Source organism: Thunnus albacares, chromosome 12, assembly GCF_914725855.1.
Source record: "Thunnus albacares chromosome 12, fThuAlb1.1, whole genome shotgun sequence".
In the NCBI taxonomy this organism is placed as follows: domain Eukaryota; kingdom Metazoa; phylum Chordata; class Actinopteri; order Scombriformes; family Scombridae; genus Thunnus; species Thunnus albacares.
Genome location: NC_058117.1, coordinates 16,131,196 through 16,419,553, shown reverse-complemented (window position 1 = coordinate 16,419,553; position 288,358 = coordinate 16,131,196). Strand labels below are relative to the sequence as shown.

At 41.1% G+C, this 288,358-nt stretch overlaps 9 protein-coding genes across 37 annotated transcripts; 5 read left to right on the top strand and 4 right to left on the bottom strand.

The window, feature by feature from the left end:
* Positions 1–10,624: 10,624 nt before the first annotated feature.
* LOC122993522 (zinc finger protein 521-like) lies at positions 10,625–101,025 on the top strand. 11 transcript variants are annotated; one of them, XM_044367751.1, is made up of 9 exons: positions 10,625–10,774; positions 18,618–18,671; positions 25,511–25,711; positions 49,936–53,438; positions 53,625–53,709; positions 58,800–58,847; positions 82,353–82,484; positions 88,863–88,978; positions 99,544–101,025. In XM_044367751.1, exons 4-9 carry the CDS (start codon positions 50,292–50,294, stop codon positions 99,571–99,573), a joined length of 3,558 nt encoding a protein of 1,185 aa, XP_044223686.1. In that variant the 5' UTR covers positions 10,625–10,774; positions 18,618–18,671; positions 25,511–25,711; positions 49,936–50,291; the 3' UTR covers positions 99,574–101,025. The 11 variants fall into 11 exon arrangements, with proteins under 11 accessions (XP_044223686.1, XP_044223685.1, XP_044223688.1 ...); XM_044367750.1 differs by having other exon boundaries at positions 18,615–18,671; XM_044367745.1 differs by lacking the exon at positions 10,625–10,774 and adding an exon at positions 10,781–11,475.
* A 7,089-nt stretch (positions 101,026–108,114) lies between these two features.
* Positions 108,115–114,344, bottom strand: LOC122994016 (histamine H3 receptor-like). The gene is made up of 3 exons (XM_044368540.1): positions 113,999–114,344; positions 113,442–113,608; positions 108,115–110,555 (listed from the first exon to the last, which is right to left on the bottom strand). The coding sequence occupies exons 1-3, from the start codon at positions 114,342–114,344 to the stop codon at positions 109,803–109,805; spliced, it is 1,266 nt and encodes a 421-aa protein (XP_044224475.1). The 3' UTR covers positions 108,115–109,802.
* Positions 114,345–125,020: 10,676 nt separating this feature from the next.
* Positions 125,021–147,877, top strand: LOC122993391 (oxysterol-binding protein-related protein 1-like). Of its 10 annotated transcripts, none has more exons than XM_044367524.1 (29): positions 125,021–125,197; positions 125,592–125,730; positions 125,808–125,893; positions 125,987–126,061; positions 126,261–126,372; positions 126,463–126,548; positions 126,988–127,132; positions 127,335–127,402; positions 128,198–128,242; positions 128,535–128,608; positions 128,874–128,937; positions 129,120–129,221; positions 129,321–129,440; positions 129,583–129,661; positions 130,071–130,177; positions 136,196–136,364; positions 137,464–137,535; positions 139,196–139,388; positions 141,606–141,681; positions 142,490–142,624; positions 142,907–143,004; positions 143,140–143,322; positions 143,932–144,039; positions 144,276–144,365; positions 144,606–144,729; positions 144,825–144,941; positions 145,090–145,213; positions 145,924–146,014; positions 146,523–147,877. In XM_044367524.1, the coding sequence occupies exons 1-29, from the start codon at positions 125,084–125,086 to the stop codon at positions 146,623–146,625; spliced, it is 3,099 nt and encodes a 1,032-aa protein (XP_044223459.1). In that variant the 5' UTR covers positions 125,021–125,083; the 3' UTR covers positions 146,626–147,877. The 10 variants fall into 10 exon arrangements, with proteins under 10 accessions (XP_044223459.1, XP_044223460.1, XP_044223464.1 ...); XM_044367529.1 differs by having other exon boundaries at positions 125,135–125,197; positions 125,560–125,730; XM_044367527.1 differs by having other exon boundaries at positions 125,195–125,285.
* Positions 147,878–148,679: 802 nt separating this feature from the next.
* Positions 148,680–160,558, bottom strand: LOC122993393 (tetratricopeptide repeat protein 39C-like). The gene is made up of 15 exons (XM_044367534.1): positions 160,453–160,558; positions 160,109–160,282; positions 157,079–157,127; positions 155,744–155,872; positions 155,447–155,561; positions 154,829–155,234; positions 152,599–152,767; positions 152,412–152,505; positions 152,223–152,330; positions 152,033–152,142; positions 151,818–151,941; positions 151,564–151,661; positions 151,275–151,379; positions 151,137–151,175; positions 148,680–149,500 (listed from the first exon to the last, which is right to left on the bottom strand). Exons 2-15 carry the CDS (start codon positions 160,252–160,254, stop codon positions 149,411–149,413), a joined length of 1,782 nt encoding a protein of 593 aa, XP_044223469.1. The 5' UTR covers positions 160,255–160,282; positions 160,453–160,558; the 3' UTR covers positions 148,680–149,410.
* A 1,074-nt stretch (positions 160,559–161,632) lies between these two features.
* On the bottom strand, positions 161,633–217,797 carry LOC122994104 (laminin subunit alpha-3-like). Of its 3 annotated transcripts, none has more exons than XM_044368609.1 (77): positions 216,766–217,792; positions 216,029–216,181; positions 207,714–207,831; positions 205,563–205,681; positions 205,297–205,467; positions 204,535–204,635; positions 203,513–203,628; positions 202,652–202,770; positions 202,057–202,147; positions 199,844–199,975; positions 197,049–197,099; positions 196,869–196,916; positions 195,539–195,673; positions 194,644–194,778; positions 194,111–194,245; positions 193,817–193,869; positions 193,204–193,303; positions 192,262–192,314; positions 192,027–192,132; positions 191,763–191,862; positions 190,827–190,983; positions 190,419–190,566; positions 189,744–189,886; positions 189,506–189,609; positions 189,135–189,291; positions 188,600–188,763; positions 188,370–188,478; positions 188,177–188,274; positions 186,909–187,107; positions 186,604–186,730; positions 186,188–186,336; positions 185,581–185,696; positions 185,039–185,250; positions 184,733–184,937; positions 183,652–183,796; positions 183,393–183,533; positions 182,848–183,009; positions 182,307–182,408; positions 182,120–182,203; positions 181,382–181,612; positions 178,279–178,392; positions 177,589–177,707; positions 177,409–177,489; positions 177,170–177,270; positions 176,995–177,048; positions 176,743–176,894; positions 176,083–176,193; positions 175,878–175,989; positions 175,511–175,678; positions 175,091–175,287; positions 174,716–174,832; positions 174,261–174,415; positions 173,901–174,042; positions 173,674–173,773; positions 173,471–173,587; positions 173,186–173,356; positions 172,873–173,024; positions 172,554–172,748; positions 172,308–172,456; positions 171,934–172,096; positions 171,683–171,810; positions 170,836–170,980; positions 170,627–170,722; positions 170,372–170,520; positions 170,154–170,271; positions 169,845–169,982; positions 169,599–169,729; positions 169,170–169,304; positions 168,889–169,009; positions 166,266–166,399; positions 165,897–166,077; positions 165,626–165,784; positions 165,369–165,534; positions 164,509–164,663; positions 164,046–164,139; positions 163,802–163,921; positions 161,633–163,020 (listed from the first exon to the last, which is right to left on the bottom strand). In XM_044368609.1, the coding sequence occupies exons 1-77, from the start codon at positions 217,027–217,029 to the stop codon at positions 162,878–162,880; spliced, it is 10,236 nt and encodes a 3,411-aa protein (XP_044224544.1). In that variant the 5' UTR covers positions 217,030–217,792; the 3' UTR covers positions 161,633–162,877. The 3 variants fall into 3 exon arrangements, with proteins under 3 accessions (XP_044224544.1, XP_044224545.1, XP_044224547.1); XM_044368610.1 differs by lacking the exon at positions 190,419–190,566 and adding an exon at positions 190,084–190,222; XM_044368612.1 differs by lacking the exons at positions 161,633–163,020; positions 163,802–163,921; positions 164,046–164,139; ... (3 more) ...; positions 165,897–166,077; positions 166,266–166,399 and adding an exon at positions 168,026–168,560 and having other exon boundaries at positions 216,766–217,797.
* Positions 217,798–218,121: 324 nt separating this feature from the next.
* On the top strand, positions 218,122–227,469 carry vps4b (vacuolar protein sorting 4 homolog B). 2 transcript variants are annotated; one of them, XM_044368613.1, is made up of 13 exons: positions 218,122–218,530; positions 219,683–219,794; positions 220,094–220,194; positions 221,974–222,085; positions 222,462–222,612; positions 222,830–222,888; positions 223,057–223,176; positions 223,369–223,525; positions 223,630–223,778; positions 225,264–225,345; positions 225,430–225,649; positions 225,764–225,904; positions 225,994–227,469. In XM_044368613.1, the coding sequence occupies exons 1-13, from the start codon at positions 218,510–218,512 to the stop codon at positions 226,093–226,095; spliced, it is 1,527 nt and encodes a 508-aa protein (XP_044224548.1). In that variant the 5' UTR covers positions 218,122–218,509; the 3' UTR covers positions 226,096–227,469. The 2 variants fall into 2 exon arrangements, with proteins under 2 accessions (XP_044224548.1, XP_044224549.1); XM_044368614.1 differs by lacking the exons at positions 218,122–218,530; positions 219,683–219,794; positions 220,094–220,194 and adding an exon at positions 220,627–220,863.
* A 132-nt stretch (positions 227,470–227,601) lies between these two features.
* kdsr (3-ketodihydrosphingosine reductase) lies at positions 227,602–233,992 on the top strand. The gene is made up of 10 exons (XM_044368615.1): positions 227,602–228,229; positions 229,066–229,155; positions 229,467–229,523; positions 229,618–229,683; positions 229,777–229,872; positions 230,325–230,516; positions 230,864–230,947; positions 231,066–231,149; positions 231,252–231,353; positions 231,501–233,992. Exons 1-10 carry the CDS (start codon positions 228,041–228,043, stop codon positions 231,618–231,620), a joined length of 1,080 nt encoding a protein of 359 aa, XP_044224550.1. The 5' UTR covers positions 227,602–228,040; the 3' UTR covers positions 231,621–233,992.
* Positions 233,993–235,013: 1,021 nt separating this feature from the next.
* On the top strand, positions 235,014–258,791 carry LOC122993633 (apoptosis regulator Bcl-2-like). Its single transcript, XM_044367958.1, has 2 exons — positions 235,014–236,178; positions 256,023–258,791. The coding sequence occupies exons 1-2, from the start codon at positions 235,630–235,632 to the stop codon at positions 256,158–256,160; spliced, it is 687 nt and encodes a 228-aa protein (XP_044223893.1). The 5' UTR covers positions 235,014–235,629; the 3' UTR covers positions 256,161–258,791.
* A 2,479-nt stretch (positions 258,792–261,270) lies between these two features.
* On the bottom strand, positions 261,271–287,929 carry LOC122993588 (5'-AMP-activated protein kinase subunit gamma-1-like). Of its 7 annotated transcripts, none has more exons than XR_006406410.1 (17): positions 287,548–287,929; positions 286,031–286,096; positions 284,027–284,288; positions 273,453–273,679; positions 269,227–269,278; positions 268,099–268,205; positions 267,349–267,430; positions 266,147–266,205; positions 265,987–266,032; positions 265,839–265,893; positions 265,607–265,733; positions 265,177–265,342; positions 265,045–265,082; positions 264,775–264,921; positions 264,595–264,688; positions 264,215–264,501; positions 262,722–262,808 (listed from the first exon to the last, which is right to left on the bottom strand). XR_006406410.1 is itself a non-coding variant. In XM_044367887.1 (16 exons), exons 1-16 carry the CDS (start codon positions 287,629–287,631, stop codon positions 262,777–262,779), a joined length of 1,644 nt encoding a protein of 547 aa, XP_044223822.1. In that variant the 5' UTR covers positions 287,632–287,924; the 3' UTR covers positions 261,271–262,776. The 7 variants fall into 7 exon arrangements, 2 of the variants coding, with proteins under 2 accessions (XP_044223822.1, XP_044223823.1); XR_006406413.1 differs by having other exon boundaries at positions 264,215–264,505; positions 287,548–287,928; XM_044367887.1 differs by lacking the exon at positions 264,215–264,501 and having other exon boundaries at positions 261,271–262,808; positions 287,548–287,924.
* Positions 287,930–288,358: the final 429 nt, after the last annotated feature.

The following is a 288,358-nucleotide window of genomic DNA, read 5'->3' as shown; positions in this document are numbered from 1 at the left end:
TAAGCCTGTTTAATATGCTTCCCTGATACCATATTGTGCTGACTATTAACACCACAACCCAAACTAGAGAGGTCAAGAGCTACAACCTTGTAAGAGTGCTTTGTCTTGTGTCGGTGAGTCTGTCCAAGTGTGCACACATTTGTGCCTCCAAGTCAAAACCCGCTAAATAAACAGTGTGTTTCCTGATGCCTAACGGTGTGCACAGCCCATGCACCGCTGATGTCAATCCACCCAGGACTACCAGTGGCCCCACTTCGCTCACTTACTTACTCTTTGGCTCACTCCATCCTTCCTTCATGCTCAAATTGACACTTGGTGCAGAGGCAGGCAGACAGGGGGCCTCTCCACCCTGCGCCTCCAGAGATGTGGCCCAGCTGTCAGCCGTCTAATCCAGTCCAACCTCCCCCTGAGCCAGGCAGGAACTCCAGGCTGCTCCCCCTCATCCTCACGCCTAGAGGCACAGCAAACAACTCAGCTCTTGTCAACACTACACACAGCAGGCCGGGAGGGGAGCACTTCGCTAGTCAAATCAGTCTTGACCATTCTTCATAAATCAAACACAGCCATGTGACGGCACACCCCAAAAGCATGGTGATTGTGTATGAAAGACTACAGGTTATTGATATTATGTTGACGTTGTGCTTGAATCTACTGCATCACATATGACATATCAGCTTTAGAGCTGATTTGACAAGAAATTATTGTCAGGAATGTGGGCATAAATGTGTGTTTTTGTAGCACAACAATTAAGAAGCTGCCGATGATTTAATCATTTTTGCTTCCAATCAGCTCTCTCAATCTGAACGAAGCATCCCCTGGCTATACTGTCTCCTTTTGCATCATAGGTTTTACTGTTGGCATTGTTACTATGGAAACAGCTGTACAGAGAAAATGGCATATTGGCAAATTTAGATACAGTAGTATGAATGAGACACTATCCAATATTCTGTTGTATTTTAGAGGTGTAGTATTTTGACTTGACTTTACATCCGTGTTTCTTTTTAAATGCATGTATTACAATTATTGACAATTTGATAACACAAAAAAGCAGCATTTAAAAAAATATGGATTAATTTTTCTGTGGTTCCTGAAGGCTCATGGCACAATCGTGGGCATGTGCATTTTCAGGTGTATGTCTGTACCTTTTGTGTGGCTCCCCATGGCATTCCCAATATCAGTATTCCTGTAGATGTGTTTGATGTGTTTGAAGCCACGTAGCATACCTTGGAACATGACAGTAAACATGGCAGAGGCTCTCCCTCAGTGGAGCAGTGATGCACGTCACCCCTCAGAAGTGTGTGACGGGTGTACAAACCAAACCCGCTGGGCCACATCTTCCCCCTGGGATTCTCCCTTACTATGCTGCGCTGACTGGCTGCATGTTACTCAATGCAGCGCTGTTCAGAACAGTTCCACCCTCAGCCTGCAAAACAAAAGAGCAAACTAAAATGGGAGACAAACAAAGACAGAAAATGCAAAACATGGACTTGTGACAAGTTATGGAACCCACTTAACTGGTTATCTGACCTAGCAGCAGAAGATGTCATGATATATTCTGTTCTAATGTTTTCCCAGTGTTTCATCCCTGGAAAAATCACTAGTGTATGTTTCCTGCATGCATCCCGGGGGAAATTAAGAGGCACACTATGTATCTCAGGAGGATCCCCCCAAGAATGAGAATAAAGCAGGCAGCATGAAAGAGTAGTGTTGGTGTGAGAGAGTTATTGGTCTGGCAAAGGGATTGCCAACACATCAAAATAGCATGGGTGTTGAACAAGACAGAAACTTGCACCATTTACACCTGCCAGAGAGAGAGAGAGAGAGAGAGAGAGAGAGACAGAGCACCATCCTGACATGGAAAATTTCCATACGCACCCGCACGATGTGAAGTGCAAGAGTTGAAGCTTCACGTCAGACTGAATTTCATGAAGTGACATGTTCAACATGTTCACATGACAGAGGTGCTTTGAATGTTGTTTTGGGGTTACTAAGATAAGTCATTTGTATACAGTAGCAGTTTTATAATGTCACAGAGGCAAAGCTTTGAATAGAGGATCCTATGATCTGGGACAAAAAAAAAAGAGCGTATCAAAAATTTGACAAACTAGTCAATAGTGCAAGATGTTATCAAGCTTTTCTCTGTGTATTTGACACTAAATACCAACAGTGCCAAGAGTGCTGTTACAACATAATAAGAGTTCATTATTCACAATGGTGGAAAGTTGTCTCTGGTCTCATTTGGGACATACCAACAGACAAACATTATTGATTTCATAAACATCCATTCACAACCTTTAAAAACACTAAAAGGCCTGAGAGACACTAAAAGAAGTAAAACACATTGAAATAAGTATGAAGCAAGAAATTAAGGTCTAACATAATAATCTGAATTTGAGGTCCATTTACAGGCTTTTTTTCTGAGCTTTCAACTGCATCACACATTCTTCATCTGCAGACAAGCTATGATGGATCATGAACTAAGATTATTTTGTCAAACTACTACAGTATTTCCAAAGTGAAGAGCAGATCAAGGTCATGAACTTTCACACTCATAAAATTTAAGGTAATAGATGGTGAGGATAAAGGTGGTACATGTAAATCTCCCAGAAGAAATCTGGTTAAATGGGTATGATTTTGTGGATTTTAATGGTAAGCTTGTATTTTAATATGAAGATAACAGAATTATAAGTTAGTCCCCAATCCATAGTACATACAGTACTAACTGATTACAGCCAAATCAATTGTATTTATAGAGCCAAAAACCACAAATTACAAATTTGTCTCAAAGGGCTTTAAACTAAACTAAACTAAACTAAACTAAACTAAACTAAACTAAACTAAACTAAACTAAATTTAACTAAACTAAATGTATATTTGTGTTTCCTGCTATTTTACTACCATCCACAATTTGTTCATTTTATTTCTAGCTGTGAGTAGTTCCTCAATTTTCTTTGTGCATTTGATTTTCAGGGAATAGTGTCCATCAAAGTACATTAAAAAATCAAGTTGTTATTGTTGTTGTTTTTATAGCACGTATACTGACTGAGTATGCTTGTTTTGTCACTTTTCTGGTATGAAAAAGGCACTCAGAACATGCTTAGAATTAGCTTGTATATGGAATTGTTACCCAGCTACAGTTTTGTTGTTGTTGTTGTTGTTGTTGTTTATAGTGGGAAATACTTGTTTTATTTCTCTTTTCAAGATGACCATTAATACTTCCAACATAACAAGATTGCAAAGAAAAAGTGATGGAGAAAGTGAGAAAGAAAGCAAGACAGGACAAAGTGAAGGGAGGTGGTGGAGGAGGAGGGCAGTTCATTGAGGTCAGGATGACAGTAAAGAACAGATGAGATGGGGTGGCTGAGGAGTGTTTTGTAGGTGAGATGTTGTAGGAGGGGGTGGGAAGGGGAGTACAGGGGGGGAAACTAGGCCAGTGTCCAGACTCAGAGCACCAAAGGCCCCACGTCCCTGGATGCCCCGTGTCAGCCCTCTGACAGGAGAGATGGGACTTTAACAGAGTTTTTCACCACCAGACGCTCTCCGTCTCCTCTGAAGAATACCCCTCCTCCCCGACGCACTCACCAGTCAGAGTTTGAGGAGAGAAATGCACTCGTTACAATAAGGAGGGCACATGGCATGGGACCTGAGGCTTTGAGTGCCGCCTCCTCTACACTCTCAGTAGAATTAGGATCTTTCCTGCAAGTACTGCACATTTCCAAAGTTGACGTAGAGTAAATAGAATTTTTGAGGCAAGTTCACACTGCTGAGGTGCATGACCATTCAATATGTGTCTCTGCTTGTTGGCTATATAAAAATAACAACCTCATTGAGCATGAATACATGACTCGCTGATAGCTGAATTTGAATATTCTTCCTCATCCCTGCAGTCTTTCTCCTCTCTACTACCCCACAGATAAAGCAGACTTATTGTCAGGCTTAATCAGGTGGTCTGTTACCTTGGCAATTAAAGCCTTGTTAGAGATATAAAACCTTGAGACTCAAATGGAGAGTCCCTGGCGAGTCAAACCACTGAGCAAATCCTTAAACCAAACAACCTTCCAGTGGGAACACTTCTTCTCTGAGGATAGATGTTTAATTATCTCTGCTTGTTTGGGGGGGAAAGGAAGGAAAAACTGTTTCACTCCCTCTTGTTTGTCTTAAAAGCTCATGAGTATTTATTGGAATTAATTTAAGTGGCAATCAGTGTGCTATGTTTGATTGTCACAATGTATTGACCTGAGATGTCGAGTATTGAGAACCATTTGTGAAAGAATTTAGTGAAAGGAACAGTTGAGTGCATCTTTGTGTTCACTGGACAAGCATAGTGAAAGCAAAGCATTAAATCATGTTTTTACGTGTTTTAGAGAGTTAATGAAACATTTAGCTGTATTTTAGGAATATTAAACAGACTTTTTGTGTTCCTAATTTACTTTAGTGAATTAATCTTTAAGATATTGCTGCTAAATGTGATCCATTTATCATTTATTCCCAATTGATGCAAAACACCTATTTCAATGTTTGCTCTCCTAAACTAGGCCAACTATTTTCCCAAATGAATATTCTTTTTTTGAAAATAATGCTACATATTTGAGCAATATGAAGCGATAATTTATCATTATTTAATGATCTCCCACAGACAATACATCACACATGGTGCAGTCAGCGACAACAGCTGTGCAGAATCTTGACGGGTTAATTCACCGAGACTCAACTTCCCCTCTGTTCAGTACTGCATAACCCTTTGACCCTTTCTTTGGTGTCCAGTGTGACTTTTTCTCTCTGAAAGGCCAATTCTGTTCCTTTGCTTGTCTCCTTTCATCTCACCTTTTTGTCTGTTTCTCCTTTCTGCTCTGACATACTCCCCTAAATGGGCCTGGCATGCATCCCACTGTCTAACGAAGGTATGTGTGTGTGGGCGGTGTTTAGGGAGGTGAGACCTTCTCTGAGACACACTAATCAGCTCCAAACCAAGGCCCAGGCAGGGAGGCACTGGACAGGTGAGTGGAACCACTCGCTACACCCCCTGGCTGCTCCGTAGCGTGAGGGTCAAATCAGCTCCATCCTTTATACCCCAGTCATTTCTTCATCCTGGTGTCCCCAATCACCTGGTCCCTTTCTGGGGGCCTCTGAGGGAGGAAACAGTGAGCAGATGCTCTACCAAGGGAGCCTCCTGAACGCGCCTTCTGCCAGCCCCGTGTGTGTTAACCTTTCCTTTTAATTAACACCATCCCAACTCCCAACTCCCGCCACCATGGTCCAGAGAGAGGTTCTCAGGGCTTATGCAACTGTCAGGAAAGTGGGGGAGTCTTCGGGGAACTAGAAAGGTGGTGGGCGGGTGGTAGGGATGAAGGTGAGAAGGGTGAGAAGGAGGAGGAGGTGGGATGAATAATGCGTGCATGGCCTGGGAGTGAGGGTTCGTGTAATCCTTCAGAGCCTTCTTTATCCACATGCCTTCACAGAACTACAATACAGCAGTCACTCTACACAGCTGTCTATTTTCCAGGGACGATCCCGAAGTAAATTGGACATGCTGATGAGAAGATGGCTGCTCTTAATTTGCACTACAGCTCATTACACTGCACAAGAGTCAAAAATGCTTCCATTTGTTCTCTAGTCATTGACTACGCTAATTTTTTTGGGTTACATTAAGAGCAATACAAGGTTTGTGTATGTTCTCCCATTTACAAAGGCCACATTCACACACACACAGTTTAATCCTGAATATCACCAGAAGCTGTAGCTACATATACTCTTAAGCCATGACATATGTTTAATTCTGCTGACTAAATTCAGTGTGAGATCCACTGAACCTGGTAATCAGACATCGGTACCATTCCGAGGTGAATTTGGCTGATTGTGTAAAATGTCCTGTATGATAAGGGGCTCCGTGGCACAGTTACACGCTGCAGCTTAGTTAACTGTACCAGCATATAGAGAGGTGAGTAGCTTGATCTCATCTTGCAGCGAAGATCTCCTAATGAGAGAGTGGTAATGAGCAAGAAAAAAATCACTGTCATTTCAGTAAAAAAAAAAAAAAAAAAAAGTGTTGAAAGGTTCGCTATCTTTTCCTTTCATCTTGTGTGGCTCTGCCAAGTGGAGAGTGTCCATCTTTCACCGGGAGATTTTTATGTTCGTCTTGGCTCATGGTAATACCCCCAGGGGATCCTCTTTCTTGGCATGTTCATAGTGGTCACCATTTGCTGGAGACGGGCTGTGGAGGTCAAAGCCATTTGAGAAGGACATAAAACGCCTAGAATGATTTTTGATCTCACTATGAAACCATCCCATTGTGGTTAAATGGTGTTCTTCATGCCAATAACACATCTCTGTCAAGATTATTGTCATGACAAGCAATTTAAAGTAGGTCTAAGGGAGTAAATCTACAGTTCATATTCTGGACATTATAGTAATGCAGCCAGCTGGTTGTAGTTTGGTGAGAATATGAAGGTTTTAGTTTGACTAGGGATTTTATCACGCTACCAGCTAGCTCACTGATGATGTGAATTGGCTTTAAATGGAAGACCCAGGGCACAGGTGACAATTTTGTCCCTGAAGTCATGATAACATCCTACAGCTCAGGTCATGATGTTGCAAGTGAGGCCTACGTGAGTCTAACATCTTGTGACCTCGGTTTTATGATGGAGTAAGTAAGGGGAAAACTGCCAGGACCTTCTCCTCATGAAGACCCAGTGCAAGGGCACTGTCTCCCCAGCCCCATAGATCAGCCAGCCCTGAATGTCAAACCGCACAGCAGCCGCTGCAGTGCCAGGAGTCCCCCTCTCGCTCCCTCTCTGGCCCGTGATATGCTGTCTGGTGACACCACTGCGCTAATGACCCGGTTTGGGAGTTGCTCCACGGGGCTCCTTGGCTTGGGAAGATGGAAGTTGTGGATATTCAGCTGGAAGGTCACTGTTGACGAGGACCACTCACTCCACATTCTGTCTACTTTGTTGACACCCTTCAGTTCACAAGGATGTTGAGACAAGCAGCCTGTTATTTGAAACAGGCGTGGCTTTTTATTGACGGACAAATCAGGAATATATTTTTTATATCATATTCACTATGTCTTGGTCGAGAAAGAGACAATGTTTATGTGAACTGCATGATAATTTGTGCTCCAGTGTTTAATTGCTCAACAATTTGGATAACAGCGAAGTTGGAAGGCAGCACTCACGCCTTGCTTGCCAACTGTGGAGGCTTCTGATTGTTAGCTCTCGATGTTGTTTTTGTTCTTTTTTTAATCAGTTTACTGTGAGAGTATGCCTCAGTGCTCAGAGAGGGCAATGTTTTCAGTCACTCGCTATCTTGACTTGTTTTTTTTTCTCAGCCTCAGGAGTTTGGCTTGTTGGAGCAGAGTGTAAAGTCCCCGGGGAACACTCCTCTGGTGATGGGGGCACTGCCTCGACCTCACTCATGCCTGGTGTGGGTGGCATCCAACTAGGGAGCACACACAATGGAGAGCAAGACTGAAGATGGTGATGCGTCTGGTGGACTCTCCCAGGACGCAGCCTTATTCTCAGGGTCATGCATTCCAGCAATCTCTGTAATTATAAGCAAGTAAGAAAAAAGTTGAATCTTCTGCCTTTCTCAAAATGAACGTGCCCTGCTCCTCAAGGGAAACATTCACATCTCTGAGTTCTAGTAGCTGGATGGGTTTTAATGAGGCAAGTCAAGAGTGTGTGTGAGTGTGTGTGTGTGTGTGTGTGTGTGTGTGTGTGTGTGTGTGTGTGTGTGTGGTTGGTGTACATGCATGTCTGTGTATCTGCCCTCTTCTAACGAGCGTAATTGACCGACTGTGCTTTTAAGCTGCCGTTTTTCACCATTTGCAAGAGTATTCTACTAAATAGCCTTCAGTGATTATTATTTTTACAGGAGACACTTCACTGGGATTAAAACTTTCCCTGAGTTTTAAAGTTAAGTTACTACTTGGTTTTTTTGTTTGGTTTTTTTTTTTGGACAATGTACTGTTGGAGCCAAATGGACAGAGGTGGAGCAGGCAACAGGTCAGGAAAAACTGCTGAAGGATCCCACCACCTGAGGGCCACGGATTCCACTAGGGAACATTTCACCCTGCTGAGAGGCAGAGTGAAATCTCAGATGCTGCAGCACACACACTTGCTGTGGCGTCTCGATGTCTAACTAAAAGCTATGGGTGGTGAAAAAATCACCACATAACTGCTCAGTTTTACTACAAATACTGTGGTAAGAAGCTTTGGTGATCTGAAAACAGACTGTGCCTTTGTGTGTTTGATAGCATTTAAAGGGCCTGCAGTGTGCATGTAGCATTTCTGAAAGACAACACAATTAGAGGGTCGATTAAATCATTTATGTGAGTTACTAAATATGAAGACGCACCATGCAGGCAAATAAATCAATAACTTAATTTTGCAGTATTATATAGGTACATACTGAATGAATATTTCCATGCCGTGCATTGTTTTTAAAATGCCAAATATGTCACGCTTTTTATTTATCTTTGTTTGATTCCCTTTTCCCTCCCGCTCAGAGGCGAGACTTGAAACAAAAACATTTTTGTTGATTTTCATTGTGCTTATTTGCTCCCCAAAATGTATATTTGATTCTCCTTTCCATATTTATAAGGTTATCCCTGAGGGACAAGCCATGTCAGATAGTTTTTGGAGCATCATGAGCAATATTCCTCACATGAGATTTCTACCACTTGAAGGAAAAAAAAAAAAAAGAACAACTTCTGAGCAAGAGTGTACTGTAACTTAGAGACTGAACTGTGCAAGCACCGAGTCAAGTCAAGCCTTTTCCCAGTTACTTTGTCACTAATGAAAGTGGCAAAGAGCCCTGGAGGACTGAAGAGCACTGTTTGTTTGTGTTTGAGAGTGCATTCGAGAGGTACGGGGGGGAGGCAAGGTGGTAAAACTTTGGGAGAGCCGCCTGACAGAGCGTTGAGACAGAGAGGGGGGAACTTTGGAGCATTGTTGAGATTGAAGTTTTAAGGCAGCTGAGACCTCCTGACAGATTCCAAGCACCTACAAATAGATGTTTCATATGTGTGTGTGTACCAACTTTACTGTAGTTTTGCGAGAGCTTTGAATTTACCAAAGCACATCACGTCAATCTGTGTCATACTTTGTTTTATTGATCTTTTGCACACATTTTATGGCAGCACGTGGGTGGGGAAATTATTTGAGAAGCAAAGGGTGCAGATGAAATTACAAGATACAAATTGAGCAAACTGAATGAAAGCCTTGACATGATATGTAGGTCGTAAGTCGCCACTTATGATCTTCTAACACTGATTAGGGACAAGAGATGCAAAATAATAAGGCTTCTTTAAGATACGAGGCTCATAATGACTCCTCTGTAGCTCTGAATTTTCTATTACATTTACATTACATCGTGCTAGTTGATTACTGTACCTCAGATGTCTGTAACAGTATATGGCCTCATTATGAACTCCAAAGTGAAAGGTAGGAATACTCTATAGAATAAGGGCAGCCTCATTATGTACTCACATCATTAACTTTTATAGTTATAGTTAACTTTTATAGTGAATTTTCTTTAACAAAGTTAAATTCCACCACAGTAAAGGCTATCAAAGGTTCCTGTTAATTTTCTGCTTATACACCAGCCCCGTATTTGGGAGTTGCCCTATCGACTGTTTCTCTCCTTCCCAATAGGTCTGCAGCAAAAACTTTGGTTTCCTCTTACATTGTCTCTGTGAATCAGGCAGAATAGAAATGCATTGAAAGTGGGAAAAGCAGGTAGCGTGACTGTGATTTTTAGATGGGGCCCCTGGCAGAAGCTACCTCCAGGCTGCCGGGAGGGAGAGTGCGGAGTGAGAAGCCCACTGCAGGACTCTTCTCTGGATCTCATTTTCACATAGCAGGGGTATGCATGGGGCCTGGACATCCGCATGCAGGTGAAGGTGTTTGCACTATTGCGAACATTTTGATGAGGAGGGGGGAAAGAAAGAAAGAAAGAAAGAAAGAAAGAAAGAAAGAAAGAAAGAAAGAAAGAAAGAAGAGTTTCTGTGAAGCCTTTCCTACACAATAAGGCCTTCCAATTAAATAAATTCAAAGTTTGAAGCCTAAAATTAGTGTGTTTTACTATTGAAACTATACCTGAAATAATTTGTGTTGTAGAATTTAAGAAAAGAAAGAAAAAAAAAACAAATCCTAACAGATTAACATTAAAAGGGAAGAGGCTATTATTTTTTGACAAATCTGAAATAATAAAAACATTATTTTAAATCTAAGAAAAAAGACATTTTCTGCGTTATATATGATATTCAATAGGAAAAATCTAATTCATTGTGAATTTAAAAAAAAAATCAAAAAACTCCATCCATAAATAAAACGTTTATCCAAAAAATACAATGCTGCCACAACATGTCATATATGTCAACAGCCCCACTAAATGTCTTTCTGCTTAACCATTTCTACCAGAAGGGGGACCAGTCCGTCTGCCGTAGACGGAGAGTGGCCGACGGCGAGCTGAGGCAGAGGAGACGCCAGGGTGAGCAAGCCGACTTTGGGTTTAGAGTTCGACTCCGGATCCGGGGACCAGCAGATCCAGCAATCCGCATCTTGCCATGATCCCTAGGATTTTAATCATGCCTCTCTGTCTGTGTGTGAGTGCAGGCAGGCTGACAATGATTTCCTCAGTGATTACGTACAGAGCGAGTCCCTGCGGGGTAGGGGCCCCCTCTGGAGCCATCCTGATGGCTTTGGGGGCCTTGCTTCCATTTTCCATTATTATGTGGACTACCGGAGCGACAGCGCAGTCCAAGACCTTGCAGGTTTGTGATGAGGAGGGAGCTTCCATCTTCTCTCTGCTTCTTCATCCTCTTTTAAGAGCAATTTAGACGTAGACTTAGATCAGATTCCGAACCTAATTCATGATTAGCTGACTGGAGTGAGAAAAGGAAGAGTCTATAATAGTTTTGATGCTGTTAGGTGGATATGAAGTGAAAAGTGTAATTATCATTTTTTCCTCCCTTTTTTTGGTTTTGTTGCATTTTTTTGCACTCTCACAGGAGGCGTTTTGCTGATGTCTTTCTCACGCGGATGCATTTGAGATGAGAGGCGAGAAGCAAATATTCCGCTTTTATTACTAAACGAACGATCATGCCTACACGCGTGTGTGTTTTCCCGGAGAATGGAAGCGCATGACGGGATTACTATATTCTCACACTTTTCCCGATACCCAGCTCAACTAAATAGAGTCGCCTATACCGATCGGTCTAATTGGATTTTATAACATCCACCTACTCATCACAAAATAACAGCAAACTCGTGTTTTAGACCGCACGGCGAGGGCTAAGTTGCATCTTTCTGTAATGCTAGAAGGGCAGCCGCGATTTCGGCCAGTGACATTTAGAGAGAATCTACCTTTAGACTATCCCGTCTTTACACAAATTATCAGTCAGAAACTGAGCAACTTCAGCGTTTTTCTATAGGATGTCGCGCCGCAAGCAAGCTAAACCAAGATCCCTGAAAGGTAAGTGATAAGCCTATGTTTGGTGGCTCTCAAACATTTTATTTTAAGGTGATGACAAAGTCTAGACGAGCATGAACTGAACTTATCGCTCACTGAAATGTAACGGTCTCCCCTTTATACGCATTTCGAAGTGTTCTTCCTGTTGTGTTGCGCATGAAATCGACTGCATGGACGCACTTGGCATCGGGGAAATAGTGGTCGGCTTCACTTCAGACAATATTGTAATGATAGTTAAAGTGCAAGGGCAGGGCATGGATAATTTAGAGAGCAACAGTGCAGCGCGACGCTGGCAAACATCTGGATGTGTTAAAGACGCTCCTGGTCGGAACTTAAGCCGTTTGATGGAATGGGGTGCAGAGTCACGTGACGCCCCCCCCCCCCCCCCCCCCCCCCCCCCAGTCTGAGAAACTAAGGAGGAAACATTTTATATGTTGGGGTAAGGGAGGGCATGTATGTGTATAGGCTATATACAGTATATATGTGTGTGTACTTCAATTGAATAAGGAATTAGATGTGGGCTTAGTGTTGAGTGCTAATTGGACATGTTCATTAAAAAGTTGTAAACATCTGGATTTAGCAGCCAGACTACTCATCTTGAAAAATAGGCTAACTGAACTTTTTTAAAATATTTTTTTTAAATGTAAAATCTTTGCACATTATGTCAAGATACGTGCCTAGGCAATAATAAACACATTTTTTGTTGTTTTTCCCATTTTTTGTTACTTTTTTGAAACAGTTGGACTGGTGGTAATTTGATCACGCATTTGTGTCTGACTGTAGGCCTACATGTGTGTGAGAGGGTGAAAGAGGGGGAGGGAGAGAGAAATAGAGACAGAGCAACATGCATATACACACACACACACACACACACACATTCACACACACACACACACATATTCACACACTACTTTTCTCTGTAGCATTTTGGTGGGGGAGCTGCTGGGTTTTGGAGGTTGAGCTCCAGTTCATCTGGCAGGCATTGTATTTTGCTCAGCAAATAATTGCCCACAATTTCACATTCCCAGCTTGTGGTCTGTGGACCCCTTTCTCTCTCCCCTTTCGTTCTCGGAAGTCTTCATCTCAAAGGAAGATTACATGGTCTGCGGTAGTACATTCATGCAGCCACCATTTTAAATCAATACCCAGGAGAGGGTGGAAATGTGAGTGCATGCACATCTTAAAATTGTCACATTCTATTTCCAGACCTGCACTGTTCTATTCACAGTAAACAGCTCTATACATAGATTTCCTATTTTCTCAGACCAGATTGGCATTGACTGTTTTTTTGTTAGTTGGTGTGACATTTGCTATTCTCAAAAGACACATCACTTATATATAATCGTCTCCTGCCAGCATGCCTACATGCTACAAGTGTGTGTTTGTGTGTGCATTCAGAAGAACATCTGTTAAGATTTGTGTACATCTATGCGTGCAAGTGTGAGGGACAGAGAGTGAGCAAATCAGTATGCAAATGAAGTCAGAGTGATGACATTGTTTGTTTTGTTATTGCCACTAAAATTTAAATGGGAAAAAATGTAGAGCTCAAAACATCCCGACTTTTATGTCTTCATTCCGACTGCTCGAGCGGAGCAGAAATGCAGATACGTCATAGATATTTCCCTGTTTTGGAGCAGACCCAAGGAAGGCCAGGCAGATGTTATTTATTGTTCTTTGTCTGTCTCTTTCCTCTGGGACAGAGCTACACTTATACAGATGTCCACAATAACTTTCCTTGTCATTTTTTTTTTAAATTGTTGCTTAACACTGCATTCTTCACTATTGTTTGTAGAGGACAAGAATTGTCATTTTCACTGGGAACTTTTTAAAAAAATATATTTTTGAACACAGAATTCGTATCCCTTAAGGTGTGTCACCATGCTTTTATACGTGTCTTCACGCGCTTGCATGTGTGTGAGCCTGTGTCTGCATGTACTGTATGTTTTCGCAAACAGAGTGTGGTTGCAGAGTTCAGGTTTCACTTTTATAGGTTGTCTTCTGCTGACTTGAGGCAGTGGTCAGTGCGGACGGGGCTTTTTTTGCGCAGAAAGAACACTTTGTTCTGCGGAAGGGAAAATAAATAGAGGTGCCGATGGAACATGGAGAGAAGGCAGAACGGGCATCATGTGCGGCGTTTGAGGGACTAGAATGGACATGGAATGTGGAGGTGATGAGAAAATAATGCTGTGACAGTTGGCACTCTTTTTTTTTTTCCCTTGTGTACCCCAACGTACACACCCACTTTCTCAGTATTGGCTGCTTGTGGGAGTCAGAGGTTATGTTTTTGGTCCCATCGAGGAAAAGGGCAACATTACAAGTCCCGTTTCAATTAAGTCTGAGAGACAGATCCGGCTATGTTATTGCTTGGGGGAATAAATGGCACAGGGCGAGACCATACATCATTCGCTTATATGCAAACACTTCACCCTAGCCACTGACATTTACTCAATCCTGAGCCTTCTACATTTCTCAACTGTAGGCACATTGTAATTTTGTTTTGATGTGTAGAGGCTTTGGGTCAGCACATTGCCTCAGTCAGTGGTGAGCAGCGAGGAAAGGAGGATCTCACTCCCAATCCTGCATGCAGCGTGTGATGACTGCCACGTTGCCTGTCCTACAGCACTTCCTGAATAATGTGAGGCTGGGTTGATATTTTCATTTGGAGCACAAATGACACTCTCAAGTCTCGGTACTGATGTGTTTATTGGCTGAGGAGGAAGTTTCCAGGTCTGTCATATGCATATATAAATATATTTTCTGCATCATTTACTTTAAGTATAGCGGTTGTCATGAAATCAGCGCTGTGTCATGTACACCTTAAATATTTGATGTTTTTGAGGAGCTGAAATTTGTCGCCACATGAGTGAACTCTTGAGTTTTGCTTGGCTATACATGAAAGGAAATATTATTTTACACTTAAAATAGCAACCCCACAGAACAGGTTGATTTATGAAATCTTTGAAGGGCCCATTAAAAATAAAGCTAGTATAATAGTCTGTTTTAAGTGAAAATTCTTCTGCTCAGACAAAAACAAAGTGCGCTTGAGGTACATTTTTATTTACTTTCATGTCTGGATACTTGTGAGTAAAACTCCAATTGAATTATAATATACAAGGAAAACTAAAATATATATGTATTTTTTTAAAAATCCACAGTTGTCGTAATTTGTAGTTTTTCTTTTTGGAAAAGACAAGATATTATTAAGATGCTTTGTCACTCTTTCACAGCATGTCTGTTACACCTAGAGATGCATAACCACTCCCCCTTTCACTCCTCATAAGCACTGGCCTGTCTAACTAAAAAAAAAGTGTGATGGCACTTTTAAGCATTAAGTTTTTTGTTTGTTTTTTTTAAATCAGAAAAACTAATTATTCTGCTTTATATTTTGTAAAGACACTATATTTAATTTGTTTAATATAATAAAGTCCTCTTTTTAATTTGCACAATTGAAAGTGCAGAAATATACAATATTCCATTGTATTTGTTCCCTCCTGTTAAAATGTCTATTAGCAGTTGTGTCATTCTTAGTTTATAGAAGCTGCACTATTCCAGTCTGTTCACAATTAATGATCTGTGGCATAACACCCATTAACACTTTTCTAATGTGACACAAAAATATGGTTAGTATTATCATTAAGGAAATTATGATGGAGCCGTGGAAAAATCCCATTAGCACGGCTGTCAGTGCGCTTGACATGCGGCTCAGTGTGTTGGACTGGGTGTCGCGGGAGCTGGCCGATATCTCTTCTTATTCCATGGCATGTGTCTCTCTTGTTGTCATGGATTGTCTGCCACATGGAGAAAGAGCTCAGATTCAGAGACAATGATTGATTTCCACCACTGCTGCAATTGAAATGATACGTTGCTGAGCTTATTTGCATCTGTCTAGTATGTCTGTAGGAGTAGCGTTAATATTTTTTGGAAGCTAAATTTGTAATAATTGCATAATGGGATTATTGATTCATGAAATTTTTAGTGTGACTGGTATAGTTAATTTTTTAGAAAAAGTGCTTTTATGATTTGCTTACAGTACGTGGATTACAAATATTATGCAACATGATTAACATGCTCCTCTATTGCAAATTATTTATGACACTAATCACCAGTTCAAATAATGCTCATTAAGAAAGTTATTCATGTGCAGTGTGTGTCCTCCTCCCTCCCTTCCCAGCCCTAATTGAGGAGGGTTGACCTCTTGACCCGAGCTAAATTGAGTTGTAGTCCCTGTGGCGAGCGTCTCCTTCCCGGTCAGTCAGGGCGGATTACACAGCCATTGTGTTCGGCACTGTATCGTCCAAGCTGGTTGTAACCAAGCAGATGAGTCACGCATATCCAGGAACACACTCAGGGCTTTTTTATGCCTGAGAAGTGCTGCGAGATACCCATACACACACACACAAGCATACACGTACACACACACACACACAAATACGTGGCAAATCCACATGTAAAAAGCACAAAACAGTATGTATGCGCACATGCCTGCGTGCATACACACACTCTTCACTCAGTTCTGTTACACAGCAGGAATTCATTTGATGGATTAGAAAAGGTCTAAGCTGCTGAGAGTTTGTCATGTTCTGCTTATTCATGTCTGTTAAATCATTAGTTTTATGCGGGTGTGATGTCTTATGGACCGTACATGTGGTGATCAATCTGTTTTTTAAATTTTGTTTGTATTTTTATTTTTGTGTGTTTTTGTGTGTTTTTTACTTCGTATCTTGTTTTAGCCTCTTGTTTTGCTCGCCTATCTGTAGAAAATTAATTCATTCCTAAAACGGAAATGTCCTGTCTGGGGGATTGTCACTCACAATATAATGACAGTTATTCTGTATTCATTTTTTGTGTGTGGCCAGTGTGTTAATTAGTGGCCGTTAATGCTGTACTACTTGTTGTGGGATTATGTTTTTCCTGCTCCGCGTTTTGAAAATCAAAGGAGCAGCACTGAAATGGTCCCATGTGTGTTTGGTATTGTATCAACAAAACCTAGCAGCATGATTACAGTTTGTCACCGGCTGAGTGATACACTGTACCTTGTCAAACATTAATTAACTGATAGCAGTGATGCATTAACAACACTGTGGACTGAGTTGTATTCTGTTGAAGTTATAGTCATTATGAGCTGATCATGAGCTTTAGAGCATATTAATTAAAACTGTCCAGCTATTTGTCTTTGCACTGTGTTCTGATTGTTGATCAAATGTCCGGCTTGTATGAAACATCACAGGAGTTTGCCCTTACTTGACAGCTTACCCTCTACGATCGCTCCTAGCTAGCTATTAATTATCTAGAAGACAGGTGCAAATGAGAAAAGAATTTGCACTTTGATGGAAGTTGTTTACTTTAAATGACAAAACTTTTAATAAGTTCACAGTGGTGACAAATCATCGCAAACTGCCGTAATGTTTAAGTTCTTATGGCATTGTAAAATAGAATTTTCTGCCTGAACTCCCTCATTTCACCAACAGGGACGGTAATCAAAACAAAAACTCCGGCTCCCACCACCAATCTCTGATAGAACCATGGGGGATTTATTAGGACCCCCCATCCCCAGCCCATTTAAATGATCCTAGATGCAAGGCGCTCAACAGTGCTAGAGAAACTCATTAAAGTCTCAGGGCGTCAGTCACTAAGGCCTCCTTTAACAGGACAAGGTTTCTGTGTTGGCTGATACAGTCCTCTTTGGTGGCTCTGAGGGACATACCTCCATGGTGTCTAACTATGTCTGTTCCATCATTTTTAATTGATTTCACTAATTAATTGCCAGACCCATGACTGTTTGTTTAGCATATTTTCTGTGTACATTATTTAAAATGGCTACTAAGGGAAATATTTCCAATCAAAGACATGTATTTGAAAGAATATTGGCATTTCTTTACAAATGTTTTTTTTACATACATATATATATATAAAAGCCTCTCATAAGAATTCCTTGGGAATTCAGTTTTGGCTGGACAAGGCCTGACAGCGAAACATAGTTGCTCTGTCGTTTGTCGGCTTCACAAGAAACAGCTCGACACTTTCCTCTTCATTTTTCACTGAGGTTTGACACCCTGCTTGACACTGACTTGTGCTCCCCTGAGGGAAAGGCTTCTGCCACCATAGGATCCTGCTTTAATTATGCAAAGTACAGGATATTTTGTGCGATTTTAAAAGTGCGCCAGTTTCTGCTTTGGCAGTCACTGCCACACTCCCCTACTGGGAGGTCCTGTCAGACTCCCCCTTCCTCTTTGCCCAGGAAAATGAAAGGCTAGAAAGAAAAGACATAATGGAGAATGCATTTCAACTGCAGGGGTGGAACGCAGAGGCGTAAGAAGTCCTCGGTGAGACCCTCATTTTACATGGAACAGGTGGGAGACTCTTTTGTTCTCTTCCCGCTGTTAAAATCCATTTCATTTCTTGTACTTGACACGCCACAAGGAACTCTCACCAGTTCCAAAAAGGCTCCAATGTAAAAGGTTCCTACCTTTTACTAAACAGAAGTCGTGTTTTTCAAGGCCATTGCTGTTGTCAAAAAGTCAAAAGTGGTTTAGTTGCCATGCGCCTAATGAGCAGATCTGAGTGCCGATCAAGCCATCACTATTTTGTCAGCCTCTCTGTTAAAGAGCAAAAGCACTTTGCAGCTGCTTTGGCAGTTATGGCACGTAGTTTGAATATATAACATTTTATAAACACAAGTTTTTTATTGCATGTTAAGTTTAGTCAGCTTTAAGAAAGGTCCGTATTTATATGAGAGTCTACAAATCTTCGTTTTGATACCCATCTAATTTAGCTAACCAAGCTACTAAATAACCTTCTTCCTAATGCAGTCATCAAGGTGTTTTTCACTTGGTCACTGTTGACGTTGGGGGGACGTTTCATGGGAGACGTTCATAATTCATCACGTCATTACCCAGTCCAATATGTTATTTACGTGGGTGGCTGTTTGCCTTGTTGCCAAACCTCATACATATGAAAGGCTTGCGTGGATTCCCAAACCACAGGTTGAGCTGTCGAAAGCTGTTGAAATCTCTTGGAGTTTCCATACAGAAAATCTCAGTAGTAAATAATAAAAAAGAAGGAAATCTCAATGTGTCTAACTTGTTTTTCGCTGTTAACTGTTTCTTTCCCTCATTTTCTCCCCCTCTCTCTTTTTCTGGCAGTAGAAGACAATGTGACAGAGGACCAGCACAGTCCTGGGCGGACTGCCATTCCAAGCGGTAATACTCCATTTCATATTTCATCATTTTCGGCTGGAAAGTGGATCATGTGTCTGTGTATGTGTGTGTCTGTCTGTCTGTAAAATCTTTGTTGGGTTCAGAATGATATGTGTTTACTGCTTTTGAGGTTTTCCTACTGTAAACTGCATGGTTGCATGTGTATTTATAAGAAAAGGGCCGTGCAGTATAGCTCTTTCTTTTTATTTGTGTGCATGCATACATGCAGGTGTGCTTATAGCTGTCCTTGTGTCTCTGTGTGTTCCTGCCGGTTTTTTTAGACTCTTTGTTTCCCAACCCTCTGTATGATGTAGAATAGAGCTACCCAGATGAATGTGTCCTGTCTCCACGTGTGCCATTCACAGTGGCCCTCCAGGAACAGAGCAGTAATTCAGGTCAGGCTAGCAGAAAGCCCCCTATGAATGAAGCCTGCTCCTGATGCACCACACTGTATATTTTCATTTCATTTGTCTCTGGTAAAGGTTAAGTCTCAGGCGTGGTTATTTTAAACCCGATATGGATGGTTTTGCCCAGCAGGCTAGGGACCCTGGGTACACCTAGGCTGCCACATTAGTCCAGCATTTACCCATAGCTTTCTGAGTGCTCCTGTGCAAAATACAGACACTGCATGCACCACTATAACACATCCTGGCTTTTCTCAGTTGCATATGACTGCATTATTATTTTCTCAGGGGTTTCTTTTGGTTTGTTTGTGTGTGATCTCTCCGTAAACCTACACTTAAGGTATTTAGATGTAGGTTTGAGATTGAACAGCAGAAAGCCTTACTGCACAGAAAGCGCAGTTTCTGATCTTTGGTGTTTCCCATCATCCCTCTGTGTGTATCTAATTGACCCTTTAAATTATAAAAGATCACAAATATCACTCAACATTTTTTTTTTACATTTTCATCCGTCCCTGGAAAAAGCAGAGCAATATCTATCTGCCGCTGTGCTAATGTGTATTGATAGGTATTGGTGGGTGGTTCTGTGGAAAGAAACAGCCTCCTTAGCCCCTCTAACCCCAGCTCAAGGGATGAAGGACTGGGCATAGGAGGCAGACTCGCCTCAGAGACCTCCTGTCATCCAGAGCCAAAGCAGAGCTAATGAGTGTGCCTGATTACAACGACCCCCTCAGACACACGGATCTCCCTCTCCCCATCCCTCCACCACCTCTATCTCCAGAGTGAGGGGAGACAGCCGCCACATGATCGATGTCTGCCTGTGGAGAAATCAGGAGGGCGCACAAATTAATTTCTCACTTTCCTCATTTGACTTCGTCTGACTGATTTATTTTTTAACCCCCTCGCAGGATGCAGCTTGACGAATGGTCAATAAGAAAAGAGTTGTTTGTGGCGGCAAACTTTTACAGTGCTGTGAGATTTCTCTTGCTATTCGCCGCCAACTTTTTAGAATGTTTCACTGCCGTCTGTGTGTCATGAGGTCTTTATCGTAACAGCAGTAATTCATAGTCAATGGTTAAACCACTGTCCAAACGAGCTTATTTTAACGTCACATTGAAAAGCAGCGGAAAAGCCTACCTGCTTTTCATTCATTTGCTACTTTGACGGACACGGTAGCCATTAGACTCCTGACAGGCTAAGGGCTTAATCAGATGTGGTGTCAAGATCTACCTCATAAGTAGACCCCCAGTCGTGCTCTTCTGTGACTCTGCAAGTGTTCTACAGGCCGTGCATCCTGTTTCTTATTCATGTTTGATATGTAGCAAAGGCAAAGGAGAAATGCTAACAAAAGAGGCCCTCTAAAAGATAGACAGTATTATGCATAGTATAGAGGGGCAGGAACAGTGTGATATCTGAGATTTAATGAGGCAGTGCGCTTTTTTACCCAGAGAGTGTCGAGCAGGCTTAAGATCTGCAGCTTGGCTTTACCACTGCGCTGCCTGTGTGTAATTATAACCACATGCTCCGTGCTTTTTCTTCTCTCTTATATATACATCCCTTTCTTTCTTCCTTCTTTCTTTTTTGCTCTCGGCTATGTCAGATTCAGGCTGTTTTTTGGAAGAGGGTGTCAGCTCTGTCAAAGTGGAGTGGACTGAGGCAAATAGAAGTGTTACAGAGATCTGAAGGGGTGTCTGGGTGGCAAGGTGCCGTAGTGTAGAGTAGTAGTGCGGTGTCTGAGACACTGACTCTGGCTGAGGTTCAGGCTGCCCACAGATCAATGTACTGCAGGGCTCACTACAGCAGGAAGAGGAAGGGATTCTTTCACTCCACCACTTCAGAAAATCATATTCTCTATTATTCATTTCCTTTGATGTTTTACTGCACTAATGGCATAGCAAGGCGCTCCATTCAATATTATCACTCCCTGTGAGAGGGTGAGTGAGATAGGATGAGAAAGAGAAAGAGAGCATTTGGCATGTTCAAATGTTGTTTCTCATTCAACTGCTTTGATTTCCATTCGTCTTTGTATGCTCATATTTTTTTTTTTTTTTTTTTTTTGGTGCAGAGATTTTAATGGTGGATGATGCTGTCTGTATACCTGTGATTATATGTGCCGCTTCCTTCATGTAGTGCTCTATGTGTTGTCTTCATTGTTTGTTCTTACTCCTGTAATTGTTTGGCACCTTTTCTCTCTCTCCGGTACTTTTATCTTTATCTCAGCATGCATCATAAAATTTTCATAAATATACTGCATGTTTATTTGTAACATATAACACGGTAGGAAACATTCTCTGTCTCCGCATCACTTGTGGTGCTTGCAATGTGTTCAGCATTTTTTAAGAGAAACGGCTTTTGACAAACACCTCTGCTAATCTACTTTTGAATTTCAAATGCATCAAAATATTAAACCGTTATTAGTACTAAATGTGAATCTGGAGGACTTGAAGCAGATAAATCAAATAGCATGCGCAGACCATATGAGCACTCTCTCCTCATGCAAATTCTTGACGATAGTTAACAATCTGGCAAGTGTCAAGCACACAGCCCCATCGTCGGATCATGACGTTCTTTAATGATGGGGGATCAGTGGATGTGACGGTCTAAGTGGAGAGCCCCAAATCCCATTCACACAGAGGAGGATACACTTGGAGGCACATGTGGCATTAGAATGTAGTGTGACCTATATATATGGCGGGTGTTCGGCAAAAGTTTTAGATTTTTAAATAATGAGGTGCCGGCAACCGTGTGAAGGTTATTCAATCTTAATGTCCTCCTATTTCTGACAGCCTCCCTCACTCTGATAAAGGAGCGTACTCACCTTTGATCAGGCCCGCCGACATGTGTCGACAGAAGCTGCTCGCTGGTTAAAATAAATTCTTAATTTGAACTTGGGGGTGGGTGGTTGTAGGGTGGGTTGCTGGGGAGGGGGCATCATAGGATCAGGGTCTCTGGGAAATGATAGGGAAATGAGGAGATGGGTGAGCGGGTAATGATGTTTTCAACACCGAGGTCTTTCATTGCACAAAGAAAGACTCAGGCTAAACCCTGACGGAGCTCGACATACTGTATCTACAGGCAAGTAAGAACATAGCCCTCAGTGATTTCACACTTTTCGTGCTCAGTGTCTTGGGGCTGGATTTGAATGAATTTCGGTTTAAAACACTGACATCCATCACATGTTGCTTTTCAGAAATATCTTAGTACCCAACAACAAATCTCTATGCCTCTTTTCCTTGTTCCAGGCGCTCAGTATTTTATTTAATCTTTAAGTTTAGGGTTAGACATAAAATCTCTAGTGAGGTTTAAGGCAGGGTTCATGGTGAGAGTTAACTTTTCAGATAAAAATTCTGTTGAGTTAATACTTTGCAGTTTGGCCAGACTCATCTCTTTACCTCTTCGTATTTTTTTTTCTACGAGTATTCCTATAAGTTCATGCCCTCCCTCCTCTCCCTGTGGTCAGTGTCTCCACCTGTCTCAGTGTGTGGGCCAGACAGTGGGGGGACGAGTGTAGGCTTCCCTGCGAGGGACCACGGGTCCCTGGTGGGGCTAATGGAGCAGAGAGGAGAATATCAATTAAAGGGTTATAAATATTTAAGAGCAGAAATATTCAATAATATAAGGGTGGGGGGTCCAGGGGACTCTTCAACTCACAAGATGAAAGTTGTGGCATGATAAATGTCACAAGACATCGTAAGAGACAAGAGTCTGTATGATGGATGGACCCAGACTCAGACATATATTATGTCCTAAGATGTAGGATGTCAATCACCATCCAGATTTCCACATGTTATTAGTACAGTACTAATGCACTTTTAGCACCATAAAGATTGAAAATTCATCCTTAAAAATCTTTCGGTCAGATCTTCATTATATTCCCCTCATGAATAATTTCTCAGACTGAGCTACGATCATCTTACTTCGAGCTGACCTTATCAGAATATGGATCAGCGGTCAATGTAGCCTCCCTCTTGTCCTTACCTTCTATACCAACATTGTCAAGCTGATTAACAAAATTAACAAGGGTGTTAAGGATGATGAAAAATTCTCAATATGCCACACATCTTCCCCACATATTTCACATGTAATTGTCAGCCATTCCAAGCATGCTAGTATTGATCTGCTGTCCAGCCTGTAGAGACTGGTAGAAGAGGATGTCCTGATCTGATGGATTACTGTATGAGGCCCAGAGGCACAGGAACCTCAGTATTGATGTGGCTCTTTAATCCCAGGGTTGGACGTGACCTTGCCGTGTCAAGCCCCCCACCCCTCCACCCCCTCTCCCTGTCCCTTGCGCCCCAACCCCCCCAACATGTAGCAGTACACTTCTAGCATCCAGCATCACAGTGGTGCACCGGAGGGTGGTCACTCAGCTCGACCAAGAGCACTGACCCAGCTTGGATTCACTGGAAGTTGCAGCTGAAACTTGTCACTCTCGACAAGAGAAAACAAGGGACTGAAGATCAAACCCATGTATGCATGAAGCTCTTTTGGTTTTAAGCTCATAAACTTGCCATTTTCTCTTTAGTCAGAACCGTAGATCTATAACCCTTTAAACAATATGAGAATATCAACTTAATATGAAAAGCACAATAAAATGCATCTGGATCCTGCACTGATATATGTATTTTATTTCAGATAAAACCGACAATTCTTAAACATAGCCATCAGTTGTTTTCATTGACAGAGCTGAGCTGTAATATTAGGGAAATTAATGATTCATAAAGGCCGTTGGAAAAAAATATCAAAGTCTTAACCTCTTCCACAGGCACCCTGTAAAAAAAAGACATGACGTGTTCGCATTTCAGTGCATATTGTGAATTCTGTGTCTGTGTGTGTGGATGAATCATAAGTCTATATTGTGTGGCTTTTGGCCTCAGTCAGAAGTGTTTCCCCCAGAGCAAGAAAGGCCTGCATCTGTGAGGATTGGGTTGGGATTTTCATTTTCTTGAAACACCTTCTGTTCTGCATGGTCCCACCGGGGACCACAGTGCTGATATTTTTAGAGGGCATGTTCCGAGAGCCTTAGTCGCCAAGAGGGAAGGACAATGGAGGGTGTGATGTTACATCAATACTTGGCGCAAGTGGGGGAAAGGAAAAATCCTGGGTGGCCTTGATGAGTTCTGGAACGCCTTTCCTCAAGGAATTTCACAGTTTCAGAGCACCCTACAGAAGGAGGACTTAAAATGGCCGCCCATGTGTATATGCAACCAGTACGTATACACCCACACCTGCGCACATCGGTGCTACACATTCCTTGTCCTCAGGCACTGTTAACTGTGTGCTAGGCGAAAAAAAAAGGTGAAAAAAACAGGCTTCCTCCTAATGTTCCCCTCCGGAGTTTCAGGACAAGCTGAAGAGCACTTGCATCAGTGGGGCTTAAAATGGCTGCCAGTTAAGTGCAAGGGATCTTCTGCCCCACAAAGCCTTAACCAGGGTGACATGATTGTTTGATTGTAAGTATGGCTTTTTAATCAGTCTTATTGTGAAGTGTAATGGTCACAGCAGGGGAGAAAGAGAGCTGCAGGCCATGCTGCCTATTTATAAGATTCTCTTGCAAGCCATGTTCGCTTTACTATGCGTCTTAGTGAAGATTTTTATGGTACGCTCTGAGTGAACAGTGCAAGGTTTGATTTGTTGTCGGAATATTTCAGCATCACGTGAAGAACTTCAGATTAGAGTGGTTTTTGAAAGATGATTCCTAGTCCTGGTTTAGGGTAGTGAGTCTCCCACCCCTGGCACTGCTGCAGCACAAAGCCAACCAGAGACAAAACTGCAGATGGATTGAAGAATATTGATGTGCGCGACCCGCGGCTGCCTGCGAGCAAGGCTGAATAATTTAGGGAAGTGTGTCGTGACGACAGCCTAACACACACCAATCTCAGTTTTGTGTGTCTTACTGTGCTACACTCCATACATCCACAGTGCTGGCCTAGATGTCTGGATAATATGGTGAGGTCTGTCTCCTTTGATAGACGCTGACTGATGCAATTCAGCACTCACTGGTGGAATTTCATATTTCTTTGGTCAAGCCAAAACTGCAATCCAGGATTTATTAACTACACATATTCCCATCAGTCTAGTTTCATATACTGAAGTTTTGCTTGGGTGAAGCAGGGCAAACACAACGTAAAACCATTTCTAATAACAGAGGTGTGTGTGTATGTGTGTGTTAGATTTGTGTGTGTGAGCATTGTGCCACCTTGTCTGTGTGTGCCTGTAGATCTCTCGCCCTCACCTGCCCAACAGTTCTGTTATGGCATGAGTGGTTGAGTTACAGAGGCCCAAATTGAACCTGCATTTTTATTACAGCTTTTATTATTGTTTTTATTAAATCCAGAGTCTAGAAATCCATTTTATTGTCACCCAGAGTAAGCTGAAGTACCTCACTGTGTGGGTCACCCCTCTGACTATGTGGTGCTGTCATTTCCTGTGGCTCGGCAGATCCAGAGTGCGCCCTCGAGAGGGCGGCGGAGGATGGTGAGACCGGGCGTCTGAGGAAGAGGCTGCTCTCTCCAGAGGAAGGAGAGGAGGGAGAGGAGGAGGACGAGGAGCCTGCACTGCACAGCTGCGACAGCTGCCGGCAGGTGTTCGAGTCGCTGAGCGATCTCACCGAACACAAGATTAATCAATGCCAGCTGACAGGTAAACAACGTTCAGCCCACCGAGCCTCCCCTCCACTCTGCCACTCAGCTCTTCTCCCACTCCCACTCTCACTCTATGCCTTCATCAGAGAATATGCCACACTATGTGTGTTAGTACACTGCGCCAAGGGGAGCACAACACCAGACTACCAGCTTCCTTGGTAGATATCCAACAACACACACAGGCCTCACACACATAGCACATTATTTATATTTGCTGTACATCAAAATCTACAGACATGACATACAAATAGGCTTCCATGCGTCCTTATAATAGATCACTGTAGGCTACAGTATGTGTATTTATAGTATGTGCATTGTGTCCTTGCCTGTTTCAGTGTAACATTTTATACAGCACTATTCTAACATTTCACTAGACTGCAACATGCAGCTACAAGGGCCCACAGTAAGCAGACCACCAACTGGAAACAGATCCTTGCTCCAGGAAAGTCCCTCAGCTGGTCCCAATGCTACCTAGCTGCAGTAGTAATACCTAGTGGGACTGAAAGAGAATGATGCCATTGGCAGACTGTGTCATTGACCTGTTGATGGATGAATAGGGCTATAAATACCCTGACAAGGTGGCAGACAGAACTAATGATGTGAACTGAAGGTTTCCATGTGCTTCTCCTGGACTTGCTGTCCTCCTTTACATGTCCTGATGGGCCCACATTGAGAAACACCATCTGACACACATTTCCCAATGTTTGGGCACAGACCTTGTCTCCTCGTATCTTGTACAGAAACAGAAAATGAATAGGCTAAAATGCAATGATCCTCTTTCTGGTATAGTGCAAAAGCTCCCATTTATCATTTCAAAGCAAATCAAAGGACTGCTCAAGAGAAAGCTACTGTAGTCTCTATTCTGTTTACATTCAAGCACAGTTTGATTTCATATTTTGCAACCCACCCATCGGCAAACCACAAATTATAGGGTAGATATCCTACGGGGTTTACAAAGATTTTCCATTAACTGTTAGACAGCCTCACGTACCAAGTCTTTTGTTTGTTTGTGCGTGTATGTGTGTGAATGTAAGCGTGCACATATGCATTCTGTCATGCCCCCATTGGTGTTAATTTACGCAGAAATGCATGCATGTTCATCGTAGAAGTGATTTTGTGTGTGCAGGCGTACTTGTTTACATGCATGTGTGCCTCTGGTGTGCTCATGTGTGTGTAAATTCAAAAAAAGTGACGCTCAGTCGACTAAAGCTGTGAAAATCAATGCACTGTTCTCTTTCACATTACTGTCATCCAACAAAAGCATTCATCGGTTTGAGTGAAACTAAGTGCAGAACCTCCTGTTGCCCTTTTTTTCAATCTAACACCCAATTCCATCAAGCCAACACAGATTTGGTGGACGGTCTGTTTGGGGAACCTAGGAGGTAAAAACACAAAGGGCTATTATTTAAGACATAGGGGGGACATGTTCCAACACTGCTTGAATTAAATTCTCTTTTTAATTATATTTATTTTTTGGTGTAATAATCAGGAAATAGTCAGCAATGTCATAAGAGTTGTGTATTTGATTCAAGTTTCATACATTCATGTATGTATGTTTAGCACTGTTGCAATTTGGTCATGACTGACTCAGCCATATTTTTCCTATAATTAAGCGTGGCTTTTATAAATCTCAATCTTACGGACAAATAACTCTTAATTGCTCAATGATGAAAAAAAACACAGTTTGGATAAGAGCCCCCGTGGAAACCAAACAAAAGAATCTAATTGCCATTAGGGTATTGTGATTGTGCAGAAACACTCTATTAGTATTCAAACACAGTGGGAGAAAAGAAACTTCTAGATGGCATACTAAGTACTTTGAATGTGTGTGTACGTGAAAGTGTGTGTTTGTGTATTCTCTGGAATATGGGAGGAGATTTCCTATGTGGCATTATGTAGACATCCATGACCAATTAATCTGCCTTACATCGAGTCTCTACTCACAGATGGATCCTTTATTAGATCCATTTTCTAATCAACCACCAGCACCTGCTAAACCCTCCAATTTTACAATTTCAAATGTTTTATTTTTGGTAAACAAATTGCAGAGCTTGACTGGAACCAATCCACATATAGAGATTTGCTTGCTGTTCCCTGACAGAACTCAGCTTTTTTCCCCCCAGCTGATATGCCATAGGCATATACAGTGTATTACTAGAACCAGACATGCCCATACCCACTATCTCACATGTGTATTCTGGCTCTCATCATCCTTTGCGTCTGTTATAATGTAAAACACAAGTTTCACAACAAGACTGAGACAAAACAGACAAAACAAAGTCTAAACAGATTCTCGCTGCATGTCGACCACACCCAGATGGACAGAGAGAAAGAAAAAGATGTTACATGTCACCGCGATCAATGGTGGCCATTGTCTCCCCCCTCATCTGGTGGAGGTATAACACCTTTCCATGCACTTAAGCCGTGACCACTGCAGTGCGCTAAGGGAATGCATGGGTATGGATTGCCTCGTGTCCCCGATGCGATCGGTGCTATTGATCGCGCTAATGCTGGACTGCGGAGGAAGGCAAGAGCCTGAGAAAGGGAGTGAGGGAGAAGGAGGGAGATGGGGAGAGAAAAAGAGAGAGAGTGCTGCAGGAATGCGTCCCCAGGGAGCCCGTCTTGAGCTGGGGCAGGGCTTCAGGAATGCTCCCCAGGAGATCCCAGTGAAGGCTAGGGCAGGGCTGGAAGAATGCTCCTCTAGAGAGTTGAGAGTGGAGGCTGGCTGGGGCAGGGCTAGAGGAATGTTCCCCCAGAGCACCCCTTTAACTCTGGGGCAGAAGTGGAGCGGCTCTGCGGGGGGAGAACGCTCCCCCGTCCCCCCGCCGGCTCCAGGATGGCTGCGGATCAGGTTTCCGTGTGGGGATCAGCATCCTGCCGACAGGGCTTTAGGCTGCCCTGGGGAGGAGACAGGAGGCTGGAGGCACTGCTATTCCATAGGCCTTTCCAAAAACACTTCACAAAAGCTTTGTCTCACTGTCTTGCTGTATTGTCTGTACACCCTTGTATTGTTACTGATCCTTCACAGAGAAAGAGAAATTGTGTCTGTAGTTTGACTTTTGTTCTCAGTTGGCACAAGACATGTTCATTTGCTAGATATGAGATTGCAATGGTAGGCAAGGAAACATGCCTTCAGACCTGAACGCCAAAGAAATACCGCGCTCCACAGCTCATTTCCACTTGTGTTTACTAGCTAGCCCACACTGTAAATAAAAATAACATCTCTAGCTCAGAGTTTAATTCAAAAAGATTGCATTTTCACAATGTCTTTCAGTGTCAGTTCTCCAATTCTGTGTCTCTGAAGGTATTTGAATAGCCTAGTGCACACATGGACTGTCAGCCTGGTGGCCATTCTTTCATTATGGGTCCAGCTCCCTTGAGCAACACCTTTTCTTGTGTCCTTCACTAGAGGAGGGGCATGGCTGCTCCCCCCAGAGAGATCCATGCCCTGCTATTTTAACCCTCTGTGAGATGACCTTTTTAATAAGTGTCTTTCTCTGTTTTCCATCCGGCCACTGTGCGAGCAAACAGAGCATGTCTTCTGCTTCCCTCAGATAAAGGAATCAATCAGAGAGGGTGCAACAAAGAAAGAGAGAGAGATAACTGGGCCATATATGGATTTATATTATGTAGATTTCCCCTTTCTTCTTCCCTGCAGACATTGCAAAATGCACTCAGCTTCAATAAAATACATTTCAGATTTATGAGAAAAATACAAATGAAATACTAATACTCTGTGAAAACAATAAGATCTCCCCACAATGCAGAGGGTGGTAATATGATAGAAATAGTTTAGACACATTTGTATATATGAAGTCTCTGTTTGTGACGGCGAATCAGGCACATTTTTTAAACCCACTGATATATGTTTTCCTCCTTCCATTCCTAACCATGACATGTGTATTTGAAGTGTTTGAATTCATTTACATCAAGTCTTTGGGTCAGGAGCATGGAAACATTCAGTAATACCCTCAACTATGAACAGGCTCCTGGCAGTCCATGTTTTCTACTAACTGTTTCCAACAGGCTGCTATTGGTTGTACTGGGTTTTTTCAACTTTCAACTTTGTGTATTGATCCAACAGCTGCGTTGTGGCTGCCAAGAAGAATGTGCCAAACTGCAACGACTTTATTTGCTTCAAAAGGGCTCACATAAGAGGAAAGCGACATGAGCAAGACCTGATTAGCCGAACTCTGAGCCACTGCCGTTCATCAGAAATTCTGCTGTGTTTTTGCCGGGGCGTCTTGCGACATCCTGGTACAAAGAGCAGCACACTGATTACAAGGCTTTGAAAGGAGGAGAGGCGGTCAGGGGAGAATAGCTACTTCTGGCACAACGCAGCCACTGAAAAGAGACCTCATGCTAGAGTGAGCTCTCAGAATTGGGCTTGAGTCCTTCCTGTGTGTATGTGTTTATGTGGGGGGCATGTTCCATGTGAGTGTCTATGTGAGAATGAGGAATAGGTAAAGAGAGAAAAAGAGACAGAGAAAGAAATAGAGAGAAAGGGAGTATTATAGTAGATGTTTGACTCCATCCCTGTGCATTTCCTCTCTGTGCGACAGTGCCAGTAACATTAACAGGAGTGTCATTAGGAATTCAAAGCATATGCCCTCGTGAGGACACCCTCTTTCTCTCTCCCTAGTGCTTCACACCGCACACATTATGCACTGTATAAAGTATTTATTGGTCTTTGTCAGATGAGGACTGCATTTTCTGTGGAAAAACAATCAAAATAAGAATAGAAGAGCCTGCGTTTTATGCTTGTGTTTTTGTGTTCAAGGCAGGAAAGACAATGGCCAGCACTGCAATTCTTTGCCTCCCTCACTCACATCCCCCTCTATCTGACACACTCCATCTTTCACGTATTTGTTTGCTCAATCAGTCATCCGCTTAGGCATGCAAACACACAAATACACACACGTACACGTATCAACGGGCACGCGCCTACACATGCTCCCTCACAGCACCTGCGTGCTAGCACTTTGCATTTTAGATGACATATAATTCATCGCCCAAGAGGCTAAACACATGCTGTGACTTCATCCAGTTGACCTCTTTCTTAAGTAGGTAGCCACAATAGCAGGGATGACATGTGGACAAAACAGAGATAATCTCATGTACTCACCCAGAACTACACACACTGAGTGAAAACACTATATCAACGACACTGTTGTTATTTCCCCCTCCGCTATGTAGTATCCCTTTGAAACTACTGACTTCAGTCGTGTGACAAAGACCTGGCCATGAAGCAGTTGTCTCGGTTTCTCTTGCTCTCTTCATCTCTCCCTGGCCCTGGCTCTGCCTGCTCTTTGTTCACTCTCTTCCTCAGCCTGCAAGTCTTTTTCAGCGGCACAAGCAGAAGAATGGCACATTAAATCTTAATAGGACTGCGTCTGGCCGTGTTGAATTGCAGAGCGTGTTAAGCCGGCGCTTTCCTCCCCCTTGGCACACGCTCGTGGAAGTGGAAAACAATTGAATAAAAGAAACCGCTCCCTCCCTCTGTAACACAAGTGACTTCGGCTGCTCTGCTGAAGCTATGAGACTGAACTGACTCCAGCTCACAAATGGCTTAAGCCCATACCGAGAAACTGCAACATAAATGGCATTAGGTCTTTTCAAAATTCATAGACATACACTGGAAGGTAGGCACAGGATTTACCTGACCACCCACAATGAAACTGTTGCATATTACCTTCCTAGTGACAGTTGGAAAGTATAGCCGCAAAACTCACTGGAAATTCTTCAAAATTGTCAGTTGGCTGAGACAAATAAAGTACAGAGTGGACAAATCTAGCCAGGAGAGAAAAACTAAATATATTGAAAAATTGGAAGGAAAAGGGAAGTTTAAAATGAGAATGAGAAAGGGACAGGTAGAAAAAGACAAAGAAGTGGAGAGAGACACAGTCAAGGTAGGGAAGAGCCAATCTTAGCTGCAGCAGCGATGTGAGTCCAGGCCTGCTTTGTAAGGCAGTCAGAGGTGGTAATTAGCCAGTGATGAGTTGACTGGTTGTGTGTCCAGTGCACGGCACTGCTGGGTGGGGCTGTGGGAGGTAGATAAGGCCGGCAGTGGGCTTATCTCTGAGAAGGACAGGCACCAGGCCTGCCAGGCAAATCCACCCACAGACCAGCCGCATTTTATTAACAACATCATTAATGCCAGACAGGTTATGTGCGATGGCTCGGAAGAGAAACAGGAAAAAGTAAAAAACAAATAAAGTCTCTATTCCTGCTTGGCCGGCCAGTCTAAAGTACATAGGCACCGGTTGACGTGTTTTGAAAGCAAGGAGCTTGTGGAGATGTTTACCAGGTAGGCAGCCAACGGAAGGGCACGGAGAGCGAGCTTGGATCTTACCTCTGGGTTTTGCTCACTCTCCTCTGGGTCCCCAGAATTCAAATGATTTTCTTTTTTCTCTTTCAAACGTGGGACTGCTCACTAGAATAATGATGAACTAGATACAGAGAAACATAACTAGGCACAAAGAAAAGGCAAAAATGTATTTTAAAAACTTTATGGACATTCTGGACTGAGTTTGCTTTGTGAAATGTAGATTTTTTTTCTCTCTCTCTCTTCTTTGCATCCACTCAGATGTGCAAGGTTTTGGTACTTATTCATGCCTTTGTTAATTATAAAATACAATGTTAGTGGTAAATACGAATGCTAATAATAAGAAGCTTAAGAGTTTAAGATGGTCTTTTTAGACTTTTTTGTAGTAAGTTCCTAGTTCCTTTGATCAGATAGCACCTCAACAGGTGTGTGGTGTGTTATGTAGCAAATGAGCATTTTATTTGCTCTGGTTAGATTTTATAAACAATCATGTGAAGTGCTTAACATGAACAAACACTTGGTTTATTAATTAACACTCAGTATTTGCATATCAAATGTCAAAGAGCTTTTGGGTGGCATGTTTCTCTACGATAATTTACACCAGGAGTCAACAGAATGTAACATGACTTTGAGACAAAAGACAAGTTCACAAATCAACACGTACCTCATTCACAGACACCTAAAAGAAACCTTTAGTCTACATGCTTTTGAATCATGTTAATCCTCCCTAATGAAAAGGTCATAGGATTTTGCTTATGCCTGTGTGGAAATGTACTGCACATTGATCCCCATAGGGCTTTTTCCTTAGATGGCTTTTGCCAAACTTGCCAGTAATGGGAGGAAAGGAAGGAGGGAGATGGAGGGCGGTGGAAAGAGTGACCAGTCCGACAGGTTTATGTCTCCCTGTAGACTGAGCTCTGTGGAGCAGGCCCACAGGAAGGAGTGGAGCCAGCTGTGACGGCATCCTGCTAGCCACTGTGGTTTCGGGAACTTCGGGGCTACACTATCACCGACTCAACATTTCCCCCTCTCCTATACCCCTCCCAGGGGTTGTTTTTGTTGGCCAGGGGGTAGTGTTTGGGTGGGGGCTGCTATGGGGCTCTGTGGAACAGCCACTCCTATACTTCAGGATATGGGGAGTTCAGCCACCCACAAGGACAGGGATTCTCAAATATCATGTGAAGTAACACATTTGTTCCTTAGTGCTAATTGCCATTTTCGGACTGGAAGGTGGGTTCATAAATTTAGTTTTATGGGCAGGATGGGTGTCGTTTAAGGTCTCCAAGGCCACCAGCTGGACTATGCTTTGGCAGAGGCAACAGTGTGTGTCAGTACAGAATGTTTGACAGTAAAGTCATGCTGTCAGGTAGTACAGAGATGTCCTCTTAATGTTAAGAGCAGTGGACAGTGGGGGGTCCAACACCACTGAAAATGTAAAGGTCATCTAATCTATTCCACCTCAAACCTGCCTGGCTGATCGATCTTCCTGAAGGAGTCAATCGATTTGATCAGAGAGCCTCTCCTAAGAGATGGCCTCCTAACGAGTGGCAGGGTTTCTGCAGAAGGCTGCAGTGTGCCAGCTTGGTACATGTCTCTGCGATAAACCAAGACATTAAAATCTCTGATTAAACAGTAACTCACCACCTGTGGTAGCCATTCTCTAAATAATCCACTGATTTAAGACACCAAAGAACATCTACGGTTACCATCACTTCATCATGTTATCCGACTCATTCTACTGTATATGCAATGCATGCACACTAAAATCAGATCAACAAAATCCTGCAGGACTGACTGACAGCCAAGAGAGATTGGGCTGTAGTAAACAGAGTGGTAATCTTGATATTAGGACATTATGTGCCCCCAGTCAAAGCATGATGCATCTTTCTCATCATGAACTTGGTTTGTAGAACATACCCCACAAACAAAGTCAACAGACAAAACCATCGTGTGATTGGATTTTAATCCAATTGCATTATTATTCAGGCCTCCCATTGGCCATTCATTACTCTCACATGGAGACTGTGTGGGTTGTTATCACCCAATCAGGCTCAAGACTGTATTCTGGAGAGCATGCTTTCGTTTGCATCCTTTAAACCCTCTGAGCCTTCCCTCTCTCCGGGCCCACCAACGGAATACCTAATTCCAAAGTAAACTGATTGCTCTCTCCAACAAGATTACACTGTGATGATGTTAGCCAAATGAGACCACTATTCGGATGCAACCTGGGCAGGCAAGGATGCTTACTGCAAGATGACTGATCAGCATGTTAAGAGAAATGAGGTTGGAAAAAAAAGGAGGAGAAAACGAGGGTTAGAAATCGAAAGAGTGTGAGAGGGTTGTGCGCGTGGGGGTAAGCAGAAATGTAATTTGCTTCTCACCTCAGGCGACTGGGCTCTGAGGCCAGTAAATATGCAAACAAGCTGAGCCTGGCCATCAATATGAAGACCCTAGATGATTACTAATCTCCACCGCAGAAGTAGATTGAGGTCTGTTCAGCATCGCCATGCAACATGAGAAAAAAAAAGAGGGAGGTTAGAATCCAAACTGCATCTCCATATTGGCCCCCAACGTTATGCGCAACTCAGAGTTATGGGTATATTTGACCTTCAGTTTGAGAAGTAATATACTATTTATGGTGCATACAAAGCAGCAATACAGAAGCATTAAAATTATATGTCTTAAACCAATTATTGTAAACTTTTTCAAAGGATTCATTAATGTTACAACATATTCTGAATATAATTCAGAAACTGATAACATAACCTTCTCAGAAACTTTGAACCTTGTTCTCAACTCACCCCAGTCTTTTCATCATGGAGAACTCCTTGTCTGATATGAGCTCTTAGACGTGAGACATAGTAGTTTACCAGCCCATTGTCATTCCCCATCCGTAATCCGGGATAAAAAAACCTATGGGACATGGACCAGGCTGGAGTCATTAGGTGTGTGCGTGGCTTACCCAGACAGCCAGATAAACCAGATGCCTCGGGATGGCCAGGGGTCATCTCTCTGTGAGAACACGTTGTTGATGTCCTTGTTTCTCTCTACCTCTTCTTCGCCTGCACTCCGTCTCTCGTCCCTCTTCATCATTCCTTCTCTTGCTTGCTCTCTGTCTTTCTTTCTTTTCTTTCTCTCCCTTGATTGCTCTGCACAGTCATCACAAACACAGAGGTCCGTGTTGGAGCTTAGCAGTCGAAGAACCTGTCAGCTAAAGGGAAGGAGGAAAGACAGACAGGGGAGTTGTCTGTGGCCCTAGATTGAATGCCTGAGGGTGTACTACGTGTGGAGGATAGTTAGTGCAGAAGGACGCACCGCAATCTGCAGGTGAATCCTCTCATTTTGGGAGACTTAATGCATTTGAATCATCACCTCTACGGGAGAGTGTTATGACTTTCTGTTACAGATGGAATCTAAAATGCAGCAAAAGTTGTGTCTTTTATTTTTTATTTCAAAATACAGCAGGTGGGCTGTGTAAGAGGAATATATATTCTAAGAATGTCTTCCCAGTCCTAAACATAATTGACTATTCCTTGTATTTTAGAGTGTGTTTCCAGCATTGAGCTTTACCCTCTGCAGTGAGTGCACAAGGCTTGAGGATGTTTACCTGGCATGGTGCCTGTTGTAGCTGCCCTCCTGTTGAGGAAAAGCAGGTCAGGCTATAGCTTTGTGTTTGTTTGTTTGTGCGTGTGAGCATTTTTGCAGGTGTGTATGAGTCTTTGAGTGTGTTTCTGTATGTATATATGTGTGTGTGTGTGTGTGTGTGTATGTTTGTGAGGAGGAGGGGGAGATCATTAGGGTGGAAAGGGTCAGAGAGCGCATTACATTCAGCGAGAAAAAAACAAGATATATCGCCAATGTAAGCACTTATTTTTCAGGAGCAGATAGGATGAGTATCAGGGTTGCGGGGCAGTGGGTAACTGGACTCTCAATCCAACTGAACCATCCATCTGCTCAGCCATCAATCTTCCCTCTCTATCCCTCTGTTCATTTACTCATCTAGCCATTTATCCATCCTCGCCTGTGGCCAAAGGGCCATGTCTCTTTGTGGCCCTGATAATCTGGACCAATTTCCTCTGCAATTTATTTCCCAGCCAACCACCCACCTGGTCAAGCAGCATCAGGCTTCTCAAGGTAGAGCCACTCATCCCAGCAAGCCCCTTTCCACCAATCACATCCTGTTTTTTTTCCTCCTCAAGCCTCAGATCTTTTGTCTTTTGTGTTTTGAAGTTTCAATTGAGTACTGGAGTAATACAACCATTTCTCCTTTCTTTACTGTAATCTCTGACACCATTCAGCAGCTGTTGTTTACCTCTAATGTCCCAACCCTTCTCCATCTTTGTTTTCTATTATCATCTTCCGTTTCTATCAGCATCTCTCTGCTGCCTGCCCTCTTTCTCTTTCTTTCTCTCTCCCTCCCTCCATCCTGTCATGGCTCCTCAGTATTCTGCTGCTGTCTTGTGTGGAGTGATTTTGCCCAGACACGTCTGGCTCTGGGTAAAGTGCGGTCCCCAGAGAGCACGCTCCGCAGCCCCCAGGTCGCCGGCACCATGAATACATTATGATCCCCATTTCCATCCTGTTGCCACGGCAGCACTTTTAGAGCCGCAGGGCGATTAAGACGTGTGCTGTCGATACCCTGATAGGAGCAGAAGTTGGATCTGGAAGCTGGCCTTTGATCAGATTCTATCCGCTCGCCTGCTATTGGTGGCTTCAACACAGGAAGACAAAGAGGAGGTCTTGTGGGCTTTTTATTGGTTTGACAAGCTCACCTGCTGTACATAAGCATACCATGCATCCATCCTCAAGCTCTTTTTCCCACCTCTCTGCTTTATCTCCGTCTTTCCTGCCTCAAACCATTTCCCTCCCTTATTCTCACTTCCGTTGCTCCTCCCTATCACCGCAGTTCAGCTAAGGCAGCATTATACGCAGTCTCTCTCTGCTCTCTGATATTCTGCTTTCCTCACAAAGGAAGCAACTCCCTTACCTTTTATTGTTTCCTTTTTTTCTTTGGGGGATGATGTATAAAACATGGTGCCTCAGGTAGAGGATGTTGGGTAGGAAGCCATGTCCCCCTAAATGGCCAGCCGTGTGCATGCGCCTAACACTTCACTGAGCAATCTGTCAACATGTCAGCAACACATGTTTTGTAAAAAGCCTCTGGTGGGAGCCAGGGGAAAAAAGGCACTCCTGCCAGACCAGAGAGGAAATGCTTTTTTCTCCTCTATGCAGTGGATTTTCTATTGCTGGTGCTCAGTCCCACGGGCCCCCCACCACCACCCTCCCCTCCCCCACACATACACCCGTTGTCTGCACTTCAGAAATTTGAACTGGGGACCCTCGAGGGGGTTTACTGGGAGGGTGGGGGTAGGCTGCGAGGGAGGGGCTCCCTCTTTTTCAGAGCGTATGAAATTGTGAAGGTATATTGTGGCAGGTCCCCAAGCGGTCTTTTCTAATACCTGAGTTTCTGGCGAAGCTGGAAATTACCAGCGGCTCCCCCGAGGGACGGCTTTATCCACACCAGGAAGGGGAGCAGAACTCAGTGGGGAGGTTACTTAATGCATGGCTGAAATAAAAGAATTTCTGAGAGACAGAGGCTGAAAAGCTAGCTTTTTTTTCTTTTTCAAGCCCCCCCCCCCCCACCCACTCCTGTTCCCTCTCCCTCTCTTTTTTTCCTCCCCAGTAGTATAGTTTACTACTCTCTGCCTTCTCTTGAAGGGTTCTAGTTTAATAAACTTTCAGAGGATCCTGCTGGTGCAGACAGCTAGACAAATACCCTTGTGTGTTCTCTTTTGTCGGAGATACAGCTTTTTGTTATGTTCTTGCAAATTTGATTTCTCCCTCTGTCTTTCGTTTTCTCTGCCGCCCTCTGTCTCTCTCCCTTTCTGCATTTGTCTTCATCTCCCTCGTCCTCCTCTCGCTTTCTGTCTCCCTCTTCAATACACACACACTGCACAAGCACACACACAAAGTCAAACTCTGTCTCTTGTGGTTGAGTTTATTGTTTGGTCTGTCTCTTCGTTCTCCCCCTCTGTGCTCCCTTTTGTTTTCTGTATGTTTTGTTGTATTGTGCAGAGAGGCTGAGATGCAGATAGAATGCAGTTTGCCCTGGGTGAAGAGTGCGCACAAGCAACCTTGGTATCTATTTAACAAAACACATTCATCTATTTACACATGATCAAATGTGTGAAACTATACTATTAAAGCACAGGGTGTAAGGTGTTTCTCATCAAAGAGATTTAATACATAATGTTTTGGGGCAATTCACTCACCCTTCTCTATGGCCTTATTTTCTACTTACTGTATGCAATGATGCCCTATTCCTTGGTAATCAGCACCTGTATCTAATGTCCATGGATCGTTAATCTTGCCTCGTTCATAACCTCAGAAAAAAAAAACAACATAAAAATCTTATTCCATGTACCTAATGCCCCTCTCTCTCTGTTTCGTTCTCCCTCTCTCTTCCTCCCTCTCTGCTGTTGGTAAATAATTCAACCTTTTCCCTGTAACAAGTGCTGGCCTTAATAGGGAGTAGTACCTGTAGTTGGGATAAACAAGGCAGCCAGCCTCACCAGTGAAACAGAGGGATTTGGGCTTCATGAGGGCAGAGGAATAAGTCGTTTCCTTCTGAAAGGCAGAGTAGACTGGCTGACATTAATTAAACCCTATAGGATAAAGGTTATCTGAGGCCTAGCAAAGCAGAGACCGTGCATGCGGGATGTTATGTCTGCCGAATCCTAATCAAGACTTCTTATTAAAGCGACATGTGTGGGCTCAGGCATGTATAATATGTGTGCATCGTTGTTGTGTTCATTGGTGTAAGGCAATGACAACATTTAATCTAGTAGAGGAAAGGTGCAGTATCTCTGACCTTCTACCTTCAGTTGTAGATGCAAATTGATAACCCAAGCAAATAGTTCCCAAAAACATGAAGAAGAACAATGTAGCTACCACCTCTGCGATATTTTCAGCGCTCAACACATTCCTAAAAATAAAGACAGAAGCAACTTTCAAGAGAGTTCCATGTTTAGAAAACATTGTGTTGCCCACTGTGCCCTGTAGTGGGAGGTGTGCCTCCTCACCAGAGATCCTCCCATGGTGCACCTGTGACTGAGTCACCTGACCCGAGTTTCAGAATGGCGCTCAGGTGCCATGGCTCATGTTTTACAAATTACCCAAGGGCCCGTGCACCACCTTTGTGCCCATATTTCTTCCCTGCTGTATGCATAGTGCGTGGGATTATGTTCCCCAACTCCAACTCCTACCTCAGACAATGAACAGCCGCAGAGATGACAGTCACCTCACTAACCCAAGAACTCTAAGGAAAATACAAATTAAGTAGGAGAGAAAGCACTGCTCTGACCTATTGGCTTCTTATGTTTGTGGTGGATGTACTCTGGTTTAAAAAAAAAAAAAAAAAAAAACCAGCATGGATCCTTTTACCAGGCTGGTAGGCTGTTATGTGTGTCTTCAGGACTCCAGTGGTAATCTGAGAACATCTCTTTCTCTCACTCTCTTCCTGACTTGTCAACTTATTTGCATGCCAAATTTAATTAAAGGTCACCTTACGTTGTAATATTCTCCTGATATTTAAAGTAGCCAAGTATGATAACTGGAGTAGTGACACAGGTTTTATTACCATCTCATTGTATGACGTCTCTATATTAGCAGTACAGTAACACTAGCTCTTCCACAGTAATGTCTCCTTCTTTCATATACAGATAAAGGCTGATGTCCTCTCCTCTACAACAGCCCAATGAAAAGTAATTAGCCGATATGAATGTTGCTGTCAGTGATAACTGATATTGGGGGACTATTACATTCACTCTCCTGAATTATGATCCTTGAAATGAGTTCATCACAGTGAGCTGCACATTCTGATAGACATTAGATTACCACATATTAGAAGGAAAACTCCTAATTACTGCAGTACAGTTGCATCTACAAAATTGTCACAATATCTACAAAAAACTAAAAGATTTGAACATTTCTATTTTTATTATAACAAGACTCACCTTGAATACTTGATGTATTCACTTATTATGGTTTCTGAAGAAACATTTTCAATGTAAAATCAAACTGAACATCTGAGATCTTTCCTCAAGTTTACTGGTACTGAATGCATGATAATTCATACGGAAGTGCTGGTTGGCAGTCATACTGAGTTCCTCTCCTGAGAGAGACATAAATAGCCTCCCAGGTGGTGGTGTGTAACTAAGTAAATGGTTACTAAGCCAAGGAGTGCTGGGCCTATGTAAATAGGGAGAGACATATCCACATTGAGGTGCTGGAGTGAGAGGAGGGTATTCAAAGGTAAGATGAACCTTGATAAGTTCTTTCAGGGATTCTTCTACAGTGACCCTGAAAGTTTTCCACTAAGTACATCAGCATGCGAACTTTTAGCAAAACAATCCAAAGGGTTTTTTTTCTAGCTGATAAATAGATAAACAGGAATAAATCAATGTGAAGTGATGGATGAATAAGTAAAATGCCCTGTAGTCATTTGTCTGGTTGTATTCAGGCCTCATATTCCAGCCCTGTTCTGCAAATGAAGATGAGGGTGAGGGCACAGAAGGAACTGCTTCAGTCCGTGAGGCATGTGTGCATGTTTGTGTGCATTTATGAGTGTGTGTGTGTGCGTGCGTGCGTGCGTGTGTGTGTGTGTGTGTGTGTGTGTGTGTGTGTGTGTGTGTGTGTGTGTGTGTGTGTTTTCATAATACTTAGGCTAGTAGTATTAAGATATGATGATGAGCTGCCTGGATACCAGCAGAAAACAATAGAAGGGGAAACAAAGCAAACCCCTAAATCTGTCTGCCATTTGTGCTCACATACTGTACACACATGTCATGAGTATTCTGGCACAGTTACTGGGCCAGGGAAGTGCTGGTCTGGGGCCTGGCCCATTCTCCTGAGACCACCCCCCCCCAACTGCCTCCTCCCTCTCCTCCCCCCTTCCCCCTTCCTGTGCAGTCTGTGGACACAGTCTGAGGCGACAAGGTTGCACAACAGCTCGCAAAGCCTCCACTTTACAAACATGATCATAAAAAAAAAACACAGCCTGCCATTAGAAATCTGTTTAAGAAGAGAAAAATAATTAGAAGGACTGTGATAATTGTGTCAAGGGGGAAATAGATCAGACGAATTATGGGAAGAACCAGAAAATCTTGCCGTGGCTTTGTTACTTTGCTGTTGGTTCATTTCGACATTGATCCACCCTTCCATCTGTCATCCTTTGCCTGTGCTCCTTCTTCAACTCTCCATTTCTTTCTCTCTTTCTGTCTCTCATACTTGGATTCGAGAGCGGAGGAGCCTTCTGGCTTTAACGGAGAGGGGATGAAGATGTTTATTCATCTGGAGGGTATTAGAGCCATGATTAAGGAGAGGAGGGAGTAGTAAGGCTGATGCGACGTCTGAATTGCTCGTTCATTGGCCGCCTGCGGGATTCTGGCCAACACACCAAGAAAACAAGAAATGAAGAAGAACGAAAAAACTTGTAGTGAAATTCGATTCTCTCGGGAAAGGACAGAAGTTTAAATTTTAGCCCGTCTCACTCACTCCCTCATTCTCAGTCTCTCTCCCTGTCCTCACAGCTAAGCTAATTATTAATGAATGCGGTTTCTGTTGAACCTTGGAGAGGTGTCAGTGCTGCAGTCACTGAGGGTTAAGAAATCTTGACATTTAAGACAGGGATGCATGAAAATACATCGTCTTGCTTGAGTTGATGCTTGTTTTTCTTCCCCTCCCGCTCTACTCTCCAAGATGCATGTTTTCGTCTCCCTCCTGGGCTGTCTCCAGTTGTTTTACCACTGACAAGCTGGGATGGCGTTGAGGAGATATCAAATAGAGCCACAGTGTATTAATCAGGGGAACCAAAGGTCATGGGTCAAGAAGCAGGGCCAGGTTTTTTTTTAGTTTTTTTTTTTATGAATGCTAACGCTAAAGCTAACACAGGACTCAGTTGCTAGGGTTGTTTGTCCATATGCATGTGATTTTCGTTGTACTGCTGCAGAGAAAAAAAGAATTATTGATATAAGACTTTTTTTTATAGGCACTTGGCAGACTAACTGTCCTTTTTAAAAATAGTCCAAGTGTCTGAAGTCATCCTTTAAAAGTGAAATATTTGTTTGTTGAAGTCTAGTCCAAGTTTTATGGGTCACTATGAGGTTTGAGTTTGATTAAAAAGAATTCAGCCCTATTTTCCGAATTCAGTGAGTGTTGTGCTTGGTTTTAAGTAATGGGTAGCGCCTCTTGAAACTTGCAGAGCAAACCCTATTTTAATGAAGCAACCATACAATAACTCAGCATATTTCTGTGCGCAAAACATTTTTTTCTTTTCCATGCTGATCACATAAATCACATTTCCATGACTAACTAAGAATGGGGAAAAATAAAAGAGCATCCAACTGAACTTCCGCACGGTGAGGAGATATTAGTAGAATAGCAGCATAGCACAGCACAGCGCTGCAGCATCTCTCACAGTGGCTGACTGGCTGACTGGCTAGCTGACTGTCCACTGGGTCCTGCGCCTGGTCTGCCGCAGTGTTGAGGGAACAGTACGCACACACATACACACAGAGGCTCCCCTGCCTATTGAAGCCCAGCCCAGCCCAGTCCCGCCTGGCCCAGCACTCCCTTAGAGCCAGTGCAGTGAGGCAGGCGGTGAAGGTGCATGCTGGGGGACAGATTGTCATCCTCCTTTCTCCCCCTGGGAGGCTCACTGTGGCTGCTGGTCCAGCCAAGACCTGGGGAACAGCCTCCTTCCTGTTTGTGCCTTAGTCTACCTGAAGTGGTCAACTGTCCTTCCTCTCCACACCACCAGCCGTTCAGCTCTAGGGGAGATGACACCACAACCACCACCCCACTCCCACACACAAACTGCTCCTAAACACAGCTCCAACCATCTTGCTTTGCAACACCTTTAGGTCTTTCCTCTACTAAAGCTTAATAATGGCTGCCTGATAACCTATAATTAAAGGATTACACTTTAAGATGTTTTGCCATGGTGATAGTATCCACCTGTATGCAATAAATACTCATTCATTTATGAAGTGAAAACTCTGAAATACACTTTTGGTGCCAGTGTAACTCACTTTTAATAATTCAAACACTTCAAATCAGGTAAATTTAATTGAAACAATAAGACATCAACATTAGCCCTTGAGCCCACCCACTGCACTCTTAAATAGTAACCTATTATGAACCCCAAATACACATTTCTTGAATAATGATGTAATTAAATTCTTCCTTTTCTTGTCCTCTCATTAATTTCCCTTTTCTCATTTGAAAAAAAGACTTAATTTTGAAAGCAGCAAAATGAACCACTCCTGACAATTTAATTTCTTGTTAACCCTGTCTCTGTGACTTTGCCCTGCCCTAATGTACAGTATGGCTAAACTTCTCTTGCAGAAAAATGCATAACCTACTCCAGGCAGTGCCAAACATTATGATACAAGACAACCTTCCTGCAAATTGTAAAAATGGTCATTTCTATTTTAAACAGTTATTTATCTTAAATGTTTCTCATACAGTGAGTGTGAATTATAGCATCTTTAAAAGCTTTTTCATCCATACCTGACATAGAAATGATGTGTTAAAGTGTGTTGTTGACCTCAATGTGTGTATTATCCGGCAATAAATCATCTCTGGCATGCTTTCAAAGTTCAAACACTGCAGTTATGGATTGTTATATGACACAAATTTTCACAGGAAACACATTGAGGCAGATTTTAAGAAACATTATCATTGATTATCATCATCGATTTCAGTTTCTCCATGTTTGTCGAAAGACATCAGTGTAGCAGGTCCACATCTCTGCGATAAGTAATGGAATTCCACTCTTTCATTGTGTCTCACTATCATGGAAAGAAAAAGCCTAGTAAAGGATGACTGGCCGCCCTACTTTTCCTTCTCTGGCCTTCCATTTGTCTAACTTTCCTGGGATGCCACTGGGGCACTGTGATTTCTGGGACAGTGACCAAGTGCTCCTGTCTGAGTCGGGGGACGTGGGTAATGTGGACAAAGTAGTTGACAGTTTGCCGCTTCCCCATGGTTGAGAGACAGAGCCATGAGGGCTAGAATAATGGACACCCAGACCACAGAGTCAGGACAGTGCTTGATGTCCCAGCTCTTTGTGTCAGGCCCTGTGTGAAAAAATCCCCATTGACTACAGTTTGGGGATGTGTACATTTTTCTTCCAAGTGTGTGCAGATATGTGTTGTGTACATGATGTTAGCCCAGAGTAACTCGCTACCACCATACTGATGAATCCCCGGGAAGTGATTCCTTATTTCATCTACTGTTTTTCTACCTCATCCAGTAAAAGATATCATCCTTGATCACTGCTCCTCCAGTTGTCTCACCCAACCCCTCCTTCTCATCCTGTAGCATAGTGGATTTGATTGATCTGTAGCAAGGGGGGAGAGGGACCTGACATTTCTCAGTGATGTGTAAAAAACATATTGTGTTTGCTAAGAAAAAAAGAGGAAAAGAGAGAGACAGGCAGAATATACACACACAGACCCGCACACATAGACAATGCTATATCTGAGGTTAATGGTAAATAGAAGGCCCTTTAAATGCCTCTGGTTTGGCTTATATATGTGTGTGTGTGTGTGTGTGTGTGTGTGTTAATCAGCTGCATGGTGCAAAAAGCCATGTCTAGCCACCTGGCACTTTTGTTGACAGCTACTGGGAATTATCAGTGTTTCATTTTGACTGGATTTGATGTCTTAAAACAGGGATGTAGCAGGACTACTGTGAGTAAAGCCCAGCACTGGGCCTCTTCCAATAGCTCTGTGTCCTCTGAGCTCTGTGTCCTGAATCAACTGAGTGATTCGTGCATCTGACTGGAATTAGTCCCACAAACGTGAACCCCCCTCACTCTCAGTCAGACAGACTGGAGTCTTAGCAAATGTAAAAATTTCTCTCACTACCTCTTCTATTAGATCTTAAGTGGTTGTGTCACAAACAGGGCCGTACATGATACCGTGTTGTTCAGACACATATTGCTATTTGGGCATCAGAACAGGAAAAGCGTTGAGATGACACATGCATTGTCTCATGGGGAAGGCTCACTACTTTTCCCAGTAACTGTAAAAAGATCCCCTTTCTGAATATGAAGTGGGGTCATGGTGTTACATCAGACAAGTTGTCAGCTTTTTGTTTATTCAATGAATCCCCAATCCCCAATGTGCCACAAATACACTCACACAAACACATCTCTTATGACAACCACTATGTACAGATCTCTGGTACAACACAGAGGAAGATAAGTTCTGGCTGCTGAAAGCATGGTCATCCTTTGCGTCTCTAGAATGGCTTTTGAACAAAGTCTAGCTTGCTATAGAAGTGGCAGATGAGTGATAGCAAAAACATTTTTCTGATAAGATAAGGTCCTGGACCTGGATAAGAGTTTGGCTTCCTAAATAGAAGAGATGTACTCTGTTGCTGTTAGGCAGTGATAAGCCATCTTGAACTGCTTCCAGGACCTCAGACATGAAGGTCTGAGTGCCAGCAGTGAGTTATTCCCAAACCACGGTCCCTGAAAGGTTTCAGAAGGGTGTATTATGAGATGAAAACAATAGAATCACAAATGCCTGTTTAATAAACATATAAGCTTTGGACAAAACCTGCATACAAATGTCAAATTCTCTGATAAAAAGTAAGTAATTATTTTAGTAAAACTTTATGTATTTATTTATCACACTTTTCAAAATATAGGTTACACAAAACCCTCACAAAACCAAAAAAGTCAGTTGAGGGATGGTCATCATTATTTTCACTCAGCACCCAGCTTTTACTTTTATGTTGCAGCACTGATTATAAAAGCACATTTCACAAAACTTTAAAATGCGGAGACAAAGGTATGTCTGGGTTTGAGACGATTACAATAGCTTTGCTGAAGAACTGGGGATATAGATTTTTTTTACAGTATTTTGTTAATAAGTCACTTTTGTTGACAGCTACAACAAACAACATTTTTTACGGTATGTACATCACCAGATTTCAACTCAAACATCCTAGCAATACATTTCACAAGAGAATTAATTATACATTTTCTGTCTGGCTCTTTCATTTTTTACATGTAGAAATAACAGGCTTTGTCTTATTCTTTCTTTATCAAACAAATTGTTCTATGAACCGAACTCTCACATATTGTATTGCTGTACACTTTTGGAGTCAGTGGAAGGGAATTTTACTGGATTTGTATCGCTTTTTCATACACATATTTTTTATTTATTGTTCTACTAATGAGCACACCAGCCACTAATATATTTGAAATATTATCAGTTTTATTATTATCAATCCAAAAATCATATGTTCTGACTACAAAAAATGCAATTGTAATGAATCTTCTCAAATTATGTGTATCATTTAGCCTTTAAAGAAAAATCGAGACAATGTTTGCCACCATATGTATTATATTCCAAAGGGAAACAATGGCATCAAGAAAATTAATGACTTGCTGTCTTAAATTTATATTTATATATTTTGCTAATTCCCAAATACATTAATTGCATAAATCAAAACATTCTTCAGGGATTTTAGAAGCTATGGCACTGTGTAGAGAAACGGCAAACTTACCTGTTCCCAGCATTAAGGAACTTATTTGAACAGGAGTATTTACTCTGGGAAAGGTTGCTATAAATGAGCATAGAGGAAGTGGTGCACAAAGAGTACTTCAGACTGGCTTGAGGAAACGGAGACCTGCGTGTGAAGGGGGAATTTTTAATAGTTACATTTGCATTTTGAGTAAAGAGATAAACTGATTTGTGTGGCTATTGCAGATATCCTAATTCAACTTACAGATATTGAATACTTGAACTTGACAAGCTTGGCTTTTTTGTTTAATTCTTTAAAAAGTTTTAATGTAGTGTAACTGATGGCGGAAATTATATCTTACTAGTAAATATGACTAAGGCTCATTTTATGCCATCCCCTATAGGAACACTCCAAATGAGGTTGTTTTGTTCCATATAGGAGACAGTTAAAAGAGAAAGATGGAGGGGGTAGGGACAGAACTCCCAGAGAGGGACAGGCCTTAAGATGGAGGTCTTCCTCCCAGGACGTGACAGGCTGTTGGCTGGAGGATGCTCAGGAAGGCCTTGGCAGACCAACAAAGACAGCCCTTCAGCTGCAGGGTGTAGTTTTTCAGGCCCCAGCATCCCCTTTGGCAGCAGCACAGAGAGTGCTGGCGTGCACAGGCCCCCGGCCCGAGAGACAGGGAAGTAAGGCCCGTTCTTTTATTTACTCAGGCTGCTGCTGAGGCCTGGGCATTTCTTGTCTGGGTGAAGAAGGAAAAAAACAAGTCTCTCTCTTTCCTCTTGAGGTCTCCTGAGGAAGATTGCGCTTTCATCTGCAGTTGTTCACACACTTGTTTCGGCCATTGCGCTTGTATTGGTATTCTATGTGCACATGTATGTGTACACATATATGGTATGTTTGTGGGTGTGCAATGTGCATTTCTTTTGTATATTACTGAGCTTATGTGTGTGAGAGAGAGTGAAACTGTTATAAGTCTCACTATGTGGGACAATGTACCTGAAATGTACATTTTCAACTCTTAATGCCCAAAAACAGATGTGATCTTTCTTTTTTTTTTCATTTTGACGGCCGTCAAAGTAAGACAAGTAACATAGCAACCATGTTTTTTTACAGCATCAGGTTTTTTTTTTGTCCAGCACACATACAACATATTTAAGTCAGATTGGTATGATGATACCTTTAATAGGACAAAAGGTGCAACCCAGAGAGAAATGAATTTCATTATTAAAATGCATTATTAATATTATACTATGATATTATTATTCAGCAGCTTCTGTAGTATTTCACAAACCTTATGTTAATATAACTATTTGCTCATCTAAACACGTTCAATTTGTTAGCTGAACTCTGCTGTTTGCAACCCCCACATGTCCCCTACAGATATGACTTTATGTATGTGTGTTATTGGAGTAAAGGCACTAAATAAATAATATACATCAAGTAAACAAACAAAAAAATGGAATGAGGTTGTCCTGACAGCTTAGTAATGTCTCAAGGCAAAGACATCCTCATTTAAGACAGTAGAATTTCATTTAGCCTTGTATACAGGCCCATTTATTTGTTTGTTTCATACTGTTGTCTCGAAGCCAATATGTTTGACTGTAAGGCATTGGCTGGGGTCATTCTTCTTACACTGTCTTCTTCTCCTATACCCTGGGAGGCAGTGTGAGAGAGGGCAGATCCGCCCCCTCTGTGGAGGAGGGCATAGCACTGAGTCACCCATCCTCCCTCAAACCAGAGAGAGAGAGAGAAAACATTGAGACATGTATGAGAGATAAAGCAAGTAAATCAGGCAAGGTTTGCTTCTTGAGTGAGATGTGTGTGCAGAGTGGGCGCCTTGCCAGGGGTGGGAGGTTTCCGGGAGGGCCACGGTGTGGAGGTGGGCTGTCAATGTGCCGCTTTCAGCAGTTTGGAGGGGCAAGGGAATGGCCTCCGACCCCATCTGTTTCCTGAAGATAGGCCCTGATGGGGGTAAGTGCTCAGAGAGGGCATGATATCCTGACAAAGGGCAGATCTCCCAGCAAAAACAACAGAAAGGGGGAGAGAGAGAGACTTAGATTTGTCAGCTGAAGGAGAGTACAGAGGTTGGATCCTGGAAAGAGCTTGTGCTTTTCCTTAGTCCCTCTCATAAATCTTTGCAGTTTCCTCTTGTTTTTCCCATTCCAAGTTCTGGCCTTTTGACACAGTTTTTTTTTCTGAAGGGGTTGGGATTACGTTGTTTTATTTAGGTAAGGAAGTTCACAGCACTTAGAATTCGGCAGCGGGAAGAAGTGGTCTGTAACCTTTTGAACTTGTGGAAAGTGGTGTTCTGTGTTTTCCATTGATATCACTGTGCAGTGCAGCAGTGGAAAGGAATGTCGGCAAATAAGTGATTTGTATAGGGAGACGTTAAAGTAATTGTAACACGCATGGGAGCCGTATTGTCAGTTGGCTGGTGTTCCCTGGTCATTCTCTGCACCTGCTTGTCCTTGAGTGAGATAGTTAGCCACTCAGTTGTCTTCCCCAATCTGTTCCCCCGTCCCCTCGTTGCTTCCCCTGTATCAGCACATGGCACATTCATCCATCCAGTATCAGTTGCCTCACAGCTTAGCGCAGACCACACTGACAAATATGATAATAATGCATATTCTATAACTGATATCTATTGACTGATGTTCTGAAAGGCCCATGTTTCATGAAAATCATCTATTTTGCAGTGGAACATTCCTAAAGGCTATGCATGGCTGTAGTCTAAATTACACATTTAATCTTCTCTTTCACCCTTGAGAACTGCTTTTCCCTGCTTTTTTCTCTTGTCTTAAGGTCATTTCAAGGGTTCTTGTTTTTCAAAAATATTCTAGTAATTGTTCAGGAATAATAGAAATGTTCTAATTTACCTCATGCCAGGCTTACATACTAAAGTACACTCATTGTCTTGTGTTGGCTTTAAATGTCAGAGATTGTGTTTTGAGTCACAGTGGGCTAAGTCATTATATGGCCACATACAAGGTTAATTGTAGTAAAAGTATTTCCACTTATTCTCTTCTCTAATTATACTTTAAATTGCATATTTAAATGTAACTTTTAAGATAACACCTAAGGAGAGGTATTGTTTTATGTTGAAGAAAAAAATGGTCTAAGTTGCAAAGAATTCTAAATTCTTACACCACTACCTTATAATTATTATGACAAATAACGCCATGGTGGCCCACCTTTTCTATTCAAAAGAACGAGACAAATTAGTTGCTAATGCAGTCTTAGCAAACACCCCTCTTACTCACTCTTTCTTTCTCTCTTCATCTTTTTTCCTCTGACTTGCCCTTGATATCCTATTTGCTCTCTTTCCTTCTCCCTATTTCTGTCTTCTTCTCCAGACGGTGCTGATATTGAGGATGACCCATCGTGTTCTTGGCCAGCATCATCTCCCTCCAGTAAGGATCAGACTTCTCCAGGACACTGCGAGGACTATGACTTTGGCGAGGATGAAGGGGGCCCTGGCCTACCATACCCATGCCAGTTCTGTGACAAGTCCTTCAGTCGCCTAAGCTTCCTCAAGCGTCACGAACAGAGCCACGGGGATAAACTCCCTTTCAGCTGTACCTTTTGCAGTCGTTTGTTTAAGCACAAGCGCAGCCGCGATAGACACGTGAAGCTACATACCGGTGATAAGAAGTACCACTGTGGAGAGTGTGACTCTGCCTTCTCCCGCAGTGATCACCTCAAAATCCACATGAAAACTCACGCCTCCAACAAACCCCACAAGTGCCCTGTGTGCCGCCGAGGCTTCCTTTCCTCCAGCTCTCTCCACGGCCACATGCAAGTACACGAAAGAGGCAAAGATGGCAGCAGCTCAAGCCTTTCTAGAGCTGATGAATGGAAGCTGAAAGAAACCCGCAAATGCAGCCGTTGTGAGGAGGGCTTTGATGTCCCAGAAGAGCTCCAGAGGCACATCGCTGAGTGCCACCCTGAGTGCTCGCCATCAGAGGATGGAGGCCTGGGTGCCACCCTGCAGTGTATCTACTGCCATGAGCCCTTCAGTGATGAGGGAACCCTGCTGACCCACATTGACCAGGCACACAGCCGTGACCGGAAGGGTCACACCTGTGCTATCTGCTCTGAGCACTTTTTGTCTGTTGAGGACCTCTATGCTCACATGGACATCCACCAGCTCCCAGAATCTAGTAACCATAGTAACAGCCCTTCTTTGCTGACTGTGGGTTACACCTCTGTCTCTAGCACCACTCCTGACTCAAACCTCTCTGTCGACAGCTCCACAATGGTGGAGACAGCGCCACCTGTTCCCAAGACAAGGGGAAGGAGAAAGAGGGCTGCTCAGAACACATCAGACATGGGACGTTCCTCCAAACAGCCTAAAGTTTCCTACAGTTGCATCTACTGCAACAAGCAAGTGTTCTCCAGTTTGGCTGTGCTTCAAATTCACCTGCGAACCATGCATCTGGACAAGCCAGAGCAGGCCCATACTTGCCAGTTTTGTTTGGAGGTTTTGCCCTCTTTATTAAATCTAAATGAACATCTTAAGCAGGTCCACAATGCAGAGGACCACGCTGCCCTGTTAGCCAGCTTACCTGATGCCCTCCTTCAGTGTAACTTCTGCCCTGAGGTGCTGAGTGATCTCAACGCCCTGCAGGAACACATCCGCTGTTCCCATGGCTTTCCCAGTCCTGTGGCCAAGGAGAGCAATGCCTTCTTCTGCCCCCAATGCTTCATGGGTTTCTTGACAGAGGCTACTTTGGAGGAGCATGTTCGTCAGACTCACTGTGATGGGGGAAGCCTGCGCTTTGACTCCCCTCTGGCTGTTACTCCCAAGGAGCCTATAGTCGAGGTGTACTCCTGTTCGTACTGCACCAATTCTCCCATATTCAACAGTGTTCTGAAGCTCAACAAGCACATCAAGGAGAATCACAAGAACATTCCACTGGCGCTGAACTACATCAACAATGGAAAGAAATCCTTGCGCACTCTCAGTCCCTCTTCTCCCATATCTGTGGAACAAACTGCCATGCTGAAGCAAGGCAGCTCAGCCTCACGTGCTACCAGTGAGTTCATATGTAACCAGTGTGGAGCCAAGTATACCAGCTTAGACCTTTTCCAGACTCACCTAAAAACTCATCTCGATGGCCTACAGCCTCAACTCACCTGCCCACAGTGCAACAAAGAGTTCCCAAACCAAGAGTCCCTGCTGAAGCATGTGACAATTCACTTCACTATTACCTCCACTTACTATATCTGTGAGAGTTGTGACAAGCAGTTCACTTCAGTTGATGACCTGCAGAAGCACCTACTCGACATGCATACCTTTGTGTTCTTTCGTTGCACTCTGTGCCAGGAGGTGTTTGACTCAAAGGTGTCTACCCAGCTCCACCTGGCTGTAAAACACAGCAATGAGAAGAAGGTCTACCGCTGCACCTCCTGCAACTGGGACTTCAGGCATGAGACAGACCTGCAGCTACATGTCAAACATAGCCATCTGGAAAACCAGGGCCGTGCCCATCGCTGCATTTTTTGTGGGGAGTCCTTTGGCACAGAGGTGGAGCTTCAGTGCCATATCACCACCCACAGCAAGAAGTATAACTGTCGCTTCTGCAGTAAGGCCTTCCATGCCATCGTCCTGTTGGAGAAGCATTTAAGGGAGAAACACTGTGTGTTTGAGGGAAAGACACAGAACTGTGGTGCTAATGGCTCTACTGTAAGCGGTGGTGATGGCCAGCCTAAAGAAGATGCTGAGCTACAAGGTCTCCTAACCAACAGCCATAGTACAGGGGCAGCAGGAGGATCTGTGGTCGAGTCCCACAACAGCCATGATGGAAGTGAGGAAGAGGTGGACACTGCAGAGCCCATGTATGGGTGTGACATCTGTGGGGCATCTTATACCATGGAGTCACTCCTCACTAACCACCAATTGAGAGACCACAATATACGCCCTGGTGAAAGTGCCATGATGAAAAGGAAAGCTGAAATGATCAAGGGCAACCACAAGTGCAATGTCTGCTCCCGCACCTTCTTCTCTGAGGCTGGGCTGAGGGAACATATGCAGACCCACCTTGGGCCTGTCAAACACTACATGTGTCCCATCTGTGGGGAGCGCTTCCCTTCCTTGCTCACCCTGACTGAGCACAAGGTCACCCATAGCAAGAGCCTGGACACAGGCAGCTGCCGCATTTGTAAGATGCCTCTGCAGAGTGAGGAGGACTTCCTGGAACATTGCCAGATGCACCCTGACCTGAGGAATTCCCTGACAGGTTTCCGCTGTGTGGTGTGCATGCAGACAGTCACCTCCACATTGGAGCTCAAGATCCACGGTACCTTCCACATGCAAAAGACAGGCACTATGTCCTCCAACCATCCCACGGTCCGCAGTAATGCCATCTCTCACAACCAGCAGCAACACCATGTCCAGAAACCTTTCAAGTGCGCCTCTTGCCTGAAAGATTTTCGGTCCAAACTGGACCTGGTGAAGCTGGACATCAATGGACTGCCATATGGACTTTGTGCATCCTGTGTGACAGCTGCTGGCTCCAAGAGCTCCAGCCCAACAGTGAATGGAGGGAGACAACAACAGCAGCATGGAGGGGCCACCAATCCAGCAACAGTCACATGGATCCAGGGGGAGAGTCTCAGCCCAGGAGAGGGGAAAGGCAAAGCAGTCTCTTCATCATCTTCATCCTCTTCTACATCCTCATCATCCGCTGCAAAAACACGATGCTCCAGCTGCAATGTGAAGTTTGAGTCTGAAGCAGAGTTGCAGAACCATGTCCAGACAGTGCACCGAGAACAGGCAGGGGACAGTAACAACGGGCAGCTCAAGACCCCCCAGGTGTCACCCATGCCTCGAGCCAGCCCTTCACAAACTGAAGAGGTATTTTTAATGTTGTATTAACTGAGCTTGAATAGTTCACGAAAAAAATGCTGATTTGCATATTGTTTTTATTACCATGTTAATTTTGGAAAACAAAATAGATTTCTAGTGTGTAACATTATTTTTTCATTTTTGATTTTTCAAAGTTGACTATAATAATCCCTTTCCTCTTGGTCTTATTTACAGAAGAAGACATACCAGTGCATCAAATGTCAGATGGTGTTCTACAGTGAGTGGGACATCCAAGTTCATGTGGCCAACCACATGCTGGGTAGGAGATTTTTTTTTTTTGTTTGATTCATTATGGTCTCTGTTGCAGTCCTGCAGTGGTACAAGTCATATAAAACAATGTTTGTGTACTATCAATGTAAATGTGTATTCTACATTTCCTAAAGTATTTCAATAATGTAGCATAAATTGTGGCTTTTAGGTGTGTGATTTAAATTTAAGAGGGAATGATTTTGTGTGACCATCATCAATACAATATACGAATCATTAAGGAAAAATTCACCCAATGTCACAACAAATATTGGATAATTTTATAAAAATCAGACATAGTCTTTTCATAATTTTGAAAGATGAATCACATACTGAGAATTGATGTGATATATGTAATAAAATATTTGACCCTGTCTCATTCAGGCTCACAAGTATCTGGATCACATCACCAAATAGGTGGAATTATTTTAATATTTTGACCATCAACTGCATCCCCAGTGTTGTGCATTTATAAACCCATCATCTTCATTTCCCCATGCATGTGAATGGTAAAATATAGTATGTGTGCATGCTTGTGGAGCAGAATCTCTCCACTTCAAACCACTCTGTAATGAAGGTAGTTTGAAGTAGTGGAAACATTCAGATTGTTGAAATATTTAAATCAAATACAGATTTTATTCAAATTGCTTAAAATTCCAAATATTATCCCACATTTTTTGAAGAATCTCCACATTGCTACTGCACATTTTTTGTTTGGTTGTTTTTTTATGCATCTTCACTTAAGTAGTCCATTCAGATGACTGAGATCTGAATACAACATTTGATAACATACTTTCATGCTCTCTGCATTTTATGACGTCAAATCAACTGAAGAAATGGATTTTTTTCATTTTATTACATTGTGCATCAAAAATATTCCAAATTACTCATTCCCTTTCACAAGATTCCTAAACAAAGAAAGCTGGTGTAACACTAACCTCCATGATTTCAAAATGTCTTTACTTTTGGTTGTCATTTGTATGCAGGCAGAATAATTTGTAGAGAACAGACAATTGGAAAACAGGTTTTCTTGCCTGCAGTAAGTAGGCGAATTCCGGTCTCACGTTCCTTTATTCATTCATTTATTCAGCTCGTTTGGCGGCTCTTTCATTACACTGCATTATCTGTTGTCTTCAGTGGGAGAGAGACTCATTGATCTGGAACCAAACCGCCTCTCTGTTTGGGACACGCTTCTAGGCGCAGGTGAATTTAAACACGGTGGGCAATTCTATCAGGACCGGTAGGCAATTCTATCAGGGACCCACTGTTTGTGCATAAACAATCAGAAGCTTGTGATTTGTGATTTTGATGCTGCGGTGTATTTGCAAAGGAGAGAGACGAGCTGAGAGTGTGTAGGTGTGTATTTTGTATTCATCTTTGCGATCTGCTCACCCACTATTCTACTGGGGGTGCCTAATACAGTACCATGCCAGCATTAGTCCTTTCTCTCGCAAAGGCAGGCACGGAGCACACTGGGAGGGTAGAAAACAAACCCCCCTACTGGTTATTTTATGTCTTTCAGCCGCACAAGCACACAGTTCCCCCATAATAGTGGAATTCAGACAGCTTAAGATAACAGGAGGATAGGTGATTGGGTTATTGTCTGATGTCTTACTTCTCTGATATGCCATTGCTTTGTATTCGACATGATCACGGGTTTCATCAGACTCCTCAAAAGGGTTTCTGTTAGATGCATTTGTTTTTCTGATCTGTAAAATATGGAGAAAACAAAACTCATTGTGATGACAATTTGGTAGAAAGATGAAGTTGTCAAGAAGTGATTGCATTTTGTAAAACAAACAAACAAAAAGGAAACTGAATAGAATATAAAAGAAAATATGTTTAACTGAAGATGTAGTCAGGTTAGTTGTCTAAAAACACTAATGTTGGTCTTGTGGTTTTACATAGCTTCTTAAGAATTTGTCCCTTTTTAATGTAGAATAGGGTTAAATCTGATCCAACCTGTAATCACTGCAAAGCTAATTTGGGCCAAAAACACAGGGAAAAAAAATACTCATTTGGAAAAGCTCTAAATACCTTCTCTACTGAAAAAAGGGACACTTTCTCCTTTTAATGGCCATCTGCACAGGAGAGGGGAATCAGGGGGCTGGGGTCATCTCCGCTCAGCTGTCAGCGTTATTAGCGTAGGTAATGGAGCAGACGCTGGATTCATAGGGGTGTTGTTTTCAGCCCCGCTCCATGGTGTCAGTTCACACTGATAACTCTATATATAGTGATGTGCCGTGACATAACCATAGTGCTAAGTGTATGGAACAACAAAACCTGAGCCTGTCTCACCCAGACAAGTCCATATTAGCTGCCTTTGTAATACAATAGTCTTCCTAAACCAAGTGCACCCTCCACCCTCACCTCCTTCCATCGGGCCGGAGTGCTCGTGGCTGCCTCTTCTGTTCGACTGCCAGCACATTTTGATGCATGGATATTACACTCAGATGATGACGGTCTTGGTTCAGACATAAAGCGCAGCTCTGGTGGCCAGCTACTCGACATTTACTATGATAATGGAGGTAAATGAAAGAGAAGGAGGTGGCCATGGGTGCAGAAGGGTGTGTTGCAGACCAGACCCAGCCAAGCCTGTGAACGGCCCCACGTGTCTTAAGATGGAGGCCGCAGCCTGCTAGGGCCCAGATGGATCAGTACACATTTGCTGTACAGCTGGTCGCTCTGTTTGGGGACCTGGTGTGATACTCCTATGGAGAAAAAAATGATATCGCCACCATCCAAGGAGCAATTTAATAGCAGGCCAGAAGACAGCTGGCCACTCTTTAGTTTAGAGTTTTTTTGGCATGGCACACTTACAGAATTGAGGGTGTCCGATTTTTCTCCAGAGACACACAGATTTATACAGCTTTCAGCTGCTGCAGTCACTATCAAATCCTTTATTTCTATTTTTCTTTGAGATTAAAAAACAAATCTGTCCATCAATTTAATTTGCTGTCTTGATTTGTAGTAATTGCATAGGACAGGATATTTAAAATCACAGTCCTTTCTCAAAGTCGTCATGTTTTTTTTTTGTTTTTTCTAAGAGGACCTTTGAAGGTCTTTCATTGACACAAAAGCCAGTTAGGTTTTATCAGCATGCCATCATGCCACCCCATTGCTTCACTTTGACCCCACTGTAAACTATGACATTTGGAGCCTCATGGGGGGCACGTTTGGCCCATTTATCGCACTGTTTCAAATGTCCCTGTGTGGATTTTCAGAGCCCTGACATGTTTTGAAGCACGGGCTCTGTCTTAAAGGGTTTTAAAGGTGAAAAGGTTTTTTGCTTTTTTGTTATATCTGCTTTCAATCCAATTCTCATCTCACTCCTGTCCATTCCAAGCAGCTCCTGCCAAGGTGGCAGTGTTCAGAAGGACAATTGTAAACAAACAAACCAAACCACATCCCAGAAAAAGTGTTTTTGGGGTCACCTCTACGGATTTTTTGGGTTGGTGACAGCACTGAGCTTGAAGCCAAGTCAGGGAGGAGCCTTCTCTCACAGAGAGGAGCCGGTGGCCTGGTCAGCCCAGGCAGAGGGGGGCACTGGAGGGGTGGAAAGGTTCGGGGGCGGAGAGGGAAAGGCACATTTGCTGTACAGCTGGCCGCTCTGTGTGAAGCAGGCACTGTGGGCCGTTACAGAGCTGGAGAGGAGAGCGAGTGAGACGCCTTTAGCTTTCTCTTCCTCCTCTCTGTTCTCTCTTTCTCCTTCCTCCCCTCTCTGTCCACTATCTCTCCCCTTTCCTCTGCTTCACTATGTAGTGCTCACATTTTCGTATTAACCAAGCTCCAACCTGGCAAAACATACTGTGTTGGCTGTTAGTGGGGGAACAGACACACTGTAACAGTTTTTGAAGCTGAAAGCCGTGTGTTGTTTCTTGCTAAGGGCCGCAAATTATCCTTGACACATATCCTTTTGTTTTGGGCCCCTAGAGCAACTTGTCCGGTGTATGTTGATTGCATGGTCTCCATCACTGTCTCTGCCCTGGTGGCAACACATTTCTACTCCGTTGAGTGTTTTTTCCTCCTGGTGCATTAACAGTATATGGTATTTTCATTCTTTGTTTCTTTTCCTATAACCCTCTTTGATTAGGTATGTCTGATGGTGTTCCCTCAGTTTCTGGGACTCATTCATAGAGCACATACACATGTAATCTGCTAACAAACATGGCCAAACACTCCTCATTTGACTCCTAGGGGGCTGGATCAGAGTCAGAACTCAATAGACAACACAGCACAGGAACAGGATCAATCTTATGAAATAAATAAGAGAACAGGCTTGGACCAGCCAGTGGAAACAAAGGAAACCATGCGTGCCATATACTGAGTGTGATATCTGCCTGCTTTTATTAATTGGTGATTAATAACGCCTCTCTGTTCGTTAGCGCAGTCACCTCCCGTGCAGCCAAGTGTGTTGCTGCTAATATGCAATTATGCGCACCTTACTGCTCGTTACATTATACCTCTCCCTGACTAATGCAGCGTCCATGAGGAGAATAGAAAACAGAGTGAGCTGCAAAAAAGGTGCTATCAATAAGATTCTCACATTCACTGTGATACCTACCAGTCTGGTTTGAAAAAAAAAAAAAAAAAAAAACAAAGTTTCTTACAAATTCCTCAATGTAACCAGGAGACTGCATTAAAAGTTTTACAGCATTGCAGAGACTGTTTTGCTCTTCCTGGTGTTTTTGTTGTAAAGCAGAGGTAATTGACATCACCATGGGGATGCTCTGTTGCTAGGCCAGACAAGCTCAGTCTGATGTGGTCCTTATCTATTGATTTTCCTGACATTTCCCCACACCTCACAGACTAGGCCAACATGTGAGAAAATATCTGATGCTCTCAGTTCATACAGCCTGTTTGTACAAACTCTGAGTGAACACTTGCTGCCCCTTACTGCATTGCAATTGGTAGGTTGATGTCACCATGGTGATTTGGTGAAAATTCCTTGCAGTGATTGGTTGGACTGTGTTCGTTGTTGAGTTATTCATTCTACAGCATAAATTACAATTGAATTCAATAATACTGATTTTTATGAATTCTGTAATTTTCCTTTGAATTTAAAGGCATTGTCTAATGAAGGATTCACTGGTGTACTTTCAGAATCCTCCTATGCAGGTCTAGTTGGGGACTTGGGCGACCTGAATAAAGGTAGGCTCTTCCTGTGCTTCAGGGTATGTTTTATTGATATACAGGAGGGATGTCTCCTTTAGAGTGTTAATGCCAACCCTTGTTCTGAAGTGAAGCGCATAAATACTGAATGATCAGAATTAACCTCTGCATTACTCCATCTCCCCATGGTCTCTGAGATGTCACCAAGGCCGTAGGTGCATGCACACCCCTGGTCTGATGGGGTTGCTTAGCAGTCTGACTGGAGGGGGGCTTTTGGGAGAAGTGCAAACAGACAGTCCTGCCTTAGTAAAGGTCAGAGCTGCAACCTACACCTCTCAAATCCCAGTCTGGCCCTGATGGGACCAGGGTTCCAGGCGTGCCTAGAGAAGCTTGTGGTAAGGGAGAATTACAGTCAGAGTGAAGTGGTGTGCTACTGCTGGACTGCATTGCTTTTAGAGGTTGTCAGCACCACTAGTACTGTGACAGATCTGATCTAACTTTATGTAGTGGCTCTTACTTGGTGTGTTTTTGGAATGACATACACGCTGGGACACCATTAGCTATCATATGCTACTGAATAGAAAAAAGTTTCAATGTTGTTCTCAAAATTGTTGTTAAGTATGCTTCATAGGTGAAGAGAGGTTTGTTTTAGAATACAAACAGACTCCAAACGAGTACTGCAAAAAGTTTTCACTGTCTTTATGGAGCAAAATGGTGGTTTTCCAAAGTATCATGTAACAAATGACTATCCTCATCGAACTTTTGCTGTGTGAATGGCAGACAGGGGAGGAGAGGGGAGGGGGATAGGGTTCTGAAAGGCCCCCCAGCGTCAAAGCCTTAATAATCATGTGAGCAGCGCTGGACTTCATTACCCTCCTGTTCGACAGGCCGAGTGCCAGCCTGGATTGCTGGCTGGCTGTGGCAAGGTCAACGGCGGAGGAAAAACCAGTTACTGTGTTACTCTGGAGCGGAATGGAGAGGGGCGGCCATCTGTCAGCTCAGGCCTGCCATACCCGCAGAGCAAATGGACACGGGCGGCCAGAGGAGAGGCCACAGACACCCATAGAGCTAAACCCAGTGAGCATAACACTGAGGCATGGAAACAGATCCAGCCAAAGAGATGGGCCTTGGTACCACTAAAACACATATATACACACACAGAGCAAAGAAGATAAGGCTATCTCCAAGAAATTTGGCAGCAGGTTGTGTGTGTTTATGCATGTTTGTTTTTTAGTGTCAGCGCACTATTGGGCCCCTACTGTTTTAAGTCCAGATGGCAAACCATTTGATAAAAAGTTGATAAAAGTTTTGCTTGGCTTGCCAAAATGTTTTAATCATAGTGTTCCTTTATTAAGACAAACTCCTTGTGAATCTAAAAACAGAAAATGTCTTTGCCTTTAGACCACATAGGGATCCAATGGATGCAACATGTTTTCTTCCTAGTGACAATACAAGCGACACCGCCGTTTGCAGTATTGTCAGATGTCACGCTCTTCCATATCAGACTCTAGCTTTAGTGTTTCACCTTGTTTGTCGGCTCCTGAGTCTCTCTGTGAGGACCTTTACGATGCCCTCTGGCCAAAGTGGAAGAACCCTGTGGAATGTTCCAAAGCTCTCTAATAGGTTTCAGGTGCTGTGGGCCACCGGCCAGCCCCCCACCATCACCCCATTCTGTGTGTCTTGTGTGATAGGACTCCCTGCTCAACAGTCAAAGCACCGCCATTTCTCCTCTACATGAGAGAGGGCAGAGCTACGAAATGGATACTCATCTTCGTGTACTATCAAATCTTTGCTTGTCTTTACAATAGAAAGTTTTTATTTACTTTTTCTTTGGTTCACTGTGAGCCTTGTCCATCCCCTTCAATTGAAACTTAAATTTATTTAAATTATGGTCAGATAAAAGTGTAACAGCTTCTCTTGCACATATGGGTGAAGTTCCGGCAGAAAAGCAATTTGCATCTGTACCATCCCACAACTCAGCACAGCTAAAGTTCCTCCTTGTTTTCCTCCTGCGCCAAGAGTACCAACCCCCGGCTCGAGCGTCAACATGCACCGGAAAACAGGGAGATGGTCCTGGGCGATTCCCCTCACATTAATGGAAATCACACAGGAACTCCCTGGATGAAAGCTTTATTAGTTATTAAGGTTTAATGTTGATATCAGTGCTTATATGTTTACTGGAGTGCATGGTGCTGCTGATGTGGAATTGTCAGAGAGGTGCAGATTTAGTAAGGAATTAGTGTACACCCAGGATTTAATTAAGGGGATCTATTTCCATCTTGTTAGAAAGAGATGATGTGAGTACTGCATGCATCATAGGTTATAATATTAAATGGTGTTTCCTGTAACAGCATTATATCCACTACAGTAGGTGCTTGTATATTATAGAATGGAAACAAAATACTATATTTGGCTGTAAGAATTGTAGCTTAAGATACTTCAAGTACAAAAGCTCTTGACGCACATGTTTTATGGTATTTTGTTGGGTCTTTCTTTCTTCTTTCTTTCTTTCTTTTCTTTTCTTTGAGCAAAAAACACAGTGATATAAATACACGTGACAGTCATTAGAGTTAAAACGGTCACACTTCCACTCTTTTCATATGTCTTGTTCCATTTCCAGCATGACAGTGGAGTGTGAACACTGAAGCGACATGGCCTCTTTGTCTCTCCATTTGTCCCACCACTGCCTAGAGACATAAACCTTAAGCCACTCACTCTCTGATTAATCTTTAACATTTATAATTACTAATTAAGTTAGTAAGAGACTTTTAATGTAGTCCTCCTTCAATGGGGAGCAGAGAGGACAACAGATCATTAGCTTCAATAATGAACGTGGATGAGACAGATAATGGCCTATGATAGGTGAATACTGACAGTTATATTAAATGAGGCGAGTATATGGGAAATGCAGTACGAGAGTAACACTTCATGGATTCAAAGGCACAGGGAAACAAGGTGCTGAAGTATTCCGGCAACTCCAGAGAGGCCTTTAAGCATTAGGGAATTCATCTTAGAGTTTGTACTAATTAAAACATATATGTGATACAGTGAGGTCTATACATGTACACAATGTACATCTGCAGTGTTAATTGCGCCAACCCCAGTTTCAAGAACAGCTTTTATTTATTCATTCACACTGGTTTCATTGAGTTTTTTGTGTCCCTAACGTCTTTGGTGTATCTCATTATCACATTATTACATTAGTGTCTGCATTATCCTGGTGGCTGTAAGTTGCTGCCCATTAAAAGAGTCATTTCATCTCAGTTTTTTTATCTTAACGACGATGCTACTCTGGCACATTCCGTGAGCCTTCCCACTTTGGGGAAGGTGCTTATGCCATAATGATTATTATCATTAAGAAGATATTAATGTGCTTAGTGTTTGCGACCCAGCTGCTCATCATGGTCTGAGCTCCCTGCCGGGGAGGGAAGAGAGCTTCTGCCAAAACGGACAGTGCACGTAGGCCACCGCCCACCTGTCCAGAGGTTTGAGGGTCAGTGGAGGTCACAACTACCTACCTCCCTGCCCTCTGCTGAACTGGAGGAGGGAGGGCTCGGAACAGAAAATTGGAAGAGATGAATTGTGATGTGTGTTGTAGAAGTAAGTTAAAAAGCGCTTCTGAATGAACTAAAGCGTAATGAATTCAAGTGATTTTTAAAACTCAACCCAGATGGTAAGGATCTTCTTCTTACACAATATCAACATACATATTAATTATAGTTATGTTACTCTGGTGTGAAGGGAAATGTATGTTTTCCCTGTAGAGATTCATGCTGCATAATTAGTCATTGAATTTCAATGTTGCTGTTATTTCAGGCTATTTCAGCAACAGAATCCTAGATTTTTCTTATTTTTATTTTTTGCATTAAATCAGAGTTTTGCAAATCATTTGTTTAGTTTTCTTAATCGTTTTAGTCAAAAAGATTTATACAAAATCTTACCTTTTTTTTGTATTTTAGCAGAGGTACAGTGAGCGGAAACTGTTTAATGACTCCTGCTGTGAAGCTCCATACACCCACAGATAGACAGTATTGGGCTAAAGGCAGCCTGGCTCATCGTCCTCCAGTCTCTCAGTTTCAAATTGCCGCTTCATTAGTGCTTGGAAAAGAAACCCATGGTTACATTTAATCAAACGAATCGGTATGGCAGACCCACATAATCAATCACAATCCTTATCCAATATGCTACATTCTGTAACTACCAAGCTGGCTTGGAGAAAAGTCAATTATGGCCCCTCTCTCTGCTCCTCTCCCGGTGTTGCTGTGATATTATACTGTTGCTGCAGTTGTTTTCATTATGCAAACATGGACTGTGTGCATCTCAAATGTACAGCCTTTTTCCTATTCATAGGGATATTTCCTGTTTTTCTGTTTTATACTGCTAGTTCTTATATGATACATGGACTGGGGGGTTGTTGGGGAGTGTGATGTGCCATATCAGGAATAATCAAATTAACTATTAATGATTTTTGCTCTCAAACTAACACTTGTGTTACACAGTGGGCTGCAGCCAGTGATGTTCATATTTCATATGTTTCGTGTCCATATGGATCTGTTCTCACTGTCTTTCTCTGTATAAAATTGTTTACCATTTGTTTCTATAGACGTTCTACTTTCTCACCCCATATCCCCGAATGCATTTATGTGAATGCAAACACACACATACTGCACACACACACACAGATGCACTCACAAATAAACACTGTAAACATGCTCGCGTACTGTACACGCACTCATCACTCAATCCATCAATCCTTTTTTTTTCTCTCTTTTCCTCTTCTTGTGTGTTCTTTCTCCCTACCTTTTCACTTCAGCGCTCAGCCTTCTGCACAATCAACATGCTCCACATAATACACACAGCCAAGGAAACACACACGCACACAGGCACGCACACACAAGGTAGCTAGGTTGGTGGGGGCCACGGCTGCAGCTCTTCTGCGCAGTCCCAGAGTGGCTCCCGGGGCTCGGCTGCCAGTTGTTTGCCAGCGTCTCCGGGTGGAATTCATTCAAATTAAAGCGGTGGAATGAGGCCCGAGTCCCAGAATGCCTCGTCCCTCTCCTTCATCAGCATTCCGCCGATGAGAGTAATTAAAGCAGAAATTAATTCTGCTGTAAGCAGAGGAGCCACAGAATAACTGATATTAGAGGCTGGATGATGAATGCTTGGCATCAAGGGAGGTCTCAGGGGAGGAAGGGGAAATTCACAGATCTCTTTTTCTTTCTTTCTTTCATTCTTTCTTTCTATCTTTCTTTCTGTCTGTCTTTCTTTCATTCTTTCTTTCTTTCTTTCGTTCCTTCTTTCTGTCTTTCTTTCTTTCTTTTCTGTCTTTCTTTCTTTCTCTCTTTCTTTCTTTCCTTTTCTATCGTTTTACTTTTTCATTTCTTTGGTTTGTGTCTCCGTTTCTCCCTTCTACACCATTCTCTCTCTCTCTGTCTGCTTACTACTTGCCTCTTCTCATCTTTTCATTTCTTTCATCCTCCGTAGCAACATTTGTCCTTCCGTGCCGCCTAAAGATTGCCACGGAGCGCTGAAGCCATTGGCTTTAAGCATGACTAAAGACGCTGCCACTAAGCCTCCTCTGCTCAGTAACAATATTTCACATTCTGTCAGCACTGGTGCTCTTATTTTCAGTCAACAGGCATATTAGAGTGAACTCATGCTGCAAATGCTGGTGCTTTGTTGTTTGTCAACAAAAGCCAAAATGGAGAATGCTTCCAGAGACTGAATTCTATTATTTCTATTGTATTCTAATATCAGGGGCATACTATTAAGTGTCACAGGAAAAATAGAACTAAATGTAATTGTTAATCAGAATGTGAGCAACTATAGAAATGCATAATTATTGAATCTGGCTATGTATATAGAGTAGCTTGGAACTAAACACAACGTGTTATTTTCAAGTCAAACTGCCTTTTTTTCTCAGGCATAGTTTGAGACTGAACCTTCAAGCTCTCCAGATGATGTGATATTCTACCCAGGATGATTCAATGATCCCCCACGTCCCCTGACACTTTATTTTTGGAATAGCACATCTTTAGCAAGAGCAGTCACAAGACTGAAAGACAAACAACTGAACTCATGAAACACTAAGGCTGGATGAGGCTGTCAGTGAGACTGTTTTCCTCTCTTAGAATCAAATGGAATTGAACAAAGGTTAGCTCTTTGGGGCTTTATGGTAATATGATATACGATGCTGCCATGGAATTTGCCAATGCATGTCTTAGCACTGCACTGTCTGACTCCAAGGAAGGAGTGAATCGTAATTATGCTGACCTCTGCTCCTCCCTCTCTTATTTTGCCCTCTGGGTAAAATGCCTAAGGAGGTAATAAACAATAGATAGATTTGTCTTGTTTGTATTTCAGCTGCCGCTCTCTTAATGACACACGAGATTGGTCTCTATTTTGAAAATAATGCTGTATTGCATTTTTAATTGGTTTGTGCTAAAGTATTATCTCAATCAGATGTAAATGAATGGAAGTTCAACCTGAGTTACTGACTGTTATTAAGAATTTAGAAGGCTGGCTTGGAGTTGGAGAAACAGAGTGAATTATTAGAAACCATAAAGGGACCAAATGCTGAGGAGATGCAAACTGGAGCTTTCAGAGGCAAGACAGGGTAAAATCAACCACAGACCTGTTGATGAGGCCAGGTTGAGAGGCTGAAAAGCTGGAGGGAAGATTTCACTGACATTGCCCAATAATGCTAAGTCTCGCGAGAACAGACAGACTGCTGTTTACAAGGGGATTTGTTTTTTCTCTACACATACAGTAACATGCCACGCAGATTCACCAGAAGGACTCACCATACCTGTAAAGTTTATTAATTTCACTATATGTATAAATATATATCCAAAAGGCAATATATATATATATATATATATATATATATATATATATATATATATATATGGGATTTGCTACATGAGATTCATCAGCAGGAAATGCTTAAAAAACATTAAATCTTGCCTTTTAAAACGAAGTAGGTTTGTCAATACAAGTATCCTTAGCAGTAATAGTGCCTTCATGCTAGTATTCAAAATGGGAGAAAGAATATGAGAGACATTTAATTTAGCAGTGAAACTTCAAATCTGCAGTGGGTAAACACAATATTTTTCCACTCTCAATCTTCCATGTCATTTGACTGTTTCTGTTTTCACAGCCTCCTATTTTTTATTCCCTCTTTTGGAAAGATGATATGAAGCAGAAATAGTAATCATACAGTAAAGACATTTCCTCTCAATTATTTAGCAATGGTGTCTTTTTATAGACAGAAGGTTTACCTATGGACCTTACTAAAAGCTTGGTACTTAGCAGCAGTTTTCAGAGTGTATCTCTACACTGGATCATATTGCTTTAGTGGATGATATTTCTCTCTATCACTCCGAATGGTGATGCCGTTATGAGCAGTGAGGGCATGTCTTGATGTCTGCCATCCTGGAAATGACGGTAGCATTGTTTGTTTGTCTGCTTTGTTCCATACACCAATAAAAATACACTCAAAATGAAACCTTGGTGTAACGATGACCTTAAACACAATGACACTCTTTCCCATAACATTGTCCTGTCCAATAGTCCAGAACTCCCCTAAGAGGCCTTACAGCAAGTCTAGGAGGAACCAAATGAGAGAGAAATCGATTACTTTCCTCTCTCCACTGTCTCTGCCCTGGCTGAATTACTGAAACAAGATGCTGCACTTAGAGGAGTCTTTTGAGAGGCAGAGGGAGAGAGAGAGGTGGGGGAGAGAGAAACACTTTTAGGGACATGGGTGCCATTTAGACTAGGACCATCTTCTCACAGAAAGCCACTAAAAGCAGTGAATGATCCTCTTCCTGTCCCTGACTGGGAGGCGGTTAGCCTCCTGTGGTTAAGTGAATACAGAACATCCACTCAGGTTTGAGGTCAAAGCAAGATCATTAAAAAGAATATTAATTTCTGAAGTCCAAGAATGGCATTCATACACATCATTTCATAGCTGTATCAAATCACCTAAAACTCTAGCTAAACATAGCACAGTTACAGTATGGTGTCCAAAAGCGTGAGACTGAGCCACATGGACACTATCTGATGTTGTTTTCAGACTTCCTAATGTAAAATGGGTGTTGTTTAACATCCACACCAGGTTTTATTGTCTGAACTATGAAGATGAAAATGAATCCCGTTCGTTTGGTAGACAGAATGTGGTGCTTAAGGGACCCAATCCCTGTAAGTGCCATTAAGTGGAAATTGCCGTTCACATATTCCAGTGGTTTGATTAATTACACTCTCTCATGTGCTTTCATAAAGGCCCAATGAAATATGGGGAGCAAATTGCATTGTGTTCCTGTATCCTGTTATGTAAAAGCAGTTTAATTATTGACACATGTTTTGCCACCTGGCAGGGGAAAGGATGGTTGGACATGAATAGAAATCATACAATAGATATTATGGACGGGTAGGGCTAGCACTTGAGATGCCATGTGTTTCTGTATCTGTGACTCATTTATGTCCCACATTAGGTTCTCCTGCTGAATCAGAGCAAAGAGCAGACATGATCAGCTGGATATGTCGCATTTGTAAGGGAAGCCTTTTCAGAAAGTGACTGCACTTTAAAACCTGTTTAACTTTGTGTGGCGGGACTGCTCTTTGAAAGGTCTCTTCTAATAAATATGTAGTTAAGGAGATATTTTGTGAAGGCTGCTCACTCTCTCTGGGGGATTAAAAGATCATTGCTGGTTTTGTGTGATATCTTAAGATAGCTCTTTTTTGATCAGAGTACCGGCTTAGACACTGCTTAGTTACTGACACACTGCTACTTTGAACTCAAGGAAGCAGCGTAAGAAGACAACAAGCAAATGTGCAGTTTAACATAAATTTCTTTATTTCCCTTTTCTTCCCTTTTTCTTTGTTTCTGGACAGTTTTTGCCAAGAGCAGTGCCCTCTACTGCCATGGAGACCAAATAACATCAGTGTGTCAGGGCAGTGCTTCCTTCTGTTGTAGCCAGTAGTACTTAGGCTCCACTCTATTCTGTATTCTACAGTGTATGTGGAGGTATTAGCTCATAAAACCCTCCTACTGTCATATGAACCCGCTGCCGTCCCTGAGCTCTATATGAACAGCAGGGCTCTGATACTTAGTCCCAAGCTGTTCCTGTTTGCCCAAAACGATCAGGCCTGGCCTCGTGCTCTCTACCTGATCTAGTTGACTGGGCTGTGTAAGTTAGGTAGGCAGTCCCTGTCTCCTTCCCCCTCCTCCCTCCCAATATGCACTTGGACCCGAGCTCAGGCTGCACCTTTTGTGTTCCACAGGGATAGGGGGGCCAGATGGAGGAATTTGATTAACCAGCAGTGGAGGACCAAATGTTCAATTGGATACAGAACCAGTTGGAAGGCGGGAGGGAGCGAGGGATGAGGCGGGGTAGAGGGAGAAATCTAAAATGGCTGGTCATGTGCGCCGGCCAACACTTTCCAAAGGGGAGCCCAAACAGACACTGAGGTGTAGTAATGCAGAAGCCCTTTTCCAAGTACCAGCTGGGCCTTTTAGGAGCCTCTATCCCCATAGCAGACACTCGGCAGCCTCCGAGCAGCTTGACTTTACCATATGTGGAACTTTTTTATGCTCCACCTGGTTTCCCCAGGGGACCTGTGCCGCTGGGACGCCGGAGGCAGGTGAATTGCTCTTAATGCAAGGCACTGAATCACTGGGCCAACAACATGAGGGAAGTGCCTAGGGAGAGGAAATGGATCTGCAGAAAGACTGGCGCGGACTGGCGCGACCTTGGAGCTAGTGCCCGCTGCGGAGCAGAAAACGAGGCCGCGTGACGTGTCATTGTGCCTCCACTTACCACACACCTCTACTTTAATAATATCTACACTTGTGTTTCTTATATGACATTGTGCATCATTTTACAAAGGGCTTTTTAAAAAATGGAACTTAATCCATTTGTAAGCTATGTCTCTCTCAGCAGTAATTTGGAGCCTCTGTGCCACTACCAGAGTTTCTTTATGTTGTTCCCATTTCACTTTTAGCAGTTTCCTTCTATAGTAGCTGTTTCATATAATAATCCATTGATAAAGATTTGACAGTGTAGGTTCAGTAAATGCAGTATGACCATATTCTGCTACACAGCATTTTTGTCGCAATCAAATATTTGCATTTTTTATGCATATTTCCATTGTTATTTAGAAACATCAGCTGTTGTAACTCTCATTGGAGATTGTTTTTTTTTTAATGTAGCTTGAGAGTTTGGACCATCAGGACAGGTAGGTCAGATGAGGGAAATTTTGGCCTGGACAGTGGGGGTGTGGTCACTCTCCTGCCTGCACCTGTCTCACTAAGTCTGTGGCACAAAGCCAGAGGTCAGGGGTCACCACAGGGGGCTGTCAAGGTCAAAGGTTTATCACTCTCTGAGGGAGCCTGGAGCCATCACTCAGACCCTACAGTACACACAATCTGCCCAGTTCAGTTTTTTTTCTTCCCCCACTTTTTCTAATCCTTCCAAATGGCTCAGGCAAAACTCCTGACAGCAGCAAGAGAAACAAACTGTGAGGTGTGGAGCTCTAAGCCATCAGCTGGAGATTTCACTTTGAAAAGATTCCCTTTTACTCACTGCCCTTTCCACCAATCAGAGGGCTCGCCAGAGTCCAGGCACCCAGAGCAGCTGCCCTCTGACCCTGCCAGTGGTTGTTGGTTTATTTTGTTTGGGCATTTTAGAGAGGATGGGGCTGCTTTCGACAGGTCAGGCAGCAGGACTTGGATGAGGTCTTTAGCAAAGACAGCCAGAGAGGGCGAATTTCACAGCTCGAGAAAAGACTCAAGCTACTCTGAGCTTGTGTTGCAGTTCCACTTATTGCACTCATACTGCTGGTGAGATTGTCGTATTCATTGAGACATGTGGAAAATGGTCCATTTTGGGGGGAAAAGAGGGGCCATTCATGCAAAGTCAATTCCATCAAGTAGACAGAAATTCCTCAATACCCCTGTTTATGCAGCTGTGCCCTCCGATCAAATTACACCAACCCTCTTGCAATACCCATACCTCCCTTCTGGCCTTTATGCCACCCCACCCCCCACCCCCCACCACCTCTGAATTTGCCAGGAACCTTGGATGGGTCTCCCACTCACCAGGGAGAGTGAGAGAGGTAAAGAGTCATGAGGGGGCACATAACCCAGAGTTCCACCTACCCGCAGCAGTAATTGGGGCAGAGCCACAGAGCTTCCATGGGTCAGAGGAGGGGCCTGTCATGTGAGGGGCACGGAGGGGCAGGCAAAGGAGGCACATCCCCAGAGAAGAAGTACTAACCGTCATGCTGTAGCACCAACTCTGACAGACCGCAGGGAATGGACCCGCCGCATCGAGCCTGTCAGCTGTTCCAGCAGCGCAGAGCGATCGTGGAGCCCTCCACTGGGACTGTATTACTGAGGGCTTTTCTTCTCTGCCACTGTTTTATTTTTTTGGGTGGGGAGGGCAGAGTTGTGAGTCTGTGTGCGAGAAGGGGTGTTGAGGGGTATAATTGAGAGCACAGAGGGAGCTTCGTCTCTCCATCTTATGATTTGGAGGTGAAGACAAGCGCCCTCGGGGGCCCCCTGTCAGAGCTTTTGGGCGCGCTCAGTGCAGACTTCAATAAAAACACACAAAAAGAATTCCCCCACAAGGGCGCCTGGCTGAATTGCTGACGCCAATGTAAAAGATTCCGTTTTCTGTGAATCATTTAGTACGCGACCCTGAGCACTCTACACAACGTGACAATAACAGGAAACCCCCCTCTGTCCCCCTTATCGTGAAAAAATGAGAATTGCAACAAACCCAGAGAATGCCAAGTTATTTTTTTCATACATACTATTTCACACATCGATCACCCTGTGCCACTCCTCCATTTTCCTCTTCCCCTCCCAACTCTCACTCCTCTTTTCTTTTCTCCTCTCACTGTAATCCTGTCATGACAAATGTCAAACACAGTCAGTTAGGAGAGTGTTTTTTCTTTTTGCTAACCAAGAGCTTGCCAAGTCGAATGTGCGCTGGGACAAGACTGCTGCGGAAGCATCACATTGGAGCATCGGCATCAGATATTTCTGTGAAAGTAACAGAAATGTTTGAAGGTGTTGTCACAAGCTCACAGGTTCCTGCTGTTTGTGTGCACCAGAGGGAAATGGCGCCATCTCAGCCCTTTTGTCTCTTCCCTCCCTATTGTTGTTTTTAAACTTATTTCTCTGTTTAGTTGTTATCACTTTTATTGTGGTTAAGAATCTCAGCATGGCTGTTTTTTGTGGGTTTTGACAGAGGGGGTCGGTGTTGTAGTCAGAGTTAAAATTAGAGGAGTTGCTTTTCTGTGTGACTTGGAGACATGTCATCTTCTAGAAGCGGTGGGGAGTCTGTCAGTCACAGCCATGGTGTGTTTTAATCATCTCTGTCCCACTTGGAGAAGCGCTGACGGTTAGAGTGAGGGTTCCCTCCCCTGGACAATACCAGTATGCTAGAATCTCATACACTCTGATGTCAGACGTAGCAACCAGTTAAGAAATATGAGACGTTTCTTCCTCAAGTTAATCCTGCTTATTCAATGGGGGAATCAAGCAATGTCTGGTGAATTTGAAGACATATCACAAGTGTGTTTGAAGGTTTTTGTGATCTTTCAAAAGATATGACAGCTGGAAGAAGATTGGCAACAAAATAGCAGGAGTTTGTCATAAGAGAATGGAGCTGATAGAATAATCAAAACCCACGACATCTTAGAAGCTTAATGAGCGAGGGCTCCCCCCAAGCGAGCAATAATAATAGTGTTTTGTAATTCTATAGCCCTTTTAATAATACTCCAAGGAATTTTAAATAGACATTTCTTTGTAAAACAAAGTAGGTTAGATGACAAATTATATTTTCCATAATGTAGCAGTGATGACAGGAAGTGTGTCTTTACAGTATGTTGCTGAGAGAGAATGTACATCCTAAAAGCTAGGAAACTGTGATGCAGAATCAGGTTCCAGATTCCTTTAACCAGAATTGCCCACTACACTACACCCATCCGGCTCACTCTCCTTTAACCCCAGCCCCCGTCTGAGCATTCTCCCTGCAGACCTCTCCAGAGATATGGCCTCTCATTTCTGAGAGCATCCTTTGACAGTCTTAATGGACAAGTAGTCTCTCTACAAGGCCAGGAGAGCTCTCGCTGAAAATACCACTCTGGGCATGTCTGGGATAAATACTGTTTTCTCCTCTCTCATCTCAGGCCCATCTAAGGTTGTGTTTATGGGCAGAAATTAAACGGAGCCGTCAAACAGCAGAGAGCGTGGAAGAGAATGGAGGAGAGGGAGGGGGAGGAGAGGAGAGGAGAGGAGAGGAGAGGAGAGGAGAGGAGAGGAGAGGAGAGGAGAGGAGATGAGAGCCTTTTTAAAGAAGAAAATTCATTTTTTACACATTATAATGCTGACAAATAAACTAAAAAAAAATCACAATTGTCTAATAGTAAAAAAAAAATAATACAAATATATGTAAAAGTTGTGAAATACCAATTCTAATAATAATATCCCTTCTAATTGCAGCTGGAGTTTGGAGATTTACATTTTGTGCCTTTAATGTTCACCAGAGTGACGTACGGCACTAATTTGAGCTTTAAACAGAAGTGCTTAGAAAAATATTCCTACAAGCCCCCAAGCAATTAGTCCAGCTGCCTGGCTTTGTCCACCTACCCATTGTGTTCTTTGTAAAAACCATTCTCTTATACCTCCACTTACTCCATCCTTTGAGACGCCATTGGAAAACCAGGGCTCTGAGTTGAACCCACAGTTGGTTTAAGTGTAATGAAATGTATGTCATGTCTCTGGCTCTCTCCCTCTGGCTTCCCCTCACCCCTGGCCCCCTGAAAGCACTGCCTTTGACAGGAAGGCCTCTGTGGCTTCTTCTGCAGTGATCTTTAGCCCCTTCAGGTCCCATTGACTATTTCAGGACGTCCCTGCGATTTGAGGGTGGACTCAACCGTTCACGCATGCTTCAGAGCATCGGCTGAGGAGAAAAATAGACAGATAGATGGAGTGGAAGCCTCGGACAGCTAAACCAGCCCTCTGGGAAATCCTACCCTGATGCCTTGCCGCATATAAAAAAAACAGATAGCCTCCACTCTAATGTATTTAATGTTTTACAGTATGCTTATTGAAAAACATCAAGTTGGCAATGCTTATCATACAGACTGCGGACCTAGCTATGTGCTCATTTGCTCAGCGGTTTACACTGTTTTTCTCTCATGTGGGCTCTGTCCTACATCGTACACATAATAGAAACTATGGCAACAGAAATCAGGTGTAGTTTCTGCAAAAGGACCCAAGCTGAGCCATTCCAGATGATGCACATTTGAATTTGAACATATATTGACTCAGTTCCTAGTATCTGTTTATTTATCATATTCAATCTTTATGCAGATGAGGGCGAACAGATCATGCATGGAACACTTACCTCGCATCTGTATGTGTGTATGTTTACGAAGCTGCGTATGTGATTTACCGGAAGCTTTTGTGAATGTGTGACTGTGCGTATGCGTGTTTGTTCCCACATGCACATCTGTGCTTGGATGTGTGTCTGTGCATGGATATTGGAGCTTGGAGAGAGTGTGCATGTCCACTATATTAGACAGAACATGCGAGGGGTGCCTCAGCATGTGTGTACTGCTGTCTGTTCAGAGCTCTCGGCGCCAGCAGGGTGCGCCATTCCAATTTACCCATCAGCCACAGAGGTAGGGGGTAAAAGCGCGGGGCATCACTGTCGGAGATTTCACATTCGAGGGACGAGATTACCAGTCAGGGGACCCCTGTGTGGAGGTGATGAGGGAGGGAGACTGCAGGGGCACAGTGTGGGGGAGTTGGGACTGTTGGGGGACAGGGGAGTGGTGAGATGGGGGAGGGAAGCACGACTCAACACCACCCTGGAATCCTTGTGCTCTCTGTTTTCTGGGGAGCATAGCTGCCAAACTGCACATCTGTTTGACACCAGGCGCTGTGGTATGGCAGCCAGGGGCTGTCTGTCCTGATTCACATCTCTTCGCTCTCTAGTTTGTTCTAAGGATCTGGACAACAGTGTGTAGGTCTTGCAAAAAGAGAAAAAGAAAAAACAAGGATTATACCTTTCATGTGAGCAAATTCATCCTTCTATCTCTTGTTTTCTCAGTCTACCTACTGTGATCACATGCACAGGGAAGATTTGTGTATGCTAAAGTACTAGAACATAATCATGGCATTGTAAAACCATCTTGAATAGTTACCTCAGACCCAGAGACCCAGCCTGCTGTCGGCCGTGCTCACTCAGCCTGTGTTTGAGTGTCAGCCAAGTCAGCTATGGCTGCTCCAGAGGCCCTGAAGCCTGTTGGGGAGACGGGACATTCCAAACAGCATAACTCATTCTTTACACCCTCTCTGCTGCCATTAGTTAATTATATGCAGGTGTTTTCCTTTCTCAGGTTTTTTCTGTAGATCTAATAAAAATGTAACCATAAGTACATAAAGCCAGATAGACGGAGTAAAGGAAGGGGGAAACATTGTGGAGGAAGTGGCTAAATGTGCTGTGTGAAGCAAATTATTGCCCCCATGTAGATTCATCAGTTCTCCCTGCTGGATTAAGGAAGGGCCTTTCTAATGAAGTTCGCCCCGTCAAAATGAAGGGACTAATTCTGATTTAGCTGAGGTAATGAACTTCCCCTCTCCTAGTGAGAGCAGTACCATGGGGTGAGGAGAAAGGGGTGGTTGTGCGGGGGGGGAGGGGGGGGGGGGGGTGCAAGGGAGAGTGGCTGCAAGAGAGAGAGGGAGGCAGGACGAAGACGAGACAGGAGAGAGACACGGAGCGAGGACAGTGAGATAGAAGGGAGAGAGGAAGCTAGGTAGAGAATGAGAAAAAAATTATGCAAAACGCCTGTCTCGTATTTGCTGAGATGTATTAAATTTCCAGTGCGGGTGCCTGTGTTATATAAAATTATGCTAATGTCTTGTGGCCCGCTGCGAATGGCGGCTTGCTGGTCCTGAGCATGCGTGGCTGGCCGCTACACGGAGCGCACTCAGTGGGACTCAGCTTTTCTATTAAGGAAAACCTCTAGACACCTGATGATGAATTCTCTCTCACCAAATGTTCCCCTTTTTTGTGTCGAAAATATGAGCGCTTTTCTAAATGACTTTGGAGAGCCCGGCGTGGCGCTCAGCGGCCTGCGTCGAGCAGGGGGGAAGGGGGTATAAGGGGGGGTCCCTCTGCAGCAGGCTAAGGGAGTCAATTAAGGCAAGCACTGATAATTATAAGCCGGCAGAACGCAGGGGCTGGCTAATTGTACAGTGTTCCATGCCGTGAGCCCAGCCAAGGGGCCTTTCCACAACGCTCTCTTTCCCTGCTCCTTTGTGTGGACCACAGACCCCATAGAGCCACATACCTCAGCCTGACAATGCCACAGTGAGGCTAGCGAAGAAAGCCAGGCATGTGCCCGTAATTAACTTTTTACATTCAGGCCACTCACTCTTTTGAGACCTGAAAGAGAGATTCTGGTTAGATTCACACCTCAAATTTTCTCCCCTATTTGCTTGCCAGAAAGTTTTCCTTTACCCATTTAACCGTTTCTTTGCTTGTTTATAATTTTTTCTTTCACTTTGCACAGTAACTTTCACAGAGCACAAGAGTCTTAGAAAGTCAGGGCGTCACTTGACCTTTATTTCCTTCTAACAAGAAAAAGCCCAGCAGTTTAGAATAGGCATGTATAGAGTAAATTAGAGCATTTCAGTGCAGAATGGTGTTTGTGTGGCTGCAGGGGGTCCGGCGCTCCCATGCAATCCATCTCACCAGCTTGCACTGTTTGTCCCCAATGGACCTCCATACCTGCCTGCAGCTGCAGTGCCTACACATCATTCGTTAACAAGTATTCGGCTCTTGCCTTTGTTGTGGATTTCTCCCTTCTCTTTTTTTTCTTTTCTTCTACCTCTGTGACCTACACACTGTTCATTTGACCAAGTTTTAACCATTGTGGGTTCCAGTTGTAAGAATAGCAGGTAATGCGGTCCAGGCAAAACACAAAATGGCAGACAATCCTTCAAAGCGTACAGTAACGCCAAATCCTGCTGAAACACCAGCTTCATCTGGTTTTACCAGCTTGTTTCTTTAGCATGCTGCAGAGTGGCACATTAAATTTAGAGCAGTTTCCAATCTGAAAATACAAATATGCACAAAATCTGAAATATACACAGTCTTTTGTATAAGTAGTGTATAAAGCCCTCCAAAATTTCACACATTTCTCATATCTTGTAATGTTTTGAGTAGGGTTAAATTATCACAATGTCTGTTTTTCTTACTCTTTTACTACAGTGTTTGAGTGACAATGTATACAGTTACTCATTTCAGAATAAAAAAATGCTTGCAGAAAGAGAAATTTTCACATATAAATGTTATTGAATGAAATGTAACAGGCCACAGCAATGTGAACGATTAGAAAAAAATGTGTCTCATTTCATCTTTGATATTATGCTACTGTTAGCTACGTTGTCATAACACAGCTGAGCCATAAAAGCTCATATATGCCCAATGTATTGTATTCATTGAGAAACACAAAGCGCAGCAGGTTCTTTATGAATACCAGGCTCAGTGTAGGAGGTGGCACATGCCTTCTTTTGTCTGAACCTATCATTTATATATCTGGTCTCAGGTCTGCTATTGTAAATTAGTTTAACATAATAATAATAGTGTAGAATAAAGTTTTCTTTTCTCTTATTAACGCTCCAACAATAACTACTGGCTTTAGTTTCTGTATTTTCTGAGGCTTCGGCAAAATAACTCAAGTGGAAATGTCTGTTCAGTGTGTTTATGTTAGAGAGAAGGAGAAATGTCCTTATGTTTTTGTCCCCCATGTTTGGTGAACTCCAAAAGGTGTTCTAGTCGGCTAAACCTTTTGTAACATCCATTCATGCGTTACGCATGTTTATCTCAACACAAAAACCTGTCAGTTTGGGATTTCTACCTCTGGCCCTGTAGCCAGGGGAGCTGTGAGGCGGTTAATGTAGGCGCAAAGAGGCTGATCCTAGCAGGAGCCTAGCCCTGCTCTGATTAGCACCTCCAACGAGCTGCCATGCATCAGAGCTGACATTCTCCCAGAGACATGTTCCCCCAGAATCCTTTGCTCTTGCTGTGCGAGGGCGTCACCACCACTGACATGTCATAGCCAACAATCTCACCTCACCCCTCCTTCTCCCTCTGGAGGTTGGAAAACAGCATCAGGCATTCATCGAACTTGGGACCCTGACATTAGGGCTTCGGTACCTCACTTAGCTTATCTTTCACTTTTCTCTTGCAGACACAGAATATGTCTTTTACATGCCCACTTCCCTACAGGCAAACTGCAGTAAAGCTTCTCCTTTCATGCTGTGGTAGTTTTCCAATCTCTCTGATTTTATTAGCTAGCACTCGACCACATTTCCATCACTGTTCGTGTAATACATTAACTCTTTGATAGAATGGGGTGAATTTTCAAGGTGCCATGATTAAATCTTGTACTTTCATTTCGACATTTTGCACTTGATTCACTCTGTCCTTCTCAAACTGTGGAGACAGGAAATAGATATTAGTAATGTTCCCCCCAGGCGCCAGTTCTCCAATCAGCTTTGGTCCAGCGGGAGTCCATCCCTTTGCGCTCCCACCTACCACCTTCCTACCCCCATCCACAGCATTCTCCAGGCCTTAATGGGCCTTGTAGTACTTCTGAAATTAGTTTGTGAGCAGTGCTTCTACCTCAAGAGAGCACACCACACGGAGGTGGAGTCAATTTGTATTCACCCATAATTCCCTGGGCCTTAATCACTCTGATTTTCCCCCCATTATCTGTTAATGGATAGTTCCTGCGGAGAGAAGAGAGAAGTAAACCCACCTACTGTTTACAGGCCTGAAGCTGTCTACTCTGCTACCATCCACAATCCCATAGTGGGTTGTATATACAGCAGTGAGTCCGCTGAAAACCAAATCTTCTTGGTTTATTAACATAGAACTCCAACATCAGGCGGAATATTATGAGACAGATGGTAGAACGGAAAGCAAACTCTTGCTAAAGGTGAAATTCCTCATAAACATGATCTCTCCGAGCAGGTTTATGGCAAGGTTTGATATTTTCAAAGACTTGGTATTGCATTGACCTATTTGTTTGACTGGACCAACTTTGATTACTACAGTGCTTCCATCTCTAGCTTTCCCCAAAACAGCCCATTGCTGCCTATTAAATATTCTCAATTTGTTCCCCCACTTGTTTACTCATTACTTTCAGCAAAGAAGTGACTTGATTGATGTCCCTTTTATCATTTGTTAGAGTGTGCTGCTCTGGCGACACAAGCAGCGTGGGTCCCCTCTAAGAGTGAGCTTCAGAGAACCATTCACTATGCCCCAGAGAGGAGTGTAAATCGAAGTGTCAGATTTTTCTCTTCCAAAGCCAAATGCTAAAAGTTATCCCCTCCAATTCAAATTGCTTCTCAGCAGAATCGTTTAAATAGAGTAAGGGGCAGCGGTGCTGGGGGGGAGTGGTGGTGTTGGAACGGAATAAGCTGAGGGAGAGTTTTTAATTAAGCAATGCCCTGTTTTGTACTTAACCACACACCATTATCAGAAAGTTAGACTGTCCGTGGTTACTTTAGTCTCCGTCTTTGATGGTTGTGCGCATACACTCCTAAGCAAACTAAGATGTGTCTATCAAATTCACAGACACCTTTACCACTGCCTCAAACTTACAGGATTCAATATGCCGCAACTGTATCGTTGTTACATAAAGATTTTACTAAACTATGCAAGCCAGACCTGCAAGCCCCAGCGTCCCAAACAACCTTCAACAGCACATGAACTTCAGCCTGGATAAAGTAAACAGTGAGGAGAAATAAAGACCATTCTTTTTGAGAGTAGTTTTTCCTCTCTCTCTCTCCTGTCCTCCACATGGGAGAGATATTAGGCGTTTGTGTTTTAAGGAGCTGTGAAATACATAAACCATGAGCCACAGGAACGCGAGGCCCTGTGGATATGCAGATGGGCTTACTTTGCTGGTGTCAGGGATGCTTAGAGGGAGCAGGCACAGGAGCAGTTCTCATCTAAAGGATTTTCTTAGGAGTGCAGAGGGACAGGGTGGTGGCAGCAGAGAACACTCGGGAGACTCGGAAACAGAGAGTGGGAGGGAGAGAGAGAGATGAGGATAGAGAGAGAGAGCTGACAGTCCCCTGTGGCCCTGTAACTATATCCAGAGTCTGCTCAGTGCATAGAGAGGGGTGGGGGCTCACGCAGGGCCATGCTGATTGGGCAGCCCTGGAGTAGGGCTGGGGAAGTGACAGGAAGTGACCTCAGCTCAGTGAGGCAGCTATAGGGGCGAGCGAGCTGACTTCCTCCCTTGGCTCTCACTAAGAAACAGGCTGCCAGCCTGATTCAACCCTTGTTTCACTGCTGAATACAAACCCAGCCCTACACAAGCTGTATTACAGGGGCTAACAGAGCACAATTCAGTCATGATAGACTTGCAGGCAAAGCTCCACTGCTCTTTTCTCTTTCTGTCTGTCTATTTATACATTATCGAATGTAGCACTGTTTCAGATTTGGGTTGTGTATAATGATATGAAAAAGGTGGTGGTACTATATACTGAATATAATTAAAACACACAATATTTTTATAGTCATAAAGGATGAAATATAATCGACATCAACAAAAACATTTTTCTTATTGTCAACAAATCTCATGAAAAGAACCAAAACCAACAATTAATCCTACTAACAAGTATCGCCTGTGTAGCCAATGGCTGAGGTAGCTTACTCCTCTGTGCCGTCCGTAGACTCCCATTGTTGTCCAAAAATGATACACATCAATGAGCCAGGCAGTTGTACTGAGTGACATGCTCCTTCATTGCAATGAACATGAACACTGTAGTTTATTTTGAGTCAATCCCAAATACACCGTGCTAGTGCACCAAATGTGTATTAATCCACAAATGAAAATAGTCCCCAACAAATGCACTTCTTATGCCTCTTGTAGTTATGTTAGCTAAAAACTACGATGCCCAGCTGTTTTAGAAAATTACAAAGCCTTTTTAAAAAATGAAAATATATAATTGTGACCTAATTTTTAAAGGTTTACATCCTCAGTAGGAGTGCACAAGCTTGGGCTGAATGCAACAGACAGGGTAGAGAAGTTGGAAAGTATGAAGAGACAGACTATAACATTGTTGGTCTTTTCATAGGATTTTATTTTCAAACAGAATATATCAAATGATGCCAGCCTTATTCTTTAAATGTGAAAATATACAGTATTCATATCTCCTTGCCATTTTCCCTTGATGCACCTGCTCACAGACATAAACACACACATGCACGCACACAAGGTCAGTCAGGCAGGTGCACAGTTATCTGCATAATGAAGCAGACCAGGTCTCTAAAGGGACAGCGTTGTGCACTAGGGTCAAATAAGGGCTGCGCATATGGCAGAAGAACAGATCTGTGAACCCTGCAGCATGCTTGACCTTAGTGTACACCCTAACACAGATAAGCAAAGTGAATGGTGATCAAAGAGGGCAGTGATCCTCTTGCACGGCTGTGTGGATGCGCTCGTGCCACCCTCCTCCCCCTCTTTCGCTGATGCCTGCTGCTACACATACGCACATGTAGGCTACAGAATATCTCATCTGTCAAATGCATGATTGCAGAACATGCCATCAACTATTTCCTTTTCAAACTACTATGAGCTGCTTTGATCGGCCTCTACCTTTTTCCAGACAGTCATGAGGGAACATAGTCTGTGAGCTTGTGCTGATGCCCAATTTATGGTTTGTTTTTATGCTGTACACACCACCCTATGTGATATACAATGCCATATGTTTATGTTATTGAGAAGAGATTGTAAAAGAACATGTGGTAATATGTTACAGTTAAAAGTTCAATATGTACTGTATAAACTCCCACTATTTCTTTTGGCACTGCCGGATGTGTTTCTCTTCCCTTCTCTTCCTTTTCCTGGAATATCAGGGGTCACTGTGTTGCACTTGTCACTATTGAATCAATCTTTAGGTGAGGAAAGTAAGATACCTGTTTTTCACTCTTATACTGTTCATGAAGTTGCAAGGTCTGCAGCGCATAAAAAAACAACAACAAATTATTCATTTGAGAAAAAGTTGGGTTTTTTATCATTTCAGATATAGTTTGATTTTATTATCACAGTATTTTAAGTTTAGACAGCTTCTGTCCTTTCAAGTGAGCTTTTAGTAATAATAAATCAAACAGAATAATAGAAATTGATGGTGAACAAAAAAAAGAAAAATTTAAAGGTGAGTTTCAGGTGAACTTTTTGCAGTGGAAAGGAACGTTAATCTCAACATTTTAAAAAGGAAAGTTAGTGGTGAGCATGTCCTGACAAAGCAGGACATGCCTTGTCCATAGCAAGTTACTAGTTTATTGTGCAGCAATGTTTTTCAGCAGACTTGTTTTGCCAGATTTGCCTGAAGCACCTTCGATTAACCCTCTACTTGCATCCTCCAGGGCTCAAGCTGGGCACAGCTGGTTAGGTAGATTGTGTATTCGTGCTTCTGGTACCCAGGGCCTATGTGGTGGGCACTGGGCTGTAGGGACCTGGGGATAAACCCTAGATGGGTCCCTGGTGTATCCACCCCACCCCCTTGCAGTAGCTGGCCTAATGTCTGGCTTGGCAGGAATTTGATAGATGGCAGAGTGTATAAGCCCATGGCAGAGTGTATAGGCCTTTTATTGACGCACTGGAGATGGGCAGTTCTCTGGAAGTCTGAGTCAGCAGATCGTTGTGCTGTAAATGAGTGTGCAGGTTCACAGTCTGAACGACATTTATTTAAGCTATCATTGGCCACGGCTGAGGTAGTCTAATGTGGAGATAGACGTGTGGGGAATTCTAATGCCAAGCAGATAAACTGGGAATCTGTCCTGCTCTTGAAACACTGTCGTATCACTGCATTAAAAATGTTGATATGTACAAAGAAGCAGCTTTTGACAGCTTTGACAGTGAGTGCATTTACACTGAAGAACCGATGACATGATTTGATGACATAAAACGAAGGTTTTAGTAATGGGAAGGTTTTGTAATATTATCATTTTTGTCCAAATAACCATTTTTACTTTTTGGAATTTGGACTATTTGACAATTCTGGATTGATTTTGATTCACACCTGCAAAGCACAAATGACTGTTTCCTTCATTTGGACTCCCTTCAAGTGTGTTTTAATTTGCAGACTCTAAAAATAAATAATTTTGCATCTAATTTAATCAAAAAGATGACGCTCACCATGTTCAAAGTGCAATGCCTCGTCTGAGCGATTAGGAACCCGGCTGGTCATCCAATTTATGCCTGATGGGAGCAGATCACACGTTATATTATTTCCTGTCTGAGTCATGAAAATCACAGGTGGATGTATTAGTCAAAAATTTGTTGAATTGAAATTTCACGTAAAAAAAAAAAAAAAGTACATGAAGAGAAAAGAAAAGAAACAAAGCAGAGTGAGCCATTTGCTGGCTCCTTTGCCATTCATGCTCTGCTTATTTTCCCTCTTATGTTTTCTGTGTGTTTTTTGTTGTTTCTTCTCTACAGAGGAAGGATTGAACCATGAATGCAAGCTCTGTAGTCAGTCATTCGACTCACCAGCAAAGCTTCAATGCCACCTGATTGAGCACAGCTTTGAGGGCATGGGCGGAACCTTCAAGTGTCCGGTCTGCTTTACAGGTGTGTATTGTGAGTGTGCTTGTGTGCATGCGAGCGTGTGTATCTTGGATTTGCAACCCAATGAACTGATCAAAAGATTAGAAAGGCAGAGTTGGGTTTTACGTACATGTTCACTTTAGAGGCATTTACATCCTCACTATGCAAAGCTCTGCATTTCCAAGCTGTCTTTTTTTTTTTTTTTTTTTTTTTTTTTGAGTGTGAAAAGGCAAATGGGTTCTAAATGAGTTGGGAAAGGTCAAGCAAGCAGGTCAACTAAAGCTGAGAGCAGTTTGCTGCATGTAGCTTTTTATTTAGTCAAATTGCCTCCAAATCAAGGCCAAAGAAGTGTCATGAGGTGAGAGGGGGAGAGAGACAGAGAGCAGGGGGGAAGATAGTGTGAGCTGAGGGGAGATGGGGGATGGAGGAGTGGGGAAAGAAAAGGAGATGTGCTAATTGTGGATGGCAGTGGTGCTGATAGCTGTAATGATCTCATCTGTCTCTGTGCGTGGAGGTGGAAGGACCGGACTCCTCCTGAGAGGATAGCGCCCTCCTTCAGTGTCAACAGGGTTAACTATCTCTATAATGAAATCTGCAAAGTCGTTAACTTCAGCTCTTCACTCTTTCTCCCTTCTCAGCTCTTTACTCTTCCTCGCACTTTTTGGGTCCTCAGCTCATTTCCTTCTGTTGCGTTTCTTGCACTCCACCCCTCACCCAAAGAAGAAAAAAAAGTGTCTGTCCTCCACTTGTTACATCAATTAACATCATTAGCTCACATTTTGCATTTTACTCAAATATCTTTCTTTCGCATTTTTACCTCTTCATCCACATAACTGCTCAGCTCCCTCTTCATTTTCTTCATCTCTCTTTCCCTCCACTCCCCTCCCTCTTCCCTGCTCTACTTCTCTCATTGCTGTTTTTGCCTTATCTCTCTTTTAACAGAAGCCTATTGATATATCCCCACCCCGAATCCCCCCACCCCACACCTCCACCCCTCACAGGGGTCTGAGCATTTAATATACAGAGCATGCCTCCTTCATCTGAGCCTTCATTTTCCACCGCCGGCTTTGACAGACAGGTCCCCCCTCTCCCTCCGCGTCCATATCGATCATGGCGCGTGAGAGAGAGGGATGCTGGGAGGGAGAGGGGAGGAGGGATAGACAGAGTACACCCTCAGGACAGTGGTCGCAGAGCAGACAGACAGATGGGCGAAGGCCTATGGTTATGGGGAAGGCAGGCTGAGGAGGGTAAGGATGGACTGAAAGACCTCCCTCTGTTGGGGATGCAGGGGACACGCAGACTGCAGTCAGAGCACTCGGAGGAAAAGGTGGGATTGAGAGATTGGCTGACAGCTGTCCTTGAATATATTTCTTCAAGTTGAGCATAAAGCAGAGAAACAACACTGGTTTAACAGCCCGACATGAACTGACTTACAGTATATTGTTTAATGTATTCTGAGCAAGCTTCATTTTTATTTTGTGTTCAATTTGACAGATTTGAATTTACTCAAGTGAAAGAAGAAAATACAGCAAAGTTAAAACTCTCCATAGTATGTCCTTCATTCAAAATCTACACAACCCTGCCTCATAGAAATTACGTTGATATACTACTAATCTGAAACAGCGAACGCCGCCCAGATTCTGTTTTTGATCCGTTTTAAAGATAATGAGGAAACGCTTTTAATTACAATATCGGGCAAGTCACACAATGTTGATTCTAAACATATCTGCTAAATGTTCACAGACAATGTTTTTCATTTGTGTTCCTACAATATCTGTTTGTAGCAACTAAAGCATTATTCAACTTTTTTGTGGTTTTGTTGAGGCATTTTCAGTGCTTGCTTAAATGGTTGCAATTGTGGTCTTGGTTTAATGTTGAAAAAGGCAACAGTGACACAACATATTTACTTTATTAGCATTTAACAAAAACCACAATCTTTTTCTTAACCTTAACCAAATTGCTTTTGTTGCCCAAAACATAACCACATGCGGTCCTGTCAGCAAAATATCACAAATACAAGAGCTCATTATGCAGAAAGGCTCCACATGTAATATTACTGGATTATTATGCATTAACAGCATGTAAGCAGCATTTTCATGTTGTAGGTTCAATGTGGAGCAAAATTAAACTGTTGAGTAGTAAGTTAATTAACGACCATATGATTTCTATGTAAACTAATAACTATAGCTGTCTGCTAAATGTGGTTAAGTAGAAATAGCAATATTTCACTCTGAGATGAAGAGTAGTAGAAGTATAAAGTAGCATAAAATGATAACAGTCAAGTAATGTCCAAAACCGTACTTAAGTTTTTAAGTAAATCTAATTAGTTACTTTCCGTTCCTGGACATAAAAGTCTAATTTTTACAATTCACTATGAGATATTTATTGTTTTGTTTGGTCCTTTTTAGCTAACATCAATATGGATGAGATACTGTTGAATAATTGCATACGCTATTCCAAAAAATGTATTTACATATGTAAAGGGATCCCTATTACAGCCTTAATGACTCTGAACATAGAAGCAAAACTTTGATCAAACTAGGTGGCGGCAGTGACAGAGGCTGGGTCTCTTGATTAACAAGGTTACTCTTTGTTCAAAAGATCACCCCCCACTTGATGCCCATGTTTTAGTTTGATCTACCCCATGTGACCCAAAACTCACTGGGAGGTAGAAAGTGATTGTCATTCTTTGACATACCTGATTATCCCCAATCCACACTGAAGGGAAACAGAGAGAGGACAAATCATACCGCAAAACAGACCGGAGGAAAAGTATGGGGGAAAAGTAAGTCATAGACAGTAGATGAGGGGAGACAAAATAGAGGAGAAAAGGAGACAAAACTTGGAGGAAGCTGAGAAGGTTGCAACTGGCAAGTTTGGATGTGAGATGAAAGAGGGGAAGAGGAGGAGGAAAAGAGAACTGTGTAAGGGAGGGAGGGTAAATGGAGAGAGGTCCATAAGCCCCTGGATGATGAGAGAGAGGCTGACTCTCCCAGGACAGATTTGACAGGTTTCAGAAGTGGGGGAGCCTGCAGCTAGAAGTGTCTGCCTGCACCCTTAGGAGCAGTAGTGAGGGCTGGTGTGGAAATTGTGATTGGGAATATGTGCTTAAGACAAACAAAACAGAAGAAAGTGTGCCTGATGAAAGTCGTACGTGTGTGTATGTGTGTGTGTGTGTGTGTGTGTGTGTGTGTGTGTGTCTGTGTGTGTGCGTGTGTTTATATGCTTGTCTTTTACTTATGTCACAGCATGAAGTACAAACTTGAAAAACTACAGGATGCTCTGCTTTCAAATCCGCAAGAGTCTGACAAATACAGTAGTTTAATTAGTTTTTTGTTTAGTTTCAGCCCAAAATTTGCTGGTGCGTTATGTTCGAATGTGACATTTTGCATCCAAAAGCCTACATAGGCTTAGCTTTAACCCAAAAATTAGTAGTTATCAGCTTATAGCTCTAAATCAACTTCCCCAGCTGACTTGTTTGTGTTGCCTCAGAACACTTGGATCAGCCTCTGCATTGTGAACTCTTGGATTAGGCAGAAATGAACACATGTAGGCTAGACGAATAAATAAATGAAAAGGAGAAAGGGTGGAAAAAGGATAAACTTTTTTTTCTCCTCCCTGCACAAACAGCTTAGTATTGGTGCAGTGCAGCCTGCAGAGAGCACCACCCTGCCAAAATAAAGATGAGCTGGGGCCTGTAGTAAAGGAGACGTCTGCCATGGGCGGCCCCTGAGATCTAATCAGAGGGCTTAATATCCCCCACAGCGAGGAGACCTTGGCCCCTCAGCCCCCTCAGCCCCCTCAGCCCTGACACCCCTGACGCCCAACCCGGCTCAGCGCTCTGTTCAGCGCCGCTCTGCTCTGGCTCCACAGCCAACAAACTCCACAAAGTTCTCTCTCTCCCTCTCTCCCTCTCTCTCTCTTTCTCTCTTTCTCTCTCTCTCTCTCTCTCTCTCTCTCTCTCTCTCTCCCTCTCTCTTTCTCTCCCTCTCTCCCTCCCTCCCTCTCTCCCTTATTCTCTCTCATTCTCAGCAGGGAGAGACACAATGGCCAGCCACTGATCCTGTTTGGATGTGGTTTTGGATTATTTCTTCCCCGTTTCTCTATGTCCTCATTTTAACCCTCTACAGTAGGAAGACATTCCTCTGTTCCTCTTCTAAATGGGCATTGCAATGGCATATTTCACGTGTGTCACATGTTGCCAAATACCAATACAGTGTTCCCTCATTGCCCAATTCAGCTTATCCCTTTATTATATGTTGCATGCTAATTTTAAGGAGTGATGATGAAGACAAAGCATGTGTCTGAATTGTTATTCTCACTACTAATTAAAATGTCAGGACAGTTTACATAAGAAAAATGTGAATTTTGCAGTCAGCTTTAGTGATAATAAATGTGACCAAAGCCTTGCCAAAACGGAACTATACAAATTATCTAAAAAGTTGTTGAGCTACAATTTATACCTTTATCTTAAGTGTCTTAACTGTGTCATAAACCAATTCAGTATTTACTGCTCCTACTTTATTTTCTAGTGCATTTTGGACTCTGGCACTTTAAATCAGTCGCCATCGTCGACTTACATATGAATCAATGCTGGGCTGTAAATTGATACATGCATACAGTAGCTGATTAAATGTGTCTCGTGCAGGAACTGGATCAGATGTAAACAGGGAGAAACAGCTAACTTGACATCTCAGCTGTGTTTAGCCCTATTGTACAGTATTTGAAGGCCCCCCAAGTCTCAAATCCATTTTTATTTTTGCTGTATTGACTTTTTCCTCCTCTAGCCAAAGACATAATGAAGGCTTCCTGCAGCTGCTGTGACCTGTTTCTGTACAGTATATGCAGACAAAACACAGCGAAAGAAAAAAGCTATTGTTTATCAGTGCATTTTTTTCTGTCAGAGCATGTATTCCCCACAAAGAAAATTGTCATCATTTTCAGAGCATAACCGAGGCACAAATATGCATGATGGCCGAGGCCTTAACCTTGAGCGGAAATGTTTTGTAACCGACAGTAAAACCAGCCATCTATCTGCAATTATGTTTATCTTCATATTGCTGTGGTCATTAGTTTCAGAAATGGACCATGGAGTTGTTGTTTGTTCATTAGAGGAGGTTCGTTCATTTCTGGTTAACATGCTGCCATATTCCTGAGACAGCTGTCACCCAGGCATTAGCAGTCTGAAAGCATCACTGCAGTGTGTCTGCTCTGGTCTCGATCTAAACTTTTATTTCCCAGGTCAGAAGTGTGACATTCAATGAAGCCGAGTGCGTCTCAAGTGTACGCAGCTCAATAATTAATAACCGCTCTCCCAGGTGAGCTCAAATTGGGACACGTTAATGTTGCAGAGCCCCGCCACGGGGCTGTAGCGACCCCGAAGCCGTCTCCGACAGACACCTCACCTTTTGTGGCTGTGCTTTTTCTTTTCCTCTCCTTGTGGCCCCACGGTGCATGCATTAGAAGAAAAGTTATTTTGAGCTGTAAGAAATTCAAATGAAGCCCCCACATGCTAACTTTTCCAGAGCATCCAGACCTTTGAGATTAGACAGCCGTCCTTAAAGCACAAGGGTCTGGGATAACAAACGGCATGTTTGAAGTGCTCCTTGGAGAATGCAAAGACACACACACACACTCACACACACACCCACGCACACAAGACACATGCACTCAAGACGCACACAATTGCATCCCCCCTTAGCTTTCCAGCGTGGACTATCGCTTAATTAAAGCACAAATATATAGTATATGTTTTAAGTGCCAGCGAGTTGTGTGTTTATATGATGGTGAATGTAGTCCGAGTCTGCATGAATAAGTAGTGCAACACCATGAATATTTATATTGTCAATATAATTAGCGATGTAGACTAATGGAGGCCATGTTTTGCACTTGAAGCCATGCCAATTTTTTGTGGTTGTTTATTTTCCGGCTTGTTGTCCCCACAGTAGTGCTAAATAAAGAGCATCATTATTCCCAAAACATTATGCATTCGCTAGCTCTAGTGCCATGAATATGACCACTCTAGTTTCGCTGTTAACATCTAAATTGTTCTCTGTTTTTTTTTTTTCAATTATATATCTCATAACAATGTTTTTTATATTGTTGATAGTGAATTCATTTGTTTGTAATTAAGTAATTTTCCTTGCCATTTGACATAATCTGTCTTCAGTTTTTATTCAAGCAGATGCAATTAAGATGTTGCCTTTGTTCCGTTAATGCAGGCAACAAGGCCCTACTCTAATTTACAACAGTCGACAATAAGAAGCGGAGAGTAGAGGCATCTTGCAGTGACAATTTTTTAAAATACAGCATGCACTGCACGCGGAAAGTATTTAAAGTATGCACTAACAATTACATATTTTTTCTCCTCTGTCCTTGTGTCTCCTTCCCCTATGTGAGCAGTGTTTGTCCAGGCCAATAAGCTTCAGCAGCACATCTTCTCTGCCCACGGCCAGGAGGATAAGATCTATGACTGCTCGCAGTGCCCGCAAAAGTTCTTCTTCCAGACAGAGTTACAGGTGAGCCTCAGGCTGGGGGAGCCAAATGGCCACCAGCATAAAACTGCAGCCGCTAATCACACATGACAGCTTAACAAACACTAAACACCACTCACCGCACTCCAGCTATCCCCTCCTTCCCGGCTGGGATGTGAGACTCAGAAGGAATTATTTCAGTCCGTTTCCAAAACTCATTTGTGATGTGAAGATATGATTTGATTTGCTTATTAGACCAGCAGAGCACTAAAATATCTGGAATTAGAGGATTAGTGGAATGCTCGTTTTTGAAGAGGTAATTACATACAGTGCAGAGGCAAAAACACAGTTGAGTCAATATGCCTGCATCTCCTCTCCTAATCACAGAGGAGGCCTCATGGCTAAATATGAGCTTTGTCCTCTGGGAGACTGTATCTGCCCTTCAACAAAGTTAGTAGTTGGACTTATGAACTCGCAATGTTAGAGAGATAATCCATTTTCTAGCAATCTTTTTCTTTGGTCCTTGGAGAACCTGAAAAAATGAAACAGACCTTATTATATTATTTCACAGTGGTGGTGTTTTCAAGCAGCTCTGTTTTGTTTGGGGGATTCTCTACCATACACATGGCACACTTCTAATATCCAGATCTTTTTCTATTACCTTTTGAAACTGAATCATTAAAATATGAGTAGTCTATAACCACCTTGTTCAATCCAATCACTGGAATTATTCTTAATTTGCCTTAAAGCGCAGAGAAAAACTGATAGCTCCTGACCATATCCTCCAAATACATCTATCTGAAACTTGGATTAGCAGCACTAGGTATTAGCAGGTAGCCAGAGGAAGTATACAGAGCTTGGCTGCCCATTGATCGGCAACGATTTTTATATTGAGATTCAGGTTGTAAACACAGAGGTGTGTGTCTGCCAGGAGGAAGGTGAATGTGATCATTATCTACTGGTCATTTGAGCACTGCAACCATGAATAAAACAAGTCCTGATCATGCAACTCCACAATGGAGAAGGTTATTTAACAAGCCTCATGCTTCTCCAAACTGCCAATGTGGAGTCTTTTCATTCATGCCAAGGCCTCCTATTTATCACATTTTCATCTCTCATTGGTACGAGTGTTCTCTATATTGCCAGGGTTGCAGGTACCTGTAAACAATCTCAAATAACCAGGGGATGTTTTCCTACTTTTTTTGTTTGACATTTTTTGGAATGAAGCGATCTCCGCCTCCCGGAGCTGTTGTTTCATGCATGATTATATTGTTTTACACTCTGTGTGTGAAGAGACAAGAGCAGAACATGAAAGATCTATGGCACTTTGTTGTGAAACAAGGGGTTATGAAAGGAGAGCAGGAACGAGCTTGGGGGATAAGACGATCATTATGCTCAACCTGTGCCATACTCTAAAGTCAGTCCCAAGTGAGCGCATGCTCACACTCACTTCGACATATATACATATTACATATAGATACACACACACATACTGTTTCTTATCACATTCACACAGATAAATCCACAGTTTATTTATACTGTGACCAACTCCGAGCTTTCAAAGTTACGTTTGTTTGTTTTTCATACATTTTTATCTTGCGATGCAACTCCTGAACTTAGTAATGTTGGATGTTGCATTTGCCTTTTCACTGTCTATAGCTTAAGCCTTCAACAAACAGCACAGGCTGGAGTCTTGCTTTTGGTTGTTGTTTGTTTGCGGTTGCCATTTCCCATGCATCACACTTCAAAATGTCTCACTGACACGGGGCAGTCGTTTGTCAGTCTCTCTGAAGTGGAGCTGTCTTCCAGCAGTGAGAGAAGTGGAAGCTCTCTCTCTTTGCCAGCTCTTGAGTTTGGACTTTCTCCCTATTTCTCCCTGACACTCTGGCCCACTCGCCGGCTGCCTGGGCTCCTCATCTCTCACAGTAGTCGGAAGGGTCAAAGGGCCAGTGCAAGCTGGGAGAAGGAGCGGCGAGAGGGAGAGCTGCCACGGCAGGTAAAGGGAAGCAGGAACGATATTTTATTAATTTGCTGCTGAGATCCTGAAACAGACCAAAGGCTGTGACAGGTATCCAGTGCACCACTCCACATCCTCCCCCACCGCCTCCCCCCGTGAACTCTACCCTGCGAGGGGCTAGCCAATTTTCGCCAGCCTGTCGAGATGGATGATGGGAGAGCATCCGTCTAATCAGCCCTCCTAGGACCCCCCGCCCAGCCGCCCCCCTCAGACCGGCCAGATTGACTGACTCCTGGGCCTGTGTGCCCCAGAATCCAGATTCCAGAAGAGAATAATCTCTCTTGCTCTCCCTCCATTTCTCTCTTTCCTCTTTCACAGACAAAAAATAAGCACTGAGATGCGTAGACCACCATTCCCCTCAAAAACTCTCCAGAGGACTCTCCTCCACCATCACACACACACACACACACACAGCCTCCACCCTGCGCATCCCTCTCCCTCACCCCATTAAAATATGGAGCAATGTCTAGATATTTCATGAGGTGCTGATGGGGAGCTGGCTGTGCAGCGCTCTCTCTGACCCTCAACTACTGCCCACCCCTTGAGCAACTAGGAGACATAGCTTCACTATATCCTCTCACCCAAATAAGATCCACTGGCCTCTCATTTTAAAAGCAGCTTCTCTCTCTCTCTCTCTCCTGCCTGTCCCCATATGAGAAAAAATGTCCCTGGGTTCTTCTAGCAAAGACCACATTGCAATGTGAAACTTGATAATAAACTTCCTTTTCCCTTTGCGTTGGCTTCAGATACAGTAGCTTTTCACATTGCGGAAGGAACTGAGCCACTGACAATGCTGCTAGGCTGGATTAATTAGCCAGATTCATTAACTGATGGATGCGCAGTATTAGCCACAGCTTAAATCTGACATTTCTCTGAGTGCAGTTCATTTGTGAAGAAACACACTAGTTCAGTTCCTCTAGCAGTGCCGTGTACTGGAGGACTGCAATTGGAGGCTTCTCTCCCAATGATCCCAATTCCTCCAAAGACAAGACAATGAGATTGAAGTTACACAACAGTGAAGATGACATTTTCTGCCTCAGATTCCCTTGTCCCTCTTAAGCTGGGCTGTCTTTTATTCCCTCCATCCTCCAATTTCATTATCATTCCTTGGAAGTGACACGAGATTGTAAGTCATGTGTTAAGTCGCGCCGCGATTGACGGAGGAGTGGAAGGACTGGGGTACTGCATGACTTCTCCCTCTCCTCAGACGCCCGCAGGACACGTACCTTAATTGGAGTGTCTTTTAAAAGGATTCCTTCAAAGACAATCCGAAGCTCCCTGGCCTTAATGAGTGCTGAAAGTGACAAGAGCACATCTGCATCATGTTCTACTTCCCCACACAAATGAGATTCTCCTCTCCCCGTGTGATAGCCATTATTGCCAAGCTGTGACCAATTCCACTGTTTTAATTAAGCATATTTATAGGCTTCATGGTCACCAGGTCAGTGTAAACAGCTATGCATGTCATAACGTCCGTCTAAGCAGGGAAATAGGGAGAGAAAATGAGAGATGGACAGTCGGAGAAAGCAGCAGAGGAAACAAGTTAAAGAAATGGGTTTTTGCATTAATAATCATGTTATAATGCATGAAATTTCTAAAGCAGATTCTGTGAATGATCTTAAAAACAATATTTCAGGTTCTTTTTCCTTTCTAAAAAATGGCATGTCATAACTTAGACCAGTATGACGCACAGACACCTAATTCCCTGGAAGTTTTTTTTTTTTTTTTTTTGTAATGAATTTTAAAATATGCCCCCAAAAACGCCCTTACTGCCCCACGTCCCAAAAGTGTCGCACAAAAGCAAAGCTTCATGTGTTTGTCCCTAAGCAACTCTCAAACACCACATTTTCTCTGAATATCTTGATCTGCCAAGTATGACAGCTCTTCACGCTTTTGAAAGTTGTATATATTTTTTTTTTCTCCTTTTATATGACAACTTGTTTTCTTCTTCTTCACCCCAGGTGCTCAGAATTCTGTCACCATTTCAAAAAGTTGCACTACAAAATACAAGAACAATGAATTAGAAAAACAAATGGCTGCTTGTGAGGCGCCATCATTAATATTTAAGCTTATTTATAATTATGTACAACACTGTACACACACTGCTCTGCACTGTAAATGGGGACGTTAACACCCTTAGATGACTAGTGATGTATCACAATTGTGGTGTTCTAGTTTTGTAGGTGGATCAGAATTAGACAGCATGACAGACCTAATGATCCTGGGAGGATATTCTCTCTCTCAGTGTGTGCGCGTGAATACGTGTTTGTGTGTATACATCTGTGTGCGTGCTGTATGTATTTGTCTTTGTCTCTGTCTCTCCCAGGGTCTGATATGTGCATGCAAACACATTGTCTGGAGGGAGACATGACAAAAACTCCCAGAAGCCTTTGAGCTGTGCTTTTTTTTCTTTTTCCTCTGTTGCACCACTGGGGAAAGTTAAATCCAAACAAAGAGGAGACGCTTGGTGTACTGTGCTAGAATCCATCACCGGATCTCTCCCTCAAACATGTCTTCTTTACTTTCTTAGTTGACTTCTTCAACAACTTTGATAAATACCATTTTAAGCTCGTCTCAGGAAATTCACCACAGGTTTAATTTACTGTCTGTAGCGATTTGATTTTCAAGTGTCTATTATGCTGTTGATGTTAACAAAATGCAGCGAAGGCCAAAATAAACAGCATTAGAACAATTATTCCCTCTCGAATTTCATATTCGCACATTGCAACACCAGAGTAATTTAACTCTTCAGTTTTGGAAAAGGATGCTGAATGACACCAATTGTCGGTCAATTAGAAGCTAATTTTTATGATTCGCTCTTACATTCAGTGGGAAAACATGAGAGTGCAGATCAACTCTTGCCTTCTCAGTGAAGCGTGGAAATGCGAGAGAAAAATTTAGTCCTCAAAAATCTCCGCATTTATGAAGTGGCATATCTAGCAAAGAATGAGGGGGGGGGGGGTGGGGGGGATGCGCTCTGTAGCATCCCTAGTCAAAGTCTGTCCCTGACTGAAGTGGTTAAATGTGAGAGTAATTGTGTTTTGTTTCTGGGACTGACATGTGGAACCCCATGGACCCCATCTCCCTCCCAGTGACAGGCAGAGATCCTCCCACCTCGCTCTGTCTAATTAGAGGATGTAGCCCAGGGCTCATGTCCCAGGAAGACCCATCCCCCTCCCAAGATGGCTCCCCTAAGAAAGCCCTTAATTGGGTTCTTTAGTCATAGTCTTCATTTTGGCTGGAAAGGCATCTGTGTGTTGCTATCACCTCAGAATACAGTTGGTATCGCTCTCTTGTGTTGTTGTTTTTTTTTCTTCCTCTCTTTTCTCTCCCTCTCACTGGCCTTCTCTCTATTGCTTTCCCTCTCCCCGTCTCCCACTCTCTCCTCACTTAATGAGGCCCCATAATAACACAGCAGTTGTGCAGTTGTTTTGCTACCTCAGTCAAACAGCGGGATCACTGCATAGTGTGTTTCTAGTACCATTCACTTGTCTACTTAGACAGGGTAATGAGTATCATTTGGAGCTACAAAGCACCAGCCCACAAAAAGGGTGGTCCGTCATCTCCAGTTACACCTCAAAAGTATTTGGTTTGGGTAGTTAGACATCTAATCAAAGCATTTCAAGCGTTATGGATTTATTATATTTTTTTTTTTACAAGCATTCGGTGCAAATATGACCAGACACAAGATGACACACATGGAAGACATTGAAATCCATTGTTGTTGTCAACTCCACCCGAGCCTGGTGCTGTTACAGTATGACTATGACTCCCCGGCCACCTCACTTCAAACAAGACAGTCTGTTACCAAGGAGACCAGGCCGGTTGTGGCACAACAGTGTTTGGGGTCAGCCCTCCCTATGGCCTGATAAGTGATGACTGTGGAGAATGCCAACTGCTGTTTTATTTATTTATTTGATTGTGTTCTTCATTGGCTAAACTAGCCAGCAGTAAGCTTGGCCTGAGGTCAAAGCAGGGAAGGATTACTCCCTCAGTGGACTGGTCAACAGTAGGGAATGCACAAAGGGAGGACTGAGTCAATACTGGACCGAGTTCAACACACCATTAAAGATCAAGGAAGAATGCAGCACTCTTGTCTTTCTCCGGAGCAGTCTTGAATGCTAAGAAAACACTTTACACAGTGGCAGAATTTTCACAAATAAACCAAGACGCAGTGCGGTCGTCACTGATTGAAGTCCATTGTTCATCACAGGGGCTTCAAACATTACGCTAACATAAATGAGCTTAAATTTCCAAGTGTTTTCATTGCTTAAAGTCCCCCTGCAGTTTAGTGTGTAGAAGAGGGACCACAGGTTCTTTGTTTTAGAATCATTTGGTGACGTTCTCCTATGCGTTAATTAAATTCCTGAGTGATGACTACGGGAATGCACAGGTCTCAGTGGTTTTGTGCACACTCCCTGTGCTCTAGATGCAGCTATGCAGAATATTGTAAGACATGTGGGGTAAGAGAGAAAGTTGGCGCAGACTGATAACACTTCTAATCAGAGCTTAGAGGGGGATGTTTACAGTTTTGACTGTTCCTTCAAATTTTTGATTATAGATCAACTAAACAAGACACTTAAGCTGTAGGAGTTCAAATGAATTTGCTTAAATCTTTTTAATTAAATAGTTTCTTTAATGAGTAATCTTTACTGTGAGTGAGTAACCATTTATGATAAAAAAAAAAATGTCTTTACTAGCATTAGCTAATTAATGAGTTCAATAAAAATAAACACGTTTTAATTTAAGAAAAATGTTTTACTTGCAGTTGTGTATATGTTTTGAAGTCACAAAATGATGCATCTTAACATCTTAACAATGAAATATCTTTTCTAAAGTGGCAGTTCTTCCTGCCTCAAAAGAACAACACTTTTAAACGATGTAAAGCATTAATTACCAGGTGAACAAAATTTGATCAATTACTGTAAATGAGTTTATAACTATGAGCACCAGTTAAAAGATGAATTATAGATCAACTTTATTTATTTTTTCGAATTTATTAGTTTACACTCAGATTTAGCAGTTCTAACATACAAATACCCTTATCATTAATACAATGTAATTACAGCATTTTTAACTGTATTAGTTGACACCTTTCTAAACATTAATCCATTTTTTCAATTAACATTTGACAATACAACACTTAGAACTTGAGGGATACGAAATGCGTCAGACTCTGGTCAGTTTACTGGTCAGCTCCACTCTTGTGTAAAGTGCACACTGCTTTGTGAAGCCTTGAAAAGGCCATGGCTTAAAAAGTCATTATTGCTCACTCAGCTCTCTAACAACTCGATAAAGCCTGGGTTTAATGTTACATGCTGGATAACACCAGGTAGTGGTGCAGACACAATGCACTTAACATGTGCTCTGCAGGTATTAACTTTATGCTAATCAAACATTGTTAGCGTTGCGATTAAGCTTTACATCCTCTCTCTGTGATGTTGGACAATGTGAAGATTATCTTTAATACAGCGAGATCAGATGAAAGAGAGAATGTGTCTGCGAGTCCACTGGCCTTCCTCTGCAGAGCTGATGTAAGAGATGCACCTCTGTTGCCTCACTGGAGACCGGGTGCTATCGATGGAGACCAGAGCAATGGGGAACGACATAAAGAATGATTAGTTAATAAATCAACTCCCCAGCCTCCTTGCACTTTCCCGCTCTCTGCTCTTACCCAATCGTTCCTCATTTTTTCTCACCCTTTCCCTCTCTGCAGCGGCATTAAATTCCTAAGACGTGTTGCACCTGTTTGCATGGGTACACAAGACCCCTGCCGGGTGTTCTCCCTCCTCTTCCACTACCCCTGAGGGGGTTGCAGTAGGGTGATGTAATCAGATGAAAGCGGTGGTTTAACGGTGGCACAGAGTCGGTGAGAGAATAGGAGAGGAGGAAGAGGCTCGCTCTGAGCCAGTGCAGCCAGTCTTCATAAGGGAGAAGCGGGTGTGCATTATTGATCAGAGCAAAATTTAATTTAGTGGAGAATTGACTGCTATGGTTTACCTGAACACTGCTGGTAACTTGGCCCTGCAGCAGGCCTGTGTGGCCAGCAGGTGGTTGAAAGGATCGAGGAAGAGATTAAGGGTTGGATAGAAGGGAAGGAAATGGATGATAAGGGGAATGGCAGAGTTTCAGGGGGAATAGGATGGCGTTGAAAGAGGGAGTTGAGATGAGAGCTAAAAGGCTTAATGGAGGGAATCTAATCCTAAATTGCAGTGATTCTGGTGTGACACCATTAGTGACATCCTCCTTGCTAGGGCGCTGGACATTTTGGTCATTTTCTTGCATAAGCTGCAAGTTGTGTGTTTCAGATCGAATTTGACATTTGTAGTTGGTAGGTATTTAACTTCTCCAGCGCTGGTGCGGGGGGTTACTTGAAGAACTTGACAAGGATGACGATTCGAAAGAGAATTTCCACACTCCTCCTCCCCCCTCCCTCCCTTCCACCATCCATACTCATACACAAAACAGTTTAGAGCTACTCTGCAGAGTTCAGTATCCACAGAGATAAAGGTATCAGTTTCATTTTCTTTTAACATTTTTTCCCCCTCTTTTCCTCTATTTCCCTTTAGTCTGCATGGCTGCCACAGCCACTGAAGTCGTTTAATACCGTCCTTGAGAAAGCCCTCAGTGAGAAAACTCCTGGCATGTTTAAGGAAAAGGTAGAATGCAGTGTGTGTCAGACAGAGCTGGGACATGCAGAGGGGGGAGCCATTCCCCAGAGGGGTTATTTTCCCCTCTAATAGCTGTTACGAGCCCTACATTATATCCAAGGAGCTACGTTCCTTTGGGGTCCACAGACACACACACACACACCTAGACACACTGGCACACTCACACAAAGGCATGCACACTCAGTTGAGCACAAATTTTCTCTCTCTGTTTCTCACTCTTCCGCGTACACACACACACACACACACAGTCACAGGCACACACACTCAGTCCTAGCCGCTTTGCTCTCCCCGTGTCAATATCCTGCCATTTGAAGTCACGTACTGCAGGGGCTTCTGGGAGTCGCCGAGGAGCCAGGCTGACGGGTAATGGGCCGCATTCATTAATAAGGTTGCCGTGCTCCTGTCCCTCCTCAGCAACGCCAAGGATGTCTTCACCGGGGGGTAGGGGATTGGTGGAGTGTGAGGAGGGGGAGGAGGTGAGGTGGGGAGAGAGAAAGAGCGTCCCGTGGGGAGTCTCCTCCCAGACTCACTTAAAGGAGCTTTATTTCAGCAAGAGAGGAGAGAGGGAAGCAGAGGAGCTGTCCGGGGCCGCCTCTTTAAAAAAGGGAGAGCAGGGCCCAGGCGAGCCACGCTAACCCTTACAGGGGTCACACTCCTGCTCCCCGTCAAACAGCTTATTACCCCACCTGTCGGGAAGTAATCGCCCTAGCTGAAAGGAAAGCTGTCGAGGTGTTTAAATGCTTTATATGGAGGCAGCTGAAAGGGTAAAGAGGGGAGGAATGAATGCGAGGGGGGCTAATAGTCGTCTCCTAGCACTGCCCAAGGGATTCTGCACCAACAGGACTGAAGGTGACTGCTTTGGTAAACCTTCTCACTGAGGTTGCAGTAATCATTTTAGATTGTCTTTTTCTCCCTGTTACATTTGAAAAACTAGTGAAGCAGCAACAACATCATTTTACATACCTGTGCACTTAATTATGTGCCTATGTGCAGGACAAAATGTATGTGTGCACTGAGGCGTGTGTGTATTTGTTCATGCATGCGTGCTGATGACTCTGTGACAGGTGTGTCTAGTCCATGCCAGTTTAGAGAGTCCAAGGCCGTGTTTTAAACAGAGCGCAGCAAGTGGGGCATGTAGTTTGCATTAAAGGGATTAGCAGTCACTTCAAAAGATGACCTGGATTCAGCCCACCAGGGACACCAGTTACACACCCCCTGGTCCACACTCCCTTTAAAGAACCTGGCACAGCTGCCCCACTACAACCACTCTCAATGGTCTGTGTGTGTGCTTGCATAAATTTGGGAGATACAGCAAAACAGAGTGATATTGTCAGCTTGTTATTCTGACATAATGAATAGTGTCTACCTACAGAAGTGTGGGGGATCATATCATCAACGGCCTCACCTGCACCTAAAGTATTTGTTAACTTTTTTTTTTTTCTGCACTGCACATTTGTAGCACATTCAATACATGAAGGCGCTGGATAAACAAGACTCTAAGGACAATATTCCATCAGGTGTGTCAGTGCCTTGTTATGGATTTGTTTCCATGGACACAGCCTTTGATTGGGAGGAAGGATTTCTAAGGAATGGGATGTTATCTGTCAGTGGTCTCATACTTTTGTGTTAGACCAGGACTTAACTATGCTTAATCCCACAGCCAACATACAGATATGACTCCTGTGCAAGTTAATTGGATTTGGCTAATGAAAGCCTAATAATGATGATGTTCAAATGCCAAGATAATCGAAAGACGGCACCTGTCAATCATAACATTTGAAATAAATTACAAGGTGCAAGAACATTAGTGTCCTTGTGTATGGAAGATGAATAATGTTTCATTGTCTGTTTTATAAAAAGGAAGGAAATGAAAGATCTGTCTGCTGTATGTGATCATAATGTTTCTTTCTGTGTCCTTGCAGAACCACACGTTGACTCAGCACAGCAGCTAACATGGCAAAGCGCAGCGCCGTGGCCGAGAACAAGGATCACATGACGCAGAGAATAATGTCTGACCGCCAATTACCGTCAGTGCAGTTTCCCACTGACTGTCTTGCACTGAACTTTTGATTCAGTTACACCACAAGGAACCATGCCACAGCAAGAAAAAAGAAAAGCAAAGCAAAGAAAATAAAAAGTGGGGGAGGGGGGGCATAAAAGAACCCTCTCCGTTCTTTACTAACCATTATTTCAAAAATAAAGAAAAAGCCAACTTGTTTGTACATAGAATTCTTCATGTGTTGCTTAACTACAGCTATATTGCAATCTTATACAGTATTTGCCAATGTACAGTTCAAAATGTTTGTCCAAAAAAAGAGAAGAAAAAAAAGATCAATGACATTGTCAATCAGACTAGATGGGACTCAACCAGTTGTGTAAAGGAAAAACAGGGTGCCACTGAAAGCGTAGGAAGCTGTAGGAACCGGCAAATGTTGTCAGGAGGACTCTTCGTCAGCGCCACTCCTACTGCGCAGTATGTCACTCTGTATCCTGACGTGGTCAATCATTATGGGGTAGAAATTTTGATTCACCAGCATAGGCTGAGATCTAGTCTGTATTTCTGTCGTAACATGGCTACCAGAGGACCAGCCGAGGACGGCGGTGCGACTAATCTGCACTGCCAGCGCTGGAGTTCAGATGAGAGACGGAAAAAAAAGAGAAAACAGAGAACAGAAAAACAGGACAGGATGCTGATATATGCAAACGCAGTGACACAGATTTGGAAAAGGCTAGTTCCTACGGTTGGCTCGTGAACAGAGGCGTGAAGCTCCCATGTGGCTCTCAGAGCATGGGGAAATCTCCAGCCCACTGACTCAACCTGTACATTTCTGTTGTTAATGTTTACTGCTCATTGAAGCCTGGAGATTACTGGAATTTTTTTTTTATGTTTTGTTATCGCTATGGGTTTTTTTTATTTGTTGTTTTTTGTTTTTTTGCAATGGGGGAGTAAATCCATTTGGATTTGGGGTCATGAAGACTGAACACAATTCCAGTCTGTCTCGGGGATATACCGTAGTTACAAAACTTTGTCCCTGGCTCTCCTGGAGAGTGCCCGAGTACTCCTCTTATTTCTTTGCAGTGTCCCATTGCTCTCGCTCTCTCTCTCTGCTCAAGCTGGAAGCCACTGTGGCATCATACAAAACTTAAAACCATTCTGTTATGTAAATGTTTTGCATTCATTGAACCTGAGATGCACTTTTGTATGAAACTTTAATGTTTTGACATTTTGATTGAGAATTGTTCGTACACAGTTTACAGGAAATCACCATCTCCTGCAGCAAAAGGACAGTTATCTCCGATGTTATTAAAATGTATTGTACAAATATGGAGTTCTGTATTTGGCAGACCTCGTTTTTTTGTGTTGCACATGTGATGGAAATATTAAAAACTGTATGAGGAAATGACTCCAATGTCCCTTCATTATATATCTAAAAGGCTTTGTGTATCTGTATGATAATAAGTGTGTGTGTGCATGTGTGTGTGTATGTGAACACAATTAACCCATCAGACAAGAACTATGACAGCATAAACATGATCATCATCAAAAGATTACTCTGCTTCCTTTTCATTGTATCAAATTGCATCCTATTTTTCCTCACTCCCTTGTGGCTCCCGCTAACGAACATCTGAGCATCTTAAGGGAGGTCTGTGTTATTAATGACTCCATTACCCATCACCCTGTGCGGTCCCATTCTACACACCCTTGCGCTAGGTCTATTTAGGGAGCCTCCAGCACTCCGGGGGACCAACGAAAAGATTCTTCTGCCTTTGCCGAGTGGGACACAACCCATGCTACAACATCTGTCTGTCTCAGCAAATGATTCATCAATGGTGACACACAAGCAGCATAACATTTGTTGAAGCTTTCAGTTTTGTTTTGAAAAGGCTCAGCGCTGCATCTTTTAGCATTATAACTAGGTTATGCTGTGAATAACAAATGACTGTAAACTAATGCTGCCTTTGAAATATACAGCAGATACTCTATTACATTTTATGCTGTAAATAGAAAATGCTGCATACTGTATGCATACACAATTATAAATATGAATGTGTGGCATAATATTATATACATGTTTATATAGACACATGTATAAGTCAAATGTTTGGAGACACTTTCTCCTTCAAGAAAATGGGGAGGTGTGTCCAAACATTTGACTGGTACAGTGCATATACACTGTTTTGTTTAAAAAAAAACATATATGGATGTCATCCCTCTGGATGATGATATTAAAGGTCATTTGTCACAGAAAATGATCACATACAGTATTTTATAATACATCTGTGTAATCGGGCTTTCTGAAGCTTGTCTTATTGAATTTTCCCATTTCAAGCGTAACATCAAATGCGCATGTTGTCTGTCATTTGTTAGCTTTTATTACATTACTATAATGAATATCAGATGAGGAATGACAGACTTCCACAATGGAGACAGAGCCCCTCGTCCAAATCAGAGATGGTACGGCCCAACATTAACTGTCATACTGAATGCAAGCTGGGCATCCATTAAACAACTTTGCTAGCATTTCCCTGTGCCAGGCACTTTTAATAAGCTTCAAGGGCATTTGAACGGGTCCAGAACTTTGCTTTGCCAGAGATGGACTGGCCCACATCATCCATTACATTAAATTGGGTGGCGGCCTCCAGCTCATATTTATGATTTAATTAAATTCACTTGTGAGGCGTATCAGAACCACTGCGGCCTCCCTTTTAACGCCAGCCTAAGCAGTAAAACACACACGTACAGACACACACGCACACAGCTACACACGTGAGTGCATACACAAGTGTTGTGTTTCTGACACTCGCCCAAGTGTGAGACATTGTGGGCGCTTTGGCAGGGGCGTTCTCAGGGGTTCATTTAAAGCAATATAATTACGCAGCCCCCAAGTATTCTTCCATCAGAAAGCAGCAGAATGGATGGCTTGTTCAGAGATAACTTAGCCTGGCTGATCCTCTACGGTGTCGTTGCATGAACATAACCTCAATGCAAGTGGTACTCAATGCTGCTAAGAGCCTGGCCAGTTTAGTGAAACTGGGCAGTTGGGCCAGATGTTTGGGAGTAGCTCAAATACCATTGTTCTTGTCCAGGATGTGTGTGAAATGGCATTTTGTTTTTTATATGACAGCCTAATACCCATAGTCCTCTAGAGGAAAAGTGCCAGCCTGTGTTAAGACTTTATTAAAGAATTATGAGAGCCTACTGAACCTGTGCTGTATACTACTATCCAGGAAGCTGAAATTTTTATCCGGTATGAACAACCAGCACAAATATAAGTATGCATTCATTGCGTGTCCCTTGTGCTCCAGCGTCTTTGCTATCGCTCTTCTTTGGTGCAAAATTTAGTTTGGTGAAAACTCCACATTGTTAGGCTGCGCATTCCTCCCACTGAAGGAGACCTCGGAGACCTCTTATGGCATTCAATATGTGCGCCCAAGCGTGAGATCCAGATCCATTTGGCCGGGAGATCCACTGGGAGTGTCTGGGGTAACCCAATCTCTCACACCGGCACTCCACATCCAGAGAGCCATCTTTTCACTTCAGAACTGTGTCAGCAAAATGGACGCCTCAACCTCAGTATGTAGCCCTGCCAGAGTGTTTATGGGTCGAGCACAAGGGCCTCTGCTATTGTCTTTTGTGTATCTCCTGTGTAATTTTGTGTACACCCTGTTTCTGTGTCTTTAAATGTAATTGTAGAAATAATAACAGTAAAAAGACAGTTGTGAAAGCTAGTACACATTTTCTTCCTCAGAGTTACTTTAAAGACGTTTCCTCTGCAAATGTACATATGCCAAAGCCAGTTCTCAGGTTATAATTAGAGAGCAGGGCCTGGAGCTGTGAATATCACTTTCAAGTCTTGTGAATCTGAAAATAATCCCCTCATTCTACACCTTGAACCACACAATTACAAACTACAAGATGTAAATAAATGTTGTATTAAAATATAACATTTATTCTGAATTGATTTATCCCTCCATCCATTTTCTAAACCGCTTATCCTGTTCAGGGTCACAGTGGGCTTGAGCTTTGCAACACATTGGGGCAAGAAGCACCCTGGACATGTCGCCAGTGTATCAGTGGGCTAACACACATATGGACAAACAAACACATTCACACTCTTCCCTCCTCTGTAGCCTCTCTCCTAATGATCCCCCCTGTCTGCTGAACTAGGAGAGCTGAAGGTGAGTATCCCCCTCCAGTCATCTCCCTCTGCCTCACCAAGATAGACACTTGAAATAGACAAGGCACCAGACACTGTTTTTTTTTTTCTTTCTTTCTTTCTTTTTTTTTTTTTTTTTTTTTTTTGGAGGGGTGGGGGAGGATTTTCAAAAATGTATTAAACACCAAGCAATAAAATATAGACCAGGTGGGGTCAAATTCACTGCAGCTATACCAGCTCCACAGCCAGTGTGGTGATGAGATGAGGACATGGAAAGATTCTAAAAAGAGGGGAGAAAAGAGAAAGAAAGTATCAATAATGCAGAATACACTGTATACAGCTGACAGTAAAAATGGAAAACACACTGCCTGAGAGAGAGGAGGGCACACTGAATTCTGGGCTGAGTCCCTTGTACTGTATCTCAGTGCCAGAACATGAATTCATTGGTTAAATGATTTGAGTTTATTGGGCCTGCTGAAACCAGTTCAAATGTTTCAGCGCTATATGTGTGTACGTGGCCACATATGCACAAATGTCAACACAGATTTCTGCACTATTTAGTGCATTTGGTATCTTTAGTTTTATGATGAGCAGAAATGTCTGTATATGCACACACTGATGTGAAATAATTTTTGCTCATCGACATCTGCCATGTGTTTATTTAATGAACACATGGCAGATAAACACTGGTATGTGGGCATGCTTTGCCGAAAATAAATGTGGAGAAGGAGGCCGAGGCCATACTAGAATTTGATTTTATTTTTGTTCATTTAATAGTTTTTCTTATTTATTGTGGGGCGTCATGTAAGCTGAACGCATTTCTTCATACTGTCAGTTTCACATTTATTTTGCATGTTTGTTTATTGGTGATGAACAAAAAATGCTCCATAATGGAGCCCCTCGGGAGAACAAGGGCCTCATTCTCCCAGTATTCCCCTGCGCTCTCCAATCTCTTCTTCTTTTCTTTTTTCTTAATTTTATCCCTCTTTTTTTTAATTCAGAGCTTCCCATTCATTCTCTCTCTCTCTGTGATTCTCATCCTTTACTATTATCCACTCTCACTCATGTCAGTCTGTCTGCCTCTCGCTCTTCCACCACCCCTCCTCTCTCCCTTTGCATCTCTTGTATTGTAAACAGCTCACAAAAGCATGACAAGGTCTCTGCTCATGTTCCCCCTGCCTTCCTCTCTGTTCTCCCAGCTATTTGTTATTGTCTCCCCGCTATCGTGTGTTTGTCTCTATCAAGCTTTCTTTATTCTGTTTTTCCTCTGCGTCAGAAAAGCAAAAGTTAATTAAATATGGAACGAGATGGAGCAGCATCTCTTTAAACCATCATGTCATTAAAATGGCATCCCTAGGAGATCAGCTTAAAAGGAGTCGGAGAACAATGTCTTCTCAGTCAGATATTTATGGGCCTGGTTATGTAAACATACTCCCTTTATTCTCTATGTATATTTCATGTAATTATCACTTTTTGTAGCGCTTTTCCCCTGAGATACATAGAGGCAAGAAGTTACTAGGGGAATGTCATTAGAAGAGACTATTGTTACAGCGCTGCTATGATACTGCACCGGGAAAAAGGCTACATTCCCGTCCTGGTGAAACCTTTTATCTATATTTGACTTCATCATATAAAAATCATCAGCGTATCTGCAGCCGAGACTCTCTGTCTGAGACTCACGGCCAATTCTCTGCAGTTGCCCATCTTTATTAAAACTGAGAAACATACTGACTAAAGCATTCAACAGTATTTTTTTTCTCTTCCAGCATGCATCTGATCTAGATACCAAGAAATTCAGAGATGATTTTCCAAGTTGCAAAAACCTTGATGCCTCATACTCAGCCTGCCCATATTCATCTGTAAGGATAGCAGAAGATCTGGAGTGAACTGGATTCCTTCAGCAGCAGAGGCCAGTGACTGGTGCTTGAAGGCCTGGGTGCCAGCTGACGGAAGCCGCTAATTAAGAGGGTTGGAGAGCCAGTGGGGTGCCTTATGAAACAGGGGCACCTGGGTTTCACAAGAGGGGGCCGGGTATCCATCACAATTCATCTGTGTTGCACAGGGAAGACCATAGTCCGCTCCAGCGTTATGCCACGTAGCCCTCTTTCACTCAAGCATAATGTCAAATACGGCTCACACAAAAACCCCCCTCCCCCTGTGTCAGCTTGTTTGCCATCACAGGGGGAGATGTTATTGCATGGCATGATGAAACTGTATATGTCAAGGTAGATTTCATTCAAGCTAAATGCACATAAATGCAGATTCAAAAAGAAATGGCTGTGCATAGATACAGGTAAATACACACGTGTAACATTAAGTATGTATGTAACATAAAGTATAAAGCATGCACGCACACACACACAGACACACACACACACTCACACAGGATCTGGACTCCCACATGCATAACTTAATGCCCCTCTCTTTTCCATTGTTCGTTGAGTCTTCTTTGCTGTAGGGTCAAAATGTCTCTAAGTAATCTAACTAGCTCCGACTTAAGGGACAATATAAGGTCTGCCATGAGTTCTGTCATTACTGTTTTACCCACCAGAGGCAGATACAGCTCTCGACCACCACTGAACCTGCCATATTGCTATCCAACCTGACCCCACAGATGCAGTAAACCTAAGTGAACCACAGTTTCGAAAGTCGACAGCAATAACCACTGCAGAATTGCTTTTAATCAACGTCTGAAATGAGGGTGACTTGAAGCGTCGCCCCATGCTGATTAAATGTAATTGTTTAATTGCCAAGTGCTGGGAACCCATCCTAAGAGGATTCCAATGGAATTATTTAATCTCTAGTCAGGAAGTACACTGCAGGAAAAAGCAGAGGGAAAACGGAAGAACGGAAAAGACAAAAATCAAGCAGAAATAGTCTGTTTTTCTTTTGGAGCATGTCCCTCATGAAATATTAACTGTGGTTTACATTTAGTTAGCTGAGAAAGTGAACAGCCTTCACGGGGGGAAAACGTACACTAAGTGATGCTACAACTTCAGAAGAGGTCAGAGTTTTGACCTGTATCTACAGACTAAAGTGGTTTGGTCTTGTTTGCCGGTTCATTTTTATGTTTCAGCTTTACTCCAAAATGCCACAACACATCGGTCATTGCCTTGTTGTACGGAGTCCTGGTATGTCAAAATGCCAGTCCACTTGGCTATTTATTGTCTATTTTGTAGACCAGAGGTGTTTCAATTTGAAAACAAGAGATTTCTGCATTAAGTCATTCTAACAAAGTGCTAAAGGGGAACCTCTAAGAGCTTAACTATTCAGAGATTCTCATGGGGACGTTATATAGGCCCTCTCCCCCCTCTGATCACTGACTGAGTCTCTGCTAATGGGGCTCTATAAACTTAAGGGGCACAGGTGCGCTCCATTTGGGGGCACAGCTTTTAGATGCATTGCTTGGGGTCACAGACATCCAAACCCCCCATAAACACCATGACATACACTGTAAATAGGACTGAAAAAACACATAGACACACTTATATTTGCACCAGATTAACACCTCTCGTCTGTATTTTTCATGGTGGCACCCCTCCTAGACCAATTTAAGCTGGCATGATTCCCAACACAGCCTCAGTCAGTAGCCAATCGGTTTGGCACACATGCCATGACATTTCAATCTATCAACAAAATCAATAGCAGTACTCTTCCTAATATAACTGCACACAGTGCAAGCGCTCTTCACAGTGATACGGCTCTTTCTGTCGCATTTAGATACAAGGGAGTAAACCCAGGCTTTCCATTCTGCTGATAAATGCAGTTCTGTCATCCCAAGGGAAATGTGCCTGCATCCCTCTGGTCAGAAGTGTGCGTCTGTCCCCCCACCAAGCCACGGGCAGAGAGGGAGTGAGGGGGGAGCAGAGGCCTGTTCCCTGCAGCTGTGCCCTTATTCCCAGCACCTGACCAGGGGCCCAGATGTGCACATGGGCAACAGCAACAATTTGAGCAATGTAAGTCCCCTGTGGGACCCAGGCACCTGCAAATGTAACCCCACTATCTAACATGATGGCGTAATTACAGGTCTAATAAGTCTACATCTGGAAAAAACTCATTTAATCTATCAAATCAAAGCTACCTAGACTGGGGAACAATACAAAGATGTTATTGCCCTGTCAGCATTTCATCTGCACATCAAACCAAAGCCACTCGGCACTTGGCACTGACCCAATTAGCCATCAGGTAGACAGCAACTACAGGGCACAATGTTGCCATTTACAATGTAGCACAGAGTTAAATTTAATTAATTAATTTTATATTGTGCATAAAAACCCTCAGGCAGTTACAGAGATGTGTTTATTTTTAAAAATTCAAAATTTCATCCACCTAAAGTACACACAAAAATGTATTTATCTTTTCATTATTACACAATTCCTTTCTTCTGGGCCAGAAAGACAACACTTAGGCAACAACTCTAATAATTCAGTTACACAAATGGTTACAAAATAGTATAATAACATTAAAGCATAGAACTCTAAATGTCCAGATTTTGCCGTTACAAGTGACACTTGACAGTGAAAGGACTCACTGTGGATAAATCTGAAGACCATCCACCATCCAATTTTATGGACCTGTGATTATTAGGTTACATTCTTCTATTACAACTCAAATCAGTCAGGGTACTGGTGCAAAAAACATAGCTTGCATTTAAATTAAAATTCAAATACATGAAGTAAAACATGTAAGTGAAATCATGGCCAGTCTCAAAGACTGACTTGAGTCGATGATAAATCGGAGTTTAATGCTCAAACACTGCACAGGCTGTAAGCTGGAAAGGTTAATGGTGACATCTAGTGGCTCAAAAGCATACATACACCTGCTGAAAAATGGTATTTTGGCATTGTTTGTAAACAGGTTACCTCTCATTGTCTTCCTCTCTCTACATATATCCAAACACTGAATGTAAAACCACATATAAAAACTTTAAGAACACCAGTGGTGATTGCTGTGCTCTGGAGTCTTTTACTGGCAAACTGAATGATAATTGGTAGTAATGTAGTAATAGTTCAAGAAAAAGAAAAATTAATGTTTACTTTTGTTTGCATTGTCTTTCAACATTACAGTACAGAAAGTCATTTATTTGTTAATACAGGGTGATGAATGAGCAGAAAATTGTGAAAAAGCATGTGAATAAGTGTAATTTTTTACAAAGGTAATCTATGGTATAACCATGTGCCCAAAAAAGAGAGACATTGATTGCCTGTTGTAAGACTTTCATAACACATTTGATTTTATACACATTTATACTTAATGGCACTTTGTGTTTTAGTCACTGTGCTTCTGAAATAGTAAAAGTAGTAAACTTTCTAACAGCAGAGGGTGATATTGATCTGCTTTACTTCAGCTGAAGCAAAGATGTCACAGTGAAGGCAATACTTATCTTCTATGAACATAAATGCCAAAGATGCCAAGCTGCTTCACATAAAAAACTAGACGAGATAATCAATGAATTTTTAGCCTAATATGAAATTTTGCAGTGATTTATGTTCCATAGCATCACATACTGTAGCTATGTAAATGGGTAACAAGTGTACAGTATGTGATAGTTGGTCAATGAAAACATGTTGCCCCTATTTCTACAGATACATACAGTACACAAGTTATGCCTGAGTCATTACAGCGTCTGTCTGGTGCTATTTTCTCTATTGTTTTTCTTCTCACCAGACACAGCAATGATAAACGTGTTCTCACAGTGTGTGAAAACCTTTGCCCATTAATTATCATAATACTTTTGTTGACATATTCTGATTCATAAGCAGAGGTTACAATTATTTTCATGGTGTCTAGTATACATTTAAGATGTTCACAGTGTACTGACTGACAATATATTACATTATACTGTACAGTACCAACATTATACATTCAAACACTGAAATGCACATTTGAAAACTATTAATTATGGTCTATGTGGTGAACAGTTTAGCTTCATCTGTTGAAACTGTGGAATTTAAGATTTTGAATACTTTTATCCATAGTTTTGGCACATTGTCTGTCCCTATCCATCCATGAGTATCTGCTTGTCACTGGCCAACACGAAGGACAGATGATGGGGGAGTAGTATGCCGTTTTGGGCAGAGAATCTTGCTAAAGGCCCTGCGGAAGCTACTGTGGCAAAGTGGGTACAGGAATGGGTTAATAGCAGAGTTGAGCCACAGGAGCCAGAAGGTGACCTCGTACCAGTGATGCTGGATGCACCGCCCTCTGCAGGCGGCACGGATGATCATCAGTAGGGTGTACGGTGCCCAGCAGATGGCAAATACACACACTATTATGGCCAGGGACTTAGCAATTTTCTTATCCCTGGACAGACGGCTGGGATGGGCTGCCCTGTTGGTTGAGGGATCTAGTTTACCCAAACTGGGAGAGGAGGTCTGGGAGTGTATAGAGCCTTTTACAGCCAGTTTCATCCCCAACCCCCAGTTGTGGGACAAGGGGATACCTTCCCCTTGGGTAGAGGCAGGTTCGCTCAGTTGAAGGTGAAGCTGCGCCTCCCTGCTGTGGAGTCTCCTCCTGCGTATGCTGAGGTAAATGCTTAGGTTGAAGAAAGCCACCGAGATGAAAGGAGAGAAAAACTCCAGCATGGAAGCACTCAGCAGGAAATACCAAGAGTAATAGAACTCTGCAAAGCACTCATCCTTTGGCACGCGGCTTCTGCCCATCACCAGCTCCCAAAATATGATAGCTGGGCCGTACAACACAAAAGCTAGCACCCAGACAGCAATCATCTTGATTATGGCTTGATGAGTCATGCTCTGTCTGGCACGGTAACTTACCTGCAGTAAAAATAGATCATATATACACATCAGAAAATATACTTTATACATATAAGTAACATTGCATTCTACCATTACTGTAGAAATGTAGAAATTGTAGAAAGTCAGAGGGCAAAAGAACAATTTATTATTACACCCATGAAAAGCATGATGCATTCATGTGTAAGCAGTATTTTAATGTTTTCTATGTAAAATATTAATGTGTAAAGTAAAAAGTATTTGCCTCTGAAACAAGTTGAAGTCTATATACACATGACATAAAAGGAAACTACTGTAATGAAGTAAAGGTATCTCAAAAATGAACTTAAATGCAGTACTTGAGTTAATGTATTCAGTTACATTCTCCCACATTGACCTCCTTAAACTATTCACAGTGAATATGAAGGCCAGTCTTCAATCAGCACCCATTGTTTTAAAAGATCCCCTCCAGACATGTATTAAGATGTAAAAATACTCTGCTTGAAAGAATAATGTGTGTCTGATATGGTTTTTCCACAAAGAAAGAATAATTAGTACTTTAAAATCCTTAAAATGGCATCTATTCCTCCTCCCTCATCAAAAATTCCAGAATCTATGAATTTCATTTCAGAAGTTTAACTCCAGGACACAAGATATCTCCTACTTCACTGTGAAGTCAGTTCTCAGTGTTTGTGCACTGGAGGATTCAAGTTCCCACATCATACTTGCATACACAACCATGATTGCTTGATCATGCTCATAGGCCAACCCCTTAAAATCAGATTTTCAATGAGCACAGAGAAACTTTATACTTTCTGTAGATGAATATAAAAACAGCCTTCCAGTATCAAACTCCACACATGCTGTACATCATTCTGCACAGTGAAGCTCAAACATTCAACTGTAGGGACAAGAAGAAAATATATTGAGTGGAGGGGGAATTTAAGCTCCTATGTCTACAAAAATTATCCTGTGAAACCCTCCCTGCCCTGGTGATCTAACACAGAGAACTTTACAATATACTACATATAATATGTATCTCTTGACAGATATATAATTACATGTTTGTGAAACATGCTTTTTATCAAAGGAAATTATTACATGTGACTCTTCATTGGTAGTTTTTTTTTAAACTGCATTACTTTCTTTTGCTTGCAATTTTTCAATTTTGCAAGAAGAGCACATAAAACATTACAAATTGTTTTTCAATTTTTGAGAAAACCCAATGCAAAATCAAGCATTTTTGGCCACAATAATCACAAAAAAACTGCAAAATCCTGGAAGGACTGACTAACAGTATGCAGTGCAGGCATGTATGAACAAGTGTTAAGTCAATGAAGCACCTCTCATGACCACTTGTCTCAATTAGTCTCACTTCCTATGTCCCTGTCCACATTTTTGTTCAGTGGGCTGTTCCAAACGACCATAATTTAACACCAAGTCTTGTTCAGAAGATAAGGTGTGGTGAAACTTAGATTTATACAAATTAAGTGGCATTCTTGCCCCCGCTGCGTGTAATAATGTGCGACTCAATGGAGAAGAATCAGGTGTTCTTATGAATCCAATATCATTTTCTTTATTGTTACAGTGCAGGAAATTCTACATAATTATTAGATAATTTGATCATAATTATCATCAGGAGATCTTCTAGGCTGAAGCTTAGGCTACCCTAATCAAACCTAACATAAAATCTGATCTCTTCCTAACACCATACAGTTAGCATTTTGCTTCATAGATGCATATATTTGCATCAAATATATTTATTTATTTATATTTGCATCAAATATATGCATCTAATCTGACTCCAACTTTTCTTTCAAACTTTGTCCTCTGATTGTTGATGATCCTTTGTCTTTTATTGTTCAGAGGGGGAAAAAATGCTTTTAGGAGAATGCTGTTTGGCTGCCGGTGGCCTGTTTCTCCTATGATTGATCTCTCCAGGTTGGAAGGACCATAGCACAGAGGAGGATCTCTATGATCAAAGCCAGCTAATTAAAGAAGAGTCTCTCTCTCTCTCTGGTGTTATTTGTATTCATTGCTCTGATGTTAAGTGTTTGCTTGTGAAAGGAAACAGAACACTCTCTTTGTCTGCTATGCCAAGCCTCATCCCACATTTGAGTTAACACGCATGTGTATAGGATACAGTCAGCCAGCTAATGCACAAACAGGTGCCAACAAAAGGTTCAGAGGGGCTGCAGAGGGTTGGAAATTTATGCTAACTGCTGGATTTGTGCCAAGACCGGCAGAAAATATAAAACCAACATTACTGATGCTGTGCAATCACAAAATATAACAATGGAAAAGTGTTGCATTGACATGGTTTGAAGTGGAAATTAAAATTATTCAAGTAATTCATAACCTTAAAATCTAACTCTGCTATTCAAAAATCAAATTTTATAGCTTATAAACAGTCATGTGTTGTTTTCTGTGTGTTTTCTGAAGTCCTAAAGTCAAATGTGACTTTTTATGTTCATCATGGGGAAGAACTATAATTAGGGGTGGCACTGGGCCTGAATGGGTCAGGAATGATTAACCTCTGCAGATGGGCACATTTGGGAGACTGAAGTGGCACTGCCCTTACCAATGACCTGGGAGACTCACCAGTCAGGATATTAAGCCACAGACCACAAACAGTGGACATTTTGTATGGCTATAAAGAAAGAAACTCTTCAACTTTTAACATTTTGCTTTAAATGTGTCATAAAAATGTGAAAAAATTGTATTTCTGTCTTGGTGGAAACTAGGATAAGGAAAATGATTCAGAGAAAAACTGAGAATGAATTCTAAACCTACTGACCATCATTTGACCATGACAGTGTTTCATTTTCTTCCACAAATATAGCAGGCAACTAACTGTGTGTCACAGTCCTAAATTCACTATGATGGCTACTGCCATTACAGAGGTAAGGTAACGAAGGTTCCACTCACTGCTCTGGTGACTGACAGGAAGCGGTCGTAGCTGATGAGGACAATGTTGAAGACCGATGCAGAACAAAGGAGGTAGTCTATGACCAGCCACAGCTTACACAGTCCTCTGCCCAGTCTCCACCTGCCTGTAACAATGTAGGGAATGTAGACTGGGATGCAGAATGCCCCTACAGAGACAGTTGGAAAGGGATCAGACACCAAATGATGTGCAATCACAATATCTATTATAAACCCCCAAAAAATGAGCAAGCACTCTAATTATTTATTGTTGGTCCCATCAATTTAACTCAACTCAACTTTAATGTGCAGCTACTTAAATGTTTAATGTAGACCTACTCAACTACTGTATGACTTAGAAGTACACATCTACAGTACAGGCAGGCACAGGAGCTTCAAAGATATGTTGAGTATTTCACAGCCTTACCTATCATATTTCAACATATATCATAGCACATCATAGCAAACAAAAAATAGCCTTTATGAAAGAAATAACACATGAAACTTTACTCTATATTCTGTTATTTCACGAGCCATAAAAAGACCTAAGTTGGACTTACCTACAAGAAAATCTGATATTGCCAAATTCAGGAAGTAGTAATTGCATTGCCTTCTCAAACTCTTGTCCACTTTAAAGGCAAAAATTACCAGTGCGTTACCCAAAACTATCACAACAACCAAAGTCACCATCATCACCATCAGAATTACAAATATAGGTCCTGAAAACACGAAGCTGCTCTGGACTCGAGTTGAAGCATTGTCAAAATAGTACCCACTGGAGTTGGAATCAGTTTGTTCCACCGACATGATCCTGATGGGAGGTGAAGATGCGATCGTTAAGTCCTCAACAGACCAGCGCTGAGAAGAATAAGCCAGCAACAAGTGCCATGTGAATGGACACAGCATCCAACATCCCCAGATATCCTCGGAAAACCTCGCTGCTCTGTTGAAAGTGAGCACAGTGTCCGAGGTGATCCACGAGAGAGCACACAACGCTCTTCTCTAAAGGCAGCCAGGACATTTGGTGAATTACGCTTTCAGCCCTGCGTTACAGTGATGGATTACAATAAAAGAATACTTTTTTGTTCTCACACATTGTATGAGGAGCAGGATTATGAATTTAAAAGCATTTCCAACCACCTCTACGATGATGTAAGTGATAAACACCATGGAAAAGTTTGTTTTCTCTTAACGAGACTCCACAAATTAGGGACACCATATGGAACAAGGTGATGAATTATCCAAGTAACCCACACTTTATTCAGTGGACACAGATTTTAGACAGCAAACCTGATTACCATCTGAATACTGTATATTGAGATTGGCCAAATAATTTGGCTCAGGTCAAATTATTTCAATTTCTTGCTGCGAATAAACACAGTAAGCAGATCCGCCTGTTTAATAGTCTCCAGCCACATCTTTCCCCTGCTGAAATCCACTCATAGAAACGTCATATTTGATTCACAGGCACACACTCCCTCATCAGCACAGACAATTGAATAGCCAGCGCCTGCCCTGCACTTTACCACACAAGCAGCCTACTAATTTCAGTTGCTGCCTCTAATGAGCATGCTCAGGATATTATGCGGGACAAAGCAGGCAGAAGTCAGTCAAACATAAATGCATAGTTAAACAAAGACTGAAATAACTCAAAAATGCTGTTTACTCTATGCTTGTATGTCTTATTTTAGCTATATTGTCATGTCAATGTTTTTTTCTATTGTCGGTGAAACATAGAGACAGACATAAAATTGAGATGATAGTTTTGAGCAATTTTTGCCTAAAATAAATGTCAGATTTTTGTGAGCAGTCTCTGCCTTTTCCTCCCACTCTGCCAGCAGCGAGCACCTTCAATATGACTGACATGAAAAGCTGTGCAAGCCAGCAACAGCATGATGGACAAAACAAGAGCAAGTGGGAGGTACACATACCGGGGTTCTCTCACTGAGGCTCTCATCAGCACGTCTGGTAAGATTAACAGTTTAACCAGGGGTGATAAAATATTCAGCATCATTGCCTATGGCACCCAAAAGTTCAGTATGTGGGAATTTGTCTATTTCATGTTCCTGTTAAGCTCCTTATGTGTGTATAACATCCCAGTTGCACACACTGGGAGAAGCTGTGGGCCTTATTTGCATTCTGATATCCTGTCAGTCCCCCAGCTGTGGTCCAAGAGAAATGAGAAACACTACAGAGCAGCAGAACTGACTGAAGGAGCTCAGCTTGAATTACTGTTATTTTCTCACAAATGGAATCACCACCATCTCTCAGAGTTAGTCACGTCACAGCTGCAACACAGGAGGCAGTGCAGGGAAAGGCACACGGCAAGCGTAGCAGTTCTTATGCAGCTTCATTCAAACAGACTCCTTGCCAGTGTTGTTCACAATAAGCTCAGTTAAGATGAATGTCTGCCCAAATCAGCCCTCTAGAAAGTTGACCTCACTGCTTTTGCAGCTTCTCTTTAAGTGATGTCATCATAGTCATCAATTTTCACTTCCAATGTGTTAGTTTTGGCAAAAGAGAAATGAGGTGGTTTATCGTGTGAGAAATGTGTTATAAGCATAAAATGTAAGCATAAATGTAACATAACTTAAATGTAAGTTATGTTGTAAGCATAAAATGTGTTATAAGCATAAAATGTAAAATGTGTGGTGACTTGCAGTTCATGATGGCTGATGGGAAAACAAAATAGTACAAAATAAAATAAAAACTTTAGTTTTGGCAATGGATGTTGGAGAGCAGTTTAGAGTTGACAGTTTGGATTTGCATACTGTGTATGAGGTAAGCTAAGAAAAGGATGACTGACAAATATCATTTCATCTGTGAATGGTCCCAAACCCTGTTGAATTGTAGTGCCAGTTTCCAAAAAACTGTTCCTTAAAGGCCAAATTGTAAGTTCAGTATTCAGGTAGTACAGTTTCTGGCTGTCTATAAAAGGCTCGTGATAGTGACATACCCATTAGTTACAAATGTAGGTTATTCAAATATGCAACAAAGACATGGATACATTATGGAAACTGGTGCTTCGCCGTCATGGAAACTAATGCACATAAAGATTTACACTTGTGCTGCATTATCACTCAGGCTCTCAGAGACAGTTTGCAGCTAAAAATGTTTTCTTGTCAGCCATCATTAGGTGCAAATAACACATTTTCATTGAAAAAACTCCTTAATAGACTTTGTATTACAAGAAAATATTCTATTCCTAAGAATTAAATGAGTGTTACACTAAAGATCATACAGGTTTGTCTACCGAGCATTAATATTAGATTATTACTGCAGACATTGTGCACTTATGTGTTCTTGATAACATACTGAGTAGTACAAAGAAATATTATGGACGGCATGTTCACAGGTCAATGTGTATTTATTGTAGTATAATTATGGCTTGCCTGTGTAAAACACTACATTCATATTAAGCAGAATGCAAAAATTATGTCATGGAAGCAATCAAGTTGGCAGGTGCAGTGTTGCTGAATTTGGGAACACAAGTGCAGTGACTCATCTGAATATGGAGGGCACTCAGAAACAAAGCAGTGTCACAGAGGGTACACAGAAGCTCTAGTGTTGCCGATTATACTGTGTCCTGCTGTGGCTCTCCACTACTCTAGTACTCAAGTGTTTGTGTTTGGATGCTGGGCTGAAGTACTGAAGCTGCCATACTGTAACAGTGTGCCTAACCACAGTAATCACAGCTAAAATTAAACGATGTCATTTGCAGTGAAAATCCCAATTCTCCCATTAAATGTCATTCTGAGATCATATTCATAATGTGTATGTTGTAGAAAAATTGTTTGCACATCTCTTGTCAATAATCTGTTATTTTTTATATGCTTAGGTTATAGTTTTTATAAATAGGCAGATTAATTCAACAATACTAAAGCTAAATACAAGCCTGTAAATGCCTAATCCTGACATATAATTAAAATTGTCAAGGACAAAGTGAGTCCAGGCTGCCTTGTAGATTGTCTGGATTTTTATTAATTAAAAATAGTGATGTAGTGTCAGCATTTGGGCCACCAAGTCTCTTAAATTCTCCAAATGTGTTGTTGCACACAAGATAACCAAGAATGCCATACTGGCGGTGCTGTAGGTAGGCTTACAGCAAAATGGCACAGCTGTCAAACTTCTTCTCTTCTCCTTCTTTCTTCATATTCCCCTCTTTGGCCTTCTTCTTTTCCTCTTGCCTGGCAGCTCTTATTGTGTTTTTCTAATTCACATCTTTGTGGTAATTGTGCAATTGATCTAAATAAGTAAGTGATGGTTGTCATAATCTCACATTCGGCAAACAACAGCATGAGCAGAAATGTTGCTTTAGTCCTCTCATTGTGCATTTGGCTCTGTGCTGTTCTGAGTAATGCAGAAGCTCCTGTCAAACAGCCAACAGTCTTCTGATGCCAGTGTCACAAAAACACAATAAGCAGTAGTAAGTAGTAAGTAGTGAGTAGTACACTAGTATACGATTACTACTGTATTTCAGTTAAGTCTTCAGGCTTTTGGAAGACATTCAATGAAAATGAGACTTGATTCTGCTGTTTCTTTTTGGTCCAGTGCCCTTCAAAGTCAAAATTGTATCTCACCATACAATAGCAATGCACCTGTGTTACCTGTGTCATGTTATCGGAATGGAATAGGATAAAATCAATATGCTGGGCATGGGCTAATTGCCATTTGAACATAACAGAAATATCCCCTGATAGTCTAACTCCTCACATCACATGAGAGCTGTCACAGTTTACATAATAAATGCTAATCATTAATGAAAGAGCCAAACTCATAGTTGGATGGCTTCACAGCCCTACAATCTGTTTGGCAGAGCTGTTTGTGAGATGAAGGGTGCTGGCATTTACCTTATGCTCCAGATCCACAGAAGCTCATTGAAATGCTGTGGGTGTGCCTCATCGTGACAGTATTTTGACTTGTTAAATTTTTCATCTCATTTTCAAAAGCTCCAAGCTGGTTAATCCATGCATCACTTTACCCCACCCTCATTTCAGCATTAACTGAGTAAGTCATCATTGTAAACATCACTGTGCAATAATAATTACTGTAAGAATTATGTAAGCATTGAAAGGAAAATGTGGATGCTAAATAACCAGAAGGCATCTGGTTTAGGCTAAAAGAAATGAAATGAACTGTTGTTAATAAGTTTTGATCTGTTTGTATAACTCAGAAATTAAGCCTTTGTATTATGCCCTTGTTGCAAATTGATAAAGTGGCAATAATGTAGATTTTATATCACTTTTAAATGTTTGCATCTACTATGATGAAGCTCCCACTTGCTTTTGAATCATTTTTGGTTATTGTGATGTAAATATGTATTAAGAAAGTTTTACTTCAATTTTCTTCCTAAAGGTGAACAGACTAATGACCAGAGGTAATCTATCCCAGAATAGTAGCACATCATCTTGCAGTATCAAGGCAGTCTTCAAGCAATTACTTTAGAATAATACTCCTCATATGAATATTAATGCTTTAGTGTCTTAACACTTATCAGTGTTATTGACAGTACCCCTGTGAAAATAATAGCTAAACCTGATGATCCATTGGGGTTCATGCAAATGAGAGACAATGCATTTGAGAGCATTTTAGAGATAACAAGGCATGTGTGTGGTGATGAGTTATATTTGTAGTGAAAATTGCTTTATTGAGCATTGTAAACTTTGTGATAAATGTGGCACCTGGACTCATTTCCATATAAAGAGCTATAACATTAAAAAAAAGAGAAGGCAGATAGTAACTAATTCCTTGCACCATTTATTTTTGTGAAAACTTCTCAAAACACCACCAATGGTGCGATGTACAGGTGTTTTCACTTATTTTGTCAGACTGGACTGTGAGGACAGCGTGAGCGTGGACATGCAGTGCTGGATTTGTGTCTGACTGACCTTCTATTAGTCTTGTTGCACCTGGGTGAAGACATGCCGTCATCATTCTTATTGGTTCATGAAGTTTGGTGACCTTATATAATTCTAGCATAGCTCCGCCCAACTTGAACCTTAGCAGATGCGTGATTGGTCAGAAATGGAAAACACCTGTGTGAGTGTGCAGGGCATTTAAAGGGTGGAACACAATGAAACTAACTACCAGTGTTATATCCTATGATGCTGAATGTATAATGTCAGCACAATTATATACTGTATCAGACATGCTGCATTTAGACTGTTTTCCTGCAAAGTGCTCTCTGCCTTTATTGCAGTTATCTTTTCTTGTTTCTTTACAAGAATTCAGCTTATAAGAGCTCCTAAAACCCTAAAAAGAAGCACCACAACTGGTGAATCCTAGTTAGAATGAGTTGTACATCACAAGTATTCCAGATTTTCAACTCAGAGAGAGACAGAGAGACAGACTATTGATCTGTGATTATTAGCAATTTATTGTTTGTAAGCATATCTACTGTCTGAACCATCCGCTGAGCTCATACATTATGAAATACAGTAGATTTATTGTTGGATTTTATCTGCTAAATACTTACTGTAACTACAATTTTTAAAAAAAGCATAATGTGTTCTAATAGAAGAACAGCTTTCCAGACCCGTTTCCTTTGCGAAGGAGTCAAATAAGCCTTTCCTATTCACACTACTCTGTGTGAAGGGAATACATGCTGTACTTCTTTCCCCTACCTTTCCCTCACTCGCTGTCTCTCTCCCTGCCTGTCCCTAAAATGTCCCTGCTGGGGATTCTATCTCCTGGTTCCTTTTGAAGCAGTGGCCTCTCTTTGCCTCCATTATCTTGTAATTTGTGAGGGATTACGCTCTGGAGCACACACAGTCCACCCCGTTGCTTAAGAACTGTGACAGCTTACAATAATTGCCATGCTAATTAGCAGGAACTAGCCCAGTGCGCTTCTTTCCCTCACCAGACCTGATTTGATGAATATGCTTTGATTAATGTCTGCAGCAGTGTTTCCATAACTTCCGAACCATTGTAATTAACTACGTCACAGATAATGACAGACTGATATATGTTAACAAATAAAATGCAGAGTCTATTGTCTCTGAAGGACAAAGTGAAAACCTGTTAATCCTGCCACAGAGAAGGTTTTATTAGGTATTGGACCAGTGTAAGAAGCAGTAATTGCAATAAGATCAATACAAAGATCCCTGGAGGGTGAAGCAAATTATGATCAGAACAACCTTAATGACTTGAAAAGACCACCTTTAACCCATGACACATTTCTCAGTTGAAAGGCAGTTACTCATTTCTATCAGCAGCATTAGAGCAGTATGTAGAGCATGGCAATAATTACAATCATACACCAACAACCAGATATGAAAATTAAAAGGAAGCTGTGAAGTGGCTTTTTCTTCCCCCAACATGGGGTGGCCCACATGACCTTGTCTGTGTAAACAGGTGCCAGGGCTAAGAAAGAGCATATTTTCTCTCTTATAGAGTGCAACACCATTTTGGCAGTCCCAATACAAAAACAGTCATAATATTTTTTAATATTATCTAAAAGATAATGATGCTTAGAACCATCAAGGCCAAATATTGCTGTTTTCGTCAACAGCTATTCACTGCAAAATACTTAAAAAGTACAGAAAACATTTGTCTGTCATATCTCTTTTGTTTTGTTTGTTCCTCTTTCTCAAAGCAGTTTGTCTTCGTCATAATTGTCATGATTTTCAAGACTTGTTTCTCTTAATTCCCCTTGATGAGGAATTTTGCAGTTGTTTTTTCACAGATTCACCAGCATTTTAGGCACAGTTGAGTTGTCCTCGATGGGGTGCTGTCGGTTTTCTCATGTTACTTTGAAAACTCACACATCAGAGTACTGATTTACAGACTTATTTTACAGCTGACAAATGTTTGTTGTTCAAACTCTGTTGCGTTGTTTGTGCTTTAGTTACTTCAGCATTTCGGTCCAAGTCCATTTTGTCTTCCTGCTGCAGCTCTGTTGTATATCAGCCTTCCTTGTGATTGAGGTTCCTGGTCAACACAGCCCTAAAAAGACATCTCTCTTCTCACAGGTGACTTTAGTAACTCATCTTTGAAGTCCTCTCTGACATGTTCCTTCATTACAGGACCACCTCCCATCATCCTCTCTGCCAGATTTGCACAAACCTCATGGGACCTAATTGCTTGAAGTAAGCAGGGCCTTCAAAGCCACACCCAGAGAATTGACCTTCAATACCTCAAAAAAGTCTGCAGCCAGTTTTCTACTTAGCCCACTGTCTAGGATGAGTGACCTTTAAAACAGAAATTAAGTAGAATTAAGGGTATAAGGTTAAAATGCAGCCACAATGGGCGGGTCTCACTGTGATTTTCTCCTGAGCATTGTCACTGTCTGTCTGTCAAAATACTATACATTGCTATAACCTGTGCTGACATCACGTGGTATAGGGAATGCTTCCATCTAGTGTGCAAAATAAGAATTGGCCTCCAGTGAGTAATTAGGTCAAGGATTCATTAACACCATCATGTCAAGTTATGACCTGGAAAAGAACCACTATTTGGAAATAGTGTGTGCATGAGGGAGGATTTTATTTCCAATGCATCAACAGTAGTCTATATTGAGCACAGAATTCCGATAATGATAACAAGAGACGGGAAGGAAGTAAACATAATACAGTTATGATACAGTAATGTTCTTTCACTGAACTACTTAGATCTAGCAACATGGTGACATTGCTATAATAAATAGGAAGCAACACAAGCGGTGAAATGATTAAACAGGATGAACAAATTCTCAATTTAGTTCAGATATGTAAACAAATTTATTTGGAAGTTAAAACAAAAGGACTGAACCAGAAATGCACTAATGGCACAGAAAAACACAGAAAGTGCAAACTCTCATACATTTGTGTGACAAGTTTAGGTAGTTCATTTTAAAGTTAACCTTTGTTTTCACTTCCAATATGTGTTTTGAGTGAATTTGGCAAGTGTGGGGGTTTGATGGGATTTTAAAAGAAAGACTTAATCCAAAGGAAGTCAGACCCAATTCACATGAACCCAAGGATAATTAGATCTGATCTGAAAATGTTGTTAACATGAACATTATTAGATTATTTGAGACAGAGCACAAACGCCCGCAGCAGCATTGTGTTCCACCAATTAAGAAGCAGCTGCAGTCAAAAAGAGAAAAAAAGAGCAGCACTAATGATAATGTTTTGAGAATGAATGTAAAATCATAAAAACTTTCAAAAGTAATGTGTTTATATGCTTCAATGACTAATATACAGAAATAAATGAATGTCCTACATTTTTACCTCCTGCACCAGCAATAAAACACTCCGGAGCCTGACAGAGAAGATAATAATTTTCTAACCCATGTAATATGTGTGAATTTAATTCCAAAAAAATGATTATCATTTACAGTTTTTCTCACTTGCTTTGGCACAATTTACACTGAATGAAAATCATCACTCTCAACACACTGTGATTCTTAAATCCACAGCTCATTTTCTCAAACCATTTTATGCATTTTTTGTTGCTTGTGTTTTGCCTTCGTTTCCAAAGTGGATTATCGCTTTTCTAATGGTTTGTACTGCTCTTCAGCACATTTGTCAACATGCTGATTGTGTAAATCTTTACATGCAAAATATTGCACACAACCATCATAATCTTTCAAACATAAATGTTTCATATTTCCAAATATTTCATATTCTAACACTGACATAATACCAAAAGAACTGATGAGGAGATGAACAGGTTAATCTTCAGACTCAGTTAGTGTTTATCCTCCATTATTAGTGCAACTTATCACATGTTGTCAAATGTGGTTTACAGGGCAACTCCTCAGCCATCATTTCTCAAACACATTACACCACAGAGGGTGAAACTGGGTTCTTGTAGGTGCCACACAGTTACTGGATAGCCTATGGAGCAGGTAAACATCAGACATGGACAACAGGCTTGAAATATACGTAAGGGAAGAAATGTAAACGTTCTCTGTAGTCTATGTTAGTTTGGTCAGAGGCACATGTGCACACAAAGGAATGACATCACATACAAAATGTTGTGATGAGATATACAGGAGTGTTAGGATAGCCACTGAAGTGTTGAGTCTTACTGTGAATAGAAGAAAGCCAGTCATGAGTTTACTCAGTTAGCTTTAGCGGATATTTGACTTGAGTTACTGTAAGAAATCACGTAAAGACAACAAAATATCCTCCGTCACACAGTTCCTTTGACATTTGATTGTCTTAAAGTAAGCAATGATAAAAGGAAATGTCACTTTGGTGGCACTGGCAGTTATCAACTTTTGACAAATGGCTTTTTGTGTTCTGCAAAGTATGAAAAATGTGGTGACTGCACTTTATGTTTAGAGAACAACAGTGTTTCATAAAATGGGTTTCAGCAACTGAGAAAAACTGTAGTCTGTAGGGTGGCCACTGTGGCCAGAAACAGTGTTCCCAACTTTAAGTGACTTGCACTTTTTAAAAAAAAAAAAAAAAAAAAGCATCTAGTGACACATCTAGCAACTTTTTGAACAGACCTTAACTCCACTACTTGAAGGGAGTTGCCAGTATTTCTCAGTGAATAAGAGCTCATGTGGGGCTATGTTGATTGCTGAATGCTCAGTGGGTGGGACAGAGCAGCAGTTCAGTGGAAAAATCATCAGCCAGAGTCGTAAATGAGCTGTGAATGTGTGTACCTAGTGACCAATCATTGATCCTAATTGTTTTTATTCTAAATGATTCACTATTTAAGTTTGATTTTGGGTTGTTTTTTTTTGTCAAAATAGACAACAGTGAATTTATTCCAGAGCATAATCATCTCTCTATTCATGATACTTCAGTTAAAGTTGAACAGCCCGCATAAAAGTTTCTTAATATTAGAGGTAGATTCAGATCCACACTGAGGAGCTGCTTGAAAAAAATAGCTAATGATATAGCTAGTTATAGTCAGTTTAGTTTAATTTAACTTAATTTTCTTTAGATTTTTTAAAATATTTTAAATGTAACTACGTCATGATGTCAGAGGTATGCAAATTAGCACGTTGCATCATCTAGCGAAATCCATCGACTTTTCCTGCAGGTTTTAGCTACTTCCCACTATGGATGTATAAAAAGAACTGGATACAGGAAGAGTGCCGGGCTTTAAAGCAAATTTGACATAGCGGCCAAACCATGTAATTACAAAGTCAGGGGATGCACACTGGCCCAAAAAGGCTTTTTGCCATAGACTTACATTGTGAAAGAGACATCTGTAAATCAGCGGATACATTTTTTTGTGCATCACAACCCCGGCGAAATGACTTGTCTCACCATCAGAATTTGATCCATTTGGTCCGATCACATTTCAAAAGCCTAGAAGAGCCGCATGATTGAATTGTTTTATCCCCATTCACGTTAGCTAGAGGGCTAAACCGGAAGTAGCCAACTCCGCCGGCGAAAGTCACTAGTGCACTAGCTCTATGGGCCACACAGTAATGTAATGCGGAAGAAGTTGAACTTTTTTGGCTTCATGCACCACTGAGCAACTTTCACTGGAATGAACAGGGCCCGCCTCCGACGCTGTATCCAGATATACATCCATGCTTCCCACTGAAAATATGTGGAAACACTGTTGGTGGCAACTTTTGACAATATCAGGGTTTTTGGGGTTCTGCAAAGTATGAAAAATGTGGTGCTTGCACTTAATATTTAGAGAACAAGTGTTTCAGAAAATGGGTCTCAGCAATTGAGAAAAACTGTAACTTTATGTGCAGGGTGGCAGGAAATCCCAGCTACGCCCCTGCTTACACCCGTAGCCAAGAGCTCGGTCACATGACTGCTGCCAGCGGCTGTCAGCTGATTGAAATGATCATATTTCAGGTGTGAAGTTGTGTTGTGTTGTCTCAGCTCGGCTTAAACTGAACTAAAGTCTGCGAAGGTTTAGTGAATTAGTTGAAAATCCTTACCTGTAAGTGTGAAGTTGCTATCTCATTATGTCATTCTAGTTAGTTGAGTTAACCAGCTAATTGCTGTGCAGTTAGTACTTCAGCCCCACAGGTCGCCTGTTAAAACGCGTCGTAGCTTTTCAACAAAAAAAAAAAAAAAACGTTTCCCATTGACACTCAAGCCAAAAACAAGTGAACAGGTTAAATAAACTAACAGACACGCCATGCCTATGGATTTATTGTTTAAGAATTAATTTTAGAGGGAGAAGCTAACTGTTTTTAGTGTGTCTTGAACAGATTTGACGTCAATTTTTAATATTGGGCCACAGAAAGTTCAAGCGGTGATGGAGGCAGACACACTTGAGGAGCAGCTTCTCGTCTATGCTAAAGAGGGCAGTTGTTCTCATATACAGAGGCTCCTTCAGTTGAGGATTGACCAAAGCAGCTCTTTCAACATCAACTGCAGATGTAAGTGGAAAAAAAAGAAAGATGCTACCATGCTAGCATATCTTCAGGTAGTTAGGAGAGTTCATTTTCCTCTGTAGCCAGGTCTAAAGCCAGTTCAGGATGGACACCTCTCCATCTGGCCTGTTATTTTGGACACAGGGATGTTGTGGAGGAGTTACTCAAGGTGAGAGAGCTGTACAGTGGATGATTTGCACCTTGCTTTGTATATTGTGTTCAGTGGCTCTTTTGAAGTGTGTGATTTGAAACATATTCGCAGGCAGGTGCTGATGTGAATGTGCAGAATAACATGGGTGACACACCTCTACACAAATCAGCCTACACCGGAAGAAAGGTAAAGCGATTAAAAAAAAAAAAAATAGAGTTGCTTCCCTGTCAGCTCATGTATTATAAGGAGAGTTGCTGTCTCTTAACTTGTAGTGTGCCTTCTTCCAAACTACTGTCAGCTGGAATTACTATCACAGACTTTCACCACTGTGAGTGTGACAAGTGATGGTCAGATTTTTATATTTTCTTTATTTTGGCCCCTTAAGGAGATTGTTCTGCTGCTGCTGCGGTATGACGCCTGTGCCAACATAATCAATGGAACAGCTCAAATCCCTAAAGATGTCACAGACGATGATGAAATCATTACCATGCTGGAGGGTATGAAACGGTAGAGTAAAAAATGGCTAATGGCTTCTCATGACTTAAGATCGGGTGCTCTTGTTCTCATATATTGTTTGGTTTGTGCAGCTGCAGAAAGAAGGGAGGGGAGGCGGCGGCAGGAGAGGCTTCTAGACGCAAGCAGAGAGGGGGACATCTCCACTTTGTCTAAGCTGGTTAGCATCTGGGTCTTCTTTGAAATTTAGCAGAATAAAATCCATTTCACTGCATTTTTCTTAATTTAATTATAATATTTCACACATAAATAAGCATGCACATATTTGCAATTTAGATTGCCATTGTTAACCTGCACAAACTACATGATTACAGTTGTATTTGTCCATGTACCGGTTGCAAAAATCCTACATGCTTTATATAATAGGGTTTGAATGGTCTGAGGTTCTGTTGGTAGGTAGCAAGTCTAAAGTTTGGGAATCTTAAAACATTTGGCATAACTAAATCAAGGCCACGATAAGCCTATATAATGTAAAATGTGTTCATGGATTAAGGTAGATATAGTTCAGATATGTGTGAACAAGTTTTGATGCAGCTGGATGTGTAAATGTTCTCTCTTCTGCTTTTGTTAAGTTGTTTTCTCTGGTTCAACATTCTTAGCTCAGTGGAAAGGAAGCTGTGGACATTGACTGCAGGGACTCGGTGGGGAATACGCCCTTACACTGTGCTGCCTACAGAGGGCAGAAGCAGTGCATTATAAAGCTGCTGAAATCTGGAGCCAACCCGAGTATCAAGAACAACAATGGTACTGTATATTACAAAACATGTTCTCAAAATCACCTCATTACTCTAATGTTTTATCAGTGCACTAATGTTTAGTAGGATGGCATCTAACCAGTTAAACATTCATATGTACAGGTATGGTAAAGACTACATTCTGCTAGTTTTTTTTCTTTGTGGTGTCTAAAGGTGCATAATAATTTATTGTATGGCTGATTGTGTTGCAGAACAGACAGCACTGGACCTGGTCCGTACTGATGAACTGAAACAGATTCTAGCAGCCTATCAAAACAAGGTGAGGACAGAGAACAGTATCAGATATTATATACATATTTCTATTCACCTTTCATTCCTTTTGAAGTAGGTTTTTCCTTGGAAGGAGCCAATTACGGTACGGTAGCTTATTTTTTCAACATGCACTGTTGGTCTCTGTCTGACAGTTGTGCTGTCCAGCTTGAGCTATCAACTCCACACTACACTAATATTAAATTAGGAATTTGACTCACAGTCCACAAAATGATTCCAAATTATTTTGGTGATCCTCTGGCATCTCTGCTAGCGCCACCATCAGGCCAAAATATAGCTAGGACAATTCAAACTCTGATGATCAGATTTCTGTGAAACAGGAGTTTCCTCCTGCATGTTTCCTAGAGGATTAAACATTCCAAATTTGGGCACTCCATGACCTAATAAATGATTTTTTTTGTGCTGAAAATCAATACTTGGTTTCTACAGCCCCTTAGTCACAGATTAGATTTTTTTCATTTTAGGAAAAAGTGGACTTTGCTATCCTGCACCTGGCCCAAATATAGGGTGGGATGTGCACACAATTACCTTTCAGCATTTTCTCTCTCACTTTGGAGAAAAAAGCCTTGCAAGTCAGCAGTTCTTGCTCTTGCTTGGATGCCACATGAGCCTGGCATTGCTTTAATCCAGAGCATTGCATAGTCATCATGGCAAATGAAAAAAGGCTAAGCATAAAGCTGTTAAGCAAATTAACAAATACTGTACAAATACTGTATATTAATCACCTTTCACAGTTTTTATTATAATTGAAAATAAAACCTCAATTGAGTTTTTTTTTTCCTAGGATGTGAGCAATGGAGTGCAGAAGATTGAAGGCCCTCTTTGGAAGGTACCCGGATGTTAAAGTGTATTCTTGTCCTCTCTAAACAGGCCAGGAAATGTTATTGTTCAGTCCTCTCCACAGTTGGGGGTGCAGACTTCACCTTTTTCCTGTGGATTTAAACACAGTATAATCATTAGATACATAAATGAAGTACAGATCCTTCATTCGTTATTATTCAGTACTACAAAAGTTTAAAGTACATATTGCGTTCTCCCCATCTACACATGATATATTTATACATATCATTTACTTTTGCTACATAGTTTATCTGTTGTTGACTTCTATGTGTCTCTGACAGAGTTCACGCTTTCTGGGATGGCGATCCCACTGGGTGGTACTTGAGGATGGCACTCTCTCCTGGTACCCCAGACAGTGAGATAACTTTTTCTGTTTGCAGTTCTCTAAAGCTAAAAGTATATACTATTATTTATTTATTTATTTATTCTTATTTTCCCCAGGTAATTCTTCTTTGAGATGGAGTCTGCTTTTTTTTTTTTTTTTAGTTTAGCAATCATACAGTGAAAACTGGAGCTTAAACAGCGATTACTGAATTGTCTTAATTCTGTATATTATGTGCCAGGAGTGTGATGCCTGAAGGCTTTTGTCAATGTGCTCTTCCATCTGTTTCTTTTTCCAGGGCTGATGCACAGGCTGGTGTCCGGAAACAGGGCTGTAAGTCTCTAACACAAGCCTACTGCATGGTAGGTAGTAGAGATTACAGACTCCATGTAACCAATTGACCTTTTCATGACCACTAAATATTGTTGTCAGATGTTTCAGTTGTGATCACATTCAACTTGTAACATGATGGTGTTTGACATCTAGTGCAGTGAGCATTGCTGTAAGTGAGTTTTATTTATTTATGTATTTTTTGTCATTCCAGGTCAAACCATGGGATCATTGTGTCTTCATGCTCAGGTGCTTTGATGACACTGTACTTTATTTTAAGGTCTCCTCAAAGACAGATTCAATGGCAACAAGAAAAGTGAGATGAGATTCACCTTTACCCCCAACCCACTGATTTGTCTGAATGTATCTGCACAAGTAGACACATACTAAATGTTACTGGTATTTGTCCTCTTAGAGATGGTTGGACGCTTTTGAGGCACACTCATCCTATAGCACTTACCACTGCACCCAGCAACACATTACTGATGATGGTGATGGTGGCACGGCAGTGGGGAGTTTGACACAAGTCCTTCAGGTAAGATTAAGCTCAAAACTTGTAAGGTAAAAAAGTATCATGCAACAGAAAGTAACTACTGCTTTTCAGTGCTTATATATTATTATTATTATATATTAATGCATCACTGTTCAAGTGCTTCTCTTTTCCTGTCCTCTTTCAGGCTGCCAGTGCTTGCCAGCTGAAATTGGAGAGTGAAGTGTCAATATTTTTATCTATGGTGAAGAATGAGGAGAATAATGGTGAGAGCTTTTCTACTGTCCAAACCCAATTCTAATACCAGTGCTGGAAAAATAATTTGATTAGTTGACAGAAAATTAATCTTTTAATCAATAAACCATTTAAGTCATTTATTATTGCGCCGTTGTAAGGTTCTCAGTTGTGAAGATCTGCTGCTTTTCTCTGTTTTCTGTCACTACATATTGAGAATGTTTTAGACTGTTATTTAGAAGGCTTGCAATTTGAAGAGTAAGTAATTTTGGGGTATGTCTTTACAGATTTTTGGCAATTTGTAGACCAAATTTGTTATTTGTAAAGATAATTTCTAATGCAAATAATAAAGTAGAGTTTCAGCTCTATTTTATGCTATTGTAAACAGTCTAAGTTAATATGAATCTACACTGAGAATAGGTTATTTTTCCTTGTCTCAAGTATTGGCTGCCCCTCTTCTACTGAAAGCCAAAGAGACCAGTGAGCTCTCCAGTGAAACCTGTGCTGCTCTCCATCTCTGCCTTGAACTGCTGACAAAACACGAGGAGGTAGGGTAATATTTTCATCTTTTTAATCAAGTCGATTAGGATGTACAAGGCTGAGCAAACTAAGAAACACGATGCAGTAGATTTATACTGTCACACATAATTAAATGCAGTCAGAACCATCAAAAAGTGTTCACTGAATGTTGCAGGACAATTTTCTGTGAAATCTGACTTTAAAGTTTAATCTAGTAATATCAAATCTTTTCCAATCCTGCACCTGATGTAATTATTTTGAGCTTACTGAGCATGTATGAATCTTCATCTCATTGATTCCTTCCTACATGTTCCCCCATGTGCTGTGCTCCTATTGGCTGATTGAATTATAGTGAAGGTTACAAAATCCTCAAGCCCCTCCCCCTTACATTAGCTCTTTCATACCAATCAGCTTTGAAGTTTGCCTGTGCACGCGTGTGTTTCCCTGTCCACCTGTCCTAGTGGCTGTGCTGTGCCCTTGAGGGTAACAATGTAACGGTGTGGCATGTGTGTAGGAAGGACACAGGCAAGATCCGCTTTTATGCTTAGGTCTGCATTCAGCTTGCAGATCAGTGTAGAGACACACACACACACACACACACACACACCCCCTTGGACTTGGATCCACACACTGCCGCTCTAGGGAAAGGCTGTGCATTGAGCGAGGGAACTCAAGCGCGTGTGTATTCACGGGCTCAGCTGGAGATACATGCATTCAACCTCACACACTGAGAATACACGCTCGCAGGCATACTTCCACATGGTGGAGCATCCAAACACAGGAGAAGGAAGAGACAGGGACGACACTCTCATCCAGCATCTGCACAGGTACAAATATAACAGTTAGATTCTCTGATTTTTCTCTTGTCATTTTTTTTACTGTCAGATGAACAACGGGATATGTTTGCAGTGGGCTGGTCCCAGTATGGCATAGATTCATCCTGGTGATTTAAGAGTTGGGTCTAAAGCGCTGGCATAAGCAGCTATTCATCAATATGCGGAGGTCATTTCTATGGATTTAACGATCTTAATTCAGAGTGTGAAATTGAGCATGTTCAAAGTGGTACTGAATGCTACATCGCTCTGATCAGCTTTTAATGTCATGAATTAAGTCAAAGTAGAACATGGAGAGAGACTACTTTACATAGATTAGGTTGCATTGATGACTTCTTTTACATGGTGATATTTAAAGTTAAGCTTTTGAGATAAGAAAAATTTGAATTTTCCCATTTGAACACAACAGTTGCTCTTTTGTTTTTCATCTTACTGTATCACCTAGACTTGAGAACTGAGAGATCATATATTGGTCTTTTTTTTTTTTTTTTTTGGTCATCACCTATTAATTTTAATTTGCTGAGACTGTGTCTGGTGATTGCTGATTACAGTATGGTATGTGCCTCAGCTTTCTGACTGGAAACTTCTGGAAAAACAGGAATTAAGATTAACTTCATATGGAGACACAACTAACAAATCCTGTCTATACGTGTGTGGTTTTGTATAAGTTGAAGATATCTAAATTCATTTTTTATCAGATACAATAAAACTCTTCTTTGGGAATCAGTTGGATATAATACTGCTAGGGCTGCATATCCAGTACCAATACCCTTAAAGTGATACCAATACCAATAGAGTACTTCATTGGACACTCATCATGCAAATGGAAGCATGCAGTTGTGTAAAATGTTACCACTCCTCCCCATCCAAATGATTTTTATTTAATAGAAGAACGCTTGCAGTGATTGGCTGCAAGCAAAACCATACAAATTGGCTTTTTTTTCCCCCTAGATCTGGGTACAAAAATGATCAAATGCACGTATTGTTTGACTGGAGAAGTTTCGATACTACTTGGTACTGGGTTATTTCAGTCGATACCCTAAAGGTATTGAGTACCGATACCCAGCCCTAAATACTGCACAACGATTCCCAAGTGCAGCATGTTTATACAGCGATGTGTGCATTGCGAAACCACATTATCTGATGTATGAATTGGCAACAGCTGCTGTCCTATCACAAGGAATAACTCAGCGTTGTTATCACAGGACATTTATCTCGGTCTCATCACCGAAGAAGCACCGAAAAAATCATAACCGTGTACGCTGAATTAATTTCTGATAACCAGATTGTGTAATAGTAAGGAAATGTCTGAACAAGCATGTTAAATCCACCCCTCTCATGCTAAGCCGCTGCTACTATGTGTACTAACTGGATTATATTTCCTACAAGTGCTGAGATTGGCTGTATCAGGCGGTATTAACTCTAATTCCACCATCCCATTGTCCTGCTACAGATGCCTCTGTGGCTGCCACTTCCACATGCTTTCTACAGTACATAACGTAAAGTCATCACGTGCTTTATTTTCCCTTGACATGCAGGCAGATGTGTAAGAGAAGCGCTTGATTCACAGCTCAAAGGGTTTTGCTGCAATTACAATATTCCCCCTTCAGCGGAGTAGATGTGGTCTGACCCACTTCAGCAGCTGCTGCAGGACTAGTCCGCTAAGTATATGTGCTAAGTATGCGAGTAAGAATGCTACATTTTAACAGTACATGCAGGGCACAGTATGGCTGGTTAGTGACCACATGGCATTTAAAAGTAGAGATGTTTGTGCTGCTAACTTTGCCTCTACGCAAAAACACCATCATGAAGATTGAACTGCAAATTGACAGTCCTGGGCAGAAACCTGGTGGGGGGGGGGGGTTGTGACAGTGAGTCTCAATACACACAACACAAATTTATTAGCCTCAACCTCTCTTTGTATTTCTCAGACAGCAGGATTCCACACCTGTCAAGAAAACAAATGGAGGCTTACGGCAAGCAACCACTTAGCGGTGACACACAGATAAGCAGATCTGTCAGTTTGTATCACTGTGAAGACAGGAGAATGGCAGCATAGTATTTTTTTTTCTCTCTCTCTCTGTCTCTGCAGTTATTCATAAATTTTTGTCGATGGACTGTAAGAACTCGGATTGCCCTTCAAACCCCTGGGGATTAGAGATAACACAAAGTGCCGTTTGACCTTTACTTCAACCATCACCACATGGGTTACTGACCTACTGACTGTCATCTCTCACCCAGGAGAGACTCACTAGGCACTGGCTAAATGTTTCTGTAGGTTCTGCACTGACCTCCCTCTTCTTGTGTCTTATAAGACCTCTAATAGAAACCTGATATTTAACCTTGCCTTTTGAGATTTTGACCTTTTTTTTTTAAGCCAAGAGTGCATATGGTATAGGTAGGTACCTGGTAGTATTTCTGTGTAATGGTTACTGCATCTTTTGGTGACCATTCACATCACACTTGAATAAAATGTATGTTTTTATTGCTTAACTCCCAGCCACCGTGCATTCATGTACAGGTTGGTATAGAGTTAACATTGCAGAGTGCTGTACCGAGCTATAATAGATTTGCCTCTGAGATTTACTTTTCCCTTCAGCCAGGAAAGCAAATTTTTTAGAGCAAAGTAAAAGCATTATTCTTTGGGGTGTTGGCCGAGGAGAAGCATCCCTCCCAGGCTTCAACAACAACTACAGCACACAGCCTCAGCGGAGCTTAAAATAGCGCTGTTTGTGCTCAGGCGAGAGGATGCAGTGAGAGCGAAAAGAGCTGGCTCGGATAGTTACACAACAAAGTGTTCTGTTCCTGGACGGGCTCTTTGACAAGTCTTTGGGACAGGAAGTGTTAACAGACACACAGTGAGCTTATTTACTTTACACCATATAATTATAAAGAAGCTTGAATTAACTGGTACCTTGCAAGAAGAATCTTTTTATGGAGTTTTTTTTATGCATTTATTATATGGCAAGTTGTTCTTATTAGCCAATGCCTCAGTGTGTGTTTGCTGTCGTTGTTTGGAAGCACATTAAAGGCCATATTTTGGCAAATAGGCAGATAGTCCCAGTGCAGGCATTTTAGAACAGTAGGATAAATATAGATACTGGATTTTGCTGAAATTACTTTCCATCGCTTTTAACTTAATTAATCAATTAATCCAGTCAAAAACATGACTGAATGTCAAAATGTTTTTTTTTCCTGTATCTGTATTGAGGGACAGAACAATAGAGATTTGTATGTTTCTCACATATGATTCACCCATACTGTATATTCCCATACAGAACATGGCCTAAAGGGGCTGAACAGAACAGACAGTATAGCAAGTGTGATGACAGCAAGAGTGAAAGTATTAAATTTATCCTTGACTGTAGGTGTCAGACAGCTGTTGAACCTCGTGTGAAAGAAGCCGCTTATGAGCATCTTTCACACTTGCAGAAAAAACCGTAGACATTCTACATACATATAGAGTCCATGTTGTGCTGTTTTTACAAGCATGCAGGGTTAAATGTCCATATAAAATGATCATGGATATCTTGAGTACGAGTGTGGTTGTGTCAGATGTGAGTATTTGTGGAAACGGGGTGATATGCGGCACAGTCGTGAATGCGTCAGTTCATATAAACTTAATGTAGCTCGAAACATTCTAATCAGAGGTGTTTTATGGCTCTCTGTTGCAGAGAGTTACGATCATCATGTTGTTGCAATCATCCCCACCTTTATGACTGTGTATGTGTGTGTATATGTGGAAGTTTTGCTGAGTCAAGTCTGAGTCACAAAAGAAATCAGGTGCTCATTATAGATTTCATTAATGTAGCCTATTTACATTATAAGCCCTCAACTGGAGTTGGAGGGGCTCAGACTGACTATGCGCTTATTGGAATCGATCAATACGCATTTTAAATGGCTAGATCGGCAGCTTTTGAAGTTTGCTGATCAGAAAAATCAAATCAGCAAATAAGTAAATATGTCACTCAGTGTTTTCACTGCCAGATCTCCACCACACAGCAATCTGAAGCAGTCTAACCTCCCATGGAATACCTTGAATAACTTTCACCTATAGTACATATAATATATATTATACATGGTCTTACAGTATGATTTTAAAAAGCCTTATCAAAATGAGTACTTAAAAAAACCACACAGACACTAAAATGTATTTGACATTTGTTACTTGAATGGCAATGTCACTACATGAAAATCTTGAGTAGAATCGTGACTTAAAATTTCACACAATTTTTTTTTTTTTTGGCCTTGCTGATCACATATCTTCATGTTAACCATGAAAATATTGTGTCCATGATGGCTATAGCCACATAACAGAAAGGGAAATTAGTAAACCACAGCTGCAGTCAATGAATTATAACCCACATTGACAGGTGTTTCTTTGTGCATAGCTGCACATACAGTGCTTCAGTCAGTATAAGAGATGAGGCTGGACTTTTCATCTTTAATAGAAGACGCTGCACTTGCTTTGTAGTCTCAGATTTACAGTGTGATTTACAAGCTCCTGTTTCTCTTCCTCAAGGTGACTTCCTCATGGATTTTTCAAACTGGAGGTTGCTCCATTTTTTTTAATGATCTGTGCGCTTTCTTTACTTTTGTGAATGCATCTTTCTCTGGGTTTATAATATTATTTATGCATTTAATTAGTAAGTTGAGTATAAAAATGTTCTTAAATAAATTAAATTAATTATAATTTTACTTGTTGTTAATGCTAGTATCTTATACTATAGTGTTTTTGGCAGCGACTGTGGATTTTTTTTTTTTTTTTTTTTTTTTAGTTGCCTGTCTTCTGTTCGGATACAGAAGGACGGATCACAGCGGCACTAGACAATAGGAAACACTGATCTGGTTGGTTTGGCCCACAGTGGCCTGGCTCGGGTTGCTCTGAAGGGACACTTAATCCTGGGTTACAGAGCTCTCAGAGACTGGGGTGTTTGGTTCCGACTGGAGGAAACCAGATCTGTGGGCAGGATTAGAACAATGACCCGCCGTCAGAACCACAAAGACGCACACAACCGCGGTCACCACAGAAGCAAATCAATACCTTCATATCAGTCAAACCTTCACTGTCACATATTTGCTAGCAACACAGGCTGTACTGTACACAATCAAAAACGTTGGATCAGAATAAAGTATGTGAGCGTATTTTCTTCATAATCTGTACCTTGTCTGTGGTGTGTGTCTGTTGTGTGTCTGGTGGGCCTGTGTTTCCAGGTTTGGAGCCTGAAGTTAGAGCAGGAGGTGGAGAAGAACAAAGCTCTGACAGAGGCCCTGCAGACTTTGGCAACTGAGCACCACGAACTCAAGCAGTCCCTGTGTAAGAGCAGGAGGTTGTCCACCCTCAGTACCCTCACTGAAGATGACTTCTATGACGCTTTGTCAGGTCAGCAGCCCCCAGCTGGACAACTGAGACCAGTACATCAGTATAGTACAGTGGATCTTGTTTTTCATACAGATTCTTAGCCTGGTCATTATCTTCTCTCGTCATTTTCCGCTTTTACTAATTGTCCACTTAAGGTGATAGTGACATAAATGCATTGTTCATTGGGCTGTGCTCATTCCTCCCATTGTCTTAAAGGTACTCTGTGTTTTTACATGCAGATTCCTGTTTTGTTTGTATCACGCAGACAATGCAATACCCATTCCTGCTGTCTGTTTCACACTATTCTAACAATTGGCCATTCATGGCAGGAAAGTGAAAAGAAGTAATGTGATGTGCCACCAACACAAGGGAGACAAAGAATGCAAACCTGTAAACATGGATGCAATCAACACACAATTTAAGATATTTTAAAGGGGAAATATTAGGTTCTTTGTGATTTTCTGTTTATATTTATATACTGTTATGATGGCAGATATCTATGCTTAACATGGTCAATATTCCAAAACTTGGGAGGTGGAGGTGAACATATGCAGAAATGCTTCCTGCAAGTCAAAAACCCAGGCTTTAACCTGCTCCGATAGCTTTGTTTATGACAGTTTTTTCTACCTTGCCGGCGTTGTCGTGCATGCCCATAAATGGCCACCCGTTCCTTAGCCTTTGTTGCTAAGGTTGTCGTTAAAGAGATTTCCATGTGTTGTTTGCGTCGTCCACTCTCATATTTCGGATCAGATTTCATCTCGAGCATGTGTGAATGTATTTGAGAAGTTGACATTTTGAGTAAAGAAAAAGGAGTACTCCTATAGTTTGTTGCATGTTTGTTGACGAAGCCTCCGGAGCCAGCAAGTCTCCCGAGGGGCAGCTGATAAATCAGAACAGAGCGCGCTCCTCAGGAGGGACGCCTTAAAGAGACAGGAGTTAAAACGGCCTGTTTCAGACAGAGGCTGCATAGAGAGTCAGTATAAGATAAATAAGGACTTTGAGTTTTTTTGAGCTGTAAATAATACAGATATTCCTGTAGAGCCCCAGATTAAAAATATAGACCTGTAAATGTGTATAATACAGCATGTCCCCTTTAAAAATTGGCTTTGCAAATGTTTAGATGAGGAAGGAAAATGGAAGGAAATGCTTTCAACACATTTGGCAGTCCTGATACACACAGCAGCGCACTTTGGTGAGTAATACTGAATGCACTCATAACTTTGTTTACAACAAAACTCCACAGAGCAACTTAAAGAATTGTACCACACATTTATATACTTGTGTTGGATTAAACACTAGCAGCACATCTTGTTTCAGCATCATACAGTTTTCAGTTCACACTCACAGAATAATAAGCATTGTTAAGAAATACAGCTGTACTCTGTGTGTGTGGGTGTGGGTGTGACTTAGCTTACTTTCAGGAACAAACACCAGACTTGCACAGCTTGTGCAATTGGGGACAAAAGCTGTAGCCCCAATTGGTAAAAAGCTGATTTTTGATCAGTGGTTATGGTTGGGGTTAGGGTAAGTCTGTGTAAATTCCCCAAAAGTGACCTAGGTAAATGTATTTGTGTGTGTCTTTGTTACCTCACTGGGACCTTTTCCTGTATAAACACTGACCTTGTCAGTACCAGTAGTCCTCATGGGGACCAAAACGACATTTCTGAGGTACTGGTTAAAGTTAGGGGTAAGGTGTGAATTCAGGTTAGGTTAAGGTTAGAGTAAAGCATTCATTTGTTATGGTTAAGGTTAGGGTTTGGGTTAGGCTGTCCACAGTGAATGGAAGTCAGCGCAATATCCTGACAAAGACAGCTACGCAAACTGTGTGTGTGTGCGCGCGTGCGTCGTTGTACTCAATGACACTCAGTCTATCGGCATTCTGTCTCAGAGATTTCCCTGACAACACTGCAAATGTCCTCTTCTCTTATACTCAAAGGTAATGAGAAAGTGATTAGCTGGAATTTTTTTTTTTTTTTTTTTTTTGCTTTAGGTTTTCAAGTTCAATTCATCAGTAGTTAGAAGAGAGTATTTGACAATGGTTACTGCACTGAATGTTAACAATGTAGAGTATTTGCATCAGAAACATGTCTGAGGTAAAGGAGAAAAAAAAATGGATCGCACAAACTTTGCCAAAAGCCTCACTACAGGGATTATGTACAGTAGACTTTCACCTACAACATGTTTGTGTACTGTAGAGCAATCTCTCTCAGGGATTGTTGCATTATTCATAGATAGCCCTGAGTTATCTACTGGCCAGCGACACTCCACCCATGAGACTTAAAACTCTGCTCAGTATATGAGAATTTTCACATGCTGAGCTGAGGGTGATCACATGTCTTTGTTTATATAGAACAGTGTTGTATCTGACACCACATTTAACACAGTACAGCCATGCAGCTGTTACGTCTAAAAATGATCATTTCTGATCTCATGATTCAAATACAGGTACGTGTACTAATTAACACTTACCAGCATATACGCTCCTCCTTCATAGAGTGTACAAACACCACACTTTTCCCCTCCTTTTGTGTATGTGACAGTACCTGTAATGTCACTGAAAGTGCAGGCTTGGGGAGGAGTATCATCCAGCAAGCTCAGAGCAAACAATGTTGGAGGAAATGTAGCCTCTGCGTGGCCTCTCATTGGAACACAATCCTCAGGTGGGGTTTGGCCGGCAGCAGGGGGGGGGGGGTTGGAGAGGAACTCAAGCAGAAGTGCTTATTTGCGGACAGTGTACGGACGAGGCTGCAGAGCTGGCGCTTTCTGAGCCAGCCACTCGAAACCTGTGCGTGTGTGTGCGCGTGTGAGTGTTTGGCATGACCCGGCATCTGCCCCCTGTCATCATCCCACAGAGTCGGAGTCGGAGCTCTCTGTGAGCGGCTTCCTGTCTGTGGCCAGTCACTCCTGTGAAGAGGACGAGGGGAGAGACACCCCCCTTCGCAGCAGCCTCCGCCATACCAACGCACTCAGGGGGCCTACCGGAATGTCAGGGGAGGGTAACCATAGCAACCAACCAGCCCAGCACAATGGCGTCAAGAAGCACAGGTGGGACATGTTCCAGTTATGATGTCATGCTCGTTTATTGGTTTAAATGATGGAAAAGAGACCGGTTGAAATGGAAAGATGGTCGTGCTGAGTGCTCTACAGACAACCTGTTTAGATTATCATAGCTGGTAGCAGGATTCAGTAATTTGACTTTTGACTGCAAAAGTTAATACATTGATGATCAACTGTAATATTGTACATGTGACCTCTTAGCATGCATAACTTTGGCAGGTTGCAGACCTCAATCAGCAAGAAGTCAGGCAGGTAAATGGCAGAGTAGGTGTAATGAGATACCACCTTTCCTCTCCGGTCTGTTATTGTAGTCAGGTGTTTTTGTTTGAGTCAAACCCACAGAGAATAGTCCCGTTTTGTTTTTCCTGACAGATCAAACTCTCCAAGCGAACAATCAGCTTTGCTCTTAGTGTTTTGGTGCCTTGTTCCGTGAAGATCGGACAATCTCTTTCATTTCCATAGATGCTGTATTCTGGCTTGGCCTCTCTTCCTTAATCCAACAAGTGATCCATGAATAATTTAGCATGTGCTGGCTCAGAGACAGAGTTGGAGGAAAGGGGACTGGCTTGACTAGCTGTGTGTGCATATTTGTGCGCGCGTGTGTGTGTGTGTTGTGCATTAAAGATTTAAGAGGTGTCTGTTTATTTGGAATTACTCCTGTCATTCAAACATACATCTGGCCCTGCTCGCCTGTAGACGGGCCCAAGTTTAGATGTTTAACATTTCACTCTTAACCTTCCTATGATGACATTCTAACATCAATTATGTTAAAAAAAAAAACAAATTATTTAACTTTGAATTAAGACCACAATAATACAGCAGCTTAGATAACTTATTTTCATGTATGCAATAATAATTTTGAAGTCCATGTTTCAGCAGCCTCCTCTAAACGAAGCAGTTCTGCTTAAGAAATTGATTTTACATATATTTTAGAAAAGCTGACACATGGTAAAGAGGATTTCTGACCATATTTCTAATCTAAATGGGGAAACGTTTTCTGTAAAATTGGAGTACTTCATCAGCAAGATAGATACGTAGATAGTAAATATGATTTACCTTAGAAAATAGATGACCATTTATCATGTTTCAGTCTTTAAGAAAGTCTTATGAAAGGAATCCTCTGTGCAAAAATGTATTTTGGAGCAAAGGCTGGTGGAGCACAAACTAGGCCAGAAGTATAGTCTACCATGCATCACTGCTCTGCTCATCCTACAGATGGAGCAAACCCCCGCCCTCTTCCCCTCTGTTTATTTAGCTGAAGTAATGGCTTTTATTTGTGTAGTTGCTTCAGCACTCATTTCTAAACAAGGACACCATCTGCCTCCAGCCAGAATACCTGTAAAACAGTCCACACTACAGTTGCCAGCATGACTGGAAGATAAACTCAGTTAAAAACAAGACTGAATTTAGCGAAGCAGTAAAGGCGAAGAAAGAGTAGGAAAATGGCTGCATGCGTACAAGTTACGTCATAATTCTCAATGGTGTGGAAATTCTGTTATTAAAAATGAGAACTGTTTTTGAGCCGAGCTTAATGTGTAAAAAGAACAATTTAAGGAGTGCATCTTATTAGCAGTCTTAAAAACCAACACACACACACACACACACACACACACACACACACACACACACACACACACACACACACACACACACACACACACACACACACACACACACACACACACACACACACACACACACACACACACACACACGCGCGCAGTTGCACATCCATTCATGGGTATTGCATGAGGCTTGACTAGACCAGCTGAAAGCTCATTAGCTTACAGGTGTCAGATTACATTGTTCCCAAATGGTGGGTCAAGCTATGCTGTCTACTGTGTAGCTTTTAGATGGTATAAACTCATATTATTATGTAGGCAAAATAATTATTTTAATGAATAGCTTTTCTAAAAAGTCACAAGTATTAGAATTTGTACTCAGTGCCATATTTGTAAATTAAGTATGACGGAAACCAGGTCACATGCTCTAAAGGATTCAGTGTTTGCCTGCTATAAATTGCACACTGTGCAAAAAGAATAAAAATTGAATGATTTCTCATTAATGTAGTGTAAAATGAACTGCATTTAGTTTTTATGGCACAAGATATGTGCACAAACAGAAATATTCTATTTGTTTATGTATTTGTTTTATAGTTGACAGTGTGTCTCTCTCTCTCTCTCTCTCTATACTGCTGTACCATAGAACATCTCTACCGGCTCCCATGTTCTCCAGGAATGACGTCAGCATCTGGAGTATCTTGAAAAAATGCATCGGCATGGTGAGAACAGACAGCCCTCAGACAGATTCACCCTTTTAAGAAAATAAATGCTGACTTGAGATTTTTTTTTTTTTTAAAAAGCAGTCTTGTTAAATAAGGACTGAACTTGAGTAAAAAGTTGGGTATTGGCAATGAATCAGTTTTGCACTTCATTACATTTTTGGAAGCATTAGAAGTAATAGTCATTAGTATCTGTGTCCAAAAGTCCTAAGGGATCTCAATCCTCGCAGCTGCTGCCTGGATTTAATTACATTTAATAATGTCTATTAATGTTTTATTCCCCAATTAACTGTGGTGTGGCTAATGATTCCTGCATACGCAATTCAGTGGGCAGACAGATAGATATATGTACTGTCAATACACACACTTACGGGGTATGCTGTTGAATAGTGCCTTTATGTGGTGGTTGAGTTAAGATAATATCTCGTAATTTCTCACCACATCTTTTTTTTAAAAAATTTATCGTAAACCACTGCAGTAGCTCTGTGTGTGCATATCAAGTAAAAACTGATTTCTCCTGTGGCCTTACACTAGGCTGAGATATTACAGTTAAATGTTAGAAGACAAAGAACAGTGTCAATTTGTAACACCACTAAAACATGCATGCACGCACATGAACATCTCACACACCCAAGACAATGTATCATTTGTGGCATTATAGTATTTGCATGTGTACAAACACATTATTTAACAGATTTATATATTATATATCAACTTTGTAAGGACAAGATTCATTGCAGCTATTTTTTTTATCCAATTGCATGTGTTTCCTCACAGTTCCTTTCATCTTCCTCATCTCCTCTTTCAGGAACTGTCAAAGATTGCCATGCCTGTGGTATTTAATGAGCCTCTCAGCTTCCTCCAGCGGCTAACAGAATACATGGAGCACACCTACCTCATCCACCAGGCCAATGCTACAACAGACTCTGTCGAGAGGATGAAGGTACCACAATGCCCATGTTTACTTTCTTAAATAAAAACAGAGATAGAAATCTGAGGACTAATTTGCAAAATTACATGTCAGTTGTTTCTAATTTGAGGTCTGATTCAAGATTGTAATCTCATTCAAGACATTCAGTAGAGTTCTGTAATTAAATTTTGTGCTGTCAGCTTCTTGTGGAATATAACAGTGTTGAGCTATAATGGAACTGACTAAATTTCCTATCATTATCAAATATTTAATTAGTTACTTGTAATCACGTCATCATAAGTCAATGCTTTGTAGTGTGTTGCAGCATTTGCTGTGTCAGCTGTAGCATCACAGTGGGAGAGGACTGGGAAGCCCTTCAACCCACTACTGGGGGAGACATATGAGCTCATCAGGTATGACAACGGACTCATGAGTACATTAAATGCACAAATATGGTCATCAGAAAACAAAACATTTTGCATTTAGTAAAGATGTACTTTTTTAGTCGACTTCCCTGCAGCACCAACTGTGTCTTTGTTCTCCATCAGAGATGATTTGGGCTTTAGGTGGGTGTCAGAGCAAGTAAGCCATCACCCTCCAGTCAGTGCCTTTCACGCTCAGGGCCTCAAGGAGGACTTTGTCTTCCATGGTTCCATCTATCCCAAACTCAAGTTTTGGGGTAAGAGCATAGAAGCAGAGCCCAAGGGAATCATCACACTGGAGCTGCCCAAGTGAGTGCAAGGTCTTAACCTCTTAACATCCACCAGGTCGCTGGCAACCTGCTTTAGCCAGTTGTAAGCGGCTTAGCATCACACAGTTATGAGTAAAAGCAATTGGCACAATTTGGCCACTTGGAGACGTTTTGAAGAGGTTTGGGGACACATCAGTGACACCACAAACTAAAAAGTCCTTAGCTCCCATAAGATTAGACCCAAAGGCCTGGATACAGATGTGCTTGTGATTTGCATAGTTCTAGCATAAAGCATGTCCTAGTTATTGTTATTCAAAATATGACTCATTATAGATGAGGGCCAAAAACACTTTTTTGAGCCATATTTGAATTGATGTAGTTTTGGTTGTGTTTTAGCTACATGCTAAACAAGCACATTTCCAGAAACTAGAAGATGATACCTTTTCAAATGAGCCTAATACATGCATTTTGGCCTCATAGTTCTTCTGTTATAAGCTTTTTCATTTGGGTATGCCAAATAGGTGAAAATTAAAAAAAAAAAAGGGTGGATGTTAAGAGGCTAAGACTGTTAAGTCTGTGCTAATTCCTTTTTAGATAGTGTCATGCTTTGTTACTTTTGTCTTTACCTTTTACTTCTTTGTCTCTACAGATATAATGAAGCCTACACTTGGACAAACCCTACCTGTTGTGTCCACAATATCATTGTTGGTCAGCTTTGGATTGAGCAGTACGGCACCGTGGAAGTGATCAATCACAAGTAATAGAAATACCCATCTTTTTGTGCTGCTTGGTGCATGAATATCTTTCTTTCTGCGCTCTGCAGTGAAATGTTGATCTACTTTAACATCTAGCTTATTGATCATGGGAGCAGAACTGGGACAGTCGCCATTAGAATAGAAGAGAGTGAGCAGGATAATTAATGTTTGAAAGCTTCAACTCGCAGAAGGCGAACAGTGAAAGAGAATTGGTAAACAGTCTGTCATTTTGTGGCAGGACCGGAGAGAGATGCAACATGACGTTCAAACCCTGTGGCATCTTTGGTAAGGAGCTCCATAAAGTGGAAGGATACATCCTAGATAAAAGGTATCGTCTTCCTGTAATTAATGATTTCATTTTTTATCTAATGTTCAGTATTGCCTGAAAGTAATGAGTGAATCTGTCATAAATTACCATATTGTCAGTTACCTTGTCACCTAACAAGACCGTTTATTTCAGTGTTTTAGTTAATATCATCAGAACAGTAATCCTCAGAGATGATGTATCAAAAGTCAAAGACATCTAACGCTGTTTTTATTATTACATCTGTTCTTTGTATGCTCGCAGCAAAAAGAAGCTCTGTGCAATGTATGGCAAATGGACCGAATGCCTATACACAGTAGACCCCGCTACCTTCGATGCCCACAAAAAGTCAGACAGAAAGAATTCAGAGGATAAAAAAGGCAAACGGGTATTACATTTTACTGCGTTCAAAGTCACCTGTGTTCTGTCTCCATTTGGTTCAAGTTAAACTTAAGTGTATGTGTTGTGTGCCTCTGGCCTCAGAGCAGTGTGGATGAGGAGCCAGAAGAGATGCCTCCACCTGATGCTGAGACGGTCCAGGTCATCCCAGGCAGTGAGCTCATCTGGAAGATAACGCCTCGACCAGACAACTCAGCCAAGGTAGGAGGGGACAGAAGGGGCAGAGGACGATTCATTTCAAAAATGAAAAATACTTTAAACAGACAGCGCAATGATGAGAAGCAACAAAATGATGATACTTTCAAAGTTCAAAGTTGAAATTTTGTGCTAATTTTATTCTCTGTTGCAGTTTTATGCATTCTCCTCATTCGCCATGCAGTTAAATGAGCTAGAGAAGAGCATGGAGGGAGTTATTCCACCCACAGACAGTCGCCTCAGACCTGACATTAGCGCCATGGAGAATGGAGATATAGGTATGACCATATTCAAGTAAAAGTGAAGACATATTTTCAGCTAAATTTAATTACTATAGAATGGCCCATTCTGTTGTTATATTTCTTATTGGATCATTATTAATGTGAAAGTAACATTTTACTGTTGCAACTGGTGGAGATGGAGCTTTTAACTACTTTATATACTGTTGAGCAGTTAAATCTGTAACAGTGGAAAAACCCCAGTCTTACGAAAGACAATTCAGGCTATAATTTGGTCCTAAAAACCTTATCTGTTTAAAACAAATGAAAAAAAAATCAGTTAGTGCAGAAAAGGTTATTATTTTTTTGGTTTTTAATTTAAATGAACCTGTCTGAATAACTGACTGTATCTTGAAACAAAGTATGAGGCATGTTGCTGCGCTAGAATTGTGAAAATGAAACTTGATTGTAGAAAATACTTGAAACAAACTGATTTGCCTTGAAAAAAAAGCTGGATTATCCTTACTGCACTGGTGGATTTTCTCTCATGTTGAATAAGGGATTGGGACTCAGTTATAGACTAAAAAGCCTTGACAAGAAGGAGACTTTTGCACCGAACGTATGCATCATAATTTAAAAGGTGATCATATGTTTGTTATGTAACTTGTACAGTACATGAATAAATGTTCTGAGCGACTTTCCATCACAGTGCCACACTAGCTTTATTCCATCTCTTGCAATATTCAGTTTCCTGTATCTATGTCTTACAGATCTGGCAAGTGCAGAGAAGAAAAGACTTGAGGAAAAACAGAGAATGGCCCGGAAAAATCGCACCAAATCAACAGAGGAATGGAAAAACAGGTTAGTCACTGAGAAATGTGATCTAATGTCGCTGCTCCAGTTTCAGGCCTGTTTTACTAACTGCCTCCCTATTGTCTGTGTTACCAACTATGCCGTCCACTTTATTATAATTGAGAAGGAACACTGCACTCGGACCAAGGTTTGGTTCAAAGCTTTGCTTTCTTGCTGTTGTTTGCTCTGGTGTGAATTGCTGCACTACACCACCCTCCTCAGGACAAAATGCAGAACTGCATGTTATTTTTAATTTAAAGTATATATCAGACACAGGCACTCATGAAGAAACTGGTGTTTGACATTGGATGTTTGGTTTGAACAAGGAAGACAAACAACCACATTATCAGAATCACATCAGGATCCTTTAAAACAAGAAAACCTTTTTTCCAGTTGAACAAAGCAGTGTGATGCTTTTTGTGTGTGTTTTGATTCAGCTGTGATTTTTTTTTTTTTTCTCTATTAACTCCTAGCGCTGCATTTATATTGAATCAATCTCATTGTTAAAACTCCACAGGTGGTTTCAGCAAGGACCCAACCCTTACACCAAAGCTCAGGACTGGATCTACTTGAAAGGCTACTGGGACAGGAACTACACTCAACTGCCCGACATCTACTAATAAGTAGAAACACACAGATAACATACACATGGATACATATATATATATATATATTTACAACCTTTGAGCTTTATCTGCTGGACTGGGGGTTATATCAGGTCACTGGGAAATTGAAAGACAAACAATCCATGTAAAGAAGCTGATACAGAACAGAAGATCGGCTATTGAGTTCAATTTGAAAAAACATGCTTAAAAATTGTCTTTAAGCTGTCAAAAGCCCATAAAACGCTGAATGAACCAAGAACTATATATTCTTCAATAGACCTGTGTGAACAATAAAGCACAAAAGCTATTTTTTTTCTTATTTATTGTGGTTCTTGGCCACATAAGTATGGTATAGACATGTATTGGAAAAAATAGAATGTATTTTACATATATTTCATGTTAGATGGAGTGTTTAAACAGCAACCTCAGTTTTATTGTGTGTAGTTTGTCCAGAATTCCTGCTGGTTATGAAAACTCTTCCTCATCAGCTTCATTGCAGACACACAGTGGTGATGCCGCCAGACACGGCTACAATGGAGTGCATGATGCAGTACAAGCTCACTGATCAGGAATCTTTAATCCTACTTGTGCATACATTATGTGGTGCAAAGTATTAAAATAGACCATTTGGATAAATTTGCCTTTGTTCTTGCATCCAAGTACAATGAGAGTTGTAAGATAACTAAAGTTTAACTGGATGTGTTCAAAATTTGCCCGATTGCAATCGATTGTAAACTCATGTCTAGGAGTTTCCCTGCATCCCTGTTTCTCTGCAAAGATGATGGCAAGTAAAATGTTACCATATCAGATCAATACTACAACAATAACACTTTTTGTATAATAAAATAAATGTCAAAAATATCAAACCCTCAACTACTTACTGTATAGATGTGTATAGAGATGAAAACCGTTGCACATGTCTACCTGATTGTAGACGCAGTAGCACTTTTTTCTGATAGCTACAGTATACTGAAGCAGGGACGCTGCCCTGCCCATATAGATTTGTGTGTGCGTGTGAATAAAGGTCTTGCCATAGCCAAGTATGACTAGATATTCCTAGTGCTGTACGCATAAATCTCACCGAAAGTTTCAATAATTGCATGTGCATCTCTATAACTATGCAAGCCTTACCTCTTTCACCATCAAGCACTGAATATTTCTCATGTTGTGGATAGCTATAGGTTAGTTTTTTTTTCTGTTATGTCACTCTTTGGCTATCAAAACAGAATTTCTATTGTTGCTAAATAAAAGCTTAAGTATAATTGAACATCCTTGGTTTTGTGTCATTGTCCTTTTAATCTTAAGAAAACTTGTTGCACAAGCCATATTGCTCGGTACCTTCTACCTCTCCACTTTGTCTACCATGGGCTATGACTTGCCTCATCATACCCCCAGCAACCAGTCTTTCATAAACCCTGTCTTGACCCTCCTAATTTAGGGATTCTGTGTTTGCAGACAAAATTGATCCACACTCTTAGGGGTCAGGAAAAATTCAGGTTGAAAAATCCTGGACATACATGCACTACCCTTTTTTTAATGTGTAAATTGAATCAGTCTAATATCAGGCCATGAAACTCTACCAAACTCCTCCCTCTTTTATACCAGCAGTTATTTTTCTAGAAACCAGCATGAGTGGTATGCACATAGACAGTGGTTTAATTTAATGGTATGATGAACAAAGTTTTAAAAGCAGCGCACCAGAAAAACATGCAAGTCTATAGACAGTAACTGGACAGCATAAAAACTTGAGTAGTATCAAGTTATTATGAAAAGTTAGACATGCCCATTTAACAAAACATAAGTTTTGCTATTGTCAAATATTTTTGAAAAGGTACATTTGCTTCAATTGAACTATGTCACTGCACCTGATTTGTGTTCATTTAAGGCAACCTTAAAAGTAGAATGGATACTCCCTGACGCTTGTGTGGATTTGTTAGAATGATTAACAACAGAGTTAACATCAGAACTGTTTGTTAGCCATTTGTTTTGATCATTTCTGAATAAAATATTTCTGTTGCCGAATACATTATGTTTGACCTGCTGTCCCACACAAATGATAACTCATCAAGTACAGTGGATAAAACATTAATTTTATTAACCTGAAACATACAATATAAAGGAGAACCAGATTAGCAATGTGCATCTAAGCCACTCAGAAGTGGCACATTATGTTGGCACATCTGATAAAACCTGTGTGCAAGACGTATTTACACCAATAAAAAACAATTCTCCTTAAAAAAATGGCTACACTAAAAATTACAGTGAAGTACTCATGCCTATGGATTAGCAAAGCCTTTGCAGCACAAATGTCAAAGTCAACAACCAACACTGAGATGGAGACAATATTGGCTTCTCAAAGTCATAGGCTGAGTCATTCATTTTAATTGCTTTGTTAGTTTAATACTTGATATGTGCCATTACTCTACTTGACCTAACATTTCTCCAGATGAGAGGAAAAACTGTCCCTCTGTGGAATGACACCATTCAAAATAAATGTTTAGACTTTCATCTGATTTAACTGGCATCTAGTTTTGAAATTAACCATGTAAACAATAAAAACCTGATTTATGAATTTATTGTGCAGTCCTGTAACACATCAGCTAAATGCATCTCATAACTCTTCTTCCATAAAATACCTACTGAATATATTGTACACATTTTAAAATGATGCATTGGCTCAGAAAATAGAAATAAATACATTTAAACAAGTAAAACATTGAAACTTAAGCGCCCAGAATGGCATTGTGGCTTTTCAAAGACTGTTTCTTCCAGTTCTTTCTGAGGTGAAGGTAAAACTTGGTCAAGGTTGAGCAGCAGCTTTCACTGAGGCGAGAGCTGAATGAATACGAACATGGAGCCTGTTCTCAAAGTCGTAGCCGCCGTAGTCCTCCTGCATAATCCGGTGGAAAAGACAACGAGGTCAATAAAATAACATTCTTTTTTGTTTAAAGGCCCGATATGTAACTTTTACGCATTAAAATGTATAAAAATGACTAAACCTTTGTTATATATTTTGTTGAGTTGTGTACTTATATTATCCCAAATGTTTCCAACAGTGTTCAAACCCAGAGAAAGCCGTAATTTTAATTAAGATAACGGTCCATTTCATTTGGTCACCTGTCAGGTGTCATATCCCCTTTGCACATGCATTGACATTGTGGTTGTCCACCAGAAGCTGTCATAAATTGACTTTTTATCCAGTTTTAAGCCACATTTTTACAATACACTTTTTAGATCTTGGTCATTTTTAACTATATCTTTTAACTAATTATCTTTTAAACAGATGAAGGATTTTAGTCATTAGACGTTTGGATCTTAAGTTATCAGGCTGAGCAAACATTAGCAGCAGCCCCTCCTAGATGTCCTGAGGCCGCCGAGCAGCATGGGAGAAAAGCTGATTTTTAATGTAAAACTGCTGTATTCAGTGTTGTTACTGGTTTTAATCACTGGGTCCATTTGTTTTGGAGAAGAGTAGACCTCTGTGGAAAATTCAGTTCCCAGTAAAAACCTCCTGAACATTGAACACTGAAGTAAGGCTAACTGGGAGAAGCTGACTGCAATGACGGCAATGGTGGTGGTTTAACAATGAAGACAACTCCTCCCATGATCCTACGCCACTTCAGGACGTCATCAAACTCCGTCTTTTGTTATTGTTTTGATTGAGAGACCAAAACATCAGAAAATTACATACTGTGCGTTGAGCTCTGCTCTCCAACAAGTATTGCTATTAGATAAGCCCTGACAAGGATCCACCCCAATGCACTCAGAGAGATCAATGCAGTCGTTGCCCAATCAGATTTTACCCAGCTTATTCTTCTGTCAGGGATGGATTTCACCCTCCAGTGTCTTTCACTGTGAGGCTGTGCATGTTCAATGACTAAGCACCTGTCAAACGCTTAAACATATTGCTGTATCTGCTCAAGAATGCAGAGCTGACTAACAGCTACAGCAGAGCAAGTGCTATGTTCATGTCAGCAGCCCATCCACTAGTACAGTCAAGGCTGCTGCACCAGACATTTCTCAACAACGAGATTTGGGTGGTTGAGACTACACCCAGTACACCTTTGTTTTCCAGGAGAGTGTCAATGTTGCCTTTCTTAAGGTGGAAATGTTCGCTCTCTCTCTCAGGACTGCGATACACATTCCCTCCTCAGGGAGTGATACTGCAGCTGCATTATGAACACAGCAAGTGTCAGTCATCATAGACGCCCAGGTTTAGGCAAGAGGTGTGATTTCTACCTGCTCTTTTCTAGGTCACTGCCTCATGATCTGGCGGCTGAGTTGGAAGAGAGAAGCCTCTTTTTTGGCATACAAGCAGGTATTCAGATCTATGATCTACAGAGTTTGTTGGAAGCTAATGTACAACCCGCTAAGGCCCACCGACTCCAAGAGAAACTAAGCAACAGGATTGCCTCTCCTTTTATTGAGAGGCAATCTCCTTTTATTGGATATGCCATCACCTGATCGGGCAGTGAGAGCTTTATAAAAAGGGAAAAAAACAAGAACTGAAGAAACTTTTACTGTACCTTGGCCTGAAGCATTAGCATTCGGCCCCTCGCTGCAGACTGTAAAAAGACAGAATTAAATATTTAGACCATGTGACTTCATCATCTCAGATAAGGGGAATCGTCTCTGAATCTCTCTTTGACACACACAAAACTTGCCTCTGGGCTGTTCAGTAGCACACAGCCCAATTCATAGCAGGAGTACGGCTGCACATAAGAGTTGCTCAGACGGCCCACCTCGTCCCGTGCAGCCAGATGGAAATACTGAAAAAAAAAAAGGAAAACAAAAAGACAGTCATGACAAACTAGATAAAATCAGTTATTTATAACCATTATTGCCACAGTAGTGACTATTGCCTGTAAAGTAAAATTTTTACTACAACAATCCTACAAGTATAACAGTTTCCAAGCCCCTATGCATTGTATTATTAAGTAGACATGAGAGTACCTGAATGGCATCTTTGGTATTATGAAGACATTTGCTTATGGCACCAAGAAGCAGGTTTTTCAGGCCTGTGCTTGAGGCATCCCCGATCTTCTGCAGGACTAAAAGTTGAAGAAGAATACAGTTTGGCAACAGGTAATTACACAACGACAAACAAGGCAGCAAAATTACACACAAAAAACTCATTTGAACTAGTTGTTTATTCAAGTGTGACACTATCATCCATGATCAAAGTGAAAGATTTTATAATAGAGTACCTTGTGTCATTGTCTGCAGCTTGGCAGTGGAGCAGTTTGGCAGAGCTTTCCACAAATAAAGAATCTCAATCACCGCTAGGATACACAGTTCTTTGGATAGACAGGTGCTCCTTAGCTTCTCAGCCTGATAAAATATGTGCATACACACTTCACTGATTTCCATGTAATTTAAATCAAGAATTTGCAGTAGAAAAATCAGCTGGATACATACTCACCCTCTTCAAGGAGAACAACTCTATCTGATTATTCTTGCGCTTGAATAGTTTTTGAACATCCTTGAAAACTGCGACAGCTCCCTCCAGATCACCTGTGGCTCCTTGGCACACTACACAACAAATAATGGATTAGGAGCCAATGAGACATAAGAAATGCCCTTAAAGCCCAATTCATCTGTACTGTTAGTACCTCCGGTTAAATAGGCGTAGTAGCACTGGGACCAGCGAGACTCTGTCTTCAGTCGCTCAAAGGCCTTGTAGGCTTCTCTGTAGTTCATTTCAATCATGCTGCACCAACCTGAAACGTTCAGCAATCAGAAATTATGATGCAGACTAGTGCTGAGCGAGGTGGTTTGAAATCTGAGAGGGAAAATAGTACCTATTTCATATAAACACACGTGCTGAATCTCCCTCTGGTCAGAGGCCAGATCTAAGGCATCACTGAAGGACGTCAAGGCACTACTGATCTCGCACTAGAAAGGGGAACTTTGTGGTGTGAGTCACAGGCTGAGACAATATTGAGTGTTCCTAAGTCATAGTAAGGTTTATTCTTAACATTTACTTACCTCAAGGCGTTGGACTCTGCCTTTGAAGAACGTGAAGAGAGAGGAGTTTGGATAAGAAGCCTCTCTTTGTTGAAGAATGGATTTGGCTTCCAATAGGCCTGCCTGTGTGTCTGTGCCATCCAGAGCAAAGAAGGGCTGCACCACCGTGTGGTACCACAAGAGGGCCAAGCTGTGTGGGGATGCAGAGAGGCTGTAATGAGTCTGAATAAAGTGTACAGCAGAAAATATAATTTTTCACATACAAAATCTGAATGATTTGCAATGATTTTGAACCAGCTGGTTGACAAGATAAGACTAATGATGTTTAACAAACACGGGATAATTAACTTGAAAAACAACGTACAGCAAAATCCAAAAGTCTGAGATCACTAGTCAAGATACTTCTATTTTACATTTGTTTCTAATGTAATACTACAAATGATGTAATGTAATCATTACAAATGATAATATCAGCTTAACAAGTTGAGTGAAAAGTTGTATCTTTGAAAAATGTACGTGAATTTCAGAATATCTTAGTATTTGGTATGTACCCCTTTTGCTTTAATGATAGCACAGCATGCACTCAAGGTTTGGCATGGACTCCAAAGGTTTGTGCAAAACCTGATGACCCCTGTTATCCCTGCATGATTTGACAATGCTCCAAAGAGCTTCTTGTAATGTCACAGAATGCTTGGCTTTCTCAGTCTTCAAGTGCCCCCATAAATGTTCAATGGGGTTGAGGTCAGGTGGCTGTGGACGAAAGTCCATGACAGTCAAGAGTCCTTGGTCTTCTTTGGTCCTCAAGTAGTTCTTCCAAAGCTTTGAGGTGCGGCATGTTTTTAAAGAATGGAGTGGTACTTCTCCTTGGTCAGGGTGTAGTCAGTGAAGGTGTCCATCTCCAGAGTAGGCAAAACACCCCCAGACTTGAATATTCAGTTTGATACACTGTGGTATCATTCTCTCTCCTGTTTGTCTCCTTACATGCATCCTTCTGTTACTGCCATAAATCTCAAATCTCACTTGGATTCGTCAGTAAATAGGACTTTTTTCTAGTCATCCACTGTGAAATGCTGGTATTTCTTAGCCCACTACAAGTGTTTGGCCTTGTTTCCCCTCCTGAGAAGTGGTTTAGAAACTGCAACTCATCTTCTGAGACCACTACAAGACAGCCCTCTTTTGACAGTACTTTTGTTGATTGGAGTCTTGAGCTCTTTATTTAGCAAATTCTGTATCCGTGTTGAAATTGCTTTTCTATTTCTCAGGGTAGTAAGTAAGCTTGATGTATTGATCTTCTGATGGTGTGGTCACTTTTAGTCTGTCTGATCATGTTTTGGATAGAACTGATCCAGTTTCTGCAAAGCATTTTAGAGTTCCTCAGAAACCTTTAGTCTAGCCAAGATTTGAGACTGAGAAAGCCCCTCTTTGCTTACAAAAACAATTTGATTTATGACACTTTCACTTAGTTCTGATGCCAAGTTTCCCACTATTACAATGCTACTTAGTAAGCAATGATCTGCTGGAAACTTGAGGCACAGCCATATTTATAACAGGTGAACAAATGGCTGAATTACTTGAACGGGCCTCTGATGAGTAGATCAAATCCGCCTGAGTGTCATTTGAAGGCGTGCTTCGATGGAAGGGATAAAACTCAAGGAAATCTCATTTTGTACAAATGAGTTAAGTTAGTCAATGCCACAAATTTGCTTGAATTTGATTGCTGACCTTGAAATAGTGCTGAATCTTAAATATTCTTCATTTTACATGTCATAACTTCTCGTGTTTTTAAAGGTTTCTGAGTCCTCAAACTTTCTGATTATTTCCAGGTTTACATGAAAATATTAGAGATTTTCAATGTGGTCTCAGACTTTTGGACCTCACTGTATATACAATACATGTAGTGTAATGTTATCATTACTGACATACACAAAACTTGGTAACATGGAGAACATGACCAAATTTCCAGTTTTTAGTTTTAAAGTTGTTTATATCTGGACCTTAGAGGAATTATATGCACTGATTTGATTAATTACATATGGCTGAAAAATGCTGTTGTAATGAGTTATTGGTGAATGTGCTGGTAATTTAGGAACTGAAATTTTCACTTCCACTTACAGCACGATTCATGCATCTCATTCCTCCAGAAGTTATGTTTCCATTAATTTGTCATATTATTTACAACTTCATTAGCCAGATCGTATTTCAGTTACAGCCAGATATGCAGATACACAAACATACTCACTCACATACTCACGTAGCTAAGGGGGCCTTCATGTCCTTGCTCTCGCTGGCATACGTGAGCGCTGACAGGCCTTGAAGACGGTCACCAGGGAAACCCAGCAGGTTGACAATCTTCAGTAGGTGCGGCGGCACCATCGAAATGCAGAGGTGAAAGAGGCCGTAACCAAAGCTGACCGAACCTTTTAGCCGATCCAGCACCTCGGGGCTGATACTGTCCAGTCTCTGAGATGGGCTTGGCCCGGGTGAAGAGGAGCGGTGGTGTTGCAACGGGTCGGAGGAGGATGACAGAGATGGGGAAGGCATCACCTGTTGTTCTGATGCCCTCCTTCTGCTGCCCTCCTGCAGATGTGTGATGTCGCTGTAACATTTGTTGTACATTTTCCAGGCTTTACGGAGGATCCAGCCTCCTTTGATGTATGCTGTCAGGGGATTGAAGACTAGGTCAGCAAAACGTATTATCTTTTGCGATGGCCTACTTGTATTCCAAAACACTCCGCATTTGCATCTGTTATTAAAATGATCAAAACTAAGTTGGAAAGCTAATTAATTTCATTCATTTAACACCAATAAAATGTGACTTGAATTCTTTAGTGGTTTATAGTCACTAAACAGATATTATGGAGTGTTTTACCTGACAGCTCTTGTTTGATGAAAGACAGCACTGCAAGGTAAACCTGGCAGTCTGCAATGATGATCTGCCTCTGGAGTCGGTCAACTGCAGCCACCCCTGACCTCTGAGAATCCATCTACCCGCACAAATACCTCACACTTACAGACTAGTATGGCAAACAGGCAAGTAAGCAAGCTAACAGCAAAGCTGGACTCTGTGGTACTGTATAGAAAGCTACCTTTTAGGCAAATTGTATTTATTCTATATACTGTATAGCATGTACATTCCATGAAATAAACTGTTGTTGAGATTACTCACACTCCTCTTGATCTTGTTTTTGATGGTTTCAATGACACCAGTGTTTTCACTCTCACACAGCCTCTCTGTAGCTTTGAGGTCCTCAAAGGCCATCTGCATTTTCTCTTCTTCAAATGTCATCATGGCATTCTACAGAAAAAGTAAACCAGTTAAACAATCCTGTTTAACACTAATTACACAAACTTTCCAGAATGAATGCTGACAATACAGAAGTGCTGAAAATGAGGAAAAAAAATCTAATCCTGGACTGAATTTTGGATTAACTACAGAGTCCAGAAAGCAGGAAAACAAAATCTTACTTTTCAGATTTTATACAATTTATTCTCCATTTTCTTGGGAGTTTCTCTACACATGATGATGGAGAAGAAGATTATCACCACAGTGAATTCTGGGTTAAGATTTGCCCCCTGAGCACACATCATTCTTGACTTGCTTCCTTTGCCCTTGAAAGGCCAATCTCACAAATGTCTTCTTGAGTTTTTTAGAGTAATGGAATGACACTGAAGGCAAGTATTCCCTTGAGTTGAAGTGAATAAAGGCTTCTTAAATTACTGTCAGATCACCTACAGAGAATGAAAGACGGTGACATCAACTGGCACCAAAGATAAGCAAACAGGAGAGGGCTAACTTGTTATTATGGTTATCATTGTTTTTAAATCTGATTTTCTATTTATATTTTTACATTAAAAGAAACAAAAACATGTATCTGCTGACAGCAACCTTGTATGGTCAACAGCTTTGGGTCAACTGAGTAATTGGACCATCAGCTGAAATTTTTTTGGCAACTCCTCTTTCCAAAGTAAACAAGTGAATGTCAAGCACAACTCTATTTGTATATAATTATTTTATTGTGTGAAAATTGCTCAAAATAAAAACATTATTTAATTTCTTTTGAAATAAAACACACTCTCTGAATATGTTTTTTATTGTTTCTATGGGACAGTTGCACTTACAATTTTTGAGGACATTTGGCTCTTGTTCCTGTTGAGTTTGAGTGCACTTACTGTAAGTTGCTCTGGACAAAAGTGTCTGCTAAATGAATGTAATGTTATGTAATGATTCAAACGAATCCAGGTGAAATTGGATTATAAAAATACCACTGCAACGCAAAACCTAATTCATAGTAGAACACCAAGTTAGTTTGTCACACAGTTTTTGTACCAGACAAATTAAGAAGCCTGCCTTTGCACCCATCAGGACCACAAGGGAAATTCCTTGAACTTATAACGAAACAGAAGTACTTTTCAAAGTAGCATTTACAATCATTTTTGTCAGTATTTGGACCACAAAGTAAAACAGCAGTGTGTTGCAATAGGACGTTGCATCTCAACTCACCAGAAAACTCACAAAACTGGCCCCGAAACTCATCAAAGGACTATAGTTCCTGGAACAGAAGGATATAAAGAAATGATAAGACACATGTTTTGTAATACATCTAGAGGACCTTTTATGCCTCCTTTTATGGGTGGAGAACCAAAAAATCATTTTTGTTTTTTTGGTTTCATCCATTGAGCCCTGAATTTGTTAAAATTTGTTGAATAAATTAGAAAAATCTGCAGTTGTGACATCCATTTACAAGGCCAGTGAACCAACAGATGTGGCAAACTATAAACCCTTTCGCATTCTGCCAATAGCATTAAAGATCATAAAAAAAGTTGTAACAGAGCAACTTGTAGATTTTTTGAACACAGGACATATCTCACTTCACCCAATGCAATTTGGTTTTAGCAAGCATTACTTGACTGAGACTGTTAATTGTTCTCTCATAGAGCAAATGAAGTCAAAGCTTGACAGGGGTGGTGTTGTAGGAGCAGTATTCTTGTATTTGTACAGGGCATTTGACACTGTGAATTATAATGCCCTTCTGTTTCAACTTTCATGTTTTAATTTGTCTGAAAATACTATCAAATAGATGGAGTCCTATTTGACAACCTAAAGACAGGGAATCCATTGGTACCAACCATGTCGTGCTAGCTTTCAAAGGGGTCCCTTGACCTCTCACCTCAAAATAACTGAATGAAAATAGTTTCTATGAGTACCCATGAGCCTCCCCTTTACAGACATTCCCACTTTATGCTAATCCCATGCAGTTTTGGGAAAAAAACATGCAGTTTTTTGCATGCAGTATAAACGTGTTATTTTTGACTATTCTAAAAATGATGTATTTGAATATTTTTGCATATCGGGGTCCCTAAACAGTCTTGGAATTGCATAAATTTGGTATGACTGGGAAGCTGAGACTCTTGTGGCTCTAATTGTATTCATGTGTATTGATGTTAGTTCCCATAGTAGCCATTTCATTGTAGTGAGACCATTTTTGATAATCTATTGTGTGAAATGACCTATTGTGACCTCACAGCCTCATGAAACTTTACAATCGCAAACTAGAGACCTAGGGCACTCAGAGGATGTATGGCTTTCCTTGGTATGTTGACAATAAGGGAGTTAGTGGTGACTACAGAAATCTCCAAATGTCAAAAGTTTTTGATATGAATTTTTCTATGGTGTTCCTCAAGGTCATGGTGTCTTAATGTGGTATTTTGGAGGGATTTTTGACCATTTTTTAATCAAGTCTCGAGTGGTCAAAAATGTCTTAATTTGGTGGTAAAAATGGTATCAACCCAAAAATTTCTGCAACAACTTATGAGACATGTCCCCTACTGACAGAGTTTGCTTTACTATGCTCAGATAACATCAGGCAAAGAAGAGCATCTACCAGAGACAACTGTGTAGTACAGCACAGGTCCATTGAATGTGGCCGGTCAGCTTCCTCCATTAGAGCTGCAAACTTTTGGAACACAATAACTATCAGACAATGCTCTACCTTCTCTAGTTTTAAATCACAATTGAAATCATGCCTGAAACATAATCAATATTGTGACCATTAACCACAAAGTACTAAACACAAGGTATTGTATTTCATTTTTTGTATGATGTAATGTTTTAAATGGAAAGTGCTTTTAGTTTTGTATGATGTAATGTTTATTCTCTATACCCCTGTCTGAATTATAACATTTGATGCCATAATTCTTTTACTCTGGGACAATTTGTGACTGTCCATTGTCCATTCATGGGAAAAACATGAAGTTGTGGTACAAGGTGACAGTCAGACAAAAGCCACTCAATACGATAGGAATGGGTTGAATCAGTGGGTGCAGGTATCCCTTCATAGCTTTAGGATATGATTTAATGCATCACCAAACTCCCTTAACTTATCTCATGCTCCCATAACACAACACACAATGCCAACTAAGCAGTACCAGGACAACCTTAGTAGGAAACTGGTTAATACAGACGGTCACAAGCTCATTCTCAGTTGCTGTGTATGCCTCTTTCACTTCCCTCCATCTTTTTCGCTGATGGAATAAAAACAGGATGACACCTAGTGCTAAGCGCAATTAGTGGGAGAGGTGACATTTAAGCTTTCACCAGGGGTCAGGACACATACTGTGACATCAACATTCAACTTGAAAGCAAACCCTTCCCAGAGGTAATCAGCTATAATAAAACAGTGTGATGGAGAAATGTATACAAACTCCTACAGTAAGCAGGTGGACCCTGGTCTAAGTGTGTGGGTATTAGAGGGAATTTTTCAGGTTGAACCTTTACATTCAGACACAAAATTGATCTAGAGCTGAAATATTTAGTCAATTACTCGATAAGAAGGTTGAGAGAAAACAATCTGCATCTATTTTGGTTATTAATAAATTATTTATATTATTTTTAAAGCAAAACTGCCAAAGTTTTACTGGTTCCAGCTTCTGAAATGTGAGGATTTGCGACTGTTGGCCAGAACCAAAAGAAGATATTGAAATATAACAGGGACTTTTCTTTACTGAACAGTCATAAACTCAACGATAAATTGAGAGATCAATCTACAGACATCCAACAAATACAACTTGGTAATTGCAAAACAAGTCTGAACAGGTGTAACTATCCAACATGTGGTTGTGATGTGAACAAATACCTATTCAAAGTAACTGACTGGCATGACAGGTATGCTAACCGGTTTAACATTTACCTTTTAACATATGTGTGTTTACTTACACTAAAGATGGTCACAGCAACCTATCTCCACACATAAAGAACATTATTATTATCATGATGATGATGAAAGAGTCACTGGACTATTTGAGCATCACAAGTTACATACTGGGTGTGGATATTTGCTAAAACAATCCTGCTTGTGACCTGATCATATGGTGCTGCTTATGCTTCTTATGCTGGTCTGACCACAGTAGTTTTAAAACATTAGCTACACCTGTCATCACATTTATCACCCCCCAACCCCCTCCAACGACAGACAGACAGACAGAGTAGGAACAGAAATACTGCTTGCTGTCTTTGAGGGAAACACTCACAGACCTGTATGCTTTGAAGAGCTCGTCGCTCTCCTTGAATCCGTTGTTGAGAAGCATATTGATTCCTTTCAGAGCCAGCTCTGCGTCGTTTATACGGTCCGGCTTCTCCTCCTCCGAGCTCCCCCGGGCTGGTTCCGCCGGGTCCGCCATTGAGATACCTGATACCGGAGGAGAGGAACTGAACGCGGCCGGGGTTTTATGGGGAAGAGGGAGGGGACGAGCGGTGTGTCTGGTTAGTTTACTTACAGACAGAATAGTCTCAACCAGTGGCGCAGTTTTGAGCAAACACGGTCATATTCATATTCTTACATGAGAGGACTTATAAGCGGACTAGTTCGGATAACTGACCTCCAGCTACATGAGTGTGTGTATGTCTTGTCCTGGTGGCTCTGTAGCGGTTCCGGATTCTGCCGCCTGTCCGGTAGCTTCTGTGTTTTCCTGTGTAGACAGGAAATGTGCTGCCTTCAGGTGGTTTCGGAATGATCATGTTTTCGATCAGATTACATAGAAAAGACAGTGGGGGCGACCTATCAAAGCAATAAACCACATAAACTGACTTGCAAAGTGGTAACTAGACTGTAAAAGGATAAAACAAGCGATGGTAGACTTGTGAATATTTATTATTTGCTCCTGTTTAATATTATCTGTACGCAGTACGTTTTGTTATTTGTCTCCATTTGTGCTCATTTTATGTTTCTAATTAGTTGGAAAGACACTAGATAGGTATTGGGTAATGTTGAGTGCTCTACATACACATGATCATATGATGTGATCTGAATCCAGAGGATACAATGTGATATGTACGAGTGTCATCACTGTTTGATGTGTGTTGTACGTCCATGAAGTGTCATATTTGTAACTGTATGTTTAATATGTGCATCAGACTCTTAAACAGAACTGCCAAAGGACGCAAAATTAATTTCAGTGTAACCGGGCAATATCATAACAGTTTCTGCTGTAACCATCATCAACATTTGATAGTTTGGCTTTATCTCTGCATCTATGCAATCTTTTTTTTCTTAACATCTAAATATTATGGAGGCACAGTTTTTTGTCACAGCTGCTATCAAAATAGCGTATGTGATCAGGTCTGATTTAAAAAAGCCCGTTAGCAGTGGCAATAAAATTCAGTTTGGTCGTAAAATCCGATGGGTCGCAGCACCACTTTGCAATTACGCTCGACTTCACAAAATGTCCTTGAAGGCAGCATCATAGTGGGCGTGGTGGTTTTTGCTGGAGATCCAGTCAGCCAATGAGCACAACTGAGAAATGGCTGCAATACAGGACCCAGCAAGTTTAACATGTTTCTGTTGTCAAATTTAAGGATTATATAAATAAATTCCTAGGGAGCTGAAAGGGTACGTGAACGCCACTTTATCTAGTTCTAAAACTAATTCTAATTCAAGCTTTCCATTAATAACTACTCTCAAAATGTAGGTATATGTAGATATAAATGGAGAGGTATATTTCAACACTGTAGATGTGAATCACCATTTCCCAAAATTAAATGCGAGACCTATTCCAAAAAAAAGTTGTAAATCATATTTATCTAATCTTACAATCAAAAGTATACACATGTTGCTGAGTATAATTCAACAATAAATCCCAGATAGTCTCAAAAATTCATATCTCACATGAAATCTGTGAGTTGTCATCATGATCACAAGTGAAAAGATCTTTCACAAGACCCACCTGTGGCACTGACAAGTATTTATAAAGAAGATTAATTGAAGAGATTACGAAATGGTTTACAAATCAGTGGTCACAAGGAATGCATGTAAAAAATATGTCCAATTATCATGCATATTGTTTCTACTATCACATTTTTTTTTACACAAATATACAAAGTAGGAAAGTAAACACTCTCAGGGGAATTTAAATACATTTTGTTTTCTGGAATATTAATTACAACTTTCTAGTAATGTGGGCTAAATGGTCCCAAACACAACTGACCAAAATTGTGACACTTATGATGGCATCTATATAGTTTTTTAGCTCATAGACAACACTCCTCAAAATTCAGTACTTGCTGTTTTCCGGTGTAACTGACATTGACAGCCACACAGAACATCCCAATGCATGCAATAGGAATGCAAAATTAATTCAGAACAACAGTAATACAATATGGGAAAAAACATATGATTTCATGGCCTGTGTGAAGACTATTAAACCAGTCATAATGCAGAATTATACATGCTGGCATGTGGACATGACGATAAAATAGCTTGGCAGCCCCTGAAGATGTTGTTACGGTATCAAGCACTGTAGGTGTAAACTGCAAATTATTCTAATACAAACATTTCAGTCCAACAAACAAAAAAATAAAAAGACATTAACTGATAATGTTGATCTCCATTAAAGCACCATCACAAAAGGCATGTTTTCTTAAAGTGCTGGGTTACTTATAGTGCAGCCCTGAGTAACCACAAGCATATTCAGTAGCATTTGATTATCGACAGAGAATTAATGGATCCAACATATCAGACTGTAAAACAACTTTCAGGAAATGCATTCATGAATTGGTGCTGTGATACATGATTTTATCACAAAATAAATACAGAAATGTTTAACAGAGCAGCAAACCTGTGAGCTGCTACTTATACAGTATTTCTATTTTACACACACACACACACACACACACACACACATACACACTCCGCATATTATATACATTCTTACACACAAACACATTCTCTGTCTTGGTAACAGATTGCACATGGTTGGCAGTGGACGTGGTCCCAAGGTTTGTGATGATGCAGTGAGACACATTTGTTCAGCCCGGACACTCTTTGAGGTTGACTGGACCGAACACGCCAGACAACCTGTTGAAGGAGATGGGCTCGCTGTTTATCCTCATGTCCTGGATGCATCCCACGAAGGACGAGGTGACAGGGAGTGTCTGCTGCATTGACATCTCTGTAGCAGAAAGGTAAGGGTGGTAAACTGTTAAGTGATTTCATTTTTCCAACTACTTTGATTTTTTCCTAATTTGTCAGCCATTTAAAGGGGACATATCATGCTTTTTGTGATTTTCTGTTATTTTTATGTTGTTATGATGTTGGATGTCTATGTTAAATATGGTCAAAGTTCCAAAACATGAGGTGAATGTATGTGAAAATGCTCCCTGAAAGTCAAAAGCCCAGGCTTCAGCCTGCTCTGAACACTGTCTGTTGATAACGTTTGTTGCTAAGGTTGTTGTTAAATTTGTTACGCAGGTTGCTCACGTTGTCCACTCTCATTGTTCAGATAGGATTTGGGCTCAAAGGTGTGACAGCTTCCGTAAACTAACCAATCAGAACAGAGTGGGCTCCTCGGGAAGGGGGCCTTAAAGAGACAGGAGCTAAACCGGCCTGTCTCAGACAGAGTCTGAACTGAGGGGCTGCATATGGGCCAAGATAAATAAGGAGTTTTTTTGAACTGCAAATTATGCAAAGATATACCAGTAGAGTCCAGAATACAAAATATAGACCCGGAAATGTGCATGATATGCCTCCTTTAAGCCTCTTGGCTTTTTTGACTCCACTGGCCTCCACAGATCAGTTATCAGACCTAAATATGGCTATTCATTCTTCATAATATTATATTGTATAACATTAACATTTGGCTGTGATATTTTCACATCTTATTTATGTGCAGAAAATCTCAGATAAAGGTAAACCAAGTCAATTAACACTCAGATTAATAGATTAACACTCACCAGGAATGCCACCCACATATAGGGGATCTTTGGTCAACGTGGTAGTGGAAGATGGTGGTCCAATCTTGTAATTATCCATTGTGTCCACATGCAGTTGCACAACATTTTTCCTCTTGATCACTAGAAGACACATGGACAGGAATTTAATGCCAATGACATGTTTTTATCACTGTGTACACTGGGTTAAATAGCAATTTCAGCTTAAACAGAGTTATACAGTACTTTTATGAAATGTGCAATTTACCTGAAATTTTATGAAACATCCCATCACATAATGTAGCTTTTGGCTGCACCGACACCATGAATTCCCCTTTCCCGTTGTTCACCTGTGCCACTACCTGTAAATCCAAATACAGAGCTTTAAATCACACGTGCAGGGAACGCACTTCAAGTAAAGATACCTGTTAAAGGCCCTGCACACCGACATGTGTTTTCAATTAATCTGGTTAATTAGGCCTCCTGTAAAGTGGAGCTATGCAGCTATGAGGTCACTAATCTCTATAAACTAATAACACAAGGCCTTGTGCAAGAGCTTGTGCTTTCATTACTGGCAGATGAAAGAAGTAAGGGAGCTGTCAATCAATCTGTACATGCCCACACAGTCCTGAGGAGAGGTCTAATCAGACAACATAAATTAATTTGGGGTTAGGAGTATCTGGCCAGAAAAACACAAATGAGGCAACAATAAACTGACAGTCAGGTCTCACCTCTCCTCTGAGCATGTAAATACTGAGATAGTGGCCCATCGCATGTCCATACGGAGTCCTGCTAATATCACCAACATGTAACAGGAGTCCAGTTTGAGTCCTTGGACGAATATTAAACAGCAGCTCAAAACTGGAGCCCACAACAAAAGAGTCATCTGAAATACAGAAAAGAAATATCATCATAGATATCATAATTTAGACTGTAAGTATCAGCACAATGAAGAGAAGGCCCTGAAGTGAACATATCAAGGAGATTTTTTTCTTATGGGTCTCATAGTTTCCTGGGAGGAACTGATATGTAACTAATTTCCTAACATGATTCCTTGAAAGAACTGTGTAATTTGGTCCTAATTATAGAGAAAATTGAGACAGTGTTCCTTAATTAATTACTTCCAATTAATGTCTATTGTAACCTAGAGAGTTGTTTAATGAGCGCACAGTGGGTCAGCTGAACATGCAAAATCTCACATTTGTCTTCCTGAGTAGTTGTGTATTACTAGTGTACTTACTTGGGTTCAATGTATCTCTATTTGTAATATTTCAGTTTTAGATTTTGGTAGATTCAGTAGAAGATCTTGACAGTGTCTTCTAGGAAATTCCTCTGAAAATTCACAACTGCTCATAATCTTTTTTCTATGTAACTAGTATATTATGTCTTTGTTTTTCTCTTACACACTGATATATATATATAATTAGAACCAAATTCCACAGCTCTTTGTCACAGTCACGGCCGTGCCTCCAGTTTATAACACACTTTTATTGTCACTTCTTCAAAAAAATTATTAAATAACCCGTCAAATAAACCTAAAATATATTCTATGAAGATTTGGTAATGACTTCACAGCTAGTGGGGTACTCACTGATAATGACATGTGCTCCATTCCCTGAGAAATAAGCCCCTCGTTGTGTCGGTCCCTCAAAGCAGGGGCCGGCCCCACGATTTGTAGTTGGATTTGACATTGGTGCTCCATTCATTTTAAAATTGCGGACACAGCCGGACACACCTTGCTTTGGAAGATTCTTCAACTGAAAGTAAAAATAAGAAATAAAATAAAATTATAAAACTTGTTTGTGTGCTTGTGTGAACTGGCCAGTGTGTGTTTGTTTGTTTTTTTACCTTTAACTCTTTATGAAGGGACTGTGGGGCACTGCCCAAGTACACAGGTAACATGAACTGCTGCATGGATGCGAGCTCAGCATTTGTCATAAGACCATCCTGGGCTCTGATCCCATCTACAACCAATCGGAATTTCTTCTTCTCCAAACTGAATATGACCTACAGGAAACATTTTAACCATACATACAAAGAATGATAGTAGAGTTTAACTCCATTTGTAGATTGAATGATTCTATGGTTAACAGTTTTAGCATGATATAAGCTCACTGACCGAGTGCCACTTCCCATCATTGTACTTCTCCCGGTTGAAGATCTCTTTTTGTTGGCCTACAGAAAACCTGATCCTGCCTTTGGACATGTATAAAGCAAGATGAGAGCGCCCTCCTCTGGTAGCAGCAAAGAACAGCAGACCCTCATGAGATCGAGTCTTGACATCAAGAGAGAAGTGGGGCCTGTGGAGGATAAAAAGAGGCATCATCTTCAGTACATGTGTGTATATTGGCTCTGACATAACTGAAGCATTGTTATTGAGAAGATAGACTCAGCTAAACACATAAATCTTTCACTGAAACTTGTGTGTGCATGCCTGTGTATGTATAATATTATGAAAAAGTGCTGTAAGGTAAGATAGAATTCTCACCTGGGCTGCAGCACCTGTAGTGGAAGGCTGTAGCTTAGACTGCTAACAGCACCCCCCAGGAAATAACCATTTTGAACCAGGGTTGGTAGTGAACACTCTGATACACTCTCATTTATCGTCTGTGTCACACCATCCTAAAACAGCACAAGCATAAACAGTCAGCACAAAGTTGTTCCTTAAATCATTGATAAGCCACAGCTCTTTATGAAGTATTCAAATTGGCTCCACTCTGTGAATAAAAGAAAGTAGGAGGATACAGAAATCCATGGAAAGAGTGACAACAGTCAAAGATGATATAAACATAGACTGGGACTCCACAGATGTGAAAACGAGCCAAAGAGATTCCAGGCTCTTTAGTAACTATTTTTTATCCACAGATTAGAATGTTCTACATAAAATAATTCATGTTTCCATCCCATCTTAAGCTTCCATTTATACTTTGTGGCATCATTCAGCTGTGATGCACAACAGAAATACAGTATATGTCTCTCCAACAGCCGGCATGTGATAGTTTTGATAAATATGATACCATTTTTCTTTTCATTACTCATATATGCAGTTAGTGTTGATGCTGATTGGTGGTCCAGTGTGGCTCCTGTAATCACAAGATCGTTGAAGTTTTTACCATCACATCGTGTTTCTTTTTGTAGATAAACCACCACAGCCCCTCTGTTTACTCAGGGTGTGTTTGATTTCAACATAGATAGGTATTTGTGCTGGCGATACTGTTTGATATGCATCAAGGGCAGCAGTCGTCATGCTCATATGATTTGAGTGATTTTAGTTTGGCATGCACTCAAATATGACACCTGCAGCCATCATAGACCTATAGAGATCATAAAACTGTAAATACGTTCAATTAATAGGTCAATAGGTTTGTTGATGTCAGAAACACTGATATGAAATTGATATAGGAGAGAACAGGTAGATTTTTTAGCTTGTACACAAAAAAATCATTATTGACGCAGTGTGATATACAGTATGTATCTTCACATTCTTCCTTATGAAAAAAACACATTGAGTTTCAGACATTGCTTTCTGAAACTAATAGACATGTCCAGATTGATATTATGAGAGGAAAATGGAGGATGATTTGTTTTGGAAAAAAATTGTATTATTAATTGTAAAGATTACACACTGTATAGTTTCATTATTACACTCTATTATTTCATTAGGTGCACCTGTGTTTGGGGGTTTCTGTTACCCCTTTGGTTATATTTTTCATACCAGTCTGTCATGTAGTGTTAATTGATTATTGCACCTCTATGAACTCATGTAGCAGACAAGAAATAATTATTCAGGCAATTCATTGTGGGTCAGGTGTTGTAGGAGAATTAACGGCGGTTGTGATACGGTGCTTTTAATCAGATGTTGGGATATGTAAATTATGATGAGCATGCAAGATGTGATTTGAAGAAGATATAGAAAGTGTAATCATGCTTTTGAGAGCATAGAATAAGAAATATTTGAACACTGTCAGTTCTGGTGTAGCTGTGAAATACTGGCATCTTATCTAAGGAGGAGATTCTTCCAAACTTCTCATTGGCATCATCATTTATCATAATGTCGATCAATGTTTCTCAGCCTTAATATTGGGATCCCATTCAGAGTTTTGAGAGATGTAAAAGTGATATAAGTAGGTTTTGGGTGTTAAGTCAGGTTTATTTGTGTAACCACATATTACATACAATATCTCAAAGTGCTTTACTGGTCCACATAACAAGAGTTTTCATTTGATATGTGTTTGATATGTGAACAGAATTATGGGCCAGAAAATGTTGAGAAACTTAGATGCAGATCCTTTTGTATTTATGTGCTGTGAAATGTCTACATAGGTGAACGTTACTGTGCTCTAGGAAATGATTCATTTCATGAGTCATTTCATCTGACAGTGAAGTTACCATAGCCACCATGCCATAATGTTTGTGTGTGAGTGTGTCCATTAGGTCTGACAACAGTGAGTTAGAGGGAACGTGCTTGTGAATGACTGTTAGAAAGTGAGTTACATGGAAGAAAGAGAAGAGACATGAGATGATTTCAAACTTGTTATTCACAAGTTCATGTTTTTAGTTATTTGATTCTTTTAAATAGAATAGACAAATGTGATGAGATACAATACATTTAATGATTGTTATAATTATAGATATGTTCATGCAACTTTTTATTGAAGTACACTGTAAATTAATGAGTTTGTGCAAAAGAAACAGAACATTGTGAGGCAAGCTGCCAATTTTTCATGTCAATATTAGATTCTTGTCAACATCAGCAGGTCTTAGGGCTCCTTCTTCTTCATCTCTGGAAATAAGGCAGCAAAACAATGTAAACAATGTCAAGGAAACACAAATCATTAACATTTAGCAATGGATAGTTTTACAGTACACATTTACAGTACAAAGGAGGAAATTAGAAGATGGTTATGACTTACAGGTAGTGAGAAGAATAAATCAACAATGTCACCATGTTCATAATGTACATGCTAGTTTGACAATTACTGTATACCATGAAATCAGATGGATTGCTCTAGATGTATAAACATAATGTCACTTGATTCAAGTTCACAAATATTAAACATATTAAAATTACTAGAGTAAATGTCTTTGCGGTAAATGTGACAAACTCTCACCTTCTTAGACATGCGGTCCAGCATCAGTTGGACAGGACTGTCAGCAGTACACACATCCAGCAGGACGTCTCCAGAAGCCTTGAAGAGGCTGAAGTCTTCAGCTCTGTACAGATGTTCTGGCCTGCAACACAACAAAATATTCAGATAACATGAACACCATGTATCAAAGTGAAAAGATATATAGTGAGCAAACAGTCGAAATGTGACTCCAATAATAAAAACTATCTCTTGAGTTATGTTAAAATTACACAGCTATAAAATGTAGAGTGAGGGTTGATTACCGTCTTGTGTAGAGGTTGGAAACGCAGCCTTTGAACTTGTCTCTTCCCAGGGACATGGAGCCGCCTGTGTCACCTATGGAAGTGCTGCCACTCTGCTCCTGACCCATATCTTCATCATCAATAACTAAGGTAATCCTGTTTGGGAGAATGATCATAGTACTTATTGTACATCAGCTTTAGATTGAAGTGGTTATGAGAATTTGCCAGAGTTTGCTTATTTTCTTTAACTGTATTGTATTTGTCCAGTGTATGATTTAAATTACTGGGCAACAGGTGTCACTGTCCATAGCTCTGTCCTACACTGTCCTGTACTTTTTCATATGTGAAACTATACACATGTGACATTAAAACCACACTGAACTAATGTTACATTTGTATGAATGTTCACATTAAATATGTCTGAATGTAAAATAAATTCTTCTTTCATACCTTCCATCTTTTTTGGTCACAGTCAAATAATGCCAGTGGCCATTATGGTATTGTTTGTTAGATTTCCACATCTTGTTATTGAAAGACAGAATCACATAGCCATTTTCCAATGCAAGATTCATCCCATTAGCCTGGAAAATAGAAAGAAAAAGGTTTTAAATCTGACCGTGTTCTGTTGTCCCACACAACTCACATTTCAAAAGTCACAATTATAAGTCAGGTTTGAAAATAAATATGGCTACTGACCAGCTGTTTGTTCTCCAGAATGAGACCCTGTTTCTCTGTGCTCTTGAATCCAAGGGAGACAGTGACATTAGCCAAGCTGAAGCCTGTGAGGTCAGCTGACAGGGAACTCCCCAAGCTGAACTCTGCTTTACGAGTAATCTAGACAAGAACATGGACATCAGACATTAGTTAATTAGTTAACATGTAAAATAAATACACACACACACACACACACACACACACATATATATATATATATATATATATATATATATATATATGTATAAGACAATATTTAAGTGGTTTATAATGATGAGGTTAACATCCTACCAGGGATTCCTTTGGACAACCTTTGCTGATGCCCACTTGCACATCAATAGGTTTAAAGTCTTTATTCAGCTTCATGTTCTTCATGCAGCCTTTGAATGGTTGTGTGGTGATGTTATACCTGTGAAAGGGGAAGAAAATGCAGTTATTTTTGCTATAGTGGGAAAAGGTTCAATCAGCACGGATTTAGAGGAAGTAGAGGAAAATTGATAACCACATACCTTTCCCTCAAGTCTTGTGGTGCACCACCAATATAGTATTCTTTAAATTCACTATACTCAACTTGGGCTGTCACCTCTTTACCGCCTACGCGGACTATTAATTTTCCGTTCTTCTGAAAAATGATGAGGACATCTGCCCAATCGTTTTTCTGAGAAAAGGGTAGAGGAGTAAGATGCAATTCAATTAATAATTCTGTGTTCAGTGATGTAAACTACTTGAGCAAGTGATTGCAGAAACAAAGAAAAATGTCTTACTGGGAAGATTTTCTCATTTTTTGAAACTGGTTCCTTGAGCGAGTTACTACGAAGAACAACAACACCCATCTCCATCGTCACAGTGATGTAGTTGACCTATGTTAAAGAGCAAACAGAATGATCAAATTCTTGAAAAGCACGTTTAATTCTATAAAAAAAGTGCATCAAAATATAAGATTTATGAAATAACCTCATGAACAATAATTTACCTCATTTCCAATGTACAAGAGCAGACCATTTTCTGAACGAGTGTAGACGGACATACCGATGAGGAGGACAGATGATATTTTATTTATAATCATTTTGCCATATCCAGTGCCTTCAAAGTAGTCAGAGTCCATTGGAGGTACATACCTGGATGCAGGGGAGAATCAGAAAATTGTTAAAATGTTAAATGTTAAACTTCTGAAGTCTCAACATTTTCTCACTGAACACACTTTCTTGAGCAAAAGTATCGATATAAAGTCAGTTTGTCTTTTTTGTCTTGAAGAGTTTCTGTTCGCCCCGCTTCTATAGTTCCATGTATTCATTTTTACGATCACAGTGGGGCTGGAGCATATTCCAGTAACCATTGGGCAAGAGACGGAAAAAATTCCTGGACAGGTCACCAGTAAAAACGGGGCTAATACTGACCTACTGCACGTGTTTGTCAAGGAACACCCAGCTAATTATCAGAAATCCACAAAAACAAAAACAACAAACCTCCCCCCTCCAAAAAAACAGAGAGATCATGTGAGCATTGAAAAAAAGAGCCAGTTCCAACTTTAAAACACTTGTTGATGGTGACATTGCCAGTGCTACTAAAAAGGAATGGGATAAAATAGGGTTGAGGGATGGGATGGGAATGTTTATCCATTTCATGCCAGAGTGATGAAATCAGAAACTGGAATGACACTGAACATTTTAAACACTTGATGGTAAAACAAAGAGCGGATGAGCTGCCTCTTTTTCTGCTGTATGTTGAAATAATGCCACAGGTTACAGAGAAGGCTTATAGCTAAAAAGAAAATTATCTAGAGTTTAATTAGTCTTAAGACTAATTATGCTAGGACAAACCTCTTGCATGGACTCTCCAAATTGATCTTCTCTGCCTTTTGGAAATTGTAGAGGCTGACAACTTTGTCATTAAAGGAGGAGAACTCAATGCAGCCCTTGTACTTGGGGTAGTTGAGAGGACTTGGTGGCTGAGGAGAAGCAAAACAGAGGAAGGGTATTAACAAAACCCCTAGTAATAATATTTCAGTCTTGCAAACCTTGTTTCCAGTAATTAGACATATTGAATGCTGGCAGTGTGTTTGGGAGCTCACAGTGAAGGTGTCAGGGTAGCCTCCGACGTAGAAAACAATATCACTGGGGCTGAGGTCCAGAAGGTTTTGGGTCATTGATCCTTGGTTGTTTTTCTTAATTGGTGTACCAGGTGTGTTTGATGTGTGATCTTTGGTAAGGATCAGCTCTGCATCTTGATAAATTCTAAATCATAAGATGAAAAAACCAAACAAAAAACCCCCAAGGTTTTCATTACATTGACACCTTTCACGAATTTCCTGCGTCTTTTTCACTTTTAAATACAGAGAGGGCTGTGTAGTAAGTCACAGTAGATATATGTCAGATGCCATAAATGTGCATTTATATATACAATATTGACTGCAGCAAAACATTTCAGAAAATGACAACAGTTTACCTGCGTAGGTCCACTTTATCAAACATGGCCGGCTCATTTGCAGACGTGGTGATAGAATCTGTTTTTATCTCGTATTCGACTCCGTTGAGCTTATAGACACCATACAGCACATTGCCCCTCAAAGCCATACCTATGTAGTTCTTTGAGGACTACAAGAAACAGTTTGTTAATGCCTTGTGCACAATTACAAACCAAATCTTTATATCAAATGATTCATATGGGCATTCATTTTAAGCACCCACTTACATCTTTATTGCCAAGGTACAACACAAACATGTCTCCATTGTCTATGGTCTGTCTGCGTCTGCGTCTTCCGTCTCCCCTGCCTTTAGGTCTCTGCAGAGAAAGAGATATGGCTGTGTAGGCCTTCAGATCCTCCAGATTCTGTGGCGGACGCAACTCCACATGGCCATCGCCTTTGAACTTCATTGGGACCACAATCTGGAGAGAAGACATGAATGAGGAAAAGACATTACAAAGGGGGAAGATCTAATCGATTTGGGGTTGGATGTGTATATAGAATTGATGGCTTATAGGTGAATATAGACAAGAGGGGGGGACTCACCCTGTTAGCTGCATCCCGGGCCTGTTCAATGAGCTCTTTGATCTTCTTGATGTTCTCAGTTATGTTGCTCTGGGGTGAGAACTGCGAGGTCAGGTCCTCCACCTCTGAGATCTTATCATTCAGAGATGGGATGGTTTTCAACAAGTCCTTCACTAAATGTAGAAAAAAAATACAATGTGTAAAAAGGCAGCCTCTTTCAATCCTAAATATACATAATGTATAAAAATGGTTATTCTGTACCATAAACTACAAAAACACATGAGAAATGTTGTGCCAAATGTCTATATGTATATATGTATTTTCAATATCTCACCTGACTGGTCTACATCATCCAATACATTGCTTAGGTTGGGGTCCACGGGAGAGACGCTGATCTTGTCAATTTCCTTTTTGATGGCATTCAGTTTGTCCATAGTGTTACTGGCTGAGTCATTAGCTGAAGCTGCCTTCCTCTTGGCCTCGTCGATCATATTAGCAATGTCATCTGATTGTGAGAAACAGATAATTAGGGACAATAAATGAAAGAAAATATGCTCTAATAACCTTCCAAACACACAAACAGTTGTGCTTAATCCTATAATGCCTTGTCTTGTTCTACCTCTTTTGGCATCATTTAATTGCCTCTGTGCATCAAGAAGGTCTTTCTCAAGAGCTTTCTTCTTCTTGTCAGCATTCTCCAGGCGCATCCTCACATCAGTGAGGTCGTCGGTAGCATCTGTTAAGAAAAAAAAACACAAATTAGTAACAAAGCTTTTGCATTATTTTAAAAAATAGCAACAGTTTAAGAAAGGAGTTGAATACCCTGAAGGTCTCTCTGTGCCTCTTTTGCAGTCTCCAGCAGGTCATCGCCAGTCTCTTTCAGGTCTTTTGCTCTTTGTGTGAGTTTCTGGTTTTTTACATTCTACAAGGAAGAAAAAACATATTGGTCGGTATTATTAAAGTATTCTATCCAATACATCATGAATTTCATATCATGCCAAGAAGTGTGCAGTTACTTAATGTATAGAGTGTCATAAATTGTGGCTTACATTCAAGGCGTTGTCTGCTGCATCTTTGGCCTCATTAGCAGCTGCCTCAGCGGCGTTAATTGCATCTGTGATGTTCTTGTAGGCGTCAATGGCGTCTTTGGCACTACGCACTTCAGTACGTCCACTTGCATTCTTCACGGCACTGCCACACAGGACAACAAGGGAGGAAAATAAACCCAAGACACATGGAGAATGGATGTACAAAAAATAAAAGACTTGGTATCATCAAGAAAGCTATGTAAGTGATGAGGAAAGAGAAGTCAAATTCGGAAAAACAACAGACACTATACGGCTGAATTTCACTCAATCCACTGATCCAACCTCAAGTTATAATGAGATATCTATTGTATGTAGACCTACTCCTCAAGCTCCTTAGCCAGCTTGTTGAGGTTCTTGGCATGTTCCTCTGCTGCCTCCACAATGTCCTCCTTGGCTGCTGCCTTGGCAATCTCATTCACCTTCCTGGTCAAGTCAGTCTTGGCACCATCCAGCTGTGCAGCCAGCTGTTCATACTCCTACAGAGGAGAAGGACAGGTGATTGGGTGCAAGATATTCATAACACCAGGAAATACCATTTACTTCACCTCAGAGCATAACAAGCAAAAACACTGATCATTATCTGAGTGGATGCATGCATGTTAGGACCTGATGCGTGTGGGATCAGATCGTTTATTGTTACATATTGTAGCTACAGTACATCAAAATGTTTGGACTCATACTGAGAGGCAACACATTACAAGCCATGTAACTTTATAGTTTTAACAGTAAAAAAAAAAGTAAAAAAAAAGATTCAAGCTACAGTTTGTCAAACGTACCATTTTACTGTCAGTTAGCATTTTCACCATATCCTCTGTTTTCTTCAGCTCATTCTTTGCCATGGCCATTTGGTCCTCAACGGTCTTCCGTTCTTTCTTTAAGTCATTGATACGTTTCTGTAGGGAGCATATGAATCAGTTTGATTAAAAGTACACCTGTGTAACGACTATAGCAAAAACTGTTATAGCATTTACATAATACCTTACAATTGACATGTACTATACAGATTATTCAACTATTTTTTACAACAAATAACAGAAACAAAATAATATATATGATCTTCACAGTAGTTTGTATGCAAAGTTACTAACTATTAACCCACAAGAACACATGTTCTTCGTAACTGATTAATTGTTTCATTTAGGTGTCATTACCTGCAGCTCTCCCAGTGTCTGAGAGTTAAGTCCATTCTGGGTGTTGGCTTTTTTCACCAAGATATCTGCTTCCTTCAGAGCCTCGTCCAGGTCCTTCAGTTTGGCGTTGTAATCCTTCAGAAGGCCCCGAATCTTCTCTGCTGCGGCCTCATTCTGGTCGCACTGCTTACTTACATTTGCCTTGATGTAGTCTAGCACTGGAGAACAGAATAGAATACATTAGACTAGGTTCATCCCTCATACCTTGAAAATAATGTTTCACACTTAAAACAAAGTAGTGACCTCAGAGATTAAAAAATTTAATCTAATAAAACCAGTTCAGTACTGCAATTTTGGAAAGGTTTGCTCTTCATGAAGGTCTTAGAGGAATTCACTGTTTTCACAAGTTTTTATTGGCTAAGTTTAGACTAAATATCGTACGTTTCTTGGCCTCGTCTCTTTCTTTCGCAGCAGCAGTCTTCTGGGGGGTGAAGTTTCTGTTCTCCATCTCCTTCACCATGCGCTGAGCGTCCTCTAGCATTTTAGCCAGGTTTTCATTGGGCAGCGTATCACCGCTGGTGCCTGCCTCCTTCAGCTGGTCAAGAAGAGCTGCGAACATACAGAAACATGCCAACAGTCAAGCAAATATTTAAATTTAATTGAAGGCTAAGATACTACCTATATTGCAAAACTAGATTAATATAAAATTATAAATGCAGAGAACAGAAGAGAGCAGGGGGCCAAAAGAAAGATGAAAGACAGAAAAGAGCTGTGCTGCCATTGAATTTACTGTGAGTTTTCATTTTACCTTGGATTTTCTTGAGCACGTTTCGAATATCTGAGTCCAGATCCTTAGCCCTCTTGTGGGTCTTTTCAACATCTTCCACTGCCTTGTCAGCATCAGCGGCCCTTTCATCTGCCTAAATAAAAAATTTAAAAAAACATTCTCACACTTATCATTGCATGCTGATTTCATTTAACTACTGTGCTAGGCATTCTCCCCAGCAACCTACTTTGTCTTGAAGGGAGCTGATGTCATCTGAGAGAGTGCCCATGTCATCTTCCAGTTGGCTGACTCTGGACTTTTGGGTGTTGATAGAGGAGCTGAATTTTCTCACAAGAATCTGCAAAGAGCACATAAATGTAAAGTAAGCTGCATGATGTCAAACTCAGATTCTGTAAGTGGTGTATTGAAGCTTGAGACTGATAGGGACTGTTTTCAAAACAGCACAGAGGGAAATATTTACTTGTGTCTCATGAATGCACAAAGGGTGCACACTCAAATGAAGTGGATGTAATACTGAGTTTACGAGGGAATGAGAAATGACAAGTTGGTACGACAAACACTGGCTTCCAGCGGTGTAGTCTCTAACTCATGTTGACACACTGGCTGTGGGACAAAATTCACTGAGATTGCTTATCAGCAGGAATCTGGAACGTTCGCATAAGTGCACTCATCCTTGCATCAAACTGTTTGTGTGTATGTGTGAGTGTGAAAATTATAAAAAAAAACTATGGATCTCATTGTGCTTGTTGTGGCTATTCATTTGGCATCAGGACATCATGTGAAGTCTGTCTTGGCTATTGTGTCTACACATAATCTGGAACTCTGCAGGTGTTTCTCTGTAGCCTTCAGAGTCAGCGGGCAGGGTTACAGTACACTGAAATGTTACCTTGGTGTCTGACACGGCCTTCTCCAGCTTCTTCAGCCTGTCCTGAGAGGAGGCACTGGCGGAAGCATTGTCCAGCTGAGCCTTGATCCTTCCCATCTCATCTTCCAGCTTCTCCAGATCATTTAGCAAAGTCTGAGCACAATTATCACACTCTGGAAAAGAAAGGAGGGTTTGGTTGACAAAGGAACCTACCCTATATATTGTAAACTGCATGTTACAGAGTCAAACCTCAGTTATTTTTTGTCTATTCACCTTGGCATTGCTCGTCTGTGTCTGTGTCTCCTGGCTCCAGTGTGTTCTTACAAACTACAGAAACAATAAAAAAGACATTAGGTTAATATTTATTAGATGTATAGAATTTCAAAAACAGTATGACTGAATTGATTGTATTAATGTGTAGCTTCAAAAGACAATCACAGAATCTAACCTCCAGTCCTGGGATCACAGCTGTTGCCATTGCCGTTGCATTTACAGGGCCGACAACTTCCTCCTTGTTTTAGTGGGTCACCATAGAAACCAGGAGCACACCTATGAGAAAGAGAAATAAATAAGATAGAATAAGTGACAAAATAGGAATAACTAAGACCTTTTAGAGTATCTATTTTGCACAGTATTTGAATATCATCTCCTGGCATGTTAAAATAATCTGTCCATAAAGACACTTACCTCTCACATCTGTCTCCAGCGTGTCCTGCTTTGCATATACACTGGAAGTCTCCATAGACCTGTCTGCAACCTACTGCAAAACTGCAGATTGATAGGAAGATTAAGATTTAATTCCTGAAATACAAATTTACATGTAATTATGGTACAACTATTTGGAGGTGTTCTGTTTTTCTCACGCACCTGTTTGCGGGCGCATTGACGGGGCACGGGCACACTCTGCATGTCCTCTGAGCAGCGTTTCCATAGTAACCTTCTTTGCAGCGTTCACATTTGTCCCCAGCTGTGTTATACCGGCAGTTCTGAAAATGACACATAATGTATTATTAAAAGACTTGTGACTTAAACATTGTAGATGTGCTGTATGAACTAAACCAGATATCAAGTCTTTTCCTACACTGAAGCAAGCCAATCAACCACCAAGAATTTGATGCTCACTGCAGAGAGCGTGTTCAACTGCTAGGGTGTGGATCAACACGTGCATTGCACACATGGGCCCGGTCTTGAGTGTCTTGCATAACAATAAAAACAATACAACAGAGATGGATGAGATTTTAAAATGTTTTCAGGCTCATCCTCCCATCAAGGAGAATAATGAGAGAGAGGGGGGCCCATAACGGGAAATCAGAAAACTATATCAAACAGTGCTTCAGATGTGGTGATAAAAAAAAAACACATAGCTACAGGCAAACAAGCAGGGTTGGGTTGCAACAGTGTGCCCACAGATGTACCCTGGAGCTGATAGGTCTAGACTCTGACTTAACTGTGGCTCACACACAGAGTCAACTGGACTGATGTAATCATTCTGCCTTTTAGGTGCTTGTAGGTACATATACTTATGGTCATGAGTGTTGTGTGTTGAGAGTTTCTTACCTGGCACTTCCCTGTCTTGAGCTCACACTCATCCGACAGACCATTGCAGTCACAGGGCACACAGCGGCCCAGGTAAAGTCCATTGGCAGCTCTGTAGTATCCAGGAGCACATTTCTGCAAAACACAAATATAAAGACATGTATACCATCATTTAAATTAGTGTAGCTGTACCTCATATATACCCAGAAACCACTGTATACCCTTTGAATATACAAAATAGCTAAAAGGGCAAGAGACAAAGTATATTATGTTATGTATTATTATGTTATTATAACAATTATGATATTAGAGGTGGGAAATTTAGATAAAACCTTCCATTATGCTATGCTGTGTGTTATTTTAGATGGTGAAGTTAATACATATCATGATATAGTACATTTTCTGGAAATTCAATGAAGAATCTGTTGCCAAAGAGTAGTCCTGCTCATTAATCAGCAACATTATGTTACAAGATCCAGCCAAATATAACCAGAATAATTAATATTATAAATGCTAAAACTACATCAATTTCTACCCTTTTACGGTTTATATTGTCATATTATTATCCAACTCGGAATGATATCATGTACAAATGTGTACCATAATACCAATTATCACCACACACTATCTAAGCTTAACCAATAAGCTACAAACACAGCATTAGTTTTATTTTGCCTAAACATAGCAATGTTTCCGCAGCTTTAGCCTGCCATTTACAAAGGATGATCTGTTTGGTGTCATGAAGTGTGGGAAAAAGTACTTGTAGAGCACACAGCCATGAACTTGACATGAATTGAATGTCATTAAGACATTGACACTGAAGAGCCAAAACATGTCCTTTGCTTTTAGAGAAAACAGTCTTCAAGTCACCAACAATCCACACTTGAGATGTTAAGAAGTATAACCTGCACTTGAGCTACAGTAATATCTCTTAAATGATAAGATGCATCACAGTTTTACCTGAATCTGAGAACTGGCGGCATTGTCATTGAGAGAAGGATACTGAATAGTCTGTCCTCTGTCATGTACTGACGGGTAGCGTATTTCTTGGGTTCCTTGGTCATTAACTGACGGATATTCTATCCGCTGATTTCCCCGGTCATGAAGCGAAGGGTATTGTATCCTCTGAGTCCATCTGTCATTATGCCTGGCGTAGCGGGGACGCTCCCGTCTATGGAAGGGTCTGGGCCCAGCGAAGCATAGTCCAATCAAAGTCCCCCATAACAGGGTCTGTAAAAGAACCCCTCTCTTCCGATGTCTATCCATACACGTATCTAACATTCCTAACGTTTAGTCTGTGTGAAATAATGCTCCACTCTCCCCTGCCTCAGCCTCTTAAACACACACGCTCACTCATACACACGCACACAAAGAGGACACGCCCCATGTCCTACCTGAGTCAGTGCTGCACATCAGCATGAGTGTATGCAGGCGCACAAGCACACACATGCAGGTGTTTACATGATCTCTCACTCCTTTTTTCTGTCTCCCCCGCAAACACACACACACACACACACACACACACACACACAGAATTGCTTGACACAGCCAGACAGACAAATGTGGCAAGATATCCACTATTAGCATTTGTGAAAAGAGAAAATGTGTTGACTTATAGCTCAAAGGGTGTGTTGATAAAGCCTCTACTTGAATTAGCCAGTACAACATTCAACGTATGTAAAGTGATAATAAAGTATATATATGTGAGTGTGTGTATGTGTGTGTATGTGTGTGTGTGTGAGTGTGTGTGTGTGTGTGTGTGTGCTTTAGAACAGCATTTGTATAAGCATATATGACTGAGAGGGGAATTCAGACATCTTCAGACAACATAGACCATAAACTCACGATTAAATCATGCTACTCAAATACACATCAGACACAACTAGGTGTGTCTGCTTACAGACACACAAACTGTAGGTGCACTCAGGTTTATGAGTAACAGTATGTTGCCAGCTGCCACACCCCATGTATCAAGGCGAGGCGCTTGGTCATATCCCCTCTGGGCCCATATAATCAACTTCCTTTAAACACACCCAATCACACAATGGCTCACGTACACAGAACCACATCTATGGTAACAGCACTCCGAGAAAATAAATGAGAAAAATATTTAATTAAAGTGTTCTTGTTATTACTGCTTCTCCCCACTAATAAATTCTCTCAGTTACATGAAAACTCTTTAAACTCTTTCTTTTAATTAAAGATCGGTCCATTCTCTTTTTAATTAGCTTTTGTGGGCAAAACTGCTGGAATCATGTGTGTATACAGATCAGATTTGAGAGGCACAAAAACACTAAGTAAAGTCAGTACCATTCCCAGAATAAAATAAAGTAATAGATAATAATACATAATAGAAGTAAAGCTTCTCCTTAGCAACAACATCATGAATGTTTGCTCTACGTTTCTGTGAGCCGTAGCCATGCCAGTGATTATAGCTGCATAATCACTAATATTATGTCTGCGTGATTGTGCATCACATCCCACCCTCGGGCTACACAATTTGGCTGCACAGCTCTCCGGCTGGTATTTTCCAGTACATTCCACCCAAGGCTCCTCAGCTGATGAATTTTTCCTCTAGGAAAAGGGTGTGTTACTTGGTTCAGACGTGTCAGGACACCTGAAAAGTATGAGGAGGTCCCGCTCCTCAAAGATGACAAGATTGATATTTCAATCAACACTTGCTCCACCCTGCTTCTTATATTCTCTGCTTCTGACAAAATTATCATTATCTCCCCAGCCTGTCACCATCTTTTACTAGTTCTTTTTCCATGTATTTTTCCTATATAGCTTTCAGGTGAAGGTTTTGTCAGCATGGAGGAAGTATTAATGTTTTTTGTTTTTTTTTAAAGTGTGGAAGTTGTGAAAATCAGTAAAGCAAGATTCCCCCAAGTTTTTGTCCACACCCAAGAAGGGATTCACCATCATACAAGTTGTGTTTGTGTTCACATATGAACTTATAAAGTTCAATAAAAAATCCAATTAAAAAAGGGCATACAGGTTGTAACTTAATAAACATACAATCCTCTGATATGTATCAACAAATCTTTACATCATGTTATTGAGAAAGAAAAAAAAAAGAGTCTACTGCTATTAAGGGATATTTAATGGCCTTTTAATTCCTCACCTCACAGGAGTCTCCAGTGTACTCAGGCGGGCAGAAACAATTTTCCACAGTGTTTCCAGGACCACCAGTCCCGTTGTTAGTGGCCTCCTCAAAGCCCACCTGTCCTAGACTGAGTCGCTGGCTCTGAGTAAAGTACAAGGCTCGGATCCTCAGATCCACCAGACCGGCTAAGACCATCATCAGTTCCTCTCTGGACACAGGCCTGTTGGTGCCAGCGTGGCGCCAGTTTCCCTGCAAACAACAGACAAGTTATTGGAGTACTAATCCTGAGACATATGTAAGGGGAAACTCAAATAGATATATATATTTTGGCTTTAATATAGTATAAAACTTGAGAGGTATGTAAAATTATACAGTATATTTTGTTATCAGCCCTACACCTATATCTCAACAGCTACTGGCCAGATTGTCTTTTACTTTGGTAGGAATATTTACGGTCAACTATGGATGAATCCTGATGTCTTTAGTCTATATATCTATTTGTCTCTGGTGACCCCCTGACTTTTCCTCTAGCACTACTACCACCAGAACAAACAAACATATCTTACAGTTCAAAAGACAGACTGCTAGTGGATCAACATGTTGAACTTAATAACCCTACTACTGATAAGGCTTTTAGAATAGAAAAGTACGAAGTTCATCCCACTCAACACTTCTGTATTATGGGACTAAATTAACATCACTGCCTACAGACACTTTGGACCTTAAAACAAACAGAGGAACAATTGTGTTCTTTACCTCCACAAGCAGGACTCTGCCCTGATACAGTCTGTCTGGAGATTGGACTTGTGGAGCCATGTGGATCAAGGTCATTTCCTGGCCCTAGAGGGAAATACAGAGATGAATAAATACAGTAAGTAATACCTGAAAAAGAAAAAAAGAAGTCAGAGAGAGAAGAAATTGGTGGCACTATGATTCTACGCACAGTTAGAAGGACATCAGGTCTTCTGTCCATCAGAGTCATCCCCTCACTGGGAATGCCAAAGGATTTGGACTGGTAGGTAACATAACCACCATAAGATGAAACCTAGGGAAAAGAAAGAAACACTATATTGCTTGAAGGAAAATTTGGTTTTCATGCATTCTTACAGTACCTACATGTCCATTACATTCATCCACTACGTTGAAAACTTGAGTGTACGCACAAATACAGTAAGTCGATTAGGTCAAAATAGAGCTAGGAGTTTTCATTTCCAAATAAGTCATTTAAATAATTAGGATAAATTGTATAGCAGTAATGTTGCTGCATCCTCAGATCTCAACAACTATGTCAGTGAGTAAAATATGGAACACAGACTAAGTCCCCAAAATTATTGAATTTTCTTTTAATCTTGCCTTTTTGGGCTCAATTTATGAATTAAAGGATATTACTCTGCAAATATCTGGTTCCATATTTAAACATTAATAAAGATTTACTGACACAAGCCTTTTTTCTGCCATTATGTTCAGTCCCTTCATCCACTCACCCTGTCTCCTAGGTAGGACGGTGGCGCCACCCAGTGTAGATCTCGAACTGTAGGAGGAAGCTCCTGGACATCTGCCACCACTGTGTTACTGGCTGAGTTCAACACAGAGGGCACCTCCCCCTGGTCGGGGCTTTCCAAACGCCAGCCACGCATTTCAACAAACTAACAACAGGGATTATATAGCAGTTAAAGGGAAAAACCTAAAACTCTCTATATATATCTTTATACAGTCATTTATGTTCAAAACAGAAGAATACCTCCACAAGCTGAAGATCAGAGCAACAAGACTTGATGTTAGTTAGATGATACCAGAATAAATAACTGATGGACACCACAGAATGTGCTCAGACACCGGCAAAATCACTATGGTATGTATACTATGATCTGCTATACTATCATAGGTCCTTTTCCTGAACATCTGTATGTATGTTCAGCTTTCATTAAACAAATAATGTTGTGTACCACATAACTGCTATCACCCAGAAAGCTTTGCAGGCATAACATTTCCAAAGGCATTCATGAACATGCAGTGAAAGCAAACACACCTTCCCCCTGCGCTTGCTGGAGCTCTGACACTGGTCAGTGGCTCCGAAACAGAAGCAACTGGTACAGCCATGAGGATTGGAGGGGTCAAAATAGAAGGAACCATCCCGACAGATATCACACCTCACACCAGCAACATTACTCTACAAACATGGCAGCAATGATGGAGAGAAAGTCAGAACAAGGCAAGAGGAATAAACAAAAATGAACAAGAGAGTTGCTGTTTTTTTTTAAATCAGCTATTTGGCATATTTAGCTCACCTTGCAGAGACACCTCCCAGTGTCTGGGTGACACACGTTACGTGTGACACCACCTTTTTTACAGTCACATGGTACACATTCAGGGAAGCGATAATAACCTGCAGCACAACGATCACACTGCCGTCCACTAATCCTAGGCTTGCAGCTACATAAAAACACACAGACACATTATCTTTAGTAAATTTCTGGATGTGATTTACAATATAATTTTATCAGGTTCATAAGTTTATAAAGTCAGTTCATTTACACTTTTACAGAACTGTATTGGAACAGCTCTTTGTGTACAGGCAAAGACAGTAATCACATTGTACGCATTACTCCATATTTCTTTATGCTTTAATGCTTTATATTAACTGAGTGGTGAAGCTTAAAGTGAAAAGATGCATGAAAGAAAAGACAATCTGTCAACATGACTGGTCTGTGAACTAATCCCTCATTAATTACTTTAAGTGGTTTGGTGATATGTTTCACTTTCACTGTTAGTGTAGAAGCTGCAGGCCTCTTTCGTTACTCAAAAATGAGGGAGTGAAAGAAAACTTTTATCTGTAAGGGACAAACCATTATTTCGCGCAGTACTATAGATTTCAAAGAAATGATACAATCATATAAGTAAGAATTATTTTTAAAAAATATATCATTAAGAAATTATAAGTTTATGCAACTTTTTTCATAAAGGGACATCTCATCAGTCAGTAAATAAGCATAAATAGAAAGAGTTTCAGTTTATAGTGATATAAATAAAGATTTTTTTAGACTGCTCTTCCCAGGGGTGACTTTTTAAAACACTTATTTTACTGGCGGGTCTTTTACGACTTTTGTCACTACATTTAAGTTTTTAAGAGAATGTCCTCTCTTGTTAAATCTGTATATTTCACTTATTTACTTTCTTACTTTTTCAATTTCTTGTGAAGAATGTTTTTGTTTTAACTTATGTAAAATTTCTGTAATATGACAATACATCTATGTACAGCCCTGGTTGTTAGTATACTACACAAGAAACAAAAAAACTACAAGCTGTAAAACACAGTTTAATTAACTAATCTCACTAATACAGGCTTGTTGATAGTAAGTTTCCACTCACTTGCACTGTCCACTGACACGATCGCATTCAGACCCTGCATTTGCTCTGATGCCACTTGGAGAGCATTCACAGGCCTCGCAGCCCAGCAGAGGGTGATAGCTGAAAGTCTCACTCTGACACACATCACAGGCTGGTTTGACTGTCTGAGGAGGGCAGATACACCGTCCTGTCGTTTCATCACACAATCGACTGCCACACTCGCATGCTGAAGAGGGAAAGGGGATTTCATTAGGCGAATTTCATACAACATAAAAATACGCCAAAAATTTTAACTCCTCACACTCTATTTGGCATATGTTCACTCACGTCTGCAGTAGGGGAAGCCATAGTATCCTGTGGCACACCTCGTGCACTGCCGACCGATGACATGCTGCCTGCAGGGACACTGTCCTCCAACTGGATCGCAAGTGGTCCCTGTGGAGCCGGATTTGTCACAGTTGCAAGGCAGAGCTCCATCATTATAAGCTGCTACAAGTGAGCGGGCAGAGTCTCTGCAGAACTGAGAAGATGTTCTGGGGCTGAGGGGACAGGAAAATGAAAGCAGACCTATCAAACACAGCTGTGATTTTATACTCAATCATCACAGCTAGAGGGCACTATTTACAAAAACATCTGCTTTAGCAAATCTTATTACTGTAAAAATAGTATACTGGTGCTGCTGAGAAAACAGATTTTTGCCCTGAAAAAAAAAAAGAAAAAAAGACTAAGAAAGAATCAATATATCACAGATTATAAGAAGGAAGGGCTCATCAAACAAAAAAAATAAGTGACCTATCAAATTTTTAAAGTCCCATTTCAAATGGATTTGAGTCCAGCTTGTTTTACCGCCATGGTGGATGGATACCTACTCAATATGGAACCCTTCTCCTCTGCATTGCTGTATGAAATCTTCAGATTTATCCAGCAGCTTCTCTTTCAGGAGATCAGGGGTGTAACTTCTATCAGGAACCAACATGATATAATCCTGTCCAAAGATACAAATCATAACAAATAATGAAAAGCTCACAAAATTTCAATAAAATCTTCCACTTTGATATGCATTATTCTTGTAATAGATGCAGAAAATTAGTAAACTGAGGACTGTAGTGTTTCATTCACATTTTTCTGTTTCATCTTGTCTGAAGACAAAAAAGTAAAGCGAGTGAACACCAGAAAAGCAGAGCTCAAACTTTTCCAGCCTTGCAGAAGTTGGAAGCTTAGCTTTTATAAAACTGTGTGTAGCTGCCAGGTAGAATACAGTCCTTTCATTGTTGTTGTTGGGGGATATGACATAACACTGAGAAGAGAGGACCTCAGCATGCCAAGTACTCAATCTCAACAACTAAAGTACAAAATACAGACTCCTCAAACCTGCAGACTTTACACAAAAGTAAATGTTTTTTTCCATATTTCTCTCTTCATTTAGTGGGTAAATATAATCTAGGCAGTGTTTGACTTATCACATAAACCACTGACCAAAATAAGGGTCTTCCTAGGTGGCACAATAACAGAGATGCTCGGCTGCCGCCAGGGCTGCCGGTCAAAGTCGAGGGCCACACGCCCGTCAGCAATGACTACCTCTCTACATCCTGAGACTGAAGGGCAGAAAGATGCATTTATTGAACCTGCAAGAGAAGAACAGAGTAAAAGATTAGGAGAAAATTGAAAAGAGATGTCAGCAAACTCCACAATAATTTGTCTCTCCATTGAAGCCATATGAGCACATGTGTCCAAGACCTTTGATCATCTTGTCATGAGTTCTGGGAATCTGCTCTTAAGGAGGAACCCCTCCCCCCTCTCTGAGGAGGTTTTCCCAGTCACTGCCAGAATAAATACGCTTAGGAGCCAATAAACTCTTTAATGCTATCTGATGGGACCTCAGACACACTCACCCTTCCAGTCACGCCCTGCATCCACTCGGACCTCCACAGGGAAGGTGATATGTTCAGGCTGGTGATAACGCACCACAACCACATACCTGCCCGGGAGGGGCACCTCAGGGTTGAAATTGATCTCCGTCTGAAAGGGAATAATGAGGAAACTTTAGTGTCATGCAGTCATGATGAAAAGGAAAATTAATGTCAGGGCAAAGGTTGCTTGTCGAATGTCTTGAGCTCCCAGCAGCACAGTCAACTCCAGAAAAGCTCAAATTATTCAACAAGGTTGTAAGGACGTGGTATGGTTTTCACTCTGATACCTGAGGGAATTTAAGCAGCACCCCATCCCTCTGAGGGTCACGGACAGTGAACACCCCTGACTGTCGTCTCCGTCTCCCATCTTCATACTCTACTTGCCGGGGAGCAACAGCTGGTGTAGAAGATAGCTGCCCATCACGGGCTGCATACAAAATCCAGGCTGAAGTGGGCTTGTTGAACTGCCTCGGAATACAGTGCCGACTGGAAACATTAAACAGCAACAAGATGTTGTTACTTAAAGCCTTTTAATAACAATGATCTCCACCAATCCTCTTTTGAATCTTGACATCTTCTCACTCATCAATATTCAGAAATTCTGACATCAAACACTTACATATTCGCACACTTTTAATGAATGTTCCACTTTTTCAAACTAACACTCTTTGGCATTTCCTCCTGCATCTCTTCCTTATTTCCATTTGATTCTACATCTTAATTCCTCCTCATTTCTCTCCAATATTTGATCAAAACTTACTTCAAATGTGCTTTTCCCCCCCAGATTTATAAATGGTCTTAGTACACAACAAAACCTGTTCTACTCTTAGTATCTTTACTTTTCCACATATGTAAGATCTCTAATGTTGTGTCAAATATTTTCAAGGAAGCAATAGTTTTGTCAAATAGGAAAAGTGTCAAAAAGTATCTGAATAATCAAGTGAATCAAAATAAAAAGGAAAACCCAAGCAAAATGCAAAGGAAAACCTTTTACTTGCTCAAGGGCACAAACACGCAAAGGCATACACAGAGTGTCGACTGCATATTAAACCATCACTGTGGTCTGTGCCTTGCAACCATATTTATTTGTGAGTCAACTAAACTTAATTAAAAGTTTTACCATTGCTTTCAAGATAATTCTAACTCTTTCTTTCTTAACATATTTTGGCCTTCTGGAAACCTCTTTTCTAAACTGTCTGGGGGTGAATTGCACAGTAAATGACAGGACTGCACTCTGACAGCTGTAAACACATGTGTGAGTGTACCATCTAACCTGCTCATTAGGTGTTGAGTGAGAGTACATTTAGGCATTTAGGGTGAGTGAAAGTGGGTTTGACCCTAAGTTCAACCTCAGGTGAGTGACCTTGCCTGGCTGGAGGAATGCATGCAAACACACCTGGAAAACAGATGTGTTTCTCCATACTCCAAAACAAAAGCACAAAACAAAGGTCTAGTCTTGTAACATTAAACCTAAATTGCAGCTTACTTTGATGGGTGATAAAAAAAATCTCTGTGTGACTGTGACATGCGACTGGATATACTCAGTGTGAATTACCTGTTTTCAGAGAAGCGGCCATGAGTGGAGACACATAGCACCTTGGGCTCCACATACTCAATGGAGAACTCTTCTGCAGGCACTGCATACAATTTGTACTACAGACAAAAACAAATGTATTTTTTTTAAAAAAAGTCTTCAGTTCTCTCATTTATAAGCTATGATAATACTTCTGTGGAAACATTTCCCTCACCAGCAGGAACGAGGTTGTGGAAGTTTGCAGTACAAGTTCTGTCTTGTGAGTAAGCTGCAACATTGCCACCTGATTATTGATGTCCACCGCCACACTCCGGCACAAAAAGCTACAACAAAAAACGGCTTCAAAAAATACATATTCTGCAACATTCTAAGACTGTGATGTTGGCATTAACAATAAAATACAAGCATTGTTTTATAAGATGGTGCAACAAATACAGGACTCACCTGTAGGCACAACTGTAAATGTTGGCCCTGGCTGGGATCTGGCTGCCTGGTTGGCCTCTGATGATTATGTTGACATTCTGGACACTGTCCACCTCACTGGCATATTCCAGGACAAGAGCATATAGACCAGGACGAGGCACACGTAGACTGAGCTGGAGCTGAGACTACAGGACACATAAAAGAACATACAATGTGACTCTACATGGAACATATGCAACAATTACAATTAAACTCCAACAAAAAGACAAGAAATATGGGCAGTAAAAAGCCATCATTGTATAAAAGCATTTTCAAAGACTCTAAATAAAAGAATCTAAAACATTTAGATATTAATTGGGCAGGTAGTTCCATAGTCCCAGTGCCAAAAGCCCAATAACCTGGTTCCATTCTGGACTTTGGAACACGTGACTTGCCCAAGGACCTCAGTCTGTTATATAGTTTGGTGTTTTATGTGTTAAAAGTGATTGCTACAATACTGAAACCAAACTCTGGTAAATTATTAACTGTATTGTAATATAACTCCAGGCCTTCCCACCTGTCTCCCATTGAGAGCAGCCATCTCAGGGTGATCTGGCGTAGGACGTCGCACACGAGCCTGTCTCTTCCTGCGCCCGTTCCGGTTGGAGAGTATTCCCTGCGAGCCTAGCACAAAGCTAAACCCATCCATGGCCACATGCTTATACAACAGACAGCTGAGAGACACAGACAGGCAGAGGCAGAAACTATGATTACCACCAACAACATTGATAAGAGATAAGCATACAATCATCATGTTTCATTTGATGTTGAATTTAGGTCAAGCGGAGTGTATTTTTAAAGCATTCCTCAGCATATTGTTTAATGTTGAGGTATATTTTGCACAGAGCTAGACCTCAAAAATACTGAGCGGAAAATTTTAAGAATTACTTTGTGTCCCTGTTTGCGGTGGGTAAGTATGTGCAGGGCTGGGTGATCTTTTCCTGCAGCAGTGGTGCCTCGTAGTAATCCTGAGGTAACAGCACTAAATAGTCCTGAGAGTGAGAGTGACAATGTGTATTTCAGTATTCAGTCCATCGCACACTTACTATTTTTTTCAGTTAGGACACAAACAGAGGAATTATCATGAAATGCTCTTCTACATCATTGTCCTCTTTATGGAACTCACCAGCAGAACACCCTCAGCCTTTATGTGAATGATCCATTTCCCTGGGGTCAATGTAAAGGGCTCAGCAAAGCCCTCTCCTGGGACAGTGAGGAAGGATGGAGAAGGACTCCTAGGGAATACTACTTCCTTACTCTGCTCTGACCCTGCAGAAGCAGAAATGGTTATAATGTCACACATGCACAGTTGAGAGCACAGAAAACTGATAACACATCATGCACCAGCTTAGAAATAAATGCAACGATGGAAATCATTTAGTTCTTTGATTTCTTTCATGATGGGTTAGATTTGATGGTTTAATGATAAAATATAATAGTTGAGTCACTGTCAGAGGCAGCGTTACCTGCAGTGCCTCTGGCATTGGTAGCCTTGATGCTACCAGTCACACTGGTGCTGCTTGGGTTAGTGAACCGCAGAACCACATGGAATAAGTGCTGCCTCCCATCTTTTGGGTCAACATGCACTGTTACTCTGACTTCACTCTGCAGGGATGAGAGTGACAAACTGCTGACTGCAATGGCACAGGCGTAATGAGAGCAATGGAGAGGTTACTTGAAGAGAAATGTTAAAAATCATGTCTGGTGGTCCAAGCAGGTCGGCAAACAGAGCAGGGTTAATCAACAAACAGCGAGCAAGGTAAAGAGAAGGAAATGCAGCCAAATGAAGCCCTTCACTTACAGTCACAGCAAGACTGAAAGCCAGCTTCGTCCACCACCAAGATCTTTGCTCTCACTCGTGCTCTCCCCCTATGTTTGGGGGTGGTGTAGCGCATTACAATATGGAAAGGGCCAGGAAAGCCGAGGGTAAGCGTGAGGATCACCTCTGGCTGAGGAGAGATAGTGTTAGTTCTAGGACAGCTGGTGTCCACATTCCCACATCAGCGCTGACATAAAAGGGAGATGTGTGCTTCAAGTAGGACTTTTGTGCATTGGCAAAAGCAAAAGATTTTTTGTGTTTTAAGAATAGACTGAAAAAGGAAGCTATGAAGTTATTAAAGTGGCAGATAGATAGCCCCAAAAATATATTGTTTCCAGTCATGATTGATCAGTATAATCACATGAATGTGCATTTTAAGCTTGGACTAACCTGTGCAGAGGACATTACAGCATAACCTCTCCAGCTGAAATCTGGGAACTCTTGGAGGTTATAACCGAAGCGCACTGGTCTGGAATTTGGTGTGGTGCCATCCTCCACCTCAAACTTCAGTTGATGGAGAGTGGGGAAATAGTAGCTTGGTGCTGGCCTAAGGAGGTACATATAGTTTCAAATGAAAACAAAGTGAAGCAGTAATGATAACTGTCTTTATTTGAAAATGTATTAAAGGGAATGTATCATGCATATTTCCAGGTCTTTCCTGGTATTCTGGGGCTCTACTGGAATATCTGCATGATTTACAGTTCAAGAAATTTTTCATTTATTTTATACTGGCTCTTTATGCAGCCTCTCAGTTCAGCTTGTCTGTAACCGGCCATTTTAGTTCCTGTCTCTTTAAGCCCCCCCTCCGGATGAGCCCACTCTGCTCTGATTGCTTAGCTTCCAGAAGCTGCCCCTCTGTAGACTTCTGGCAGTTCGGGAGGCTATGTGAACTAACAGTAGAAGGAGGATTTCACTTATTTTTCTTATTCTTTACTTTAAATGTCAACTTCTCAAATACATCCGTACATGTTCAAGCCAGAATCCGATCCAAAATATGTGAGTGGACGCGAATAACCCATGGAACAACTTTAGTCTCAACCTTAGCGACAAAGACTACGGAACGGTCGGCTGTTTGTGGGCATGCACAAGCAATCTGACATCATCATGAGGAGGAAGTAGAGGTAACGTTGCACACAAAGAGTTCAGAGCAGGCTGAGGCCTGGGCTTTTGACTTGCAGGGAGCATTTTTACATACGTTAATCTCAAGTTTGGAGCTTTGACCAAGTTCAACACAGACATCCAACATCGTAACAGTATAAAGATAATAGAAAATCACAAAAAGCATAATACATCCTCTTTAAAACATTAAAGTCAGAAACGTCTTACTCTGTGCATTTCCGGCCGACTACATTTTTCTGACACCGACACTGTCCCGACTCCTCATCACAGGCCATGTCAATGGCACCACCTACATCACACTGACAACCTAATGATAGAAAAATAAGTCATTATTTTTGATTATGAATAATCTAGACTCATGTTCATCTGCTGCAGGTTCTTAAAGATAACAGCCTGCTCATGTTGTGAAATAAGGACACAATAAAATGTAATGTTTGAATGGCTTAGGTTTAATCTGCACTGATGACTCACCTTGACAACCAAAATAATTCTTTTTCTGGGGCAGGAAGAAACCATCCTTACAGGTGTCACACATATGCCCACATGAATTAGGCTTACAGTAACACTGTCCACTTCTCTAGACAAACATAAAAACAAAAGCAAATTTTACAAAGTTTTGACTGGCGGAGTCAAAACTGAATTGATAGTAATGAAATTAGTCTCATAAATGTATATCAGTCACCACATGCAATAATGAAATACTCACCTGTTCACACTCCCCAACACCACTCAGGGTCCCTTTCACATCACACTGACACTCTGGTATGAGAGAAAGACAGAGAGAGAGTGAAAAGGTTATGAGATATGAAAGGGGGGATCTGCGGTGAATAGACTCTGATTACAGGATTTTGTCACTTTCATGGGTGAAACACAACAGCACAAAACCCTTCAATCTTCATAGGTCTGCACATCAAAGGTCCAGAGGAGCTTTACTACCATTACTTGCTTTCAACCGAGTAAAAAAAAACTTCCCCTCAATGTCCGGCCACAGTCAACCAGAGGCATTCTTAGGATATTAAAAGCTCTTTTTTCCCTTCTTGTTTCTTCAGGCAGTGTGGTAGTGATAACATTCTTGCTAAAGAGCAGAACTGTAACATTAGACAGGTATCTGGACAAAGCCTGAAGCTGTTCCCTGACTGGTTTGATAATAGAAACCACCTTATTATTCCCATATTAAGTATATTTCAGTGGATTAGTACACGGTTAGCTTCTTGTGGGGGTTGAAAAGGGACAGAGTAGAGGTCCACAGGTATTTAAAATTTTTAATGTGCCACTGAATTCTTATTATTGCTCTGTCATAGTTTAAAATCTCACAGATTCAATTGCAGCTCCACACTGAGAGCAGTTAGGAATTTGCCTGTAGTAATGTGTTATTCCCCAGCTTCCCTCTGTGGGACAGGAAGGCAGATCCGGCCTTGTTGACAGGGGTATGTTGACATATCCCCTGGGTAAGAAGGGCCAAGACCCATATCAGTACCTTGTCAGATTGCTACTGGAGATTTAATACTGTGGAGAAAAATGGGGTCAGTGATCAGAACTAATACTCCTTGAGAAAAAAAATGAGACTGGGGGGATTTTTAGCTGTTTTTTTCTCTTTTACTTGTATCATTTATAAAATTAAGTGAATAATAGACTTCCAGTCATTTACCTATGCAGCCATGAGGGTTGTCTGTTCCCAGATTCCAGTATAGAGGTTTACATTTGTCACACAAAGTTCCTTCTATGTTTGGTAGGCAGCGGCAGGAGCCCTGAAACAACAGATAAGAAGCCAGTGACATAACTGGTACATAAGATTGTTGAGTCTGGAAGCTACTGATGAAAGCCAAGCTATATTTGTTTCTGTCTGCATATTGTACTACATTGCCAGTTTTCTGAATGACTGGACATTTGCTGTTTTCCTTTCTTCTAAACATAGAATATGTTCCAAAATAAAAGGTGAAAGGGACCTTCCTTAAACCCTGAAACAGCCATGCATTACTTAATGTTGTTGTTTTTCTTCCTCTTCAAAATGGAAGGAAGTCTCTTTTCCTTTATTTTAATTGCATGTATATCTCAGGGAAAAAAAACACTTCCTTGTGAAAATCTGCTGGATGACGTTTTAGCAGTGATAGGACCGTTATTCCATGTAAATCTACACCCAAAGAGTGCTGGTGGTGCAGGATTTAGACTGTGACCACTTCTGTTATCAAGGCTAGTAAAAAAACATGATCAAGGTTGAGCTGTGACAGACAAAGAATTAAAGTTTATTAAAGATTGGATACCGTTTGAGGATCAGCGATCTCAGTTCCGGCTGGATTACACTGACTGATGGGGGCTGGAAGCACAGAACGAATACACAATGAAGAAAAAAACATAAGTAAGTCTTAGTTGTATGGTTTGTTTTCTGCAATGCACTATTAAAGGTGAATAAAGTGAGAATTTCTAATACATTAAACAACTTTAAAACCTTGCCAAACCCTACATACATTATATTGTTAATATAAATGATGTGTTTGTTTCTGTCTCAGTCCCAAAATGTTTCTATTTATGAGTATGGTGATGTCTGATGTGGTTACCTGAGCAATGGGGGAACCTGAGTCCAGAGGCACAGTGGTCACACTGCTGACCCACCACGCCAGGGAGGCACAGGCACTGACCTGACAGTGGGTTGCATATGTTGCCATATGAGCCTTCCTGTGAACACTGGCAGGCTGGAGACAAGAAATAAGTAGAAGTAAGATCTTCAAATGTTTCAGAGGGGTTCAAAATGACATGTGCTGTTTCAAGAATCAGATTTCCTCAAGTGATGTCCAGTTGTCTATTCTTGGGAATGTGATTCCTTAGAAGGAAGAAGACTCTCTGTGAAATGTTGTGTCACCCAGAATACATCAAATAAATCAATTTGTCTGACGGCATAGGGTTGTGCAGGATACTGTGGGAGAATGAGGATGTTTGCTCCACAGAGTCATGAGAATAGGCCACAGTAAGCCCCGTGAAACCAGCAGCAACATTTTTTCCACAAGCACTCAGATCAGCAGAGGTCATAAACATCTAATTTGTGTATCTATTGTAGTTGCATTAGTGGACATAAAAAGCCAAATCCACTTACCAGCACAGTCTGGGTATCCATAGAAGCCTGGTGCACATGTGTCACACTCCTGCCCCCCATAGTTGTGGAGGCAAACACACTGGCCACTTGGACTGCAGCCACTGTTAGCCACACCGGCTCCACCACAGCGACATGCTGGAGGAAGAGAAACAAGTTTGTGAGTTGCTATTTTTTCCATTTTACCTAATCCATTACTCCTTATTTCTCATCAGTATCCAAAGTAATAAATCATAATTCATTTTATCTGCTGCGGGCTGCTTTTAAAAAGCAAAAATCTACTTAAAAAATAAATAAAAACATTAATATGTATAGGATGTGTGAGCAAGATTTTTTTATTTTTATTTTAGATAATTTTTCAAGATAATTCTTGATAAAGTTACATGAAGTGATGAAAAGAAACGAGATGCAGTGAATTCTGTTGGCTGTGGTCATTTTTAAACCTTGGACTTCCAGGGTCAAAAGTTTTAAGCTTAGACTTTGAAATGTCCAAAAAATCCCTGTCTGAAGGACAAATCACACTTGCTCCAGAAACTAGTGCAAACAGGTTCATGCAGGCAAAAGCGCACTTTGTGCAGCAATAAAGCACAGGCTCTACAGCATGTACAAGCTTGCTGACCAAACCGTTCAAATTCTTTGCACACCAACCCCTACTGTGTGACTGTCTGCAATTAGTCCGAAATATCACTACAGGCTACGCCGCCACCTCAAAACATTTGCCCCCTTTTCATTTCTGGTTTGCCGCCTTTGTTTACATCTACATTGTAACATCTTGTGGCCAGTTCGTTTAAAAGAAAGGTCATGTTTTGTAATCATTCTGATGAGTTAACACTGATGAGGCTGTGTTTTTGCAGTCTGTGGGGGGTCACCGCTCACTGGCATGGCGATTTTCTCTCACCCTGGCAGTTTGGGAAGGAGTGGTATCCTGGTCGACAGCGCTCGCATCCCTCCCCTTCCACACCCTGACGGCACAGGCAGCGTCCTGAAGCATCACACACGCCACGCACGGTCCCTCTGTAGTCACATATACACTCTGCGCACAAACACATAGCAAATGCTTATCTTAACAATACAATTAAACTAATTTAATCCTAACTAATAGAAATTCAAATAAGTGACCCTGTTGAACCCTGAATCCTGTTGATAAATGATCCTGAGCTTTCTTTGGTCCAGCTTAACAACAAGGAATGACAAATACTTGTGTCAGTTGAACTCTGCTCATATTGTGGCACACAGTGGTAAGGCTACACTGGTGCCCATGTCTTGCCAAGCCTCGCCTGGTATTGGTATGTGAATAGACTTGGCACTAACACAGGACAGCCACTGGAGAGATTGCCACAGTTTCTTTGCCCCTAAGCTGCTTCCAAACATTAAAATCAGCTTTTGAAAGGCTGCAGATGAAATTCCTTCTCGGTCAAGTCATGGGATGAGAGACGACAAGTTTAAGGAAAAGTCATTGTTTGTCTACATCCTCTGAGAAATTCTAAAACAGAAAATGCCAAGGGTTGAAGGTCTTTGTTTTAATTGAAATGCCATATTACTAACAATGGGTTTCCCAGCTTTAAGAAAACCAGAAAAGGGAATTTAGAACAGGGGACATAACTAATAATAGACTGGTAAGCTCTCACTGAACAGTCCCAAATGACTATTGCTATCATGAGAGGACAGAGATCACTTGATCTTAAATCCCCAGTGACGGAAATGATAATTTAAGTCTATCAAACTGTTATGCTCAGCAATTGTTGAGAGATCTGCTGTCACTGAGCAGCAGATTTACTCATTCTGACGATATATAATACCAGTATTTTAATAATCCAGTTAAACCCAAGCATAATACTGTATATACTGACAGTTCTGTTTTCATACGGCCTACAAACATGGTCTGACCTTAAGTCATGCCTATATATATTTCGTGCCTTTTCTTGACTGACCTATGCCACATGTTGGTAACATTCAATTCTACAGAAAACCCAGTCAGACTATGTGGTGCCTTACACAGTCCTCTAAAGCCCTCTTTAACAACCTGGGCTGCCTGAGAGTAAAATGTGACTCAGGTGACAAAAAAAGTCAATGACAGGACTGTAAAAAAGCTTTTTAAGTGATACAGTATCAACAGTGTTTTTTGTATATAAAATGCAGATGCAGATAAGCAATAAAAGTAATTAACATTGCATAGTAGTGTAAACACCTCTATATTAGCACAACATATCAGGTCTAATCACACTCACGCTGACAGCTGGGAGAGCCGAAATAACCCGGAGGGCAGGCAGTGGGCCCTATACAGAGCGAAAGAAAAAAGACGAGAGAGGGTTGACATTTACAACATTTTAAATATTGTTTAAAAATGCCTGTTAGGCTAAACTGTGGTATGAAACACTGCAAAATCTTGTGTAATATAATGAACTTACCCACAATAGGCCCTGCAGGAGATTTGGTGGTTGTCTGGTATACAGGATACCCTGCAAAGGAAAGGCACGAAATTAAGACCTCCACTGATGTGAAACTCTACTGAAGGGTAACACACCCTCCCTCAAATCAATGCACCCAGGGTTTTTGCTGCCACAGCCTTTCTTGGTCTGGTATGACCAGTAGCTTAAGATGGCTAATGTTAACTAATGTTAGCATACTGTAGGTAGATATTGTTGTGTAACTGACATTACTGATTCTGTTGGCTTCCGACTCATCTGTTCTTGTGCTACTGTTACACTATGTTCTAGCATTTACCATTATCTTGTAATTGTTACCTGTGGCCACAGAGGCCGTGAAAAAGTTAAATAGTCTTGCTTTAATTGATAATGCAGATTTCATTCAGTGACATGAAACAGCAGAGAAGAACCTCCCTGAAACCCAGACAGCCTACTCATAACTGTTTCTACATGTTTAGACTAGTTTGTTTTACTATCTCGAGGCTAACAGCCTAGAGCTGAGAGACCCAGATTTAATGACATCTAGCAATAAATCTATCTGTTTCTCATTAAGTTTATATGACATAAGAAACAATACACCTGGGGCAGACTGCAGATTTGTTGGTTTCTGTGTAATGACTTTATAAAACTAACATTAATCTTTCTCATTATCTGAAAACAATGAATGTCAGTTCAAGGTACACAGAAGCTAAATGCCGCATGTTCACACACAAATCTAAACAAGGTTCATGTCAATCAAAGACAGAAAATCCCTAGTAGAAAAAATGAAAATTACTTAAAAGGATGAAAGACCAGGTAGCTTATCAGTATGCTCTTGCAGACTCCTGAGTCTGTAGCTAGATCAGAATGAGAGAAGATGGGGAAACTCTCCCTGTGTGTCTAATATCTGCATCTATTTATTTAGATGGAGGTATGGCATGTGGAATGCACAATAAACATAGTCTATACTTTAGCATGTACATAAATCCTTCTACAGGGCTGCCAAGTCTCATGCATTGACTGTGAGACTCACGCAATTGACACTTTCCACACGCTCTCACACCACACGTCCATTTTCTCATGCAGACAAAAACAGCAGTGCGAAAAGGGGACACTGACACTGCACAGACAGACAGGACAGAGCAGTACAGCATAACAGCAGCACCATGCAGGAGCACCCATGGTGAGGAGCATAGATCTTTCTTATCTTATGTTTTGAAGAAAAATATGTGTAATACCTCCAGTGTATATTGAAATGTTACCCAATAAACATAAATTAACAAAAAGAAAAATTCTTATGAAAAAGGTGTTGGTTCATAAGTAAAGTCAAGTTGACCAAAGTGCTTTACATAGAAGAAAAAATGTACAGAGCAGCTCCAAATGACACACAGAAATAAAGAAAAGGAAAAAAGAAAAAAACATATAAACACATCTAGATAGCCAAAGAATACAAGTGGGTCTATAGCCTTGACTTAAAACATTTGATGGTGGGACCTGATCGAACATGGAGAGGGAGGCAATTCCACAACTTGGGCCCAGCCACAGAAAAAGCACAATCACCTTTACACCTCAAACAACTGTTTGGGATGGAAAACAGCAGTTTATCAGATGACCTCAGAGCTCTTGGAGACAGTGAGGACATATCAGGTCACTGATATATGTTGCTGTTGTCAGCCCGTTTACAACAGTTCTAAATTTCACTGGTAACCAGAGCAATGACATTAAATCACCGAAAGAAAACATGTGCTTGACTTTGCTTAAAACTCTAAGAGGGTAAAAAGACAACTTAGCAACAGCATTTATTTGTTTATTAAATGTAAGATTGGAGTCAAATGAAATTCCTAGATTTGTTGCTACTGTTTGATATAACTGGGCCCTAAGTTGTGAGTTTAGTTTACATGTTGAATATTAGCAGACAGCATTTGGCTACCCTGCTGAATGGGATGAATCCTGTCTCTTTTGAAGAGAGAAGCATGATCCCAGAACAAGTTGAAATTATCAATAAAGTCCATGTTGTGAGATCTGCATGTGGACTGGAGCCAGGTGTGAAGGTTGAGAATGCGGCTAAAGCGTTCAGCTGCGCAACCAAGCGTGGGAATCAGGCCAGACATAAAAACAGACTTTTCACGGTCTTTTAAAATGTTAAAAAGGAGGTTGAAATCATTTTTGGTGCACTCAGACTGTTGGCGTGATGTCCCATTCATCCCTACATGGATATATAAGGCCATGGATATGTATATATACATAAGGCCAGAGAGAGGTCTAGTGAGTCAACTGACCATGAATAATGCTCATTTTATTATGAACAATAATAAGTACTATTAAAGAACCACCCTCCCCCTGTCCCCCACACTCTCAACCCACACCCCACCCGCCCTCCCCAGCCCCCCCGACCAAATCTCACTAGAAGCTGAAGTCAAAACTTGGCAGCCCTGCTTCCATATGTAGCCCTGCAGCAGTAAAGGCATACTTCTTTCAAATAAGATGAGTTCCCCTGAAGGGAAAAACTGACAGACAACACAAAAAGCTAAAAAAAATGGTGAACATGAAACCAATTCCAGCCATCAAAGGGTGTGTTCAGTTTCACCTGACCCTGGACAAATAGTAAGACACAAGTTTTTTTATTACATTATTGTTCATTCCTTTTTGATACAGTCTTTATTTGCAGCTATCACAGATGTGATTCATGCCACATGCCTAATAGATTTTGCTCATCTGTATGACATCACTACCATATTCATCCCTTTCGACAAAATGGATTTCCAGCATTTGATAGGTTTAAGCAAAACTAAACTTACGAATGCACTCAGGATAGTAATAGTGTCCGTCAGAGCAGCGATCACAGTTTTCTCCAGCAAATTGTGGTTTGCAGATACACCTTCCAGACCCCATTTCACAGCCGGCTGTAGTCCTGTCATTACACCTGCAGGCTGGTGGGGACACATATTTTAATTCAAGATGAATATATATACATACAAACATGCGCTGAAGTCAAGAGATGCATTGATGTGGACTAACATGGACCAGTGGCGGTAGAAGTATTTCAATCCTTTACTGAAATAAAAGTACCAATACAGCAATGTAAAAAATACTCCATTACAAGTAAAAGTCCTGTATGAAGAGCACTAGCAGCAAAATGAAGTTAAAGTATTGCAGTAAAAGTAGTGCTTTGGTCCCTCTGACTGATATAATATTATATATGACATCATTAAATTATTAATAGTAAAGCATTAGTGTTAGAGCAGCATGTTACTGTTGTAGCTGCTGGAGGTGGAGCTAGTTTCAACTACTTGATATACACTTAGCTAGTTTAATCCAGTGGTTCCCAACCTAGGGGTTGGGCCCCTCCAAAGGGTCACCAAATAAATCTGAGGGGTCATGAGATGATTAATGGGAGAGGAAATAAGATAAAGTTCTGATACACAAATCTGTTTTCAGTTTTTGGACTTTTTCTCTAAACCATGTGAGAAGTTTATATGGAAAAATCACTATTTGGTGGAGCTGCTAACAACTCATAAATATCTGAAATGTCTATGAGTGTCTCACTGTTTTTTGTAAAAACAACGTGTTTTAAAAGCTTGTAATATTATCCATTGTGTCAAATCTTGATCTGAAAAGTAAATAAAGCTACCAAATAAATGTAGTGGAGTAGAAAGTACAATATTTCCCTCTGAAATGTAGTGGAGAAGTATAAAGTAGCATAAAATGCTCAAGTAAAGTACAAGTATCTCAAAATTGTTCTTACGTACAGTACTTGAGTAAATGTACTTAGTTACTTTCCACCACTGACATGGACATAAATGCAAATCAACAGAGCACAGAATAATTGAATTATTGTATGGCAAAAAGACATTTCCTGTGCATAACATAAAATCTCAGTAACAAGTACAGAAACTGTTCAACCATCCATCATCTCAAAATGAGGGATCTCAAAAGTAAATGATTACCAAACCTTAACTGACTCTGTTTTTGCCTAAATGAACACTTTCCGCTGTTAAGTTCACTTAACTGTGTCTGTGGATTCTATGGTTTACTTTTCAAAGCGCTCAGGGCAACCAGTTTAATTCCACTACTTTCTAATGTCCAAACACAACTGGCAGCTATTTATAAGGCAGGGAACAGCCATGGACCATTAAAGTAATGTAAACAAGAGCAGAGCCCAGTTTAGCAATAAGACAAACTGCGGTGCCAGTGGTGCTTGTGCAATGGTGCCATTTGTCTTAAAAAGAATACTGAATGTAACGCTGTTTTGGCTTCACTTGTTAGTCATACATACTGTAGGTCAAACACCTACACAGTGAGACAATATGTAGTCTACTGTCTTTATTCAAGACAGCAAAAACCCAAACAAGTAGCACTTCCATAAATTTTCAAAACTTGATTAAAACAGTCATAAGCAGTAAATACTTTTGAACTGATATGTGAAGGACATTTTGCCACAGACTTCACCAAATTACGCTGGTTACAGCTATCGGGGCTATGCATCTTGTCTCAATACCCCTTTTAGTGCCATATTTACTAAGCCTTTCATGTTGGTGCAGAACACCACAGTAGCAACATCTATTCAACATCGATGTTTGCTGACATGTTTCACTACACTGCTCTACACTTGCTGTCTCGATGGGCATTGTAACTCATGTTTATTTATGGGTAGGTCATATTTATATGTCCTTTTCAATATGTCAAGAGATATAATGATCATTTCGATCCACACCTATTCCCTGATAGAATAAGGAAAAATACCAAACACACATACATGAAGCAGCTTTAATTCCCAAGTTTGAGTCTTGAGAATATAAGCCTGCATACATCTAGCTAAAATTTCCACAAACTTCCTGAATCTCTCAGATACTTCCCAAGCAAAGCTTTTGTAAAGAAAAGCTACTGGAAAATATAAACTAGTAGCAATAACAATTAAAACAATTTTTAAAATTAAGTAAAAAATTAAGTACATGGCATTAAAAAATGTGCATTTAAGTGTTTCAAGGAAAAAACAGAAAACACGACTCACGTATGCATCCTATAGGAGACTCAGGAAGTAGTCCATAAGGTCTGTAGAAGCCCTCAAGGCATTTCTCACAGTTAACTCCAGCAGTGTTGTGCTGAAGAGGAAAACAAAAATAATGTGTTAGCCATAACTCACACATTAGTTAACAATGGTTGCCCAACAGAAGATGTCATTAGACGAGCAGAAGAGTCCTATGTACTCTGTACAGTAGAAACTCTAGTTTCTTGCTGCAGATCGATGTATTAGGATTTGTAAGCATCCTGAATTTGACAGCACTTTGATATACTCTCTGCTTCCCTATCATATTCCAGAAAGATATCATGTTAGCATAACACTTAATTGACTTTGAGGGTTAAAACTACAGAAAACAAAATGTATTCTTTGATTGGTGAGAGAAAAATGTGTTAAGAATATAGAAAGGTTTGTGATCTCACAATCCTGTCTGCACAAGTTTCAGAGTAAATGGTGCAACATGAAATGCTCTATAGAGGACTTCATAAAGATATACACATGAGGAATTTTTCTTCATTTTTTATACCCCCCTTCTCCCCTACAACCACACACAGGAATCAGTTTAGACTTGATATGCACTTCATACCTGGCAGTTGATGCACACTCCTCCTCCGTCGTACTTGCCGAAGGTGTCTAAACTTGCTCCCTTCTTTTCCACCTCTGGGTCATAATAACAGTCAAAGGCATGGGAGAAGCACTGGCAGGCTGAGGAGGAAACCCCCGAGACACACACACGCACACACACATACACACAAGATTATTCTATATGCCTCAGCAAATTACCAATGACTCCCACATCTGTATTTAAGGACCTTAAGCTACTCATTCAACCAAGTGATAAGTCTGTTTAAGCATTAAGAGAAACTATAAAATCCACAGTAAACAAGACTGCATATCCTCTTCCTGTATACAACTCCAGCCTCTCATTAATGTTTATGAATGGTTAGGGTGCATTTCCACTGCATGAGTGCACCGATTGGATTACAAGTCTTCTTCATATTTCTCTCTTTGCTTTTGTGGTTGCTATAAGGTCATATTTCATGAAGGGAAAATCCTGTCAACAGTCCAAAGCAATTAGATTCCAGCTGACACAGGCTCTGCTGGCTGACTGGATAGATCACTGATAAACTGGCATGGGGGACTATCTGGTGGGCCGGTGGGGACCTGGCTAGCTGGCTGACTAGTTGGCTAAGCAGACAAAAAAGCAGTTATCCTTGAGCTAGTTGTGCACTGTGCCATTTATCACACACACCATGAGGAATGTTTTCTCAACTCTTTGCTGAGGCTCTCTACAATACCATATCAGGACATCCACAACGGGGCTTAAATATCAGAGGCAAGAGGACATTTCAGTCCTCTATGGGGGTCATAATTCAAGGAGCCAGCAGCGTGAGTAGTAGCAGAGTGTGGTTTTGTTTACACATTGGAGGAAGCATTGTGCACTTACGTTGACACTCATTGGGGCTATCAAAAGTTGCAGCACGCCATGGTTTCTGGTTAAAGCCCGGGCAGCAGCGGTCACATGAGTCACCACAGGTGTTGTGTTGGCACTCACACTGGAGTCTGAAGAGAGAAGATGAAACACCTTGGTTTAGTGATGCTCAGAATCTGATATGTATATCGTGTTGGTAGCACAAAAGCCCTAAACTTTCTTTAAACCTGTATTAACTGTTTTTAACCGCTCAGGCAGCACATCCAGCAGACACGGAACAACATTAGCATTCATTTGGAGTTGTGCTCCAGTGCTATCTTCACGCTCCTTTTTTATCTCTGTTTATATTTCTATAAACTCCTGATAGCAATGTCTGTCTCTTTAGCTGCTTTGTGCCGCTCAAGTAGCATATCATAACCTTTTCACTGAAAACAGCAACAGCTTCTTACTGGGCCTAGAAAGTAAATGGGTACATTCACTTAAAATGGCCAATTCGCTATACAACATTAAGCATACGAGAGTCCTATATTGTTCTGTTGTTTAGCTGCTCAGAATACAAAGAGCTACTGTTGTTCAAAGCAGCACTTTATCACATCTTGTCCTTTTACCATCCATTTACAGCAATACGGTCAGTAGTCAGAGTAACTAAAATAAGCTGCAGTCTTTTTACAATAGTGATGTCAATGTACAAACATATGAGGTAATTGTCCTTTCTCAGAACAATTCACTATCACTCAAATCTCAGCATTTGCCAGCATCTCTGTGGTCTTTTCTTCTTCTATTTCAACATTAATTCACCACATGACAGCAGAAATACACAGTGGGACCCATTGTACAAAATGTCTATTTAACTCTGTTAATGAATAAACGCGTGAGATGGATTTACTGTTTGAAGTTATTCTTCAAAGTTAACTTTTGATAAGCTCATAAGATTCAGACCATAATTAATGATGAAATATGCTTCAACCAGAACTTTCCACACAAAAGTATTGAAACAAATATTTATAGCCCTGCTGAAGATAAGGAGCATTACTAACCTGCTTGGGTTGTCAGTGTCACGACTCCCACCACACATCTGTGCATGTCCGTGACAAACGCAGCGTCCACCCACACTGATGTCTTTGATACTATAGTAATACTGTCAACAAATAATTAAAAAATTTTACTACCAGCAGCATTTCAAGGTAAAAGGTGTGTTATCAGCAACTCATCACCCACAACATTATCTAGTTTTCCTTGGCAGCAGAAGTGAGTCACACGTGTTGACAATAACAAACTTAAACCATGACCCATGAGCTAAGGCTAGCTTTATGGAGTGAATCAGTGCATAATAAAAATTCATAAGATATGAATGACAGTTGACAACAGTGACTAATTTATACTACATACTGATTTTAAACATCTACAAGAGATTTACTTTACAATACAATCTAAACAGTTTCACTACAGCTATGTGAAAGAATATCTTTAGCCATTACTCAGAGAAAAACTGCAAAACATAGGTTTTAGCCCCATCACTCTGAGGCTATTGGAGTGCCATGTAAGTGCCATATCCCACACCTGCAGCCTATGGAAGCTTTCCAAACCATCTTAGCTGTCTCTACCGAGGGAATCATCATGATGACTGAACACACAGATCTGGCATTGGGCCTCGACAAGGATAAATGTATGAGCAGGGAGTGAGTTTGTGTGAGCAATAAATAAACCAGTGCAGAGCTATAAATTTGACTTGCCCAAATGGGAGATAAGAGTCAGATAGCATCGCACCTTAGTGCGAGGTTGTACAGTTTATGCCTCACCCTGCGTGTGACGGTAGGATCTCTCTGAGCCTTGGAGATGAGGTGGCCCAGAAGGGTGTTGGTGCGGAGGAAGTGCAAGCGGATGTTTGTGGCTTTTGTAAAGTCTCGCAGGGCAGGTGAGTAGGTGAAGTTTTTGGAACCTGGCCTTCCGTTGACCAGAGACACCACAATCTGGACAACACAGCATTCATTTCACAGAGATTCCTTTTTGATACCTCAGAAAATTTAAGATTTTGATTCAGTTTAGCTACTTGATGATATTTTACCTCTCCATTCTCCAAGGGAACTATCCGAGAGTATTCTGTGGTGCATAGCTGGTCATCATCGTTTACTGCACGAGCATTGGGCTGCTTTCCAAACCTTTCAATGCACTCATGCTTTGAATCTGCCAACAAGGGAAAGAAAAGAAAAGACTTTTAATTTGTCAACTTGCAATTTATTCATTTTGCATATTACAAGTCAATGACATTTCCATAGAGGCTTCTGTATATATATTCTCTATCACCAATTAATATAACACAGCGGTACCAAGTAAATTGAAACATTGCCTAATGTTGTGTTCAGGTGCTTGTGTGACGCTCTGACATCTGAGGTTTAAGAGTCAGCTGCCAAAAAGCCTCATATTCATGAATCACGTTGTGTTGCTAAATGAATTAATATGGGTTTATATAAGAATAAGTGAAATATGTAAAATGTGAAATTTCTTTTATTAAAATGGGTGTTTTTCCTTTCAAAAGCAAAACTTAAATCTGAATCAGTGAATCATGAAGAGTCTGTTCTGAAAACTTAAGAGATCCTGAATAAACAATAACTTGGATCAAGCAAAGTTGATAGCAAAGAGAAACTCTGAGATTGTAAACCTGATGATTCATAGTGTGTTTACTGGCAATCTGTGTGCACAGGTGCCTCCCAGATATGAGACATTGTGACTCAGATATGCCAACTCAGCAAATCTATTTATGTATGTATTCAAGTATGTAGTTTAGAGTCACTTGGACAAGATATGGCATTATAGGCCTAGTAATTAAGTTTTATATTGACTGCAAGTAACCACCTGCCACTTTCTAAACTTCATGAAGTTTTTAATCCTGGAATTTATTTAAGTTAGAATGTTGCTCTATCCATCTTGTTTCAAATACCACAAACACACGCTCTTCCTGTCTTAAACTGTCTTAAGCAGGCTGATCACTGTGCCAGAATTAAATGAGTGATTGTAAACAAATCTTAATCCATTTTCAAAATGGGCCTTTTTCACAACAGACATTTTGACTTCTCATAGCAGGAAAAGCACAGGTGTAAATAATTACAATAATAATAATTCCATTAATTGGTGCCTTTTCTGGGGCTCTGGTAGTGCACATGCTGACACTGTCATGGCTTATTGGGACACTGAGCCATCACTAACATTATTAGCGACACCTGTGGTTTTCCTTTAATAACATGTCAAACTGTATTCCATGAGAAAGATCATAGCTGTGTCCGAAATCACTCCCTATTTACTCCATTACCAGTCAAAAGTGTGGACACACTTTCTCATTCAAGTCAATGGGAAAGTGTGTCCAAACTTTTGACTGTTACTGTATATAGTGCACTATATTTATTCTCCGCCATTTTATTTGAGTGTCTGAATGCTGAGCATGTAAATATATCTACTATATAGTGCCCTCAAAAATTCCACAATGGCACTAACAACTAACAGTCCCACAATGCAATGCTTGACATTTTATAGATGTGAAAATTACCATTGCGGGACTCTACAGCTGATGGTGAGGACAAAAAATGGCAATGATTGGTTTGTGTCCAAAATCTTGATTTGCTGCTCACTACTGAATAAACTATTTAGCGTCTATTATGTAGTGAATGAGTATATAAGGGAGTGATTTCAGACACAGCCCATTCGTCAGAGTGTGATGATGAACAAGCTGGATTTAAGATCTGTTCATTGCCAAATACTTGATAATCCCCCCAAATCTGTGTTTTTCACAGGATTTTATTAATGAGTGGTTGCTGCTGTAGTGTTTTTGCACTACACTTTTTAGAGATCACTTTCTAATCTCTTTCTGTTTATTCCAAACACCATTGTCACATCTGAAGAAAAATCCTGATACCAAGTGCTATAAACAGAAATTGTCTGAAATTGGGGATGATCTTAATCACTATTGTGTTATACAGTTGGCAATAAAGATTAGTGGCATTTATTTACAAGAATATGTTGCAGAGCTATTCAAAAACTAAGAACATGCATTTCATGCATTGTATTTACAAGGTGCAAGACTGGTCATATGTGTTAGAAACTTTAGCTGATTTTCTAGCCCATAATCTGACCAACAACTCATTTCAGTCATAAAACAAGTAATGAGAAACACTTGTTTTCTTTTTTAGAATATAATGAAGACAAATACTATATGAGAACTTACGTGCAAAATACTGCCAGGGAGTGTAGGTTTTCCCGTTGTCCACGGAGCGCTCCAGCACCCACAGGTCAGGACGAGGTGAATTAGCAAACTTGATGAGGATGTACGCAACATGGAAGAGCTAAACACCAGAACACAAAGAGCAGGATAAACAAAAGGTAGTCACAGTTCAGGGCGGATTTTGGCAAAATGTTGTTCGTTTCCTGTGCTGTACTTGCTCTATTAAGTAAGGCCCCAGTCTTGGCCAGCTGCTCTGACAATACTCTTATTTCCGTTCTTATGAAAGCCAGAGCACAACATCAGCTTGGCTGTTGTATCATCACAGAACTAATGATTTTAATGTGCCATTTCAGTGAATCAAAATCAGGACTTCCTGTTTTGAGCTTCTTTTAAGTTCTTGCAGCTTTACTTTAAGATTGTGTGACCATATAGTAAAGCACAAACAATTCACCAACATATATCAGCAGAGAGTCAATAAAAGTGGTGCAGGTGCAGCCAGGTTAGTGAAAAGACATCGGCTAAGCCCACATGATCCACATCTGTTCTCTGAACTCTCTATCTCCGCCTCCCATCAGAACCATACAAGGGCAGAAAATTGTGTCAGTGATTGTTTCTGCCAGCACTGAGCTTTCTGTCAGGCTCGTGACATTCAGTGCAGAGCGTTTTCTTTGCAGTTCATCGACATCATCATCATCAAGCCCTAAAAGCGGGTGACTTCAGCTTGACTGAACATTGTACAATGGAAAGGTAATTTGTGATAATGAAAGCTCTCTTTGTTACTGTCTGGCATGGACTTGGCATGGTTTGGAATTTAAACCCTGTGACACCAACCTGCACGTGGCACCTGCAGTGTCAATAAAAAGCCGCAACCACACCTGACCACCACACCCCTGTCTTGTTTTGTGAGGCTGGAAGAGAGTTTCAGTTCTGGCAGGGATCCTAAAGCAACATTTAACATGTCTCAAAAACAGGGTACTGTAGGCATATTTGCTAAACTTGCTAAATGGAATCTGCTATCAGGATTGAAGTGATGAATGAAAACTGAACCTAGAATATTGTGTGCTCTTTAAATACAAGACATTTCTATAGACTGTCTCTCTTTGAGATGGATGAAGGCAGGCCCACACTCGTCTAGCATCCCTCAGCACCTTGATGAAAACCCCAGCGGGCATTTGTAACATTCAGGTTTCTGTCTCTCCTTGCATGAGGCAGGCAGCTATGCTAACATATCAAAGCAAAGTAAAGCACAGCAGAGACTCTGCTGTGGAGCCATGGACTGTGTCAAGAAGGATCCACAATTATCTTGATGGATTCCTCCCCCCAACCCTGAGAGGTAATAGCCTGAAGTTCAAGTAGCTCTTGAACTGATGGATTGTGAGAGAGTTCAGAGGGCACCGGGAAAACTTTCTGACCTTCTTTAAATGTTAACAATCTCTTATAGCAAACAACAAAATAATTTGGATGCAAATCAGAAATAGCCTATTTGATTGTACTTTAATCACTGTTGCCATTAAGCAAAACAGTCAAAAATCAAATAGCTTTAGATGCCTCAATCTGACCTCACTTTAAATGGGGTGTGTCTTGAAATTAATCAGTGTACACTTCCACTCACATGCAACAGGATGCGCCAAGAACAAAAAAAGAAGAATGGCACACCCAAACAAGACGTGGGCTGTCATCCTGCTAAAAACAGAAGCAGAGCTTTGCAGACGAGCTGAGCTGCCTACTATCAATATGTTGGTTCTGCTGAGGACTGGGAGGAAGTTCAGTTCACACGGGCTGTGATGACGTTAAGGGGAAGGCCGAGGGAAGGGAGGCAGGTGGGTGGAATGGGGGGTAAAAAGGGTAGGGGGGCCAGAGACGTGCTGGCTGGCATGCAGACCCATCTCAGATTCCAAACATAGCGCCACATTCCCCTTCCCTCCTAATGCCCCCAAAGCAGAGCATGCCAATGCTTTCAGGAACCTGTCATTGACGGCAACGCACAGCAGTGAAAATCTTCTCCACCACTTGTCATGGATAGAGAACTGATAAAGATGGTAACTACAAACCATTCTCCAGTTTCTCAAGAATAACAAAGCCCTTTATCACCCATAGAGAATTGTTTCTACCCTGGTTCTGGTACATTAGTTGGCCTGTTGTCAAATGTGAAAGATAATCCCAACAGACTCAATGGTAATACTGTTCTGTCCGCTATACTTATTCTTTCTGACTGTAAAGAATTTAAAGTCATACTTAAAAAAACAAATACTTGAATATTGATTCTCATCTAGCCTCAATGTGGTGATGCTATTAACTGTGATATCTCATACCGACTTGATGCCAGTAACTGAGTGATGGTAGGAAGAATCCTCCGGAAACAAACCCAGTCAGAAACAGACAACATAATCTTGGAAGATGGGGCCTGTCTTGGCACAGCTTTGCTTAATTTCAGGCCTGACTCTCCATCTGTGTCCTGCCAGTCTAAACACACACTCTTGAAATATGTCCAGCACCTACGTATTGTTTGGAGGGAGCATGAAATATCGTGATGGCATGCTAAGCACACCAGCGCAGGATTCCACTGGCGCACAAAGACATGAAACAGATTGACAAGCTTGTGGCAAAAACACTTGGAATAACACTTGTACAGAGCCATCCTCTGCCCCTCCCTGCTTCTGTAGCCTCAGGCTTTAGACAAGAGTGTCATGCCAGGAGGTTTAGTGTAGGAGGCTGTGGGTGGGTGTCAAAAAGGTCAGGGGTTGAGCTGGGACAGGTATGGACTGTTTGACACCCACTCTCTCTCCCTCTTCTACCCCCATCTCAAATTCCTGACCTTGTCCCCCTATAATAATGGCACATATACAAGGTATAAAGTTTCCAGATATCCTTTAACCTTCTAATTGACACAACAGCACACCTAGTCCCTCGTGACCAAACACCATTTTAACAACAGCATATTAACATTTTCCTTTTCTCAGTACACTTGTAGCAATGTACAATGTGCAAATGCATTTTGACAAACACACACAGTAACATTATTCCTAAATTCATTGACCCCTGACATTTCATGACCAGTGTGTATTTATGTTTGTTATCATTTCTCGATTAATGACCCCTGGTGGTTCATGCCCTGTTTGTGTGTGTGTGACAGCTCAAGCGTGACAAATGTGCACCCTTAAGTGTGAACTGCAGCTGCCGTGCAGCTTCACATAGGATTTTTGCTCTCTAACTTCACACATGCCTGCACTTCAGGTAATAGAGCAGGGTAGCAGTGTTTCACACTCACAAAAAAAAAAAGAAAAAAGAATCATAAATATAGAAAAAAAAGTGAGGTTGCGTGATCCTTTGCTAGTTATTCTCCTTGCTGTGCCTGCCACGTGGATCCCTTCAATCATAATCTCTTTGTGTTGATGAAATGGAGTGTAATGTAAAATGGACTGGGTAGGAATTTCCCACTGGAGTTTCTACTAGAAACTGTAGTGTCTATGGTGTACAGTGAAACTATCTAATATCTTGGATCTCAATCTTATCTACAGTACCGTAATGTGTAACAGGTATGAGATGTAAGCTGGCAATGTAACGTACATAAGTACATTTTCAGCAAGTGCAGTCGAGAAGTAGATATTGAATATCCTAATCCCAAATTCCAACCAGAAGGCACCACAGAGCCAAGAGGACCAGTGAAATCACAATCCTGACAGATACAAGCCATCTGCGTGAGTCCCTGAGAGTCTGATGTTAGATCAGAGGAATGCGATTCAAAGGAGAGGAGGCATCACCTTCTGTTGGAGTGGATCAGCTCTGCCAGACAGAACACACGGCAGCCCAGAGGGGTGGAGCAGTTGCCCTCCACTTTGTAACAATGCAATGTACAACTGTTTGTCTGTGTGCAACAGGTGGACGGTGGAAGGGGAGTGGGGTAGTCTGGTGTATTTTTCTCCGTCTCCATGGCGGAATTAGTAATACAGCAACAAAGAGCAGTTGGCTAAAAGTCAAAAAAGAACTGCAACAGAAAACATACAGTATATAGCCTACAAGTTTCTACTTGTTAGCAATCTTCTCATTGTAAAAGCCTGAGGTGCGGCTGCTTCTCGAGAATTGTCTGAGCGCTTTTCTGCATTGAATACTACATGCGTGCCTATTTATGAGATGTCATTATTAAACCGTTACAAAAGCTAGAGAACAAGTTGGGCAATAAGATGTAAGCATTGAGCATCAGCGTGTTTAGGTTTTATCATGATTTACAAAGAGGCCTTGGAATTGATAAATTAAAGAAATTTTGAACTTACTATTATTACAAGTATTCTCTCTCAGTTAAATTATAAATCTTCATTACAGTTGACTGCAGACGAAGAAACTCCTCAAAAACTGCGCAAAATGCATGATGGTACATTAACATTTCAGTACAATATGTGTAACATTGCAATATTATATCTCTGCAGTATTTCTTCCCACATCTATCAGTGACCTCAAATGAAAGTAGTCTGATGCATGTAATATTATTCATGAAACAGCCTATCAAATGGGTCTAGGAAAACTTCTGTTCTCTAACACATCGCACTGCGTCAGTGATCCCACGTTAAACCCCTCAAGCTTTTCCACATCGACACTCCAGATTTAGGAGGAACAGCAGTCCAACAGTCACCCGTGATGCACTTTCCCGGCCAGACTGCTACCGCTAACTAGCACAAGGTGGCTCTTGGTGGAGTAGTAAATATCTGCTGGGTTGGCCTGGCGCCCCAGGCAGCCGGCTAAATACAGGCACTTACATCACCTCTATCGTCACTACAGCAATAGGGACATGTCTAACAGTCAATCTTGTCTCTGGGGTCAGATTGAGCCAGCTGCACTGTATGATCAAATCTTTATTACCAGGCATACTGTATGTAAACAGCAGGATAAACTCAATTTTTAACAGCAATCTACTCCATTCTTGCTCTTTTTGATTTACATATTTACAACTAATGCAGGATTATAGCCTTTACATGTTATATTATATATCTATATATATCTATATATATCTATATATATATATTTGGAAGGATGCAGTGCAGCCATGCATAATGAATCTGTCTCCACAAGATCATGCATGCATGCAAGCATCATGCGTGGTTGTAGCTGAATGTCTATTCAGCAAGAGATGTCAAGGGAAAGTGGAATGTCTTCAGTCTAAAACTTGTGTGTTTGTGTGTGTGAGTGTTTTCTGTTTAAGTACTTTCTCACCACCACATTACACCACCTCTCTATTTCTATCCATTTATGCAGTGAAAAGAGAAGGCCAGGTCACTTTCAGCAGGGCTTAAAAAGAACCAAAGAGAGAGAGTCTGAGAGCGCAGAAAGGATGTCACACAATACCGCCTAGAAGGGTTCTAACACAAAAGGGGGCGACGGCTGCAAATAAAACATTCAAACCAACTTCGGTGGGAGGTGGACCCCTAAGAGAGGGGATTAAGTTCCAGGGGAATGTCTCTAAAATTGAGTTCTTGGAAGCTTTGTCTCTTGACGAGTGCAGATCTGTGAGCAAAAGCCAAAGCCATTGCACTAACCTGAACCAGATCATTCCGTCTTCCAACTTTTTCAGTCAAGGATCTTTCCTGTCTTATGATTCTCCAGAAAGTGAAAAGCAAGCATACGCAACATCATCACCTGTTGAGCAACCAACCTATAAATCATAGATAAACAACAAGATGTTCTATAATAAGAATCCATTTAAAGCCACAAAACCACCACGCAAAGCTCCATCATCAACACAATAAACACCTGTCACCAACAGAAAAAAATCCACAGCCTTAGACGTTACATAAAGTCCTTTGGACATCAATCCAGACACAAATCAGAACTTCATTTAAACCAGTAATGTCCGATGTTCATTCAGCACCTGACACCCACCAATCAGAGGCAGCTCAGTCTGATCAAATGGGAGACAGACAGCAGTAAGCCCTGGTATGTTTGCCTCACATGGTCTACTCTGGGCTCACTCAGGCAGATAAGCACATGTGGTCAGGGCTCCTAAAATACATTCCCCAGAAAAAGGAGTGACTGGCAGTCTGATACATGGTGTAAATGTTTACCAGAACAATGGCTTGCCTACTGTGTCCTGAAAATAGTTTATCAAGGGCAAAAGTTCCCAGAAAAGTAGCCAGTATTTTGATGGAGACATCATGGGATGTACAATGAATGTTTTACTTGTTCTGGACATATGCATGGAAACAAATACAGAGATCCATTAGGTATCAACATACAATACAGTGTAGCCATGTTCACACACTTCAAACCTGCTACTGTAGAGATAAATGAGCCAAAGTCCATCTTAATTTGTCATACAGAAGTTGAAGATCATCAAGATCATTTCCTGAATGAAGGGAGGATTTGTCATGGGTCAGGGGACAAAAGCCAAAGAGCCACAAAAACAGGCAGCAGCTAGCCTGCTTGCACTGACCTGTGTAAGACATGAGACTTATGCAAGGGAGATTTTTGAAGTGATAAGTGGTTTGGAGAGTGATTGAGATTTGCAAATAGGCAGCTTAAATAATGTTCAAAGTTGTATTTCATGCCCAGCCCTGCTGTAATTTGTCTGACAAATTATTTAGTTTACTTTTGGTCAGATTTGTCTTACTTTAAACTTGGCAGACCTTGCTTCAAACAATTTTCTTTAAAGAATCACCGGAAACAGCTCTGTCAAAAAGGGCCCCTCTCTTTGAACCTCACCATTTTAACATAAACATCTACTGTGCCATGGAGAGCTTTCAAGACCACCTGTGCTGGTCTTGAAAGAAACCACAGAACCCATTCAGCTGGGTTTAGCCCACATATTTCATTGACCACATAATTTATCCTGTGGATTTTTTTTAATATCTACAAAGCTATCACAGCTTTGCATGGAACAGTCAAATGACTTGACAGCTCTAGCCATGTCTTGGATAATGCATGTGCTTGCATTTGTAGGATTTGTGAGGTGATGCCTAAAAAAAAAACTGCTTTTGAACACAAGTCATTAAGTTATATTTTGTTCATATTGTGCATATATTTTCTTTCCAAGTACACTTAATAGAGAAGCGCTTGTGAAATCAAGTGGTATTGACTGTAAGTGCTGAGTTTGCTGGTTTCTTACACCAAAAGATAGGAAGCTGAAAGGCTGTATCAATTCAGTCTGTGTCCCACATGCCAGGCTTTGTCTCACCAAGCCAGTTTTTCTGCTCCTTACACAGATTAGTTTCCCTCACAGTGTAGGTTAGAAAATATTTGTGCCAAAACAACTGTATGGGCTAAGATGCAAGGGTGGCAGGTGAGCATTGTTTACAGTTTTGGTGGTTGCATCAAATGTTCTGTGTGTGACAGGTGTGTGTGTTTGTGTGTGTGGTTGAGGTGGTGGTATTGTGTGGTTGGCAGTCATTGTCAGAGATCTAGCCATGCTCTTTATAGCACATCATAATGCAATAATGCTGCTTTCCCTGCTCCCAAATAAACTGAGCATTACCAAGTATTAAAGTCTGACATCCCTGAAGGTACTGCATGTGTCCATCCACTTGTAAGCATCAACTATATTTAGCCATGTAGGATCTTTGCTCTGCTCAGGCTGTCTAAAAACAGAGATAGAAAAGCCAACACCCTTTGTCTGACAAAGTGCCCACTGGGAGCCAAACATGCGACACGCGTGCAAGGGAGCTCTTTTGTTGCTCTCTTTTTGAAGTCTGCTCCAAGACTGGTCGAAACCCTCATCACACAAGAGATCCAAGCCTCCACCTGCACTCCTCGAATCTGATTTAACATCCTTCTGATCCCTTATCCTGAGAAAGAATTCCTCTCTTTCCTCACAGTGGATAATTGAGCGTGAGGTGCAATTTTATGGGCCATGAGCCAAACTCCTGCCAGGGACACGAGTCGTGATGGAAGCATATTTGCCAGGCAAAGGGGCGTGAATCTGATTCCTGGCAGGCATCCAACTGCAGGACATTATTCACATGATCACCGCTGACTGGGGTGATGAAGCTCAAACTTAAAACATAATCATGTAACACCTTTGGATTATATGTCAATGAAACACTATGTCAAAACAAACTCTTTCCTAGTCAGCAGAGTCTGCACCAAAAAAAAAAAAAACAGCACTGATGATAAATATTAAAATACTGCAATTTAAGACTTCACACCACTTGAGCTCTCTTCCAATTGTCTCACAGCAGCAAAGCAAGGGCCAAAGCAGAAAACACTTTTCTTCTATTCCCTCTGTAACACCCTGGTGCTATATTTTACTGTCATCACAGAACAATCATTATTCACACTGCAGGTAGCAGCAGGTAAATAGTTGTTCATAGCAGAGTAAAGTATGATAATCTCACCTGCCCAAGGTCCAAGGTAACGTTCACTTCGTTGTAGCCTATTCCTCTGGAGAGAGGTGGGCTCTGCCACCACCGCTCTGTCCCATCAATAGCATTGGTCACCGGGTAGGCTCTGTTTGGGTCCTCAGAGCTGCAGAAGTCACAAAATTGACCCTGAAAGGTGTCAAATTGCTGGTATTTAGAAACACTCACACCTGGATGATCACAGCAAACTGCATGCACATTTCACGTTGACTGGAGGAACTGGCAAAGAGCTAACCTACTGCAAAATATGAAAAATATTGACAGCAATAATGCAAGTCCTTTCAGATCTTGAGTTAGGAAAAAGATGTGGGGCATGTCATTGTCAGACTGCTGTTTTTACAGTAATGTGGGGCATTTCAGAAAAACTCATGAGGAGGCAAGACCGCTGTTGAAAGGGCATTTCCTTTCGAAAACTTGGGACTCAACAACAATGGTGTAAAACTATTTCTGGCAATTGTACAACAGAGCAGAGTTGTCAGGGTTCCCCGGGGCGCTCTAAAAACTCACAAAGTCAGACATTTAGCACAATATTCATTAAAATAACTAAACCTGTCATCAAATTTATATATTGAATCTAACTTCCTGTTCACTATATATATCAGAATACAATATCATAACGATTGAAGTGCATGGCTAGCGCGCCTATGGATTTTTTTACGCACGGACAGAACGTTTTAATAAGATCGCATCTATTTCCCACATTATTCTCTTACCTGTATATTTTGAGTGGGAAGTCCAGCTGTCGGTCCTCCGACGAGCTTACAGTATAATTCATATTTCGCTGTCCCAGCCTCATCCTGACCACAGGTTGCTGTTGCAGAGATACGAGCCCCTTCAGCAAGGTTGAAATACGGAGGACTCAAACTAAAACCTATCAAACCATCAAAAGAGTCTTGTCCGTTTGTGTCCCTGAAAAGTGTGATCGAAAAGGTAAAAAATACAGCGAGGAGATGAGCTCCTCTCATCCCTCTCGCCATGTTCCACAGTAGAGATCGCTGTAGATGCTGAGAGCAACCCGCAGCGTGCAGGTCTTGTCATCTATAGCTGTCCATGAAATGCGCCTAATGGGCTGCGCGAATTACGCGCGAGGCTCTTTCAACGGGACGACACGTCCTCTAATTTCAAACAAAGCTTTAAGTTGATCCTCTGCTGTTGACGGTGATAAGCTCCCTGTCGGAAGCATGTTTCCAAACGAATAACACCAGCTTTTCGTCTCCTTCACCAAACTGTGCGCCACACTGGAGCTATCAGGTGTCAGGCTGACGATGGTCTGAGCTCGACGCTAATCCTTCATGTTGGGCCAAAGGTCTCCTGTCACAGTTTACACAGCGTTGGCCAGCAGCGGCTTTCTTTTTTTTGCTTCTCTTTTCTTTGAACAATAAGAAACTCTCTTACCCCCCACTTAAAAACACAATGAAGCGTTTTTATTTGTTTAACAAGACTTTACGGAAAACTTTCTTGTATTCTAATTTTACAATCATCTTTCAGGGAGCCGCGTATAAAGTTGCTGTGTGTTAATCAAATCAGACACTACAGTGTGCCAAATTTACAGTATTCTGACACTTCTTAAGATATTTGAACTGGCTGCTACTTAAACATGAATGCAAAACAAAAACCAAATCGTGTATCGTGTCCAAACAGAAATATTAGATTAAGATTGGATTATTAAATTAAATTGTCATGTGGTAAATATGGCAGCTGATAAAAACAGCTTCTACTGTATGGTTTATACTTATTTCTGCTGTAATATTAATTTTATTAAATGTTTTTTTTTATTATTGTTTTAATAGTAAACTATAGTAGTATGTAGAGGAGCACCCTAGACAAATTTTCCTCAAACTTGTGAAGGACCCAACCTGTAGGTTTATCAATGGGGGTCTAAACATTATTGATCCTTTTAAAATGATCCTGCAGCGACCTCTAGTGGAGCAAACACTCATCACAAGTGACTCACCGGTTAAGTGTTTTGTTTAGTTTTGTTTTTATGTCGCGCACGCGCACACGCACGAAGCTTAAGTCCCAGGTTTTACGCTTCAGCCTTATATAACAAGAGCTTCTACAGAGTTACAACCAAAACGACTCCTTTTATGTCCTCTCATTGTTGAGGTTTACTCTCCCAAAAGGATTCTCAATTAAATTAAATAATTGTGACATTCTTAAACAGTTGTTTCTACTTGGCCAATCAAAACTAAATCACAGCACCTTGTGTTTCTTGTATTCGTAACTTGCACAACAACAATTGCATGTCGTGACTCACTCGCAGGAGGGTTTTCCGCGTCCCAGCATCGCTACCATTCCTCTGGCTGGGCAGACTGCTTTCTTGGACGCATGTGTCAGAGTTTAAGGGAGCGATAAGCAAACAGGAACTTGTTAGGCAGTGACATAGACAGGATAAACGAAACAAGACTGGCGAGGACCGCGGGTTAGATCTGTTGTTTTATTATCAGAGGACTCCTAATGGAGCCCACAAATCTACAGGTAGGATGAATACATGCCTCGAAGGAAGTTCCTTATTTGTTTATGGATAGGGGTGTAACAAGTGGAACTCTGATAGGAACAAATGCACCGAGTGAATCATAATCCATGTGTGCAATCTGACGGGATTTGACAGTTTAGTTTGTGTTTCGATATGTATTGTCAAATGTATTGTGTGTGTAATTTTCTCTTTATTTTACCCATATGTTTTTGAACCATGAGACAGAATAAGCAGTTCGCAGTTTGAGTACAAGACAGTGTTGTGACAACAGTGTTTCTGCACTGCAAGAGCTGACTGAACTCTGTCATTGACCATAAATAGTTATTCACATTAAGTCCACAGATTCAACGGCAGTCTGTGAAATATTAGTCATTCGCATTTAATTAAATGTTTTAAGCAGAGAATGTGGACAATTGATAAATGATAGACTTCATATATTACTATCTATCTATCTATCTATCTATCTATCTATCTATCTATCTATCTATAACTTATTATTTAACTGATTGAGAATGTTTGTCTATCACGTTACCAGAACCACAGCCTATTTACTTTTTTTTTACTTAGTCAGACAAGCAGCCAAAGATCTAATTATCAAATTTATTATAATATGAATGAAGAAAACACTTCATGTAGTGAAGCTGAAAAAACATCTGTGGAATTAATATCATTAATAACAAGTGAATTTCATATTGGTGAACCTGCTCCATTGTCCTGGTTTTGCACATGCAGGTTCACTGGCATTGCTTATTAGGATGTTTCATGGAACTGGGCCATCATAAATGTTATTAATTACATCTGGTGTGTTTTCTGCAATGACAAGTCAGGGTCCATTGTCACATGGTAAATTAGTAGACAGTCAATGCATTTCTCATTTTAGCACTAGCTCAAAGTAGGGACATTTGTGTAAATTACTGTGATTTATTTATAAGCTGTACTACTAACTAACTGTACTGCTACTAACTGCTATTTGTATAACAACAACACAGCACTATATTACTTTTGTTTCAGCTGAAGCAGATTGGTGCAGCATACACCAATGTTGCAAAGTCACAGGGTTTTAAGTTCACATAGAACTGAACATGTAGCAATTTCCGTAGAAACAGAAGGTATGATAGCATCTTAAAATATTAATTCATTTATAATTCATTCAGAAAGCTATTGCCGTAGCACAGAAGGCCTCACAGGAGGATCAGGCTGGGAACTATGAAGAGGCCATCCGCTCCTATCAACACGCTGTCAAGTACTTTCTGCACATCGTAAAACGTGAGTCACCATGACTAGAAACATAATGCACCTAATGTCACACTTACAGATCACATCTACATAAAGTGTGACATATCAGGTCATCTTTACTGTCTGAACATGAGTGTCCATCACTATCATTGACAGGTAGCCCAAGAAACATCTACATGAACATTACTCATGTACTAATGCTTTTTGTATGTGTGCACACATGGCACTATTAATTTTTGCCATTTCTGTAATTTGTTATGATGTGTTGTTTATAAGTTGTCTGTCACAAGAATGAATAACTTTGCAGAAAATGTTGTCCCTCCCATCAGGTGAACCCCAGGGTAAAGATGGCAACCAGAAGATCAGAGATAAATGCAAACAGTACCTGGACAGAGTGGAAGAGCTACAGGAGTACCTTGTGAATAAAGAGGTTGTTACAGAAATTAAATACATAATATTTGTTTAACAAATGTGGACATCATTTTCCATGATGATAAAATCAGAATATACAGTATGGGTCAAAACTGTGTGGATGTGCTGCAGCATGAGAGGACTGCTTCTTTTAGAAATGTTTAAACCTAATTCAAGATAAAGTGTCAGACAATTGGCAGATAATTTATGATAATATACCTCATGATAGAATGACTGGTTTAATAATTCGTTCATGGTTCATTCATAGTTTTGTATAGATTAAATTTGGTTAACCACAAACCAAAGACATCATAAAAAAAACAAGCCACAGGAACTGCAAATAATAAAAAGTAGACAATACAAAATGTTAGAAATAAGTTTTTGTGATATTTGCCTTTTAAAAACGTGGTAATGTATCCTGAACGACGCTACGTCTTGACGTCATCACATTCCGTACACGCGAGTATCGACTTTTCAATGCGGAAGTTCCCTCCTCGATCTTCCTCGGGAGCGATCTAAACAACGAAAACAAGTCTAAGAAAAACCTAGATTTTCAAGTTAACAGTCTATTTGTGAGGCTAGATACCAAACCAAAGTGTTTCAAAGTTGTCAACTCACTGCGGTGGTAAATTCGTTTCGACTATTGGACAAGTGATCAGCCCTTATGGCTACCAACAATAATTTACAGGTAAGTTGAGGACCAACCTCTGAGCTGGCTAAAACGTGTAAATAAGCTAACAAAGTTGTTTGCATCAACGACTACACTACAAAACCATCCTAGTTGTTGAATCGGAAATGTCTGACCTACTTTTATTGGGTGGTATTCGGTAGAAATGCTTCCAAAGATGTAAACGTAACATTTGTATCATTAGCTGCTAACTAGCCTTGTTAGCTCACTTCGCGTTAGCTAATCAAGGCTTTGATTCGACAGTTAATCTGTGAACAACAAAAATGACCACCATAAGCTTACATTGTGGCTTTTGTAAGTAAAAGGCTGGTGTTTTCCGTCCGTATAGTACACGCAGCTATGGCAGTTGTATAATAGCTTTTTTATGAGTTTTTATTAACTTAACAAGACGGCTAATAAGATTAACTTAACGTTGCTAGCCAGCTTGTTGTATTTGGCCTCAACAAAGATATCCACGTCAAATAGAAAGCAAAACGGTTAGCGTTTTATTCTGTAGATTGTGTTACAAGTACAAATTGTGTTACAGTTGTGCTTTATAGATACGATGACCAAAAGGAAGTGAAAGCAAGTGCATTCAAATTCAGGTTCAGGCACTCTTCCCTCAGTGTGTCTAGTGTCATCACACGGGATGAGTGAACTTAAAAGTTATGTGTTTTACATACAGTAAAGAATGGTAACTATACACCTATGGGGAAGTTACCTGCCGCTGACATAACGATGAAACTTTTCTCTCCTAACTTTGTAAAACAAAATTATATATATATATATATATATATATATATATATATATAGATAGATAGATAGATAGATAGATAGATTTACTGAATTGTTATTTATTAAAATAATGTTATCACATACCAGATCAGCCCATTGTCACTGATACCCGATCCAGCTATTTGAATCAGTATCGGACCAATATCAGTATTGGTAATGCTGCATATCTATTTTCAGTTAATTTCATAATCCTCTCTGCTTACATTTGTTACTTTGCATTGGTTGGTTGAGATGTGTTGAGGCACCTTCAATTTTTTTTTACAAATCTATTTAATCTGTATTAACACTAGTACGATATAACTAACATTGTTCTATGTCTTTTTTTTTAATTTTTAGAAAGCCATTGATCTTGCCAGCAAGGCAGCTCAAGAGGATAAAGCTCAGAACTATGAGGAGGCTCTGCGTCTGTACCAAGCTGCTGTTCAGTACTTCCTTCATGTGGTGAAATGTAAGATATAAGACAAACAGCACATTGGCATTAACTGTACTGTATCTGCAATCTGATGATGACAGCTGTTTGCTCAAATGGGAGGCCATAATATGATCATCCTTCTTGAAATGGCTGTAGCCTGTTGTAGGTCTAATTACATGTGGCCTCAAATTTCTCTAAGTGACATGCGAATCATTCTGCACACTGTCATATAAGTGGTGATAGTGTTACTAATGAAAAAAAAGTGTTTGATAGTAGTTAGTCTTTTTTTTAATACAGCTGTCGCTTCATATACTAACTGCTAAGAAGAGGGTGATGTCCCTCTTAAAAACAAATACTCAAACCTGAAATCATTTTTGTGTACCTTTTTTTTTTTTTTTCTAATTTCTGACAGATGAAGCCCAGGGAGACAAAGCAAAACAGAGCATCCGAGCAAAATGTGCCGAATACTTGGACAGAGCGGAGAAGTTGAAGGAGTATCTAAAGAAGAAAGAGAAAGCTCCTCCTGCTAAGCCTGTCAAAGAGTCACAGTCTGATGACAAAGGGTGTGTTTGTGGGTGGGGCAGTAGGATATATCTGCTCATGTGATGCAATTCAAATCTGGTGGAAAATCGATGTTCCTGATTACATATAGAAAATATAGGCAAAGTTATTTATATATATATATAAAACTTTGCACGTGTGTGTGTGTGTGTGTGTGTGTGTGTGTGTGTGTGTGTGTTGTATTTTTTTTTTAATATAATTTTATGTTTGTGTGTCCAGGAATGAGAGTGATGAAGGTGATGATCCAGAGAAAAAGAAGTTCCAAAATCAGCTCTCAGGTTAGTAAATTTCCTTTTTGAGGAATATTAGGACCACCGCAAGCTTTAATTTCTTTGATATGACATGAGGTGACATCATAATCTCGATTTCTTGTGTGTTACATACCAGCCGTCATAATATAGGTATTATTGAAACATCTCTTTAAATCTAGTATTTTGTTTTTCCAGGTGCAATTGTTATGGAGAAGCCAAACATCAAGTGGAATGATGTTGCTGGTTTGGAGGGAGCCAAGGAGGCACTGAAAGAAGCGGTTATTCTTCCAATCAAATTCCCCCACCTTTTCACAGGTACGTAATCTTATGGACATAAATAGGAAGATCATTGCTCTGAAATGATAGAATCAAAGATCTTTGTTGCATTGAGCTGTTGAGTCAGGCTGTAGAACTGACAGTACATCACTGAGGGAGTAATGATGTTTTTTCCTTGATATTCCTTAAACACTAATAAAGTTTAAATCACCCTTTTTGCTTGACTGATAGGAAAGAGAACTCCATGGAGGGGGATCTTGCTATTTGGACCTCCAGGTACAGGAAAGTCATATCTGGCCAAAGCTGTTGCCACAGAGGCAAACAACTCAACCTTCTTCTCCATCTCCTCGTCTGACCTTGTCTCCAAATGGCTGGGAGAGAGTGAAAAGTGAGTCACATCATCAGTGACACACAGAAACATGAGTTAAGCATAGAAACATGATTCAGCATGCTGCTCTTTACTTTCCTTAAAGCTTCTCATCTGCTTTCCAGGTTGGTAAAGAATCTTTTCAGCCTTGCCAGGGAGCACAAACCTTCCATCATCTTCATCGATGAGATCGACTCCCTGTGCGGCTCAAGAAGTGAGAACGAGAGCGAGGCTGCTCGCCGTATTAAGACAGAGTTCTTGGTTCAGATGCAGGGTAAGTCTGATGAGCTACAGCAATTGTTTGTGATTGTTTTACCACAGATAAAATGAAACTTATTGTCTTAAATCATTTCATTTGAGATATAGTTGTCATGTCAGTAGTACTTCAGCAGTATTCTGTGGAATCTAAAATGGCAATTTAAATAGTACAGCTTGTAGTTTCAGGCCCTTTCTTCATCCTGCATTTTTACTGGAATCTCTGTTGTTGCATATTGTGGGATAAACAAATATGTCAGCATATAAACTCAAGCTGTGCACAGGACAAAATTATAGCTGCAGTGTGCAGGTTAGAAGGTATTGATGAGCATCCTTGAAATATTTGGTTGGTTGGTTTGTTGATTGTTCGGTCACTCAGTGAATATGTCCAGTGGTTGGCTAAACATTCAGATACATGTGTTCAAGTTGCCTAGCCTTTGTTTCAGAGCCTGGCAGTGGGTGGACTCTTCTCCTGACTTCTCTATATATCCACTCATATATTACTAAGTAAAGCGTAAAGAATTTAAATGTTAACTGAGCGTTGAATCACATTGGACAGTAAATTGCTTCTACAGCACTATAAATCATTGTTCAGAATCAAACATTACAGCTTGCTGCACTCCTGGCCACACCTTGAAACAGATGTCAGAGCAGAGATATGCTCTCCGACAAGTGAAATAAAAACACCTGTTATGACATCACTGATTGAGGTGTGGCTGGAAGTGAAACATTTTTTGCAGTGACCTTAAAGGTAAAAAGAAATTATAGCCACTTTCTCTATTTTAGTTAAAAGAAATGATTAAACTACATCCCACATTAAGTGAAAAATGTGTATAATAGAGCAACACTTCATACATTAAACATCCTTAATGGGATTCATAGTTCACAATTTTATTTGGATATACAAATAAAATTGACAAATCAAGGGGGTGGAATCAAAAAGATGATCAAATGTAAAATATAATGCAGTCCATTACGGAGGTAATGCAATAAATTATTGATGAAGCTTGCTTATCTATTTATCAGCTTTGATCTCTATCAGTTGTTGTGTTTATATGTGTCACATGTTCAGAAACTTGCTTAGTTTACAAGATGCCTCCCAGATCCTTACACGTCTCATCTTATGATCACTTTAGTTTGAAGATGACTACCTTAACAGTAGCCACACATTAAATATGTGGTATATGCTGTGTTAAATAACACTTCTGCTCTTTTTCCCTGAAGCTAAATATTTCATTTCATAAAAGTGTATTCATTTTATGTGAGGTGGCACACTGTGGGGAAACCCAGAATAAACAGATTTGAATTGAATTTGATAAGTGTTGAACACGAGGAACAAGTGCACCCCATTTCTACATTTAATGGTCGTTGCCTTGTGATGTAACATGTGGTCGCAAATCTGTAGCAAGCCAGAGGGGCCATCATATGTCAGTGAAAGAAGACTATCATTGTTGAGATGTTAAGTTTTAAGTGTGTTTTTACCCTGACCTTTTGTTTTTTGAAGGTGTGGGCAACGACAATGAAGGAGTGCTGGTACTTGGGGCAACAAACATCCCATGGACTCTAGACTCTGCCATCAGGAGAAGGTACTTGTTATTAGTTAATGAATACTGTTTGTGACCAGGTTGTGTTTCGCTTGTGCTCACTGTACATCAATGATACCACCTCAGATTTGAAAAGAGGATCTACATCCCGCTGCCTGAAGAGCACGCCCGCTCCTTCATGTTCAAGCTCCATCTGGGCTCCACCCCCAACAGTCTCACCGAATCTGACTTTGTCACTCTGGGCAAGAAAACAGATGGATACTCGGGTGCAGATATCAGTATCATTGTCAGAGATGCTCTAATGCAGCCAGTTAGGAAGGTCCAGTCAGCAACCCACTTCAAACGGGTATGTCTTTTAACACATATGTCACTGGTTTATACTTTGTGTGTTATCGCTGACTATGACTAATTGTCACTTTTGTTTCCTTTCTTATGTTTTGAATTAATTTTGGCTCACAAGGTACGAGGGCCATCGAGAGACGACCCCAACGTTATTGTAGACGATCTCTTGACCCCTTGCTCACCTGGGGATCCCAACGCAATTGAAATGACATGGATGGAAGTCTCTGGGGAAAAGCTATTGGAACCTGTAGTTTGCATGGTAAGGATATAAAGATACTATATTTCTATTTCTAATTTCTATGGTAATATACCTGCATATGAAAGTTATTTTTTTTTTCTTCTTTTCAGTCTGACATGCTGAGGTCTCAGTCCAACACCAAGCCAACAGTTAATGAACAAGATCTGGACAAACTGAAAAAATTCACAGAGGACTTTGGACAGGAAGGCTAGGCAGGATGTTTGAGCCAAGCCAAACCAAAGCAAAGGAAATGCGATTGTTTCTCTTTACTGTCCTTGTCCCTTTTTTCTCTCTGTCTCATAGTAACTATTCACCAAGCCTTGTGGTTTGGTAAGCGGGCAAGATTACTGCTGCTGATAACCACAGAAAGGGTAAAACATCTAGTGTTATTTGAGATTCACTACTGTCCAAAGAAGCTGAGCTAAAAGCATTGATACAAGAGGGTTGTTTGAATCATGCACTAAAGGTATTGATGAGAAAAAAATACCCAAGAAACTATCAGCAGAAATACAACACGATATTAGAAATTTGGCTATTGAAATAAAGATAATTTATTTTATGTGAGGACCAGCTCTTGTGTCCTTATGTTCCAGTCAGGGTACATCTCACTGGACCAATAAATGCCCCTTACATTTTCTCTATTTTGTATTCAGAAAAACAAGCATTTATAGTGTGTATACGTTATTTTGTGGAATGTATAATTCGTAGGCTGGGGAAGTGAAACGGGGCATGAGTTCATTGAATTTGTTGTGGTAACATGTATTCATAGTCTCAAGGTGATGGACATTATAGAGTTTTAAGACAGAGATACTCAGGATGGGAGCTGTATTAGGCCCTGGGGCAATTTTGGATAGTCTGTTCAGTTTTCTAACAAATGACAATTGTATGCTGCGTACTGTCATTTGAATTCTACACAGCTATTAGGATGGAACACCAAAGGTGCCAGACCAACCATTTTATCATTTTCAAGGACTCAATAGCTTTCAATTACTTTGTCACTCAGCTCATGGGCTTCTTTTTTCATGACCTACTGTACATATCTCCACAGGCTTTGCTTATCATTCTTAACTGCAAAAAAATTAAGCCTTATATATTAAGATGAAGTCACTGAGAATTTTGATAAAAGAAGACTGGTTTTAAAAGTTGGACACTGATGGCTCAGGTGAAGAGATCATCTTCTTGTACATTTAACAACATAGGCATGCATCTCAAAGCATGAACTTTATGTAGCCATAAGTGGCAGTGTGCACAATGTGCCTTCTAGAGAAGCTGCAAGATTATTTTTATTGGCTTATTTCGGAATTGGTTGTGATGCTTAGATATGAAGTGCATTGTCACTACAACAAAAATGTATTATACTTGCACATTTCATGTAAGTTCTTTTGGAGATTGTTCACAACTGTACTCTTTTGCTCCTAGGGCATGCATACTGTTTCTTTGAGTTTTGATGGGGAACATCTCTTCTTTTTACTGTAAATGTCTATACATATAGCCAATTCTTGAGCCTTTTCTTTGTAAAGAGGTCACCCATGCATACGATTTTCTGTTTTTCGTTTCCATAATGTAAATAAAAGTCATAGCTACGTCAAAAAAAGCTGTTTACTTTTTTGTACCAAATTCATCACTGACAAAGATTTAGAATCGAGATGTAGGTTCGTTATTAAAGGTTTCACTATTTAAAATAGCTAGTTTTTCACTGTTTTAGTTATAAGTCAACGTATCTGGTGGTTGGTTGGGTGTGTAGGTAGGTGTAGCTAACTGACACGGACACGACGAAAGAGGAAGTGGAATATTGCATTATGGGAGTTGTGGTTCATGGGCACTTAACAGCTTTGGGATTCCATAGAGACGCTTCGGGTTTGAGAACTACAAGTACCAAGTACGGCCGTCAAGCGTCCGTTCACAGTGCACAGTTCGATTTGTTTTGGTTTATGCAGACTGTGCTTTGTCCCGGGGAACCAAGGTCCACCGCGTAACTTTAACCTGGACATTACACACCTTTGACTCGCTGCCAAACCCTGGAACGGCTCCTCCTCCGAGGTCTGTGTTTCACAACCCCCTTTTCCAGGGCCGCCGCCTCTCTCGTAGCTCCGTTATCAGACCCCAGAAGCTGGCCTGCTAGTTAGCAAACAAGCTAACGACTGCCAGATTTCACCCATGTCCTCTGAAGAAGCGTTGAGCTCAACGATCACGGATTGGCTTTTCATCAATTCCTGGTGGCTCCTCCTGCCATTCATCATGCTTCTTGTAGTTGCTGCCTTCATTGTTGCCTTTGTGTTGCTGTTATACATGATATCGCCTCTCATTAGTCCCAAACCTCTGAAACTGAACGGGGCCCACGTCGTGGTAAGTGCATCAGATTGCTACTTGACTATTTAGGTCGGTAACGTTAGCTAACGTTAATTTATCACTATAGCTTTCTAGATGAGATTTAGGTATTTAGATAGCTGGGTTTACGTTGTATAATTAGATTGCGTAGGCATGTGAGCACTAAATTAACAGTAACCATTAAAAACTTTTTGATGGTAAAAATATATTTTTCTGTGTGCCGAATTGTTAACGGTCGTCATCTGTCAGTCACGATGAGTGACACGCCCACATAAATGTGTTAAAAAGCGTTATATTTAATGTCATAACTTAAACTAACTCACTTTATGAAGTATTAGGTGAACCTAGATAACAGTAAAGCTATCTAACACAACTGCAGTGACTAATTAATGTATAATGTTGTTTTTGCTAAAACTGATTTAGAGAGGTGTTCATTCAACTTTATGTTTAACTTTGTGGTGATCAGGGAGATTTGTTAAAACATCTTTCAGTATGCCATTGAAACAGCACCACAAACTGCAGCTTACATCCTCTAAAATGACCATGAATCAACACCTCTTTGAAGCATTTTCAGCAAAAAGTGATCATTATGACCTTCATGAAAGTAGGATTTCCTGCAGGGGTGTTGTATTAGACTGCATTAGTTTTAGCCAGATGTAGTTACTAAATAAAGTGTCCATTGATTTTAGTTTAATCATTTCATAATGCATAATAACCTGGATAGCTTTGGTAAGTCGCATAGCCTTTTGGAAACATAACATTTCCAGTTTACTTGCCACTACAGTCCATGTACTGAACAGTCACTCTGTATTTGACCTCTGATCAATGATCTTCTCATCCATTTCAATTTTCAGGTGACAGGAGGATCAAGTGGGATTGGAAAATGCATCGCAATTGAGTGCTACAGACAAGGAGCCTTCATCACTTTGGTGGCTCGAGATGAGGTGAGCAAAAACCATATTCAACCAGTCATTCCTTTGTGTATATCTTAGTCCTAACCTGTTTGTTATTTTAGCAAACAAGTTTGATGTCAAACATGGTGCAGCATGTTTTAAAGATGAATTTGCTCCATATCAGATGAAGGATTATGCTCCTCTCATGTAGAGAATTTACTGTACACTGTGTTAATACATGTACCTGCATATGAGCATCAATGTATTGAAGATATCTTATATTTTAATGTAGTTTAATAGGCTTTTAAGCATATGCATGAGTTTGCATAGGAGAGTAAACATGCACTTTTTCCTTCCTGTAGGCTAAATTGCTTCAAGCAAAGAAAGAGCTGGAGAAATTCGCCGTCAATGACAAGCAGGTATGTGGCTTTAGTGTGTATTTCATACATGACATAACAGCTATTGCCATTTTGCATTAGATTATATAAAATCTTGTATAATTTCTGTATTTAGGTGGTGCTTTGCATATCAGTGGATGTTTCCAGTGATTATAACCAGGTGGAGAGTGTAATAAAACAGGTAATGTTATAATCTCTGCAACAGTGGATTATCTCAGATTCTCTTGGATAATTTCTTTCTGATATATTGAAGTTGGTTTTTCCTGTTGTACAGGCTCAAGAGAAACTGGGGCCTGTTGATATGCTCGTGAACTGTGCTGGAACGTCCATTTCTGGAAAATTTGAGGAAATGGAAGTAGACCGTTTTAAAGTAGGTACCACGGCATGTAACCCAAGACACAAATATCGTCTTGTCTATGTTCAGAAGTCAATAAGCTGTTCAAATATTTTCACTGCTCATATCTACAACTGAGCGATAAATAAGAGCTTATTTTATGAATTTATTATACTCTATTCTAAAAAGCTCTTTTGAGTGAGGCTAAGGTTTTATTTTATTTATATATAGAAAATACTGCCTGTCAATAAGACACTCTAAATACCTTTGTGACAGTCAGACCAATGTGATTGACCAGCTTACTTAAAAACCTCTTGTCTGATTTAGAAACAAAACAATCCAGAACAAGACCAACGTGATACATTTGCCACAGAACGGTTGCTTGAAAATGTGTGTTATGTAATATTTTCCAAGAAAGGAGGTTTAAATGCAGTCTGCTGTCAGTCGGAGGAGATCATTTCTATGAACCTTGGCCTCATTTCCAACAGCGTATGATGGAAGTGAACTACCTGGGCAGCGTTTACCCAACACGGGCTGTCATAACCACCATGAAGGAGCGAAGGATGGGCCGCATCATGTTCGTTTCTTCCCAAGCGGGCCAGATCGGCCTGTTTGGATACACCGCCTACTCCCCATCCAAGTTTGCTCTGCGTGGCTTAGCAGAGTCACTGCAGATGGAGGTGAGTGTTTGGCCTCTTTCGCTCGAACACCCTTATGCACACAGATTCCCTCTACACAACATGTAAACGCTTTTCAGTTCAAGGTGACTTCACAATGCATCTAGTTAAAATGTTTTAGCACATATCTGTTCTATTTTTCCACTGTTTTGCCGCTGAGGGGAGATGAGTTTTACGTCATCTTGTTTGAATATTGTAATATGATTCCCACTTTACACATAGGGGGCGTTCATATTTCATTGTATCTCATTTTAAAGACCCTTTGTGTATAAAATGATATGTAGTAATATTGCCATGGTAAAATGCTAATGACATATTGTTGAGTGAATGTTGCTGCTCTTCTTCTGCAGATAAAGCCATACAATATCTATGTGACCGTGGCTTACCCCCCCGACACGGACACCCCAGGATTGGCTGAGGAGAACAAGACAAAGGTAAACATTTCTCATACAGAGTAATGCCTCTTTTTTTTTTTTTTTATAGAGACATAGTTCCATTTATTTTTGCTCCTATTCAAAGTATTTTTCTTGTCTTTGTCCTATTCTGTCCTAGCCTCTAGAAACCAGATTAATCTCTGAAACCTCTGGAGTTTGTCAACCAGACCAAGTGGCCAAAATCATCGTTCGGGATGCGGTGGTAAGAAACTCTGTTCGTCTTTCAATGAGCCACCGCTCTTCCTGTCCAATTTAGTTAACGCTTAGTGAATTCTTCTGAATGTTTCTCTGTTTGATCACACAGCAGGGGAACTTTAACAGCTCCGTGGGTCCTGACGGTTACATGCTGTCAGCCCTCACCTGCGGAATGTCACCCGTCACCTCCATCACAGAAGGTCTTCAGCAGGTATAGCCATGTATTGACCCCATAGAAAATGAGACAATGCATCTTAAGGAGTTCATCCTGATATAATAAATTTGACTAACATTGACTAAAGCACTGCTCCTCCAGAATGCGGTTGATATATTTTAATTCTAACCTTCTTCTGTACAGATTGTTACTATGGGATTATTTCGGACCATCGCCCTCTTCTATCTGGGCAGTTTTGATAGCATCGTGCGCCGCTGCATGATTCAGAGGGAGCAGATGAAAGCAGCTGACAAGAGGGAGTAACAAACAGCCTTACCTTCTTCACAGCCCAACGCTCATCCTCCTCCTCCTCCTCCTCCTCCTCCTCCTCCTCCACACACACCCTCCGTTCCATCCCCTCCTCCAAGCCTGTGCACAACCGTAGGTGGTGGCGGGGGGGGGAGGGAGGGGGCAAGCTTTGAGTGTATTTCTGATTTCAACAGGTGGGATGAAAATAAAGTGGCAGATGTTTACTCTTTGCTTGTACAGTGACACAACGCCTCCATAGACTTCACAGCCATTTTTGATTTTTCTATCCTCTCAGAGAGCATTCCAGTGACTTTTCAGTTTAATGTGGTCCACGTGCTTCTTTTTGTGGGAGCAGCCTTACTTTAGGGGCATGAGGGCAGAGTAAACATCCCGCAGGCTTGTTTTTAAAGTAGGTAGGCTTTTTGAACAACTGACAGCACAGATAGCAGGCCTCTCTGCCTCCACTCGCACAGTGTTTATTGTGTTTTTTTTTTTTTTTTCCCCTCACAGAGAGGAAAAGCAGTAGATAGCCTGTCCAACCGGTTATGCCAAATATGGCTCGAAATTCTTTCCCATCAGGGGCTATAATGACAAACCAGAATGACAACTCGCACTTTTTGTCATTCTGTTGCATGTATCACAAAACTAGGTCCACCTTTTTTGAGAAATTTACAGTTTTCTCCGAATAAGCCCCCTACTTCTGTACCACTTTGTACCACAAGTCTTTGCAGGCAAAGCATCCTCCTTTTGGACTGAATAACCTCTGTGTTTGAAACCGGTTGTGACCCTCAGTGTTTTGTTTATGCTGCGGGATGTTTTGTTTTTGTGCTCTATGTGTGAACCAGGAACAGTTCTGAACAGTTCTCGTCAGTGATATCAGCGAGAGAGAGAGAGTGTGATGTTTTTAATTGATTTTAAAATTTTACTAATGCAAAAACATCATTTCCAGAAAATAATAATAGTCAAAAATTGCAGACGCAGTGTTGGGGTGAGGAGTTTTGAGTGAACTGTGCGCGTGTCTTTGTGCGTGTTTGTGTTTGCTGTGACTGAGCCAACCCCTGAGGAGAGAAAAGCCACTGGATTTTTATTGTCTCGGGAATAAACACACCAAATTATTTTCTCATCATCCCAGCTTATTTAAGAAAGGAAAGCAGGTACTATGGGTTGAAGCCATGAAGTTAATTGATGGAGAAAGAAAAAAAAAAAAAGAAAAAAAAAAAACACCAGCACAGGTGATTTGACTTTTCACTTGTGAATTTGACCAAGTTTAATACACATTTTCGTCCATTCTTTCATTTAATGTGTGAAAGGACGCGTATCATTTTTACATGCAGTTTTAATGCGTCAGTGCACATACTCAGCCACCCCAGTGAAGGTCCAAAGTGGTATCCATAATTGGTTGGGGTGATCTAAGTCAGGTCAGGGCAAGACTCGCTGGTTCGAGTCATGTCCCTGTAGGTCTAGTGAGGGCGCTAGAGATTTGTTTTACATAAAGGCCAAAATAGTAGAGGGGCTTGCATGAAAGAGTGATCCTCGTCCCTCTGATTTTGACCTGCTGTCACCCTGTCATTCACAGTCGGGACTTTTGTCATTCCCTAAATGACTCTATCGATTCCCTCCTGATTTCTGTCAAGCCTTGAAAAAAAAGATCATATTTACCATATGACCTTATTGTTTTACATATAGAGGGAGGAAAAAGTACAATGTCGACTCTTGCAAGTCTTCCTTCGGTCCATCACAAACGGGGAGAATGTACTTTAATACAAAGCATACAAATCAGAACATAGGAATATTATTTTTTAAATACACTAATATTCGAATGCCAAAATGTGTTAAGACAATTTCTGTAGATGCAATGCATTTATTTGAGATTTATTATTTCGATGTTGCTGCTTTGTTGATCTTAGAGTTAGTTTGTTAAAGCTGTGGAGCAGTGTGGGGACCCATTCTAAGCCTTAAGACATGACTACTGATAAAGCTAATGCTACAAGAATGGACCCGTCCACAGGACAATGTGGCTTAAACCCACATGTGGTTTACCAGTTCATTTAATATGACTTTTCAGTGTGAAATGCCAACTGTTTTTTTTGTGTGTGTGTGTGTGTGTGTGTGTGCGTGTGTGTATTTTGTCAATTCTAGTCTTTGTATGACAAAAAGAAGCCTTACTGAAACCCAAGATATGAAAGTGAGAATGGATGACTCATGTTTGATGATGTTCTCATTTGATATTGGTTAAAGGCATACTGTCCTGCACTCAAGAGCTTTTCATCATTGTACATTTTATTGCTTTCAAAAGTTCTCTTTTATCTTGAGGTAGCAACACATAGTTGATAGAACATGTAGCCCATTAAAAAAAAAAAAAAGCTCTTTTGTTTTAACACCTTTAAGCTATGCAAATGAAGCCTATGCTTACGATATGTTTGAACATACAGTCAGGATTTGAATTCTGTAACAGTCACGCTAGTTTCCCTCCCCTATTTAATGGTGTCATCATCAGATACTTAATATGAGAAGTATTGAACATGAAAGTCATAATGTACTCTTTTGTTTCAATCTTTTTCTTGCTTTTTCATTTTCTTTTTTTTTTTCTGCCAAAAAACTTAACACCTTCACCTTGTGTGCCATTGAAAGAAAATGTGAGAAGTGGAACGTTTCTTTGTCTTATTTTCTTACATGATAAACTAAATAAATACCTGTGAGAAAAAAAAAACCAATCCAAATGCTCCTTTTTGATTCGACGATGCCTTCAGTTTTATGGGTGTGCCCTCGTTTTAAATTGCTCTTTCCCTCTCTGAGAAAGAAGTCTTAATTCAGTATGGGTGAGTTAAAAGTTGGATATCCAGTTTTTTTGGGGAGGGCTGTGGGAATTGGAAGTATTCTGTTTCAGGAGAAGAGATTTTAATCTTCCATGAGGGGACTTTCCCGAGCAGCAGCTCTCTCAGATTCACAGAAGATGGGATTTTCTAGGTTTTATTTGTCCCGTCAGAGAACATACGAATGAAGGCATGCAGGATTGAAAAAGCTAGAGGGAACTTGAGAGGGAATCAGAGAACAGAAGGAACCTGAATATAGTTACATCAGTTTCTGTACTGCAGGTTTGGATGCCCATCCACAAGGGGGTAGCTGGACCACATCAAAGCAGCCTCTCAGCAGAATGAGATGTTCCTGTATTCATGAATTAACCAGGATCCTCTTACAGCTTTTTTTTTTTGTTTTTTAAGTCTAGATAAGAAACTAAATGAATGAAACTTCTATTTATACATTTTTTGTACACTTATCTTACATTCAGTCATAAAATTGATGGATTGCGAGCAATTATGACAAAATGGGCTATTAAAGATTTTTTTTTTTTTTTTACTGCAGTTCTTCATGTGCACTTGGAGTCTCCGAGCGCAGCCAAAGGAATTACAGTACTTTGCGTATGACGTCAAGAATACTTCGCCATAGAGAGCCACTAGGTGGGCAGGGAGCTGAGGAGGATATGAGGAGCAATCGTGGACGAGGACTCAGTCCGACCTTGTCTGGCTCACACAGTCCCGCGCCAGGTTGTGCGTAAACGTTGCTAAAACACTTGGCGGCGTTTAATGCCCCTTCAGGCGCGTACAACTTTGGCTCTCATTCATGTTTTTATTCGCAACACTTCCCCGTCTGGGTGATGTGCACAGGAATAGATCAGCACTACTCCAACCTCTTCCGCATATTGGATTTCTATGCAAAGAGAAGGTCGCCAGTGTCCCACCAAGGATTCGGCAAATGAAGATTGCTGTTAGCATGGACTCACTATTGTTTGACTTTTAAAACGTTTTTTTTTTCCTGCGCAGTTTTGTTCCGGTGGATTTTTCTTCAACTCACGAAGCATTTGCTCCATGTGTGGGATTACGCGCTGTATCGGTTATATTAAAATATAATCGACTTTTGAAGAAGCCTGTGCAGAGCAGTGAGCGGTGTACAGTGCACACAGTCGATCACGATGCATTTGATTTAGGACACCCTCTGTAAATACAAAGTGCCAAATTAAGCCGTAATGGCGAACGAGTGTAATCGCAATATTGTGGAAAAGTATATCTGCCATAAACTCACAAAACACGGCTACGTGTGGGAATTTGATGATGTCCGGGATGAAGATGCTGCTAATAACGGGTCAATAGTTGCCCCTCCGCCGACTTTGGTCCGCCGGTGCCGTGAAGCCAGCACCGGGCCCGACAACGAGAGCATCCCCCACCTCTGCAAGCGGCTCCCCCAGTCCGACCCGCACGCCGCCATCCACAGAGTCCTGCGCGAGGCTGGAGATGAACTTGAAAGGTTGTACCAGCCGGACTTCACGGAGATGTCGCGGCAGCTGTATCTCACCTCCAACACGGCGCAAAGGAGATTCGCCGAGGTGATAGACGAACTGTTCCGGGACGGGGTGAACTGGGGCCGGATTATCGCTTTCTTCGAGTTCGGGAGCACGGTGTGCGTGGAGTGCGCGGCCAAGGAGGAGATGACATCGCAGGTGGACAACATCGCGGACTGGATGACGGAGTATTTAAATGGACCTCTTTACAGCTGGATACAAGACAACGGGGGATGGGTAGGTGTGATGCCGTGTATAGTTGAGTGGTTTTGCAGTCGTGTGCCACGGGGGCGCAAAAGTCCTCCTTTGCTGCTGCTGTGGTTGAGGAGGTTTTAACCAATGAATTCATCTGGTGTATAAATGTCTGCTTGAGATCGAAAGGTGCATTCTGATCGTGGCATGTAATATCGAAACCATATTTGCAGTTGATCATTAATCAAACCCCAACAGCTCTAGATGTGCCCATTACGCACGACAGCGCAAACGTTCGAGATGGACGGCCTCACTAATGCGCTGCTCTGATTTGATGTTCATGTTGGCTGTCAAACTTATCTGACCAATCAGACAGCGTCCTCTGTCACACCTCCCGACGCTCTAAAATAAAGCCCGCCTGTTATCTGGAAACACAGTGGTAGCCACGCAGCTGTCTTGGGGTAAAACTGACAGATCAGTGCAATAAAGTGGGAAATAAAACTCACAAAACAGTGTTTAATGCATCTTATGAGAAAGCACTGAATGGCAAATTCAACATTTACCTGTTTCTGAAGCTGTATGCAGTAAGGTGCTCTAGTATTGCTGTGATGTGATGCATTAGGTCATGATTCAAGCAGGAGGGATAAGGCCAGGCACATGTCAGCAGACAGAAAACTATTGAATTAATGTGTTTAGGCCTCTGGGCACGGCTGGACAGGGTTAGCTTATCAGGGCCATTTCCTGCACATCCAAATGACACATAAGCTCCAGGTACTAACGAGGAGAGGCAGCTACACACCGCCTTCACCTACCTACATGTGTGCACACATTCAGAAGGAAATAAAACAGTTGAAACTGAAAGAAACATGCAATATCATATCAATGTTTGCAACAATTATCCTTTTCTGCAGCTGCTGTTCCCAAGCAAAGGGTGCAGCAGACTCCCTCCTTTTGTGCTCCTCAACAGCCATTAAACCAATCTGCCATGAATTAGCCTCTAATTAGCAGAGGTACCCTTAATGAGAGCATAACATTTGTGCTGCTCCTCGGTTAGCTTATCCTGAAGGTATAAGAATTTGGAAAGGGGGGGCGTCATCAATGATTCATATCGAACATTTCATCTCAAAGGGAAGGACCGTTTAACATTCCCCTTGAGTACGCCTTGCCCCTGGAGGTGACAGGTTGTGCCACATATCAAAGGCAGGCAACAGAGGGAGGGCCCTCCAGGAACACTGAGTGCTAATCTGCAGCCGCTGTGTTTAACATGCCGTCCTCTGTGCATCCAGGTTGGAACTCTTTTGTCTGCTTTTTAAACCTGTGCCTTGAAGCTGGTGCAGGTTGGGCTGCTGAGATTACCGCTTTAGGTCTCTGGATTCCCACTGTGTGCCCACTGTACAATAATGTAGGTCATCATAGAGTGTGTTTTCCAGCTGGGCGGAGATGGCTGTATCTCTGCTGCTCTGCATTCACTGGAGAGAGAATGAGCATAGTCTTTTAATCCAAAGGATTATTCAGGATTATTGGAAAGCGTATGTTTCTACTTTGGGTCAGTTTGGTGGATTTCTGCTCAAGCAAATTATGTTGGCTCTAAAACAATTTAAGGCAGAATATTTTAGCACTGACTCATGTGCCGTTATATTTTGAATGTTTCAGAGCTTCAGCCCAGACATATTGGAGTCTAACAGACACTAATGTTGATTTATATTCAAATTTGAACGGCTGTCAGGTGGGGGAATTTCCTGAGGTGTGTGTTTCAGTTATTACCAGACATCTACACTGCAGACACAGAGCTTTGTCTGTGCTCTAGATTGTGTTTGTGAAATCCAGCTTCTCAGTTTTTATTGACTTGTTGGCCAGTCTTTCAAATATAATAAAAGTCACTGTATCATTCAGCATGTGCCAAAAAGGGTTGTTTTCCCATTTTGTTCCAAAGAACGCTTTCAAAGTGCATCTTGTGTACCCAAGAGTCTGGGTTGTTTCTTTGGTGCACAGTAGATGGCAACTTAGTTGGTTGATTCTGCTTTGACCTCTTCCTGAATTAGGAATTTAGAGGCCAAATATCTGAGATTTTTAATCAGATATTTTCCTTGAGTGGGCTGAATTCTGTCTTTCTGGTTTCTAAAATAAATTTCCCAGAGAAAATACTAAGGACATGACCTCATTTTCCTCAGAAGTCTGCAGTCTTGTTTGGATTGGACAATGACAACCACTGTTATAATCTGGCAGCCAGTTCATTTTGGAGTTTTGGTGATTATTGTAAAGTAAATGTGCTACATTTCCACATCAAATCTGCTCATTTTGGACTTTGCTGAGTGATTCAATCCATTTTGTGCTCACACAAAGGTTCATATGGTTCTTCCACCATCTGTCAGGTGGCTGTTAGAAACTGAATCAGGATGAGCTGATGAGCTTTTTTTGTCGAGGGACATGATTTTTCTTGATGGTTTTTACAGATTTACCTGACAATGAAGAAACTGAATAAACATTGTTATATGTGTGTTTAGACAGGTTGTGTTTGCGGTCACTTTGCAGTGACCATTGTGTTATTGTGTGTAAGAGGTGACTCTTGTGTTTTCCACCACTCTTAAAACAAAAGTGGGGGCCCAATCAACCTATCAGTGACATTTTGACATGTGAGAGTGGTGTGGAAACAGCTTTCTATCAGTCACACTGTTTCCTGTTGTTTGTGAGACAATTTGAGCCCAAAAATAGGAGTGCCCACTAATCGTTGTTGAGTCTAGGTGTCCCTAGTGAGTCAAATATACTTTCAGTTAAACAAAACTATCTGCCCTGGAGAAATAACAAAGCAGTTGTTGTATTTGTAAAAACCCAGCTCCAATTCTGCGCTGATTACTTCCCTGAAACACTGTCGTTTCATTGTCTCCAACACTCTCCACCTGTATAAATTCATCCTTTGTGGTGACAGAAATTGCACTCATTAGGGGACGATTGCATCTAGGCTGCAGCCTCCCCCACACGTGGTGCACCTGTGTTTATTTACAGGTGCTCTCAGTAAATACCAAGTGATTTAACAAAGTGGCAGACGGCGACCGACTTCTGAAATTACATGCTTGACCTCAGACATTTGACGGGAGGAGGGGGTGGCGCTGAGTGAAATGCCAAAATATGCTCTGGAGCAAAAAAACAGTGAGAGCAGCTTCAGAGATGAGAAATCACTTCTTTCATGTATTTCAGGTTATTTTAGCAGAGGAAAGGAAGGCGTTAATTCACATGGAAACCCTTTTTGAAGTCTCAAACAGCAGTATGGGGTTGTCTGAGGAATGCTGCCATCCAGGTAGCCTATTTCTGTTTGTGTGTGTGTGTGTGTGTGTGTGTGTGTGAGGAGAACACAATGTATGCTGGCTTGGGTTGGGTCCATCCTGTGGGGGATTCCCTGGTCACAATCTGCTAGGCGACGGGTGGGACCTGCATGTTGCCACGTTGTTGCGGGCATCTGGCTGCACCTCTCTCCTTCCTAGTTGAGGCTGAGTGCATCAGGGACGGCAAGGAAGTCATTAATCTCCATATAGGTGACATGTCGGCAGAGTAGGGAAGAAAAAAACCCAAACAAGGTGACTCACAAAGGAGGCACATGCAAATATTTACAGGAGAGCAAAAAAAAAATCACAGTGACATCTCACTTATGTCCAATTTGTGTCTCCAAGATGCATATTCAAGCTGTTTAACACAAGCCAATACTAGATGTGGCACCATTCAAGGACTGTTCAAGGCTGCGCTTTCCATGGCTTTGAACTATTTTCCTAACAAAAAGAAGTCTCCATTGACAGTGAAAGGAGAGCCACCTTGGAGGACATGTGATTTTATGGTGTAACGAGCCGTATAAGTCATGACTGATCCATCCTTTCCTCTTCTCACTCTGCCTGCTGTTGTTTCCTTTTTTTTTTCATTTCATAATTTGTAGTTGATTAACAGCTGGGCCTCACAAATTAGAGTGTGGGATGAAGTCCACTTTCTTGTTTCTAGCAATCAGACAGAGGAATAAACGATTACTCATGCAAATACAATTTTAGGGGTTTTTCCCTCCTCTCATCATTACAAAACAGAGAAATAACATCATTTCACCACTGGAAGAGCAAAACGTGCTTGTAACTAAGGCTGGAGATTTCAACAACTTATGTTATCGCTTGATGTGGACTCTCAAAGCTGTAATGGAGACTGTACACCACAAAAGAGCTCAGTGTGGCTCGAAGCAGCCAAGATTTTCCCCCTGCACTGTACTCCTTTTGCTACGCAGGCCTCAGTCGCTCACCATCTGCCACTGTATTTACACCCATCAACCCGGCAACTGTAATGTCAGAAACATTTCCTACAGACGCAGGCAGCTCAGGGCTGTAACTCTGTGAATCAGTCTGACATGAATACATTCTTTCAGGAGCAGGCCCGGAGAGATCTCAAGTCTCTCTGCTATCTGTGCCTCTGAGATGCTCAAAGCTCAAAGACCTTTGTTTCAAACACTCATGTGTGTGTAGAATACTTTGGAAAGTGGAGTTAACCCTTTACAGCTTAGGCTGCAGTTTGAGCTACAATAAGGAGGCTACTTCAGTCAGTTTTTGATTCCTGAGATTACTTGTATCTGAAGCACTACCACATGACTTAATTTCACTTTTATCTTTACTTTTACATTCAAGAAAGTGATATCACGTGTCTCTTTGTGTCCATACCTGCATCAATGTGTCTTCAGAAGTCATTTTAGGGCACTGAATGATATGGGGATGATGTTTTTCACTCAAAAACTGCTAAACATGAAGTTTCCTGGCACTCACTTTCATTACAATATGTTTCTATGACACTGTTTACAAAAATAAATGATAAAAATGAAACCTTTCTCTAGCCATAGCAACAAAAAAACCAAGCATATTTTCTTAAAGCAAGAGAAAGGCTGACATTCACTACATAAAATAACAAACATGAGCTTTTGTTGTAGCTGGAATAAATAATTTAGCTCCATATTCAAAATCTGAACTGCAACTCTTTTTTTTTTTTTTTTTTTTTAATTTTCTGCCAATAAGCTCATCTTGATCCTCAAGCTGTAGACATAGTGTCAGTCATAATTATAGGCTGGTATGAAAACACTGACAGTGTTGTCTATCTAAAACTAAATTCATCTGAATAAAGGATTTTTTTTTTTGATGCTGATGCTGATTATATGAATGTTAGGTTAGGCTCATGAGTTCATCTTTTGTTTTTTCAGCTTGGCATGACACTCCTTGTTTTTATGTCATGTTTGCGCCGTCTTAACCATTCCATACATGCCAAGCATTTCACAAACACGCCAGAAATGTGCACCTCTGCTGTGTGTGTGTGTGTGTAAATCACTTTAACAACAACACAGATTAGCACAGAAACACTGTTCTGTTACAGTTCCAGGGACATCATTTCTTGTGCTTTTGTGAGTGCCGGGCCTGTTTCCACAACCTCGCCTCTCTCCAGAGACCCTCCACCCTGTCCTGTCCTGTGTGCTTATTTCTGTGCCTCCTCAGGAGAGCCGGAGGAATGTCTGCTGGGGAACAGCGACTGTAAATAAATAATGCAGACGAGCTGGGTGTTTCTTTCCTGAGTGGCCAGTAAAGGGTGTGGGCGATTTGCTCTTTTGTTGGGCGATCATGTCAGCTGAGCAGGCTTCATTTAGGAGTCACTGTGGGCGGTTGGCGTGCTGACGCGCGTGTGGTTTTTGTTTGTTTGTTTAGTCTCTCGCATTTCTTACAGTTCTCTGCATGTGGGTCTCCGTGTACATTTTGAAAAAGTGTGTGCATATGTGTGGGTGTGTGTTTGTGAATTCACCCATATGATTGTGTTTCCTTTTATTATTTCATCCAAATCAGTAATCACCACAACCTGCTCTTTTCCTGTTTCATGGAGGGACACGTGCCCGAGATGTTTAAAGGCACTTCTGTCCCAGTCAGAACACACACTGGTGAATAATACATGGAGCAGATAAACTCAGACACTAAATGGATGTCCCTCAAGTAGAACCCTAAAGGCTGTGTGTGCTCCAGTCCAGAGATTACATCTTCTTTTTCCTCTTCTTTTTTTTTTCTCATCCTACTTCTCCCTCTGTTTGCGTCTAACCCCACCACTCATTCGCACACACACACACACGTGCCAAATCCCTCCATACACGCGACAACAGACACACACAAACAACACACTAATACCCTGAGACCTGGCTTTCAGTGTCAGGTAACGTTGCAGATCCCTGAAAAATGCAGGGACATGTGAGAAGCCTCTAAATATAGATGTGGTACCATCACTGCTCCCATGTGGTACTTTAATTGTTATGTTACACATAAATCCCTGCCCTGTTTGCTTCTGTGCAATTATCACGTTCATATCAGAAAATCTACTGCCAAACTGCATGGAAAAAAAGTCCTAATGAACCATTTAAGGCAGCAGATAAAAGACTTTTTCCACCTTTCCTGTCATGGTGGGAGCTGGATAATGAGGAGCCTACTGAGACACGGGTTGACTTTGCCACTGGGCACACCCTTGCGAGCTGTGCGGCATATCAATATAGGGCAAGGTTAAATGGTTCCTCCCATTGTCTCGCTACTGTAGATATTTTTGGGACAAACCCCCATAAGGGTTTTTAATAGAGATTTGATAGTCTCAATTAATTCCTAGTACAACAATGGCCATTGCTGAAGACACAACTGGGAGTGTCTCTTAAATTACTTTTTTGTGCACAGAGTGAAAGGTTATCGCATGCATAGTGTAACCTAAATAGTTGTCAAAGCATCAGTTCACCCAAATCACAAAGAAAAAAAAAACTCACCCCCAGTGGCAGATGATTTTCACTGAGAACTAGAAATAGTCCCAATAAAAAAGATTGACGGAGTAGCCAAATTATTGCTGTTGAGGTTTTTTTTTTTCATTGTTTATGCTGAACACAAGCTAATTTTAATTCACCTCTGTTATGTTCTGGTTGTGATAGAAGACTCAGCAGCAGAGAACTTAAAGCAGTAATAACCAAATATTTGGCTACTTGGGGGCAGCAGAATAAGCTGTAAGTACAACATTGACATATTATCCCCTGTTGGTTCAACCATGTTAGCAAACAGTTGCCTATTTACATATTCAGCAGACACAGACACACATTAGCATTAATTTGGAGTCATGTTTCTGACCATCTGACGAATCTGCGTCCAATATTCACTCTGCGGTTAGCTCTGGTTTAGTTCCCATCAACTCCTGACGAAATATCAGGCTCTTTAGCCGCTAAATGTGCCACAATGTTCACCAGCTGGTCGCCGCAGTGGGTTTATCAGAGCTTTATGGCTTTTTGTTGATATAAAAATATAGATTAGTGCAGCTTTAAAACCCTACAAAAATGCCAACAGTGTAAGAGTGAAAATTTGTCTTTGGGTGAACTGACCCTTTAAGGTTTATTTAGTTCATTTGCACACACAGACAGGCAAGCACAGAAGCGGATGTACTGGTGCAAATCAATTATTTGCTGTCCACAAAATGGTTGTGTACACACTTACACGCATATGCATACACACATATACTGTGGCACATCAGCGTGCGCGCACAGAAGCGGATGTGGTGGTGTGAATCAATAATGCTGTGTTGTCACAGGGTGACATGTGAGCCATGGCAGGGAGCAGATGGCCCCAGGGTGCCTTGCTTCCTGTTAGCTGTGCCATCCAGCCTCTGTACACACACACACACACACACACACATGCACTTGCACACACCACTAGCATTTCCACTGGGATTTCCTGGTGCAACTAGCCACAGCACTGGCCATTAACAAGCAGCATTGGCTCTTCTCTGAAATGCTGAGTACATGCCCTCCCAAAAACTGACAACAGCCAGATAAATAGATTTCTCTGCCTCATCCCATGGAGGTCTGGGGTAAATAATTCTCTGCACCCCCTCCCCAATGTGATTTTTGGCAGCAGAGCAAATAGCCCTCAGGAAATCTGATCTGTTTCAGTGGACGCTAAGTGAGGTCAGCCATTGCTCAGATATCATTTTTGACTATGTTGTATTGATTGAGCATTTCCGATGGTTTGTGTAGGTATCTCTCTGTAAGACTCAATTAAGGCAGCAAAACCGTGGCTTTAAATGTAAGATTGTCTATGCAGATGATTAATCAGAATTCATGCCAAAGATAAAAGCATCCCTGTGGTAAGACCTTGGAGAGGACCCATGTTTTAGCACTTTTATGCTGACGGCTTTCAGCTGTTGTGTGTGTATGTGTGTGTATGTGTGACTGGGGGCTCACCCTCTTGGCAAAGCTCACACAGCACCGCCCTGTTGGCAGTCACCTTTGATGGTGACTGATTAGGTTTGAGGTGCAGAGAAAACGATACACCCCTGTTGGGGAGATAAAAGCATTGCCAAGGGAACGTTGCTGCTCCTGCTGCTGCCGCTGCTGCTTGGTAGTGTTTCAGGGCAGCGATCAGCTAAACTCTACTTACATGAAATTCCTCACTATCCTGAGCTCTTCACGTCCTCCCATACCTACTACCAAATTCTGTCAGCATGCTGCAGTGAACACACATTTTGTCGTTGTCACAGATAACCCCTGCTGTTTTCAGAGGACTGCCACTGCATGCTACTTCAGACAGGAATATCACGCCGGCAGGGGCATACCCAGTATTGCCGCGGCGTTATATTACATCAATTTCACTGGGTCTACTCTGACGGTGCTGCCTTTAATTGGTTGTTGGGCTGTCATTACAACTTCAAATAATGACAGATACTTCAAAGAAAATGGGGGGAGTTGGAAATAGGAGAACTGACAGTGATTCCTTTTCTTCTCAGGTATTTTATTTAGTATTTTTTGGTATTTTTTGACAATACAGTAATGATTTAACGTTGTGTATGTTGTCATCTTTTGACTTATGTCAGAGAAAATGTCTATGATGCCTGGATTCAGTTATGTCAGGCGCCATTTTTGCTTTATAGAGGACTGTTAACTCTGTGACACGTCTAGACGAGGACCATGTCTGCAAATCTAACCACCACAAGTTTAATCAACTCTGCAAATTGACCTATAAAGTGCTTCATTCATCTTTCACATTTTATGGCACTTGGTGGTTAAAAAAAGAAGAAAGAGCCCATTAAATATTTTCTCTCTTCTTAATCAACAGACTTTCAGTATATCAATGTGAAAAAAACTTCAGTTGTCACCAAGTGGACATTATCAGCTGACTTTGCAAGCTCATTTTCTGATAGCACCCAATCTATCAGGACAGGCACTCAGACCTCTTGACATTGGCTGTTTCTTGATTTGAATTAATGTGAGTCCACATTCCTGCACTCTTGAGAGGACACAGGGTTTCTCCTGGATTCCTGGATGAAATGGCTGGACTTCACAAGGTGTCTTTGATCAGAAGGTGAGGCTAACAGGGTTGAGGAGGAGGAGGAGGAGGAGGAGGAGGAGGAGAAGGAGGAGGAGATGGAGGGGCAGCGAGAGGAGGCTTATAAAGCTGTAAACAGGCAGTCCAGTCCTGACTGCCACATGGGCTGCAGCCAATTGGAGATTTCTGGGGAAAAGCTTGAAAAAGTATGGAAAAAGTATGAACAGGCCACCAGCAGGGTTGAAAGACCAAAACAAAATGGAGCAAGTAGAGCAAATGTTTTTGATTTAATTGGAGATCATGCTGTTTAAAAGAAAGTGGGAGACATAGATTAGCTCACTCCATGGACGTTTATAGAGCAAACTTGGATGAAGTTGCTTGTTAAAGTCATCTGACTCAACAATCATCTGATTCTCAGCTGATACATCTGCTGACTAGAAAGCAGAGGAATGTACTCATGAAACATCCACATGGGCATTACATAGCACAAATCAAAAATACAAAAACATTGTCAACAGTCCCAGCTGGACATACAGTCTATTTATACATATTTTCTGTATGATATGACGTCTCATTTTGAGGCAGTATATTCTAATCTTCAGCGCACACCAGCATCAAGGCTACCCAACTCACTGGTGACATTTTCCATGGATTATTCCAGGGAGAAAATGACACAAAAAACCCCTACTTCTATTATAAAACTGACATTTGCCTTATTAGCTTTCCACACATTTTCACACCAGACCTTCACTGTCACAATAGGCGACTTATTATCATTCATCAGGTGGGCTGTGCTTGTTTCCCTTTGGTCTCTGCACACAGACAGGGAAGGTCACACAGCTCCGAGTGAGCCAACCTGCTCCAGATAGTTCAAACAATCAGTCTTTTACAACACGCTGTTCTCTCCGAGGTCTGTCAGAGTCACATTGAACGCAGACATAAAGGAAACAAGGGGAAGGGAATAGAAATAATGTCCACCCCGGTTCCTTGGATACTTGATTGGGCTTTAATTACATTCATCCATCACTGAAAAGTGGTTAGATTGAGTTATTTTATTACATAATGCAAGTGTGTGGTGTAGCTGTGTTCCTTGCTGGTAATCTCAAGGTTCATTCCTTCTCATATCAGGCTTCTCCAGCACACAGTGCAGTTGTTTGTTTCCACACATCAATGCATTCCTCGCATTCCTCTCCCCCAGCCTGGATGAAAATCAGCTGGTTGCCTGAGAGAGGTCACTGAACTTTTCCCCAGTATTCCCAGCCTGAAGAGAGAAAGGGGAAGGGTGGGGGAGAAGAAGTTTTCTCTGCAGAGAACGTCTGGGTTCATTCTGAGATTGCCTTTAAGACATAGGCTGTGGGTATATGCTTACATATCTCAGTCGGAAGTTGAATTGTGTAAGAATAATTATTACTTCCCCTTCCCCCCCCTTGTTTCAAAATGACCTCATGCTCCATGCCAGATAGAGAAGTTTGGTCACGCATTGCACAGTTTCAGTCCTCAGCCTTTGGGAAAGCTGCTATTGAGTTTTGCTTTGCTTTCCCACATGACACATTTCTCTTTTTAATTCCCTGATGCAAATGTGACAACAGTCAATGAGAACTGCTTTTATTATGACTTTGTGGAAAATTTTCAGAGCGCTCCTCTTCTCCCCACTTCAAAAGGTGTTCCTGAGGGAGCTGCACCTCAAACAGATTATTGTTTTCTCTGACATTATGGGACATCTGAGATCCTCGATCTGCCTGCTGTGCTGTGCCGTGCTTTGCTTCCAGCGTGCCCTGTCCCAGACTGCGGCCTCTCTCATTTACATGGGTACACGGAGAACAAACCTGAAACCTGGCCCCATGTACTCCAATCACGTAAACTGCTCCAATATCTTGTTGCCAAAACTGACAAGCTTTCATTTAGCAGCTGGCTTTACAAGATGTCTCCTGGATGAAAGAGGAGACTACGTGAGGTACTGGGCGTCTCGCTTTTGATGTTCCACTACTTTCTCCTTCGCTGACATGTTTAATTCACTATTAGATGTTATTACACTCGGCTTGTTTGGCAATGCTGACTAAATTACAGGGGCAAGTTGGGATTTCATCAAAGGAAAAAACACAGCATTCCAGCTTTTGTGAATATTAAACTTTCCCTTTTGTTACGCTTTGCTTTTTCCTAGAGTTGGAGCTAAGATTTAGGAGTGAGTTAATGGTTCAAAACAAATACAAATCTCTTAGTTACAGTGTCTAACCAACTGTAGCTCTCCCCTGCTGCTCAACCCTCCCTTTCTCCACGGTATTAGTATGACTACATGTTTGGCTTCCCTCTAGTCTTTCCCTAGTTACCCACACAGACTCTGTGATTTACCCATACTTGGCTCTACCACAGAGAAGCTATAGTCTCAAACCAGACAGTGATGTCATCCCCACAGCGTCTGGCACAGGAAGTGACTTAACACTCGCTGAGCTGTCGAAGTCTTTTACAAAGAGGTAGCTAGTCACTCCTGCCTGAAAAGGCCCTTTTCAAATCAGGATTGTGTAATTCTGTTACATCAGGGCTTCGAAACAAAAAAAGCTTTGATGCAAAGCAAGCGGACGAAACCACAACAATGGAAAAAGCTACATGCATCACTTCATGAAAATCCGAAACCAAATGACTTCATTTCTCGGGAAAGATCAGAACAATCACCACCGCACCGCATCGAGTATGAAGCCCCGCTGCAGATGGTGTTCCCACACATCCCATTCATTGCTCCTTATACAGTAGTCGTCTTTGGCTCACATCACTCAGTCTATTTTCAGCTCCACCGGAGTTGCCTGTTGGGGTGGTGGTTGTGTGGTCTCGAGGTCTTCAGGGGTCAGTGAATATGACTTTTAAGGCTTGAGGCAGCGTGCCGCCCCTGTCACAGGAAATGAGCCTCTCCCATGGGCTCTGTTTGTCACAGGAGGAGCAACAGGCCACCTGGGAATCTTCTGGTTCCCACGGTCTCTATCAGAGGTTTCTATCTCAGCCAATCAGCCTCAGCCTTGTTTGGCCAAAATAAGTGTTGCTCTGGTTCCAGTACACAGCAATCCAATGCTGATTTGAAGCTGATAGAGCAGTTTGAAATGTGAAAGTTTTACCATAATGTCTAATCATTAACCGCAGGGTGAAGCATTGCATCGCCTCTTTGTCCTGGCTGAGTACATATTTTAAATGCCACAGATATTATTTTCATTTACCAAGTGGCTCTTAATACAAGCGCCCTCACATTCCTGAGTACCAATTGAACGAAGCAGCCCAGGAATTGTGAGTTTCACACAGTTATTTCAGCAAAAGTGCCTCTGTTTATTGGCTTTTCACACTGCTTACATGGATTTTTGAAGCCGCAAATACGTCACCGGTGCAGCTGATGTTTTATGCAAGGCTTCCTAGGAGCTATTAGACACCCAAGTGGCAGACATCCTGTCTTTACTGGAAAGCCACTCAAGCCAGGTTTAATGCCTTCACAAGTGTGGATGATGACTCAGCGACCCCTTTTCTATTCTCTCCCCTGCTTTTTGCGCGTCATCGGTGGCCTTTTAAACGGGGCCAAGCAGCAGAGATGAGAGTTGTTTTATTAGATTGGGCAGCCCTGAACTGGGAACTTGGATGAAGGCTCTCGATATTTATAGCAGCACAGCAGTCATGCTGCTCCATCCGGCTCGATTCTGTCACTTCCTCCTCCGCTGAGGGCCAGATGGGCTCAGTGCAGACATCCTCTGATGAGACAGACATCCCCTTTTTAGTTGCATTGTGTCTATTTGAGGGAACCATTGTGCCCCACGTTTTGGCAATTGTGAAGACTGAAATAGGTTTCAAGGTCAAAATCACAGGAGTAGCTTGTTTTAAATAATGAAAGAGAGGTTTCGACTGAGCTGCAGAGGTTGTCTGATTTATTGTGAGAGAAAAGCCTGCCATCCCGTTGCTTTGATGTCTCTTTGCTCTGCACGCAGAAGCGACTGATTGTAAAATGATACACTCTGAGCTTCAAGAAGGTGCGCAGAGGTGCCGAGAAACCACAAGAGCAGGAGGAGAGGAGGTGGGAAGGCAGGTGACAGGAGAGCAAACACAGTCTGCATCCCATCCATTTGTCCTCACCACACTCCGAGCAAGCAAGGTCACCTAATCCTACCATTTCATGTCGGATCAAAGCTGTTCAATACAAATCAATGGGCTCAACAAGAACAAACAGCCTGCAAGGATCATATAAATGTCCAGTCAAGGTTAAGTGAATAGATCAAAAATGTTTTTCAATTCAAAATCTGTCTGTACTCTCCCCCAAAAATAACCCAGAAAAACTAGACGCTGCTGCACAAATTGGACGGTTTAACTCCAGCGGTTCTCCTCTCTTGCCTCCGTAATGGGATAAAACCAGGTTTACTGAAGCGTTATTCATCTCCAAAGAAACCAAAGTCTCATGTGTAAAGTTACAGTTCTCATTAATCTGCCAGTTTAGACAATGAATAATAGAGACAATAAAAAAAACGCGGAGTGTCACGAGCAGTGTGGGTGATGTACTGGTGATCACATTTCACGTTCCAGTGGAGAGGGTTCACACCCACGGGGAAGGGGGGGAGCGAGCTGTTTTGTAAACACACAAATGCTGCTGGTGCTGCTGACGCAAATCTGAATATTTATGAGCCTTTAGGGTAGCATCCAACGTCAAAATTGGTTCTCACTTTACGATGGAGTACAATGTAATGGCTCTATTGCCAAGTATGAAACCTGAGTTTTCGGTGACACTCATGTGGAAGGAAATTAAAAAAGGTTTTCCTATTTCCTTTGTTTCAAGGCATGATCTTCCTTTCTGTTCTGTGTTTGTTTTTCATCAGACAGACCGATATAACTCCACAGTTACCAAACTGGCAAGTTTTAAAGGCCAAACATTGTGAAAGGATGTGGATTGTCAGTTAAGCTCTTTCTAAATACAATGTTGTTGTATGAGGCAGAAATATCCTTCAGTTGAGAATTACACAGCTGGGTTTACCTGTAAAGATGGAATTCCTGGTTTAGTTTGGAGAAGTGTTCATCTCTCTCAGAAGTATTTTAATGTATCTCAAGCTTTTCATTGATTTTAAGGTTCTTCAACCATGGAATGTGTATTAAGTTGTCACAAATTGTAGCTTATACTTTGTGTAAAAAGATCTTGCCTTAAAGATAAATCATGAAATTAGTTGTCATAGTTTGGATAAGGCTGCATTTAATGATTATTTTCTTACTGGTTTTGCCCGACCAACAGTCAGATACTAGAAAGCTTTCCCATTTACAATGATATAAAAGAGAGAAAAGTAACAAATCCTCATATGTAAAAAGCTGGAACCAGAACATGTGGATTTTTGCTTTAGAAAAATGACTTCAAGGAATAATTCCACATTTTAGATGAGAAGATCGATACCACTCTCATATTTGTCCATTACATATAAGGCCATAGCCATCAGCAGGTTAGCTTAGCTTAGCTTAGCACATAGACTGGAAATATTGGGATATGTTGAAATATTCCTTTGGATGAAAAATCTGGAATAATAATATGTAATTTTTTGTTGAACCACTAATCGATTAATCGCTCCATGTGGATATGTTTCAAGGATGCAAATCAGCTTTAGCGCCTTGACGTACTCCACTTAAAGTCCACGTATTTACTTGGTATATGTTCAGGATTTGTACAGCTTTTCATCGCAATTGTCAGCATTTGGCCGTGAGGTTGTTGTTTCCAAGTATTGCAGTATTGTCCCAGTTCAGTGAAGGGCTCAGTGTCCTCAGCTCCAAGCTGTTTGGCAATGCTGACACAGGGGGATTCACTGGGTAATGAGTATTGCAACAAACTCCTCCGTCATCTCAATTTTTGCCAGGCCGGTCGATGGATGACACTCCAGAGAGTCGATCGAAGCTGACCTTGCTGCCAGACGAGAGGTTGCTGTCCTGTCACCTACTGTGTCTGGAGTGGGGTATTTTTTTTTGTGCGTGTGTGTGCATTCACACATAAAATTATATATAAAAAGGATGAAAGAGAGAGATATAAGTGCATTTTTTTGATCAAAACAGATCAATTACAAAGGATATTAATGCCTTCCTTGCATTTTTTTTTATCTCCCATTACTCCCCCATGGCTCCTGAAATGAGAGTTTTGTTTGACTTTAATTAGCTGAGGAGAAGTCTGCGAGAACCTCATTAAAAAATCAAAGAGGGCCAGCAGCAGCGGCGTATGCGATATTATAAGTATGCTAGTATGTGGATGCTTAGGAAATAAACAGAGCGTGGGGAGAAGCTCGGTTCAGAGGTGAATATAGCAGCGAAGCCACAACAGGCACTTTAATTACAAGTTGAACTTTAACCCACATCCCTTTCTCTCAGTCTTAGTCTGCCCGCAATTACCCACAGAAATGTCCCAAAACAGAGATAACTGCCTAATCATTTCTCTGTTTTGGCAAAGCACTACTTTGGGGTTTTAACGGAGCTAGCCAAGTGCACAAGATGACTCATTATCTTCCACAGAAGGCGAGTTCCCAATAGCAGAGGGGAGATACCCAAAGGAACTGGCAAATGTTTGGTATTTCCTGTTGCCCTCAAGATTGCGTAAGGCCAATCAGAGGAAGACAACAGTGTAAAATCTCTTTGTGTCCACGAGAAAGACACCGAGCTAAACCCAGAGGTCTAAATCATGTGAAAAACAAATCAGAGGTCGAGCACAGGCTGTCTCCCGCTGGTGGGAAAAGCAAATCATGTGTGAAGCTTCCAGCCTGGGTAACCATGACACTCGGGCAGCAAGTTGCCACCCCATGGCTGAGTACGGGATCCTCTCAAGTCCTCGTCGCTCAGTCCGACTCTTTTCCTCTGTATGCGTCTCTCTCTCCGAGGGTTTCATTGTGTGCAGTAAAAACGACGGGAAGGGAGTGTGTAAACCTGGCTAAACATTTTCCCATTGGATCCCTGGCTTCTGTAAGGCTGCTGTGACCTTTTTAAAAGGCATTGATCCAAAAAATGAACACTGTAGAGAGCTGCAAACCAGATTTTATTTCCCAGATGCACACCTGCTGTTGACAGCAGATGGTTCGCTGCGGGGCAGAGTTTTTGAGGATTATGGAGTCTTTTGTTGATGTGATAAATGCTGATGTTTTGTCCTTTCCTGTCCCTGACAACTTTCTGTGCCCTCCTCTTCCAGCTGCTTATTATTATGTTTCTTTAAGGCTTAAGTTTTCATAATGGCAGTCAGTTGTGAAGGAGGGAGGGAAGAGAGAGGAAGGGAGGGAGGGGAAAGTGCCAAGGTTTGTTTTTCACACTTCTCACATGGTTGTGGCAGCTCTGCTCCGCTAACGTGTGGGTGAAAAAGTTCCAGGAGCTGAAGTAGAGCATGCCACAGTCTCATGATATCCACCTGACCCTCCGCCTCCCCTCCTCCTCCTCCTCCTCCTTCTCTATCTCTACTTCCCAGCTCTCCCCTGAGTCAGTCTGGAGTTATTACCATCCGTGCCCTTGTGGGATTCTTTGAAACATCCATCACCGCTCTTATGAACCTCTTACCGTAATTGGCCCGCTTTTGTTTCAGACTTAAATAGATGATAATCTATGCCGACTGTCTGGGGCATATCGAGGACACGCATCATGAGTTTGCCATTTTTGTTGAGCCTGGCTACAGTAGTGGTCAGTCACATGCACTTGCTGTCAGACCTAGTGGCTGGTTTGCATTGTTGCCTCAGCAAACTGTTATTTTCCTGCAGTAGGTGTAGGGAGGCAGTGTTTTTGCCAACCAACACATTCCCCTCAGCTGGAGGTCTGACTGAAGAGCTTGTTCTCTAATTAATACCTGTATCTTCACGGGGGGTGGATAGGTGGGGGAAGGCAGGGGTGGCATATCATCACTAAAAGACAGGGCTTGTTCAAAGTTCTCCGAAATGAAGCTATCTGACACTTTGCTGTCAGTTTCTTCACTCTGGATAATTTAAACCGCTCCTCTGTAACAAAGGAAATGCCATGTGGTTAAAGATATTGCCAGCTGATTTAAGAGCACAGTGTGTGCTGACACCAGGGGGGCCTAAACCGAGAAGAAACTGCTGATCCTTCCTCCCTCTGTGTCACCGACTGGCCCCGAGCCTCAGGAATGCCACAGCACAGGAAGGGAGGAGAGGGAACAGGAAATACTTTTGTCTCCCCACAGCACTTCAGAATGGATGTCTTCTTTTTTTTTTTTTTTAGGCTTTTTTTTTTAGGGCTTTTGTTTGATAAATGGAAGCTGTATATTAAAAATGTGACACTTAATAACCCAGTTTTTCTCCTACTAGATCAAGGTCAAATAAAATGTGTGTATTAGAGTTACACAAAACATAATTACTGTAGGTAAATTGAGTTAAATCAAGACAGATTAAAATAGAATTATAATAGATCCCCATGGGAACTGACACAGTAATGTTGTGGTGAATCAAACTTAACAATTCACCATTGTTCACAGATAGGTCAGGTTACAGCTAAAAACAGCGGCTTCAAAGGAGCTTAAATGCATAGCCTTTTAATGCTGCTACTAATGTGGTTAGCTTCATAACAAAAGAGCTGATATTCAATAGGAAACTGTTGATATATCCTCACTTAAACCTCTCGATTCTAGTTTGGTAATCTACTTGCATGTGTGTGTGTGTGTGTATGTGAGGGGGGGAGTGGAGGGGGGGGGGGGAGCTTAGCACTATGACTTCCTGTCCAGCTGTTCCTGCTGTCACTGCCTATGAGCAGATGTCTGTATTTCCTCGTCTTAGACACGCAGCCGCGGTATTTTCTCAACAGACCTTCCTTACGTACGCGCAGACACATTCTCAATTTGTAACAGACCTCCTTTTAAAACCCCAGCAAGCAGCAGAAAGCAGAACAGCCTCCCAGCTCGTGTGTAACATTAATATATTGCTCGAGGGCTGCAGAGCTCGTCCTTATGCTAAAAATACTGTTGATGTGTAGTTGCCAATAAGCTCTTTTGGTGATTTCCATGTTTGTTTAGTGAGCGTTTCTGGGCACGTGATGCTTTTTGGGGGCTTCTGAGGTTGTGTGTGGGAGGGTGTGAAAGGCGAGGAACAGTAATGGATCTGCCTGCAGCACGGGTGTAATAACACTCTATTTCCACCCATATTCAGTGACGGCTGATGGGATTTACATGGTAAAGGGTCAGTTCACTCAAATTACAGAAACATATTTTGACACGTATCTCCAGTGGTGTGTAGTCATGCTGATAATGTTGGTTTTATTTTCCCAGGTTTTGAGATATATGCCTTTTTTCATTTTCTCTGTGATCAGTTTTCATTTGAACTACTTCTACCAAAGAAGTAGTTTCAATAGATTATCTAAGAGATTTCAATAGATTATCTAAAAAAAAAAATAGGGAAAACACTCACCTATTCTAGTAAGGTGCTGGCTTGCAAGCAGACATTAAAAAAAATAGTTGAAAAGCTGCACACTCATAACTCAGATGAATTTATTTGAACAGATGAAGAGCCGCTTTGGCAAACTGCCTTCTGCAGGATGAAAATCATAAGAAAAAATATGAGCTTTTCCACATTTTTTGGATTATCAAAGAGTAACCCTTCTTTCTAGGAAAAGATGTTGCTGTTGTATTTGTTGTCACACTAGAGGCATGACTCCAGGGATGTTAGTTGGTTTGTTGGTCCAGCATTTTGGTCCAGACTAAAATCTATTAAACAAGAATTATATGGATAGCCACCACAGACATTTCATGTTCTCTTCAGGATGAATTGTAATCGCCTAAATGATCCCTTATCTTTTCATTTAGCGCCATCATCAGGTCATCGTTCCAGTTTCTCCTGTACTTTGGTTTATGAATAAATACCTGCAAATCTCATGACAGTCTCATCAGCATCATTGTTACTTTTTGTAAAGTGAAAATTAGCAAATGTTGAACATGGTAAACATTAAACCTGCTGTTAAACACCAGCATGTTAACATTGTCATTGTGAGCATGTTAGTGTGCTGACATTAGCATTTTGCGAAAAGCTGTAGACTCTTAGACAAACCACAAATTAAATTCCATTCAGCTGTATTGAGACATCGAGACATTTATATCAAAACCTGGAAAAAAAGAGAGAAAAACAAAACAAGCCTCTCTGCATGGTTAGATACTATTAATGTAAAGTCAGAATATGTTTTTTCATGATTTGGGTGAACTGACTCTTTACAGAAAGAGGCTGATAATATTCTATATTTCTCTTACTGTGCATAAAGCTCATGAAGAAAACAAAACCAAACTAAGCATCGCCTGTGTGAAGGCAGGTATAGCTTCCTCTGTTCCATAAACCTCCATTGTTTTCTAAATGCTATTAAAAATACATCAATGAGCCAAACTGTTGCACTGGGTTCCGTCTTTACAACGAACACGGGCGCTGTATTTCAGTTTGAGTCGATTCCACATAAATACTCACTTGCACACCAAATGTGTATTGATCTTCTGCTGAAAATCGTCCCCGACAAATGCCCTTCCACTCCTGTTTGAGTGACATTTGTTGAAAACTAAACACATATTCTTTTGCCAACACATAACTGTCTCTCTTCTTGTCTCTCCCTTAGGACGCTTTTGTGGAGCTGTATGACAGACAGAGGGACTCAGTCTTCAGTAGCACCTGGCCCTCCATCAAGACAGTCTTCGGTCTGGCTGCGCTCGGGGCAGCGAGCCTCACCATCGGAGCATATCTCACGCAGAAGTGAATGAGTCCTCTTTTCTATCAGCTCAACTCCATCCTCAACCCTCCCTCCTATTCCTCTTCCTACTTTTCTGTTTCCTTTTAAAGATGCCCCTGACCCCTCAGAGACAACCTTCAGACTTCCGAATCTGGCTCTCTTCAAAGCCTTCTCACAAAAAAACTCCCCTCTTCCTCGCCCCTTCGTGTCAAAACAGACACAAATCAAAACAACTAAAGGAACCAGATGCACAGCCCGTACAGAGCAAAGGACATCTTGAAAACTGGCAGCTTAGATGTAATCACACTAAGCTGAGCACAACTGAGGAGAAAAGGAGGGATCAGTGGCATGCATCTGTTTTTCGTTTGTTTTGTTTTGTTCTGCCTGCTTCTGTACTAGTTATAGCATGAACTTTGAGTGTTAGTGTAGACGTTGCATGTGTCGGTGTGGCGAAGGAGAACTCATGCGGGACCTCCATTTGGAGGCCTTGGTGATGGGGGTGCAGGGACAATGATGATGACGCCCCGCACCGAAGAGGAAGTGGCCACAGCCCCGCCCCTGCTTGTTAGGGTGAAGAACCCCGTTTGAACTGTGGACTCCAGTTACCCCCCCCTCCCCACCCTGCAGCCGTCCTTCAAAGGACTTCCTCCACAGAACAGCTGCTCAGAATGTATAATGGAAACAGCTTGCTACAACCAGCGCGGTGTGTGTCTACTGATTTCCCTCTTCAGACAGCTCCAGTGAGCTCTCAACACACAGCACCATTATACTCTCCCTGGACTTTAATAAAGGATGGGCCAGCAGAGTGGAGGACTGAGCTTTCTTTTGCAGAGTTTTCAAACGTCCTCGATTGCGAGGATTCTTACATTGGTTTTTAATTTTTGCAGCGCGCCAAACCCCAATTACTGTGGTTTTAAGAGACAAAAAGAGGAGAATGGAATTTTTTTTAAGGATGAGAAACGTGTAGAAGAAGCCTGTTGTTGTAGAAGTAAATGTTGTATGTTGCTGAGAGAAAGGTTGAGCACAGCACAAAAGAGCGAAGTAAACTAAACATTGTATTTAGCATCTTAAGAAGGGAGCAACGTAAATGGAAGAGATTTTAAGTGTGGATTCCTCAAGTAAGTGAACAAGATTGCTCCTCTGCCCTGAAAACTCAAATAATCACTGGCCTTACTATTAGCACCCAGTAATTCTAAAATCTATCACTCCTTTTTTTTTATTTTCTACCTCTGTTACTCTTCACTTACTCCATTTGTGGTCAGATTGTTTGGGCTCACCCAGGTTCACCCATCTGTCCTCCAGCTGCTGAGGCCCCACAGTGACTCTTTAATGCTAGAATCCACTCTGACAAAGACGGTTGTTGACGTGGACTGAGAAAAACCCTCGCTTGGTCTCTCTCGCCGCAGTCTGGCTGTGCAGAACACCACGGTAACAGGGTTTCAGTTCAGGACTAAAGCCAGTGTGTGTGTCCCGCGTGCTGGAACCTGAGATGTCCCCTCTCTCCGGCTGCAAATGCAACATTGATTTGTTCCTTTCAGTCTGTTTTATTTTAATTGATGTTTGTCTTGTGTTACAGTCTGACAGAACATTTTTGGAAATGGCTCCGACATATTTTGTTGTATAGCAAGTTGCTTATGGAAAAGTGATTTTTTTCTTCTCTCTGTTGTTAAAAATCTTTGAATTCTTCGCTGCATGGATGAAAGATACTGTCTTCACACGATGAATATTCACTATGTGTAACCATATTTATATCAGAATGGTGTAGAAGATAACAAATAACAACAAAGGAGTTGCATTTTCTATTTATTGAGAGGTACCAAATCACAGATTTTTTTAACAGTACTTTGAAAAAAAATCAGTTGTTTTCACTTTTTTTTTCTATTCTATGGAATCACACTGTAACTACATCATTTTTCTGGCTGCTATTGTAACAAAAAACAACAACAACAACAACAACAACAAAAGTTTAAAGGTGAATTTCTGTGTGGTATTAATATTGGCTTAAGGCTGCTATACTGTTGATTTCACTTTTACTTACAGCTTAAACTGCCACAAATTTACAGTAGTATAATTCTAGAGAGCTGGAAACCAAAGTTAACTTGTATTAACCTTTAATTTAAAAAAAAACAAACAAACAACTAAAGTAGCTTAAGGAGAATACATGTGGCTTCACTTTGACTTCACTGAGAGTTTGTTCAGTGAGGTTTCGTGATCTCTCTGTAGAGGGTTTGTCTAGTGTTACTGTACTATATCCGCTTAACTTTTATCAACTTTGTGCTGGAATGATAACTCAGTGCTTATCTGTAAAATGTTGACCTGCCAGACCTAAACCTTGTCTCAGTTATCACTATAAGCAATCTCATTACAGCGGCTCATGCTGTGTGATATTCCCAGTGGTGTGTGTGTAAGAGAGATGCAGAGGGTGATTTGTGAGCAGGAATAGGAACAGTTTAACAGCAATATACTGTAATTTTTATATTCTTTGTGCATTATATGAATGTAGGCACTATGGTTGCTGTACTGTTTTCTGTCTATAATCGCAAACCTGTAGCACTTAAAAAAAAAAAAAGTGAAATGTGTTTCTGTTGTTTACTGCTATATCCACGATAAGCTAGTGGGATCATATTGTTCCTAATAAACCAGATTTCTCAAGCACCAGCTGCAGTCCAAGTTCTTGTTGTTTCTGCTTTTTTATTTTTATTTTTGTATCAATTCACAGCTTTGTCTCTGAGCATATGTGCATGTCAACAAGACAGAAAGAGAATAAGAGATGTTTAGGTGGAGAGCAGTGTATCAACGGTGTTCTTTTGATTATCTGTTATCTATCACCAGCTATGTGCTGTATGTTCTGAGCCTAGTTGTGTCAACGTGACAGTCTCCTAGTGAAGGACTGTGCAAGAAAAGCAGCAGCCGCACCCCCGTCAGACATCAAAGCTGTCCCCAAACACTGCACTTGTCAGCCTCCCTCTTCTGCTCTGTACGCTGCTAAACACGAGTGCAAAAACCCAAATGCCCTGCGGCCAGGTTTTTACACCCGCTGCCTCTGTTCTGATCACACTTGTCTTCAAAGGCTACGGCAGTCTTGCTGCTCAGTAGAATTTGTGAAAAGCATGATGCAGTAAAACTAATGTTGAAAGAGTTGAGTGGGTGCGAGAAAATGAGGGGAGAGGAGTGAAAGACAGTGGTGGTGTGTGTGTGTGAATAGATATATCCCCGAGGAGACTAACAGCAGAGGGAAGTTCATTTGGGCTGGAGCCCCTCGCAATCCCTCCTCTCTCTCTCTCTCTCCCCCTACTCGCCATGCATATAAAATGCATGACACGCTCTGAAGAGGAATTTTAAATCAGGCCCTAGACTTTCAAAAGAGAGTCCAGTGTGGGTGTGGATGGATGGTGAATGTGTGTATGTGTATAGAAAGGAAGAAAGATGGGCAGTGAGAGGAGGAGGGTGAAGCCCTCCTGCCTCTTCTGCTTTAGGGCTACAAGGTGTAGAGGAGTCTTTCCCAGTGCTGGATATCACAGGGGAGATTGGGAGATCAAAGCAGATTGTCTGGAGTAAGTCTGGTCCAGTTTTACCCCTCATTTGGAAGTCCATCAGATCCACTCACAGTAGGCTACCTTCGCCTCATTTAGAAGCAACCTTAACTGCATTAAAAACTTCCTGCTGAAATTTGGCAATTTCCTTAAAAGAGATCAAAAAAGGCACTGCAACAGAAATCACTCATCTCATATTGGAATGTAAATATTCAATGAGAAAGAGGTTATTACTTATTACAGCATGATGTGATGACCTGTAGAAAGTGATTTTTTTGAACTGTGTGCTACAGTGTCACCTTGTGGTCGTTACTAACATGTTCTTCACAAATGCTCCAACAGGGTCTGAGAAGCTTTGTGAAGTGCCAAGATTCTGCGAATTTCTCTTCCAACCGCAGCTGATTTCACTGAGCAGATCACATTCAATTATAGAGGATGAAGCATCAGCTGCTGTAATGATCAGCTGAAATAAAAACCAGCCTTTTCCCGGCACTCTCTGGCACACGGTTGCCTATTCTTGCTCTAAAATACCCTCAGGGCGACATGCCATGAAGAGAAAAGGCTCAAGGGCTGAAAGCTCTACAGCTAACAACTTTGGTGGTGGCTGCTCAGCCGTCTGTGGCTGGCAAAACAGTGGTTCCATTTTTAAAAAATGTGTGAGACATCTAAATGTCACATAATATGTTTAGAAAGCTGGAAAGCAGACAAATGTGATGCAAGTATAGCCAACTAAAAATCGTGTCAGTAAGAACCACATATATTCATTTTCAAATATGTTTTGTGGAGCTGCTTTTCCAGTGTTTTGGCTGGTAGTATGATATAAAATCATCATGATAAAAAAATGCAAAATTACGAAACTATGGTTATGATAAGTGTAGCATGAAACCATTTGTGCTTAAGTGGTTTGGTCACTGTTTGTTTGTGAGGATCAAAGCCAAAGATGGATGTCTAAGTGTAGTTAGAGCACACATTTGACTAATTACATTAATTTAGGTTATTTAAACTTAACACATCCATCTACATACAAATATGTGTTAAGACTTATGACATATTTGTGAGAATGAGGAAAATAAACAAATTATTCCAAGCTAATCCTTGGTGTATTTATTACCACAATATCTAGAAACCTTCTAGCCCCATTCAGTTTCCCAGCAACTAGAGTAAGATGTAACACAGACATCATGTGTTGTGATTGAGAGTGCATGAAAACTAGTTAACAAATGGGGAGACAAAGTCAAAATAACTGGGTAAAAGTAATCAATGAATGGTTGAAGCCTCAAATTTCTGCCAACCCAAGTTTTAGTAGTATCAACACAAAGTTGATGGAATCTACTGAAAAAAGAAGGCCAAGTCAAAACATCGACAACTCCAGGATCATTACGTCTTGAAAGAAATTCAAATTCCTGTTAAGCCATTATGTTTTACTACCGAACATGAAAAGCCATGAAAGCATCCGGTGTATAAAAGGAGTATGATGAATGGGTGAATTTAGCCACACGCTAACAAATAATGATTTATGAGTTCAAATGAAATCATTCTGAAATAATATATTGCATGAGTATATGGTGCATACACAGTGAAAAAAAAAACAAACTTTAAGAAAGTGACTTTAAAGTACATTCATTGTCCGTTTATTTTTCTGCAGCCAGAAAAATAGAAAAAGTAAAACAAAGAACATTCATACTGCTGAAGTGTAGTTTCTCATGCTTGCACATTTACAGTACATATTGATCTGATACAAAGTTTCTTTGAACTGGACATATTGCCACAATATATTTACAAAAATAACATTAAAACTGCAGTCTCTTTAAACATGTTGACACATTCATAAAAATAAAGCTTTCTGTGACACGTTTACTGAAAAATGATCCTATTTACAGTCAAAGATGGAGATGAGTCCTGTCGAGCTACGGCTGAGATAACCGAGTTGTTTTGTATGCTTGCGAGCATCAAATTATATGAAGCATCAAAACTAGGACACCACTGAAGGTAAATGTAAAAAAAAAAGTTTCTTAAGCATCAAAAAAAAAGACTTTTGGGTTTTGTCACACCTTTACAAAAATGCATCCTTAAGTCGCGATGACTGAATCACTACTGATGTAAAATGAAAGTACTCACTGATAGTTCTTGGCTGACTGAATCCTTAAGTTGCATTTGCCTTGCTGTGTTTTTGTGCCATAATGTTTTTGATTTTATTTAGAATTTCCTTTTTAGAATTTAATCTATTTAAACAGAAATGTTTAAAAATGTAGTCCCGGAAAACGCAACCAACGAAAGGAAAATCTGTTTTTAATTGGAAGTAGAAGGTAAAGTTTTCCAACTACTTTAATATTACACATGGTTTTTAAAAAGAAAAAAAAAACTCCAAATAATTGCACTCATTTGAAAAACAAAAATTCAAAGGACACAAATACTGTCAGTTTTAAACTGGAGTAGGCAGGGCAAACAAAAGGCACAAATAAAGACTGGGCATCAACCCGCATCAACCCCTTTATATTGGCACTGGCCAACACTCTTCTAACAACAGTCTTAAAATGGCCACTTTGTAGGTGAAGTGTAGTTTTGCTTCTAAACAAGAAGTTGCATCTGTGAATGTCTCCTTTCTACAGCAAACACTGAGGAAAAGATTTGTTTTTCCTGCAGGTGATGACATTCAGTATCCAGTCCACTACAAAATGAGACAACTGATGACAGCAGCATGATAATAACTACACAACCTAAAACACTGAAGCCCTAATTAATCAGAACCTGTCTCAACTCTCCCAACCTTTCCCAGGCAGGTGACCATGATGTATTTGTCTGTATGTGTGTGTGTGTGTGTGTGTCTGTCTGTGTATATATACAGTATACTGTATGTGTGTTCATCTGATCAGTGTTCAAACAAACAAAAAAAAAAAAAAAAAAAGATAAATTCAGAAACCCAATCCTCAGTGCAGGAACTCCACTTCACTCATCTGTCTAGCTCTTTGGTTTCCAAGCCTCTATAGTGCATCAGTTGCAGGCGTCTCTGGGATCGTCAGACTGGCTCCGTCAGCCTCACGCTCCCTACCTCAACCTTTCAATTTATTTACTCCCAACACGTCTCCACTTCAGCTGATGCTTCCTCCCTCTCACTCAGTCAGATTCTCCTCCTTACAGGCATCTGAGGAGGAGAAGAAGAGAAGTACAGGTTAGGACATCAGTACTGTAACATTTACTGCTTAAGGACAGGTTCACTGTTGTTAAATCTAGACCTTATTAAAATGTTCATTATTTATAATAGCATATAACTTAATCTCACCATGGCTTAATGACAAACTTACTACTCTACTGCAGGTTCCCTCAAGGAAAAAACACCAACTGGGCAACAATTTAAGCCTTCAAATCCATGATATATAATGTTTCTAGTAGGATTTAATGGCTATTTTACACAACTTCCTGCTTCTGTGGGGAGGCAACTCGCACAAATAAAGTCAACAAAAGTAGGAGTAAGCATAATTTACTGCTCTCCTCTTATCTGTGGAAAATACAGACATGTCTATCTAAACTGAGCTTCCTGTTTTCAAAAACAAGATTTATTATTCTTTTTGAAGCCCTGAACGATTGTTCCATTGGTCTTTGTGTAGTCCTAGTGAGAAGTTGCAACAGTGGTAAATTTCACTAAACTGAGGTTGTGCTTCTCCACAAATATAAGCGATGATATAAACATTTCAATATATCATCAGTTGAAAAACTGTGAACCTCTCATTTAAAAAGAAGGCAAGTTGTGTGTGTGGTGTTTCCTTCCCAGGACTTTGCTGATCTGATACAGCCTGACCACACACGGCAGCATCAAACACTGAAATCACTAAAATTATGCAAGCGTCTGTTATTTGCTTTCAAGCACATCAATACTAAACATATTCACATCAAAGTGGAGCTCTCTACCAGCAAACACAGCTGCATTAATATAAGCCAAACATACTGTAAGTGAGCAGAATGTATAATATGTGAAGCCTCTGTGCCAGACAGGTTGTGTCTTAATTTACATCCAAACTTAACATTTGTGATTCAAACCGCTGTGGAAAAGCAGCTCAATTACAAGTGTGAACCTCAGGTTTCAAAGCAAGTAACAATGGACTCTTCATGTGTATTGGACACAGTTTCATCCCGCCAGGTTTACATTTTTCGGGATCATTCATCGTTACTTTAACTAAACATAAGACTTATCCAAGTTATTTGCTATAATATAATGCAAACATGAAGGAATGAAGATCAGCACAGACCTGAGTCTTGATTCAATACATTTTATCTCATATCGACACCAAGTTTGTCCTCAGTTCATGTTACTGTGCTATCCCGTCAGATGTTGACATCCATCGCCTAACATCCATAAAACTTCGGGTCTTTTTCTTTCTCATTCCACATAAACCACCCCACAGTTTTCTCTTCTCCCACTAAGTCAGTATTTCATGCAAAACCCAAACGTAACTATGGAGGGAAATGCACCAGATTTTCCAACAATTTGTTCCACACATGCTTGGAGTGAACATGTTCTTAACAAACATAGAGGATGTCAAAAATACTTACCCCTTTGCGCTGCATGTGTAGCATCATAAAAAGTATCGTATAATGAAAAAAACACTGTCTGTGTAAGGTGTCAAATATATTTCAATGCACTGGTGAGAGAGTGGTGAATTTGGTTTTTTTAACCATTGTGTTGTGACAGAGAATGACAGGCCTGTCATCCCGACACAAAAATCCACACAACGCTGCTGCAGAGTGGCATCCAGCAGGACAAACAGGGTGTCGGGCACTATGCCTCCGTACAGCCAGCTACAGGCGAGAGTCGGCTGGGAGCGAATCATGTGCGCTTCCTACCTGGGACAAGGTTAGAGGGCGGGGTGGGGAGAGAGCTCAGGGTCCAGGACAGAAGGGGAGTTGGGGCTATCAATGCTGAGCATCTATACCTGCTGGGCTGAGCACCAGAGCCTGGAGGATGTCCGACAGGGAGACGATGCCCTCGATGCTGGAACGCTCGTCCACAACCACCAACCGATGCACCTAATTTAAACAAACAGACACGTTTACGGATTAGTTCTGAGGCTGTTTATTTAATGTATATTTGTATGTGTGTGCCAAAATCTCACTTCAGCTTTGACTATTCTGTCCACAATGGTCTCCATTGTTTCCATTTTATGGCACTTCATGACTCCTTCGAAGTACTGAGAGCGATGTTTCAGAGCCTGGGTCACTGTAATGTCCAGGTTGTTGTACGTCTTCTCAGCAGCCAAGTTCTGCACACAAACATGACAATGTGTTGTCCAATGTGAGCCAATACACATCATCATAGACGTTAAGTCTCTAATATTTGGCATTTTGTCTCAACATAAACAGAAACTGTAGAAATTTCAACTCACAATCACGTCAAACTTGGAGTAAATATCCACAACTTTGCCTGCAAGAGAACACAACAAACCCCAGTAAGTAAAAAAGTCCATTAGCACAATTGCTAAAATATATATCTTTAATACTAAAGTCTGTGATCTTACCTGACTCATCCACCACTGGCAAAGCAGACACTCTTCTCTCCACAAAGATGTTGAGAGCTTTGATGATGGGCGTGTCTGGGTGGATGAAAGCAATCTCATGGTACGTACCAATGCCCAGCTCCCCAAGAGTCTGCTTCATGAAAGCTGGCTTTGGCATTTCACACATCTGGAAACACACAAACACATGTGAAATGAGACGGACACATGTTCAGGGTGATCACTTTGTCACACAAATCATCAAAATACAGGCAGACTATTCATTTCCAGATTAACCACTAGGGGGCAGCAGACAAATGGAAGTGGGACAAGAGACGAGGGGAACTTCAAAAGTTCTCAACAGAATGAATCACAATCACCCGTCATATTCTCATATTCTCGTTAAGTAAACACTCATTCACCAACAGGCCGACAGTGACTGTACTGGACTCACAAAGAGCTGGAGGAACTTGAGGATCCTCTTGTGTGTGAGAATATAAAGTGCGTTCCCCGTGACAGGGTCGATGACAGGCAGGCGGTGAATTTTGTTTTTGATGAGGGTGTACACTGCCTCGAACAGGCTGCAACACGACAAACACGATCAACAGTGACAAGTAGCACACTAAAATCTTCTCAGACTCACAAGTATGAACCAAAACAAAAAGATCCATTATTTATAGTCAGACCTTGCATCAGGTGATATGTTGACGAGAGGTTTAAATGTTGCTTGAAGGTAAACCTCTGTGGAGCAAGGAATGAAATAAGTTATTATCTTACATTCTGCTTGTTAAACAGTTTGCTACAAGAACATGAGGGTATAAACATGATGCTAACCTCTCCACGTCTCAAGTTTATGTTCCTCTAATTCATATATTTGCACCTGAAATACAACAAGAAAAAAAAAGTTGGTTAAAAAAAAACAAAAAAAACAGAGAAATCCTCGATGTGAAAAGAAGCAAATCCCATGCAAACATGATCTTTTAAGTGGACCTACCATTGGTGACTTATAGTATCTGTGTAGTATGATGATGAAATCTGTGATTGTCAGCATTCCTGCAATTAAAAACAGGCAATAAACACAAAATTGAATGTAACATACAGAACTGTGCCTGCAGGCGTTGTGCAACTGGTTAGAAGAGACAGAGCTAACAAGGGCGTGGTTCAAACAACACATCAGTGACTCCCCCTCCTGCTTTATCCTCATGCTGACTTGGCATTCATTATTCATCACAGGCTGACTTGCAATAAACTCTATGCAGGGGAAAAAACAACAACAACAACAACTAAAAACAGCAAAACAAAGAAAATTCACTGCTGGTTTTGGTTTTGAAACTAACTTACTAACAGAAGGTCTGCAGGGCTTTATTCACTTTTTGTTTGCTAAACATTATCTCTAACCTGTCTGAGCACCGGTCAATACAGAGTAGTCACTGCTGTGCTTAATGGTTTATGACAGCTCTAATGACTTCTGCTCAATATAGCATCATGCTCCACTAGCCATGACCAGTGGCATTAATACACAGTGTTTCCTCCTCCTCCTCTCCTTTCGTTTAGCAATGGCACACAAGCACAGCAAGGACATTTTCCATCTTTGTCAGAAGACTTTATGAAATACAAATTAGAGCTGCAATTTTTTTTTTTCTCTTAAAAAGAAATGTGTAGACCACACACACTGCAGACTCGTGAAGGTGCTAAAGTCAAGTCTGAAAAAAGGCATATGCACATTTTTCTCCTTTGCAGGTCTCACATGTAATTTTGAATCTTTGTCTTTCCTCTGGAGAAGTATTTGACTGAAAGCTTGTCAATTAAATCTGCAATGTGCATTGTCTCTAGAAATCCCTCTTCTTAGCAACAAAAACAAAACAAAACAAACAAAACCTAAACTAGGGAAACAGTCTCACACACATTGTTACTAAATATTCAAGTTTCTTTTAAATCATTACCAGTACATAACAACTATTACAAAGTTCTTGCACTTTAGAAAGTCTTATGGGCAGGTGTATCAGATCCTAAACTGACTTTGTTCATAAAGTGATCGACAGCGTGCAGGATTTTTTGGTCCTTTCAAAATAACTACCAATAAAATTACAGCTCTTGATTCTACAAAAGATAAAAACCATTATTTTAGTCACTCAGTGAAGCAGACATTAAAAAGACAATAAAGTCTATTTCTTGACAGGTTTGTGGGCTTCTTACCCACAAAGCTCTGCTTCTCCGTGTCCCATAGTGGAGCTGCTCGCACGCCATTGGCTACCAAGGCAAAGAACGCTTTCTTAACCTGTCAAGCAACAGTTGAAAATGAATGAGTTCATGAGATTATACCATTTTTAACAACGATATTTAATTATCATTTCTTAAACAAAAGGTTTTATGTGTGAAATTCACTCATAATCATCATTACACTTCTCTTTTTTGTTTCTGTCACGTTCTCAAGAGAAGGAACGTCATGTTTCTGACATGTTTTGTCAAGTGTGTTCAAAACCCTCTATTGTTTTGATCTGGTTTTAGTATTTCCTTTACTTTCAGATAAAGGTTCTTAACCCTTGACTTCAATGGATTTAGTGGTTGAAGATCTACACATCAAAGGGGTCAGACCTCAGCGGGATTACTGTTTAACAGCTTTTAGACAGTTTCATCTCAATTTCATCAACCACCTCATAGAAACTGCTCTGAGGCAACATACTGTTCCCTGTTCTACTGAATATTAACTTAGCCTGAAAGTCACTTCTCAAAACAGCTGGTGCCCTTAATATAAAGATTCTTCTGCCAGCAAAAGATTTCATCACATACTGTATAATGTTGCTGCAACTGTATTTCAGCCTCTGCTGTATCTCTGCAGGATTCTGAACTCACACCTCACTGTTTGTCATCCATGTTAAGTGTTACCCTTAAAAAAAAAAAGGGAAGTTAAGAGTATAGAGACATAAAGACAATCGCTATACTCACTTGAAGCGCCGTGTCGAACACAACCAGTTTGGAACTTGTAGGGACAATGTCGTAGCACTTGTGGGATTTCATAAAGCGCATGTAAATATCACTCTCAGGTTCAGCAGCTAAAAGAACACAACGGGAAAACACTTTTAGAAGAAGGAGAAATCTCACAGGGAATATTTAATGAGAGCTTGGAAACAACACATGCTCAAAGCCTAAACAACCATTATGGGTTTGGACCACTTACTGCCATTTTACCGCTTCATCTTACTGATAATTAGACTCTCAAAACAATGGAAAAAACATGAGAAGCAATGTAGTGTAGGAAGTTAGATCCCCCGCAGATGATGATACAGTAATTTTTTCCACATGTGGTTCGGAAACCACATGAGCGGATTATTCGATTAGCTGACTGACAAAATTAAATTAATATTTTATCTTTAAGTGACAGTAAAGCGTTTGTTTGTTCCAGCTCCTCGAATGTAAAGATGTGTTAATTCCCCATTTCATATCACTGTAATCTGAAAAACTGACCGCTGGTTAAACATCACTCTTGACTCTGGGTATTTGTGATGGCAATTTGTCATGACTTTTACAGATTAAATGGTTCATCAATTAATCATACATAATTTAAATTATTATGTATCATCTTCAGTTGCAGCCTTACTCACAAGCTGCAAGAAAAATATGATCAAATGCTGTAATTAGCATGATAAAAATCTCGATAGGAGGCCTGTTGAATATCTCTTTTAAGTGCAAGTAGCTGCAGCGTTGCACAAACATGTGTCATCATTCATAAAGACCGTTGCGTAAAATCCTCATTAAAACAATTATTCGCCTCAGACATCTATAGGAACGGATCCGTTAGGATCACAAAACAGTGAAGTCACCAGCCTGTGGAAATCCTCTATTTCTCTGGATCTCTGTGGATCTGACTGGGCAGACGCTGCAAAGACGCACTGCGAATAGATTCTTAAAATATTTCTGATATTTGTCGCCTGGTTCAAATTTCCTCTTAGACTGGAAACATAGCTGGAATTCCTGTGATTTTATGAAGTCACCTTTACATGACATTACGCCTGGATTAATTACGTGGAAGGTAGTAAAAAACGAGAGCTCTGTATCAGTAGGTTGAACACTTACCATCATCATCTAGTTCAAGTTTCTCCAGCATGCCTTCGAATAAACCGTAGACCTGAAAGTGCAACAAAAAAGGCAGAAGTTTGCGGTGAAGAGAGCAGCAAATCCTCACAACAACACACGGTAGCGCACGACAAAACTTTGCTGTAAATTGTGAGTGAGCAGCAGGGTGAAGCGACTTCTCCCCAGCGGCCCCAGCAGACTGTGATCAGACGGAGTGTGTTGCGTAAAACACCAAAACAACCAAACGACGTCGTGCGCCACCTGCGTTTTACCGATTACATAAAGCTCCTACAGGTCCGATAAATATACACAGGTGACAAAAACCTTTGCGCTCTGGAGCTGCAACTTCACTGGCACATTATTATTAGACTACACACACCCCTTAAAAGTCAGAGTGGAACAGTCCCGATCTATTTGCTGCAGTAGGGGGAACCAATGTCTATCCGCCGCTCAACCAGCCACTACACAAGCGGGTGAGAATTAATACTACAACAATAAATCAACTAGATTCACTGTTGAAGCCATGATCTGCCAAACGACACTCGCCGCAGGAAAAGACTTTCACAATGAGCGTGGAGGAAAAAAGCAGGAAGCTCCACGCGCCGTGGACACACCCCTCCATGCAGAACAACCTGGGCGCTTCACCATATTAGGAAATCCCTTGTGTTGCTTAGCAGCAAGAAGCTGGGGATGCCTTGTCACATCCTCAGAGTTAATTACTTCTGACAAGACGCGCAACATGGCTGACATCTACAAAAAACAGCTCTTTAGGACCTTGGAGGTGGCAGCAGCAACATGAACAAATAACATGCAAATTCTGCTTTTTGCATCTCACTTACAGCATGTGCCAGTTCCCAGTATGAAATATGCTGTGTCATGCTGAGATATTTGCATATTCAAAGTGTACTTATTGAGACATGATTTCCACTGGTCCCTTATTTGCAAGGCAATCCATTGCAGCAGTATGACAAAGACTGCATACCTGCTCTGGGGTGCTAAACAGTCCCCAGTGTGGTCCTGCAATGGTGACACAGCGCTTCTCTTGCCAAAAAACCACTCCTGCACTTTCATAAATCTCACTCTGCTGCATCACAGCGGGCACACAGTCTGCTTCACTATTACAGCAAACTTCAGAGAGGCAGACATATATAATCCATTAAATTAATTGCTTTTAAAATTGGATTTGGCAATAAGTAAACGACTACATCAGAAGATTATTTTGTAATCCTCCCTTATGTATGATGAAGGGGGGGGGGGGCATGGAGAAGCTGAAAGGCACTGACTCATCGCTCCTCAGTCACAATCATGAGTCCTTGGATATTTATATCAACAGCATACAATGTTGATGATGAAATATTGATTTACCCTCCCTGGCTTGAATCCACAATCACTTGCGGCTGACAGGTTGAGATGGTCCTTCAGATAATTATTATTAGAGTGGGACACAGTGTTGTGGATTTCCTCACTAGCTATTGGAAATCTGGTATCACATCCTGACTCGGACTGTCAGTGAACTGTGGTTAATCTTAAAGGGTCCATATTATGAACAACTCACTTATTCAGTGCTTGTGCATATATACAGCATTTGGGTCTCTGATGTGCCTATTAACACACAAACAGCACCCACTCAGTTTGGTGTGGGCTGGCTTCCTCTGAACTCATGTCATTCAACAAGCCATTCTGATTTGATGCCCTTTCTTATGTCACTCGGGGCTTCATTGAAATTGGAACCGCCCTCTTTGTTTCTCCACCCACGATTTCTGGACGAGGGTAGCCTTTGTTATTTCCGCAAACAAACACAATATGTCTAAGCTAAGAGCTAAACAAGTGAAATGCTCTGTTGTTGACTGTAAAGACCAGCACAAATCGCTACATCAGCCCCCATCTGGCACGCTTGTGAGTGTTTTTCCATTACACAGAGTGAGTGAGTGTGACAATATGTTGCAGTCTCTGCCAGAAACTAATGCCACCTGCTGGCTGGAAGTGGACCCTCCTAGTGTCAGCGTCTCTTCAGTAGGATGTGCACTAATAAGTCTACGTGCCCAGATACACTGCCAGCTTTTTTGCGTCCACATAGACAACCTGAAAAACACACACTGATAACCTGTGCAAGAGACTATTGTAGAGACGTTACTCTCTCAGGCTATTGAGGCTCTATGGAGTGAGCAGCCAGATTATGCTGATGTTCTACCGGGCAATCTAAGAGAGATTCATTAGATATGGAATTACAGCATAGTTTGGCAACCTAACAGTGCAACAGAAAAGCAAGCTTGCCAGCATGCACAAAATGGTTACGAAGGTAATAGGGAAGAAATAATGTGAGCCCATACAGAGCCTGTACGAGCAGGCAGTAATGAAAGAAGCAACATTGCAAAATCATTGTGGACCCTCATCATTTCCTCTTCTCTGAATACGAACCTCTGCCATCAAGAAGAAGACTCCGTGTGCCAAAGTGCAAATCAATCGTTTGTTCCAGTCTGCATCAAGCTGCTGAACTCTAATGCTAAATCTTATCTCGCAATAGGACAATGTGCAATAAATACACAAGCACTTTAGCACTTAGCACTTTAACTCTTCTTTCTTTTAAAGCCGTCGTGTAGTCAATGTCAAATGTACAGTATAGTCAAATGTGTCTTATGTTTTTAAGATGTTGTTATGTGAAGCAACTGACAAGACAAATTTCCCCTTCGGTAAAATCAGAGTTGTTGGAAGTGTGCTGGTCGTCTGCAGCTCTTCATCAGACATCATCATCACTGTGGCTGTTTTTACTTGTACTATTCCTTTCTGCATTATTTCTAACTGATCCACTGAACAAAGCTCCAAAAATCTACATATTTTGTTGTCTTAACCTGTTTTATTGAAGAATAGCGGCTGCTAACAAAGTCCTGCTAAGTCAGTGATGAATATGTTTAATTTCCTATAAATTCTTCACAATAATAGTCTCCTGTTATTTAGTAATATAAAAGTTTTTAATATGAAGCAGCAAAAGCAGGAAATGTTGGGTTTTCATCAGCAGTAACTTAGCACAACTCTGATACATGTGAGTGGGAGTGGGCTCATCGGGAGGGGGGCCTTAAAGAGACAGGAGCTAAGACTGCCTGTTTCAGACAGAGGCTGAATTGAGGGGCAGCATAAAGGGCCAGTGTAAGATAAATCTGGAGTTTTTTTTGACTGTGAATCATACAAAGTTACTCTAGTGGAGTCCCAGAATAAAAAAATAGAGCTGGAAATGAGCATAATAGGTCCCCTTTAAAGAAAACCCTCAGTGAAAAGCCTTGTGACAAAACCTTGTACTAGTTCTCAGTTGTTTTTGCTGTAACAGTCAATTGTGCAGCCTGCTTAGCTGACATTTAATGTTGTTTGAGACATTGCTTCAATCCCGAAACAATATTTACAGTTTCTGCTTTGCCACTGATGCTCAGGGAAACCAGTGCAAACACAGTCCTGTTGACACACCACATGCTTCAGTATCAGAGCTTAAATTAAATAGATTTGCATCATCCATGCTTTCTATTCACCACTGTCCCAGTAAACCCTCATGACAGAGTAAAGTAGCGTGTGACTCATGGGCTGTTATATAGTCACAAAGGGAAAATAGTTATTAGCTTCAACATCACATGATCCATGCAGTGTCATCAGTATTTTTAGCAAATATGAATTAGTACTACTGATATCAAATTGGTTTAAATGCTTCAGAAACTTATCTGTAAATCAAAGTAGTAATTCAGTCTCATATTTTGTCTTATTTTTAAATAAAGACAAAAAATGTTTCACCAGTGGTGGAAGTATTGGTGCCTCCACTTAAAGAATTCACATGCATATGCAATTCATGAGCCCCAGGACAGTTCAGTCAATACTTGTGACCTCATATCACTCTCTCCTAAAGAAAGAAACTGGAGAGATGACCTTTGAACTAGTTTTGTACCTGTGATGTGAAATCTCTCTGCTCTATAAACAACAAAAGGTGCACTGACTTCCTGGAGCCATAAGATACAAAGTCTTCACACCAAATGGATGTTTATGTTCTAATGTTGCTGATTGGTGCAAAAACCCACAACAAAATCTCTTGAAGTCTGACTTATAGTCCCTTTAATTTACTGTTCAGAGTCCACATGCACAGAGTGAAATGTCCTAAGATTAAAAAAAAAAAAAGATGTATTTTTAAAATGGTTTGCATTCCTCGTTAATGGCTTCAAGATTAGTAAAATTTTTGCAGTGTGACTCACTTGTTGTGAGGTAGAGTAATGTGGCACAGGGCTCGAGGAAGGGATCGGGGGTTTAGTAGAGGGAAGGTTGAGGCGTTGTCCTGTGTCTGGAGGTGTGGAGAGACAGCGAGAGCGGGAGCTCGGCTCCAGGCGTTCAGGGCTTGGGCCGCTCTGCTGGGCCTCCTGGGTGAACACAGGCTGGCTGGCTGCCTGTGTCGGGGTGGTGGGTGGTGTGGAGAGTCCAGAGGCTGTGGAGAGATAAAGGTCCAGTATAACAGATACTTAGCAACTTATCTCTTGTTCCTCTCGTTGTCAGTCCATACCATGTTTTCAGTGACACTGAAATGCAGTGCAGATTAACATCGTTGATAGGCTTAGTTGGTAAGATTGAGGTGCTACAATCGTGACTGTTGCAGATAACATCAATGCTGTCGCATGCTATAACAGAGAAGGAATGCACATCTGATCCATCGGGGACTGAGAGAGCTGTAGCTACTGAGAAACAACAGAGATACTAAAGATAAAGCCTAGCCCAGCTGCTTACAGACAGGGATGCAGTAGGTAAACCACCATTACAAAACTGAGTTATATGGACTTCTAGCAGTATGTGTCAGGGATGTTATGCCTTTAATAGAAAGAGGACAGTAGAGAGATGACATTGTGATTATGGTGCTATACTATACTAATATAAGTTACAATAAGAAATAATAACAATAAAGTATTGATCCCTAGTATATAATACAGATATGTGGTTACACTATACTGTACTGTAACATGTAGGCCCCAGGCAGTCAGGACTAATGGTACTCTATCCCAGAAGCAGTTGTCATCCACAGGCTCATCCCAGGGGTGTGTCCTGTCCTCATTATTTTAATAACTGTAAGAGTAACTATGATGACAGGCATCTCCTGAAGTTTGCAGATGACACTGTTTTAATCAGTGTGCACCAGGATGGAGAGGTCGATCATAAGCCTGGTGTGAAAGTCTTTGCAGAGTGGTGTGATCACCACTTCCTGAAGTTAAATGTTCACAAAACTAAAGATATGGCCATTGACTTCAGGAAAACCTCCCACTGAACCTTCCCAACTATAATTAAGGGCTCACTTGTTGAAACAGTTGAGTGCTACAAGTACCTGGGAACAGTGATCGGCAAGAACTTGAACCATGACCTCTACCTCATGACTGAATACTTTTAAAGTGGACAAGACATTGATGGCTTTATTTTACAAATCCTTTATTGAGTCAATTTTAAGCTTTTGTTTAATTTCTTGGTATGGGAACCTCGCAATGCAAAACAAACACCGTCTGTTCAATATTGTTAAGTAGCCAGCAAAATAATTGGCCCTGTAGGAGAAGTCTCAGAAAACACTGGATTAAAAGACTTTTCCTAGGAAAAATAAAGAGAGACTGTGTTACCACAATTTAACCTGATCAGCTTATCCTCTCTCTTTGGTTTTTCACTCTGATGTGACCTCAGATAAGAACATTTACCAGATGACAGTTGTAAATAAAAAGAAGGATTTGCTCGAGTCTTCTGTGTGTCTTAAGCCAAAGTTTGATTCAATGTTTATTAAGGATATAATCATCTTGCAACCCATATATTATTGGTCACGAAGTAATACCAGTCAAAATAGTCCAACTCTGAATTTTCATGATAAAATTTAGCTAAGTTCATCCTGAATAGATTAAATTGCCAAACATTGCTCCATTGGTCACCTTTAGTAAAGTTTTGAACACAAAGATGTTATTCACTAAATTGCTGTTAAACTTTCTATGACTTGTAGTAAGAATTTAATGTGTGTATGAAGGATTATTTTGATAGGTATATATTGAATATATATATTGAACTATGAAATTTATGTTTAAATGCGAATGACAATGGTGAAACATGGAGGCTTTATCTCGAGTAATCAGTTAGTGAATCAACTCAGAGGGAATCACGTGTTTTCGGAGGACTTTCTGGTTGTGCAGGGGAAAGTCGGTCTTCACCCTAAAACACGCCCATGCTAGAAGCCAGGATAAAATAGCCATGTCAGCCTTTACCCTGTGCTTCTTCTTCCTTTTTGTATCTCCAAGGAGATGCACATTGTGTCTCTAAGGGCTTCGCCATCTTAACTTTCTCCGCACTTTTCTTTTTCCTGTATTACGTGATCTACTAAGTTACCTTTCTTTTCTTTTGTCAAGCTACGTGCAGTATTGTAACTCCAGTGAAACAAACTTTAGGTTGAAATTCTTTCGCGCTTAGTAACTTGAAGTATAGTTATGTTTTGGCTAGTCAAGTTATTTAGTAAGAAAGTCAATCAGTCAGTCAGGAGACTTCAAGGCAAATGACCCGCTCTTCCACAGACCACGACATCTTTAACGCTGCTGTTCCCCAGAGATAACCATATCAAATCGTTTTTGTCTCCTCCATCTAACGGTTAAACTCAGTGGTATTTATGTGAATCACCTGAAGAAACTGTTAAAACAATGCTGTGTTTTAAGGCTCCTGCAATGCTCAAGAGCGGAAACATCTGCTGGGATGCCACAGCTGAACAGCTGATTTACTCATCGCCTGGACGCAGCAGACATTGCTGCATCATTACCAGTTCATCTGAGGATACCGTTATGAAAAGTAGGATAAACAAACCTCTCCTGCTCTTCATCTGCTTCTATGATTAAAGAGTTGGTGGTGTTTAAATTGAGCTCTATATTTACATTCTTAGATAAGTTGGTTAGTCAAATTACCTTAGCCTCAATTATAATTTTCCAGTAGTTATGTTATCATTCCTACATTTCACCATCGCTCATTCTTAACTTATAATTTGCCATTTAGTTTCTATTACACTCATTCTGGTTGATTATTCATTGATCTGTTTGCACTGATACCTTATATATTCACTTGTTAACCAATTTAGTTAAATAAATATGCATTTATCAGTACGTCGTTGTCTGTGGCTTCAATTTAAAGCAGAAATTAAGATCCCTGTGTCATTACACACTACTTCACAAGATTACAACACAAGATTGATAAAAATTGTTTTCTGTGTTTTTATATTAATAAATGTAGAATATCCTACAGCACACAGCAACGCTCTTTAGTAGACATCTATGACAGACAAGTTTTACAGAAGGCACGGTCGAGCTTGGCCAGCTCTGACCACCCACTCTTGGAGGAATTTGTTTTCTCTCCCTTCTGGGCAGAGATACAGGTCCCTCAGGGTAAAAACCAATAGGTTTAAATTTTCCTTTGTTCCAAGTGCAATAAAAGCACTTCATTTGCACTAACGCTTAACGGCCCTTCTCAGCAGCACTTTATTATGGCTACCGTTCCAATGCTTTGATACTTTGAACAAACGGATACTTTTCTTATTTGGTTGTTTGCTGTAACTGTCGTTATTAATGTCCCGTGTCCTCTTGTACGTTGTGTTTGTGTTTTTGCCCTCTACAGCAATTCAAATGTTTGAAAGCAAAACATTAGTTTTCAAACACATTTTAAATTAGTGGGACTTAAGTTTCCTCTTTATACTAGGTTGAACCTCATTTAAATTTTAGCTTGACAAACTGGGTGCACATCTTGAAAATAAAATGTGGACAATGAAGAAACTGTAAATATTAAAAGCCTTGAAACATCTAAATTATGTGATGGAATATGACAGAAAATATGAAAACATATTCAGAATCACCAAAAGTTACATTTAAAAATTATTTAAAAATCACTTTAGAAAATGTATTGATTAATCTATATTTTTTCAGAATATTGGTACAGATCTAGGAAATTGCATATTTAATAATGATTTTATTTTTTACACATTTTTCATGCGTTTTTTATATGTAAATGTAATTATACCTTTATTAATTGATTTTAAAAATGTTTTAATTAATTAAGTAATTGATTATAATTAATCGCTAAAGAACTCTAGGCTATAATTATTCTGTTGGCATAGCCCTCAATAACACTGCAATCAGCTGGCAGCTGTTGGTATCTGCTTCACTCTGACTGTACTAATGAAAAATCCCTTGATGACACTCCAGAGCTCATCACATCTGAACGAGTGCTCTGAAAAGTGATCAATAATAAATTATTGAAAAAAGAGACACAATGAAACATCTAGGTAGGCTTTTCCCTGTTCCTGGCATCCCTCCACATTAACTAGGCCAATTACAACGCAACCACTGGCATTAAACCTAACTCCAGTCAGCTGTCTGTGACGCATCTCTTCCTCCGGCAGTGTCAGGTTGGAGGTGTCAGTCACATGACAGCACACACTCACATGCTCTTTTGGGTCAAGCGTCACAATATTACGCAGAGTGACATGCGATACTCATGCTGACCTGGCTCCACCCTGCTGACATATTTCTGAGGCCAGACAATGAGTGACATGAGTGATGTGTACCAAATGGTTCATGTTACAAGGCCTCCACCATGAGACTTCCATTTGACTTATAGCATGTCCACATATCCAACACTGGTGACTCCACTGTGACGACCTGTCCAGAATGTGGAGCAAACACATGAAGTAAAGCCAACAGTATGCTAATGTAAGATGAGGCCTCCGCCGCAAGCATGGAAATACAATAACTAGTTTTGGTAAATCATTCAACTTGACTTTCTGAGTGAGCCAAGATATAAGTCTTCATATCATGATCTGTATGGTGCAATGAAAATCTGGAGAAACCGCAGCTATCTTGCGACCATCATCCTCAGTACTTCTGTTCTGATAATAACATGGTACCGTCAAGAGTAAAAATATAATACATTCTATATAAATAAACCTCTGTGAGTCAAGTGAACTTTTTTCCTTGGTCCGTCCAAGTGCACTCCACACTATCTCTTGACATTTAGTTGGACAGCCCTCTCTGGCACACTCTGCTTCCGCCATGTAGCCTTCTTATTTTAGCCACGCTGTTGTGGCACATTCCACAGGAGGAGATAACAGCGGGGCTGGGAGCCCTCTTCTCAGCCTGGTTAATAAGGGGCAGCTAGATACCACCCAGGAAACAGGAAATGGATGCCTGGCTGCAAGTAGTCTTAGTTTATCAACTTTACACAAATAAAAGAACCTCTCGCACAGCAATCTACAGATCATTTTTAAGTGGAGCAACCTAACAACATATTACATATTAGGACGATGTACTAATGCAATGAACGCAGCTCAATCTATGCAAGTAGATTCAAACTGAACTGCCGTTTTGTCGTCACTTTGTTATTCTACTATGTGAATTGGATACAAAACAATTAGTCACATTAAATCAGTAAATCAACTGACAGAAAATTCATGTGCAACCGTTCTGACAAACGATTAATCATTTAAGAAATTTTTCAAGCAAAAATGGCAAACATTCCCATAGTGTTAGCTTCTCAATTGGGAGGATTTTCTTTGTCTTATGTGGCTATTTGTCCAACAAAACAAGCTATTTAAAAATGTCACCTTGAGCCTTAGGATTGGTTGTTATGTGATCTCATTTTCTGACATTTTATAGAACGTATGACCAACAATAAATAGATAAAATATGAACAGATTAATCAGTAGTTTTAAAATAATTGTTAGTTATAGACCCTTTTTACATCGCTGTAAATTTTTTTAAAGCGATTCAGGGATCTAGAACCAGGCTGATATCTCCTGGTAGCCTTGCTGCAATTTACTGTAATGCTGGGCTCAATTAACACCCATTAAAGCAGATCCTTTGGGTGGCCCCTGAAGAATTGACAGGGTGTTTTCAGTCATGAGGGGCTACAGTGACTCTAGAAGCAACGTAGGCCTCATTGGTTGAGGCCAGAGCAGTAGTGAGACCACTACAGGCCCAGTGAACACACTGATACAGCCATCTCTGGCCAGCCATGTAATACAATGAGTCACAACTGTGAATGGCTATGTTTGTATAGGTGTTCTGGTTAAAACCGGTGTGTAGATTGTGAAGCAACAGGTGATATGACAAACAGTCAGTGACGCTGATTAGCAACAAGGGTCTTGAACCAATTTGCTAGGTAAACAATAGCACCAGCACCTCTCTAATAATGGGTTCACAAAATTGACCCAAAAACTCACTTAAGTGTGCGAGCTGCATCATGGCAAAACATTTCAATGAGCAGTCACAATTCAAACTGACGTACAAAGTGTTGCTGAGAAGCACACAGGTGTCCTCTTATTGGCCACTATTGAAATTTCTCATGCAGATGTCAGCTTCTGACAGGGTGCAGAGAACAATCTGCGTAGCAACTTCCGCAGTGTGGAGTCTCTGGATCAAAGGACTTACGCTTTAGGCCGAGGTGTCACCACGTCGTATGCTGCCTTTACGACAAACTGTACGACAAATACAGCCGCATATGGATGTACATCATTATGACAGGACTTTTCTCCTCTCATCTACTCAACCGAGGTCAGACTGGCTCTAAATCAGGAACTGTGAAGTCCGTGATAAAGTGCCACTTGAACGCCACAGTGTGCCCCAGAGCTTCTCTCATCAAGCATTATGAGTTTACACTTTACAGTAACTGCATTAAGCCTGCATGGTGATTCATGCTTTGGTTCGGCATACATTTTTTCTGTCACTGTTCACGGCCTCTCTCTCCTGTCATGAAAATCTGCAGGAATATTAAGTGAGAAGAGAAATCCTCCACACATGAGGACAAGTCCCAAAAATTCAACTGAACATGTTCTGACCATGCTAAGCTGAAAGGCTTCCTGTCAATTTGAATAAAGTTTTCAAATTGGAGCAGCTATTCTGAAGAGACTCCCTTTGAATGTGGGACAGAAATAATGACATTGAACTGATACTATATCAGGTAATGTGGCTATAAAATACTGTCCTACAACGGCGGAATTACTCCAAAACAAAAAGAAATATAGATGCTCTTTCTTTATGACATTTGCTATAGGGAAAAGTAAGAGTAATTTTTTTAAGAGTAATTGTGCAGCATCAAAAGCAGCATTAAAATATATTGTCCTTCAAATGTGTACTAACATTCAGCGTTATAAACAGTATGTTATATGACTGCAAACATGAAAGATATGAATGCAAAATTACTGAAGGAAACTGAAAGTAAATTTCAAGAAGGACTAATGGAGCAGGTGAAGAGCACACAGCACATTACCAGACAGACATGATGCCTCGGACTGATGCCTCCCTCCTAGCCCATCTTGCTCCTTGCGTTTCTTGCTCCTCCTCAGGCTGCCAAACCTCTTCATGGAACGCAGTGAATTGTGGGTTCAAAACTAAATGTGACCATGACCATCTGCATTACGACAGGGGAATAAACATTGCTCGAAACTGTCCCAAATGAGAGTCATTCCATTTGCAGTATGAAGAAAGTTGGACAGAAATTAATTGGAAAAGTATATTCAACCGATGTAACTCCACAGATCTTGACAGTGGTGAGTCTTTTAGGCCGTCTAGTCTTTCTTGTAGGAGCGAGATGGTCCTCTTTTCCTTAAAGGAGGAAACTGGTCACCTTCAACCGATGGATGAAGAATATATATGATGGTCTTCTTTTGATTTATTGTTAATCTGCAGAGGAAAAGCTAATTTCAGCTATTCTGCAAAGTTAAGCATTTCATTTCTTCTTGGAGCTGACAGTACTACTTACGAACAGAAAACGACAACATCAGCAAGTCACCGATATAGGCTAAGCTTGCATATCCAGGCAAAAAAAAATCTGCCAGGGCCACGGAGCAGAGAGCCAGCAGGAAGCAACGCACAGTATCTTTGTCAGCTCATATTTGATGTAAAAGAAAAGCAGAGTACAAAAGCTGTAAATTCCACGCAGCTCTCCCAAGTGATGCAAATAACGGCTGGGAACGGAGTGCCACTTCCCCCTCTCAGCAGTGTCAGTGTGCTGCAAATTGTCAGGTGCAGCTGTGGGTGGTGTCTCTTTAATATAGCACGCCTGTCAGCAGCCTGTAAAAGGAGGCCAGTCTATGAGGGATACACTAACGATTGGCTCAGGCTGCACTCTCCACCCCCACCCTCCCACCGCCCTCCCTAGTCTCACAGAGTAAATTCAGCACAGGCACATCTGTCTCACTCCGTCTTCACCCAATGTAACGTACATTCGGGATCACACAGCTTTTTCAGAACTCCTCCACCTCAAGTTCCTCTCAATTTGCAGTTGAGCCATTAACGGGATTACAAGTAAGGACATAAAGGTTGTGGTTCTCAGCTCAGAGACCTACAGCTTGGGGGCCTGACCTTTAAGACTGCTGATGCCAACCACCGTCAGATGACAGCAGGGGGACATCCCATGTTCTGTCAGCTGATCAGAAATCTTCCATTCAATACCGCTAGCCTCCCTTACCCTCAACAGATGGCTCACTCAGTACTTGGTGCTCACATTAGCTACAGGCTGTCCAGGACAGATCTCAATTAACATGTTATGCAACTGTTCCTCTCAGCTCAGTGGGTCAATAGCCAATATAAGTTAGGAGTTGAGATATCAATGAGTCACCTCAAACATCCTGTCACGGTCACTGTAATGTTTTCACTATCCTACTATATTTAGTTTATATTGATTTGTGCTGAAGGTTGCTAACTTTGAGGTTTCCATTTGGGCTTGCTCACTACCCAGTGAGGATATAAAAAGCTTAAATACAAAAATGCATCTACATGTCTATGGTGTATTTTGTTAAGCTCTTTCCTAACTTAGCTCCACCACTCAAAAAAAAAATCTACCTGCCCTTGTAAGGACTACATTCTGTGAATTTAGAGAGTCAAAACTGCCCAGTTCCTCTATTTACTGACAACATACGGCGCACAGTAGCAACAGAGAGAGTGAGAGCGAGAGGGGGAAAAAAAAGACTTTGCATGGTTGTGTGAGGAGCTCCTGAGAGTCTGGTCACTTCCAGATAAGGCTATGAAAGCGCTACAGTTGCCTTCAGCAGTGAGAGACTGACAATGTCCAGGCGATGGGAAAACACATATTTAGAAGAGCGGGGAATGAGGAGACATTCTGATCATATTTGTGGCAAGTATGGATATAAATGCACCTGAGGAAAAAAAAAAAACATTTACCCAATGATGGATGTGTAAAAGAAACAAAAACAGTGGCTCAGAAACACAAATAATTCTGCAAAAACACCTGTATATGTACTAAAATGGTAAAAATGTAGAGGCTGTAAAACAATGTCAGCTTTATCAACACTAGTTTGAGAACTAAATCGAGACAAGTCTATGCCTTCAGCACACCCTTGTGGCGAAAAGAGGGTGCCTACAAAAACATACCACTAATAAAAATAGAAAGGCTGGTGTGCCCACTCCCAGTCACTGCATCATATTCATTTGTACAAATACTTCGAATAATCATCGGCCACTAATCATTTAAAAGCCACATCATTAGCCAGTAAACAAACAGAAAGGTTCTTTTGTCTCGAACCACATCAGATATTAGTAATCCTGAGCATCTGGCATGAGAAGGTTGTGGCAGTTGGTGTGTTTTGCTGTGTTTTAGTTCGGTAACCATCAATAACAATCTCCAGAGGAAACGAAGCATGCTGACTCCTGAGGTCTGGCCCTAACAGAGCTATTCCACCAGCCACTGCCAAACTGACCCTCTGTGAGGAAACAGAGAAGAATGGGTATATGTACGAGCCAAAAACACATGACTCATCTTTCTGCCGTTTGATGCTGCTTCCAGCAGGGCTGTTTCCATGTAAAACAGGCTGTTTTTTGTTATGTAATAATCAACCACCCAAATGCATGGAGAGACGAGAGCTGAAAATTTGCCCGTTAAGTCTGTTCTTCATAAAAGAAGGCCTTGTTCGGCCTGGTCTGTCTCATTCCCACTTCTTTGTGCATACCAGTATTACCATTAAGGCATTAATGAGTGTTAATGGTGATATGGAGAATGCACTATGGCTGGATGCCCACCTGTGGGATGCCAAACATGTAATTTAATCTATCAACTTGGCTTTGCAGTGCACAGCTCAATACTAGAAATGGAGAACTAAAAAAAAAATTCTGACAATAAACAAAGCCGACCATTTCCTTTTCCTAGAGAAAGTTGTTGAAAATAATAAGAGGATGACTGATAATGAAGGGACATCTGTCTGCACTCAAGTGATCGCCAGCCTGTCTGTCGAGGCTTGTGACTGCATTGGCTGTGGGGCATCACAAAACAAAGCAGTGGGTTTTTCTTTTCTTTTTTACCATGAGGAAACCAAGGTTTTTACTTCCTTATTGACACAATCATGAAACTGAGAAAATGCAGCATAGCATGTTTTTATGTCAGATCCCATCACTCGCCGCAAAATATCTGAACTCATGAACTCAATCAGATAAACACAGGTTCCTGTATGTGGCTTTACATGGTACTAAGAGCAGAAAACCCAAATAATGTTAGTGATATTGCAACCTCATGTATTGTGGCTTACATCCTGTGAGATCTCATTTCGCCTAAATCTGCTTCTGCACAAAATAACATCAGTATTGATCTGTCATCGTGAGATTAAACTATCAAAACACAGTTATAGTCAATCAACTTTACAACAGTCACCCTTCCAATTTCTATCAACAACAAGCTGAGTGTTCATGTTAAGACAGTTAAAAATATTCACAGAAGTTAGTGTTCAGTTGTGTGAATTGAATGGGTAGTCAGTGCAATGTTTGCTTTTTGGACTCACCTCTCTTGGTTCTAGAGAAGATTTTGATGCTTGCAGGAGTTGAGTTTGATGAGGAGCGGAAGATGCCACTGAAGCTTAGGCGGCGGGGAGACTTGGGCGGGGAGTTCTGATAGGAGGGATAGGGGAAGAGAGTTTTGGGTGAACCTGAGCCGGTCTTCAATTGCACCGGGGCAGACTGGGGACATGGGGGCAGAGGGGCGCTGCCTGGGCTCCTCACAGGAACTCCTTTGATGGGGCTGGCTGAACGGATGCGACGCTCTCCCTGGGAGACGATTAGGACACAGTTTTATTTTCCTGCACTTGTGTAAATGTGTGGTTTATGAACAGAGTGTACCCACAGTGAGAGGCTACAGAGCCAAGTTGTGAAAAGCTTAAGATCTAAAACAAAGAGCCATGAACAAATAAGCGAATGCAGAGAAGAGATTTATTGTGAAATAACAGATGCTGATTGCACTTTTTGTGGGAGCTTGCTTTGTTGGTCACTTCTCCTTTCCTCAGATATGAAACACTGTTTTGTGTAGTTAGCCTCATTGTAGTCACATAATGGTACCTCATAAAAAACAATGTGAGAATGCGAGTAAAAAATGCAAAGTACAATGTTTTTCATTTATTCAAATCAACGAAATCCTTTGCAGAAGCATCTCATGGGCTGAGAAGAAATCTGCTGCATAGACGTTTTTGCAATTTATGCTGCATTCACAATATTTTGCAACTGAAATGTTCTTTGTCAAACAGCGTACATATATACGCTTTCTCCATTTCCCTCGAAGATATCGTGTCATGAAAAATGTTACCATGGCACCATTTTAAATAGCCTCACCCTCCATACGGGCTTGTGAAAACACCATCAGATTCACTATCAGACAATCTTGCACTTCTCTTAGTAAAACAATAGTGACAGTATCTTTCGCTGTGACTTTCTGTCTTTATGAGTCTCTTTGCAAGGTCAATATCATGTAAACACACAGAGAAATTATTGTCTATTCGCTGTACAGACACCAAAACACAACATGAGAGACGACAGCCAATCTAGCTGGAGACAGAGAGAGCCTCCTCCCACCACTGGCTGCTGCCCGCTCTGGATATACCAACAACAAATCTTTTAACCATTTGTGGGCTCTGGTACAGTAAAGCATTATAAAATACAGGAATATCTAGCTCAAGGGTTGTATTTACAGCCAACAGTAAAATGCAACAGAAGTGTTTTGGTAATATTGTTGGTAGACTGGTAGATAAAAATCTGCATAATAACCACTTTCACCTCAACAGATGAGCTGCACGATGATATGAAGAGCAAAGACGACCACTGCTGCTGCATGTGAGATAAAAAGCTAGTGGAAACAGCCGAGTAAATATAATAAATCAAATCAAAAATGAGAAGAATTGTTTTGTTTTGTCTCCTTAACAAGGGTCCAGGATAATATTTGCAGTATTAAGGATGACCCTACTCCATACACACATTTCTTTTTAAACCAATCCTGTGACATATCTGAGGGGAGCGTGAGCACACACCCATCTTCTCTGTTTGCCAACAACTCTCGCTCCGTCATTGTGCAAGAGCTTGTTAAGGCAAGCAAACCAGATATGTTTTTATCTGGATAAGCATTGCACAATTATTACTAAGGCAAAACTAATTGAAAACGGTAACATTTATTCTGGCTGATATGAGGTAATGGTCAAAGATTATTTCAATTCAAATCAATTAGAGCAGACAGTAGGAAGAGGCTGCTTTCTTTTAGAAAAATCAATTTCCTGTATGTGATCCTGCTATGCTTGAACACAGTGGGCGTAATGTTACTGTAAGCCAGTGAGGGTTGGCAGAATAGGAGAGATAGCTTTGTGTAATATTTTGCTTTCTAAATGTGTTCAAAGCCAAACAAACAGAGCAAAACAAGACAAGATAAATTACAAGCTGGAAAAAGCAAGATGCCGAAAACAAACGATTGGCAAAGAAATAAATGAAGAATAACAGCACAAAAAAATAATTATATGAAAATACTTTACCATCTGAGCGCCACTTTTAGTTGAGCCGCTTGTTTCCACTTGTGGGGAAGTTAACCCACCAAAGTCCTGCACATAAAAATCACATCTGAGTGTCAAGGATGAAGCTAACTTCCAGGAAATACAGGAAAAAAACAACTAAATGGCATGTCATAACAGGTAACCCGAATGCCTTCTTAGCTACAGCAAGATGAATGAAAAACTGAGAGCTTAAGACAGTTTTAAAACAAAATGGACAATGTGGCTCGTCCTTATCACTTCAGGTGACAGTGCAAATTGTTAACATACTTTTGGTATGCCATTGAAAAAGAAGTTAAACATGTTTCGCCACTACAGATAGCCTTGCAAGAAAATGCAACACATAAAATAGGCTCCTTCCCCATACCAAGGGTTGGGTTTTACATTCCACCTTAGACAGATTATGCTGCAGCAGAATACACAGTTTAATTACACAGGCATAATTAGATGACCATGCAAACCTGTTCTAATATCTTTTAAGCTCTTGTGTCAATGTTTCCACTGAGTAGTAAATGTATTTGTGATGGTCTAGCTGGTGAGGGAGTTCACGTGGCTTCAACATGCGGCACTGGAGAGTTCACAAAGAAAGTGTCGCTTTCGTAAGCAACAATTCAGGATGTTATTTTTCCAATCTATACAGCTGCTGTATGGATGCATCATAAAAACTCAAGTGGCACATTCAACTGTATTTTTGTAGTTTCCCTTTCAAACGAAAATACAAAAAAAGTGAGGTTATACTTTATGGGAAACACAGGCCGTATCCAGTTCATGTACGATTAAGTTGGAAAAGCAAGACATAGGTGGATATGAAGGCTATCATCCAAGAAATACATGTCTGTATCCAAGCTACGAGACAAAACAAAATGTGCTCAGAGTATTTAGATGTTTTTACCTTGAAAACAGAAGGTCTATAGCGCTTTAAAGCCTACACTCATAGCATTTAGTTCACAAGTGTTTGTGTAGGTCTGTGTTGTGAAGAAAAACACAATCACAGACACAAATTGGCCAGAGTGATGAATAGAGGCAACTATGAGTGAGGCATCGCTAGTGAAGTGAAGTTAAATAAACAAAGGCACTCAGTATAGTGACCACAATGAATCATGACTCATTGGTTTGGAGCAGGTTGGTTCCTCTGAAATCCTTCCTTGTTTTTAAACCACAAAAATTTGATGTGCACAGCTGTTATTAAAGCACAGAAGTTCGCTACAATGATTACTGCTGATCAAATTATTTCTTAGATACAAAAAAATGCACAAAATATATTTCCAACAGTGCAATACTGTTTTTGCATACGTTTAAGCCATTTAACATGGTCGTGATTCAGAGACAGCTGTCAATCACAAACAAGCGCGTGCGCTCTTCTACGTCGCGTGCGAGCACACAAGCGAAGATGCAACAAAATGGCCAATAACGGCTGAAACTTTCAGCCCTAATTTAATGAAAAGAGTTTTTTTTAATAGTCACAGTAAGAAGCCACATTAGTTGATACTTCACCGACTCACTGGCATGTTAATCCGCAGACTTCTCCTCTTCTTTGGCATTTTCTTTGAGCTGTCCTTGCTGGACTCCATCACCGTGCTTCCCATTTTTTTCTGCAAATGTGCTAAACAACAACAACAAAAAAAGTGTGCTGCTGACTAACTGCAGTAAAGAGACTGCGGACCATCAATAGTCGCCTCCGCCTACACTTCAGCTGCCCCCTCTGCTCACTACGACAACACCGAGGCGCTGCCTTTTCCACCAGGAAGTAGGTTTGGCTGTGAAAAGAGGCAGGGCACGCATCTACAAATGAACCCACACTGGCTGTTTACAGGTGTTGTGGCACAGTCGGTACCCCTGAGGAAATGTGTGTCCCCTGCTGCCCAGTTTTCGGCTCCCCTTGCCGCCAGAGAGGAACCGGGTTGTTCCGGTACGTTGTCTGATTTTTTTTTTAAAGTCAAAAGCCACTTTGTACTTTGAGGAAGTGGGGCTGTTTCTGAAGCACATTTCCTTTCCCTCCCACAATTATTTCCTTGTACGGTGGCAAAACATGAAAAGGCAAAACTGTGGGCACGCAGCCAGGAAAACACGTTTTTGTGAGGGATGCTAATATTGACACAACACCAGGCAAGTCTGATGTACTACACAGATGTTTCACCAACAGATGTCAGTACGAGTCAGATTTTAACTGGTTTGACATGTGGACAAGGATGAAATGCAACGTGCAGGTGGACAATTTAGCAATACAACAACAATTATAATAAAAAATAATAGTAATTAACTAAGTTTATTGATATAGAACCTTTCAAGAGCAATAAATAATAAGGCAACAGA

Coding starts and splice junctions, on each gene's coding strand:
- LOC122993633 (XM_044367958.1), top strand. CDS start 235,630: ATGGCGAACGAGTGTAATCGCAATATTGTGGAAAAGTATATCTGCCAT. Junction 236,179..256,022: donor TACAAGACAACGGGGGATGG/GTAGGTGTGATG, acceptor TCTCTCCCTTAG/GACGCTTTTGTGGAGCTGTA.
- LOC122994016 (XM_044368540.1), bottom strand. CDS start 114,344: ATGCTGTGTCCATTCACATGGCACTTGTTGCTGGCTTATTCTTCTCAG. Junction 113,609..113,998: donor AATATCAGATTTTCTTGTAG/GTAAGTCCAACT, acceptor CTGTCTCTGTAG/GGGCATTCTGCATCCCAGTC. Junction 110,556..113,441: donor TCCTGTCAGTCACCAGAGCA/GTGAGTGGAACC, acceptor TTTTTACTGCAG/GTAAGTTACCGTGCCAGACA.
- LOC122994104 (XM_044368609.1), bottom strand. CDS start 217,029: ATGGCGAGAGGGATGAGAGGAGCTCATCTCCTCGCTGTATTTTTTACC. Junction 188,479..188,599: donor ATTTACAGTTGTGCCTACAG/GTGAGTCCTGTA, acceptor TTTTTGTTGTAG/CTTTTTGTGCCGGAGTGTGG. Junction 177,708..178,278: donor TCAAGACAGGGAAGTGCCAG/GTAAGAAACTCT, acceptor TGTCATTTTCAG/AACTGCCGGTATAACACAGC.
- LOC122993588 (XM_044367887.1), bottom strand. CDS start 287,631: ATGGGAAGCACGGTGATGGAGTCCAGCAAGGACAGCTCAAAGAAAATG. Junction 266,206..267,348: donor GGAGAAGCAGAGCTTTGTGG/GTAAGAAGCCCA, acceptor TTTTAATTGCAG/GAATGCTGACAATCACAGAT. Junction 265,343..265,606: donor TCAAGTTCCTCCAGCTCTTT/GTGAGTCCAGTA, acceptor GTGTGTTTCCAG/ATGTGTGAAATGCCAAAGCC.
- vps4b (XM_044368613.1), top strand. CDS start 218,510: ATGGAGCCCACAAATCTACAG. Junction 220,195..221,973: donor AGTACCTTGTGAATAAAGAG/GTTGTTACAGAA, acceptor TTTAATTTTTAG/AAAGCCATTGATCTTGCCAG. Junction 223,779..225,263: donor GTTCTTGGTTCAGATGCAGG/GTAAGTCTGATG, acceptor TGTTTTTTGAAG/GTGTGGGCAACGACAATGAA.
- kdsr (XM_044368615.1), top strand. CDS start 228,041: ATGTCCTCTGAAGAAGCGTTGAGCTCAACGATCACGGATTGGCTTTTC. Junction 230,948..231,065: donor CTGAGGAGAACAAGACAAAG/GTAAACATTTCT, acceptor ATTCTGTCCTAG/CCTCTAGAAACCAGATTAAT. Junction 231,150..231,251: donor TCATCGTTCGGGATGCGGTG/GTAAGAAACTCT, acceptor TTGATCACACAG/CAGGGGAACTTTAACAGCTC.
- LOC122993393 (XM_044367534.1), bottom strand. CDS start 160,254: ATGGCGGACCCGGCGGAACCAGCCCGGGGGAGCTCGGAGGAGGAGAAG. Junction 152,143..152,222: donor CTACGCCTATTTAACCGGAG/GTACTAACAGTA, acceptor TTTGTTGTGTAG/TGTGCCAAGGAGCCACAGGT. Junction 151,662..151,817: donor GCTGCAGACAATGACACAAG/GTACTCTATTAT, acceptor TTCAACTTTTAG/TCCTGCAGAAGATCGGGGAT.
- LOC122993391 (XM_044367524.1), top strand. CDS start 125,084: ATGTGCAGGGTGGCAGGAAATCCCAGCTACGCCCCTGCTTACACCCGT. Junction 141,682..142,489: donor TGAAAAAATGCATCGGCATG/GTGAGAACAGAC, acceptor CTCCTCTTTCAG/GAACTGTCAAAGATTGCCAT. Junction 144,040..144,275: donor GTGGAAGTGATCAATCACAA/GTAATAGAAATA, acceptor ATTTTGTGGCAG/GACCGGAGAGAGATGCAACA.
- LOC122993522 (XM_044367744.1), top strand. CDS start 11,436: ATGTCGCGCCGCAAGCAAGCTAAACCAAGATCCCTGAAAG. Junction 82,485..88,862: donor GTGTCCGGTCTGCTTTACAG/GTGTGTATTGTG, acceptor CTATGTGAGCAG/TGTTTGTCCAGGCCAATAAG. Junction 88,979..99,543: donor TCTTCCAGACAGAGTTACAG/GTGAGCCTCAGG, acceptor GTGTCCTTGCAG/AACCACACGTTGACTCAGCA.